This window comes from Heterocephalus glaber, unplaced genomic scaffold (assembly GCF_053883595.1).
Source record: "Heterocephalus glaber isolate CG9 unplaced genomic scaffold, H.glaber_assembly_v1.0 deba00001687, whole genome shotgun sequence".
Lineage (NCBI taxonomy): Eukaryota > Metazoa > Chordata > Mammalia > Rodentia > Bathyergidae > Heterocephalus > Heterocephalus glaber.
Genome location: NW_028258412.1, coordinates 12883006 through 13126798, shown reverse-complemented (window position 1 = coordinate 13126798; position 243793 = coordinate 12883006). Strand labels below are relative to the sequence as shown.

At 45.1% G+C, this 243793-nt stretch overlaps 10 protein-coding genes and 2 pseudogenes across 20 annotated transcripts; 8 read left to right on the top strand and 4 right to left on the bottom strand.

The window, feature by feature from the left end:
• The first annotated feature begins 466 nt into the window (after positions 1-466).
• Gatc (glutamyl-tRNA amidotransferase subunit C) lies at positions 467-10855 on the top strand. Of its 2 annotated transcripts, none has more exons than XM_004843663.4 (4): positions 467-612; positions 689-861; positions 8493-8596; positions 10528-10855. In XM_004843663.4, exons 1-4 carry the CDS (start codon positions 532-534, stop codon positions 10578-10580), a joined length of 411 nt encoding a protein of 136 aa, XP_004843720.1. In that variant the 5' UTR covers positions 467-531; the 3' UTR covers positions 10581-10855. The 2 variants fall into 2 exon arrangements, with proteins under 2 accessions (XP_004843720.1, XP_021113010.1); XM_021257351.2 differs by having other exon boundaries at positions 10444-10855.
• On the bottom strand, positions 7023-18808 carry Srsf9 (serine and arginine rich splicing factor 9). 3 transcript variants are annotated; one of them, XM_087198207.1, is made up of 6 exons: positions 18486-18808; positions 15980-16009; positions 15219-15379; positions 13348-13520; positions 11727-11875; positions 7023-8886 (listed from the first exon to the last, which is right to left on the bottom strand). In XM_087198207.1, the coding sequence occupies exons 1-5, from the start codon at positions 18671-18673 to the stop codon at positions 11732-11734; spliced, it is 696 nt and encodes a 231-aa protein (XP_087054333.1). In that variant the 5' UTR covers positions 18674-18808; the 3' UTR covers positions 7023-8886; positions 11727-11731. The 3 variants fall into 3 exon arrangements, with proteins under 3 accessions (XP_087054333.1, XP_004843723.1, XP_004843721.1); XM_004843666.4 differs by lacking the exon at positions 15980-16009 and having other exon boundaries at positions 18486-18785; XM_004843664.4 differs by lacking the exons at positions 7023-8886; positions 15980-16009 and having other exon boundaries at positions 11381-11875; positions 18486-18785.
• Positions 18809-18998: 190 nt separating this feature from the next.
• Dynll1 (dynein light chain LC8-type 1) lies at positions 18999-51026 on the top strand. Of its 2 annotated transcripts, XM_087198209.1 has the most exons (4): positions 18999-19179; positions 44182-44217; positions 48724-48861; positions 50609-51026. In XM_087198209.1, the coding sequence occupies exons 3-4, from the start codon at positions 48730-48732 to the stop codon at positions 50744-50746; spliced, it is 270 nt and encodes an 89-aa protein (XP_087054335.1). In that variant the 5' UTR covers positions 18999-19179; positions 44182-44217; positions 48724-48729; the 3' UTR covers positions 50747-51026. The 2 variants fall into 2 exon arrangements, with proteins under 2 accessions (XP_087054335.1, XP_004843719.1); XM_004843662.4 differs by lacking the exons at positions 18999-19179; positions 44182-44217 and adding an exon at positions 48327-48499.
• LOC101718986 (histone deacetylase complex subunit SAP18 pseudogene) lies at positions 26481-29371 on the bottom strand (annotated as a pseudogene).
• Positions 51027-55642: 4616 nt separating the features above from the next.
• On the bottom strand, positions 55643-75377 carry Coq5 (coenzyme Q5, methyltransferase). Its single transcript, XM_004843661.4, has 7 exons — positions 75141-75377; positions 68999-69148; positions 66836-67057; positions 59748-59854; positions 57531-57619; positions 56024-56135; positions 55643-55943 (listed from the first exon to the last, which is right to left on the bottom strand). Exons 1-7 carry the CDS (start codon positions 75340-75342, stop codon positions 55842-55844), a joined length of 984 nt encoding a protein of 327 aa, XP_004843718.1. The 5' UTR covers positions 75343-75377; the 3' UTR covers positions 55643-55841.
• On the top strand, positions 61372-62130 carry LOC147821993 (bolA-like protein 3). The gene is made up of 3 exons (XM_087198633.1): positions 61372-61399; positions 61775-61930; positions 62054-62130. Exons 1-3 carry the CDS (start codon positions 61372-61374, stop codon positions 62128-62130), a joined length of 261 nt encoding a protein of 86 aa, XP_087054759.1.
• Positions 75378-79972: 4595 nt separating the features above from the next.
• On the top strand, positions 79973-119912 carry Rnf10 (ring finger protein 10). Its single transcript, XM_004843660.4, has 17 exons — positions 79973-80588; positions 93083-93279; positions 100506-100705; positions 101969-102059; positions 103501-103685; positions 103765-103901; positions 106167-106327; positions 107971-108096; positions 108367-108640; positions 108822-108955; positions 110523-110640; positions 110876-110977; positions 112078-112233; positions 114846-114946; positions 118507-118561; positions 118649-118807; positions 119624-119912. The coding sequence occupies exons 1-17, from the start codon at positions 80429-80431 to the stop codon at positions 119698-119700; spliced, it is 2433 nt and encodes an 810-aa protein (XP_004843717.2). The 5' UTR covers positions 79973-80428; the 3' UTR covers positions 119701-119912.
• Positions 119913-121322: 1410 nt separating this feature from the next.
• Pop5 (POP5 ribonuclease P/MRP subunit) lies at positions 121323-125093 on the bottom strand. Its single transcript, XM_004843659.3, has 5 exons — positions 124998-125093; positions 124775-124917; positions 123410-123559; positions 123191-123274; positions 121323-123097 (listed from the first exon to the last, which is right to left on the bottom strand). Exons 1-5 carry the CDS (start codon positions 125015-125017, stop codon positions 122988-122990), a joined length of 507 nt encoding a protein of 168 aa, XP_004843716.1. The 5' UTR covers positions 125018-125093; the 3' UTR covers positions 121323-122987.
• Positions 125094-125237: 144 nt separating this feature from the next.
• Positions 125238-186152, top strand: Cabp1 (calcium binding protein 1). 4 transcript variants are annotated; one of them, XM_087198360.1, is made up of 8 exons: positions 125238-125460; positions 138704-138812; positions 177649-177828; positions 181274-181304; positions 181594-181737; positions 182966-183075; positions 183308-183455; positions 185702-186152. In XM_087198360.1, exons 3-8 carry the CDS (start codon positions 177649-177651, stop codon positions 185725-185727), a joined length of 639 nt encoding a protein of 212 aa, XP_087054486.1. In that variant the 5' UTR covers positions 125238-125460; positions 138704-138812; the 3' UTR covers positions 185728-186152. The 4 variants fall into 4 exon arrangements, with proteins under 4 accessions (XP_087054486.1, XP_087054487.1, XP_012927185.2 ...); XM_087198361.1 differs by having other exon boundaries at positions 125339-125460; positions 138708-138812; XM_013071731.3 differs by lacking the exons at positions 125238-125460; positions 138704-138812 and adding an exon at positions 163735-164477.
• A 13885-nt stretch (positions 186153-200037) lies between these two features.
• On the top strand, positions 200038-201523 carry LOC101724398 (26S proteasome regulatory subunit 4 pseudogene; annotated as a pseudogene).
• A 2593-nt stretch (positions 201524-204116) lies between these two features.
• On the top strand, positions 204117-218739 carry Mlec (malectin). 3 transcript variants are annotated; one of them, XM_087198099.1, is made up of 5 exons: positions 204117-204149; positions 210527-210705; positions 211380-211556; positions 211651-211708; positions 213357-218739. In XM_087198099.1, the coding sequence occupies exons 2-5, from the start codon at positions 210541-210543 to the stop codon at positions 213584-213586; spliced, it is 630 nt and encodes a 209-aa protein (XP_087054225.1). In that variant the 5' UTR covers positions 204117-204149; positions 210527-210540; the 3' UTR covers positions 213587-218739. The 3 variants fall into 3 exon arrangements, with proteins under 3 accessions (XP_087054225.1, XP_004843711.1, XP_012927182.1); XM_004843654.4 differs by lacking the exon at positions 204117-204149 and adding an exon at positions 204163-204549; XM_013071728.3 differs by lacking the exons at positions 204117-204149; positions 211380-211556; positions 211651-211708 and adding an exon at positions 204187-204549 and having other exon boundaries at positions 213357-218693.
• A 6312-nt stretch (positions 218740-225051) lies between these two features.
• Positions 225052-239958, top strand: Unc119b (unc-119 lipid binding chaperone B). Of its 2 annotated transcripts, XR_002394485.2 has the most exons (6): positions 225052-225336; positions 228160-228273; positions 233606-233711; positions 233831-234003; positions 234096-234566; positions 236178-236365. XR_002394485.2 is itself a non-coding variant. In XM_004843649.3 (5 exons), exons 1-5 carry the CDS (start codon positions 225096-225098, stop codon positions 236288-236290), a joined length of 747 nt encoding a protein of 248 aa, XP_004843706.1. In that variant the 5' UTR covers positions 225055-225095; the 3' UTR covers positions 236291-239958. The 2 variants fall into 2 exon arrangements, 1 of the variants encoding a protein (XP_004843706.1); XM_004843649.3 differs by lacking the exon at positions 234096-234566 and having other exon boundaries at positions 225055-225336; positions 236178-239958.
• The last annotated feature ends 3835 nt before the right edge of the window (positions 239959-243793 follow it).

Genomic DNA, 243793 nt, shown 5'->3' with positions numbered 1-243793 from the left:
GAAGGTCGCGAGTTCAAAGCCAGGCTGGACTACACAGTGAGTTCAAGCCCAGATGAACTATATACGAAGACCTGGTGTCACCAAACAAACTTGGTCGATCAGAGACATAGCTAGGCGGCCACGATGTTGACAGTAGGGGACTGGGCTGATGCCACAGGCCACGTTACGGGGTTTCTCCACCCTCCGCGTCACAACCCCCATCAGATTTGATGCGTGTGGTAGGGAACACCAGAGAACACAGGGCCTGAGGACAAAGAATGGAGAACTCGGGTGGCGGCTCACCTGAACACACTGCTGGTAGCGCTTGAAGAGATCGGTGCACGGATCCCCGGAACCGTCCCCCTTGAGAAACTTCTCGGCAAACCAGCGATTGAAGCACTGGTCGTACTCGCGCTTCATATCAGTGCAAGCCTCTCCGACGCTGTTCATGGCGAAAGCTGTAGCCACAGAGGCGCGCTCTGATGTCATCACACTTAGACGCGTCGCTGGGCGTTGCGTTGCCGCGCAGTACGGGGGCCGAGAAGGGGAGAAATGTGGGCGCGGGCAGTGTGGCTGACCTCTCGGGGTGTGCTTGGTGGGTGCCAAGCCTTCGCCACCAAGGCGAATCCTCAGGTAAAGGCCAGCAGTATCTAGGTGGGGGTCGGAGCGGGCCCTGCCCTTGACCCAAGCTCCCCGCTTTGTTCCCCAGGAAAGCGGTCGTATCACTGCCGCTGTGATCGAGCACTTGGAGCGTCTAGCGCTTGTGGACTTTGGCAGCCGCGAAGCTGTGGCACGGCTGGAAAAAGCCATCGCCTTCGCCGACCGCCTGCGTGCAGTGGACACCGACGGAGTGGAGCCCATGGAGTCCGTACTGGAAGACAGGTAACCTTGCGGCTGGTGGCACGAAGCCTTCGCAGGCTGTGGCGCCTTTGCGGGCGTTTAAAGTGGAGATTAGGAATTTGCGCAGTCACCAGCGGTTAAGTGGCTTAATTCAGTCTTTTCATTGTGGATCCTGTCCACTCTCACTTAAAAGAGTTTTCAAGTCCTCCCAGTGTAAGTAGAAACAGAATCCGAACTCCTTGCTCCTCATCGCCTCGAAGGAAATAGTTGGCGCCTACCACACGGACGAACCGGTACTGTTGTCCTCCCTATACCCTCCACCACACTGGCTTTCTTAACTGTTTCCTTAACAAGCCAAGTTTGGTCCCTTGGTAGGATCTTCACGCTTGTCGAGCAATTTTTCTTGGATAGTTTGCTTCCAAACAGTTATGGCATTCTACATCTTTGCATGCGAACCTCAGCTCTTCTCAAGAGGCATCGACCAACCATGAACTTTTTTTTGGTACCGGGGATCGAACTCAGGAACTCAAGCTTGCCAGGCAGGCGCTATGCCGCTGAGCTAAATCCCTGGCCCAACCATGAACTCTCAATTCATTTGTCTTCCTGATATTTTTGTTACTTTACAATATGAGCTTTATTTTCTGACTTGCGTAGTGTTATTACTCCTGTTTCAAAACTTAAAATATGTGTATTTCTGACCCAGTGGTTCCCTATAGAAAGAACTGTGAAAGTACAAGATCCATGCACAAGGTGCCAGGGATATAGCTCAGAAGTACAGCATTTAAAAAGCCCTGGGTTCAATCCCCAACACCATAAAGGGGGAAAAAAGATATCCACAAATGTCCTTTGGAGAACTGTTCATAGTTGATTTGGTTCAAAAACAAAACCAAACCCAGAAACAAGCTAAATAAATGGTGAATACATCGTTATACAATGGGATGTCTGGGAGTTGTTAAAAACAATGAAACAAGTATCTTATTTTTATTTGATGTTATATCACCATACGTAACAAACACTTTGATATGGACAGGTTTCCAAGATATATTTAATAAAAAAACAAGGTCAGAATAGTATTATCAGTGCTTTATGTGCACCCTTTTATGTTCCAGTTCCATGCATTAAGTTTTGTTTCCTGAAAGAGTATGCAAGAAACTTACCAACTAGTAAGTTTTTGAAGTGGGAATGTGGAAGGAAGCTTTAACCAATGGCCTAAAACAAATGCCTAATGGGGCGAGTAAATAGTGAAGTAATGTAGTGTAGTATAATAGGGAGGGGGAAGTCACTCAAACTCAGCTTCCTTGCCTAGCATGCCAAAAGCCCAGAGTTCAGGGCATACACGCCTCCCACAGTACTGTGATTACTAAAGTCACCGCCTCTACCCACCTCTACTAATTGCTTCCAAGTCTTTTTTTTCCAGTACCAGGGATCAAACTCAGGACCTTGTGGTTGTGAGGCAGGCACAGGGCACTAAGCTAAATCCCCAGCCCTGTTTCCAAGTCTTAATTTTTTTAAGAAAATGCTCTTTTCTTTGAAACTTTCTGCCAGCAGATTTTGCTCTTGGAGCTGTCTTCTTAGGAAGGTCAGTATCATACTTAACTCAAGGATAGGGACAATCCAGAACCACCTATCCTAGTTTTTCATGAAGGTTTTAAAACTATCTCCTAACCACAAAAAGAGCTGACCTTAGTGACAACAGAAAACCAGATCTATAACCATAACCTTGTGAAACTTAAGTCTTTTTTTTTGGTACTGGGGATCGAACTCGGGTCCTTGCGCTTGCGCTGTGAAACCACTGAGCTAAATCCCTGGCCCGAAATTTAAGTCTTTTAACCCTTTCTAACCATTCTTTTCTCCAGTCTTTGATTTCTTTGGATCTTTTCTTTACTTTGCAGTCCAATGCTCAAGTCCAGAGAGGTTAACCATTTGTGTAAATACACCACTTCCAAACAGAAATCTGATGTCATCTTCTTACCCAAGTCCTTTAACTTTCTACTACTTCTTAGTAAAGACAAAAGCTTCACCATAGCCTGTAGGACATGATCTAACCTAGCATCTGCTCTTTAAAACAACAAAAAAATTCTCAGCATTTGCCAGGTGTGGTGTCATATACCTGTAATCCCAGTACTCTGGGAAGCTGAGGCAGGAGGACTGCCACCAACTTGAGGCCAACCTGATCTCTATAGTAAGAACCTGTCTCAAAAAGCAAACCAACCAACCAGCCCATCTGCTAGGCACAGTGGTATACACCTGTAATCCCATCTTCTTGGGAGGCTGAGACAGGAGGATCACAGATGAGACCAGCCTGGACAACACAGTGAGATCCTATCTCAAGCAGTTTTTCAAATGGGCTGGGGATGTAACTCAGGGATAGAGCATTTATCTAGCATGCTGAAAACCCAGGGTAGGGTGGGAAGGTGGTAGTGACAATTCTCAGTCCTTGTCCTCAACTCATCCCACCCACTCTAGTGTCTTCTTCAGGTATCAACTGCCACCTCAAGAAGTCACTGTTGTTCTGTTTGTTGCCATTTTTGTTGTTTTACACAGAACTGGAGACTAAGCTCAGGGCTTCCTGCATACAAGGCAAGGGCTCTACCACTGAGCTACTTCCCCAGCCCTTTTTTCTTTTTAATGTTTTGAGACAGGGTCTTGCTAAGTCACTAAATTGCCCAGGCCGGGCTTGAACTTGTGATCCTCCAGCCTTGGCCTCCCAAAGTATTGGGATTACAGGCCAGTAAAACAAGGCCCAACTTCATTCTTTCAGTACCTGTGGTGCACTCAAGACATTCAGTAGAGCTGGTAATCACCTGTTTATACATTTATTGGAATGTTATCTAGTTTTCTGCCCCTCTCCACATAAATGTTCCAGGGAGCACGCTGGTTTTGCTCATCATGCTCTCAGTGTTTAGCATGAATAAGGAGACACTCAGCAAATGTTTGCTGAATGGGTGTTCTGTATTAATTTCTTCAGGGAAAGGGAGAACAGCATAAAAAGAAGTCAGAATTTTCCAGGTCTTCTAGAGGGTAACTATATAGAGATAGCCATTATAAAGGGAAGAGTTTGTGAAAAAGCTTTTCTTTTTAAATAAAGACAAGGGATTTGGATTGGGTAGCTAGAATCTCAACATAGCTCTGAGTGATCTGCACACTTTTCATAAATTTGGAATCCAGTTTAGGTTAACAGTTGCCATTAAGCATTTTAATGTGACATTTTAAAGATTTTAATGCTTGAACACACTGCCTGAATCTGAAAGAGAACCTAGTAAAGTTTTAGTCATTTTAGGCTAAATTAGCTGTAAAGCTCTGACTAGCAAATAAAAATCTCTGTGCACATTAGTAACATTTTTTTTTACATGCTTTGCTAAACTTTATTATATTTACTAAAATTTTGGTTTTGTATATTCTGTAATACTAAATTGCTTGTTGGGTTTAATAGCTTCTTGCATCAGCTCCTGTAACTGTCCAATCTGTTCATCACGAAAGTCATTGAGTTTTTTCTTTTGAGAGGAAGGTGCCAAAACATGCTTTTCCAGTTGAATTTTGTCTGTTTTCATTAGCTTGTTGCCTTAATACTGCTGCATAAACCATAAGCTTTATAAATTCCACTCCTAAGTCTATATTTCAGAGCAGGGTTTCTCAAATTTAGCATACTGAGAATTCTGGATAATTTGGGTAATTCTTTGTTCTGTGGTAGGTCAGTTTTCTTGCACTGTAGGATGTTTCAAAGCATCTCCTATCTGTAACCACTAGATTATTACATTAGTAACATTTAAATCATGTGAGCTAAAAGCATTGGTGTCCTTATGTGTCAGGAACTAAGAATTTTTGTGCATTATCTCAGTTACAACATACAACTTTGGAAGGCAAATAAGTTATAGTTTAGCCAGGAATTATGGCACATGCCTACAATCTCAGCACTTCAGGAAGCCATAGGAGAATCAAGTCTAAGCCCAACCTGGGCTACATACACATACATACAGTATATATTTATTTATTTGGTTTTTTGTTTGAGACAAGGCCTCACTATATAGTTTAAGCTGGCCTTAAAATCACTATATACCCAAGGCTGGCTTCAAATTTACAGAGATTTTCCTGCCTCAGCCCTCAAAGTGCTGGAATTAGAGGCATGCACCACCACACCTGGCCATTCTGAGTTTAACGAGGAGAAACAAACAAAAAGGACTGGGAATGCAGCTCAGTGGCAGTGTCCGAGTTCAATCCCCAGTACCACCATCACCGTCACCAAAAAAAAGTTATAAAAAGGGCTGGCTGGGATATAACTCAGTAGGAAGGCCCTGGATTCAATCCCCAGTATTACACACAAGACAGAAAGAAGAGGGGAGGTGAAGTGAAGGGAGGGAAAAACAATGGAACTTGTTGGGAGTGGTAGTGCTCACCTGCACCCCAGCAGTCTGGGAGGCTCAGGCAAGAGGATCACAGGTTCGACCCCAGCCTGGGCATCTTAGTGAGATTCTGTCTCAAAGGGGGTGAGGAGGGCAAGGGATTTAGCTCAGTGGTGTCACCACCTGCCTGGCAAGTGCAAGGTCCTGAGTTTGATCCCCGGTACCAAAAAAAAGGTGGAGGGGTGAGGGGACTGGGCATGTAGTTCAGTGCAAAGGCCCTGGGTTCAATCCCTAGTAGCCCCCTCAAGACTTGGAACTCAGAGCCTCTGCTCACAAATGCCACTCTAGATATGCCAGCTGAAGTCAACTCCTTAAGTGCATCTGACTGAAGCCAAATACTTCATTCAGTGCTTAGGGTGTCCCTCAAAGCCTCTGCTCCACCACCTTTTGGCACTACTGGGGATTGAACCCAGGGCCTTCTAGAATGCTGGGATGACAGGTGTACCACCACACCTAGCAACTGAAATCACTCTTAAATCAATTGGCTCCCATTCCAGTCTATGTACAACTAGATTTGGAGAAAAAAAGGCTTGCAGATGGAAGTAGAGTGGCATCCAGAGGTACTACTGCCAATCAGTCCAAGGGCTGCCAAACTTCTCTATGCTGCTACAGCATTTCCATGCCTTTTAAAAAGCAGTATTTTCTGCCAGGCATGTGGTGCAGGCCTGTAAGGCCAGCACTCTGGAAAACTAAGAATTCCCAATTTGAGCCCAGCCTGGACAACATGGCAAGACCCTCCTGGCTTTAATCTCCAGAGTCTCACACACACACCCCCACAAGAAAAACTGACCTGAAGAGCTTGTCCTGCCCTCCGATATTTTATATGAGTCTAAGGTCCAGGAAACTTAAGCAACTTGCTAACCTTAGGTCTTTTTTGTAGGTTTAATAGCCTGTGATGAATAAGGCTAGGGATGGTGGCACACACCTGAAATCCCACTTACTTGGGAGGCTGAGGCAGAAGGATCACAGGTTCAAGGCCAACTGGGCAGCACAATGAGAAGTTGTCTCCAAAAAAATAAATAGGGAGGTATGGGCCTATTCTAGGAATAAACCCACTATAAAGAGGAATTAAGTAGAAATGTATAGTGTTGAAAGGGTTAATCTCTTCTAGAAATATCATAGGACCTGATTACCAAATGACTGAAAAAAAAATTAATTGCTTTTACAATCTACAGTTAGAGTGGCCCATACCTGTAATCCTAGCACTCAGGAGGCTGAGGCAGGAGGATTGCCTCAAGTGCTATGAGTTTGTTGTGTACAGGAATGCTACTAATTTTTGAGTGCTAACTTTTTATCCAGCTACACTACTGAATTTGGTTATTAAGTGTAGAGGCCAGCTTGGGCTCTGCATAGTGAGTTGAAGGCCAGTCTGAACTACTACATAGTGAGACCATCTCAAAAACCAAACAGAAGCCGGGGATTTAGCTCAGTGGTTTCGCTGGCTGCTGCACAAGCGCAAGGACCAGAGTTCGATCCCCCGTACCAAAAAAAAAAAAACCAAACAAAAAAATAAAATGCACAAACATACTGTGAATGAGTGATGGCCTGAAGTATACTCAGAAAAGAGCACGTGCTACTGAGTACACACTTCTTAATGCCATGGGAATGTAGTATCAGATCTTACTTTTTAATATTACATTTGATTTCAGCAATCTCATAAAGCATTCTACAAATAAGGAAACAAACAAATAAGAATATGTAATTGTAGCACTAGGAATGTGAATTTAGCTGTGACTTGGAAGCCTAAGCTTATAGCCATTTTGTTACACTGTCTAGCAGAAACAAAGTCTAGAAGTCCATGGGTCATCTTTGAATGGTACAATTACAGATTTTTATTTTTTGCCCTTTAAGTTGTCTTAAGTGAATACATAATCCTTGGTTATAAACACCCAAAGGACAACTCTTTTTTTTGACAAATTTAAGGTCTGGAAAGATCATTCTTTCTCTTTTCTCAAGGCATTTAAGACAGTGGGGGATCCTTGAATAGACTCAAGCTCTCTGCTCTTCTATCATGAATTTATTGTGCTTAGCTCTGGGCTGGGTACCAGGATTCCTTTTCTTTTCCTGAAAGAATCTTATGCTGACAACTCAGCCCTCCTATACAGGTAGCCTTTGCACAGGTGTTTATGTCACATTCCTGCCCCTCTGTGACATGACTCAATCCCATTAGGGTTAGCTGTAGTCTGCCACGCTCACAGTAGAAAGCTTGATTCCTCTGCTGATTTCCAACCCCCCCCCCTTTTTTTTTTAGCTCAACTCAAACACGCTCAGACCTCTGTTCAGGCATTTTTTTGGCTTCAAACAAGGGTGAGGCTTCATGTTCTTGTGCAAGTTCCTGTTAGCCATCTTGATACTTTACGAAAGCTACTAGACCCAAGTAACAATTGGAGATCCTTTAACTATTTGTGGTGTATCTTGCTCAACAATAAGCACTTGTAATATTCACCCAAGTGGCTGTGGTGAAAGCAGCATTCATCTTTGGGGCATCAGAAAGGGCTCAGGTTAGGAGTCAACATCCTTAAGCAGGTCACTCTTGAGCAAGCTTTCTCCCGCAATGCTTAGATGTCAAGCTTCCTCTTTCACCCAAGCATGCTGTGCTGCAGCCTTCTGCACACCCTGCCCTTCTCTGAACCTGATGAGCTCTTGCTTTGGGATCCACACTGCTGGTGCTTCCTAGAAGTTGTTTCCCATCCACCACCAGCTATTTCTTGCACTTTCACAATGACATCACCTATTCTGAGTTCATGCTTCTCACCCAGGCTAGGCTAGATATCCTTTCTAAGTGCCCTGGCAGGCTGTACCTACTTCTGTTAAAATTTAACAATTGTATGCTAATTTCTTTTTCATTTGTCTCCACCCAGATGTAACCTGCTCCTAGTAATCATCCAAAAATATCTGTTAAATATATCCTGAGATGTAATTACCACTTACCTCAGTTATCAGGAGACTTTTATAAACTGCAGATGATGGGTGGAGGGGATGAAGGGAGGGCAGGGAAATGGGGAAAAAATAAGAACTAAGATACATCATGTAAAGGTACGAGATCCTAATGATGAATGTAATTTTATTGTATACCTAAAATGTACCAATAAACTTAATGAAAAAAAAACTATAGATGGTTATTTGGTCTACTCTTGACCATAGCTCTTGTGTGTTGGAGTTGTGACCTAACTCAGGACTGTGCTGTTCCTTTCAACCACTGGGACCTTCTCTACCATGCCCTAGAAGCACCATTCTCTGAGAAGGTAAACCTTTAATTTCTGGGTTTTGCAGATGTCTATACTTGAGATCTGACAATGTTGCAGAAGGCAACTGTGCTGAAGAACTACTACAAAACTCCCATTGCGTCGTGGAGGAGTATTTTGTGGCCCCCCCAGGTATGTGTTGCCCAGAGTGGTTTTAACAGAATAGTCCAGATAGTCACAAGGTGACCTAAGGAATGAAGTAGGAACTATGAGGTCACAGATGCTATGTGGATAAAGATGCTGTGAAGGCACTTGGAAAAAAAGAAAGTGCATACAGATGGTGGCATTAAGATGAGATTACAGCCGGGCTTGGTGGCGCACACCTGTAATCCCAACACTCGGGAGGCTGAAGCAGGAGGATCCCCGTGAGCTGGAGACTAGCCTGGACGACATAAGGCCAGCCTGAACTACATAGCGAGACCCTCAAAAAACAAAAGAAAAAAAGACAGCATTAGAGTCTAGGTATCACAGTTACCCCCAGGGGCCACTCAGTTATAGAATGAAAAAAAGTGGGACTGGAGAAGTATACAGCAGGTGGCAAATCTGTAGCCAGAGCACTGGAGCTTTGCCTAAAGGGACAGTTGGCATTCACTGCTTCTCTTTTGGTGCCAGGAAGGAATATGAGACCAATTTCCCAGAGAACCCACATATCTGACATTTTGTATGTTACTTCCCAAGTTTTAAGTGTTGAAAACCAATTCAAATTAAAAACAAAACCTGTGGCCAAACAAGACATACCTGGCTTCCAGCAATCTGGGCAGCTGAGGCAGGAAAACTGCCAAGTTTTACCCTGGGCAGCTTAGTAGGACCCTGTCTAAATTTTTAAGGAAAGAGTGCTGGGGATGTAGCTCAGTGCAAAGGCTCTGGGGTCAATTCCCACAGTGGGGTGGGGAGAGCACAAACTGACAATCAGCCCAAAAAAGGCTGTGAGACTTTGGTTTGTATTGTCTGGAATGGAGACCTGTATCTTTAACCTCACTGTAAAATTTTTAAAAGGAAGCTTGGAAAGAATTCTTGAAGCTGGAACATGGTGGCACATATCTGTAATCCCAGCACTCTGGGAGACTGAGGCAGGAAGATCTTAAATTCAAGCCCATTCTGGGCAATTTAGTTAGACTATCTCAAAATCTTAAAAACTTTAAAAAGGGCTTTGGGTGTAGTTCAGTGCATAGGCCCTGGGTTCAATTCCTATTTACCATCCCACCCCCAAAAAAGCCCTAGCTCTGGCCCACTAGTAAAATCCAGAACCTTATTTAAGTAGATGGGTTTTTTTTTTTGGTACCGGGGATTGAACTTGGGTCCTTGCGCTTGCATAAGTAGATGGTTTTTATCTCCTGTGCAGATGGGTAGAGCTATTGCACTCCCTGGGCATTTAGGTTTTTTAATAATCTTCTGGAATAGGGACTCGCTGTAGATCAGGTTGGCCTTGAATTCATTATGTAGTACAGGCTGGCATCAAACTTATGAAGATCCTCCTGCCTCAGCCTCCTGGGTGCTGTGATTACAGGCATGCACCACCACACCCAGCTTAGAAGCTCTAGATCAGTGATGGTGAACCTTTTAGAGCTTTCAATGATATAAACAGCCCACTGTGGCATTTGTGCCGAAGGTTTACCACCACTGCTCTAGTTCAAGGATGTGAAGGGAGGCAAGCAAACCAAAGCTAAATACTACATGCCTCTGGTTCCCGTGTTAACTGGAGAGAAGATTTTGTAATCCCACCATCTCAGAGCACAACAGTTACTGCTTTAGCAGATATACCTGTTGATCATATATACTATCTCCCAAATAGAACCTTATTAGTCTTTTCTTCCAATTCTACCTGCATATAGATGGCAATTTAACCTGTTTCTACTCCTTACTGAAAAGTGCATTAATTTAGCTGTACTTAGCTAACTATACTTATTTTGACCAACTCAGCAGAACTCGGCTATAACATTCTTTCTTTTTTTCTTTTTGGTACTGTGGATTGAACTCAGGACCTTGTGCTTTCAAGGCAGGCAGTGGAACCACTGAGGTAAACCCCTGGCCCTATAACAGTCTTTCTTATTATTTTCAAACAGGTAATATCTCTTTACCAAAGCTGGATGAAAAAGAGCCCTTCCTACACAGCTGAGTAGCTCTTCTGGGAAGAGGGTACCCTGTAAGCACATGGAAGCGCAATGGTGCTATTTTACTATAAATTCTAATGGTCCTTTCTTCAGTCACCTGAAAAATACGGATGCTCAAGCAAGTCTTAGTAACTTAACTCTTCCAAAGTCAGAATTGGCAAACTCTAGCCAAAACATTATCTTACTGTATCCTGAACCTTCCCTTAAAAGACTGTCTACCAAATGGATGTAAGTGAACTTTTCTGTTTATATATTCGACAGATAAAAGCATCAGATCACAGTTACAGCCTAAGCTGTCATTGTTAATTGCTGACTGCACTAACTTGAGTGGCGTTATTTTTACCAAACATACTGTACTTATATTTGTTCCTGGGTCCCTACTTTATTCACAGCAGATAGCTAACTTTCTGCTAAGGTCTCAACAGTGTTTAAATACTACAGAGCCACCCTCCACCCCACAAAGTGATTATATGCAAATGGAACCACACCTATAGTTTTTCTTTCGGAAATGAGAACTTACCATAAAAATACCCCTGAGCCTATTTTCAGCCACCTTCCCTTTTTTTTTTTAAAAGGCATTTAATTTACAAAGTCAGGCTTGAATTATAAGGAAAACCCTAGACTTGCCATTGGAGTTGAAATTCTTGGGCCACCACTATAACAACTATCATCTCCAAGTAAAACTATGTATTTCTGTTTCTTACAAACTGGGTTCAAGTTACTTTGAAAACAAAATGATTTTTTTTTTAAACCAGTGTATCTGTTAGGTGAAATCTATATACTTAATCAAGGACAACCACACATGTCAATTACTAAACGTTTAAAATATATTTCTAAACAGAATGGGCCAACTCAGTCACAGTAGCTGCTGTTCTCTCCATAGCAGAGCAACCCACAAAGACCCAGCACTGATTTTTTTTTCCCCATAATCAGGGGTGAAAAATATACAACTTGTTTCTGAACCAAAACCACAATGCCTGCAGTTTAAAACATTTCACTGCTAATATGGCGCTGGTAGAAATTATGTAGTTTTTTCCCTTAAAAAAAATTTTAAAAAATTTCCTAAGACACTAAATCATCAATCTGGAATGTAGATTCTGAGCACAAAGCAGCTCAGGTCATCTAAAAAATAAAGAAAAAACTCCCATCACCTGTCTCAGTAGGGTCTGAAAGGAGAGAAGTAGTGTGGGGAACCCCTGCTTTGGTATGGAGAGTCACGGCCCCTTGACCCAGACCGAGACCGTGAATAGCCATAGCTGGTGCTTCTCTCAGGATAAACTCGGATGTAGGAAGTTTCACCCTGAAATTCAAACAAAGAGTAAATGAATAAATAAAGAGAAGAAAAACCAAATCAACATCTATCCTAGCTGTTTAATAGTAAAGATGATTGTGTTGAGCACTTACTATGTGTCTGCCACTGTTACCTATATTTCATTAAACCCTCACTAGTTTATGGAAGTAGATAATCATTATCCCATTTCAAAAAGGAGGAAAACTAAGCCTTAAGTTTTTTCATTTGCCCAAGATCATCTTATGGAAGAAGCTAACCTGTATTCAACATCTCCTAGATGTCAGGACAAGACTTTAGTTATTCTCATAGGTTAGCTTCCTGGCATGTCTTGTGACCGCACTATTATATAGCCATTTTGGATATAGACCATTTAGGGTTCAGAGTACCAGCTCAGCTAAGAAATTAATGTTATAGCCGCCTGCCTCGAAAGCCCAAGGACCCGAGTTCGAACCCCAGTACCAAAAAAGAAAAAGAAATTAATGTTATGGGTCCAGGGATTTAGCTTAATGGTGCCTCCGCAAGCGCAAGCCGCCTGCCTCGCAAGTGCGAGGTCCTGAGTTCAATCCCTGGTACCAAAAAAAAAAAAAAAGAAAGAAATTAATGTTATGTCCAGGCTTGCCTGATTCCAGGCCCTCTGCCCTCAGCAACATTCTCAGAAGATCCAAAGATGCTAAGTTAAAGAAGCTAAATGGTTTTGGATTCACCCATAGTGAAACCCTCCCTCGAAGTATACTGAGGACCAGCTGCTCTTCTGTTTCAAATTCAAGTCCTAGAAGACAGCCTGAGCAAAAGCACTGCGTAAGCCTTGCAAGGACTATTCTCTAAGCCAATGATGGCAAAGCTTTTAGAGCTTTTAATGATACAAACAGCCCAATGTGGCACGAATGCCACAGGTTTCCCACCACTGCTCTAAGCCATAAAACTAGGGACTATATGAACCCTCAGAAAAATAAAAAAGTCTAGAGATGTGTTCCCCAGCTATCCATAAACACCACAGCAACTCAAGACAGATAAGAAAAAAACCAAAACAATGTCCAATTAGTGTTTGAAAGGATCCAAAGTACCAGCTACTTTCCTAAAGAAAAGGACATCAAGGGGCTGGGGATTTAGCACAGTGGCACCATGCCTGCCTCAAAAGCGAAAGGTCCCAAGTACTGGGAAAATAAAGACACCAAGAGGGCCGGGGATGTAGTTCAGTGGTTCTGGCGCCTGCCTCACAAGCAGAAGGACCGGAGTTCGATCCCCAGTACCAAAAAAAAAAAAAAGACACCAAGAAACCCCAGCTAGGTGTGGTGGCACATATGACAAATTCCCTGGCTCTGTTCACTTAAAGTGTTCACTTTAATAGTACCATGAGGTAATCAAATGGCAAGTGCATGACCTGCTACTTCTGTCAGTAGCTACTGTTGCTACTACAGTATTGCTGGGTTAGGTTCTGGGAGTGTGACCTGAGAGCAGCTCAGTAAAAGGTAGGGACCCACCTCATGAGAGCGAAATTTGGTGTCATCCAGTTTACGCAGGGCATATTCCATATCTTCTTTTCTGAGATACTCAACCATCCCCATTCCATCCTTTTGCACATCTGCATAACAGACATCTCCAGCTTCTCGCATGTGATCTTTCAGGTCCTGCCAGCTGCCTGATGGAGGAAGTCCTAGGCACAGAGAACACAACAACCCACATCCTTCAGCCATGTTAACTGCCCTGTTAAGAGCCACCTGGGCCGAGTATTTAGCTCAGTGGTTCCACCACCTGTCTCAAAAGCGCAAGGTTCTGAGTTTGATCCCCAGTACAAAAAAAAAAAAAAAAAGAGCCACCAATTCTATGTCTCTTCTCTGTGGAACACAAAAGCAGAGAGAAGCACTGAAGCATGTATGGCATACCACCTCAAGAAGCTGGTTCTGGGCTAATCTTCTAGAGACCAAAACCTTCCCAGCAGAGCATCTTATTTATAGGTTTGACATCTCTGAGAATTCACCTTTTCCTTTGTCCTTCAGTCAGTGCCAAACTCCCAAAACCAAATTCCAATCTTTTCCAATATGAAGTTTATTAGCACTAATTACTTCTTACCTGACCAGGTTTCCCAGGACATGGAATTTGAAAGCAGCCAACTAAGTAAAGCATAGCCAAAGGTAACAACACAACAACAAAAATATAAAAAATGTTTTCTTATAGGAGTGAACGACTGACAAACTTCCTCTTAAGAGATCACCAATATTCTTCACTATAGTGGGGGAAAAGGTAATATTCAGACACTAAAACTAGTTGGGAGTCATACAACCCTACCTGATGTCATGAAAGGGAAATGTGCTCCTGCTCTCACAGGCTGTGTTTACCGCTCAAGCTCAGGACTTCAGCCATTTCCTAATAGTTTTCTAAGCAGGATTTCAGAGCAGCATGAAGAGGAAAAAGAAAGTATGTATGACATCCTGAAGGAGGGAACAGAGTTCTGGGGTTAAGAAATTATAGAAGGATACAAGGTAGGCAGAGACTATCACTCTTAAGCACTTGGAAATCTGCTGTGTTGTGGGAAATTCATTCACATCCTAAAAAGATGCCATGCTGCTCAATACATCTCACTCCAGTAGGGCCGTAAAATTTGCCTGCATTGTGCAGAAGTTCCCAGTATTAGTATTTCCCACTGTAATAAAATTTCAAAAACACATAAACTTCTGAGCTTAGCATTTTATCACTTGTTAACACTAGACAGAAATATTCTATACTTGCCTAAATAATCTACAAGATTCCAAGTTGTGGGGTTTTCTTTGGTTGGTTTTTCTTTTTGATTCAATCCCCAAACCACCACAAAATCTAGCCTTTTTCAGGATCCAAAGTTTGGTGAGTTGTTCAAATCTGGCTCTTGTAATAAGTATCTTTCTAGCAAGGGTGATACCAAGGTATGTTCCAAAAGAAAATGTCTTTAGAATCCCAGATGAAAGGATTTTGCCATCACCTTTCCTTCTCACCAAGAGAAAAACCCCTTAACAAGAAACACATTTATGTTCCAGACCAGGCGTTGGTGGCGCATACCTGTAATCCAGCACTTGGGAGGCTGAGGCAGAAGTTCAAGGCCAGCCTGAACTACACGGCTAGAGATCTTGTGTTTAAAAACAAAAACAAAAAAACAAAACCCACCAAAAAACAAAAATGTTCTACCAAGGCTGGACTAGTAATACAAGCTCAATTTGCAGGACACTGGTAAGCCAGAGCAGGGTTTCCAGCTGTCACTGTGCACAGGTTATTGAAAAGAAAGCCCATATATGTCACATGCTGAATAAACAGCTAACGTTCCTTAGAGGCCAGACTAAGTAGTTTACGTGCAGCATCTCATTCAGTTTGAAAGGAACCATACCTGAAACAAGAACTCGGAAATCAGATCTTCTTGTAGGAGGCCCAGTCCTCCCACCACGGGGCCACCCACCCCGACCTCCGTAAGTCCTGGGGAACTCCACACGAAGCCGACACTGGCCATAATCATAACCATTTCTTCCATAAATTGCATCCTCAGCATCTCTGCAAAGAAGTTTAGAGTTAGTGCTACCCAAGAGGATCAATGTTCCCAGTGAGGGACACAAGGAAAGGGAAGAGTAACAGCAAAACAAACCAAAGCCAAAATCTTATACTTGTGCTTTGGTTGAAAACTTCACGGTGAATTAAACTTTACAACGGTCGTACACATGGTTTTCTAGCTATCAAGTGATAATGGACTGACAAGACCAAAAAAAAAATAAATAAATAATAGATGGGTAAACAGATTACTTATAAGAGGACTAATTCAGAGAAAAAGTAAACTGTTGACAGGGCCGGGGATTTAGCTCACTGGTTTCACCGCCCGCTGCGCAAGTGCAGGGACCCGAGTTTGATCCCTGGTACCCCTCCCCCCCAAAAGTAAACTGTTGACAGATTATTACTAGCCCTTAAAATTCTTCCATAAAGCCCAGTGTCATAAAGCTTACAGAAAGAAAACTCCTTTTAAAAAAATCTCAGGAGGGTCGGGGATGTAGCTCAGTGGTGCAGCATCTGCTTGCCTACCGAAAGGTCCTGAGTTCAGTTCCTGTTATCAGAAAAAAAAATCTCAGGGCCAGGAATTTAGCTTAGTGGCACCAAGCCTACCTCACAAGCACAAGGTCCTCAGTTTGATCCCTGGAACCGAAAGAAAGAAAGAAAAAAAATCTCAGGGAAAAAAGGCAGCTCAGGAGAAATGCAAAGATGTGTTTAGTGATGAAAACTCATACTCCTTGGGCTGGGGATTTAGCTCAGTGGTTCTGGCGCCTGCCTCGAAAGCACAAGGTCCCGAGTTTGATCCCTGGTACCAAAATAAAGAAAGAAAGAAAAGAAAAGAAACCCAACTCCTTTAAGTGTAACTTCTCACCAAGGTTTGGAGTACACTGTACAAACCACTGGGTATGATTTCACCAAGAGGAAATTTTTTTTTTAAATTTTTTTTAGTGGGTGCTAGGGATCAAACTCTAGGCCTCTTACCTGATAGGGAAGTGCTGTATCACTGAGTTACATCCCCAGACCAAGAAGCAAAGCAAGGGATTCATTCTGTTATGGGCACACAATTGCTTACCAACATTCTAGGCCTAAATGTAGCAAGACCACATCCAGAGCAACTTGCTAAGGTTTCAGAGCAAATTGTGAATACAAATTGACTCGAATTCAAACCATTCTTCAACCACTTAGTTTTTACCTAAGGCTAAGTGCTTATTCAAATTTTTACATCTCTAACATAAGCTACAAGCCCATCTCACCGGCTTGTTAGGATTAAATAAGATACTAACGTGTACAGTACTTGGTTTGAAACTTGTCACATCATGGTATCAAAATACAGCTTTTCTGATAAGAAAGAACTAAGGGGGAAAATAACAATGTAATTCATCCTACAGCAAGTATGTATTCTATCTTGAATCTTACTAGCCAATCTTATCAACAACCCTCCATATCCTTAAATTCCTCATCTGTAACAAAGTGTGGTTAACAGTACCTACCTTGTAGTTTGTTGAAAATGGTAAATACACAACATGGTCCTTCCACACAGGAGGATGGGGCAACCCATTTGGGACCCCTCCTGTCTCTCAGGAGAGATTCCTATTTCCCAATAAATTTTCCTACTCTTAAAACACACACACAATGGATGTTACTAGTTAGAGCACAGTTTTCTCCCATTTAAATGTAAAAATACCTAGTTCCACTTCTGAGGCAAATGTTGAGACACACAGAATGAGTCCTCAGTGTAGCCATCAAAAAAACCTCTGGGAGCCTGCTGTGCAAGCGCAAGGACCCGAGTTCAATCCCCGGTACCAAAAAAAAACAAACCTCAGAAAGAAAAAAAAACACCTCAGTGTAGGGACTGGCCTTGTGGCACATGCCTGTAATCCCAGCACTGGGGAGGGTGAGGAGAATCACAGCTAGTTGGAGGCCGGCCTGGATTACATGGCGAGTTCAAAGTAACCTGAACTATATAGTGAAACCCTGTCTCAAAAAGGAAAAAAAAAAAAAAAAAAAGCCCGGCCATGATGGCAGCAAGTCTGTAAACCCAGCACTCAAGAGGCTGAAGCAGGTGGATCGCTGTGAGTTCGAGACCAGCCTGGGCTATACAGTGAGTTCAAGCCCAGCCTCAACTGCATAGTGAGACCCTGCCTCCAAAAAACAAAAACAAACCAAAAAAACCAAAAAACAAAACACCTCAGAACGCTGCCTGCCACTTTGACCTCAGCCGCTCTTTTGGCCCTATCAATACCTCCACCCCAGGCAAGCAGGACACGCTACAGATAACGCTGGCAGTGGGGCAGAAGTGAAGCCTTCCTCTAAACCATGCCTCAAAAACGGTACACTAACACCGAGTGCAGCGATCAACTGCAGTTTTGAAAGTTCCTGGTCCAGAACGGGATATGGTGGCGGGAACTACAGAGTCTCTGTCTCCAAAAATAAAAGTTGCTGGTCCTTTTACGGCATAAGGGCCAACAATGTTTGCAGAATCACCAAAGCGCCAGTAAAGGTACCAGACTCCACAACTCTGGGGCCTCTAACATCTGGCAGGCCTCCCTAAGAGGAGAATGAAACCTCCCTCAGGCTGCCTGAGGAGTCTCCTCAGGTCCTTCTTTCCCAAGCGCCGGACTCCGGTTCTGCGCGGAGCGGTGCGCGCAGGTGGAGGCGGGTTCCACCAGAGACCCCTTTACACCCCACTCCCAAAGGCACCACAACCTCGCTGGCCGCTCCCCCTAACCGGAGTTCGGGCCACTTTTCCCGTTAGTTTTCCCCAAGGCTGGTTTGGGGCCCGAGGTATCCGAGGCCGGGGCCGCTTCCCCTTCTCAGGGCGACTCCCCAGCCGCGAGTACGAGCGCGCTAATTTTCCCCACCCCGAGGCGCGATTGAGCGGGCTCTGGCCCTCCAAAGGCTCAGGTTTTGTGTTTTAAAGTAAAATAATAATAAAGGAAATGACGACGGAGCAGGGGACCGCCCGAAACCCGCGAGAAGAGGCCGCCTCGTCCACCCGGGGGCGCCGCGAGGGGGGTCTGCGCTGAGGGGGAGGGGAGGCCAGACGGGCGGGAAGAGGGGACCGGAGGGAAGGCCCGGGAACCGGCCTGCAGGCGGGCGGAGCCGTCGGGGGCCTCACCGGGGGTCCTCGAAGCGCACGAAGGCGAAGGGCACAAGGCCGTGTCGGTTCTTGAGCTCGATCTCGCGGATGCGACCGTACTTGTAGAACAGGTCCTCCAGGTCCTTCTCGCGCACGTCTGTCGGAAGGTTCCCCACGTAGATGCGCCCGTCGCCCTCGCCTCCGCGCTCGTCCGCCCAACCCGACATCCGCACCGCCCGACGCCGCGGGCCCGCCGCAGCTCAAGTCGCGCCGCTGCCGCCTCAGCTCAGGTCCTCCCAGAGCGTCCCCGCGAGCTCGGAGGCGCTCAGCCGCACTGCATTGTGGGAACGTGGAACGGAAGCGAAAGGATCGGCGGAGGCTACAAGAATCCTCTTAAAGGGGACGCAGCCGTGATAATTGCGCGTGCGCAGGGGCCGGCGCTGTATGTAGGTGCTGGAGGGCTGCGGGAGGCGTGAGGAAAAGGGCATCTAGAATTTAGCATCCAAACGCTGTTCGCTCGCCAGCGGCGCGGATTGGACGAGAAACTTGGGCTCCCTCAGCCTCTGTTTCCCCCTCTGTAGCGCCGCCTACCGTGCAGGCCTTGGCGAGCAATCTGAGGTGATGCGGAAAGCGCCCTGGGCGGGCGGGCGCGCGCGTCTATCCCTGCGCGCGGGGCGCAGAGCCTGCGAGTCGACCCAGCAGAGCGCGGAAAGAGTCCTAGCCGTAGCCTCAGGTCAGTAGCCCTCCGTGCCACTCTGTCCCACACCTTACAACTTCTTAGACCTGACGGGGCGACCCTCCGATGGTCTCCAAGACGAGGGTGTGAAAACTCCCTAAGAACTATTACAGCTATAGCTATAGAGCGCCTCTAGCGATTTGTGCTTTTCACCCTCCTTTAGGATACCTCCTTTCCTTGTTTCAAGGGAAAAATCTGAGGTCTCAGAGAGGGGTTAGGATTAGAACCCAGAGCCATGCCCCTCCTCTACGCTGACTGCGGGACCTCAGCTACCCACACACCTTAGCGCATTTCCACAGACACGTCCAATAACGCGTCCTATCGTACCAGGAAGTCTTCATCTAGAGGTTATTCATATAAAAGAAACCTCGCCAGGCATGGTAGTGCAGGTCTGTAATCCTAACACTCGGGAGGCTGAGACAGGAGGATCGCCAGCCCGGGCTGCAGAGTGAGTTCAAGGCCAGCCTGCAAGACAAAGTGAGACCCTGTCTCAAAAAAGAAGGTAGTTGATTTCTCGTTATACCATCCCTGAACCTGTTAGAATCAACAAAAAATTAGTTACCCAGAAATAACTACTGAATATATAATCTTTTTTGGAAGGTAAATTGATAGTCTATATCGAGCTTTGATAATGCACAAATACTCTTTGGCCTCATAATTCTGCTTGTAGGATTTTATCACTAATGAAATTCTAAAAGTAAATTATCTTTTTATCATTGTATTCTGTGCAATTAAAAGTTAATCTTATAATGCAGGGCAAGGTGGTGCACATGTGTGTTATCAGTACTTCAGAGGCCGAGGCAGCCAGAGCGCTGCGAGTTTGAGGCCAGCTAGGCTACCTAGTGAGTGAGTTCAAGGACAGCCTGAACTACCAAGCAAGACCCTGTCTCAAAACAACAACAGCCGGGGATTTAGCTCGGTGGTTCTGTTGCCTGCCTTGAAAGCGCAAGGACCTGAGTTGGATCCCCGGTACCAAAAACAACAACAACAGCAACAAATGGGCCGGGGATTTAGCTCAGTGGTTCTGCCACCTGGCTTGCAAGTGGAAGGTCCCGAGTTCGATCTCCGGTACAAAAAAAAATGCATCTGAGGAAACTTCACCCCCACCCCCACCCCCCAGGTGTGGTGGGGCAGGCCTGTAATGCCAGCACTCAGGAGCCGGAGGCAGGAGGTCCCGTTTCAAGGCCAGCCTGGGGTACCTAGTGAATTCAAGGCAAGATCCTAAAAAAATAAAAAAATTATGGGCCAGGGATTTAGCTCAGTGGCATAGTGCCTTCCTGGCAATCACAAGGTCCTGAGTTTGATCCCAGGTACAAAAAAAATTATTACTGCAACTATATTTTATTTTCAAACACTGAAGAAAATAAAGCAAGAAGAGGATATAAACAATGTATATATCATCCTAGTTCTAAATACTATATATATGTATGCATACATTTTACATACTGTATTACTGCTTACAGCAAAGCATAGCAGAAACTAACTTTTCAGATATTTATAGTGTTTTTTTAATTTGTGGAGAAATCTGATGGCAGTGATTTACCTGTTATACTTTATGGATTTATCAAATTATCTGTAATCAGCATGTAATATTTTAATAATTATTTATAAAATGAAATGTTATTTATAAATTATTATATAAATAAATTATTTATAAAATGAAACAATGAGACTATATGTTGTATTCTGGATTATATAATGCTTCTAGCTATTCTCTGCTGGGTTTCCAAAACCAAGCAGGAAAAATCCCTAGCCAAATGTCATCTTGAGTTCAAGTATGCAGTCTTACAGTTTATATATTCTACAGGCATTCCAAAGTCCAGATGCCTCCTTAGGTGGGGAGATGTGCTTAGGTAGACTAATATTCCCTCAGTCCTATCACTTTATCACTTCTATGTTATTTTTTTGTGGAAAATTTAAAAAATAAAATAAAATAGCCAGGCAAGTTGCCCAGGCTTGTAATCTCAGTACTTGGGAGGTTGAAGCAGGATTGCCACAAGGATTAAAGCCAACCTATGCTACATAGTGAGTTCAAGGCCAGCCTGAATTTGTAGCAAAACCCTATCTCAGAAAACAGAATAAAAGGTCTGGGCGTAGTAGTGCACACCTGTGATCCCAGCACTTGGGAGGCCTGAAGCAGTGAGTTCAAGGCTGCCTGGGCTACGTAGTGAGTTAAGGACAGCCTGAACGGCCTGAACTCTGTCTCAAAAAACAAAACAAAAACCCAGGCATGGTGGCCCATTCCTGTAATCCCTTTACTCTGGGAGGCTGAGTGAAGAGGATCTCAAATTTAAGCCCAGCCTGGATAATTTAGTGAGACCCAGCCTTAAAACAAAAGTTTTAAGCGACCCAGTGTTAAAACATAAAAGCGGTGGTGGTGGTGGGGGGTGTCGGTGCTGGAGATGTAGTTTAGCGTGAAGGCCCTATATTCAGTCCCCAGTGCTGGGGAAAAGAAAAAGTACCCAGGCCGGGGATTCAGTTCAACGGTTCTGGCGCCTGCCTCGAAAGCTGAGGACCTGAGTTTGATCCCCGGTACCAAAAAAAAAAAAAAGTACCTATGGAGTCAATGTAGGAAGTATCATTGTGTAAATGTGTACATTACCTCCGTGACTTTATAGATACTTTTTTTTGTGTGTGGTACTGGGGATCGAACTCAGGAACCTGTGCTTTCGAGGTGGGTGTGGTGTCAATTCCCCGGCCCTATAAATACTTTTAATATCTACATTATCCGTAAATGATTTTTGAGGGATATGCCATGGTGCTCAGATTAACCAAAAGGTAAATATAGGGTAAGTCAAATGGCCCACTGACTAGTAGGTGACACAGTAAAGTAACAGGGTGGCTTGGAAGGTATAGGAGTGGTTACAGTATAGGGAAACCATGGTGATCATCCCAGCAAGATATGCCCATGGCCTGATAAAAAAAGATGGGAAGGACCTGGGGACGAAGATCGGTGGTAGAGTACTTGTTGGGGAGGAGGAGAAAATCACAGGCCTAGGAGACAGACTAGACTTGTGAGCAGAGGAAGGAAGAGACATTGAAGTTGATTCTCAGGTTCCTGGCTTGGGAAACTGGTTGGGGAGGGGTATCATTCTAAGATAGAAAATAAAGCAGAAGGGAAGTAGAAGGAATTGATCTGCAGGAGGAGTAGTTGATCTGCACAGGATGGACAAGGATGAGATGCTTGTGGAGGACATAAGGAAGACATACAGTGACAGCATGCCATGGTGGTGCATCCCCATAATCCTTGCACTCTGGGAGGCTGCAGCAGGAGGATCCCAATTTTAAGGCTAGCCTGAACAATTTAGCAACTTAGCAAGAGCCTGTCTCAAAATAAAACAAGAGGGCCAGGGATTTAGCTCAGTGGTTTCATTGCCTGCTGCACAAGTGCAAGGACCCAAATTAGATCCCCGGTACCAAAAATAAAACAAGAAACATCTGGGATGTAGCCCTGTGTTCAAACCCCAACTCTGAAAAAAGAAAAAGAGGTGCCATGGCCCCAGGCTGTATGTACCCTCTCCAATACAACTAGATCTCCAGATACATGATAGTGATCATTCCTCAGGTACTTGGGATAGGACTTCCCTTCATACAGGAAAAAGTTTCCACTTAAAATATATGGAAACTTGAGCCAGCCGTGTGGTACGCAACTGTAATCCCAGCACTAGGGAGGCTGAGGCAAGAGGATCACTGCAAGTTCCAAGCCAGCCTAAACTACATAGCAAGACTTTGTCTCAAAGAAACCAAGCAACCAAACAAAATAGAAATAGAAGCTGGATACTCATTATTCCTAATATGATAACAAGAAAGGTACCAATGTGCTTGTCCTCAGTATAAAAAGCCTTTGAACTTGGCAGGGCTGATTCTTCCACAGAAAGCTGTTTACTGTCTAGGAGAGAGGAGGGGACTGCCCAATTAAAAAAAAAAAAATTAACACCTGTGATAAAACATCCTGCAAACCTGCCCATCTGGTTTTCTCCCTTTCTCTGTGACATCAGTCCCCTCTGTCATCCCAACAAAATGTTTCCTTCTGTGTTGGGCTCAATCCATGAGCCTCTCCTAGACCAGGGAAACAGTAGGCACAAGGGGAAGTGATAGGAGTAAACCATCAGTGGGAAAATGAGTCATCTTGGAGAGGGCCGTCTGGGCTGGCAGAGAGAGAGCTGGGCGGGGTCCCTGGAAAATGTGTTTCTTTCGCAGCAGCCTGGGAACCTGCTCCGTCATGTGCTTCTATGTGACATGGGGTGAAATAAAACATCCCTGGGTTAGGGGGTGACGCAGTGGTGCTGCCTAGCATGTTCAAGGCCCTGACTTTGATCCTCAGCACTGCAAGCAAACAAAAAAAGGATGATAATTTTAAAAAATAAAACATTTCTGTAGAGCTACATAAGAACTGAGCCATGCAGGGGAGGAAGGGGAGAAGCAGCCACAGAATTTGAGATTTAGAGTTTGGCACAGGAGAACAGAGAGTTTAAGGGAAGCGAGTGCCAAGCGTGGGAGGATAAGCAGACAGAGATGGGAAAGATAATTCCAGAAGATTTTCAGTGTGTTGTGAATATAATTTCCCTTTGGTCTTTTCTTAAGGGGCTGCAGAAAGTCTTTTAACATTGTTTTTCAGTTATTTTTGGATAATGAAGGAACTGATGCACATGGCCAAACAGGTGGGAAGACAAGGCCTGGTTTTATATGAGGTTATTTAAAGCAGTGAGCATACTGAGTTTGTAGCAGCTTGGTTGCTTTATTTTTGCTGATTTGTTATATTCTGAGATGGAGTCCTCAAATAGTTATTTATTTGTCCCCTTTTAAATTTTACTTTCAAATAGCTTTTCATATTATGACTTATTTTTGTGGATTCTCAAGCTTAAAGCATCAGTGAACATAGCCAGGCATGGTGGTCACACCTGTTTTCCCAGCACTCTTCGGAGGCTGAGGCAGAAGGATCACAAGTTCAAGACCAGCCTGGGAAATCTGACTTAGTGACTTAGTGAGACCCTGGTGTAGAATCAAAAAGTGGGCTAAAGCGCCAGGGATTTAGCTCAGTGGTTTCGCTGCCTGCTGCGAAAGCACAAGGACCCAAGTTCGATCCCCGGCACCCCCCCCCAAAAAAGTGGGCTAAAGATGTAGTTAAGTGCAAAGGTCCTACAAAAAAAGAAAAAAAATGTGAAGATGTGAAGCACTGGCTCCCTACTCCCCAACTGCCACCCTCTCCCTTGAACCTGAGCCTGTAAAATTCTAAAAGGTGTATGCAAAATATTGTACAGGAGCTAGGCATGATGATACACACCTGTAATCACAGCACTTGGGAGACTAAGACAGGAGGATTGCAGCGAGTTTGAGGCAAGCCTGGGCTACCTCGTGAGACCCTGTCTCAAAACTCTCTCTCTCTCTCTCTCTCTCTCTCTCTCTCTCTAATAACATAAATAAATAAAACAAAAAGCCCAAAATAATGTACAGGGGCCAGGCATGGTGGTGCACACCTATAATTCCACTTACCTGGCAGGCTGAGGCAGGAGGAATGAAAGTTCGAGGCCAGCCTGGACAACTTGACCAAATCTTGCCTCAAAATTTAAAAAAAAGGGGGCGGCTGGGGATTTATCTTACCCCTGGGTTCCATTCCCAGTATCACACACACACACACACACACACACACACACACACACACACTAATAATAGTAGTAGTAGTAGTTAATAAGCCAGGTATGGTGACACATCCTGTCTCAACAAATAGAAAAAGTGAGCTGGGCATGGTGGTACAGGCCTGTAATCCCAGCCCTCAGGAGGCTGAGGCAGGAGGACCTTGGCCAGTTCAAGGCCAGTCTGGGCTACATAGTTCAAGGCCAGTGTGAACTACATAGCAAGATACTGTCTGAAAACAAAATTTTTTTTTAAAATTTTCTGAGCCCAGAATTCCTGACTCACAACTCAGAACTTTTCCCTAAATGTTTTATAACCTGTCACATAACTTGAAACTTATAGTATGATACAGTAAACCAGAAACATAAGGATGGTATGAAAAGATTAATAAAATTGCTAAGGATGTTTTTATGCAGTGAAAAAATGCATTATTTAATAGAACCCTTTTTTTTATTAGTAACTAGGAGTCAAATTCAGGGCAGTCTACCACTGAGCATTGTGTTTTGTTTTTTAGACAAGGTCTCACTGAGTTGCCCAAACTTGAGGTCCTCCTTCCTTGGCTTTCCTAAGTGCTGGAATTACAGATATTCTCTACTGTGCCCATGTCTAGAATCCTAACTTTTTTTTTTTTTGGTACCAGAGATCGAACTCAGGTCCTTGTGCTTGCGAGGCAGACGGCAGAACCACTGAGCTAAATCTCCAGCCCCAATCCTAACTTTCTGACCCAAATCTTTTTTGTTTTTCATAATATAGGTTGAACCCAGGACTTCATACTGAGTTACACTCCCACCCTTTTTTATTTTTTTTAGACCAGATCTTGCTAAGTCACTAAACTGCCAAGGCTGTGTTTGAATTTGTGATCCTCCTGCCTCACCCTCCCAGGGTGCTGGGATTACAAGTGTATACCACCATGCCAGACTCCAAATAAATTTTTTACTAAGTAGATTTTTTTTTTTGGCACCTGGTACTGGGGATCAAACTCGGGACCGTGCGCTTGCGCAGCAGGCACCAGAACCACTGAGCTAAATCCCCGGCCCTTAACTAAGTAGATTTTAATGAACCATATATCCATATAATTTGGTAATATCACCTCCAAGACCAACGTATTCCCTAAAGGTTAAAAAAAAATATGCTGTACTATATATGGAAAATATCTGGAGATTTTTTTAGAAGAAGAAAAATAACAGTTGTGGTGATACATACCTGTAACCCGAGCACTCTAGGAGAGACAAGAGGATCTGAGGTTCAAGTCCAGCCTGGGCAGCTTAGCAACTTAGCGACCCCTTGTCTCACAATAATAAAAAAATTAATAAAATGTGCTGGGGATGTAGCCTAGCACAAAGACCTGGCGACAAAACCAAGAGCCAAATGTCTAGGCCACACGCACACACACACACAGAGCTAACACATGCACAGTGGCTGAATTTCCTTGTGTCTGGCTGAGGCTGGCTCTCCTCCTGCCAGCACATGTGCAGGGCTTCTGTGAATGTCACATTGACAAACATTCCCTGAAGCTAGGCAGCTGGGGACCAGTCTCTTTTGTTATGCCATCTTTTTCTCTGTATCTGCCAGTTTGTCTTGCTGGGGCATATGGGGGGCGGGATGCTGGTCTAATGTAAGTTTATTTTACATTACTTAGTGAATAAAATCAATAAAAAATAAATTCAAGAGATAGCAGAATTCAATATGGTCTCACAACCCTGTAGAAGTGGAGCCCGATTTGGAGGGTAATTGTAATGTCCAAGTAGACACCTATTTGGAACTTCTGTGTCTGCAGGGTCATAGAATCATCTTGCTGTCAGTCTCCTTAAGCCCATAGCCAGGTCCTTAAGATCCATAAAAACAATTGCAAAGCTGAAGTGTATGCCCCTCTTTCTAGCTTTTGAGTACCCTTCCTTTACTAACTAGTCCTTTCAAGGTTGCATCCATCCAAGTGTAGATCTGCAGCTCGCTGGACTGGAAGTTTCTGCAGTAGAACTTGCCCACTGCCTTTATTGGTGGTGAAGACCTGCAGCAGGAGTGGACATGTCTTCTCAGGGTCGACTGACTTCTTTGGCTCCTTAATTACCTCCTGGACAATACGCCATTCACCTGCCATCTTCTTTCTTCTGGCAGCCAGACTCTTGCCTGACCTCCGACCCCTGAAGGCAGCATGTGCAGGAAGCCTAGGGTGCAGTTACAAGTGCTAGCACAAAGCAAATTTTTTCCCTCATGGTATGCTGTGACTCCCAGCTCCAAGGGTTGTGAACATGGCGTCTGGGACTTTGATGGCTTCCTCATTTCTTGTCTAGTCAGTATTTGTTCATTCATTCCACCAATATTTATTGAGCCACAGAATCACCTAGCTCTGTGCTGGGTGCTGAGTGCCGGGGATCAACAGTGACTAAGAAGCTGGAATCTCAACCCTTTGGGAGGCTGAGGCAGGAGGATTGAAAACTGCAGCTCAGCCTGGACAACTTATTGATTTAGTGAGACCTGGTCTCAAAACAGATTTGTTTTGTTTTTTTTTATACCAGGGATTGAACTCGGGACCTTGTGCTTTCAAGGCAGGCGGTGGAACCACTGAACTAAATCCCTGGCTCAAAATAAATTTTTTAAAAGGGCTGAGAATGTAGAACAATGTGAATCCCATGGGTTGATTCCCCCATATGGGGGGAAAAGTGACCAAGACTCAAATTCTGCCCTCATCTCAATCACAGCCAACTAAAAAAGGCAATTAAAATTATGTGAGATATGTGCTATAAGACATACATGGGGGCCGGCGATTTAGCTCAGTGGTACCGCTGCCTGCCTCACAAGTGCAAGGTCCCGAGTTCGAACTCTGGTACAAAAAAAAAAAGACATACATGGCTACTCCTGTAGCTCTTTTTGGGGGGTGTTATACTAGGGATGGAACCCAAGAATGCTTTTTTTTTTGTTATTTTTAAATTTTGAGGTGGGATCTTGCTGAATTCCCCAGGCTGGCCTTGAATTTGCAATCCTCTTGCCTCAGCCTCCAACGTAGTGGGGATTACAGGTGTGCACCAAAACCAGTTTCCTGCATTTTAGCCCTGGCTAAGGGGAGTGTTCAGAGATGACTTTCTGGAAGAGGTAGTTACTAAACAGACCTGAAGAACCAGATGGTATTAGGCAGGCAAATGAGGAGAGAAGAAAAGCATTCCAGACAGAAGGGAAAACATGTGCAAAAAAGGTTTAGAAGACAGAGAGAGCTTGGTGCTTTGAGGAAGGTACATACATAGTTCAGCACAGTTAGGGCATAGGGCGGGGGCGGCATGTTCTTTCTCACTCTACAGCCTCAAGGGATTAATGGTGAGAGGTCCTAACATACATCAGAGCCCAGCTGGGTCAGATTATACATGTAACTCCTAAGTGTTTCAGCTGCTCAATAGAAATCAGTGTGAGTTGCCTTTACCATACAAATGTTTATTGTATATCCCTGAATAGGATGATTGTAAAGGGGACTCAAGAGCTCAGGCTGGGGGGTGGGAGGAGCCTGAGAGGAGTTTGGTCTTACAGTCTCCAAAGGGAAGCTATGAATAGCAAAAGGGAGCTTGTTTGGAAGCCAGAGAGACCTCAGAAATGTACTGAACAAAAATCCAGTGATCCCTTCTGGTCTGAAGAAGAAGGGCCTTGGGGCTAGCTGGATTCAGAATGCTGGCATGTTTATTAATGATCTCCCCAAAAATGAAAGTGACCTCAGGGACCATCAAGAGGGGACATGTGGAGCTGGGGGTGGAGCTCAGTGTCTGGTGCTCATCTAACATCTGCAAGGCTCTAAGTTCTATCCCCAGCACTGCAGTAGAAAGGGGTGAGGGGCTTGTTAAATGTACAATGCATAGTTCTAGTTGTGAATATCATGCAGACCTTAAAAAGACCAAGGATCTCCAAAATACGTATGGAATTCCTCCCGTGTGTACTGTGCTAGACCAGAGGAGGAGACAGAGTTCTCTGGAGAGGCCCCCCACTACCTCCACACCCATCCTTGGCCTTCACTATTTGCCTCCAGTAGCTTCCCATCACCCGCCACTCCTCCTCCTCAGCCTCCTTCTCTAGGTTCTGCTGTGCTAGAAGTCTGCACCTTTCTTCTTCTGGGTATTTGCACAGCTACTTCTCCCTAGAAACTTTCTCTCACCTCTGCCCTCCCAGTCTTTGCCTGGCCAAGCTATCCTCAGCCTTCAGGTGACCGACCAGTGGTGGTACCCGGACCAATGTGACACAATCTAGAACTTTCATCCCCATTTGTGCCTCTGAAAGACCTTTCCCCCAGTGCTCCTCTAATACCCTTGGAGGGCATATAGTCTATTAATATTGCTAGACACATTTTAGAATCATCTTACCTAGTTCTGTATGGCATCCTGTTTGGTATTTTTATTAGGAAGGTATTAAATCTGTAAGTTTAGATGGCAAAGTTTTTTTCATTTTTCCAATATTTGGTCTTCTCGTTCAGAAACTTGGTATCATTTTCCGTTTATTCTTATTGTCAAAGGGAAAAAATTATAATTTGATTTAATAATCTTTTTTTTTTTTGGTACCGGAGATTGAACTCAGGTCTTTGTGCTTGTGCAGCAGGCAGCGAAACCACTGAGCTAAATCCCCAGCCCTGATTTAATAATCTTAACTGGCTTAAGAAGAATGGTCATTTCATTGAGACAGTAATATTAAGTGAAATAAATCAGACACATAAGCTTAAATATCACATAGTTTCTCTTACATGAGAAACCCAAAAATATAAAAAATACATACCAGGAAACAAGGAGATAGATCTTTTGCAAATGGGAAGAGGACCAAGAGATGGAAGGAGGGGGTTATGGGACCAAGAGGAGAAGAAGAAATAAAACGAATTAAGATTGGGGCTGGTGCCGGGGATTTAGCTCAGTGGTTCTGGCACCTGCCTCAAAAAAACAAGGTCCCAAGTTCGATCCCAGTACCAAAAAAAAAAAAAAGAATTAAGATATATTATGTACACTGGGTGTAGTGGGGCACCCCTGTGATCCCAGCACTTGAGAGGCTGAGGCAGGAGGATTGCTTTGAGGTTAAGGCCAGCTGTGCTACTGAGTAAGCGCAAAGCCAGCCTGAATGACATAACAAGACATTGTCTCAAAAAAAAAAAAAGGGAGAGGCCCGGGATTTAGCTCAGTGTTTTCACCGCCTGCTGCGCAAGCCCAAGGACCCGAGTTTGATCCCCGGTACCAAAAAAATAAATAAATAAAGTAAATATCTGTTATGTATCTGCACCAACTCATGGTGAATGTAATCATATACTGCAAACATGTACTAATAAAACTTTTTAAAAGAATGGTTATTTCAAAGTTACTTTCCTTGTTAGTAGGGGCTAGGGAGACAAACCAATAAACATCAGGTTGCTTCAGGATACTTTTCATAATGTGGGTTTTATTTTCTTTTTTCACACTGCTGGGAATGGAATTCAGGGCTTCATGCATGCTAGCCAAGCACTCTACTACTGAGCTACCCCCCCAGCCCTACATTTTGATTTTTAATCTGGGGCCTTGTGCAGGAGCTTAGTCCAAAACAATTGGCCTCCTATATTTTTATTTAGCAGATGTGAGGTATAAGGGGTGTATATACAAGTCAAGGAAGACTTCTAGATTTCTTTCCTGAGTACCAGGAAGAATGCAGTTGCTAATTACAAGAGGAAGACTACAGATTGGAAGGTTTAGGACTGAAATAGGTCTGTTTGGGGTGTGTTAGGTTTGGGATGCTTTAGACATCCCAGAGATATTTCAAATTGGAGTCAGAAAAATGGGATGGGCATTCAGTGGAGAAGTCTGGGGTGGAAATACAAATTGGGAGCTGCGTGCATAGAGGTGATATTTAAAGCTGTGAGAATGAATACCACAGAAGAAGAGTTTAAGCAGAGAAGTGGCCCAGTAGGGGAGGCTTGGGCCACACCTTCCTTTAGGGACCAGGGAGAAGAGATAGTATAGGAGAGTGTGGAACCCCCAGTGAGGTGGGAACACAGAGAGAATGCGGGATCCTCAAAGCCAAGTGAGGACCCTAATGAGTTTCAGAGATGAAGAGAACAACTGGGATAAGTATGTGAGGAAGGGGCACCGAGAACTGGCCAGTATATTTAGGAGCTGTTTTGTTCCCCTGGATTGGAAAGATTGAGAGGAGACAGTATGAACAACTCCTGGAAGAGAGCAGAGATAAGGTGGTAGCTAGAGAGCAAAGGTGCGGGTAAGGGAAGCATATTCTTTTCTTGATAGTGCTAGAGACCAAGCCCAATGCCTTGGGCACAGTAAGTGAGTAATCTGCCATTGAGCCAAACACCTAGCCCCAGAAGGCTTTTTAGGGAGAGGAGGGGAGACACGATTTAACCTAGGCCCTTCACTCAGCCCTATCCCCAGGCTTTTTTTTTTTTTTTTTTTTTTTTGCCCAGTCTAGGCTCCAACTTGCTATCCTCCTGTCTCAGCCTCCCACAGTGATGGACTACAGGTGTGCACCCAGGTCCAGAAGCTTTTCTTTTGGTATCCAGCATGTTTGTAGGCTGATGGGAATAATTCAGTACACAGGGGAAATGGATGATTTGGGAAAGGAAGAGTGGATGTTCACAAGTGTGAGTGAGAGAAGACAGATTCAACATTCATGGCTTTAGACAGGAGCCTGAAGTTTGTGCATGGTAACTGGAGGAGAGACAGAGGGTGCACACAGATGTGGGTGGGCAGGTACAGAGGGAGGCAGGAACACATGGACATTCATTAGAAGAAGCAAGATATATCATGTACAGGTACAAATTCCCTATGATAAATGTTATTATATATTTCTAAAATGTACCAATTAAAAAAAAAGAATAAAAAGAGGAATGAAATACAATACTTAAAAGAATAGCATCTCCCTGCAGTCTCAGCTACCCAGGAGGCTGAGAAAGAAGGATTGCTTGAGCCTAGGAGCTCTATGTGGGGAGGGGGAGTATTGGTAATTATAGTGTAGAAAGCTTATTAAGGACTCTATAAAGCAAATAACAAAACATTTAGTACAGGGCTGGGGATGTAAATCAGTGGCAGAGCCACTACTTAGCTTGAGCCAGCCCCAGGATTCAATGTCCAGGAACCAAAAAAAGGAAGAAAAAAACCAGTTATGGTGGTGCATGTCTGTTATCCCAGTTTCCTGGGAAGATGAGGCAGGAGGATCATGAGTTTGAGGCCAGTGTGGATAATTTAGTGAGACCCTGTTTCAAAATTAAAGATAAAAAGGGATAGGGATCTACCTCAGTAGTCCTTAAATTAAATCCTCCGAAAAGGGGCCAGGGATTTAGCTCAGTGGTTCCGCTGCCTGCCTCACAAGTGCAAGGTCCTGAGTTGGATCCCCAGTACCAAAAAAAATCCTCAGTAAGGAAAAACAAACAAACAACATGAACAGTATGATAGGTATATGACTATGGATATATGTGCATATATATATACAATGGTACCTCGCTTCATGAACTTAATTTGTTCCATGATTTTGGAAGAGATGGCCAGGTTTGTGTTTGTGTGGGAAAGATGGCCATGGTCATGTTTGTCACCTGATGTAGAGTTTGCAAATAAACGCATTCGTGAACTGCGATACCACACAGGTACCACACACATTCACATATGCACAGAAAAAGGTCTAGGTGTAATTAGGGTTAAATATTAACAATAGTTATCTCTGTACAGTTAATATTTGTATTTTTGTGTTCTCCTTTATTTGCATTTATTATTTTTGTAATCTTTAATAAAAAATAGTGGGCCGGGGATTTAGCTCAGTGGCACCACGCCTGCCTCACAAGTGCAAGGTTGTGAGTTCAGTCCCCAGTACCAAACAAAAAAGTATCAGGAAAGAAAACTGATTTGTTAAAATCCCTGTAAGGGCTGGGGATTTAGCTCAGTGGTACCACTGCCTGCCTCAAAAGCGAAAGGTCCCGAGTTCGATCTCCAGTACCAAAAAAATAAAAAAATAAAATCCCTGTAAATATTCCACACATGGGCCACTGTGTTCTTTCTTGCATGGTGGCCCACCCTCATGGTGTAGGATGTACGTCCGTTCCTACTTTACTGGGCCCAAACTTGGTCTGCAGAACCTGTTTCTTTTCCTACCTTTTTTTGATACCGGAGGTCGAACTCAGGACCTTGTGCTTTCGAGGCAGGCAGCAGAACCACTGAGCTAAATCCCTGGCCCTCTTTTCCTCCCTTTGCTAAAAGTTTACTATTGTTAAAAAAAAAATTCCATATATGGAATGGTCCTGACATTGAGTTTGAAAATGGCCCTAACTGGCTGCACTATTACATTCTTTTACTTTATGGTCGGACAGTAAAGCCCCATAAATCTAGGGAGGCTGATTGGTATGAACTCGAATGGAACATGGTCACAGAGGCTCTGGCTAGAACCACCCAGAACCCCTGCTAATGAAACCATACTGCACCTTTGGTGCTTGTAGAGGGGAAGCAACTCCTAGAAGAAACAAGATTTGAGATCCAATGTGAAGCTCTGGGTTTGTGATCTGCAGAGGATACATTTGAGAGTACTTGCCTCTCAGCTTGTACTGAGAGAGCAGAACTTCTTTGCATCACTTCCCCTACCCCTAGAGAACAGCCTTTGTAAACAGATCTTTAAAATGGAGAAATGGAGGAATGGAGACACTGAAGCACGATCTCACTGGCGTTCTGACTGTCTTCCTGGCCTCCTGACCCACCTCCTCAGTGGCCCTCTGCACATGAGCCCCCACTTACGGCCTTCCAGGGCCACCAGTGGCTCAGGATGGAGTCCACCTGCTGTCCACCCTTTCTGCGTCCTCTCTCCCACACTCCCTGCACATCTTTTCTGGAACCCAGGCAGCCTTTTCAGCTGTCAGCCTCCTTCCAGCTTCAGGCCTTTGAACATTCATTTTTCCCAGCCCCAAATCCCTCACCCTTTTCCTCAGCCTAGTTCTCTGCTCTGACTGCTGCTCAAGTGTGACTTCTAGAAGAGCCTTCCCTGCCTTCCAGGCTAGCACAAGGCCCGCAGTATTAGTTCTCATTCCAGCCTGTCCTCTCTTTCATCACCTCAGTCCCAAGGTGATCACACCCAGTGTGCAGCCTTGTTCGGTGGGTGCCTCCTCCACACACAAAATGCCTCCTCCACAAGGACAGGAGCCATGTCTGACTTGCTTCAAGTCCCCAGTGCCTAGATGGGTAGGTGCTCAATCAATGCCTATTAAAAAAATGAATAAGTGACTAAAGGTTAGGGTACAAACTTTCAAGTCTTATCCTCTAAATGGCCCAAGCACTTAGGCAGGAAAAATTCGGTAAGTAATAGTGCTTCTCTTGGGCAGTACATGTGCATCTCACACTGAACTCAGGCCCTGGCCCACAAAAAATGATCAGAGAATACTGCAAGCTGAATAAGCATTACTGCTCTGTCTACATGTGCTCCTCCCTTGGTGGTGTGATCTCATCCTGTCCCATGGCTCTGAATGTCATCTCTAAGCTGATGACTCCCCAAATTATAGCTCTAGCCTGGACCTCTTCCCAGAACTCATATATCCAACTGCACATGTGGTGCCTCCACTTGGAATGTCTAAGAGCCATCTCAATGGCAAAATAAAATTTTTTGTTTCCTCTGCCAGCCTTCTCCATCTTAATCTACTCTTCTCCTTATTCAGGCCACACATCTGGGGCCATATCTAACTACTCTCGTTTTCTTGTGTTCTGCATCCAATTCCCCATCAAATCTGCCCACTCTAAATACATCAAGAATCTAGCCATCTCTCATCCCATCTCAGCTACTACTGTGCTGGTCCAAGCTACCATCATCTCTCACCTGGACTGTTTGCAGTCATCTCTAATTACCCTCTCTCTATGCTCTTTAGATGCCCCAGTACCCAGGTTATAATGCCTTGGCTCCAATAGCACCTCAGAGAGGCCTTCCAGAAAATTCTATTTAAAACAAGATCTCTCACCTGCTACCCCCTTTTTTTTGTACCGGGGATCAAACTCAGGACCTTGCACTTGCTAGGCAGGCAGCGGCACCACTGAGCTAAAACCCCAGCCCTTGACTATTTTCATTTATTTTCTATTTTTTAAATTTTCATTTATTATTTGTATCCTTCTGGTAGAATGAGTTCCAGGAAGAAGGGACTTTGCCTATTGTTCTTTTTTGTTTCCTTTTTTTTAAAAATTTTGGACTGGGGATGGAACCTAGTGGAGGCACTTTACTCTTAAACCACATCTCAATCCCTTTTTATCTTTTGAGACAGTCTCACTAAATTCAACAAGGTGGGCTTGAAATTGTGATTCTCCTGCCTCAGCCTCCCTAGAGGCTGGAATTACTGTACAAGCATGTAACCAAATGGTTGATAGGGTAGGGTTTTTTTTCATCTGTTTTTAATGTAGAACTATTATTGGGTAGCTCCTTCTAAACTGGTTTGCCGGGCTGGGGATTTATCTCAGTGGTTTCAACACCTGCTGCACAAGTGTAAGGACCCGAGTTCGATCCCCCAAAACAAACAAACAAACAAAAATAAACTGGTTTGCCAAATAAACTTTACCGGGTTCTGAGTTCCTCACTTCTCCTGGAGTTGGATTCCAGGTTCTTCTCCTCTTGAACAAAGAGTTGAAGGGAATGAGCAAAAAGCAGTGACAAAGTTTATTTGAAAATGTAAAGGCTAAGAGTGAGGGAGAAACTGGCTCTGCAGAGCAAACTTGGGCCAAGTAAAAGAGCAAAAAGCAAGATAAAAGCACATCCTAAAGGATACAGGGCGGGCTATTGTGAGGAAAGCCATGATAGCCCTATTGTTCTTATTGTGTTATTATTATTTTGCAATTCTGGACCTTGAACCCAAGACCTTGCACATGCTAACCCAGTGCTCTACTACTGAGCTACACCTCTCGCCCAGCTTTGCTTATTTTTTCTCTTGTGTTTCTACACCAAGGACAGTGTGTAATACCAAATTTTCTCTCAGAAATCCTCAGTGAAGGTCTGAGGAAATCTTAAGTTCTGGAGAGGCAGATATTTTGCCAGTCAGTAAATCAGAATGGAGATGCCAGAAATCAGGTACCAACTACCTGTCCCTATGTTTTGAGCCCTATAATAATTGAAAGTTAACTGGAGGGCCGGGGATTTAGCTCAGTAGTTCTGCTGTCTGCCTCGAAAGCGCAAGGTCCTGAGTTTGATCCCTGGTACCAAGAAAGAAAGAAAGAGGGGCGGGGGAGGGAGGGAGAGAGAGAAAGGGAGAGAGAGAGAGAAAAGAAAAGGAAAAGGGAAAGAAAAGGAAAGGAAAGGAAAGAAAAGGAAAGAAAAGAAAAGAAAAGGAAAGACGGGTCCGGCGATTTAGCTCAGTGGTTCTGGCGCCTGCTTAAAAAAAAAAAGAAAGAAAGAAAATTAACTGGAAACTACTTTGCATATAAGAGTGACCCTGAGGTCATCTGCTGAGTCAGAGGGGGCTCCTTAGCTTCTGGAGCAGACTACAGATCCTGTCCACTGTCTAAACTGGAACTAGCTTGTCTTGTAATTGCTGGACATTCCTACCCTTCATTTGTAAGTAGGCCTGCCTGCCTTGGGGTATTTTTATGGAGCTATGTGAGTCTATGACATTTGGACTCAATTGAGATTGCTTGGCATGGTGGTTCTCAACTCGGGGTGAGCAGTTTTGCTGTGCAGAGGGCATCTGGCACCCTGGGCAGACATTTTAGTTGTTGATAACTGGGGGTGCAGTGTGATTGGCATCTAGTGGGTAGAGGCCAGAGATGCTGTTAAATGTCCTCCAATGCACAGGAAAGCTCCCTACAACAAAAAGTTCTTGGTCCAAAATGTTAATAGTACCAAGATTAAGAAATCCTGGCTATGGTCGAATGTAGTGTCTCTAATCCCAGTGCTTGGGAGGCTGAGGCAAGAAGTTCACAAGTTCAAGACCACTCTGAGCAATTTAACTAGACCATGTCTCAAAATGGAATGTTAAATTTATTTATTTATTTGTTGGTACTGGGCATTGAACCCAGGGCCTTTGTGCTGAGCTACATTGTTAGCTCTTTCACATTTTTTTCCCCTCTGCAGGTCCTAAAGCCCAGTTTTGTACTCTATACATGAGTGTGGCTCCTCAGGGCTGCTGCTTGCTTCTGCCTGTCTCCTCCAGCCTATTCCATCACACATATCTCATACCCATGTCCTTCTACCTGCCTTTCTCCATCTTCTCCTCACATTTTGTTCACCTTTGCAGCACCATCTCACACCTCCCCACACATTCCCTCTCCTTTTCACACCTTCCTTCATCTCCCTTCACCCCTCACCTTCTCACACCTTCCCTTATGGTCAGAGAAGAGGTTCTTCCCTGATCTGTCTCAGTCTGTCTGGCCTTGCTTTCCCTTCTCCCCACACTGCAGAAAAGTCCTTGGCTCCAAAGCTCAGCTCCCCTGCCAGACCCAAACTAGCACCAGCTGTTCTCCATGGAGAGGAGCTTCTGGGTTCAGAGCTAGGCCTTGCACTCTCTCCCATGCAGCCCCTCCTTTCTGGGCAGGGTCCCTAAGTTGACTGGAGCCACAAGGCCACTTCATACTTTCTTTCAAATTAGGGAGGACTGCCAGGGATTTAGCTCAGTGGTTTCACTGCCTGATGCACAAGGGCAAGGACCAGAGTTCGATCCCCGGTACCAAAAAAACCCAAAAAACAGATTAGGGAGGACTGGAGCTGCTAGGTTGGTCACAGAACTGATAGTCTAAGAAAGGGCTGAAGCTCCCGGAAAGCTTGAAAGGTGACTGGTTTACAGACCTAGAAAAAGAGCCACCCAAGGGCAGTGGTGGGATGGAGGTGCAGCAGGCAGTCACCTGCTTTGTTTGTGGTTAGGGGAAGCTGCAGGGCCTGCAAGGAATCCCTTAGGCTGTTTGTGAACAGTAGGGCCCCCTAGGAAACTCTTATGGCCAAACTAGAAAGGAACTTGTGTCCGTAGAAGATCAGGACAGTCAAGGACTTATCCACGGGCAACTTTGGAATATTCATTGTTGAGAAAATAATGCTAAATTAGAGTTGCGGATGTATCTCAGAGCACATGTAAAGTCTTGGGTTCAATTTGGTGGTGATGTGGAGAAACAGAAGGAAAAAAAGAAAAAAGAAAAGAAATCAGGTGGCACAAACCTGTAATCCCAGCAATCTGGGAACCTGAGGCAGCAGAGTCACAAATTTAGGCCCAGGCTGGGCAACTTAACGGCTTAACGAGACCCTAAGTAATAAATATAAAAATTAATAATACTCCAGGCATAGTGCAGCACTCAGGAGGCTGAGGCAAGAGGATCACTGTGAGTTCAAGGCCAGTCTGGGCTACATAGTGAGTTCAAGGCCAGCATGAGCTACATAATCTGACCCTGTCTAAAAACAACAACAACAAAATAATAATAATGATAATGATAAAATTAATTAATTAAGAAAATAAAATAGGGTTGGGGATGTAGCTCAATGCAAAGGTCGTAAATTCAATCTCCAGTACCACAAATTAGAAAAAAAGAAAAAAACAGCCATCCTTTTCTTTCATCCAGCCACTCATCCATCCACCATATATTTAGGGCCAGGATTGCTTGACTCTATAGGGACACTACTCTCTTCTGAAGCGGGGGATGTAGCTCAGTGGTAGAATGTCCCTGGGTTCAAGCCCCACCCTCCTCCAAAAAGATGAAATTATACCCTGGGCTTCAATACTCAGTACCACACACATGCACATCCACATGCACACACACATACACATAAATAACCTCTTTTTTGTGTGTGTGTGTGTGATACTGGGGGTAGAATTCAGGACCTTAAACTTTCGAGGCAGGTGTGGGGCCATTGAGCTAAATCCTCAAATAACCTCCTTTTATGCAAGTGTTTTCCAGGTGTGAGACACATATCTAAGATGAGAACAAAATGTTTTCTTTTTTTTGGTACCAGGGATCGAACTCGGTACCTTGCGCTTGCAAGGCAGGTGGCAGAACCACTGAGCTGAACAAAATGTTTTCTACTAAATCTTTTAATCATGTTTTAGAGTTATCTTCTGCTTATGGCAATTGAGACTGGCTTTCCATGTTTAGCAATGATAAAATATTGGGTTTTGGGGGCTTTTTTTGGTACGGGGGATTGAACAGACCTTTTGCTTGCAAGGCAGGTGGTGGCAACCACTGAGCTAAATCCCCGGCCCTGTATATTGGGGTTTTTTTGTTTTGTTTTGGGGTTTTTTTGTTGTTGTTGTTGTTATTTTTGTTTGTTTGTTTTTGAGACAGGGTCTCACTGTGTAGTTCAGACTGGCCTTGAACTCACTATGTAGCCCAGGCTGGCCTCAAACTCACAGCAATCCTGCTTCAGCCTCCCAAGTGCTGAGATTACAGGCGTATGCCACCATGCTTGGCAGCCCCTGTATTTCTAAGGGTTTGTTGATTTTATTTAATCTTTCAAAGAACCAACTCTTCTATTGATTGATTCTTTGTATTGATTTCTTAGTCTCCATTGGATTAATTTCTGCTCTGATCTTTATAATTTCCTCCCTCGTAAAGGCTTTGACTTGCTCTTCTTTTTCTAGAAGCTTGAGGTTCAACAGTAGGTTGTTTGAGCTCGCTGTTTTTCTCATATGGAATTCACTGCTATAAATTTCCCTTGTAGGACTGCTTACATTGCAACTGATAAATTCCAGTATGTTGTATTGTCATTATCATTTAATGGTAGGAACTGTCTGATTTTTTCTTTAATTTCATCTGTGACCCATGGTTGTTCAGAGGGGCATTATTTAATTTCCATGTGTTTGTGAAGTTCTTATGCCATTGATTTCCAATTTCATTGCACTATGGTCTGATAATATGGATGAGATAATTTCAATTCCTTTGGATTTACTTAAGCATGATCTATGAGCTAGTCTGTGGTCTGTTTTGGAGAATGTCTCATGTGCAGCTGAGAAGAATGTATATTCTGATGTTTTGGGGTGGAACGCTCTTTAGATATCTACTGATTCCATTTGTTCAAAAGTTTGGTTCAGTTCTGATATTTCCTTCTTTGTTTTTTGTTTTTTTGTCTAGTCGATCTGTTTATTTGTGACAGAGGAGTATTGAAGTCCCCCATTACAACTTAGTGCTTATTTAATTTTTCATGTCCATTAATATTTGTTTTATATAGTTGGGTGCAATGGTATTTGGTGCATAGATATTTATGATTGTTATCTCTTCCTTTTGAATTGTTCCCTTTATTATCAGCTTACTAAGACAAAACATTCTAGGCAAACTTGCAGGCCATGTTCTGGATTTTGATTCTTGATCCATTCTGCCAGTCTGGTTTTTTTGTTTGTTTTTGTTTGTTTGTTTTTGTTTTCAGTCTGTTTCTTTTGATTGGTGAATTGTGACCATTTACATTGATGGTTATAATTGATATTTATGGATTTATCCTTGGCATGTTATTTTCTTGTTGTTCACCTTTTTTCTCCTCTATTTAATTGGATGTCTTGCCTACTGGATTCATTTTGTTGGGATTCATGGAGTTGTAGTCCTTGTTATCTCTTTCTAGAATGTCCTTCAGAACATTTTGGTGGTCATGAATTTTTTCAGGTGTTCTTTGTCATGGAAGAATCTTATTTCTTCATCAATGTTGAAAGATAGTTTTTTGGGGTACATCAATCTAGGTTGTTTTACTTGAGGGCTTTATTTATTTATTTTTGGTACCAGGGATTGAACTCGGGTCCTTGCGACTTCGAGGCAGGCAGCAGAACCATTGAGCTAAATCCCCGGCCCCTCCTTGAGGGCTTTAAATATTTCATTCCAAGCTCTCCTTGACTTGAAGGTTTGTGTTGAGAAGTGTGCTGTGATTCTGATGGGCTTTCCTTTAGGGGTGATTTTTTTTTTCTCTAATCTTTTAATATTCTGTTCTTGTGTTGAATTTCTGAAATCTTGACTATTATATGCCTTGGGGAAGTTTTTTTTTAATCATTGCTAATTGGAGTTCTATGTGCCTCACTTATCTGTATGTCAAATTCTTTTTCCCTGTTTGGAAACTTTTCTGCCATTACTTCTGTGAACAGGTTTTTTTAATATCATTTGGGCTATCTCCTGCTTTTTCGTTGACCCCGATCAATCTTATGTTATTCTTCTTTGGACCATCTAGCAGCTGTTGGATTGATTTTTTCATGGTCCCTTGCTATTTTCAAGGAATATTTCATTTCATGAGCTCTAACCTCAATCCTGTCTTCTAGATCTGATATTCTGTCCTCACATTGGCTCATTCTGTTGTATAAAGTTTCAATGGGATTTTTAATCTCCTAGATATCTGTTTGAATCTGTTTCATGAATTCCATTTCTTTCCTATAATGGCCATTCATGATTGTCATTATTTTCCTAAGCTCCTCTATTTTTTATCTGTATCTACTCTAGAGTCACTAACCATGTCTTTCATTATGGTCACAATCTCTGTAGTTATCTGGATAATTATTTCTGATTTGATTTTTTTTTCTAGAGCCATATTTATGTGCTTTATTACTTCTGCTGTTACTACTTCAGAGAGTCCAGTTGGGTGGCTTTCAAATTGTTCCACCTCATTGCCCCCTGGGTTTGCCTTTGGTGAGCTGGAAGTCTGGGGTTGCATCTTGCCTAAGTGTCTTCTCATTTTCTATTTTGTTTAATTTTAATTCCTGGGCTGATGCATATAAACTGCTTATGGCAAGTAGCTTTATTGCTAGTATTGAGAACCCTTAGGAAATGATTACTTCTCAGAGATGTCTTCCAGGTGTAGCTGGCTTTTGGGTTTTGAGTCTGTTGCAAGATCCTACCTCTTTGATTTATTGGAGGTGAGAAGTTGCTGCCTATTTGGCCTAGCCCCTGGTTCTTTGGGACTGGGCTATAGTATTGTTTATGACCCTTAGGCAATCTCAGTCTTGGTATACCAGGAAGAACAGTTGATTAGAACAATTATGTCACCTTGGCTAAAGTAATACAATCAGCAATAACAACAGCATTAAATACAGCCTAGAAAGTGACATACTATGGTAACTATTTTTTTTTTTTTGTACCAGGGATCGAACTTGGGATCTTGCACTTTCGAGGCAGGTGCTGGAACCACTGAGCTAAATTCTCGACCCTATTAATTTGCTACTTTTGACCATATGAACTAGATTTGAGGTTATATAACAAAATATAAAACAAACAAGAAAATTGTATACAGTAAATAAGCCCTTGATATGGTGATTTTACCCTCGGGGAGAAAATTTAAAATGGGTTAGGTGGAAAAAAATAAAGAAATGGGAGAGGAAGAGATTAAAAGCAAGGCTGGAGAACAAAGGAAGATTATGCAAACTTTGGGAAAGTGGCAAGAAGACAGAAGAAAAGAGAGGAAGAAATAAAAAAGGAACAGTACAACAACAACAAAAAAACCTAGAAACACTGTTCACACTAATATAAAAACAGTGAAGAAAAAAGAAAACAAAACAAAAATAAGAAATAAAAAAAAGAAAATAAGGAGAAAGGGTGTGTCTCTGCTGTCTCTGGTAGACAAAGTGGGCAGACAGATCCCAGATCTGTTTTGATTAATTCCAGCAAGCAAGCCATAGATTTATAGAGGGTAGTGGATAACCCCAGCAATCCTGCACCTTCAGTTCCACTGAAGTTCAGGCTGGTTTCTGGCTGTGATTTGTTCAGCCTTCAACACTCCTTGTGTCTCCTGTCGGCTTGAACTCAGCTCCCTGCCAGCTTGAACTCTGCTCTTTGTCCTCCTGGCAACTTGAATTTGGTTCTGTCTACCCTGACTCTGGGAGCTGCTTATTGCAGCCAACCTGCAGCTGCTCTGCTGAGTTCCAAGCTCAGTTGGCCCCTCTCCAAAAATGCTGCCAGCCAATCACCTTCTCCTTGGGGATGTCTGAAGCTGAATAACTCACCAGCCACTGCAGTCCGCTGTGTCCACTGCTCTGTTCCACAGGTGTGTTTCTCTGTGGAGGCCTGTGGGTTTGCAAATAGTCACCATGGGTCTGCAGGGAGCCACCCCTCCCAGGCAGTGACTCGGGGCTCAGGGAGAAAGTGCTGTTTGCCACCCTCTTCTTCTGTGTTGAAGTTTCTCTCTTCACTCTCACCTCAATTGCTTGCTGGGTCCCAGGGACCCACTTCCCGCTTTCTTCTCTTCCTCACGTTGCTATATTCCACCATCTGGACCCTAAATCTCAGAGATTCCTGTATTTCTTTCTTGCTTGCTTTTTTTTTTTTTGGTACTGGGGATTGAACTCAGGTCCTTGGCTTGCGAGGCAGGCGGCAGAACCACTGAGCTAAATCCCTGGCCCGATTCCTGTATTTCTAAAGTCCTTCCAGACACCCAAACCTAAGGTACTAGAAAGATTAGTTTACTGTTTGACTAGAAGCTCCTTGAGGATGGGCCAGTAACTGATTCTAGATATAAATTTCAAGCATCCATATGTTACATGGTGACCTGGGGATGTAGCTCAGTGGCAGAGCACTTGTCCAGCATGCACGAGGCCCTGGGTTCAATCCCCAGCACCATAAAACAAACAACCAAACAGAAAACCTGGAAAATACACAGTACTCTTCTCTGACAATCAGGGGTTATTTTGAACACCCAGGAAGGCAATCAATTAATTTTTCAGAAATGGATGTTAAAGGGATGAAAATGCAGAAAAGTTTTTGGCTCCTAGACATAGTACCCTACAAAGGGTCTTTGGGGGACAAATAAAGGCCAGAAATGCACTGGCTTCTGATAGCACTCTTCTCTTACATTTCAAGGAAACAGTTCAGCTAAGAACTAGTTGACAAGAGCGGTGCAAAAATGGATGCTAGGGAAAGGCAGGTGCTATAAATGGAGAAAACACTGTGATTAATAAATGCTTATTTATTAAATAAAATCATATTGTCTATAAGGAACCCTTACTATAATTCCATTTCAAATTCCTTTTCTTCAAAGTTGTAAATAAGAAAAACAAAAAGACTGTCTACTCAGCTAAAGGTATGAAGTTAATACCTCAGTAAAGGTTTAGAGAATGAATTTTAGGATCTCGAAGACTCAGTTTGTTTGCTTATTAATGGAACACCCTTGGGACAATCAACTAGTCTCTCTCTGTCTCTCTCTTTCTCCTTCCCTCCCTCCCTCCCTCCCTCTTGTTCTTTCTTTCTTTTTTGGCACTGGAGATGGAACCCAGTGAGACTCTGCCACTAAGCTATATTCCCAACCCTTTTTATTTTGAGATAGGGTTTTGCTAAGTTGCCCAAGTGGAACTAGAACTTTCAACTCTCCTGCCTCAGACTCTCTCAGTGCGGGGATTACTGGCCCGTGCCACCATGCCTAGGTGGGACAATTTCCTAGTCTATAAAATAGGCACAGAAGACCTGGTGGTTTTTACATTCAGTGCTTTGTTTCTTGAGTACTTATGACTTGCTAGACTCTGAATTTCTTGGTTTGTTTGATTCTTAGTGCCGGAGATGGAACCTAGGACCTTGTGCAACTGAGGTAAGTACTGTACCACCGAGCTACATCCTCAACCTAAATGCTGAATTTGAGGCTGAACATGCAGCAGTGAACAAAACAGGCAGGGACAGATAGACAATAACTAAGCACATCAATCCATGAGATAATTCTGCTAAGGGAATAAAGGAGACAAGTATAACAGAAGAAATAAAAGTTGTAACGATGAACTGAAGGGCGGTTATGGGGCCAAGTAGAGAAGAGAGTTCAGGGAAACTTACATCTGAGCTGTAATCTGACTGAGGGGACAGCATTGCCAAAAGGTAGGTAAGAGGAAGGGGTCCCAGGCACAGCTGTTGTGAGGAATAACTGAGACAATGACTGAAAAGTGCTGAACTTGATGGTAAGCAGCCACTCAGAAGCCAGCTGCTATTCTTTTTTTGGTACTGGGGATCGAACTCAGGACCATGCACTTGCATGGCAGGCCCTGGAACCACTGAGCTAAATCCCTGGTCCCCAGCTGCTATTCTTATTACCTCATCCACTTTACTCTAGCCTTTTTATTCAAACAAAGCAAGGCTTGCCAACCCATAGGTCAAAGGAAGATATAGAGAGATACCATATTTCTCAAGAAAAGTTCAGGTTCTGGACTTATTAGTAGATTCCACAGGTCTGAATTTTAGGCCTATGCCAGTGGGGCACTATCCCAACCTCACTTGTTGTCAACTCCACTTTTTCCTCAGGAAAGATAACAGACAGAAATATTAACTCCTCAAACCCCTAATCCCACTATTAGAAATATAGACTTTGAAAAAGCTTCTTAAACTGGGTGAGGTGGTGCAGCATGCCTATAATCCTAGGATTTGGGAGGCTGAGGCAGGAAGATCACCAGGAGTTTAAGGCCAGCCTGGACTACATAGCAAGACTCAGTATCAATTAAAAAAATAAAATAAATAAAGCCTCTTAATTTGATATAACTGATATGCATGTGTATCTGAGGAAGTACTCATTAATTACATCAGTTGTGTGTGTGTGTATGTGTGTGTGTGTGTGTGTGTGTTTGTGTGTGTGTGTGGGTACTGGGGACTGAACCCAGGGCTTTCATACTAACCTATATCCATAACCCTTTAAAAAATTTTTTTGAGGCCGGGGATTTAGCTTGGTGCTGCTGCCTGCCTCAAAAGCGCAAGGTCTCGAGTTCAATTCCCCTCCCAAAAAAAGAATTTTTTTGAGACTAAATCTGACTAAATTGCTAAATTACCTGGGCTGGGCTTAAACTTGCCATCCTCCTGCCTTGCCCTCCCAGAGTGCTGGCATCATAGGCACGTGCCACCAGGCCAGGCTTCATTATTCCCATCTTTTCGTCTTTGGAGTTGTATGTCTTTGGTCAAACTGGTGTAAGGTACTACTCTGGATTAGATGGTGAGGAGAAAACTTCAGAATGTAAACAGAAAGCTTCCAGTTACATGATTAACATAAAACTCATCTAAGGATATTAAAAAATGCATTATAGACATTTAAGGGTTCAAAACATCAGCTGTGGCCTTAGGGACATTCCATAAACTAACAACTATTACTATTATTACTGAGTCTCATTTCTTGTTCCCCTTCCCCTTTTTTTCCCTTGTCTTCTGATACTTTTGTTTTCTTTCCTTCTCTTCTGTCTTGCTATGTAGTTCGGGGTGACTTTGAACTCACTTGTAGCCCAGGCTGGCCTCGAACTTGTGGCAATCCTCCTGCCTCAGCCTCCTAAGTGCTGGGATTACTGGTGTGTGGCACCATGCTTAGGTGCCCTTCCCTTTTGAAAAAGATCTCCCTACTTTCTATTATCTATCCTTTATTTTGCTCTTTATTTATATTTTGGGTTTGTCATATAATAGAAACCATGCAATATTTAAACTTGTGTCTGATATATTTCACTTAACATTATAGTCTCAAGGGGCATCCCTATACCTCCAATTGCCTCAAATTTATCCTTCTTTATGGCAGAGTAGTAGTTCATTGTATAATCATTATGTACTACAAACATGTACTAATAAATACATAATTAATAAAAATAAAATAAAGAAATATGCACACATGTACATACATGCTCACAAAGGAACTGGGAGAACACATTGCAAATCTTTAACTGTTGTCACCTCTAGAGAAGGGAGAGGGAAAGGAGGCTGGGACTATGGGAGCTGTCCACATTTTATTTACCTAGCTTCTGATGGCTTTGCAATGCAATGATTAAGGGATTAAAAATTTAAAGTTGTACATGTATTTAAAAATACATTAAGCATTTACTGTATGCCATATGTTGTGCGGAAAATTTAAAAGTATTGTTAGTTCATTTAATACTTCCAACACGCCTATGAAATCATTTCATTTTACACTTAGTCACCCTTTACAAATTAAAAAACTAAGGTTCAGTTGAGTATGGTGGGGCATGCCTGTAATCCCGAGTACTTGGGAGATTCAAGTTTGAATCCAGGCTGGGCAATTCAGCAAGACCCTGTCCTAATAAATAAATAAATGAGGATACAGATCAGCACTCCCGAAGTTCAAGCTCCAGTACTGCAAAAACAAACAACAAAACAGAAACCACAAAAGCTAAGGCTCAAACAACAACAAAGCAAAAAAAACCCCAAAACCAAAAAGCTAAGTTTCAAACAGTGCTAGGATTTAAATCCAAATCTGACTTTCATACCAAGACCTTGCTTTTTATGGTTTGGTTCTTTGGGGGTTTTTTTGGCGGGGGGGTGGGGAGTTGCTGGGATCTAACCCAGTGCCTACACTGTAGGCTAGAGCTCTACCAAACTCCCAGCCCAAGACCTTACTTTTTTCCTAACCATTTAAAAATAGCAATGATGATCAGTTTCTCTAAGCCAAAGGACACATATCAGAATTCTTTCTTCTTTTCTCTCTTTTCTTTTTCCTTCCTTCCTTCCTTCCTTCCTTTCTTCCTCTCTTTCTCTCTCATTTTTTTTCTTTCCACAGGGGTCACGATGTAGTTCGGGCTGGCCTTAAACTATGTAGTCCAGGGCAGCAAGACCCCTTCTTGTCCATTCGTGTACCTCCTCTCTATGCGCGCCTGTAAATCCCAGCACTTGGGAGGCTGAGAGGGGAGGATCACTGGAGCTCAGGAGTTACTGGAGACCAAACCGGGCAACATAGTGAGACATCCGCCCCCAACTAATCAAGAAACTTTCCCACGGGGGAAAGACTCTCGCTTAGGTAAGACGGCCCCCACCCTGGACACTCATCTGGGACTCAAAAGTCTCAGCTTCCTCCAGAAAGTCCCCTCCCCCTTAATAAGGTCTGCACGGCTGGACAGACCTCACTTTTGGGGATAATACCTCAATCAGGAGAAAAACCCTCCTTCCTGAAACCTGCCTTTAATCCTGAGGATGCCCAACCTGGTCAAATATCTCAGAGTAGGACCAGCTAGGGGTCCCTTGTTTAAAAAATGAAAAATTAGGGGCAGGGGAAGTAGCTCAGTGGCGCCGCGCCTACCTGGCAAGCACAAGGTCCCGAGTTTGATCCCCGGTACCGAGAAAAAAAATTTTTTTTGCCTGCGTCGTGTTGCACGTCTGTAATCCTAGCTACTCCGAAGGAGGCAGAAAGCGAATTTCAGGCCAGTCTGAGCAATTCAGGGTGATCCCGTCTCAAAAAAAAAAAAAAAAAAAAAAAAATCCCAAGACTGAGCTAGGACTCCTCTTGTGCAACTGACTGTACTGGTGGCTTGCCCTAGAAGCCAACCCTGCTTCAGATACCCTTTCATTGACTAATTTCAGTCAAAACTCGCAAATTCTTCTGTTCTGGAGTAGCAGGTACACGGAGGGAGAGGTGGCCACCCAACTTCTAGAGGCTGTCTTCCAGAACACACCTTGAGCTAATCTCAGCGGATTTGGAATCGCTTTCCAAGGTTCAGGGAGAAGCTCCCCTCGCATCACTCTAGACAGATGGGTGGTCCTCGAGACCCAGCCCAGACTCCACCTTCTGGGTGTGTGGGCCTCACCTGCAGCAGCCCATTGCCGGGGCAACGGACGCCGTGAGCGGTGCATTGTGGTTTGCAACAAAATGCGGGAGAAAAATCCTGAGGGAACCATTGAATCCGTGGACCAATGGGAAGATTTTGATGTCTGAGATAAACCAATAGGAACGTGCTGTGTGGGCGGGGCCTGCGGATGCAGGGCGGGGCCTAAGCGCTAGGCGGCGGCGGCTGGCGTGGGGCTACTTAGATGCGCCACGGCTTCGGTCGCTACCGCATCTCCCTCCCGGCCCGAGAGGTGTCAGCACCTGCCTTAGGAGACCGCTGCAGGCAGCCAGCCTCTGCTCTACGGTGAGAAACTCGGGGCGGGGCGGGGCGGGGGGGGTCCTCCTACTTGGCTTCGCTTCCAACCCTCTGGAATTCTCCCGCTGCGCGGTCAGCAGGACTCACGTTTCTGAGAACCAGGGGTGGGGGGCGTCGTCCGGGGTGGCCCGGACTGGGGGTGGGGAGCCGGCATCTCGGAGGCGCGGTCCACACCCCAACCCCTAACCCGTAGCTCGGGTCTCGCCCCCTAGGTGACCATGTGCGACCGAAAGGCGGTGATCAAAAATGCGGACATGTCAGAAGAGATGCAACAGGATTCGGTGGAGTGCGCTACTCAGGCGCTGGAGAAATATAATATAGAAAAGGACATTGCGGCCCACATCAAGAAGGTGAGGACAGGGCACGAGCTACAACTTAGTTCCTTCTCCCCATCCTGCATCCTTAAGGGACCCAGCAGATATTCTGGGGACACGAGGGCGGCACGGGGCACAGAGGTTTCTAGAAAGGACCCGAATGAATGTGCGCTCCTATGGGGAAGACCAGACCCTCGGCGGCCGAAGTTTTTTTTGTTGTTTTTTTTTTGTTAATTACACAGCTCCACGGGGGGGGGGGGGGGAGCGCCACCTAGCAACTGTTTCCAAGATCAGGGAGCTGTACGCAGTTCCCCCTCCTGTAGGATTCCTGCGCCGAGGATCCATCTGGGTGTTCCTGAGGGGGGAGCTGCGTGGGTGTTTCCAGCCGGCCCAGAGGGAAATCTTGCCAGCCTTCCACTGGGGAACAGTTAAGGGAAAGTGAGGGGTAGTGGTGGGTGAGGCTGGGCTGGGGGCTTGGTAAATGGCAGTTTGTAGAATGCTCGGCAGGACAGACAACTTCTCGAGCTGTTTTTGGGAAGGGAAGGAAGCTGGCAGCCTAAGCCAAGCGAGGGTTACAGTGGAGAACATGACGATAAAAGACTTAAGATGGGACAGAAATCTATACCTTTTTTGACATACGCAGCACCGTGTACATCTAGCCTGTAAAGAGAATATTCTTTTTAATATACTGGAAAAAAGTTTTCACATTGTAATATGAGAGCTAAGAGGAGCCAAATTTGTATTAAATCACAAGGAATTGTAAGAATTTTGTAGAGATTATTTTTGGCCCCTGCCAGTCATACACCTAGGGAAGAAATTAACAGATTTTCTAGGCCCAGTGCTCCCTGGGGTGGAGAAAGAGGGAAGAGATGTTCCTGAAACCTGCTGACTTTGAGGACCAGGTAGTAGGTTAGCACTGATGGGGAGAGGAGAAGGGATATTTAAATTATAATTAGGGATAAAGTTTGGCCAGTTAGCTAGCTGTCAGATTCTGCTCCAACAGTCTTTTTATATAGGAAGAGTGGCCTGCTTAAGGGTCTTGTTCCCTTAAATCAAATTTTTTATTTGTTGTTTTATAAGGCTGGGGATGAAACTAAGCTACATCCCTATCCTAAATCTGGATTTTGATTGGCCGTTTAGATGCTAATTAAAGCCGTGGAGGGTGGGGGTGGGGATTGAACCCAGGGCCATTGCACTGCGTCACATCCCTAGCCCATTTCTAATTTTGAGACAGGGTCTAGCCCTCCCTAGGCTTAAACTTGCAGTTCTGCTGCCTTCCAGAATGCTTGGGATTATGGGCATGTGCACTATGCCCAGCTAAAGCAGTCGTTTTGGAAATCCTCCTTACAGGAGTGCAGTGAAGATCTTCCCGATGAGGAATACAGTCTTACCATTTGGGTGGGTTTGAGTGCATGGTAAATGTAGTGGGAGGACTGTTTAGTTCTCCTTACCCAGGATAAACTACAACTTTTGATGTCACCTACTGTCAGTAAATAAGAATATAGAAAGGAGAAAGGTGGAATTACCATCCTAACAAATCACTCTGTCTTTAAAGGCTGACCTTTCTCTTCGGCCCCCATTCTCATCTTAGCTCAGACTCCAAGTATGTTTGCATTAATGCACTGTGTAGGCGACTTGGAGCTGGGGAACATTCTTTTCATTCAAAGAATTTGCAGATGCCAGTGTTCCTGTGCTGTTCCTACATGGCTCTGGCTTATCCCAGAAGTGAAGAAGTCTTCTAGTTTAGCACTAAAAATCTGGTTTTGTTTTTTCTTTCCCCCAGGAGTTTGACAAGAAGTACAACCCCACCTGGCACTGCATTGTGGGGAGGAACTTCGGTAGTTATGTGACACATGAAACCAAACACTTCATCTACTTCTACCTGGGCCAAGTGGCCATTCTTCTGTTCAAATCTGGTTAAAAGCATGAACTGTGCCACACACCCAGTGATCCATCCAAAACCAAGGACTGCAGCCTAAATTCCAAATACAGAGACTGAAATCTTCAGCCTTGCTAAGGGAACACCTCAATCTTTGAATCTTTTTTTGTTGTGTACAGGGCATTCTCTGTACTAGTTTGTTGTGGTTATAAAACATTTAGCAAAACAGCTTACATTTGTATTTATTTTCTATTCCATACTTCTGTGCCCCATGTGTTTCTCTTAATCCATTCCTTTAAAAAATAAATCTGTTGGCAATGTATATGTGTGTGAACTACAATATGTTCAAATAACAGGGTTGAAGGTGATCTATGAATTCATTGGGTTGGTGAGGATGAATTCTCAGTTAACTTTCTGTGGGACTGGCCATTTTGGTACTTGAGTCTTAAATCTCATCTCTCTAGAAAATGTGCACATTAACATGATGGCACATACCTGTAATTCAGCACTTGAGAGGCTGAGGCAGGAGGATCGCTGTGAGGCCAGCCTGGGCTACATAGCATGACTGTCTCAAAGATGGAAAGGGTTTTTTTTTACTATACTGGTCACAACCCTGGGCCTTGCCAGTGAGGAACATGCTTGGTCCTTTTTTAATTTGAGACAGCATCTCACTACATCACTAAATTGTCCAGGCTGGGCTCAAATGAGATCCTCTTGCCTCAGCCTCCCCAGAGTGCTGGGATTACAAGTGTGTGCCACCTTGCCTGGCTTGGAAGGTGATCTTAACAGGGAAAATAAAAGTTTTGAGAGGCAGTCCATCCTTATGTAATGAAGTCTGCAGGAATTTAAAGTTTAACAAGTGTGAATTGAAGCTTTTTCCTTAAAGGACCAAAATAAACTGAATAAGTAACTATCAAAGGTTTTCTGCTGGGCTGGGAATTTAGCTTGGTGCTGCGCCTGCCTCAAAAGGGCAAGGTCCTGAGTTGGATCCCTGGTACCCGCCCCCCCCCAAAACAAGTTTTCTAAAAAAAAAAAGTTTTCTGCTGTTAAGACTAGTTTTATGAAGAAAAGCAAGTATGGGAGACAAGGGTTTGGGTTTTTCTTCAGTACTGGGGATTGAGTTTAGAGGTTCATATGTGCTAGGCAATTGTTCTACCACTAAGCTACACCCTCAGCCTTTTATTTATATTTATTTAGTTTTTTTGAGGCAGAGTCTCTATGTAGTTCAGGCTGGTTTTGAACTCACTATGTAGCCTAGACTGCCCTTGAACTCCTGGCAATCCTCCTTCCTCAGCCTTCCAAATACTGGGATTACAGGCATGTGCCATCATGCCCAGCCCCCAGTCTTTCAAAAACAATTTTTTGTTTTTGAGCTGGTCTCCCTGTTACTCAGGGTGGCTTCCTGAATTGCTGGGGCTATAGGCATGCACCACCCCTGTGCCACTGCACCAGGCTGAAACTTAGCTTTTGGAGGTAAAAGAAATATGCCTCAGACTGAGATAACCCACACTTATCTTGGGAAAATCCAATAAGGAGCCTTCTTAGTTTCTCTACATTACTGTCACATGAGGTTGAGATTTCTCAGCAGCCAGGATACTGCTGCCCAGGAGGTAAGGATTTGAATTGGTAGGGTGACCAGTAGCAGTAGAGTGACGACAGCAACATCTCTGAAAGTCTGTATGTTTCTTTACCAGAATTTGGGGGTTTTGTTTTATTTATTTATTTATTTATTCATTCATTCATTCATTCATTTATTTATTTATTTATTGGTACCAGGGATTGAACTCGGGACCTTGCACTTGCAAGGCAAGCGGCAGAACCACTGAGCCAAATCCCCGGCCCTATTTTATTTATTTAGAGACAGAGTCTCACCATGTAGTTTAGGCTGGCCTTGACCTCACTATGTAGCCAAAACTGGTCTCTAACTCATGGTGATCCTCCTGCCTCAGCTTCCCAAGTGCTGGGAAGCTGAGGTGTGTGCCACCACACCCAGCCTGGAATTTGGGTTTTAGAGGTACTGGTGAAGTACTACATCAGGACTGGGAGTTTCAGGGTAGGAGTACAAAAATTTGTTTTACTATTCATTGTGGCAGTTAAAAGAATAGGGCTTTTGGGGTTTTTTTTTTCCTTTTCTTTTTTTTTTGATACTGGGGATCAAACTCGGAACCTTGCGCTTGTGAGGCAGGCGGTGGAACCACTGAGCTAAATCCCCGGCCCTTCCTGATACTGTTTTTTGTTGTTTTTTTTTTTTTTGAATAGGGCTTTTTTTGGGCCAGGGATAAAGCTGTTCAAGACCATACAGCTGAACATTAGGAGTTCTAATCTGATTTGCTTTGGTCCATATCTACTATTAATTAGGAAGTTGGCAGCTTTTTTGATTCAGATGTGAGAAAACCATGTTGCTATGGAGGTAAGACTTGGTTGACGGCTTATGAAGTTCCTTCCAGTGCCTGCTCTTTTCTGTTAGTTTCAAAAACCAATAGGCAAAAAAAAACCCAACAACTCAATAGGCTCCAGGATTGGAGATCTAGCTCAGTGATGCTGCCGCCCGCCCGCCTCAGAAAGCGCAAGGTCCTGAGTTTGATCCCCGGTACCAAAACCAAAACCAAAACCAAACCAATAGTCTCCAGCTGGCTGAAAACAAAATGTAAAAGTTTTTCTAAACTTCAGCATTTTCTCAGACGTCCTTAGCTGCTCTTCTCTGAGACAGCTGTATACGGCTAGCTGTATCTGGGAGCTATTCAGTGATAGGGCAAGATCTTATAGAGATACATAAATGATCCTTACTGTGCTGGACCAATAATCAGCATATCTGAATCTCTTTCAAATAGCCTGGAGCTAAGTTTTGCTAGCCAAACCACAGATTGATTTCTTAGCAAGGCCCCTTAACCTTAAGCTTTATACTCAAAACATTTATGGGGTTTTTTTTTTGGTACTGGGGATTGAACTCGGGACCTTGTGCTTTCAAGGCAGGAGCCAGAAGCACTGAGCTAAAGCCCCGGCCCGTTTTTTTTTTTTTTTTTTTTGAGACAGGTTCTCACTGTGTAGTTCAGGTTCAACCTGAACTCACTATGTAGCCCAGTCTGGCCTCGAATTTGCAATGATCCTCCTGCCTCAGCCTCCCAAGTGCTGGGATTACAGGTATGCACCACCATGTCTGGCCTATGACTTCTTTTAACATCAAACAGTGGACTGTAATGAGACAATGACCAAAGGTTGAAGCAGGAGGATTCTAAGTGTAAGCCCAGCCTGGGAAATTTAACAAGACTCTATCTAGGGCCAGGGATTTAGCTCAGTGGTTCCACCGCCTGCCCCGCAAGCTGAAGGACCCAAGTTTGATCCCCGGTACCAAAAAAAAAAAAAAACACCAAACAACTCTACCTAAAAACAAGAGAGAGAAAAGTAACATGTAGTGGTATACACCTGTAATCTAGAATCTCTGGGAGGGCCAGGGATTTAGCTCTGGTTCCACAGCCTGCCTCGAAAGTGCAAGGTCCCGAGTTCAATCCCCAGTACCCCCCCCCAAAAAAAGCAAAGAAATTACCTCTAGGTCTCTTAAATTTAAATCTTTGCAGAATCTCTGGGAGGCAGAGGCATGAGGATCATCAAACTGAAGCCAAGACTAGGCAACTTAGTGACACAGCAAGACCCTATCTCAAAAATAAAAACTAAGAAAGGGCTAGGGATATAGCTCAGTACAAAGGTTCTGGGATCAATCCTTAGTATCACAAAACAAACAAAAACAAAAACAACAGGGCTGGGGATTTAGCTCAGTGGTGCCGGTGGCTGCCTTGCAAGCATAAGGTCGAGTTTGATCCCCAGTACCAAAAAAAACAAACAAAAAACCCCAACAAAAAAAGACAATGAACTCTGCCCAGATCCATTCCTGATTATTTGAGGGAATTAGACTATATCAATAGATCTCTTTCTCTCCTTCCTTTCTTCTTTCTTTTCTTTTTTTCTTGACATGAAACCAGGGGTTCGCTGGTATATTTATTTTATAAATGAGGATTTTGTAGTGAGTAGTTTTCTTTATGACTGCCACTGAGGACAAAATACTGGCTTTTGATGGAGGAGTACTAAAAGAAGATGAAAAAATGTATTTTGAGGCAGGGATGTAGCTCAGTAGTACAGTGCTTATGAGAGGCCCTGGGTTTGAGTTACAGCATCATAAAAAAATTTTTTTTCCCCTTAACCTCTAAAAAGAAGCAGGAGAGGGATCCAGGGGGGAAATAGGATAAAATAAAATAAAATTTATTAAAATAAAATAAAAAAAGAAAGCAAAGACAAATACCATCCAAATTGTAAACTCATTTAGTGGTTTAGCATACACTTCTAGGGTGGGTGGGTGGGTAGGTGTGTGTGTGCACACTGAAGATTAAACCCAGGAACTCTTGTATTCTTTTGTTTGTTTTCTTTTTGGTACTGGGGATCAAACTCAGGACCCTGCACTTGCAAGGCAGGAGGCAGAACCACTGAGCTAAATCCCTGGCCCAGGAACTCTTGTATTCTAAGCACATGCTCTACCTCTGAGCTACACTCCCAGCCCACAATTCTAGTGTTGATTGTTAGCCCTCTGACTTGGACCTTGGCTTTTAAGCCCTGGACAAGGCTGAAAGTTTGACTCAGGTACAGGTAAGTCATCACTGGGTTCCAATGACCCATTATCTCACTGGAAGGCAGCACCATTAGCAACAAATATACTGTACTTCAAAACTGTATGTTAGGGCTGGGGAAGTAGCTCAGCAATGCCATGCCTGCCTGGCAAGCACAGGGTCCTAAGTTCGATTCCTGGTACCAGAAAACAAAACAAAACAAAACTGTGTGTTAGTGTTTAGTGAGTGCTGCTCTTACCTGAATCCCACAGTGCACAGCCAAAAGAAGTTAGGAATTGAGGAAAAACAAAATAACAACAAAAAAGACCAAATACCTCTGAGAAAAGGTCTGAGCAGCTTCTAATGAAAGTTACAAAAAAAAGACAGGAATTTGTTTCTTTCTCTTTGGTTGTTTCAGAACATGAGCCCATGGTTCATATCCTTAATAGGAGATGCTCAGCGGCTGTCTCAGCTGGATTATCCTTCAGTTCCAGGCTTTCAATAGTGTATGAGTGGATCTCTCTTCAGGACAGGAAAAGGAGCTAAAGTTTGAAGCCAGAATGAATGGCCACAATGCCTGAAGTAAGACTTTCATAAGTCACCTTTTGAAAACCTGCATCTTCTATCATCTCCTTGAATTCTTCCTAAAACACAAGGAAAGATACAACAAGGATTACCTGAATTTCAACTTTAAGGTCTTTGTTAAGCTACAGAAATATTGTACCTGAGATGGGAACTTCCGGATACTCTCCACAAGGTATTGATAGGACTTCCAGTCTCCTGCAATGACCTCTCCTAGGACAGGAATGACCTGGAAGCTATATAGATCATAAAGCCTAAGCAAACAAACAACAAAAAAGACAAAAGATTAAGACTAGAACATGCCCTGGGTTCATTCCCAAAAGGGGGAAAGAAAAATGCCCTGAATTCTTCCCTCAATAAGAAGCAAGAGAACCAGGCATGGTGGTGCATGCCTATAATCCCAGCACCCGGGAGGTTAAGGCTGAGGCAGGAGGATTGCTGAGAGTTCAGGGCTAGTCTGGGCTACATAGTAAGTTGAAGGTTAGCCTGGATAACATAGCAAGACCCTGCCTCAAAAACCAGAAAAAGAAAAAAAAAATCAAGAAGGTCTAAGCTCAGGGTCACAAACAAATGCCTGTAGGGTATCAAGCAAGTACCTTAACTAAGGGAAGTGGCTAGCTGCAAAACCAAGATGTGTGGTGACAGGTACAGTTAGAAAGTACCAGAAAAGTGGGAAGAGGCAGTTACTACTTCACTTCACTCTGACAACTGCACATGGGAATATGGGCCTACTCAGGGTTGCCATATATCTGATTTCTCAAGTTAAGCTGGAAATCCAGATTTGTTTTTTTTACCCCGTACTGGGAATCAAACTCAGGACCTTGCACTTTTGAGGCGGGTGCAGCACCACTGAGCTAAATCCCTGGCCCATTCTAGATTTTTTTTGGCGACAGGGTCTCACTCTGTAATTCAGGCTGGCCTTGAACTCACCACGTAGCCCAGGCTGGCTTTGAACTTGTGGAAATTCTCCTGCCTCAGCCTCCTGAGTGCTAGGATTACAGACATGCACCACCATGCCTGGCTGGAAATCCAGATTTTTATGTAAAATTTCCTGATTTTAAGTCAATTTCTTGGGCACTATGTTCTCTCTTGCATGGTGGCCCACTCTCACAATGTAAGGTGTGCTTCTTTTCCTTTTACTTGGCCAAAACTTGCTCTGCAGAGCTTGTTTCTTCTCCTACCTTTAATAAAACCTTGCTACCATTAAAAAAAATAAATCAATTTCTTTTTTTTTCTTTTCCCTCCCTCTCTTCCTTCCTTAGTGGTGCTGGGGATTGAACCCCAGAACCTTGTGCAAGCTAGGCAAGCACTTTACCCCCTGAGTTACTAAGTTGATTTCTTAAAATACTATATGAGTAAGTAGGGCCGGGGATTTAGCTCAGCGGTTCCAGTGCCTGCCTTGCAAGCACAAGGTCCCAAGTTCGATCCCTAGTACCAAAAAACAAAAACAAAATTATATGAGTAAATAAAAATATAAAATGTTGTTGAACTTGGCCCTTGGGTTCCTGGTTTGAGATTCTTCTAGCCTACATACTGTCACTCGGAGCTAACTGACCTCTTTGGGTGGGAATGTCCTTCCCGGCCTCTGGGACCCTGAACTAACCGACTTGGCTAGTCAATGAAGAAAAAGCCCCATTATCAATGCCAACCTGGATATGAGGGGATTGTTTACTTGGCTAAACTCCAGACACAGAAACCTTCCTCCAGGCTTCAGGACCCGATGAGCTTCTTGGAGTGCCTGAAAGAGACAAGAATAACAGGACACAATTCTTAGCAGACTTCACTCAATTCCATGAAGCTGAGACAGCACTAGCTACTATGGGCATTAGAAACATGATTTCCCACAAATCCCTTGTTTATCGTCAGTTGGGAAGCTGTAACAGCAAAAAATAAGCCCATGTATTCTAAATGCTATAGGCATTCTGCTGCCCATAACTATTTTTGGGGGGAGGGGGTTTGAGAGAGGGTCTCACTATGTAGTTCATGCTGGCCTTAAACGCATAGTGATCCTCCTGCCTCAGGCTCCTGAGAGCTGGGATTACAGGCTAGTGCCACCATGCCTGGCTCTGCTGCCCATAGCTACAGAAGGTTACTAATTACAGATTTGTACAGCTTCAAGAAGAACACTTTAAAATTTGGATCAAAATCAGAGTGGCTATCCTCTTTAACAGAACAATTTTACAACAATCTTTTTTGGGGGCGGAGGGTAGTACTGGGGATTGAAGCCAGGGCTTTTGCACAGGGCTACATCCCTAGCCCTTTTTCTTTTTTTTTTTTTGGTACTGGGGATCGAACTTGGGACCTTTTGCTTGCGAGGCAGGCAGCGGAACAACTGAGCTAAATCCCTGGCCCTAGCCCTTTTTCATTCTGAGACAGGGTCTTGTATATTGCCCAGGCTGGGATTGAACTTGTGATCTTCCTGCCTCAGCTTCCTGAGTAGCTAGGATTTACAGGGATAAGCCACTGTTCCTGACTCAAAGAATCTATTTCATGGAAATGCTTCTACTGTGGAAATGGCATGTATATGGGCAATTCACTACTTGAATAGCACAAGATTAGAGAAATCTTTAACCATTAATGAGTCTGTTTAAATAATGGAATAGCCGCACAAATGGGATGCAGAGCAAACTGCTCATTTCACTGCCAGGAAGTAAGAAAGGATGGCTAGCCCAGGGTCCCCAAATCCCAAAGACCTAACAACCTCCCTCAGCACCCTGCCTTCTAAGGTCCACAACACTTCTCAACAGCGCCACCCTGAGGAACAAGTCTTTAACACATGGACCTTTGGTGAATACCCGTATTAAACTATTATATATTAATGTAATATATTTAACAAGTATTATATAATTTTTATATAATTTATTATATTTATATTATACTGCTATGGCAAGCACTTTAAAGAACATTCACCCAAAGCAGAAAACTAGACAATTGGAGACCATATTACATATATGAAATCTGTTGCCTTGCATATGATTTTCAAATCTTTTTTGTTGTTGTTGTTGTTTTGCTTTTTTGTTTTTTTGGTACCAGAGATCGAACTCGGGACCTTGCGCTTCAGAGGCAGGCGCCAGAACCACTGAGCTAAATCCCCGGCCCCCATGCTGTTTTTTGAGACAGGGTCTTGTTATATAGACCATGCTGGCCTTGAACTCACTATGCAAACCAGGTTAGCCTCTAACCCATGGCTATCCTGCCTCAGCCTCCCAAGTGCTGGGATCACAAGCATGCACCACGACGCCCAGCTTGATTTTCAAATCTTTTCAGCAGAATGTTAATGTAGAAATAAAGAAGAACAAGGGCCAGGGATTTACCTCAGTGGTTCTGCTGCCTGCCTTGAAAGCGCAAGGACCCAAGTTTGATCCCCAATACCAAAAAAAAAAAAAAAAGAAATAAAGAAAACTGAATCAAAAAGCCAAAAAAAAAGAAAAGAAAAGGTGAATGAGATTTAAAAAAGCAACATTCCCTTTTCTCTATAGATGAACTATGATCTATATTCTACCAAAATAGCATCTGAATACCTTTTGCTGTGCCTGCCTCTGACCATGCCTCTGATCTTTATCAAACTGACAGACAGCTTCCCAAGTGAGAGGAAATAGATGAAATGCCAGAGCAAGTCCAACCATCCCAAATATGTAAATGCCAACTGAAGCAACCAAGACTTCCATCCGGAGCTGCTCTGTGATTTTGGTCCTTTTCAGTTTTGTAACTAGGAAAATTGGCAACTTAAAATAGTCACTCTACTAAGTGCCAAGCCCAAGGAAGAATTTCTCCTCTCCTGCTTCACTATGGATCTACTCCAAGAGTCAAACAAGTCACACAAGAGTCACACAAGTCACACAAGTCAAGGAGGTAGCCATTCACACCTGGTCAATATGTGTGACATTCCGGATCCCGAAGGCAATGGTGTAAACATCAAACTTGTGATCATCAAAGGGCAGTTCTTCAGCATCTCCCAGTACCCATGCAAGTCCTGGAAGAGAAAATCAGTTCTGAGTTTCAGCTCAGGTAGCTGTCTTCCCTACATGCAGAGAATTATTATTATTACTTTTTTTTTTTTGGTACTGGGGATCAAACTCAGGTCCTTGCGCTTGCGCAACAGGCGGCGAAACCACTGAGCTAAATCCCCGGCCCTATTATTATTACTCTTACTACTACTACTACTATTATTAATATTATTATTCTTATTATTATTGAGGCAGGGTTTGAATGGATAGTTTAGGGTGATCTTGAACTCACTATTGTAGCCCAGGCTGGCCTCGAACTCAGCGATCCTCCTGGCTCAGGCCCCCAAGTCCCAAGTGCTGGAATTATAGGTGTGTGCCATCATTCCTGGCTACACCCAGATTATTGAACCAAAAGAATTTGTAGTTGGGTAGGCAGAAGTGTGAGTAGCCACAGCACCCAATTTATGGTTGGCATCTGAAGTGGAAGGAGTTTTGCGGGACTGAGCCCTTAAACCTGTAGAAAATGAAGTAAAATCTGGGTAGTGTCAGAAATGAAGTGAGCAGCTAAGCACCAACCTACTGTTGGAAAATTGTTTTGCGCTGGGAAAATATCACATACTTGGTGTCAGAAAACACACCTGCCTCATCTGCTCAGTTCCTGGTGACTCTCTTCATGGTGTCCGATCCTGAGAGTCTGGAGCTGGTATCCTTGAAGTTTATCCTTCTCAGCCTTTCTTCCGAGAGCCTTACAGTACAATCTGATCACTGCTTAGTTTACCCACCCTCATGCAGCTTTTATTTGGATGTTGGGATTCACACCCAGTGTCTTGGGCATGCTAGGCAAGCACTTTTATTACTAAGCTATATAATTAGTCCCACCCTCAAGCGATTTTTATCCATCCAAGTGTTTTGTGCAGAGCACTGTGATTAAAGAGTGCAGGCCCTGTGGTTAGACTGCCTGTGTTATAATACAACTTTCATATTTTATTTTATTTCTTGTGGTACTGTAGATTGATCCCAGGGCCCTCGCACTGAGCTACATCCTCAGGCCTTTTTTCCCCCCCAGGCCTTATTTGTGGAGACAGGATCTTGCTCTATAATTCAGGCTGGCATTGAACTCACTATGTAGCCCAGGATAGCCTCAAACTCATGACAATCCTCCTGCTTCAGTCTTTCAAGTACTGGGATTACAGGTGTGCTCCACCATGCCCAGTTTCTAGGCCTTTTAAAAAATTCTTATTTTTTAACTTGGAGTCAACTTCTGGCCAAATCACTAAGTTGTCCAGGCTGAGCTCAAACTTGCAATCCTCCTGGCTCAGCCTCCAAGAGCACTGCAATTATAGGCATGGGCCACCATCCTGGGCAAAATAAAGTTTTATGGGTTTTTTTGGCACCAGGGATCGGACTCGGGTCCTTGCGCTTGTGCAGCAGGAGGCGAAACCACTGAGCTAAATCCCTGGCCCTAAAATAAAGTGTTTTGATGGGCCAAACATAGGAGTTTTTTCTTCTTCTTCTTCTTCTTTTTTTTTTTGAGGTGCTGGCAATGGAATCCAGGATCTTAGAAACAGTGGGCAAGTGCTCTACTACTGAGCTACATCCCCAGCCTAGAAGGTTGGGTTTATAAACAGATAAAAGTTGAAGAAAGCAGAAACAACACAGCAAGAAAAAAGATTGGTCATTTAAAAGTTAGTTTCCTTGTAAGAGGAGGCCAGAGAATGGTCTCTAAGGGAATGAAAATAATCTTTCAAAATACAAACGAGTGCCAGACATAGTGCAGCATGCCTGTAATCCCAGCACTCAGGAGGCGGAGGCAGGAGGATTGCCAAGAGTTTGAGGACAGCCTGGGCTACACAGCAAGACTTTGTCTCAAGCAAACAGAGAAAAGGTGGCAACTTCAGGCAGTGGGCCACGCTGGCTGGGTACAGTGGTGTAAAGCCTGGCCACAGGGACACCTCTGCTCTGCCAGAGCCGCGGGCTTCCTCTTTTCTACTGTGTCCATCACCTGTTCACCTCCCAGATGGAGGGGGAGCTCAGAGTGACTCAGGCTCTTGGAGAAAAGTTTCCTCCAGCTACAGCTATCAAGGTCACTGACATTTCAGGAAGCTGCAGAGCAATGTATATAATTAAAATAGAAAATAAATAAATAAACAAATAAAATTAAAATGAATCAGAAGAATTTAAGGAGAAGAGAACTCTCTGTCCAGCAGCACCAGATGGTTAATCAGGTACTAAAAGAAGAAATCAAAGGGATGCATGGGGTATGGATATTTACCTCTGTCCCCAAATACTGCTCCTGCCCTGATTGTGTAGATGCTGGGCTCAGGATGACTTCATCTACAGCATTCTTTGGCAAAAAGTGTATCTATTTTTCTTTATAGAGATTTCTATATTAGAAGATATGTTAACTATTTAGATGTTAATTAAAGGCCATAGACAACTAAAAACATAATAAAATAAAATACAAATAAGAGGACCAGGGATTTAGATCAGTGGTTCTGCTGCCTGCCTCGCAAGCACAAGGTCCTGAGTTCGATCCCTGGTACCAAAAAAAAATACAAATATAGGCTGGGAGTATAACTCTGTGGTACAGTGCTTGCCTAGGATATACGAGGCTCCGGGCTCCACCTCTAACAGCAAAAAACCAAAACATATATACAAATAAGCATATACATAGATATATACATATATGTGTATATATAATATATATAGGTATATATATAATGCAGTATTAGACATGAAAAATGCTTTTACAAAATAATTTCTAAGGCTTAGCAGGTGCCAGGGCCTGGGTTCCATCCCTACCAGTGAAAAAAAAAAGTAGGGACCCAGGGCCAAGAGCAATGGCTCGAGGCCTGCCCTGCTGCTTATCACGTGAGTGGTCTATCTGAACTTCAGTTCTTTCACTTGTAAAATGATTACTAGGACAATCCTGTAAGGTCATCACAGAAGTAAATGAGTTACCTGTGTACAAAGCACCTAGCACACCCATCTGTGTCATTTAAGATAAGACCACACCTTACTTTGTCAAGGCAGTCAGTCCCCTGGCTCTCCCTCTGAGGCCAGCAGGTGGCTAGCATGTTTCTGAATTAGGCAAAGCTTTACATATGGATTTGGTGCGGTTCTGAAACAATCAGTTCCTCTTTGGCTTCCTTCTAAGGCAATTTGCATTTTAAAATTCATTTTAAACATCTTCCTTTGCAATTTTCAAACACACATCTATAAAACTGAAGGGAATGAACTTACTGTACCTCAGGGACTCACCATTCAGCTTAATAATTGTCAACATAGGGCCAATTTTATTTCATCAGACCACAGCTACTTTCTCTCCCTACTCTAATTAGATTGTTTTGAAATAAACTACAAATATAATTTCATTTATAACATTTCAGTAGATATCTTTAAAATATTAGGAATCCCCCCCCCCCTTTTTTGTGACACTGGATTTAACCTGGTGTACTCTACCACTCAGCTACATACCCAGTCCTTTTTATTTTTAAATTGCCCAGACTAGATTCCAACTTTCCATCCTCCTGTTTCAGCCTCTCGAATAGCTGGCATTACAGACCTGTGCTACTATGCCCAGCAACCCCGCCCAAGAAATCTTTTAAAACATAACCACAATCATACTACTACCTCTGAGAAATTTATAATTCTTTAAGCCAGTGTTCAAATTTCCTTGCTTTTTCTCATAAATTATTTTTTAATTTATTATTTTTCTTGTGGTAAAATACACATAGAATTTATCATCATAAGTTTGTTGGGAGTCAGTACTGGGGATTGAACCCAAGGCCTTTACTACATTTCCAAAGCTTTTTATTTTTTATTTTGAGACAAGATCTCACTAAGTCACTAAATTGCCCAGGCTGAACTCAAACTTGATCCTCCTGCCTCAGCCTCCTTTTTTTTTTTTGGTACCAGGGATCAAACTCGGGTCCTTATGCTTGCAGGGCAGGCAGCGGAACCAGAGTTAAATCCCTGGCCCTGCCTCAGCCACCACACCTGGCCCAAAGTTCTGGGATTATAGGTGGGTACCACCACATCCATCCTAACTAATTTTAAATGTATAGTTCAGTGGTTTGAAGTACATTTGTATCTTGTGTAGCCATCACTATCATCTGATAGGTCTGACCGCCATCTGCCCCTGTTGAGTTGCTGGGCATGATGAACAATCACAGCCCATTCCTATATCCTGTGCCCCTCAGCCCCCAGCCTGGGAACAATGCCTACTCTGCTAGAACTAAATACACCCACCCCAACTGCTAGGTCACAGCAACTGTTTCTATAGCCACAGACTCAGTCATTCTTGGGCCCCCAATCTCATTCCCCCATTTTTCTATCATCCCACCTAAGCCTGTCTCAATAAATTGGACTCAAGCCAGGCATGGTGATACAATCCTGTAATTCCTGGACTTGGGAGTCTGAGGCAGGAGGATTGCTACGAGTTCAAGGCCAGCCTGAACTACATAGCAAGACTCTGTCTCTCTAAAAAACTAAAATTAAAAAAAACCAAAACAAAACTGGACTCGGACTCTCCTTTGGAGTTACTCCAGGAGGGCCTGCCTGGACCCTGACCCCCCCAAATTCAGGCTGGCTGTGTCCTTTATCAGACTGTCACCATTCACCTAACATCATCCATATCCTTAATTAAAAAAAAAAATTTCTATTGCCCTCTTACTTAGATTCAACTTAATTTTGTCTATTTGGAGTACTGGGGATTGAACCGAGGGCCTTCTCACTGAGCTATATCCCCAGCCCTTTTTAAATTTTTTTACTATGAGACAGGGTCTCACTAAGTTGCTAAGTTGCCTAGGCTGAGCTTAAACTTGCAATCTTTCTGCTTCAGCCTCCTAGAGAGCTGGGATTTCAGGTATGCACCACCATGCCCAGGTTTAACTTGTTTTTGCATAAGTTTTTGCAAAGGCATTATTGGGGACTGATAAAGCAAGAAGGAAAGGAAACAACTGTACTTGTACTATGGTATGCAATGCTTAATAATTCCTTGTCAGTTAGGAAAGACTGAAGGAGAGCTTCGCAATGGAAGATACAATTCCAGAAATGGAATTTTATCTATCATTTCAACATGTGCTCTCTGTTCTTTATGGCTGAGCACCAGAGAGAAGGGAAATATATTTTTCAGTAGGAGTAAGAAAACATGGTGCCTTTGTCTAAAAGTACTGGTGACTGTCTGCCATCTGATTAGTGTTGATGGCTAACAAAAGAGCCCTTCATCTTGGGGACCAAGTGGGCTGCAGTTCATCTACACTGCTCTCTCTGGGGGCAGGAGGAGGAGGAAGAATTGAGCTAAAACAACCTTAGACACTCACGGTGGTCAGGGAGAGGAAAGAAATGCTGATGTTGACCCCAGGGACTTTGTTTTCTTTGCTGCATACCTATGCCCCTCACTAAGGCTGTCTCAGTGCCCAGCCAGCTTGGAAGAGGGTAGTGCAGCAGCCCTGACAGCTGGTCAAGAAGGTGCAGCTTCCAGGGTCTTTAATGAACTTGAAAAAATCAGGGACAGCTAGGTGTAGTGGTACACACCTGTAATCCCTGTGCTTGGGAGGCTGAGGCAGGAGGATCACCTGAGTTCAAGGCCAGCCTGGGACATATAATGAGTTCACAACCAGCCTGAACTGTATAGCAAGTCCCTATCTTAAAAAAAAACAAAACAAAGCAAAACAGGCTGAGGATGTAGCCTTTTGTGAAGTTACAGTGTTTAATTTTATGTACTATAAAAAATAAAATAAATTTAAAAAGAGTCCTGCCTGGAAGCCAGGTATAGTAGCACACATCTGATAGGAAACTGAGGCAGGAGGATTACAACTCCAAGCCACCCTGAGCTATTTAGTGATTTAGTGAGATTCTACCTCCAAAATAAAAAAGGACTGAGGCTGTAGTTCAATCCTTTCTCTCTTTTTTTGGTACTGGGGGATCGAACTCAGGACCTTCCACTTGTGAGGCAGGCGGCAGAACCACTGAGCTAAATCCCCAGCCCCTGTAGTTCAGTCCTAAGTATGACAAACAAACAAACAAAAGAGTCCTCGTTGGGAACTGTCCAGGCCCTAGAAGCTACACGGTGCTCAGTCATCCTCTGGAGGCTGGATGGCAGCTGAGGCAGACTGAGATGCGAATGGCTGGAAGCTGCTACTCCGTGCACACTCTGTGGCCAAAGGGCAAGCTCTGTCTTTATAGGAGAGCTGCTTAGCCTGCCCAGTGCTGACAGAGAACTGGAATGGCACAAGAATAGGAATGACATGGGCTGAGGTTATCTCAGAGGTGCTGGGAATTTAAACCAAAACTTCCATCTCAGGGTCCAAGAGCTAAGATCCAAAGATTCAGCTCTAATTTGGGATCTGATGCTTATGGGTATATAACTTGAGCAAGACCCTTAACCTCTTTGGGCTTCGACTATCTCCTCAGTCACAGTGGGCTCTTCATCTAGCTCAAAAGTTGCTGAAATAATGTATATAACACATAAGCTGGGCGTGGTGGTGCATGCCTGGGCCAGCACTTGGGAGGCTGAGGTGGGAGGACTCTCTCAAGTTTAAGGCCAGCCTGGGCTACATAGTGGGTTCAAGGTCAGCCTGAACTACAGAGTGAGTCCCTGTCTCAAAACCCAAATAAACATTGGGCAGGGAATGTAGCTCAGCAGTGCAGCATCTGCCTGGCAAGCTCGAGTGTCTGAGTTTGATTCCTGGTACCAAAAAAACAAAACAAAACAAATAAACAAAAAAAAAACCCAGGGCTGAACCACACAAATGATCTTCAACTCCTGCCTAACTATGATTTTTTAAAAAAATTTTTATTAGTACATGTTTGCAGTGCATGATTAGTCATTGCAGGGAGTTGCTACACATACATAACACGTTAGTTCTTTTTACTTCTTTCCATTTCCTTCTCCACCCTCGCCTTAACTATAAGTTTCTGAAAGCTGGAATATAAAGCATGGAACCCACCTTAGTTTATAAACAAACACGTATTTCCTCTATGTCTACGTTCAGAGGACTCACCAGCTTTGTATCCTTGGTCAAAGGCCTTCTTCTTCCCCACCTTTAGCATCTCCCTGTTGATGTCACAGATCATGACATGGGAACCACCCAAGGGATCTTCTTCATTCTTATACTTTTTGGCAATTTCCTCCCAGGATAAATTTTGTTGGGCCTTTAACTGCCTCTTCTGTTTTCTTTGATGCTGTGCCTGAACATAATTAAGGAACCGGAATGCAATGTCACCTGTGGGATGCCAACAGGAAGAAACATGCAAACAAAAACAAAAACTGAAAAATCAGCATTCCTAAACCCCAAAGAATCAACCACTTGAGAGGCTGAGGCAGGACAATTGTCAGCCTAAACTATATACTGAGATCCTAACCCCCCCCCCAAGCAACAATGGTATAGGTATGGATGAGTGTATGAAAATGGAACTTTGGGCTGGAGTGTAGCTCAGAGTGCTTGCCTAGTATGTTAAAGGCCCTGTGCTGAACTGCCAGTCCTGAAAAATAATTAAATTTAAAAAATGTTTTAGGGGGCCGGGGATTTAGCTCAGTGGTTTTGCCACCTGCTGTGCAAGTGCAAGGACCTGAGTTCGATCCCAGGTACCAAAAAAGAAAATAAATAAATAAATAAAAAATGTTTTAGGGCTGGGGATTTAGCTGAGTGGTTCCACCGCCTGCCTCTCAAGCACAAAGACCCAAGTTCAATCACTGGTACCAAAAAAAAAGGAAAATGAAAGTTTAAACTCTTTAACAAGCTTTTCTTTTTTTTTTTTTGGTACCAGGGATGGAACTTGGGTCCTTGCACTTGTGCAGCAGGTGGCGAAACCACTGAGCTAAATCCCCGGCCCAACAAGCTTTTCATTAAACAACTTTTAACCCCTAAGATGCTTTCTTTATTTTTGAGACAGGGTCTTGCTGTGTAGTTCAGGCTGCCTTTGAACCCACTATGTACCCCAGGCTGGTCTTGAACTTGTGGCAATCCTCCTGCCTCAGCCTACCAAGTGCTGGGACGACAGGTGGGTGCCACCATGCCCAGTTTCATCATCCATTTAAAGAAATTTTTAATTTTGTTAGTTCACATTTCCGATACATAATGACTACATTCATATGGGGAGTCAGTACATATATATAAGACACCTTAAGTCTTTTTACACCTCTTTCCTCTCCTCTCCAACATGCATTTTAGAAATCTGTGACATTTTTCTTTCCAAATGTCCAGTGTGGAACAATAAAAAAAGATCATGCACAAACAACTGAGCTTTTGATACCTCATGTGATAGCAGATTAGGTGGAAAAGGCTGCCCAGAAAGCTTATGTAATATAATAAAAGGTTTCCCCTCCAATCAGAAAGGGCAAATGGGTTAAAGGTTCAATAGAAGATGAAATAGGTGGGAGGGTAGCTCAGTGGTAAAGCGGCTGCCTAGCATGTGTGACGTACTGTGTTGAATCTCCAATGCCACCACCACCACCACAAAAGAAAAAAGGTCACTGAAGTCAACACGTGGTCCTTTTACTTTATAATCTTATCTATTGCAGAAAAGAGGTAGGCAAGCCAGGCATGGTGGCACATACCTGCAATCCCAACACTTGGGAGGCTGAAGCAGGAAGATCATGAGTTTGAGGCCAGGCTGGGCTACACAGTAAGTTCCAGACCAGCCTGAACTACATAGACCCCTGTCTCAAAACAAACAAATAAACAAAAACAGGCAGACAAAAATCTGCTTATTTTGTTTATATTGTGGTGCTGGGGATCAAACCTAAGGCCTTGTGCATTCTAGGTAAATGCTCTACAAGGGAGCTACATTCCCACCCTCAAAGCTGTTTTTTTTTTTTTTTAAAGCTGCTTTTGGGGGCTGGGGATTTAGCTCAGCGGTTTCGCTGCCTGCTGCACAAGTGCAAGGACCCGAGTTCAATCCCCGGTACCAAAAAAAAGCAGGTATTTTAGGGCGGAGGATTTAGCTCAGTGGTTTCGCTGCCTTCTGCACATGCGCAAGGACCCGAGTTCGATCCCCAGTACAAAAAAAAAAAAAAAGCTGCTTTTGATTGATAATTCTGCGTACTTGTCTCAGAAAATATAAATATCTTCAGTCTAATGATAGGTGAACTAGCTTGTTTTAACAAGAGATAAACACTCTAAAAGATGCTCAATGGTACTTAAGGACCTCAAATTTGGCATTACCTGTGCCTCCAGCAACATCGAGCAGTTGAGTCCCAGGTAGTGGGTTCATCTTCCACAGCAGCATATCTTTCCAAACACGATGGATGCCGAGACTCATCATATCGTTCATCACATCATATTTCTTGGCCACACTTTCAAACACCTGATAGACTGATGGGAGAAACACACAATTGTGCTATTAGTAAGATTAACCCAGAAAAACCCTAAGTGAAAAAGAGAAAGAATGGGGTATGGCACATGCCTGTAGTCCCAACACTTTGAGAGGCTGAGGCAGAAGGCAAGAGGACTTCAAGTTTTCTTTTCTTTTTGTTTGTGTTTTTTTTCCCCCACTACTGGAGATTGAACTCAGGACCTTTCATTTGTGAGGCAGGCATGGCACCACTGAGGTCAATCCTCCACCTTTCAGTTTTTTTCTTTTGAGACACGGTCTCACTATGTAGTCCAGGCTGGCCTTGAACTCATGGTGATACACTTGCCTCAGCCTCTCAGTGCAGGGATTACAGGCGTGTGCCACCACACCCAGGTAGAACTACTTTAAGTAAGGCTATCCACCTAGGCCAGTGTGGTAATACAGACCTGTAATCTTAGAGGCCAAAGCAGGAGGATTGTGAGTTCAGCCTTAGAACTGAATATGTTTCTATTTTCTATTTCTTAGATGATGGAATATTAAGAGTATGTGTGTGGAGAGGGTTTTTTCTTTTCTCTCTCTCTCTCTCTCTCTTCCTGGTGATAGGGATTGAACCCAGGGTCTTGGACATGATTAGACAAGAGTTCTACCATTGGGCCACATCTCCAGCCCAGGAATTAGAATTTTTCTTTTTTTCTTTTGGTACCAGGGATCAAACTTGGGTCCTTGTGTTTGTGGGGCAGGCGATGGAACCACTGAGCTAAATCCCCAGCCTGGACTTTTTCTAATGGTCATTATAATATAAGACATCAAAACCCATGAGAAAGATACATGACTAATAGAGATCAGAAGACACCCTCATCTCATCTCTATCTCCATCATGGAGAATCTCAGGAACAATTTGGTAGACAGATGACAAGCAGTAAATCAAGTTGAAGTTACACTATAGAAGGCTTTCATGAATCTTTTCCACAGGGTGAAAACAGAATGTGGTTCAATCCTTAGTAACAAAAAGGGGAAAAAAAAAGATGTGGAATTTGGGACGGAGGGTGGGGGAGAATCTGCTAATGTGAGACAAGACATTCTTAAGGACACATTCCCTTTAAAGGTTCATTTTAGCTGGGTGTGGTGGTTCACACCTGTAATTCCAGCACTCAGGAAGCTAAGGCAGGGGGAGTACGGCTAGTTCAAGTATAGCCTGAACTACACAGTGAGACCTCATCTCAAAAAACCAACCTTTCCCTGCCAAAGAACCACACAAACTGCCTAAAACTACGTTTTATTTCTTTTGTTTTGTTTTTTGCTGTGTAGTCTAGGCTTGACTTGAACTCACTATGGAGCCCAGGCTGGCCTCAAATTTTTGGCAATCATCCTGCCTCAGCCTCCCAAATTCAGGGACTATAGGCATGTGCCACTGTGCTAGGCCATAAGGTTGAATTAGAAAATGAAAGGGAGATGTCTTGAATTCCTCAGATAAAATGTGCTGCATACAATGTAAAACATTATCCTCTGCTGAACTGGACTATAGAGTACTCCTTTCACTAAACTATTTTTTTCTTTTTTGTGGTATTAACGATTAAATCCAGGGTCTCCTGCTTGCTGGGCAAGCACTCTACCACTAAGCTACCTAGCATCTCTCCCCATTTTTGAGACATGGTCTTGCTAGATTGCTTAGGCTAGCCTCAAATTGGATTCTCTGCCCCAGCCTCCCAAGTTGCTGGTATTACAGGTATTACCACAGCTGGCTTTTAATTGAATTTTGAACGTTTATTCTCCACTCTGAGTCTCCTAGCTGACTACATTCTTTGGAACATCTCTTGGGATAACTGAGGGACACAAAGTTTCAAACCACTGAGTATAACAGTTCTTGCTTTGCAGATTCCAATATGCATAAATTTCAGTTACTTATTCAGTTAAATAACGCCAGTCCCCCAACTTTATAGTGGTATAACTATATTTGCATGAAGTACAAACTTCACTAGCAGTTCTTCAAGCCATGAATCACTACAGTAGTAACAGATAAGCCTCCTGATCAGTGACATCACTTCTCTCCCAGATTGTAGGTGTCTAGTCCTTGAATCAGTTGTTAGGTTCACTTACAGACAGCAAAGCAGCTACTGTGGTTGTGTTGGCTCCTTGTCCTTCAGTGAAATCCTGCATAAATGACAGGAAGCTGGGCAACAAGAATGAATGTGCACCCAGTACCCCCGAAAATAAAAAATGAATGTGCAGCACAGAAATGAAAAATAGTAATGGTGGAGGTGAGATTGGAACCAAAAGTGAGTGGAATTGTGGGAGAAACAAGTGACTGTGGGATACTGACACAGCCTCTATGGGAGAGACTAGAGGTACACACAGCCAGGGGAACTTGGTGAGGGTGAATTTATGGGCATGAAAGAGGAATGTGGATACGACAAAAAAGATCCAGATGTCCCAGTGGAAGTGACGTCAGCCAAAAAATTTACATAAAGCTGAACATGGTGATATATGCATGTAATCTCAGCTATTCAGGATGCTGAGACAGGAGGATTATAAATTAAAGTCCACTCTAGGCAATTTATCCAGAACCTGTCTCAAAATAAAAAGAACTGGGGCCAGGCAGGTGGTGCACATCTGTAATCCCAGCACTCAGGAGGCTGAGGAAGGAGGATTGCTATGAGTTTGAGGCTAGCCTTAATTACACAGGGAGATCTTGTCTCCAAAACAAAATGAAATCCCCGAACAACCAAAAACTAAGAACTGAGGATGTAGCACAGTGCTAGAGTACTGGTTTAGCATGTGTGAAGTCCTAGGTTCAATCCCCAGTATGTTGGTGTAGGGGTATTTAATGTGATTTTTTTTTTCAGTGTTGAGGATTGAACCTAGGGCTTTCACACTGAGCAACATTCCCATCCCTTTTAATTAGTTATTTTTTCCTTTTAATTAGTTATTAATTTCAGTATTAGGGATTGAACCCAGGACCTTCACACTGAGCTGTACACCCGGTCCTTTTTATTTTTTAGGATTTTGGGGTTTTTTTTTTTCAGTACCAGGGATTGAACTCAGGACCTTGCAAGGCAGGCACAGTGCCACTGAGCTAAATCCCCAGCCGTATTTTTTAGTTTGTGATAGGATCTCACTGAGTTGTTCAAACTAGGCTCAAACTTGCAATCCTTCTGCTCAGCCTCCCAAAGTGCTGGGATTATAGGCATGTGTTCATGAAGCCTGGTAATTTCATGGGTTTTTTTGGTACTGGGGATCGAACTCAGTACCTTGTGCTTTCCAGGCAGGCGGCTGCACCACTGAGCTAAATCCCCAGCCCTAATTTCATTTTTCTTTTTTTTTTGGTACCGGGGTTCGAACTCGGGTCCTCAGCTTGCGAGGCAGGCACCAGAACCACTGAGCTAAATCCCTTGCCCTAATTTCATGATATTGAAAGAGCAAATGATAAAATATTAAAGGCTGACAAAAATTTTAGAAAGGAATTATGGCAATTTAAGAAGGCATAGAAAATGTGTTCATTCCTTATTGTAAATTATATTAAATAAAGGTAGCAAATAGTATTCAAATTACCCTTGGTAAATTTTTTAGAAAGAAATAAATCCAGGAGGCTGAGGCAGGAGGATCACTGAGTTTGAGACCAGCCTAGGCTACATGGTGAGTTCAAAGCCAGCCTGGACTACATAGTCAGATCATGTCTCAACAAAACAAAACAAAAAAGGAAATCAATCTTCTTTTCAATATTTTAAATTTTTAATTTTAAAGATTTAAATTTAAAATCTTTAAAACTTTAATTACATTCATTAAAATTAAATCTATTTTAAAATTATAGTGGGCCGGGCCGGGGACTTAGCTCAGTGGTGCCGCTGCCTGCCTCGCAAGTGCAAGGTCCCCAGTCTGATCCCTAGTACCAAAAAAATAAATAAATTAATAAAATAAAATAAAATTATAGTGGGCCGGGGATTTAGCGCAGTGGTTTTGCCACCTGCTGCGCAAGTGCAAGGACCCAAGCTCAATCCCCGGTACCAATAAATAAATAAATAAAATTATAGTCTACTAAATAAATATTAGCATTACTATACACATACATATACATATATATATGTGTGTATATATATATATATATATATATAAAATTTTTTTTCTTTTTTTGAGACAGGGTTTCACTGTAGTTTTGGCTAGCCTTGAACTCACCATGTAGCCCAGGCTGGCCTCAAACTTTCTGCAATCTTCCTACCTTGCCCTCCCAAGTGCTGAGATTACAGGAATGTGCTATCACGACCAGTTTACTATATATTTTTAAAAACCCATTTACTTATTTATTTCCAGTACTGGGGACAGAACCCAGGGCCTCACCATTGCTAGGCAAGTGCTCTATCACTGAACTACTACCGAGTTGCCATGCTCAATAATTTGTTTGTTTTTGAGTCACTGTTTGTGATGTAGCCCAGGTTGGCCTTGAATTTGCATGATCCTCCAGCCTCAGCCTCCCATGTGCTAGGATTACAAGCACGCACCACCACGCCCCGCTTCAGGCTCAATAATTTTTAAAGGGTTGGCCAAGGTGGCACATGCCTGTAATCCCAGTACTTAGGAGGCTGAGAGGCAGGAGAATCCCTGCAAGTTTGAGGCCAGCCTGGGCTACATAGTAAGGTCAAGGCCAGCCTAAACTACACAAGGAGACCTGTCTCAAACCACCCCTCACACACAAATAATAATTTTTAAGGGTCATGGAACAGTTGCAATTTTCCTATTGATTATACAGTGTAGTTTTTTTTTTTTTTTCTTTTTTGGTACCGGGGATCGAACTTGGGTCCTTGAGCTTGTGAGGCAGACGGCAAAACCACTGAGATAAATCCCCGGCCCCCACAATGTAGATTTTTAAAGGATGGTAAATTACACCATGGGTTCTTTTCTTATTCCCTGGTGACTATTAAATCTAGTGAAGGAACCTCAGAGTCTCACCTTATACATGTGTAAAATGCGTATACCTTCCTCATTATAAACGGTACAGTTGAAGTTTAAAAACACTTCTTTTCCTTTCCTATGCCTGTAGCAGTGCTGACACAAACTGCTCAATAATATCTAACTTAAATTGTGCATTACTAAGCACCAGGCACTGTTGAAGGTACTTTAATATGTGGAACTAATACAAGAGCTGTAAGTAAACAGAACTATTCCTACTTGGCAAATTGGGAAACTGAGGCACCAAGAAGCTAGTTTCCTTCTTTCTTTGAGAAATGGCCTCTCTTGGCAAGATGCTAAGAGTATTCTGGAGTCAGAGCAAAATGGGTTGGAATACTAGTTCCACAACTTGAGTTACGTTAAATTGGGCAAGTTCTTGCTTAACCTTTAAGCTGTTTCCTCCTTTGTTAACATCGGGATAACGATATCCACCATAGTAAAGTTGAAATGAGACTTAGAAAAATGTTCACACGATGCATAGCACATCACAGTCATATGATGGGTCCGAATGACAATTGTTTAAAAGGCGGGGGGGGGGGGCGTAGGGGCCGAGGATTTAGCTCAATGGCACCGCGCCTGCCTAGCAAGCGCAAGGTCCTGTGTTGGATCCCCCGTACAAAAAAAAGATTAAAAGGGGGCGTACAAAAATAAAAATAAAGGGCCGGGGATTTAGCTCAGTGGTTCCGCCGTCTGCCTCGAAAGCGTAAGGACCCGAGTTCGATCCCTGGTACCAAAAAATAAATAAATAAATAAAAAGGGGCGTAGTCAGGCGTGGTGGCGCATTCCTGAAGCCAGAGGATCTAAAGTTCCAGCATCGCCTGAGCAACTTCGTGATTTAAGCAAGAGCCTGTCTGCAAACTTTAAAAGGTGGGGGACTGTAGCTCATGGGAAGGCCCTGGATTCAATCCCCAGTTCCAGGGTTGGGAGGAAGTAAGATGGAGCGCCTAACTTTGCCGGACGGAGGGATGGTGCTCCGGGAAGTCTGGACTGCAGTTAACAGCAAAGGACGTCAAATTTGCAGAAGATTCACAGATGGAAAGATCCCTTCATCCGCCCTCTCGCCCCTTTCACCTTTGCCCCCCTTCTCCTCCTCCGACACAGTCTCAAACCCGAAGTGCGTTTCTGTTGCTTGCTTCTCTTGGGACAAGAGCCGCGCACCCAGCAAGCCCCCGGGCAAGGAACTATGAAGCCACTGGGGCCCGCCAGTTCGCATCAACCGCAACCAGCTACGCCCGCAATAGGTCCTTAGAACACAGCTCCTGGGGACCGCCATCTTGACAGTAAGGTAATAGGGGGCCGAAAAACGTTCTGTTGCGTCACTAGACCGATGACGGCGGCTGGCTGGAGACATTATTACCCGAACGCGCCCCCAAAATCCTGTATTCTTGAGTTCTTTGGAATCTGCAGGAGCTAGTCTTTGAATCCACAAGCTCTCCCTCTCTCTCTTCCAAAATCGAATTTAGAATTCACCAAGAATGAAGAGACAAAAACAAAAACAAAAACAAAAAACGATTCAGGGCGAGTTCTCCATAACCTCTAAGCGGCCATATCTCAATCCTGCCAGCCAGTAATACCAAGTACTAACTGGCAAGTAATTCTTGTTTTTGGGTGCGGAAAGGGAAAACTAAGGCATGGTGTAGTTTAAAGGCCAGTGTCACGAAGTCTATTTCAAACGTTGGTGTCTGTAAAAAAACACCTGTTTTTATTTTTTGTTATTTTTTGAGACATGGTCTTGCTATGTAGCTAGGTTAGTTTGGAACTTGCTATTTATCCCAGGCTGGCCTAGAGCTCACCATCCTCCAGTCTCAGCCTTTCCAGTGCTGATATTTATATAGAGGAAATAATATAACTGTCAACCTGCTAGATGTCAGATACGCCGAATTTGTGTTCACCCAAATCGAAGAATGAATTTTAAGGAACAACAGAGGTTGGAAAAATTTTGAGATAGCTCCTGAGAAACAGAAGGGGACCCAAAAGTGGGTTGCCAATGAGCCCACTTCTCAAAAGAAGTTTTATAGCGCAAAATCACGAGGTAGGTACAATATGGGCCAAAACCATTACTATTTTTTTTGGTACCGGGGATTGAACTCAGGTCCTTGTGCTTGCCAGGCAGGTGGTGGAACCACTGAGCTAAATCCCCTGCCCTAGGAACCAAGTTTGATCTCCAGTACAAAAACAAAAAAAAAACAAAAAGAAAACTATTACTGTAGATAGTTAATTAGTTAATTAGATATCTTCTAGGCAGTTAAACAGGGCCAGCACATGAGCAGCCAACATGGAGGACAATCAAGACACATTCACTGAAAGCCAGCATTGTAAAAGAAGAGAAACTACCACACCTGCATACCATGAATAGCAGTGATCGATATCCTAAATAGGTATCAATCACCTGGGTGAGGGACCAAGATCTTCCAAGAAAGATCCCTGACCACACATTACCACCGAAAATCCTTGCTCATTCCTTGTATGCTTGCTACGTGACTTGTTTCCCCATTGGATCCCCACTTAATCAATATTAGCTAAGTGACTATACTTGTCATAATCTTATTGGTTGTTCATAGTTTTGTCCACCTTCTAATTTCTCATTGGATCAATATTACCTAAGTGACTGTACTTGAAATCTCACTAGTTGACTATAGTTTTGTCCCACCTTGAACCTGCCTCACCTCCTGGCTTTGTCTCATAAAACACCTGTGAGACGTTGGGTGAGCAGGCAACCCACTTTCTGGTCCCCTTCTAATAAATTTTCTACTCTCAATAAATTTTCCTACTCTTAACTTCTGTTTTCCTAGAATTCAGTTTTTGATTTTAAAGAACACGAACTTGAGTTTCGGATATCTAGCAGGTTTGGAAGTTGCATCTATTCCCCCTATGTTACGATGACCAACCAGGCTGGGGATTTAGCTCAGTGGCGACGTGCCTGCCTTGAAAGCTCAAGGTCCTGAGTTCTATCCCTGGTACCAAAAACAAAAACAAAAAACTATGATCAATCAATAAGATTTAGTTAATATTGATCCAATGGGGAAGCAGGACATGTAACAAGTGTATGTAGAAAAAAACAAAGACCTTTTTAGAAAGGGGTAGATCAAGAGGTCTTGGTCTTGCCTGGGTGACTGATGTCTATCTAGACTTTATTGGACCAGGTGATACCACTAATCTTATCCTTTGGGGAGGTATATAGGTCTGGTCATTCTGTCTTTATCTTGAGGCCTGGACTTCAACAGATGAGCCTCCGGCCACAGTTATAATGTGTTTTCATTATCTACATTAACTCCCTCAAGTGTCTACTCCTGTTTGACTGCCTGTATGTAATATTTCTATCTAACTTAGCTGTCTCTAATGTCACAGCCATGTGCTACCAGACTCAAACTGGTTTGATCTTTTTTTTTGGTATGGGGCTGGGGGGGGGGTGTCGAACTCAGGTCCTTGTACTTGCGCAGCAGGCAGCAAAACCACTGAGCTAATTCCCCCGGCCTTTAAAATGCAGATTCCTACCTAGAAAGAATGAGGCCCTGGGTTGAATACTCAGTACCGGGGCCAATGGGGAGTAAAATGAAGATTCCTGGGCCCCAACTACCAGAGATTTTAAATCAGTACATCTGGTACATTGTATGGTACATATATGGCACATATCCCATATCCCTGGAATCTTTTTTTTTCCTTTTTCCTGTTCTGTTTCTTCCCTCTTTTTAAAAAAATCTCCCTGTGGTATTGGGGATGGAACCAGAGCCCTGAACATGCTAGGCATAGAATCTTTGTTTTGGTTTTTTTGTTTGTTTGTTTTGAATCTTTATTTGAAAAAGTTCCTCTGATGATTCTGATGCAAGGGATTTGCAGACCATTCTTGAGAAATGTATGGTAGGTTACTCTGAAAAATAAACATAGTGAAATGAAGAAAACAAAAGACAAAGCAAAGACTAACAGTCTTGAAGCTTGACAGAGACTGATGGTCTCAAGACTTGCCTCTCCTGCTAAACTCACAAAGGTCACTTCCTGAGAGATGACCTGCTGAAACACTTGCCTATACTTCCCTATGTCTTAAAGATAAACTGTAAAAGGGCTGGGGATTTAGCTCCGTGGTTTCACCGCCTGCTATGCAAGCGCAAAGACCCGAGTTCGATCCCCAGTACAAAAAAAAAAAAAAGATAAACTGTAAAAGTAACATCTGCCTGTACCTTCCTATCCCTGTGCTAAGTTCTGCTTCTGTAAAATTCTGCTTGCTTCCCTGCCCTGCATGAAGAGCAATATAAAAATAAAAACAAACTTAGAATTGGGACTCAGACTCTGGAAGGTGACTTCCACTGAGCTTGCTAGCGAATAAACCTGCCTTTCAATTCTCTTGAGTGCCATTTCTCTTCCTTGGTCTGCCTGCCCTCCGAGTGCCGTAACTATAGGAACTATAGGAAACTATAGGAAAGACTATTCTTTGGCCTATTTTATGAACCTAGGGAGTTCATAAATGGGAATTAAAGATCTAGTATCCATTTAGCAAGCCCAAACCAAACACCACTCACACTTTGACTCCTGATGACACAAAGCTACATTTGTAGCTCCATCTGGCACACCATGATTGTTTTACTTCAACTCCAAATTTTCAGGTTTTTTTTTAAATGGAAAGGGTAATGTAGACCACCTTGTTCAAAAGAGAGAATAGAGGTTGTTCAGTTTTGCTTGAATTGGTGTATTTTCTGCTTTTATTACTTTTTTAAATGTATATTTTCTATAAATATTTCACAAAAGTGCCAAGCCAAGAATACTAAGAAATTATTTTGAAATGGAAAGTCTCTGCCTGGTTTAATATATCCTGACAGATGGACACCTACTACACTGGGATGTCTCTTTCCCTCTTTTTTGTTTTTGTGAATGATAGAAGAAAAAATAATTCATCCATATGCTTGGAATTTTCATGTCTTTTTTTTTTTTTGGTACAGGGGATCGAACTCAGGACCTTGTGCTTGCGCAGCAGGAGCTGGAACCACTGAGCTAAATCCCTGGCCCTCATGTCTTGTTAAAGGAACAAAGTTTCATCAAGGAATTTTAGCGTGTCTTCCACATCTAGTTATATGTACTCATGGACATTAGGATTTGGGACTGTTCCTTCTGGACATTAAATTACATTTTCAGACTAACAATATATAGCTATTCTCTTCAGTATGATTTGTGCGTGTGTGCTTCTTGTGTATGTGTGTGAGGGTGTGTTTAACTGTAAGAAGTGAAGCAGGACAAAAACTGGTGGAAGGGATTTTAAAATTTAAAATAATACTTGCGGGCCGGGGATTTAGCTCAGTGATTCAGTTCAGTGATTCCGCCGCCTGCATCGCATCGCAAGCACAAAGACCAGAGTTCGATCCCCGGTACCCCCCCCCCCCAAAATATATATATATATATAAAAAATACTTGCATCTATCTTCCTATTCCTGGTTTGAACTACTAATTCTAAGACAGTGATTTATTCATATGTAATGATTAATGTCTCATACACCATGAGATGATTAATAAGGAGCCAGGAAGGGCACAATTAGAGATTTATTCATTCATTCACCTTAAATGACTGCTAAAATTTCATTCATCCATGGCGTGTGTAGCTCCGTGGTAGAGCACTTGCTTAGCATGCTAAAATAAGAACCATAAATAAAAAGAACCCCTAAAGGAATTCCACAAGTATTCCAAAGTTCAGCTGCATCATTGTTATTACATACATTATTAACGTACAAAGAACAAAGCTGGACTTGACTAGAACTACAAGTCCCACAATCCCACGGGCCCTCTAGGTGGGAAAATGGGTGGTGGTGGGGGGGGAAAATCATTGGACCCGGATGTAAAAAAAAAAAAAACCCCTACATCTCCCACAGTGCTTCACGGTTACACCTCCACTATATATAAAGTCCATCCGGGTACCTCGAGATGCTGTTTGGCGACTCGTCGCCATTCCCGGAGCAGCTCGGCCTCGGCCTAGAGGCTAGTGTCCGTCGCTGTGTCGGAGACACCTGTCCCCGACACCAAGACAACCAGCTCTCTCCTGCCCCGCGGCGGGAGAGCGTGTCCGGCCGGCCGGCGGGGCTCGCGCATCCTCCCTCTATTCCCCTTTCCCTGCAGCCTTTGCCCCGCCAGGCCCGGCCCGGACCCCTGAGCCCCGGCCTCCTCTTCCTTCTGGGTCATCGCCTTTGCTGGGCTTAAAAGCCCTGCCTACCGCTTCTCATCCCAGTTTGAGAAGCTAAGGAAGGAAACAAGGAAAAATGTCGCCATGAAGGCCGAGAACCGCTGCCGCCGCCGACCCCCGCCGGCCCTGAACGCCATGATCCTGGGTCTCCGCCGCGCCCGCTCCGCTCCGACCGCCGTCGCCGCCGAGGCCCCCGTTGATGCCGCAGAGCTCCCCCAACTCCGCCGCCACCGCCACCGACATGGACAAGAACAGCGGCTCCAACAGCTCCTCCGCCTCTTCGGGCAGCAGCAACAAGGGGCAGCAGCCGCCCCGCTCCGCCTCAGCGGGGCCTGCCGGCGAGTCTAAACCCAAAAGCGGTAAGAGAGGGTTTACGGTAGTGAGACTACAGCTCTCTTCCGCCTGGGTTGCACAGGGACAAACTACGCTTTCAGTTATAGTTGCTACCGCTTCATTTCCGTGGCTTTCCTTTATAATTAAGTTAATCAGCTACGTACCGCGTGATTTACTAGTATTATTGCATTGGTACTCAAAACAGCTGGCAAAGTTGGTGCTCTTATCCCCATTTTGCAGATTAGGAAACTGAGGTTCCAAAAAGATAAGGTCACCCAGCTAGTGTCTGCCTCACAGCGGGCCTTAATACCTAGTTTGTCTGATTTATCAGAGCACTCTGAAACCACTAAGTTTGTTATGCCCTTTAATGTTGAATTAGCGTTGGATAGTGTTCAGGTTTAATCAAGAGAGGGTGGGGCTCGAGGGCTTTTCAAATTTCAAGCCTTATATTTAATAATTTGGCTCCTTGGATTCTTCAGTTGAAAAGGATTCTTGTTTGAATAGCTTTGTTCAAAGAGTAGATGGGTGGGGCTATAGCTCAGGGGTAACAACACTTTCCTAGCGTGCCTAAGGCTCTGGGTTCTATCTCTAGCACAGCAAACATATGCAAAGAGAAACAAAACTTGATAAAAATCAGATTTTGAGCCAGGCTTCGTGGCATATGCCTGTGATCTCAGCAATCTGGAAGCTAAGGGTAGAGGATCCAGGTTTAAAGGTCAACCTGGACTAGGTAAGAAGTCCTCCCCCCCAAAAAAATAAAACACCTCACAAAAAATGAAGACTCTTTTGATTTTTTTTTTTTTTTTTTTGGCACCGGGGATCAAACTCAGGTCCTTGCACTTTCAAGTCAGGCGTCAGAACCACTGAGCTAAATCCCTGGCCCTGAAGACTCTTGATTTAGTGTTTTCAGGCCATGAATGAGTGTATGATTCCTTACCTGTAAAGATGGAGCTAGTAGAATATTAAACAAGTGAACTAAAAGCTCAGAAGTATACCTGAAAACCATAATGCATCATAAACATTATGCCTATTTTCATGTTAGGCTATAGTCTTGCCTTTTAATAGGAAAGAGTTTATCACTTTTGTAGTCATGCTTTTTAATATTAAGTTACGAATATAACTTAATGATAATAGCTGTCACTTCTTGAGGGCTTACTGTGTACTCTGTACTGGGCTAGGCTTTATCTCTGTTATCACTAGTCATTAACCTGTCTAGCAAGGTGGGATTTTTCCTGTTTAAGGAATAAGCTAAAAGGATCAGATGTTAAGAGTTGCCAGATTCTGGAGTCCATCATTCTTTGTCTTATTTTAAAGTGTGTGTACTAATCTCTGCTCTGTTTTCACTATATTAGCAGTAATAGGAAAGTGTTTTCAGCGAAAGTGGGAATTTGTGGCAAAGGGGAAAATATTTGGAATTCTAAATGTAGAGGTTCGGTTGTTTAAAATTTTTTATGATTAAAAAACTAACCATACTCCCAGCTACATACTCAAAGGCTGAGGAAAGAGAGGATCACAAGTTTGAGGTCAGCCTGGGCAATTTTGAGACTCTGTCTCAAAAATTAAAAAGCTGGGGATATTCTTGAGTGAAGAGTGCCCCTGGGTTCAGTCCCTAGTATTGCAAAACAAACAAAATAATCTGCTGGGTATGACAGACTTGTTTACCTGTTGTGCCTGAGGACTTGTGGAGATTGCTTATGGAACTCAGGTGGAGATCTGTTGTCTCTATGATAAAGCAGGAGCCCATTGTGGAGGTGCACACCTAGCCTATAGTCCTAGCACTTTGGGAGGCTGAGGCAAGAGGTTTGCAAGTTCCAGTCTAGCCTGGGGAATTTAGTGAGTCCTGGTCTCAAAAAGGGGATGTAGCTCTGTAGACGCTCTGGGTTCAACGCCTAGTGCTCCTGAGTAAGTAAATGAACAAATATCTATCCTTTTTTTTTTTTTTTTTGGCACTGGGGATCGAACTCTGAACCTTGCACTTGCGAGGCAGGGGGCAAAACCACTGAGCTAAATCCCCGGCCCTGACCTTCACTTTCTTAATTAAAACTTCTAAGGAAATCATTCACAAAGAATATTTGTTAGATTTCTCGAAATACATTAAGTATGCCCTCAGGTGGCATTAATTGTTGTTTAATGTGTTTGCTGGAAAGCTTGACCAGGTTTGCCCTTGCCAGTGCCTACTTTCTGGCTTCTGCTTTGTACTGTATATTCTCAGCAAGGAAGAAAGTTGCTTGTGGCCAAATACTTTACCAGCCACGATTCACTGCTTGCATTTAGGAATAACTTACATTTAGAAACAAATTAGGGCCGGGGATTTAGCTCAGTGGTGCCGCCGCCTGCCTCGCAAGCGCAAGGTCCGGAGTTCGATCCCTGGTACCAAAAAAAACCCAAACCATATTAAAAAGCAGAAATTAAAAGGCAGAACAGGTAGAGATTAAAAGATGAGGAAACTCCGGATATTGGCAAATTTTTAAAGCTGAACTGAAGGATAGCAAATTTTGCCTTCTTAAGAATATTACGGTCAGGGCCAGGGATTTAGCTCAGTGGTTCCGGTGCCTGCCTTGCAAGCATAAGGTCCTGAGTTCGATCCCTTAGCTCAGAGGTTCCTGTGCCTGCCTTGCAAGCACAAGGTCCCGAGTTCAATCCTTGATACCAGAAACAAAAAACAAAGCAAAACAAAAATATTACGGTCAATAAAAAAAAAAAAAAAGAATATTGTGGCCAATGTGGTACTTATCTGTAGTCTCACACTTGGGAGGTTAAGATGAGAGGATAATTTGAACCTGAGAGTTCAAGACCAGCCTGGGTAACATAGTGAGACACAATCTCGGAAAAAGAAAAACCATTTCAGCCAGACAGGTAATCAGCATCGATAAATAAATCCCTTCGACTTGGAAGGCTGAGGCAGGAGGATGGAGAGTTCAAGGCCAGCCTGTGCAACATAGCAAGACCCCATTTTGAAAAACAGTATAGCACTTGGGAGGCTAAGGAAGGAGGATTGCTGCAAGTTTGAGCCCACCGGGGCCACATAGTGAGATTCTGTCTCAGAAAACCAAAAACCAAACCAAAACAACAACAAAGCAGGGCAACTAAGACCAATGCTAGTGTGACAGGTATTCAGTACCTCTGATGAGTGATTTTGAGATAGTCCTGCTTACTTAAATAGTAGGCTCAGGTTCTGCATACTTCCATAAAAGTTTCCTATAGTACTTGAAAAATGGATTCAACACTTGATGTCCTTAATCTTTCTAGAAATTATTGAAAAGGCCTTTTAAATTTTATTGAATATAACATTTTTGAATATAACTGATTTTATTTTATTTTTATTTATTTATTTATTTTGGTACTGGGGATCAAACTCAGGACCTTGCACTTGCAAGGCAGCTGCATTGCCACTGAGCTAAATCCCCAGCCCTCAGTACTGATTTTAAAGAAGAGATGAAAAAGCATAGCCTGCCTTTTGTCGAGTAAAAGGAACAAGTTTTTAAATATTAAAAAAAATACATTTTTGAGAAAAGGTCTTGCTATGTAGTTCAGGCTGGCCTTGAACTCACTATGTAGCCCAGGCTGGCCTTGAACTCATGGTGATCCTCCTGCTTCAGCCTCCAGAGTGATGGGATCATAGGTGTGCACCACCACGTTTACTCAAATATTTAATTCCTTTTTTCCCTCTCCTTTTTTCTCCTTCATGTGAGAAAGGTATCTGATTTCTGTAAACTGTACATTATATGGTCATTTACTTCCTAGCTACATGATTAGTAAATATTTATTCCTGTGGGTGGCTTAAGTTTCTCCTCATTTGTACACAGGAAATGGTTACTGGGATTTTCTTGATCTTTCTGACCAGAGTGGTATACCAGTTTCTTTGCCTCGGCTAATTACTTCAGACATTTACAGAATGTTCCTTTGGTAGGGTGTGTTCCTACAGCTTTATTCTAGTAGGACTAAGACAGTTCTTAGAACAGTTCAATAGTGACTGCCCTGTGAATATAGCAGAGGAGAGAGATGGTTTAGGGAGTAGAGAAAGTAAAAAGAGGCAAGAGAGGGTTGGCCGTTTATAGGCAAACAGTAGACACAGGCCAGGAACCACACTCTTGCCCCTTCCCCCTGGACAGATGGTACTGTCATGAAGATTAAGGGAAGGTCAGGTATTAGGAAGCAGTTATTTTGAGGTCACTGGTGTGAAGCACTGTCCTGACACTTCCTGTTATTCCGGTATCAGAAGCTAGGTTAGTAGGTAATCTGCCTGAATGCCTCTGACTTCTAAATAGACCTGGTGCTTTTATGGCTTTGGAATTGATTTGAAGCCTTTTGGAAAACCACTTAGAGAAGTTAGAAGAATTTCAGGGTCTGTTGACTGAAGTTTGGGTTTATTGTATGGCTTAATGTGTTGGAAGTCTAGTGGGTGCTCTCTACCAGAATGATTTGTGTTTATTGATAGGCTTTTAAACCATAGCGTTGTCAGCTACTATAGTAGGTGTTTCACAGAGATTTTCACTCTTAATCCTCATGTTTCTATGAGGAAGGATAGTATAGTATTAGCCCTATTTTACAGACAAAACCAAGTCTTTTTTTTTTTTTAAAACCGAGTCTTAGAGATTTACCCATGTAGTTATGGAGTCTCAGGCAACATTTATAAGTATACTTTGTATAGTCTCTCTTAGCAGCCAGCTAACTTAACTGGCATATGCATCATTCCTGATAACACCTCTCTCTTCCTTTCATTCAGAATTACTAATTTCAGCTGGATTCAATTTGTTGTCAGTTGATTCTGTAGTAAGGCCATGTGTTGCCCCTCTGGAAGTGCTTGTCAACCACTCTAGACGATGGGTAAGCAACTTGCTTGTGATGACAGCATGAATCAGCACCAGAAACTTCCTGGCTGGTATTCTGACCTCTTGGCAGTCCCACCTGTTAGAACTAGAGCTAGAAATGTTGATGGTGGCAAATATTTTTCTGTAAAAAATTTGTGGCCCTTAATTTGGTAATGGGGTAGGGGTGGCTAGATAAGCCTATTGTTACTTGGAAGAGACCTTTCCATTTGGGAAATGTGGAACAACTCAGACACTGGATTAAGTTTTTAAGTCTCTCTCTTTCTCTCTTGTTTGTTTGCTTTTGGAGACAGGGTGTCACTATTACAGTGCAGGCATTAAACTCATTATGTTTTTGTTGTTGTTGTTGTTTTGTGTTTTTTTTTTTTTTTTTTTTTTTGGTACTGGGGATAAACTCGGGTCCTTGGGCTTGGCAGGCGGCAAAACCACTGAGCTAAATCCCTGGCCCTTAAACTCATTATGTAGTGCAGGTCTCAAACTCATGGCGATCCTCCTGCCTCAGCCTCCCAAATGCTGGGACAACACACCGGGCCACCACACCGGGCCACAGTCTCTTTATTTTTGACTAAAAAATCCTGGGTTCTGGATTTTAGCTATTTGACTAATGGTCTTATCCGTTTTAGAATGTATCTTGACAGTAGCTCTTGGCAGTTCTCAGCTCTATAGACTTTTTTAAAAATAGGGATATGAGGGGGCCTTTTTCTGGCAATTCATACTAAGCCTGGGTTGGGCTGTTGGGTCCTGGGTGTTCATAATTTTTTTTTTTTGGTACCGGGGAACGAACTCGGGTCCTTGTGCTTGCACAGCAGGTGGCGAAACCACTGAACTAAATCCCTGGCCCGAGGGTGTTCATAATTTTAAAACTGTAAAACTGTAAAAACTCCCAAGCACTGGGGTTACCATGCCTGTCCATAAGTGCAATTTTAGCTGACTGATCTGCAGCTAGGATTGAGAATCAATGTCTTCTCATTGTCTCTATCAAAGACGTATGAATTCCTCCTCAAGTCATTCACGTGTATATCCTGGCAAGTTGTCTACAAACATCTCAAAAATAGTACTCTGAATTTTATCTCTGGGTCCCAGGCAGGACAGTACCTTCAATCTTCAGGGTCTGTTGCCTGGTTTTAGAGATAGGAGCCAGCTTTTCATTGGAGAAGTCTGACTTCCTAGTCTTAGATAAGTAAGTGGAAAACAAGTAGATTTTAGCAGCTAAGATCATGAATTCTTAATGTGGTCAGTTGCTGTAATCTCCCTTAGAAATGAGCGGCAGCCACTTTACGTCAGAGAACAGTTTTGTAAGCATTACGAAAAAGTTAAGAAATGAAAACAGCCTTCTTGCTGAGTGCCACTTATTTTCTTAAGCCTATGCAATGTCGAATTTGGCTTTTCTTAAATCTCTGCAAACTATGAGATGCCTGTCTCAAGGAGCACTTTTTTCCTCACCTCTTCTCAAATCTTTAAAATTTTTTGTGGTGGTAGGGATCAAACCCAGGGCCTTGTGCACACTAGATGAGCACTCCTCTATAGAGCTACATCCCCAGCAAGGTTCCTCCTTTTTTTTTTTTTTTTGTACTGGAAGTTGAACCCAGGACCTTCACACTGAGCTACATTCCTATCCATTTTTATTTTTTAATTATGGGACAAGGTCTCTATAAGTTGCTAAGTTGCGCAGGCTAGATTCAGACTTGCAGTTCTCCTGGCTCCTTAGCGTATACCAGGCAAGGGTTTTACCCCTGAGCTACAATCCCAACCTCTATTTGAAATCTTTTTTTTTTTTGGTACTGGGGATTGAACTCAGGACCTTGCGCTTGTGAGGTAGGTGCGGTGCCACTGAGCTAAATCCCCAGCCTTCTATTTTTTTTTTTTTTTTTTTGGTACCGGGGATCAAACTCGGGTCCTTGCACTTTCGAGGCAAGTGGCGGAACCACTGAGCTAAATCCCTAGCCCCCTAGCCTTCTATTTGAAATCTTTTCATATCTATATGAGATCTGAAGCTTTACTTTGTAACTGCTACCATTGGTACCATGTTTGACGCTAACTGAATGAGTAGATAAAAAGCTTAGTTTTTTTCTTTTTTTTTTTTGGTACCGGGGATCGAACTTGGGTCCTTGCACTTGCGCAGCAGGAGGCAAAACCACTGAACTAAATCCTCAGCTTAGTTTTTAAATTACTTTTTTCTTTTTCAACTTTTTGTCTGTGCTGGGGATTGAAGTAAGGACCTTGCACTTGCTAGGTAAGTATTCTACCACTGAACCACACTCTCAGTCCAAATTTTAATTTTATTTATTTTTCTGGTAGTGGGGATTGAAGCCTGGGCCTTCCCACTGAACTACATTCCCAGCTCTTTTTATTTTTTATTTTGAAATAGTGTCTTGCTAAGTTGCTCAGGTTGTCCTTGAACTTGCCTTTCTCCTGTGTCAGCCTTGCAAGGGCTGGTGGCGTGCACTACCCAACTGTCTTCAGATTCTAACCTTAACCTCTGGTCATCTCCCCTAATTGATTTAAGGGTCACTGGTAGGAGTGAATTTAGCCAAGCTGTGTTTCTGTGATCTGTTGTGTTTATGCTGCTGTCATCTTACGTGACTATTAGCTTTACTTCCAGGTGGTATTTGTTGGGTTTAGAGAGTGATATGTATCTCATCCTTTGAGGTGGTTTGCTTTCAAAATTTGGAGTCTAGTTTTTTAAGTCATATTTCCTTTTCTTTGAATTTATTTAGTGTGCTGTTAAATAAACTGTGATTTTAATTTTCTGTAGATAATTTCTTCTAAGATACTTAGTGTTTTTTGTTTATGTTTTGAGACAAGGTCTTACTATGTAGGTCAGGCTATCCTTGAATTTGGAGCAATCCTTCTGCCTTAGCCTTGCCTTCCGGGTCCTGGGATAATAGCCGCATGCCAGAACACCTGGCTCTAAGTACTTAGTTTTATAAGTTACTCAGGCATGGTGGTACAGGCCTGTAATCAAGCCCTTTGGGAGGCTGAAGCAGAAAGACTGCAAATTCAAACCCAACCTAGGGAACTTTGCAAGACAGTGTCTCAAAAATAAAGGTCTGGTGGGCTGGGGATTTAGCTCAGTGCTTCCACCATCTGCCTTGCAAGCATAAAGTCCTGAGTTCGATTCCCGGTACCAAAAAAAAAAAAAAAAAGGGCTGGAGATAGAGTTCAGCATGAATGCCCTGGGTACAGTACCCAGTACTGCAAAGAAAAGTTCCCTGGATAATACCAGAATACAGTCGTAATGTTGTGTACTTAAGGCGGACTCTTAGAGGATGAGGACTGAACGCAGGAATCTCTTGAAAGCTTATCTGGGTGATTCTTGTGAACTGGCAGGTTGAAAACTCTGAAGTAATGAATGTGAGGATCTCCATTTTTCCAAGGTAACTTATAAACATCTTGTTGTGTTTCCAGACATCTTTATATATACACACATGTGTGTGTTTTTTTTCCCCCAAGACAAAGTCTCCCTACATAGCCAAGGGTAGCCTCAAACTCATGATCCTCCTGCATCAGCCTCCTGAGTGGTGGGATTACACATGTGTGCCTCCACACCAGTCTTATACATATGTGTGTGTGTACATATATATGGATATATTTGTTGGGAGGGGTGCTGGGGTTTCAACCTTGCCCTACACAGTGAGCTACACACACAGTCCTGTTTTATTTTGAGACAGGGTTTTGCTGAATTTCCTGAACTAAGCTGGGCACGATGGCATGTGTCTGTAATCCCAGCACTTGGGCTGAGGTAGGATTGTAGCAAGTTTGAGGTTAACCTGGGCTGCCTAATGAGTTCAATTCCAGCCTGAACTACATTGCTCAGTGCAAAGGCCGTAGGTTTCACTCTTTAATACGGGGTGGGGGGTGGGGGAGATAGGATGGTAGGGAGACCTCATCTCAAAAACATAAAAAAAAAGTTTGCAATAAACCTAATGGATTAATTCATGAAAAGTTTCCCAACTTCAGCCAGGTGCAGTATTGCATGCCTTCAGACTCAGCTGCTTGGAAGGCTGAGGCAGGAGGATTGCTTGAATCAGCAGTTAAAGGCCAGTCTGGAGAATCATCCCTTAAAAAAAAAAAAAAGAAAAGAAAAAGGGCGGGGATTTAGCTCAGTGGTGCTGCTGCCTACCTGGCAAGGGCAAGGTCCTGAGTTCAATCCCTGGTACCAAAAAACAAAAAGAAAAAAGAAAGTTCTCCCATTTTTACTTTGTTCTTTTTTTGCTTTTAAAGACAGGGTCTTGCTATATATCCCAGGCTGGCCTTGAACTTGCAGCGATCCTCCTGCATCAGCCTCCCAAGTGCTAATTTTTTGCTTTAACATTAAATTAATGTGCAGACTGACTTGATCAGATTTTGATGTTTGTGATAAGACAACATAGAGTGATTTGGGAACCTTTTAGTTATGTAGCTGTATAATTCTCAGATTTTTATTTTGCATTTTTTGTTTGTCTATTTGAGACAAGGTCTTAGTATGTAGTTCAGGCTGGCCTCAAACTCACTGTGTATCCCAGGCTGGCCTTGAACTAGCAGCAGTCCTCCTGGGTCAGCCTCCTATATGCTGGGGATTACAGCATGCACCACCACACCGGGTGCTTTTTTTTTTTTAATTGGTAAATTCTGGCATGTGGTGAGTATGCTGGTCAGGATTCTTTGTTCAATTTGGGACAAAAAAATGGATGCAGTTCAGTTCGCTAGTAGAAAAAATGGGGCCAAGAATACAAACAGGCTCTTTATAAAAAATACAAATGGTCAGAGTCAAAAAGCATTTGTTTGTAGTTCTCAGAGAAATTTAGATTTAAAATTCGAAACCATTTTGACCTTTTAGTGGAACAAAATTTATTCATCTCAGTATTGGCAATAGTGTGGTGAACTAGACATTTGGGTTTTTTTTCATTTTTCAGTATTACGATTGAATCCAGGGGCTTTGGACTGAGCTACATCCACAGGCCTTTTAAAATTTTTGAAACAGGATCTTGCTAAGTTGATCAGGCTGGGTTCAAACTTCCAGTCCACCTGCCTCAGCCTCCCACAGTGCTAAGACTATAGGCATGTGCCACCACAGCTGGCTCAATTTATATTGTAAGAGCAGAGAGAGAGAGAGGGAGAGGATCAAGTGTGAGTGTGAATTATAAGAGAGAATGTCACACCTAGCGTGGTGGTGGACATCTGTAATCCTAGCATTTGGGGAGGCTGAGACAGAAGGATTGTGTTTGAGACCAGCCTGGACTCCATAGTGAGATCCTTTCTCAAAAAACTAAAACAATTTTTAAAAAGTGTAGGTACAGATCTCCAGTGATAAATGTCATTATATTGTGTACCTAAAGTGTACCAATAAAATTAATTTTAAAAAATAAATGTAATGGTTCTAGGAAGCAATTTTTTTTTGGTACCAGGGATCAAACTCGGGTCCTTGCGCTTGCGCAGCAGGCGACAAAACCATTGAGCTAAATCCCCAGCCCTAGAAAGCAATTTGAGGATGTGTAAAAGACTTGAATTACCTGCTGAACTAATTCAGTTTGATAATTTGATATAATCTAGGTCTCTATAAAGAAGCTTCTGGTAGTAGTATTAAAGTAGCAAAAAATTAAAAGCCCTTTATTTTTATTTTTTGTATTTTGCCTTTTTTTTTTTTTTTTTTTTTTTGGTACTGAGGATTGAACTCAGGACCTTGCGCTTTCGAGGCAGGCGGTGGCACCACTGAGCTAAATCCCCAGCCCTAGAAGCCCTTTAAATGTGCAATAATAGAGGATTAGTTAGAAGGACCACCACACACCTGGTTCCCATTTTATTTTTTATTTTGAGACAGAGTCTTACTAAATTGCCCAGGCTGGGCTCAAACTTGTGGTCCTTCTGCCTCAGTTTGCCAGAGCACTGGATTATAGGCATGTGCCTCCACATCCAGCAAGACAGTATATTTTGTATGCTTGCCATTTTGTTTAAGATATGTGACAAGTCTATAAAAAGGAAATTAAACACTATTAATAGAATGGAAATTAAAGACTATTAATGGTTCTGTAGATAGTAGCAACTTGATTCTTTCATAGTTTCAAAATGGAATGTATTCTTATATGTAATTGGAGGGAAAAAAAACCAAAAAACTTTTTTCTTTTTTGGTGATGTTGGAGACCAACCCAGAGTTGCTGTACCATGGAGCTATATCTCCAGCCCTTTTTATTTTTTATTTTGAGACAGGTTCTTGCCAAGTTGCCCAGGTGGGCCTGGAAGTTGTGATCTTCCTACCTCATTCTCCCTCAGTGCTGAGATTACAAGTGTGCTTTACCATGCCTGGCTAAGACATATTTTTTAAAAGGATGTAACTCATGGTGATCTAATGTTCACTGGAGCTCAGTTTCTTTTGTTCTGTCAATTTATCAGAACTTTTATTCCTTTCCAAATTGCTACCTTTTACTTGGATGTTTTTTGGTACTGGGGATCAAACTTGGGACCTTGTTACTTGGGAGGCAATCGGTGGAACCACTGAGCTAAATCCCTGGCTGTTCTGTCAATTTAGTAGCTTCTCAACTTGGTCTATGGAACATATAAATATTGTTTTTGTCTTGAATATCCCTTTTGAATATATATGAATATATGTGAATATATAAAATGTATTATGTATTGTATAATATATAATATACATAATATCTATTACACACACATACACACACGCACACATATATGTAGTTTATGCCTGGCCCAACCCTTTGCAGTATAGAATCTGGTTCTGCTATAATAATTTAAAAAGGAACAATGTCTTCTGCCTTGGCCTCAGCTAAAATATTTTTTCCTAAAGAGAATGGCTATTTCCTTTTCTGTTGCTTTATCTGAATGAACTTTATCTGAATGAACACGAGCAGAGTTTATTCTCTGTGAAAAAGACACTTTCTGAAATGAGAATCTATATGGTTTGATCTCTTACTGCATTTTCCCTGAGGAGGGACCCTTGAGGGTGCTAAGGCATTCTTTTTTGGGGGGGGTATGGGGATTGAGCTAAATCCCTGGATATCTCTCGCTCTCCCCCCCTCGCGCTCTCCCCCCCTCGCGCTCTCCCCCTCTCCCCACCCTCCACTTTGGTAGTTCTGACTGGCCTTTCACTCTAGCCCTCTCTGTGTAGCCCAGGTTGGCCCTGAACTTGCAGCAATCCTCCTACCCCAGCCTCCCAAGCACTAGGATTACAGTTGTGTGCCACCATGCGCAGCTTCTAAGACATCATTTAAAACAAAATAAGAAACCACCTTATTATGGCTTGTTTTACTCAATAATAATGCTGTGGCCTAAACTCATATTTCTTGCAAGTTGTGAAAAGGCCCATTTTCCTTTATTTAAACACAGTTTTAAGGCCAGGTATTTAGCTCAGTGGTTCCACTGCCCGCCTTGTAAGCACAAGGTCCCAAGTTCAATCCCTGATACCCCCCTCAAAAAAAAATTTCCCCTCCTGCCCCTCAGGAGTTTTCCTATCAAGAAATATCTTTCTACTTTAAAATAAATAAACATCCTGAGTTCAATCCCCAGTATCAAAAATAAATAAATAAATAAATAAATAAAACAGTTTTGCTAGTAGGTAGAGAAAAACTTGGTCAAATATGTATACTTTTTATATATACACATATATATATATACCCACCCACACACACATATACACCCACACACGTATATACATGAGATACCTTAACTAATTCTTTTGTGTTTCTTTTTTTCAGATGGAAAGAACTCAAATGGATCAAAGCGTTATAATCGCAAGCGAGAACCTTCCTACCCCAAAAATGAAAATTTTACCAACCAGTCCCGTCGCTCCAATTCACAGAAAAGCAAAACTTTTAATAAGATGCCTCCTCAAAGGGGCGGCGGCAGCAGCAAGCTCTTTAGCTCTTCTTTTAATGGTGGAAGACGAGATGAGGTATGGAATTTAAGAATGTCCTTTCAAGAACATAAGCATAAGATTTGATTTTCTTCCCCCTTTGTAGTTTATTAGTAGCTGAGGAAGGGCAAGTGACAACTAGAATAGGTCAAGTAGTCTTAAGTAGTAGAGGATTAACTAGATCTAGAACTTTGCCTCCTTTCTTCCTCTGCTTGGTAGAAGAAGATACCCTTATTATTGGTTTGAGAAATTATGGCAAATTTGGATACTTTAATTTGTATAGTACTTTTAGGCACCATTTGGAATATTTAAGCGATAAAATGATACTAATTTCTGACATTTGCCTTATAGTAGCTAGCAAAATGTAAAATGCTTATATCTTTAGTCTCAGCCTACTTTTAGACGTTTCTTAGATATGCTTCTGTAAGTACATAAAGACTTTGTATACAAATGTGTTTATTGCCATATTGTTTGTAGTTGCAAAATTTAGGAAACACCGTACATGCCTGCCAAGAGACTGGTTAAATTATCCTGCTGTTTCCAGAGTTACATGACCATTATAGAATAAGACAATAGATGTACTGACATAGAAATTTACTCACCAAATACCATTTAGCAGTTTGGAATATAGCCTTAAATAGAACATTGTCCTTGTCCTTCAGGAGCTTATATCTAGTTTGAAGAGACAATAAACCAGTATATAATAAATTTGATGGTAAGTGCCTATTCTTTTAAAAAAAGATTTTATAATGTAGATAGAGGAAAGGAAAAGGATAGAGAGTAAGGAGTGTAGTTTTAAATTGGCTTGTTTTTTTTGTGGTGCTGGGGATCTAATCTAGGCCCTCATTTGCTATACAAATGATCTATCACTGAGTCAAACCTAAAGTGCAGTTTTGTTTTTTTTGTTGTTGGTGGTGGTGGTTTGAGACAGGGTCTTGCTACTATGCAGACTGGCCTTGAATTCACTATGTAGTCCAGGCTGGCCTTGAACTTGGAGGGATCCTCCTGCTTCACCCAAGCACTGGGGTTACCATGCCTGGCCAGAAGTGCAATTTTAGAAGGTGGCTAAGGGATGTTTATAGGTGGAGGTGGATTTGAGATCTGAATGGAGCAAGGGAACTCTGCAGGGTTTGAGGAAGAATGTTAGCCAGAAGGCATAGAAAATGCAAGGAAATAGAGGTCGCAGTGTTTTGGTTATTTTTGAAGTTAAGTAGGCTATTGTCATTGGAGGAGGGGTAGGAAATGAAGCCAAAAACTGGCAAGCACCTCAGCAAGTCTTGGTTCTTTACCAGGCAGGGTGACCTATACTTTCATTCCTGAGGGTTCTGTACTATTTGTCATCCTGCCTGGATTGTATTGTAGTTTCCCACTGACCTTAATAACAGGGCTCGGTAATACTAGGAGGTGCCCTAAGAGATCTCCTGCACTCCAAGTATATTCTTCCTTTCCTCCCTTGTGGAGTAATTCCCTTAGTAGTGTGGATCAGTCACCCCTGCCAACTGAGTAACTCCCTTTTTAGTTATTTTACTCAGTCATGCGAAGCCCAAAATAACTAAGGAATGGAATCATTATTTCATTTCCTGGTACTATCCTTTCCTCTTCTGGAACTAAGACTTCTAGGCCAGCAGAGCATAGGTTGCAGGAACAGGAAGCAGGAATTTTGCTAGTACCATTCCCACTTTCACCCCTTGATTCCTGGACTCTGAATCCTGGCTATGGGAGAAACAGCACTATATAGTGGATTCTGATTCAAAGCATATACTGTATAGCCTTCTGAAGAACCTTGCCCCAGTCCTGCAAGTATTGCCACCACCACCTAGCTGGCACTGTAATTGCTGTACTAAGAGCTGGAAATAGCCAGGTGTGGTGGCACATGCCTGTAATTCTGGCATTCTGGGGGGCTGAGGCTGCAGGATCACAAGTTCAAGCCCAGCCTGGGGAATTTAGCAACCCAATCTCAAAGTAAAATTTAAAATGGGCTGGGGATTTAGCTCAGTGGTTCTGCCACCTGCTTCACAAGCACAAGGTTCAATCCCCGGTACCAAAAAAAAAAATTAAATTTAAAATGTGGGACATTTGAAGGACTTTGGCTTTTGTCCAGAGAGATGGGAAGCCATGAGGGGGATTAAAAAAGAAAAGTAAGATAATCTAACAGGGAATTTTAAAGGACAGCTGAAAGCAGGAAATTAATTAGAAAGCCATTTAAATACTTTTTTTTTTTCAATGATAAGGATTGAATCCAAAGTGTAACGCATGCTAGAAACCACTGAGAGCCCTTTCAGCCCAATAAAGATGCTCTTGGTGAGAGTGATGGAAATTTTGAAACAGAGCTGTCAGCATACAGTTGGTATTTAAACCTATGGGTCATTAACGAGTGAGTTTTGCAAAGGGGACTAGGTTGAAGAACTATGAGTAATGAGTCAGGATAAGGCACTAGCAATAGATGGAACAGGAATAGTCGTTGAGGGAGGAAAGAGCTAAAATCCAGCTGGAGGAATTGACCACTTTTGTCAAGTGCTGTGGATAGATTAAGAATAGGACCAAAGGGCTGGGGATTTAGCTCAGTGGTTTGGCCGCCTGCTGCGCAAGCACAAGGACCTGAGTTCGATCCCTAGTACCAAAAAAAAAAAGAATAGGACCAAAGGCTGGGTGTGGTGGTGCACCCCTGTAAGTCCCAACTCTCAGAAGGCTGAGACAGGAGGATTGCCTCAAGTTCAAGGCCAGACTGGGCTACACAGTGAGTGTAAGGCCAGTCTGAACTACATAGTGAGACCCTGTCTCAAAAAAACAAAAAGAATAGGACCAAAAATTGAACTTTGTTTTTGAGAATATAAAGGTAGATCATTGGTATTGAAGTACTTTGTTGGGGTGATGACAAAAAACTGATGGGCGTAGGATTCAAGAGAGAATGGGAGGAAGGGAAAGGGAAAAAGCAACAGGAAATACAGACAGTACTTTCCTAGAGACTTTGTTCTGAAGGGGATTAGAGCGGTGTACCAGTAGCTTGAGGGACTGTGCAGTCAAGAGGGATTTATGATTAGGAAAGTTGTGCCGTGGCTGTGCTAGTGGTGTGGTTCTGGTGAGAGGGAGAAGGTGATATAGGGGAGAGGGAAAGTGATGGATGGTGCAGACTAGTACAAAAGTGAAGGAGTTGCCCTTGCCACTTCATCTCATCCACAGTAACAAGAGGAAGGCTTGGTGGCCGGGTATTGGAGTTCTTTGCTGATTGTGCTATTTTTTCCAGAGTAGGGAATTCATGGAAGTGTGATAGGATTTCAGTGTGTCTCCTAGGCAGCCTAAGGGGCTATCTTAGGGATACTGGTTGTGTAGTTATGCTACTTAGCTATCTTTCATTGCTCTGAGCCTTCTATAGAGGAGAAAGTTTCACAAGATGAATATAGCAGTTGAGAGATGGAGTAGTGGACCACAGGATCTAAGCCAAATAAGGAAAGTAAATTTGGGGGTTTGGATCACTGGTTTGGAGACTAGGTGCAGAAAAAGAATTGTTGGAATCAAGACTTACCCTGAGAACAGAATGAATTTCTGGTTGGATAATAAGTGCTGCTTACTAAAAATCTCCAAATTTGATGCTCAAAAGTAAGATGACAGCTGGGTGTGATTGATGGTACACACCTGAAATCCCAGCAATCTGGGAGACTGAGGCAGGAGGATTGCAAGTTTGAGCCAAGCCTGGGTAACTTAGATCCTGTCTCAAAATAAAAATGATCTGGAGATGTAGCTCAATATGAAGAGTTCAACCCTCAGTACTGCCAAAAAGATAACCAGGAATTTTGATAGGTGCCATTATGTAGAGTGACAGTGAGCCAGTTAGGACAACAAGTGAAAACAAAAGCTTAAAAAATGTGAGGAGTGGGGCTGGGGATTTAGCTCAGTGGTTCTGTGGCCTGCCTTGCAAGGACAAGGACCCGAGTTCGATTCCCAGTACCAAAAAAAAAATAATAATGTGAGGAGTTTCAGTGACTGAGCATAACTCTTAGGTCTAAGTTTGAGATATAGAGGAGAGAAGGGTGATTAGAGAAGATGAGAACTGTATAAGAACAAGCTTTCAATCATACAAACAGCCTGCTGTGGCACATGTGCCGTAGGTTTGCCACCACTGCTTTGCAGTATGAGAGAAAAAGGATTGACCTGGAAGTCTTGGGCTTCCTGTGGTGACTTACGTAAGTGATGTGGAGCAAGCTTCAACATCTGTTTTTAAGATTTAAAAAAGGAAGTTGTTTAACTGTATGTTATGCCATAGGTTTTTTTTCAGGTTGTATTTATTTTGAAAGGTCATATACCATGATTCTGTATACACAGAATGTCTCAATGTATTCATTGCCTCAATAGAAGGCACCTTTCACTATACCCACCTGCTTTTTTTTTTTTCCTTACCCTACTGGCGATTGAACTCATGGATCCCTGAACTGTACCTCTATCCCTTTTTTATTTTTTAATTTTTAAGTCAAGGTCATACTAAATTGACCTGGCTGGTCTTGAACTTGGTAATCCTTCCTCAGCCTCTCAGGCAGCTCTGAATATAGGTGTGCATTGCTGGGCCCAACACACTGTACACACTGTGTATCTTTTTTTTTTTTTTTTTTGGTACCCGGGATCGAACTTGGGTCCTTGCACTTGCGTAGCAGGTGGTGAAACCACTGAGCTAACTCCCTGGCCCCTGTATCTCCTTTTGTACTCTGTACATTCTTTTCTTGTAATTCTTCTTTTTTTTTTTTTGGTTGTATGTCTTACCAATATGTGTAAATGGTGCTTACTAAAAATCTCCGGATTTGACCAAGCAGCCAAAGCCCCTTACATTTGCATTTCCTCTGGCCCAGTAATTCCTTCTGTACTTTCAAAGAAATATGGTGATATCTCAGTTTACAACTTAATTTGTTCTACAATTCTGGAAAAGATGTCCACATTAGTATTCATGTGAGAAAGATGGCCACAGTCAGGTTTGTTGCCTGATGCAGTGTTTGCAAGCAAAATCAAAATTTTGCTAAATGCTTCTGTTTGTGAACCAAATTGTTTGAAAACAAAAGCGCCCGTGGGCCAGAGATTTAGCTCAGTGGTTTTGCCACCTGCTGCGCAAGTGTAAGGACCTGAGTTCAATCCCTGGTACAAAAAAAAAAAAAGTGCTTGTGAATTGAGGTACCAGTGTAACTAGAGGCTCAGGGAGTAGGTCATGGGAGAGGACATGTATAACGTGTGAGGCCCTGGATTTGATTCCCAGCACCACAGAAAAAAAGGAGGGTAAGGAGGAAAAGGACGGAAGAAAAGAAGGAAAGAGATTTGCAGCAGAATGTAGTGGTGCACGCCTGTAATCCCTAGCACTTGGGAGGTTGAGGTAGGATTGCAGCAAGTTCAAGGTCAGCCCAGGCTACACAGTGAATTCAAGGTCAGCCTGAACTACATAACCAAGCCCCTGTCTCAAAAGAGAATTGCATGTGCCCAAATATTTGTACACAAGGAACTATCAACAAATGTTTATCAGAGACTTATCTTTGGGTTATTTTGAGACAGTGTCTTGCTATATAGTTCAAGCTGGTCTTGAACTTGCTAGGTTGACCTCCAACTCATAGTAATCCTCTTGTCTCAGGAATATTCCTGAGTGCTGGGATTATAAGTGTGTACCACCATGCCTAACTTCAGAGCATTATCTTAATTTTTTTTAGGAGAAGCTTATTTTGACTTTGTAAAGATTTCAGTCCATAGTTAGCTGGCTCCAAGGCAGTGTGGCATGGCAGAGGAGAAGCAGCTCATGATATGGTGGGGGTGAGGGGTATCTGACAGTGGAAAAGCTACAAAAAATCTTTGTCATACAACAGAGCATTAAAACATGGTGTGCCCGTGTTATGCTATGATATATAGTCATTTTTGTTTTTTTTATTATTTGTTTGATTGATTTATATTTTGATGCCAGGGATTGAACTCGGGACCTTGCACTTGTGTGGCAGGTGGTGGCACCACTGAGCTAAATCCCTGCCCCCTATTTGTTTTATTTTTGAGACTGGGTCTCAGTATGTAGTTTAGGCTGGTCTTGAACTCATGGTGATCCTTCTGCCTCAGCCTCCTGAGTGCTAGGATTACAGGCATGTGCCACCACTCCTTGATGGTATACCAAACTTATATGGGAAACTGGGACTGAGAAATGATCTAGCTGGCTTTTGTTGAAAACTGAAGTACACCCCAACATTTCTTTCATCTTTGTATGCAGTACTATTTCTCATAGTTTCTTGCTACTTTTGTGAGACCTAATTAACTCCATTTTAAAGTTTGACTCCATCTTAAATATAAGACAGTAAAATGGCCTTGACATAAATTCTACTTCACTGAAGTCAACTATTCCCCTAGTCTCCTTTGTGCCCATAAACTAATGATAAAATGTCCTTGCTGTGGGACAACAGATAAAAAAAAAAGACACAGCTCCTAACTCAATCCTCTGTCTGCCCAGAAAACAGATGCTCCTGGGTCCATTATCTATAGAACATTCTGTCAATGTGCTGATTGTTCCTTTTTCCCATAAACTCTACATGTAGCCACCCCTCAACCCCCCCATGCTTGCTAAATATCAACCAATCATGTAGCTGCTAAATGGAACATCCCCAAACCTTGCGGTAGCCACAATAAAAACCCTGCTGATTTGAAATTCGGGGCTCTCAATCCTGATCCACTGCATCAGTGAGGATTGAGTGCCCCTGCTCAAGCTTGAATAAACGACCCTCGTGTGTTTACATCAGAATCGGCTCCTTGATGGTCTTTGGGGACTTCGCGATCTGGGCACAACACTTTCTAAATTTTTTCTGCATCTGCTTATTTCTGCTTAAGTGTGGATAATGGTGTGTCTGAGACGGTGGTCTCTGGCAGGATCTATACACCTATGACAGTTAGCACCTGAAAAGGGTAAAGAGGTACCAGGATTCCTGTGGGAGTGTAGAAAGGTTAATCCTACAAGTAAGTGCATCTTTTGTGCTGTATGATAGCTAACAGAATTCCTACTGGGCTTTGTCATTTAATGGTTAATTGTCATTTAGTAGAACAGACTAAATAGTTTTAAGTAACGGGATGGCAGAAGCTATTTTCCTCTCTTCACTCCCATCAGGTATTGGATAGACTTTTGCATTACCTCATCCTAGGAAGGTTGTTTACCTTAAGCCTGTTTTATTTAGTTAACATTTGAGCCATTTCAGAGGAGGGTTTGTGCTGGTTTTGCTGTGAATTGGTAATGTTGTCCTAATATAAAACCTTATCATTTTCTCTAGGTAGCAGAGGCTCAACGGGCAGAGTTTAGCCCTGCCCAATTCTCTGGCCCTAAGAAGATCAACCTGAACCACTTGTTGAATTTCACCTTTGAACCGCGTGGCCAGACAGGTCACTTTGAAGGCAGTGGACATGGCAGCTGGGGAAAAAGAAACAAGTGGGGACATAAGCCTTTTAATAAGGAACTCTTTCTACAGGCCAAGTGAGTCTTTCTGCTACTATGGGGAAAGTGAAATTGAGTCTCTGTGGGTAGTGAGGTGCTATGAGGAAGCTGTCTTTAAAACTGCTAAAGGATAGAGGCAGAAAGAAAATTGACCTAGTTCTTTTTTCACTCGTCTCTCTTTTACTCATGTTCCACCTTCTTAGTACTGTACTTGTAAAAATATAATCCTTAAGTAAATATTTTTAGTATGATGAGATGGGAAAAAAGGAATTTCACCTAGATTTGAATCTTTGTTTTGGCTTTTGACCTTGGATAATTCGTCTCCATTCATTCATTCATTTATGTGATACTGGGGGTTGAACCCTTCATGCATTCATTTACTTTTTTTTTTTTTTTTGAGACAGGGTCTCACTGTGTAGTTTAGGCCACCCTTGAACTCACTATATAGCCCATGCTGGCCTCAAATTTATGGTCATCCTCCTGACTCAGCCTCCCAAGTGCTGGGATTACAGGTGTGTGCTGCCACACCTGGCTCTCTTTGTTTTACTTTTATGTTTATTTTGAGACGGAATTTGTGATCCTCATGCCTTAGCCTCCCAGAGTGTTGAGATTACAGGCCTGGACCACCATGCCCAGCTACTTAGGCGCTTTGAAATTTGGCTTCTTCATTTTTTTGATGGTCTTGGGAACTGAATTTGGGAGTGTTGAACACCATTCTCAGTCTTTTTTTAGTTTGAGACAAGGTCTTGTCAAGTCGCCAAGCCAAGGCTTGAACTTGTGATCCCACTTGCCTCAGATTCCTAGAGTAGCTGAGACTATAAGTGTACCCCACCATGCCTGGCTCCACTTTTGTTTCCTTTGTGTAGTATGAGTTGTAAGATTTGACCTTGGATCTAGACTGAAGTAAGCATTATGCATCTTATATAAACTGGCTCAGCTGTTTGAGAACAGTTTTCTACTGTCTTCAAGACTAGCCATGTTCTGGGGCTCTAAGGGTGGCGGGTGGCAGGAGGAAATCTGTTTACTGCTCGTTGAGGGAATCGTAGTCTGCGTTAGTTTTAGTTCAAGGGAGACCAACAGGGAACTTGGCTGGGCTTGGAAGCAGAAGAAATAGTTCATGGGTTTGGACTGCTACCCACTGAGTCTGGAATCCTTCCAGAGCCAGGTCAAATTCTCGTATAGTACTTCACAAATCATGGCTACTAATGGCCTGCTTTTGAATTATAAGTGAAGAGATGAATTTCTGTTGAGGGCTTGGTGATTGTGACAGTCTGCTTTTTCATTTTTCCTCCCTATTTCTAGCTGCCAATTTGTGGTGTCCGAAGACCAAGACTACACAGCTCATTTTGCTGATCCTGACACCTTAGTCAACTGGGACTTTGTGGAACAAGTGGTGAGTAGCTCAGCCAAACTTAGAAGTTGTTGGCGAGAGATAGAACTAAAGAAAGGGGTAGTGGTGACAGAGCAGCTGTTGGCTGTGTTGCTGCCAGTTCCTTTTTCTGCCTGGCTTTATTATGGTAGACATTTCCCAGAGGTCAGTCCCCATTTCTTCCTGGAGTTCATTTTATAACTGACATTGTCCTGCAGGGATGGGACGTGAAAGGTTCTGGTGGTCTGAGGTTGTGTACACAGTCATATTTTGCAACACCCTCTTTTGAGAAGTAGCAGACAGGGACTCTGAAGGACCATCGCTGTCCTGACCCGGTGGATTCAGTTATGTAGATATTGCTCCACTGGCAGCCTTTTTTTGGTACCGGGGATAGAACTCACAACCTTGCGCTTGGGAGGCAGTTATGGTGCCACTGAGCTAAATCCCTGGACCACTGGCAGCCTTTTCATTTTATTTTTTATTTTTATTTTTTTGAGACAAGGTCTCGCTATCTAGTTCAGTTTGTCCTTGAACTCAGCTATGTAATCCAGGCTGGCCTCAAACTCAGGGCGATCCTCCTGCCTCAGCCTCCCAAGTGTTGGGAATACAGGCATGCACCACCGTGCCTGGCTGGCAGCCCTTTTAGTAATCAGTGTCAAATTAGCACACAGCTGAACTTTTATCAAAGTCACTGCTAATTTGTTTTCCACTGAAGTTGTGAACTCCAGTTAGGATCTCTTTGCTGATAACAGGGTATCTGGTATAGAATAACTTTCAAAATAACACTGTTCCTCCTCTTTGCCGCCCTCCCTCTTTTCTCTCTCTCTCTCCTTCCCTTCTTTCCTTCTTTTTATCCTTCCTAGCAGGTTTCTCCCCAAAGCTTGGATTCCCATTACTGTAGAAATTTATGAAGTCTCCGGAGAATGACATAGAAACCCTATAAAACTTAAGCTTTATATGCATTGGTTGAAAAATAGAGACATAGGCCTGGGGATTTAGCTCAGTGGTTCTGCTGCCTGCCTCACAAGTGCAAGGTCCCGAGTTCGATCCCTGGTACTGCAAAAAAAAAAAAAAAAGAGAAAAATAGAGACATAGTTAAAGCAGAAGATTTTTACTTGTTGGAAATCAAACTTTTGGACCCCTTTTTATGTCTTTTTTTTTTTAATGCCTTTCTGTATGTGTACATACTAAATGTTTTTTGTAAGTGGATTCATAACATTTCTGTCATTTTTTTCCCTTTAATGTAGGATCTCTAAACACCTGTTAACATGTTTGTTTTATTAAACCATTATGATTTCCTTAATGATTTGCTTAAAGTGCTGTCATTCATAAAACCTGAATTGTTAAATGATTTTATGAAGATATGTTGAATAGAGGTGTGTGAGGATGAGAGGAGAGAGTTTTAACTTTGACCACCCCTAGTTGATTGTGAGACCAGTGAAATTTTGGTGCCATTGTGTTTCAGCGTATCTGTAGCCATGAAGTGCCGTCTTGCCCAATATGCCTCTATCCACCTACTGCAGCCAAGATAACCCGTTGTGGACACATCTTCTGCTGGGCATGCATTCTGCATTATCTTTCACTGAGTGAGAAGACCTGGAGTAAATGTCCCATCTGTTACAGTTCTGTGCATAAGAAGGATCTCAAGAGGTGAGACAGAGACAGCTACTAGGTTAGACCCTAGTCTGTAAATTCCTTGATCTGCTTCATTTAAATGTCTTTGTTACAGTGTTGTTGCCACAGAGTCACGCCAGTATGTTGTTGGTGATACCATTACGATGCAGCTGATGAAAAGGGAGAAAGGAGTATTGGTGGCCTTGCCCAAGTCCAAGTGGATGAATGTAGACCATCCTATTCATCTAGGAGGTGAGTTCAGTTAAATTTTGGTAATCCTAAGTACAGCTGTTAGTCTTTTATTACTTCTGTAGTGTCAGATTTAGCCTTTGACAAACCAGTTTCAGCATGACCCAAGTTAGTATTCTAGTAGGTTAGAATGGAGTTTGCAGAGAGTGGTTTAACTCTTGGTTTCTTGTTTGGTTCAGTTATATGTATCTATGTATGGTAATTTTTCATTTTCCCAGGCTTTATTGAACAGTGTTGGCATTGTGCCCAGTCTTTTTTTTTTTTTTACACTTGATCTTAGCCAAAAGGCCGAGAAGCAATGTCTTTTTTTTTTTTTTTTTTTTTGAGACAGGGTCTCACTATGTAGTTCAGGCTGGCCATGAGTTCACTATGTAGGCCCAGGCTGGTCTCAAACTCGTAGTGATCCTCCTGCCTCAGCCTCCCGAGTGCTGGGATTACATGCACCACCACGCCTGGCTGAGAAACAGTTCATGGTGGGCAGAAGGCACCAAAGCAAGCAAGGACCTTAGCAGCTACTTTCTGCCTCTTTTATACTCTGTCTAGGGATTAGGGGAGTGCCAAACCAAATAGTGAACTGATTTAGTCACCACACACCCTTAATCACAGCATCACACTCTAGATTCACCTACCTCTGTAAAAGCCCTATCTTTGACTATGAGGCTTTGGGAAGACATCTACACACAAACCATAACAGATGGGTTTTTTAACCAGGGTAGTGCTATAAATGGTATAAAAGAAAAGATTAAGATTGATAAATTTATACAAATGAAACTAACAAGACTCCTTAAAGTTGATAAGTATAGAGGAAGATTTATACATTTAAAACTAACAATTAACATCCCAAACATAGATGTTTTGAATGTAAACTTGATTAACAACCTAGTAGGATGGGCTAACCATGTGACATAGCATTTGCCTATAAAGGAAATCAGTAACCTCTTCTTATGTACAGAGATTTAGCTTGACTGTTATATAGGTCAAAGGTGCATCAGATTGGCACTTTTCTAATAAAAAAAGATACTGGTAACACTGGGGTTTGTCAAGACTTGGGAAAGTAGCTAGCTGCTCCCATTCTTGGTAGAAATAAATCGATACACCTTTTTGCAGTTTGGTAGTATTTAAAGATTGGAATAGTTAACCTAACATGCATATGTAAGTATAAGGAAATAATTTATATCAAGGGACATGTATAAGGATTTTTTGGTTATAATGGTAAGAAATTGGCAATAATCTACCTAAATGTTCTCCAAAGGAGTTGTTATAGTATATCATTTTGTGGAATACTAAATAAAAGATAAGGATGGAATAGATTGATGTATCATGAAGTTTTTGAAGAAAATAAGCTGCAGAAAAAGATCATTTTATCATTTATGAAAATTTTCTATATGAATATATGTATATAAATTTGTAGAAAGAGGTTTGAAGGATATGTATTCATTTGTATGTTGTCGTCTCTTGGCTAGTACAGGATAGGGTTGGAAAACATTTAGGGAATTTCAAGGAGGTGTCAAGATAACACTGTTGTATACTGTGTAAAAAATAACAGAAAATATGAGGGAAGAAGTAAAGGAAATAAATCATACATGATCCTTTTACCCAAAGGTGCCCAAAATGTTGTGTTTTTTTTGTTTTGTTTTGTTTGGTACCAGGGATCGAACTCGGGTCCTTGCACTTGTGCAGCAGGTGGCAAAACCACTGAGCTACATCCCTGGGCTTTTTTACTTCCGGTTTTTTTGTTTGTTTGTTTTTTATTTTTTATTTTTCCAGAATGTTAACAGTAGTCTTTATGTACATACAGTTTTGTGAGATTGGGATTAGTTTTGCTAGTCTGACATCTGATTTTTCACAAAGCATAGATATTTCTGTCACTAGTTGCTTCTTCTTTAGAAAACCAAAAACAAATGTTTTTTTGGTACCGGAGATCGAACTCAGGACCTTGTGATTGCGAGGCTGACATGGCACCACTGAGCTAAATCCCCGACCCCACAAAATTCTCTTTAATAGACATACCATTGTGTAACCATCTATTTTTGGACTTAACTGATTATTAACTACAGTATTTATGTACTAAACATTATGCAACTGAACATTTGACTTTATCTCTGATTTCTTTAGACTACTTGTATCAGTTGGGTTAGAGTTATCTAAGTTATGCCAAATACTCAATTTTCACTAGAAAAAAGGCTGTGAGTTAGAAAGCTTCTCTTTAGCCACACCATCACAGGGTTTGAGTGTTGGATTTGTTTCATCTTGCTGACCTTCTTGTAGATGAACAGCTCAGCCAGTATTCCAAGCTTCTGCTGGCCTCTAAGGAGCAGGTGCTGCATCGAGTTGTTCTGGAAGAGAAAGTAGCCCTGGAGCGGCAACTGGCAGAGGAGAAGCACACTCTCGAGTCGTGCTTTGTTGAGGCAGCTATCCAGGAGCTCAAGGTGAGAGGATGTGTTAGAAACTAAAAACCAGAGATGCTGAATTTTACCACTCTGTTGGGGGGCAGTTACTTCAACCCTTCATAAGCCTGCAATGACTGAAAAAGCCTATCGCATCTTGGGTTTGTGTGGTGATGGGAGGGAACGGCTGGCTCGGTTTATCAGCCTCTTTTTAGGCCATAAAGGAAAAGATCAGAATGATTTTGAGTAATTTTGACAGTGGAATTTTTTAGATTAGGTATATATATATTTATATATTTATATATATTTATATATATATATATATATATATTTTTTTTTTTTTTTTTAAATTTTTTGGGTCAAACTCAGAACCTTGAGCTTGCAAGGCAGGCAGCAGAACCACTGAGCTAAATAAATCCCTGGCCCCAGATTAGATATATTTTTAATTAAGCAAAGTAGGTTTTTTCATGTCTGAAAAAATACTAGATTGATTTTTTGGAGGTGTTTTGAGAGACATTGTGGAGATAGTATTGTGGTCTGCCTAGCAGGCCTTAGCAATACCTGCTGAGGATTTTGGAGTAGCAAGAATTATGAGTGAAGATTCTTTATCCTTCACAACAGCTTCCTTAAACTTAAAGCACGAGAATTACGATTGTTTGGTTGTTCTCTGAGAGAGTGCTTCTGTAGGCCTGCGCCCTGTAGGCTTGCTAATTTGTATTGGAACAGGTTCAGGGTGATTGATGCTCATCCCCAGATCACATTATGAGAACCACTAGTCTAGATCAGGAGAATAAAAGCCCTCATTTATTGAGTGGTTTGTATGTAATAGGCCTAGTGCTGAAATCACATCTGTAACTGCTGTGTTTCCTGCAGTACCAGATGTGACTATCCACTTTTATGATTGATGAAATGGACTCATAGGATAGCTTATTTGTTCAAGGACATGTAACTAGAATGGGTAAGGCTGCCATTTGAATTCCTATTTCTAACCTGATGTGATGATGCATGCCTGTAATCCCAGCTCTCTAGGGGGCCAACCAGGAGGTTTGCAAGTTTAAGCTCCACCTGGTCAGTTTACCAATTTAGCAAAATCCTTTCTCAAAAAACAAAACAAAAATTCTCTGACTACCAAGTCCTCCTTGGGCAGGGTCCCCTGTCTTGTCCTGATTGTGTGAGTGTGTGTTTCTTTCATCATTCATTGCAGTAGTATTTAAGTGCCATTTTATTTGGAAGAAATCCTGCATAGAATTAGAGCTGTCCAGATTGTCCAGGCTTAAGTGGGGCTACCTCAACCTCTCTCACCTATTCTGGCCTTCTGAGTATGATTTGTAAAAACTTGAAGGCCAATTTTTATGTTCTTGAATTTCTGTTCAGAAAGTTTTTGTGTAGTATTGTTAAGGTCAAACATTCTAACCAAAGTACCATCCTTTGTGGGTAGTAGATATTTTTTGCGGCTGGTTTCCCTCAAGAATGGGGATTGTGTTTTGCTTTTTGGTTTTTTTCTCTCTTTTTTGGTGTACTGATAATAGATCAGTCAAGCACATTAGTTAATCAGTCTGCCATTCTCAACCCAAAGAGCAAGAATTTTAAGTATCTAACTAAACCTTTCCCACCCGGTCTTAAAGTCTTACTCTTGCCAGTCTATGGCATTTAACTTTCTTTGGTGTTTTCTCTGGTGACTTTAGACTCGGGAAGAGGCTCTGTCAGGATTGGCTGAAAGCAGAGGGGAGGTCCCTGGTGTCATTACTGCTCTGGAACAACTAGTGCTGATGGCTCCCTTGGCGAAAAAGTCTGATTTTCAACCCAGGAAGGTCAGTGTGCTCCTGTTACAGATCAGATGGCTGCCGTTCCTCAGATACTGCCATTGAGCTAGTAGGCACCTTTGTGAGATCTCAGCTGTCTTGGGCGAAGAGAGGACTATGAGTATTTCTTGTGTGTTTACTATTCTTTCTTGAGATATTAAATCCATGTACGTGAGATCTCAGATAAACATCAAAGAAGCTTTATATGCCTACATTTGCTACATCAGTTCTGGAAAACAAAATGTGTACTTTCTTTTGACCCAGAGTTTGTTCCACCAGGGTGTGCTAGAATATCTGTCTGCCTTTGATGAGAAAACCACAGAAGTTTCTTCTCTGGACTCTCCTCGCCCTCTTGCTCTCCCTCTGCTAGAAGAGGAGGAAGCAGTGTCTGAACCAGAGCCTGAGGGTTTGTCAGAGACCTGTGATGACTCGGAGTTAGCAGATGACAATCTTGGGGAGGGGACCGTTTGTATTGAGTCCAGCCAGCAGGAACCTGTCACTAAGCCTGGCTTCACACACCTGAGCAGCTCACCTTGTTACTACTTTTACCAAGGTGTGGGGTCCTGAGGAGGAGGGCTGGGTTGCAACCCTGCTAGATGGGGGGCGGGGTTGGTGGTGGTGGTGGGTATGTCGAAGTGCCTTTCAGCACGGGGAGGGAGAGGCAGGCCTAGCCACGAGAGGGCCCATGCTGAGGGCTCCCTGAGAGTGTTGTGTAATAGAACCCTTGTCTTCAGCGGAGGATGGGCAGCACATGTTTCTGCACCCCATCAATGTGCGCTGCCTTGTGCGAGAGTATGGCAGCCTGGAGCGGAGCCCGGAGAAGATCTCAGCGACTGTGGTGGAAATCGCCGGGTACTCCATGTCTGAGGTAAGGACCTGCCTTTAGAAGAGGAGGATCAAAGGCCAGGGATTTAGCTCAGTGGTTCCGGTGCCTGCCTCACAAGCGCAAGGTCCTGAGTTCAATTCCTGGTACCAAAAAAAATTAAAAGAAAAATAAATAAATAAATAAGAAGAGGAGGATCAGGGAGTAGCATTAACCTAATGTCTACAGAGTAGGTCTAGCCAGGCTAAGTCCATATGCTTTTAGGCATTTATGTATGTATGTATGTATGTGATGCTAGGGATCAAACTCAGAGCCTTGCACATGCTAACATGCTGGGCAAGTTCTCTCCCTCTGAGCTGTAACTCCAGCCCTATTTGTTTTATTTTATTTTTAATTAACTAATTTCTGTGGTATAGGAATTGAACTCAAGGCCTTTGCACTGAGCTGTATCACCAGTTCTTTATTGATATTTTTAGAATTTTTTAAAAGTTGGTCTGAAAATTTATTTCAGTATTAAAGGGTGTACACATCAATTTTTGTCTAGAATTTTTATTTTGAGACAGGGTCTAACTAAGTTGCCCAGGCTGGGCTCGAATTTGTGATCCTCCTGCCTCAGCCTCCCTGAGTGCTGGGATTACAGTATGTATCACTGTGCCTGGTTCCCTCTGTATTTTTAAGTCTGTTTTTGTTGGTAATGATGCTGTGAATTGTTAAGAGTTACATGGTTTTCCTTTACTGTGCCAGGGTTCTGGTAAGTCAGTTTCTGCTGCTCCCTGCATCTTAACATTTGTTTGTTGTAGTTTGGGGAGATAGGTATCCTCTCTTTTCGGTCATGATAAAGCTTGTTCTTGCTTTGCTTTCTCCTTTCCCCTGGGAGAAGTCTCCAAAAAATCTGAAGTCCTTTGAGGCTTTAAGGTAGTTTACACAGGCTTGAAGTGCATTTTAAGCATAGCAGGTACCTGAGTTATGGTCAGATTATTTACACATGAGAACGTTTGGTCTTTAGGAGTTATCCTTATTATTGTTCACAAATTATAGGCCTCAAAATTAAAAACTTTGAGGGCTAGGTATTTAGCTCAGTGGTTCTGCCGCCTGCCTTGCAAGCAGAAGGACCCGAGTTCGATCCCTGGCACCAAAAAAAAAAAAAATTAAAAACTTTGAACACTGTGAACTTTCCATCGAACATACTCAGAAAAAGCATAGATGCTGGGGATTTAGCTCAGTGGTTTTGCCGCCTGCTGTGCAAGCGCAAGGACCCAAGTTCGATCCTCGGTACCAAAAAAAAAAAAAACAGAAACAAAAATTGAAAGCTTCATTTTTTACGGTTTTGGGCTAAACGTTCGGTAGGGAAACCTGATTTTTATTAGTTGTCAGTGGTTTCCAAGTGTTTTCTCTCCTCCTCTGTTCCCCTTCCTCCCTGTGTTTCCTCCTCCCTCTTGCCCTTCCTTCCTTCTTAACACTGTTCTACCTTTCTTGTTCTCTCCCCTCAATTGTGGTGAATTTTAAGTCCCAGTGCTGTCTGAATGTATGTGTACTGTTGGAAATCTGGGTTGGGACCCTTTGCTCAAGTTAGGCCTGACCTTCGTTGAGTATGGTCCCTTTTCCACTGTAGGATGTTCGACAGCGTCATAGATATCTCTCTCACTTGCCGCTCACCTGTGAGTTCAGCATCTGTGAACTGGCTCTGCAGCCTCCTGTGGTCTCTAAGGAAACCCTAGAGATATTCTCAGGTGAGAAAGCCCATTTTACTTTACAGTGGACTGTAAAGGGGAAAGGACTCCTGGGGAAACCTGGTGTGAGAAGAGATGGAAGGAGTGGTATGTACGTGAGTCAGTACCTGCTGAAACTCTCCATTGGTCTGGTCCAGTTGGGCCCACAGGTGTGGACTTAGCTACTAGTCACCTGGGAGGTATTACTGATCAGGTGGTCTGGGGTCTGCCTTCTCACAACTTGACCAACCCCCAGATGATATTGAGAAGAGGAAGCGTCAGCGCCAGAAGAAGGCTCGGGAGGAACGTCGCCGAGAACGTAGGATTGAGATGGAGGAGAACAAGAAACAGGGCAAGTGTAAGTTCATTAACTCTCATCTTTTTTTTTTTTGGTACGGGGGATTGAACTCGGGTCCTTGTGCTTGCACAGCAGGCAGCGAAACCAGTGAGCTAAGTCCCCGGCCTAACTCTCATTTTTTACTGAGTCTGCTTAATCATTATATGGGGCTGTGTGTCCAGGCCTAGGAGCCAGATGGCTTGAGTTCATGGCTTAGCTTTGCCGTTTGTTTTCTTCCTCTGTGAGTCAGGAGAGTGCCTCCTCTCTAGGCTTGTTTCAGAATTTCATGAGTTCATATGGGTCAAAGTATGTGTAACACATAGTAAAGTTACTTTATTCATAGTTAAGATGAAGATGAACTTCATCCTGTCATAGTGACAAAAACCTGTTCCAGGGAAGGGAATGGGAGCTCTGTTGAAAATATTGAGGGTAGTTGTTCCCTGTAATCTGTGGGTCATGGACCTCACCCACATTAAAGGAGGCAGCTCTACATAGTACCAAAAATATGCATCCTTGGCTAGGGAAAGGATTTAGTTTTAAGTATATATGTGGGCTTCCAACACTGGGTAGCTAATTGGCACGTGCCCTAAAGTTTGAGAAAACAACTGTTTTAGGACAAGATCCCCACCACCACCACGGGAATCAAACTCAGGACCTTTCACTTGCTAGGCAGGCACAGCGCCATTGAGCTAAATCACCAGCCCAGGATTTTTTGTTTTAATGTTTTCACTATAGAACTGTTCAGATAAATAAAACAGTAGTATACCGAACCCCTATGCTTATCACCCAACTTCAGTTGTTGTTTTTGTTGCTTTTTTGAGACAGGGTCTCTGTAGTTCAGGCCTGCCTCAAGCTCACAGTGATCCTCCTGGCTCAGTCTCCTGAGTACTTGGATTACAGGCATGTGCACTACACCTAGCTTCAGTTGTTAACAGTTAGAACAAGGCTTTTATATTAAAGACATATTATAGAATGACAATTATTCTAAATTTGGGCTTTAAAGCATCTGTTTGCATTCTCCAGATTCTTGAGAGTGTAGTGTACATATTGGTTGTCATCGGCTTTGGAAGAATTTTGAGGAACTGTGTAAATGGCTTACCATTACTATCATTTCTTTGCAGATCCGGAGGTCCACATTCCCCTGGAGAATCTACAGCAATTTCCTGCTTTCAACTCATATACCTGCTCTTCTGATTCTGCTTTGGGTCCTACCAGCACTGAGGGTCATGGAGCCCTCTCCCTTTCTCCTCTTAGCAGAAGTCCAGGTTCTCATGCAGGTAAATAGTTGAGATTTAAGAAATCAGCCACTGGATAGACCTGAAGTAAAAACCCTAGTGTCTGAATTTACAACTGAACTTCTGGGCATAGTGTGGTCTCTGGGCAAATAACTTACTCTGGGTAGTTTTGTTTTTGTTTTTTGAGACAGGGTCTTACTATGTACCTCAAGCTGCCCTTGAACTCATGGTGATTATCAGCACATGTAGCACCCGAGTAGTTCTAAGTTACATCAGATTCTTGCCATTTGATTTCCTTCTCCCATTAGCTGTACTGATTTCTTATACCCTGTCAACTTCTCAAAACTTCAAGGTAGCTCACTAGGAATGTAGGAAACCTACATTCTCTCTTGTGACTCAACTGTCTTATTTCTAGTTTTTAGATGTGAGATACATCCCCAGCATTTGTAAGCATTTTTGTATGTGTCTCTTTATTGTAGTAGTATTTAGAGCAGGAAAAAAGAAATGACTTACACAGCTTATTGGTAGGGAAATGGCTAAATTACAGTATTGATCCTATGACATACTTTACTTTTTTTTTTTTTTAACATACTTTACATTTATTGGAGAAGGAAATCACTGTCTTTGTGAACTAAAGGGGACAAAAAAGGAAGTTGTAGAACAAGAACAAACATCATTGTGTGTGGGGGAACCACAAAACAAAACTTTTCATTGTGGGTTTATATATCTAAGTGTATAAAATACCAGACAGGTTGTTCAAAGAATCTTTGCATTTCTTTTCCCCTTTAAAAAAAAAGAAAGAAAAAAGTATATATATGCATGCAGACACTTAGACTTTTTTCTTACAGAGAGAATGTATTAGTGTTGTAATTTATTATAATGTTATGAAATGAAACACTGGCTAAGCCAGGTGTGGTGGTATATGAACTGTGGGAGGCTGAGGCAGGAGAATCATAAGTTCGAGCCCAGCCTGGGCAACTTGCAACTTAGCCAGAGTCTGTCTCAAGATCTGGGGCTGTAACTTAGTGAGAAAGTCCTGGGTTCAATCCCCAGTACTGCAAAAACAACAACAAAAAACTCCAGCATTATTGGCTATAATTCCAGGGAGTTCTCTTTTCTGACCATCTGACAGATAGATTTTGATACTTAAGATTTCTCAAGCTGAATATGGTGATGCACTCCTGGAATCCCAGCTTACTGGGGAGGCTGAGGCGGGAGGAGTGAGTTTGAGGTTAACCAGGCAGTTTAGTGAGACCTAGTCTCAAAATAAAAGACTTACTTTGTCAAACTTTTTTTTTTTTTTTTTTTTTTGGTGCTGGGGATTGAACTCGGGACCTTGCGCTTGCAAGGCAGGCGGCAGAATGTCAGGCATTTTTAAGAAAAAGTATTGAAGATCGTAACATTTAAAATTCGGTGACCCTGTGATTATATGCCTATAACTTCACAGATGAACTGGTACTAGAACCTGGTCTTGAGGATTGCATAACCATGGTGCTCTTACACTTAACTGAGAAGGGAGCTCTGTATGAAGGAGTATGGTAGATCATTGGATGTATTATTTGTGATATAAATATTGTTTTCACCTATACTAGCTTCTTCTTTTTTTTTTTTTTTGGTACTGGGGATTGAACTTGGGCCCTTGCGGTTGGTTGCACAGCAGACGGCGAAACCACTGAGCTAATATACTAGCTTTTTTGAAAGTATGGCATTTAATGTATTTAGGCAAGAGCAGCTAGGTGGTCCTAGGAATAAAGTACTGAACAGCCCTACATGTGTATGGAAGGGTCTGTTACTGGGGGGAAGTCTATTCTACTCTTGCCCAGTAACACCCAGGGCAGTGCATAGACTGATCTGTGGGAAGTGTTTGACTCTAGATCAGAAAGGGGAGAGAGGAGTATTATCACCTAGGGAGTACTGGGAGAAAGTTTGCATCTTTATGCTGCATCTCACTGATGTATTTGTTATGTCCTAATTGAATATTCCCTGATCAAAGACATCTGCTGGCTGGAACATAAAGGCTGACCTGATTTTTATCTTTTTCTTGCAGCTTTTCCATCCATATAAAACAAGTCCATGACAGAGTATCTAGGCATTGAGAGCCCAGCCTTTGTGGAAAGTGTAGCGTAAGAAAATGGTTGTTGTGGGGTTTTTTTGGTTTTTTTTTTAGTACCGGGGATCGAACTCCAGACCTTGCGCTTGTGAGGCAGGCACCAGAACCACTGAGCTAAATCCCTGGCCCAGAAAAGGGTTGTAGGGTTGTTCTTAACAATAAAAAAATAAAAGGATTGTTCTTGTTGTGGAACTGGATCCCACCATGACTCTTAGTCCTGCTGTAACTGTGAAGTTGTTTTTTCTTTCTCCACTGATCAGTGATGTTCATAGATGATGTTTTTGGCTTCGTTAGAACATGCCAGAATTTGTTGGATTAAGGTTTACATAGTGGAGGACGTGTTGGTAATTAATCAGACATGATTCAGGGTTCATCTTTTTGGGGCTGGGGGAGGGGCATTACTAGGGATCGAATTCAGGACCTTGCGCTTGTGAGGCAGGTGGAGCGCCACTGAGCTAAATCCCTGGCCTTCCTCTTTCTTATCAGGAGGACACTAGCTCTTTGGAACTTGACTCATATAATCAGGTCTCTGCTTTCCTTTCAGACTTTCTGCTGACCCCTCTGTCACCCCCTGCCAGTCAGGGCAGTCCCTCATTCTGCGTTGGAAGTCTGGAAGAAGACTCTCCCTTCCCTTCCTTTGCCCAGGTAAATCCTTTGCTTGTGAAGTACCCCAAAGGTATTTAACATGAACTCGGCTGCTTGTTCTTCTGGGAACCTCATCCAGGGATTGTTGCCCTTCATTGTGATACAGCTGGACAAAATGAATCATCTGATGGGTATGAGGGAATTGCCTGTTGGTGGTTTAGGCAGCAAGAAGTGGCTGAGAATATATTTTGTGGACATCCCTCTGTTGGAGTAGACTTAAAGGCTGATGTTGCATCGACTATAATACATAATTGCGGGAGATTTTCTTAAGAGGGAAGTTCATGGATTTAGTCTTGGATATTACTGTAGGCTTACACAACAAAGAGGACAGAGTAGTTGAAGGGGAGAATCTTAAGTTCTAATTTTTTAAAAAAAAATCATTATAGTCTTATAAACTGGGCACTCTTCTACTTGGGGAAGGGAAAGGTTGTCTTGGTTATCCTGTAACTAGCCTAAGCAGCATCCTTGGGTAGTACAGTGGGGAAAACATTAAGCTAGTGAGAATTGATATCAGATCACTTTATTAGTCTCTTAAAACAAGCAGACATTCACCATTAGAGCCTTCAGGCAGCTGAGGAAGATAGATGGGCAGGTTGAGAAGTGCCCCTGTAAGAAGTCAGTCTGAACTTCTATGGGACTAGTTTGGAATAATTGCCTTGAAAGTTCTTTAGCATAGTTAGGTCTGATAAGCTCATCTTAAGTTGAAAATATTTTTAAGTTGAAAATGCACTTGATACCTCTAACCTACTGAACGTGATAGCTTAGTCTCACCCACCTTAAACATGCTCTGAACACTTATATTAGCCTACAGTTGGGCAAAATCATCTAGAGCACAAAGCTGTTTTATTATAATGTGTTGACTATCTTATGTAATTCATTGACTACCAAAAATGAAAAACAGAATGGGTAGGTACACTTTTGTACCATTATAAAGTTGAACCATCTTTAGTTGGGGCCTCTCTGTAGTTGATATGGATTTTCTCATATAAAAATGGCAGTTAGGACTGAGAAAATAAGCAGAAATTAAACTTTGGTAAGGAGGGTCCTACAGTGAAGGGAGATGAAATAATTTGAGGGCAGTTCTGGAAGTTAATTACTGTACTTCAGAAGTAAAAAGCAAGTGACTCCCAGGAGTTATCCCAAATGCTTAATTTTTTTTTGTCTTGTTTCATTTTATTTTTGTTTTTGTTTCTGGTACTGGAGATCGAACTTAGGACCTTTCGCTTTCGAGGCAGGCACGGTGCCACTGAGCTAAATCCCTGACCCAAATGCTTAAATTTTTAAAATTAGATTTTGAGATGAATGTGATCATAATGTATACCTAAAATGTACCAGTAAACTTAATGAATAAAAGTAAATAAAATTAGATTTTGAAAAACTCCAAATTTAAAGAGTTCAAAGAATAGTAATGGGCCGGGGATTTAGCTCAGTGGTTCTACTACTTGTCTCGAAAGCGCAAGGACCCGAGTTCGATCCCCAGTACCAAAAAAAAAAATTAGTAATAAGAACATTCATACATTTCACCTAGATTCACCAGTTCTTACTATTTTCTATATTTGCTTTTTATTTTGTGTACAAAATAAGTTTCAGAGACAATGGCACCTCACCACTACTTAGGAGCTACATGTCAAATGAAATCATTCTCTAGGCTGGGGCCATAGCTCAGTGGTGGAGGTCTTGCGTAGCATATGTGAGGCCCCAGGTCCAATTTCCTAGCACCACAGAACAAAACAAAAACCTAAAATTCCTATAACCCACAATTGCCATGTCCAAGAAATTCAGCTGCTACAATATCTCGTGTGGTACACATTTGTATCTCCCTATTTGTCTGTGTCCTTTATTTTCAATTCAGGGTATAATCAGATCACTCACTGTATTGAGCTGTCATATCTGTTTGGCTTCCTTGGTCTATAACAGTTCTTCCAGTCTCTCCCCTTCCCTATTCCTCAAGTGGTTATTTTTGAAACATACAGGCCAGTCATTTTATAGGTTTTATAGTTTGGTACAATTTGGATCTGATTGTTTTCCTCATTCAGGTCAAACACTTAAAACATTTTTGGTAGGGCCGGGGATTTAGCTCAGTGGTTTCGTCGCCTGCTGTGCAAGCGCAATGAAAAGTTTGATCCCTGGTACCAAAACAAAACAAAAAATGAAAAAAAAAAACCAAAAAACATTTTTGGTAAGAATAAATCAAAGATGATACTCTTTTAATTACTTCCTAAGAGTACGATGAGTCAAGCTAGGCATGGTGGTGCATACCTGTAATCCAGCTACTTGAGAGGCTGAGGCAGAAGGATCACAAATTTGCAGCCAGCCTGGGCAATTTAGTGAAATCCTGTTTGAAAATTTTAAAGGAGGTGAGCTGGGTGTGTGCTTGCCTAGCACACAGGAGCCCCTGGTCCCCAGTACCAGATTTGGGGGTGAGAGAAACTATAAAGATTCAGATGCATATTATTTGGACATACACTCCCAAGTATCAAGAGGACACATTAGAAGTAAAGGTTAGTCAATGAAACCAACATCTATCAGCCCAATTCATCTTGAATGAAATGCATGTGTCACTATGGGAAATATGCTTTAGGATGTGGGATTCCTACTTCAATCCTGTGGGAAGCTTTTTTGATAATTTCCAGGAATATAATGCACCCTGCTGAGTTGCCTGGCATATTTGGCAGATGGGACTCATAATGCCCCTCAGCAACTGGAAAGCTGGCCTTAGCCAGGAGATATGAAGATAGTTTTCCTCAAGGGTAGGATTGTTGTGGTTTAGAGAAATTAATAGTCTATGAATGAATCTAAAAATTAATGATTAAGGAGCTATAGGAAAAGCAAAGACTACAAGGGTAATGAATGCTGTTGGGCTATTTCAGGATAAGGTATTTTTTTTTTCTTGTACCAGGGATTGAACTCAGGACCTTGTGCTTATGAGGCAGGCAGCAGAACCACTGAGCTAAATCCGCAGCCCCAGGATAAGGTTTAATTTTTAGTTATGGAAGGTCAATACTCAGGTGGTTTGTTTTAGAATTGGAGGTTACTACACATAGCTCATTCCAACAGGTTGATGTTTTTAGGGGTCTTAAAGGCAGCAAAGTTTATCAAATTAGTGTTGCTAACTTGAGAACCTGAGTGAGAAGCTTTTACACATACCATATAGATACAATGTTTCTTACTCATTTCCTAAGGAACAGAGAAATTTAGGCTTTACCACCTTATGGGTTGCACTGTCATTTCCATTAGTTGCTATATACAGTGTGGTACCTCGGTTCACAAATTTAACTCATTCCACGATTCTGGAAAAGATGGCCACAGTCATGTTCATCACCTGATGCAGAGTTTATGAACAAAAACAAAATTTTGCCAAACACTTCATGAGCCGTTCATGAGCTGAGGTACCACTAAAGGACATGACTGAAAGAGTGTGTTACAAAGTGCTTGGCAAATCTTCAAAAGTGATGGTTGGTTTTGGTGCCCCTAGCCTAACCATTTTAGTGTGAAGGTGAGCATCTAGGAAAAAAGTTAGAACAGATTCTTAAATTCATTTCCTCTTCCCACTTTGGCAGATGCTGAGGGTTGGAAAAGCAAAAGCAGATGTGTGGCCCAAAACTCCAAAGAAAGGTGAGAAGGGTCTGCTGGTGAAGGGTAAGTTTGGCTCCTTGCAATAAAAGCTCTAGAATTCTAACACTGGTTTGTTTTGTTTTTTAGATGAGAATAGCTTAGTTCCTCCTGCCCCTATGGACAGTGATGGAGAGAGTGATAACTCTGACCGCGTTCCTGTACCCAGTTTCCAGAATTCTTTCAGCCAAGCTATTGAAGCAGCCTTCATGAAACTGGACACACCAGCTACTTCAGATCCCCTCTCTGGTAAAGGCAGAGAACTGGAGTCCTCAGCATAGGGCTTGTTTACTTACCACACATGTATTGTCATTGCTACCTGCATCTAGTGGATACCTGGATTGGTCAGGCTCTTTCCGCTCTGAGTCTGTCTCAGTCTTCGACATACTTGAGTGTTAATGTTCCACTTTATATGTTAGTCATATAGCATCTGTTTACTGCCCCAGTTTAATTTTTTTTTTTTGTACTGGGATCGAACTCTGGACCTTGCGCTTGTGAGGCAGGTGGCCGAACCATTGAGCTGAATCCCAGGCCCCCGGATTAATTCTTGAAGCCTGGAAATGAAGTTCTGAGGAGCTCTTTTCTTCCAGTATTGATGAGATGATCCTGCCTGTACATTAGAATATTGAGTTGGGAAAGACTGGTTCATAAAAAAGGCAGGTTCAGTGCCCACCCCCACTCTGAGGTCTGCACAATTAGACAGGAATGATGTTTGGCCTTGGATTTGGGTCAGTGGTTCTGGCGCCTGCCTCGAAAGTGCAAGGTCCTGAGTTCTATCCCTGGTACCAAGAAACATGTTTATGGTGTGCTTTATATGCCTAGCATTGTGCTAATTTTATTTTCCCAGAACCATATTAAATGGGTGTAAATCTCAAGTTACAGACAAACTAAAGTCTAGGGAGGTAAAGTGACTTGCCCAAAGACAGTACATAGTGTATGCTATGACTAGTATTTAAATCCAGGCAGTCTAATTCCAGACCCTGCTAACACTTTAATACTGAAAAGGCCAGGACCTAAGGGTGATATTCTGTAAGCTAAGTGAGTTTTCTTTCTGTTTCTCTTTAGAAGAAAAAGGAGGAAAGAAAAGGAAAAAACAGAAACAGAAGCTCCTGTTCAGCACCTCAGTCGTCCATACCAAGTGACACTACTGGCCCAGGCTACCTTCTCATCTGGTTTTCTTTTTTTCGTGCTTTCGTTTTGCTGCTGTAATTTTTAAGTATTTGAGTTTGAACAGATTAGCTTGGGTGGGGGGAGGGGGTTTCCACATGTGAGAGGGAACCAAGCAAATTTTAAATACAGTGTATTTTCCAGCTTCCCATCTTTACACCAAAATAAAGTATTGACACTCAGAAGAGCTTTCTTCCTGCCAAGATTTTAATTTGTGGCCAGTTTAGTCTTTTGACCCATGTATAGTATTTGTCTCAACCCAAAATTAAGTTCGAGCCCCTTTTTAGCATCCATCGGAGCAGCTCAAACTAGTGGTATAGCACTGCTCTACTGTGGCAGCATGTGTCAGGCCTTCCTGGTCTCTCAGTGCACCCATCAGTTTGTCTTTTTGTTTTTGTACAGGGATCGAACTGAGGATGTTGGGCTTGCAAAGCAGGCACGGTGCCACTGAGCTAAATCCCCAGCCCTTTTCTTTAAAAATAGTCGAATCTTTCCTGCCTGCCCAGTTCTTATTAAAGAAATAGAAATAGCACTCTGGGAGGGTGATAAAGGATTGCAAATTTGAGTCCAGCCTGGGCAATTTAGTAACTTAGGCTTTGTCTCAAAAATAAAAGACTGGGGCCAGGGATTTAGTTCAGTGGTTCCGCCGCTTTGCCGCCTGCCTCGCAAGCACAAGGTCCTGAGTTCAATCCCCGGTACCAAAAATAAATAAAAATAAAAATAAAAGACTGGGAATGTAGCTCATTGTGAAACCTCTGGATTCAACCCCTAGCGCCTATGTGGAGAGCTCTGCCCCTTAAACCTGTCCTTGGTAAGGAAAGCTGTAATTATCACTAAGACCTGCCATTCCTCATTCAAATCAAGCTTATATGACAGTGGCCCGAGTTGTAGAAACAGGATTCTAGCACACCTGGAGTTGTGCCTTTTTTGTCTGCAGCAGCTTTCTTATGCCTTGGTTTCAGCTGAATTTGCGTGATATGAATTATTTTGCTGCTTAATAAAGTGACCTCTAGGTGTAATAGAATGTAAAAAGCACAGTTGCAATAAATCACATGCAAACACAAGGTTTACTTCTTGGTGTTTTAAAAGTTCATCACAGGTCAGCTAGACAAGTCTGGGGTTTTTTTCCCCCAGTTCTTAAATTTAGGTTAAAGTGATCACTTTGGCAGCACATACTTTTTTGGTCTTGTTTTTATTTTGGTACCAGGGATCAAACTCAGGACCTTGTGCTTGTGAGCCAGGCATGGTGCCACTGAGCTAAATCCCCAGCCCGGCAGCACAGACTTTGAAATTTAGGTTAAAATAACAGCTACTATGAGTTTGAGCAGTTCTGCCCCTGTGGACTTGTTTTCTCTGGTGTCAGGCCTAAAGCAGAGCTTAGCTTTACTTGCCATTTTTGAGAAATTTTGGGTCAGAAATTCTCCAGGGTTAGGGCTTGGTAATTGGCTCAGTGGTTCTGCCACCTACCTCACAAGCACAAGATCCCGAGTTCAATCTCCGGTACCAAAAAAATTCTCCAGGGTAAATGAAGGTGTTCCAATTCAGACATAAGGGGCACACTGAAGCCAAAAATCACAGATTGTTACAGACCAGAAAATATTTTGAGTGACATCCTTTTATTACAGAAAAAACAGATCCTAGAGATGCCACACCCACTCCCCCATGCAAAAAAATTTTTTCTGTGGTACTAGGGATCGAACCCAGGGCCTCACAATGAGTTACATTCCTAGCCCCTTTTATTTTGAGACAAGATCTTGCTAAATTGCCCAGGCTGGCTTGCATCTGCAATTTTCCTGCCTCAGCCTCTGAGATAACAGATTACAGGGGCACATCACCACTCCTGGACAAAAGCTACATTTCTTACCAAGTCACCTGGTTAGTATTGGTAAAGAATCTAGTATGTATACAGCCCTATAGCAGTGGTAGTGAACCTATGGCACAAATGTCACAGCAGGCTATTTGTATCACTGAAAGCTGTAAAAGTGGCCATTACCGCCTTATGAACAAGTTCTGTTCTGGGAGAATTGTTCGGAAGTCAGGTTCATTTGTAAGCCAACAAAGTGAGTCTTGTACAGTATACCTGTGAAAGTTCGCAACTCAAATGTTCCCAAGTTGGGGACTTACTATACTGAGACTGAGCTAGGCCTGGTGTGGTCCACACCTGAAATCCCAGCACTGGGAGGCAGGAAGACCACAAGTTTGAGCCCATCTTGGGCTGTCTGAACATGAAAGTGGAGATAAAGCTCAGTGTGAAGGCCCCGTGTTCAAATCCTCAGGTTCTGCTCCCCTCCAAAAAAAAACAACTCCAAGACTGCAAATAGATCTGTGCAAAATTTAGTTACTATTTCTCACTAATACCTCTACAAGTGACTTGTTTTGCTTAGGCTCCAACTTGGAGATTGGAGGTACAAAGCCTCAAGTTTTAAATATTTAAAACTCATCACACAAGGAGCCAGTCTTCTCACCAAGGCCAGGGCTGTAGATGAAGAAAGAGACTTGGTCAAGCATAAATTCTGTAAGCCCTGTTGCTGGGACACAATACCTGACACCCACAACTGCGAGAAAGGTTTATTTTGGCTGTTTGTAGAGGTTTCAATTAATAGTAGGCTGGCTCCAAGGCAGGGAGGCATGGCAGAGAAACACCTCATGGTATGGCCGTGGGGAAGCAAAGATCAAGGAAGGAGGGCTGGAGATGTAGCTCGGCGGTGCAGCACCTGCCTGGCAAGCTCAAGGTCCTGAGTTTGATTCCCAGTACCAAAAAAAGGATGAAGGAAGGAGGTGGGTAGATTGCCCTTTCTGGGCACACCCTAGGTGAACTACCTCTGACCACACTTCACCTCTTAATCCCCTATCTAGTTATAAACTCAACAGTGGACTAAGCCGCCGATGAGTATCACATCCATAATCAGTCACCTCCCAAAAGCCCCCCACCTATGAGCCCTTGAGGTTTCTGGGGAACCTCTAGTTATAAACCGTAACAGTTTTGGAACTTATCCCAAAGGTTATACACTTACTCAGCCTACTCTCATCCAAGCATTTAGATCTAAAAGATGTCTACAGAGCTTCACACCTACACAACCATTTACCCAGGGGATGCTAGACACAAGAAACCAGTTTTAAGTCTTCCATGTGAAGCTGGTCATTTGTCCCCTGGTTGGAGTCCTCCAGTCGGGAGAACTGTAGATGCTGCTCCTGCCCCCTAAAAGGTCCAGTTCCTCAAGTGGGCTTGGCACAGTACAGCCTGCTGTGTGGCAAGCAGCGTTCACTCCATTGTTTCAGTGGCCTCCTCACCACCGTCTGAAAGCTCCTCACCCGACGACCCCTCTAGGAAACAGCTTCTGGTGACAGACTTCTGGATAGTGTCCCGCTCTCCTGGACAAAGGCAGAGCAGAGGATGAGACGTTTGGGAGTAATCTCAGCTGAACAAGCTCAGTCACTGGTGGGCACTGAGCTAAGATCACTTACTTTCATCAGTGCAGTTCTGCAACAAGATCAACAGCTGTCTCCTGTTGTACTGAATCAGGAACTTCTGACATGTTCTAATTGTACCTGGCATGGGAAAGTTTTTGTGGTGGTCAGCAGATTGTGAAAGGTTTCTAAAATACTTTGAAAGCTGAGGAAAAGTACCTTGTTCTTAGTGGGCTAGTAGGAAGACCCACCCAGCTATCTACATGCTACTCCTACCTCCCACATGCAAAGTGTTGAAAAAACAAGGATAACGGTGTCCTTTGTTCTCCAAGTATGTGATGAAAGGAAGAGCTGACCACACAAGCTGGTAGAATTCTTTTCGGCATCGAAGTAGCACTATTCCAGTATAGACGTTGAGGTATCGAACTACAGCAGAAAGAAAAACATCAGGTTAATAATCTCAGGGAAATACCCTATGTGACAGACTGCCCCAGGCAAGTGGCATTTCAGAGGATACATGAGTTAAGTAAAAACATGCCTGAAGAGGGAGGAAAAAACTTTTAAGGACAAGCCATGATGGTGGAGGGGCCAGTGCCTTACACTCCACTCAGGCCTGGTGAATTAATTTAGGATCTAAAATACTCTCATAGTCACTATGTAAATGGGGTGAGAGGAGATTCATCTTCACTCAGGAAAAAAAACCCAAAACTGAAAAAGCAGCAGTTTTGTTGGAGTTGGGCACTGTAGGTTCTTAGTAGACAGCTGAGTCTCACCTGAAGTAAGGGAATTATGCCTGCTTCATGTAATTCTTCAAGATTCAGGTTTGGGTTTATGGTAAAGGCACAAATTTTATTTTATTTTATTTTATTTGGCACCGGGGATCAAACTCAGGACCTTGCGCTTGCAAGGCAGGCGCCGGGAACCACTGAGCTAAATCCCCAGCCCTAAAGGCACAAATTTTAAAGGAGAGGGGGTCGGGCCCTGCTTCAGTTCATCAGTTTTTACATATACACAACCCTGCATTCAGTACTTCGGCTCTCAAAGGCTTTTTCTTTTTTTAAAGACAAGGTCTCCCTATGTAGTTCAGGGTGTCCTAGAACTCAGGTGATCCTACTACCTCAGCCTCCTAGGTGCTGGAATTATAGGCATGCACCACCATGCTGGGCTCAAAGGCTTTTTAGGGGGTAATTTTGGCAACATGTAACCAGTCAGGTAACCTTGTTAGGAACGATACACCAACTCTCTTAACCTATTAAATTCAATAGCAATCCCCATGATACAAACATCAAACAGGTATAGAGAAGATTCTTGCCCAAAGTCCCACTGCCTCCCGGCTCCTGCTTTTTTTTTTGGTTTTTTTTTTTTTTTTTGAGATGGGGGGGGGGTCTCACTATGTAGCCCAGGCTGGCCTCGAACTCATGACGATCCTCCTGCCTCAGCTTCCCGAGTGCTGGGATTACAGGCGTGCGCCACCACGCCCGGCTTAGGCCCCTCCTTTTCACTCTGCCCAACTTTAGACCTCCGCTCGGATCCCGGGCGCCCCGCCGCTCCAGGAGTCTCTCAGGACCTTTCTTTCTCCCTCTTATGGTGCCTGCCTTCCAAAGCCCGCTGTCCATTCGGGTTCCCCCAGTGTCCTCGCACCTGCGAAGCCGATCGAGCAGGCGGCAGCGCCGAAAGTCCCGTGTACTCGGGCGATCGTGTCCCGCACGAGGCAGCCCAGCACTCGGTCGTCCAGAGTTAGGCGGCAGCGGGGGTCGTCTGACACCAATTCACACAGAAGGTACCTGAGGAGGTGAGAGGAAGGTAAGTGCAAGCCGGGATCCTGGACGGGTAACTGCGAGGGGTTCCTAAAAAATCAGGTTACCTGTGCTTGAACCGCACCATGGCTACTTCAAGGCCAGCCGGCCAGACTTGTACCCCGGATGTCGCTCCCACCACCGGCCAATGGGAAGTTTGCCTCTACAGCCTTGCAGCCACTCAGAGAGGAAGACAGTATGGGGGCGGAGCTAGAAAATTGAGAGGTCGAGCCCTGCGTCAGTCTTCTTCAAGCTCCGCCTCTCCGCGTTTGTAATGGCGCATGCGTTCTTCTAAGATCCTTAAATTTAGTTGTGTGGGGGCTGGACTCAGCAATTGAGTGGCTTGTGGCGGTATTGGGAGTTTCTGCTCCACGCTGGAGTTTACAATACGGACGAGCCCCCGCAGCGTTTGAGTTCTGTATGTACGTACTTGTATTCTCTCCCCAAGATAGATAGCGGTACTTTTGAGGCCAAGATCCACCACTTGAAGCCCAAGGATTGACACACGAGAAATCGCACCCTTTTTCTCAGGTTAGAGCTCGGTTTTTCTTCTTTCTTTCCTTTTTTTTTTTTTGGTTTTTTTTGGGGTTTTTTTTTTTTTGGTTTTTCTTCTTATAGCCAAACATGCTATTACTCTTTGGGCCTTTCAGTAGTCGTATATGGAACCGGTTGATTGGCACGTTTTTATTATATCCACGAACAATACGAGGTCACTGTATTTGCCAATCTTTAAACAGAAAATACGAAAAAGCAAATAAAAATAAATTATCCAACATCGAGAGAGAATATGTGTCAAATAGTGTGTTTTCTTCTATCATTTTTTTTCCCGTGTCAGCGTTTCTCAGAATGTGGCCTAGGGATCACTGAGATTTCCAAGACTCTGTTTAGAGAGTCCCCGACTTCAAAATTACTTTCATAGTAATAAAATATTGTTTGCCATTTTAATTCTTTAAGAATGAACAGTAAAGTTGTCCAGGTGCTATGATATGTGACAACACCGTTGCTCTGACTGGTGGTGCAACTGTAGGTATTGTTTTTTTGTTTGTTTTGGTACCGGGGATCGAACTCGGGTCCTTGCACTTGCGAAGCAGGCGGCGAAACCACTGAGCTAAATCCCCGGCTGTAGGTACTGTTTTGGGGGTGGGGGTAGGGGAAAGGAACTAGAGACAACCCAGAGGAGTTCTACCATGAGCTACAACTCTAGCCCTTTTTGTTGTTTTGTTGTTGTTGTTGTATGGTTTTTTATTTTTGGTGCGGGGATCAAACTCAGGACCTTGCGCTTGCAAGGCGGGCGGCTGAACCACTGAATTAAATTCCCGGCCCCTCCACTTTTTATTTTTTGAGACAGGATCTCACTTAAGTTGCCCAGGCTGGGCTTGAATTTGCCATCCTCCTGGCTCAAGCTTCCGAGTATCAGACGTGTGCGACCATGCCTACTTGTAGTTATATGTTTTAAACATTTGGTTTTTTAAGTTTTTCAAACAATTTTTATTAGTACATAGATGTAATATATAGCGAACACATTCATCGTGGGGAGTTGGTACATATATGTGTAATTCGTCTTAATTCTCTTTACGTCCCCTTCCCTCCCGCCCCCACTTCCTCCATCTCTTGGTCCCTCATTTCTCAGTAATAAGTCCATGGTAAATATTGATAGATGTAACCCTCAAAAACAAAAGTGCTTTTGCAATCTTCAATTTAAGAGTCTAAATGGGTTGTGAGACAAAACAGTTTGAGAACTGTCCCGTACGTTAAGTTATGGTTTTCCCTTTCAAGGATAGAGGATTGGGCTGGGGATTTAGCTCAGTGGCACCGCGCCTGCCTCGAAAGCACAAGGTCCTGAGTTCGATCCCCGGGACCAAAATAAATAAATAAAATTAAGAATAGAGGGATCAAGGGGGAGGGAAGAGAAGGGAAAGAGATGTAAAAAGAGTTAAGATGTGTTGTGCACATGTACCAATTCCTCACGATGAATGTAATTATTGTGTACTGCAAACATGTTCTGATTTAAAAAAAAAAAAAAAGGAAAAGAGGATCAGTCCAGGCATGGTGATCCCAGCACTCTGGGAGGCTGAGGCAGGGAGATTGCAAGCTGAAGCCCAGGTTGGGCAACTTAGTGACTCAACAAGACCCTATCTCAAAATAATGAAAAAAATTCAAAAGGGCTGGGGTGTAGTTCAGTGGAAGGCCCCAGGTCCAATCCCCACTACCACACACACACAAAGTACTAGAGGATAATAATAGTGCTCTATTTTTCTTCCCTGTTTACTTAAATATCTAAAAATATTTATTGGGATATAGTGTGTATATATATATATGTATATATATATAGTGCATAATAGTTCTTAAACTCTGAATTTTTACATATGTGTAGATTTGTGTGAGCACCACCTAGGTTAAGATACAGAGAGCATTTCAGTATTCCAGAAGGTCCCCTAGCTCTCCTCCTTATCAAAACCCTTACTAGGACCAGGGATTTAGCTCAGTGGTTCCGCTGCCTACCTCAAAAGCTCAAGGACCTGAGTTCGATCCCCGGTACAATTAAAAAAAAACAACCTTTACTAGAAGTAGACACTATTCTGACTTCTGTCACAATAGATTAGTTTTGCTTATTCTTGAACTTTATATCAGTATTTTACAGCATGGTTTCTTTTATATCTGGCTTATTTTGCACAACGTAATTGTAAGACTCATTCTTGTTGTTTGACATTTTCATGTCAGTTATCCTGCTACGATGTTGTCACCTTTACAGTGTTGTATTGTATGGATGTGCCACTGTTATTATCTCCGTGATGCAGACTTTTGTGGGGGGTTTTTGATTTATTATTATTATTACTTTTTGGTACCGGGGATCGAACTTGGGTCCTTGGTGCTTGCTTGTGAGGCAGGCTGCAGAACCACTGAGCTAAATCCCCGGCCCTGATTTTTTTTTTTTTTTGTACCGGGGATAGAACTCTGGACCTTGCGCTTGTGAAGCAGCCGCAGGAACCACTGAGCTAAATCTGTTCCCTAGACTTTTAGATTATTTCCAGATTTTCTTGTTATACCTATACTTTGATGCACGTTCTTGTAGTTGTCTTCATGTCTACCCATGAGTAAAATCGTATAGGTTTGGATGGCTGGCCCTGTACGGCTCATGAATGAGAGTTCTCAATTTCCCCACTGCCCACTCTTTTTTGACCTTCTGAAGGAAGAAAGGGAGTGGGTGGCACAGTGGCCCTGCTGAGGGACCAATGACTATTCTTTCTCTTTACCCTAGAGTCCCCTCATTACGCACACTGTCACCAGGGTCCTCCTTTGGCCAGCAGGGGGCGCCAGGGGCCTGCAGCGTGCGGAGAGTTTACTACCCAGCCTCCGAGTACCTGCCTCCCACCGCCCTAAAATCAACGCCCCTAACTCTTCCCCGCCTTCTTTCCCTTAATCCCAACTTCATGGCCATTTACAAATGCAGGTGGGGCCCAGACTAGTCACGTGTCCAGTAAGGAGACCCCCCCCCCCCCAACCATCCAACTCCAGAGTCCTTGCTGCGGTCCACGTGGCTGATGTCCCGCGGTGCCCGGTTTCCCGATCCCCTAAGCTTCGAGACCACCACCACCCCGCCCGCCAGTCGCTAGCCAGGTGCTGTGGGGGAGGTTAATTCGCGACTCTAAGTCCCAGCGTCCCCATCCGTGCATTAGGATGGCAGTGAAAGCGAGATTACTCGGGCACTGCGCCGGGCGCAGCAAGTGCATAGTAAACGCGGCTGAGTAAATGATTTGCTCCTGCCGCCGAGGCAGTCCCGGAGAGGACGCTGGTCCGGCCTCCGGATCCTGCACCAGGTCCGGTCCCGCGAGGGTGCAGACCTCCGCGTGGGGCAGGCAGGCGGCGGCGGCGCGCTGCCCAGCCTCTCCGCGCTGTAATTAGCGCTGGGCGGCTCCGGCTCAGCCAGCTGCTAATTACACGTCTCCTAATCAGGCCGGCGGCTGTTTGTAATCACCCGGTCCCCGCCTCGCGGCGCGGGAGACCACGAGGGAATCCGCCCCTGCGGGAGTGGAGGGCGGCGGGCTCCCCTGAGGCTGGATCCCTTGGCCGCTGGGGGGGGGGTGTCCGGGCTGTGCCCGCCCTGTGCCCGCCCTGTGCCCGCCCTGGAGCCGGGGCCGCGGGGCGGGGCTCTGGGGCCGTGTTTGGTTTCTTACCCAAACTAGCTTTAGGGGAGGAAGGGGCTGACGCTCACAGGGGAACTCACCCAGGCGTGACTGACAACCGCATAGAATCTCATCCTGTCTGTCCGATCCGGAGCTCTGTCCTTCATCGATTAGTCTACCGCCTGGATCAATGGGGCAGATGCTGTTACTGCTCTTATAGCAATTCTAGGATTCCTTGGAGTAGATCCTAAACCAGATCAAATACCTGGCAGGGTGGTTGCTGGGGCTTGAGAAACTTCCTTTGGATCCATCCTCTCCTTCCCATCCGAGAGGCCTCACCCTCACTTCTTCTCCCTTTTGTGTCTCACGCAAAACCAGAATGGCATCTCCAGCTAGGCCTTATCCCTTACTTGGAAACAGCCCATGCCACAGGCTGGGAAATCTGGAGCATTCCCTAGGTGGTGGTTGGGGCAGACGCTGACCATGCTCCCCTTAGAGCAGGAGGCTACAGGGGTGGGTCTGGTTCCCTGGGCCTCCTAGGATTGGATCAGGGTCGCTGGCTTATTCTTCACCCTATCTTCTGAACCACCATTTATTAGGCGCTCGCTATATGCCAGGCATTGCACCAACCACTTTCAGAGTTTGACTTTGTTCAGTCTTCACAACAACCCAGTGAGCTTAGGTTCTGTTTATTCTCTGAGGCACAGAAAGGGAAATAAATTGCCCCAAGAACACGGTAATTTGGGCGAATCTGTCTTATCAAATATCTATTCTCTCACTACCTATTCTCTACTCCCTGTACTGGCATGTCCAGGCCCCAGAAGGATTGTAAGGAAGGAGAACCCAATTGAGGTGCCATCCTAAGGGGCCTTTTGAGCGTCTGGATGCTGCCATAGAGGAAGATGGCAAGGCAATATTGTATCTGTTTCAGCATTTTATAAAGCAGTCACTGCTCATTAGAGGCTCCTGCTCCTCTAATCCTATCAACCAATTTCCTGTAAAAACTCTTATGGGAACAATCTAGATAAAATTAAACCCTCCATCTGCCTGGCTGGGGGCCTGGGGAGCCACCATATCCTCTGAACATCAGAGACAGAACCCTCCATCCCTCTCCTCCATGGTCCTTGTGGACCTGTTCCCTGCCCCCACCTGGTGTGAGAACCGGCTCATCCAAATATAATTAAATCCAGGACACTCCTGCTTGAGCCAGCAATTTCTGCAGCAGGTATTTATCCTGAGGTTCTTGCACTTGTGCCAAAGGATAGGTGAACAAAGATACGTCTTGCAGCATTGTGATGGCAAAAGGCCACCTCAGCGTCTATCAGAAAGGATCCCCTGTAGAGGGATCGTTATTGGACAGCTATGTGCCAGAGAATGTTCTAAATGCTTTGTACACATTCACTCATTTAATCCTCACAGTTACCCAGAAATTATTAATCCCCATTTTACAAATAGGGAACTGAAGCTCAGGAGGAATAAGTAACTTGCCCAAGCTTCATACAGCTAGAAGGTCTTATGGGGACAAGATGGATTTAGACCATGGATTTAGATCAGGGAGTTTGTGTTTGAAACAACTCTACTCTCCTACAAGGTTTCTCTGGTTTCAGTTGCATGGAAATTTCCAAAAGGTGATAGCTTCTGGTGTCACATATGGGGAGAGAAATTAAAGGTGTGAAGTAGGAAGAGGGGTTTGCTTTTTATTGTGTGCCCTTTTGTACCATTTAATTTTACCATATTGTTATATACATAATGTTTGTAACCCCCAAATTCCTGTGTTGAAATCCTATCCCCCAACATGAGGGTATGGGGGGGACCTAAGGAATGGAACCGAAACAAATGGGTTAGTTCAAAAAGATGCCCAGCCAGCTCTCCCACCCTTTCCTGCTGTGTGAGAACACAGTGAAAGACAACTGGCTGAGCCAGGAAGTGGCTCCTTGATTCTGTACATTCCAGTGTTCACAACTGTGAGCATCAGTGGTTCAGCCACCCAGCTTGTGGGGTTTTGCTGTAACAGCCTGGGCAGACAAACAGACATGTATGTATGTTAGTCTCATAAGAGGAAGTTACTGAGTCTCAGTCCCCGAAGTATGTTATCACTGATGCTTACCTCAGCTCCGGAAGTGGGAACTATCGTTAGCCCTATTTTGCAGTCGAGGGAGCTGAGCCCACTGGGACTGTAAGAGGGAACTGACTCTCAAGACACGGGTTGCTCATTCTCCTAATTCATATTATCCCCCTGGGCCTTGAGGTCTCAAGGGCAGAAAGTGATTCTAAGCATGGACTCTGGAGCCAGCTCACTTGGGTTCAAGTCCTGACTCGGAAACTTGCCCGCTGTGTGACCTTGGGGAAGTCACTTCCCTTGTCTGAACCTCAGTTTCCTTTGGTGAGGATTAAATTACTTACCTCCATGTCAAGTGCTTAGAAAAGAGCCTGCCTCACTGTGAGGACTCAAGAAATGTCAGGTATTTTTAAACCATTGTCCTGATAATGTCTTTCCCAAATGCAGGCTCCAAGCAGCTCTAGTCCTCCCCCAAGGGCCTGGCCTGGTCATCTTGTACTCCCAACTTTAATGAAGTCTGTTGGAATCAGTTCCCCCGTGTCATGCAGACATGGTGACTGTGATCAAAACTGACCACATCACCTTAGCTGGAAACTGAGGCACAGCCAAAGAGGCCTGCATGGCTAATTTCCAGGGCAAGGGTATGACAAGACAGCCTCTGGGTTCGGATGTTCCCACCACCTTCCCACCGCTCACACTTGGAGGGAGAAGGGCCTCAAAATAGCTGTTGCTTCCCCAGCATGGAGCTAGGCCAGGGACAGGAATAGACATCTGGGGGTGGCCGCTTCAGCCTCCCTCAGGACCTTCCAGGGGGGCTGGGAATGGGCAGAGGCTAGACCCCTCCCCCCAGTGTTGGGGGGTGGCGCGGCGTCCATGTGCCGTCACCTCCTGTGAAGATCCAGCCCACGGAAGGTGTTGCCCCAGCTGGGCTGGCCAGGCAGCGGGTCACCGGCCAGACGCAGCCCAAGGCCTGGACTGTTAGACGGGAGGAAGTGGCCTTCAGCCCTGGCTCCTGGCGGGATGGGTAGGTAACCGTGGCCCAGAGTGAGGTTTACATGACTGAAGTCACATAGTGGATTAGAAGCCAGATTGACAGGCCAGGCGGGCCCTGGGCCTGGAGAGGCTAAAGGTCTAAGGACTCAGCCTGCCTGCTTTGAATCCAGCCTCTATCTCCTATATCATGCATGCCCTTGGGCCTCAGTCTCCTTACCTATCGAGTGGGCACAAAACTAGTACCCACCTCCTTTAGTGGTTGTAAGGATTGAAGAGTTCCTACTTATGCTACTACTATGTGCCAATATGGTAGACATCCTTTTCTCACCAGAGTCCTCGTTCCTTCACTCCTAAGGCACTGGCTGACCATGTACTGTACTACGTGCTGGGGGGATTGCTAGGTCTCGATGACTATAACTCACAGGGCGTCAGGAAAAGACCTTGCTAACATTTCAGGTAGCCCTCTGTATGGCAGCAACTCTGCTAAGTGGTTTTCTTTTTTCTTTCTTTTTTTTTTTTTTTTTTTGAGTCAGAGTCTCACTTTGTAGTGCAGGCCTTAAACTCACTATGTAGCCCAAGCTAGCCTCGAACTCCTGGCAATCATCCTGCCACAGCCTCCCAGTGCTGGGATTACAGGTGTGCACCACCATACCCAGCTGCTAAGTGTTTTTTGCACACCTTTTTTATTCCTCAGGACCACCTATGAGGGATCATTATCATGCTCTGTTTTCCAGATGATGGGAGAAAGGATCAGAGAGGTAAAGTCACTCTTTTGGGGTCACACAGCTGGGAGCTAGCAGAGGCAGGATTTGAAAGCTGGTCTGCCTGCCTGCATAGTCCGTGCAACTAACCACGGCACAACACTGTACTGGGGAGATGGACTCATCATCATCCTGTTGTTACAGTTTAAGGTAGTGGTGGCAAACCTATGGCACGCATGCTGTTTGTTATCATTGAAAGCTCTAAAGGGTTCGCTGTCACTGGTCTAAGGGTTGGATATGAGGCGAGGTGTTGGGCACATGGAGGAAGCCACCACTCCCCTGCTTTGACATTCATCACCCCAGACCCTAGCAGTTTCTGTCTGGCCTCCGCCTGCTCCAGGTCTCCAAGTGGCCAGAACCTTTTTGGGAGAGAGGAGGGAGATGGGGAAGCGACAGTCCTCCTAGTGAGACTGGGCTGTGAGGAGGTCCCAGCCCGCACCGCAGAATGCCCTCCTGCCTTTCCGGGGATTCCCTGGGTATCTACTCACTGGGCTCTAAGGATACAAAGACTCTGTCCCTGCGCTGAAATGGCAGGGAATCCTTGTCTTGGTGAGAGAGCCAGACAAGAGCAATCCAGAGCCAGTGCTGGGATGGGGTAAGAACGGGGCAAGTGAGTGCCCAGAGGCTGAACCTACTCAGCCTGGAGCTGGTGGTGTCTAAGCTGAGGCTCAAAGGGGAAAGAGAGCTGGGGAAGAGAGGTGGAGGGAATGTTGTGAGGAGGGGAAGTGCTAACTGAAACTCAGGGGCGGAGCGGGGGTGGGAGTGCTAGGGTCACGGAGATGGCAGGGACAGGTCATTCAGGGCCTTGCTGTCCACACTGAAGGGCCGGCTTACATCTGGAGGACTGAGGAGGTGGGGGCTAGAAGGTCCCCTCTGGCTGGAGGGGAAGGTGGAGCTCAGGAGCCTGGTGGAGACGGGAAGCTGCTGCCTGGAGGGAGAAGATCTGACTGGAGTGGTGAGGACACAGGGGAGTGAGTGGCTTCTTATTCAGAGGTAGAATTGGTTACATTCTGTTGCATGATCTGCATCATGCTGGGTGGTGGTGGGGGGTACTGGGCTGGCCAGAAGACTGGTCTCGCCCGCCTGGCCTTACCCTCCATGCTCACTACTGGCTGTGTGCTTCTTTGGAGACCTCAGTTAACCCCCGAGGAGGACCTCAGCCTCTTCTTGTGGCAGTGATTTCCAATAAGCAGAAGCAGCCATCTCTTAAGGCCTGGCAGAATCCAGAAGTTCCAGAATCACGTCTGTTGTAAATGGTCAGCACCAGTCCCAAGACTGGTGTGATTCAAAGGGAGGGAAATAAGCTCTACCTCTTTTATTATGATGATTCTTCTGTGTATATATCATGTCCTATTTAGTGCCACTTAATCCATCCTAATGTTATGTAACCACTACTTCTTGCTAGTTTCAAAACTTTTTTTTTACCACTCCATACCAGTAGGCAATCAGCCCTCATTCTCTCTTCCCTCAGCCCCTCACAACCGCTAATCTGCTTTCTGTCTCTATGAATCTACCTATTCTGGACATTTCTTATAAAAGGAATCACATGATACATGGCATTCTGTGTCTGGCTTCTTTTACCTGGCATAGTAGTGTCAAAGTTCATCCAAGTGATAGGACGTATCACCACTTCATTCATATTTTATGACTGAGTAATATTCCATTGTATGTATATATGCCATAATTTGTTTATCAATTCAGCTTTGGATGGATATTTGAGTTATTTCCCATTTTGCTATTGTGAATAGTGCTGCTATGAACACTGGTGAACAAATTTCTGTTTGAGTCCCTGTTTTCACATCTTTTAGGAATGGAATTACTGTGTCATATGGTAATTCTATGTTTAACTTTTTGAGGAACCGCCAAACTGTTTTCCACAGTGACTGTACCATTTTACACTCCCACTGGTAATGTACGGGAGTGCAATGGACTGAATGTTTGTGTCTTCCTAAAATTCTTTACGGTGAAAGCTTTTTTTTCTTGAGACAGGGTCTTCATATGTACTTTGGGCTGGCCTTGCACTTACTATGTAGCCCAGGCTGGGCTCAAACTTGCAGCAGTCCTCCTCCCTCACCCTCATGAGTGCTGGGATTACAGATGTGTGCCACCACACCTGGCTGTGTGTTGAAATCTTAGCCCCTCCCATAATGCTATCAGGAGGTGGGGACTTTGGAAGGTGAATAGGTCACAAAGGTGGAACCCTCACAAATGACCTTTATAGTTTTCTTTTTTTTTTTTTTTCTGGTACTGGGGATCAAACTCAGGACTTTGCACTTGCCAGGCAAGCGCTGCACTTCTGAGTTATGTCCCCAGCTCACAAATGACCTTTATAAAGGGAGTCCCAGAGGGCCAGGGATTTAGCTCAGTGGCACCATGCCTGCCTCATAAGCGCAAGGTCCTGAATTCAATCCCCAGTACTGCAAAAAAAAGAAAAAGAAAAAAGGGAGTCCCAGAAAGCTCTGTTACGTGCTCTCTCCCTCTCCCTGTGTCCCTCTCTCCCTCTCTCTCTGCCATGTGAGGATACAGGAAGAGGTGGAGAGTCTGCAACCTAGGAAAGGACCCTCACCAGAAGCAGGCCATGCTGGCATCCTGACCTTGGACTTCCAGCCTCCAGAACTGTCAGAAAAAAAACTTGTGTGGTTTATAAGCCACCCAGCCTGTGGTACTTTGTTACTGCAGCCCTAACTGGCTAAGACAACAAAAATTCCCACTTTTTCACATCCTTGCCAATATTTGTTACCCCTCTCCCTTTCTATAAGCTTAGGCCATCCCAATGCGCTTGAGATGTATCTCATTGTGGTTTTGACTGGGAATGACCAGTACTGCTGAACATCTTTTCAGTTTGCCTTTTGGCCATTTGCGCATTTTTGGAAAAATATCTACACTTGATCTTAGCCAAAAGGCCAATTTTTTTTTGGTACCGGGGATCAAATTTGGGACCTTGTGCTTGTGAAGCAGGTGGTGGAACCACTGAGCTAAATCCCTGGCCCCTGGAAAAATATCTGTTCAGTTACTTTGCCTATTTTTAAGTTGGGTTGTTTGTCTTTTTGTTGTTGTGTTGTAAGAATTCTTTATACATCACTTCTAGGCCTTTTGACTAAGATCAAATGAGTTCTTTTCTATTTTGAATACTAAATGCTAATCAGGAGGGAGGAGATAGTGGGGAGGAGGAGAGGGAAAAGAGATGAAAAAAAAAAATTAAGGGCCGGAGATTTAGCTCAGTGGCACTGTGCCTGCCTCACAAGCGCAAAGTCCTGAGTTCGATCCTGGGTACCAATAAATAAATAAATAAATAAATAAAAAGAAATTAAGATGTGTTATGTACCAGCTCCACAAAAGGAATGTAAACATATGTACTGTAAACATGCACTGATAAAAAATTAATTTAAAGGGCTGGGGATTTAGCTCAGTGGTTTTGCCGCCTGTCCCACAAGTACAAGGACCCGAGTTCAATCTCTGGTACCAAAAAAAAATTTAAAAAAAAAAATTTTTTTTTGTATTAAATTCTTTTATTGGTACATTGTAGGTATACAACACGATTACATTTCTCAGAAAAAAAATTTAAAAAATGATAATCAGTATATGATGTGGAACTATGTCCTCCTATTCTACAGGTTATCTTTTCACTTTCTTTTTTTTTGCTTGGGTTTTTTATTTGTTTGACACAAGGTGTTGCTGTGTTGTGCAGGCTGACTTGAACTTCTGGGCTCAAGCAATCCTCCTGCCTCAGCCTCCTGAGTAGTTTAGACTATCACTTTCGCTGCCTGCCTAGCAAGCTCAAGGACCCGAATTCGATTCCCCCGTACGGGGGGGGGGGTCACACACTTTCTTGATAATGTCCTTTGCTGCACCTAAGTCTTCACTTTTCATGTAGTCCCATTAATCTCTCTCTCCTTTCTTTTCTTTCTCTCTCCTTTCTTTCCTTCCTTCCTTCCTCCCTTCCTCTTTCTCTCTTTCTTTCTTCTTTCTGTTACTGGGGATTAAACCCAGTGCTTTGTGCATGCTAGGCCAATACTTTACCAGTGAGCTACACCCGAGCCTTTACTTTTTTCTCTTGTTGCTCATGCTTTTGATGTCAAATCTAAGAATCCATACAAGTCATGAAAATTTCCCCCTTTGTTTTCTTCTAATTGTGCTCTAGTGTTAGCTCTCACATTTAGGTTGATGATCCTTTTGAGTTAGTGTTTATGTGTGGAGTGAGGTAGGGGTCCACCTTCATTCCTTTGCACATGGTTAAACTCTTACCTCTTGCTGAGAGGTCAGCACGTCCTCTTAGGCAGGAATTGTCAGGGGCCATATTTGCAATAGTCCTCTCTAGGAGATCTGGTATTAAGTAATAACTTAGGTGTGCAGAGTTGGGGAGAAGAAGAGTAGAGAGAAGGCAAGCAGGGTGACACCTGCATTTCTGAATCAAGCCACTAGGCAGCTAGGGAAACCTGGGGGAAGAGCAAGACTGAGATGAAGAAAGAATTTAATCATGGACATGTTGAGTTTGAGGTCCTTTAGGCACCCAAGCACCAAGAACACAAGGAATCGAAGAAATGATAAGTGAAGCACTAAAGGGTACCAGAACCTACTTAACAAATACTATGGAACATTTCAAACTAATACTAGCTAAGATTTATGTAGTATTAACCATGGGTCAGGTAACTTTACACTTTTTAAAAATTCGAGCTATAGTGCACAAATCTAAAACACATAAAACCACCTCTCAGATCAAGATGTAGAACAATCCCAGTCCTCAGAAAGCTCCTTCTCAGACATGTTACATTTAATTTTCACTGTGGCCCTAGGAGACATGTATAATTATGATCCCTATTTTTCAGATGAAGAAAGAGAGACTTAGAGAGGTGACACTACATTCCTAAGGTCACACAGGGATAGAATCTGAAATCTAATCTGGGCCTGTAGGACTGGGAAGGTGGAGTCCTTTCCAGAACCTTTCTGAGACCAGGGTGGGGACCCAGCATCCCCTTGCTGGTCTGGGACTGGACTGGGCCCTGGGAGCCGAGGACAGGAGTGAGGTGGTCTCGCCTCTGCTGGAGGGGGGTCCTCCTCTGTGGCCAAGGAGGATGCAGCTTTAGGGCGTGATGTAAAGAATGAGGGCGCCCCTTCCTTGACCCCATCAGGCATAGAGGTGGCCACTTGAAGGGTCAGCTGGGGAGGCCAAACAGCATGTGGGTGACTCAGCTGGGGCCACTGCCTGGCAGTTGGCTTTGCCTGAGCCTAATCAGCATGTCTCCAGGAAAACGGGCCCCATGCCTGTCAGAACTCTGGTAGACCCCTCTTGCTAAGCATCCTTCCAACCAGCAGGGAGAGTCAGGAATGTCACAGAGGACAGGAAGCTCCAGCTAAAACAAACCTCCTGCTCTTCTTTCAGCCTGTCAAGCCCCTACCTGCCTCAGGGCCTTTGCACTCAGTGTTCTCTCCATCTGGAACCTTCTGTCTCCTAGACTTTGTTGTTCTTAGCATTGTGTGTCAGCTCAAATGTCACCTCTTTAGAGGCCTCTGGATGAATTGCCCTACTTAATGCTCTCCCCACCAGCCAGATGGCCTGAGTATGACACTCAGCTCTGCCCCTTAGTAGCTGTGTGGCATCTGGCAAGTTGCTTAACCTCTCTGTGGCACAGTTCCCCAAACTGTCAAATAGGGATAATGATAACAGCACATGTCTACTACTGGGTTTGTAGTAAGGATTAAATTATTTAATATTTTTTAGTAATGCTTGGATCACAGAGATACTTTATGAAGATCTGGTTTTTATGCACATAGCACTTAACCCATTCTGAAATTATTCTGATTATTAGTTGTTTACTTGCTTTTTCTATTTGTCCCAGGTAGAAAAGCACCCCATGCCGGGTGTGGTGGAGTAGGCCTGTAATCCCAGCTCTCAGGAGGCTGAGGCAGGAAGATCATCCCAAATCTGAGATCAGCCTGGGCTGCACAGTGAGTACAAGGCCACCCTGAACTACATAGCAAGATCCTTTCTCCAAAAAACAAAACAAAGATCTGGGGATTTGGCTCAGTTGTTCCACCGCCTGCCTCGAAAGCAAAAGCAAAGCACAAGGTCCCAAGTTCAATGCCAGGTACCAAAAAAAAAAAAGGCTTCTCCAAAAACAAAACAAAAACAACAAAAAAGAATAAGAGCCCCAGGAAGCTGGTGGTTTTGTGTGTTTTGTTCACATTGTAATCCCAGAACCTTGAACAGTGCCTGGCACACAGTAGTAAACAGTGGCTGATTTACCTAGTCAGTGTATAAAGCAGGTTACAGGATTATTCTGGGTGCAGCTCCCAACAGGCCATGTGGCTCTAACTTCCTGGCCTTTGCTTTTGCTCTGCCCTCTGCCTGGAACTCTTCCCCAGAGGGAGGGACAGGGCCAGCGAGGAGAAACCTGTCTGCCACTGTCCAGCTCTCCCTCTTCTCTCTGCCTCCACCATCACCCACGCCCACGGAAGAATCTGGAGCTCTGGGGCCACAATCACCTGTTTTCACCTCATGCACTGCAACTGGGGAAACTGAGGCCCAGAGAGCAGAGAGGGCTTGGCCAAGGTCTCACAGCGAGTCCAGGGTAACTGTCCCCATTGGGCCCCACACATGCTACCCGTAGGCTGTTTCCAGTATCTGTTCTGGATCTGCCCCAGGTGCAGGGCCTGGAGAGGGGGTGGTGAGGAGCCGGGTCCTACTGCCCTACTGCTGCCCTCCTCCCTGCCCAGCTTCGTGCTGTGGGGAAGACTCAAGGCAGAAGTTTGCATACACTGATCCCTTCTTTTCAGCTACCCTCTGGGGCAGATTTGGACTTCATCCCCTTTTTCTAGAACCGACATTGAGGGTCAGTGTGGGAAAATGACCTGACCGGGTACCCACAGTCGGCGAGAAATAGATCCAAGGATTCAAATCCAAGGGGGCTGACTTCAGAGCCTCTGCTTAGAACAGGCTTCAGCTCCTGGAGCCCCTCTCCCAAGGGCCCGGGAAGACCTCTCTTTTATGTTGGCTCCATTTTCCAGGACGACAGCCCCTGGCAACCAAGAACCACATCTTTGTTTATTTTCCTCCCCAGCAGTCCCTGCCTGGAGACCCGAGGCCTTTTCAGCAGCCTCTCTCTGATGGATTTTCGGATTTTCGCATTATTCCCACCTTGATTAGTTCCAGTCTCTCCCGCAGAAGTTGGAGTTATTTTAGGGCCTTGATGGCTCCCTCCGGCTGCCCATGAGCCCCCCTGCCCAGCGGCAAACACCTCTCTCTTCCCCTGCACGCTTCATTAGGCGAGTTCTGGCTGCTGGCTTGCTTTCTGCCCCCTGCAGCTCTCGCTTCCAACTCGAGCCCCGAAACACCTGCTCTCTGGCCCCTCCTCCCCGCCCCCACTCTTGCTGAGATGGAGGATGTCAGCTCTTCTTTCCTGATTCTCGCCCCGGCCCCCCCCCCCCCGCCCCCGGCGCTGCCTCGGAACTGTGACCCTCTCCGATTTCGCGATTTTCCTTGAATGGACCAAAAACCTCGCGCACAAGTTGGTCACCAGTATTTTTGGCTAGTGTTCCCAACTCCCTGTTCCGTGGGAACTCAGTCCCCAGTGTCATCCAGCCCCGGAAAGGAGTGGTTAAAAATGCTCAAGAATAAATTTCATGGTATGCATATTTTCCTGCAGTTTATAAAAGTTCCCAAGGGGGTGCAGGATGCCCGCCCCCCAAGCCCACCACTGTATTATGTCACCGTGCGTGGGGCCGACGTCACGGGGCCCGGCGTAGGTTCTGCGGTAGCTGCCTGTTCTCTCCCTGCTCCTGGCTCGCCCGTCTTCCAGCTCTGCACGCTGCCAGGGCCGCCTGCAGGCCTAGCTTGCTTTTCAAAAATAACTCTTGAGTCTCTCACTGAGGTTGGGGCTGCTCCCTGGGTATCCTGGGCTGTGTGTTAATCCTTGCAATGCAGAACTTCCAGAGACTTCGACTCTGGCCTGGGCAGAGAAACTGATCGTCACTCTGGCTGAAGTATTTTCTGTGCTGACCCCACTGGTCCAGCACCTGTGACCTTGAAGGAGGCAGGACAGTGGAGTCTACCCAGCTGTCCACCAAGTCACGTTGTCAATCAGTCAATCAACAAGCACTCATTAGTGCCTGTTGCTTGCAGAGCATACTGCCCACTGCTGATTGGCCTTTGGTGGTTTTACATTTGCTTTTTTTTTTTTTTTTTTTGGTACCGGGGATGGAACTCGGGTCCTTGCGCTTGCACAGCAGGCAGCGAAACCACTGAGCTAAATCCCCCGCCCCCTGGTTTTTTTTTTATTGGTACATTTTAGATATACATAAGGATAGCATTCGTCATAGGGAATTGTGCCTGTAATGATATATCTTCTTTTTTTCCCCATTCCCCTCCCATCCTTTCAACCCCCTCCCCCTCCTTATTTACTAAACCTTTGTTTCCATTTTTTCCTTCTAATTTCTTTTTTTCTTGTCCCTTCCTTCCTGCTCCCTCCCCCCTCCCTTGTTCCCTTTCTCATTTGAACATTTTCTTCCCATTTCCTAATGTCTGTTATACATCTTGGTCCTTATTTCCACTTTCAGTTTCTCACACCAGAGAACCAATGCAGTATTTAAACACGTGTGTCTGATTTATTTCACTTAAGAGTAAAGTCTCAAGGTGCATCCATTTAGCTAGAAATGTCTCAAGCTTGTCCTTCTTTATGGCAGAGTAGTACTCCATTGTATAAAAAAACCCACATCTTTATCCATTTATTGGTTGATGGACATTTGGGCTGTTTCTAAGATTAAGCTTCACAAACTGTGCCACTATAAATATGGGTGTGCATATATCACTGTGGTAAGGTGCTTTTAATTCTTTTGGGAAGATACCAATAAGGTGAATAGCTGGGTCAAATGGAACCTCTGGTTTTAGTTTTTTGAGGAATCTTCACATTGATTTCCACAGTGGTTGCACCAGTCTCCACTAACTCCAACAGTGGAGAACAGTTCTTTTTTCCCCATAGCCCTGCCAGCATTTGTTACTGATTTCTCTCTTTCTTTCTTTTTTTTTTTGGTACCAGGGATTGAACGCAGGACCTTGTGCTTTCAAGGCAGGTGACGAAACCACTGAGCTAAATCCTCAGCCGGGTTGATTTCTTGATAGCAGCCGTTCTTTCTGGAGTGAGATAGAATACCAGCTTTGTTTTAATTAGCATCTCTCAAATGACCAGTGTTGTTGAATATTTTTTCATATATTTATTTGCCATTTTTTTCCTTTTCATCTGAGAAGTATGTATTCATTTCAGATGCCCTTTTTTGGATTGGGTCTTTAAACTTTTTGGGAGGGGTGTCTGATTTTTTTGAGCTCTTTATGTATTCTAGATATTAGTCCTTTGTCGTAGCAACAGCTGGCAAATATTTCTTCCTACACTGTGGGTTGTCTCTTCACTCTGTTGGTGGTTTCTTTTGCTGTGCAAAAACTTTTTAATAAGATGAGGTCCCACCTTGCCAGGGATTTAGCTCAGTGGTTCTGCTGCCTGCCTTGAAAGCGCAAGGTCCCGAAGTTGGATCCCTGGTACCAAAAAAAAAAAAAAGATGAGATCCCAGTGTTGATTCTTCATGATATTTCTTGTGGGATCAGGGTTTTGTTCATAAAGTCTTTGTCTACACCAATGTCTTTAAGAGCTCTACCTATTCTATCTCCCAGCAGACTTAGTGTTTCTGTTTTAATATTTAGATCTTTGATCCATTTTGATTTGAGTTTAATGCATGGTGAAAGATAGAAGTTTTAATCTTCAGCATGTGGAAAGCCAGTTTTTCCAGCACCACTTATTAAAGAGGCTCTCTTTCTCCCAGTGAAGGTGTTTGGCTCCTTTGTCAAAGATAAGGTGACAGAGTGTGTTTGGAGTTGTTTCTGCATCTTCTAATCTGTTCCATTGATCCTTGGGTCTGTTTTTTGGCCAGTTCCATGATGTTTTTATCACAGTAGCTTTGTAGTATAATTTCAAGTCAGGGATTGTGATGCCTCCTGCTTTGCCTTTGTTGCCCAGAATTGCTTTTGCTATTCTAGGTCTCTTCTGGTTCCAAATGAATTTTAGGATTGTTTTTTCTTTTTTCTCGATTGAATTCAGGACCTTGTGCTTGCAAGGCAGGCCGCGGAACCACTGAGCTAAATCCTTGGCCCCTGCTGTTAGAATTTTGATTGGGATTGAATTAAATCTGTATAACAATTTTGGAAGTATGGCCATTTTCATTATATTGGTTCTTCCTCCAAGAACAAGGGCTGTCTTTCCATTTTCTGACATCCTATTCAATCTCCTTTTTTGGAGTACTGTAGTTTTCAATGTAAAAGTCTTTTACTCCCTTTGTTAGATTGATTCCTAGGTATTTCATTTTTAGGGATGCTATTGATTTTTGAGGGTTGACTTTGTATCCAGCTATCCTACTGAATTTGGTTTGTTTCCAGAACTATACTGAATAAAAGTGGTGACAATGGACATCCTTGTCTTGTTTCTGATTTTAGAATGAAAACTTTCAGTTTTTGTCCATTTAGTATGATGTTGGCTGTTGGTTTGTCATCGATGGCTTTTATCAGATTGAGATAAAGGTCATGTATTCCAATTTTCTGTAGGGTTTTTATTATGAATGGGTGTTGGACTTGTCAAACTCTTTTTGTGCATCTATTGAGATGATCATATCATTTTGTCCTTGGCTCTGTTAATGTAGTGTATTACATTTATTGATTTGTGTATTTTGAACCATCCCTGTATCCTGGGATGAAACATACTTGGTCATGTTGCATAATCTTGATGATTTGCTTCATTCTGTTTGCCAGTATCTTATTGAGTGTTTTTGCATATATGTTCATTAGGGAGATTGGCCTTTAGTTCTCTTTTTCGGTTGGATCCTTTTCTGATCTTGGTATCAGAGTAATGCTTGCTTCCAGGAATGAATGTGGGAGTATTGCTTCCCTTTCAAATTCATTAAAGAGTTTGAGAAGTAGTAGCATTAGGTCTTCTCTAAATTTCTTATAGAATTCAGCAGTGAATCCATCAGGGCCTGGGCTTTTCTTTGTTAGTAGGTTTTTGTTGGGTTTTTTTGGTACTGAGGATCGAACTCAGGACCTTGTGCTTGCCAGGCAGGCAGCGTGTTGGTAGGTTTTTATTTACATATTCAATTTCATTGACTGATATTGATTTATTCAGAATTTTTTTATCTTCTTGATTCAGCTTTGGTAATGCGTATGTATCTAGAAATCTGTCCATTTCTTGTGTTTTCCATTTTATTAGATGCTGCTTTTTTTCTTTTCTTTTCTTTTTTCCAGTACTGGGGATTGAACTCAGGACCTTGTGTTTGCCAGGCAGGCACAGTACCACTGAGCTACATCCCTGGCCCTCTTTCCTAGAAGTTTTATGGGTTAAGTTTTTACATTTAGGTCTCTGATCCACGTTAACTTTTTTGTTTTTGTTTTTGTTTTGTTTTGTTTTGAGGTGGGGTCTATGTAGTTCAGGGTGGTCTTCAACTCACTGAGTTGCCCAAGCTGGCCTTGAACTTGCAGTGATCCTCCTGCCTCAGCTTCCTTCCTGAGTGCTGGAATGATAGGTGTGTGCTACCACACATTTCTGAAGTTAACTTTTTATCTATAATATAAGGTAGGGATCTTGATTGATTGTTTTTTGTCCATGCAGATATGTTTCGTTGCCAGCCTCCTCTCCTCACTGAATCATCTTGACATCTTTGTCAAACTCAATTGATTGTATGTATGGGGATCTATTTTTGGACTCTCTGTTCTGTTTCATTGATCTCTGTGTCTGTCCTTGGGCTAATACCACATTGTTTTGATTACTGGAGATTTAAAGTGAGTCTCAAAATCAAGTAGCATAAATGTTCTAACATTCTGCTTTTCAAAATTGTTTTGGCTATTCTAATTTGTTTGCATTTCTATATGCAATTTAGAATGTATTTGATAATTTCTACCAGAAATCCTGCTGGAATTTTCATCAGGATTATGTTAAATCTATAGATTTGTAGAACTGACATTTAAGATATAAACCTGGTATATATCTTCCTCTATTTAGATCTTTTTAAATTTTTCTCAGCAAAATTTTGAAGTTGTTTTCAGTTTATAAATCCTGCACATTTTGTTAAATGTATGCCTAAGTATATTTTGGGTTTTTTATACTATCATGTGTTGATACATTTAATTCTCCAATTATTCATTGCTAGTGTAAATACGTTATGATATATTGACTTTGGATCTTTTGTGCTAAGTAAAAGCATCAGTTCTAATAGTTTTTGTCCATTGTAAATTCCTTAGTATTTTCTATGTTCATCTTGTTTCCCCACTTCTTTTTTGCCTTCTTTCTGGCTAGGACCTCAGTATAGTGTTGCACGGAAATGGTGAGAGCTGATGTTTTTGCCTTATTCTCAGGCTTAGGGAGAACAATGTTTAAGTGTTTAGACATTAAAAATGTTAGCTGTAGGTATTTTGAAGCTGCCTTTAACAGGCTGAAGAAATTCCCTTCCATTCTTACACTGCTGGGGTTTGTTTTGAAATCATGACTATGTGGTAATTTTATCAAATACTTTTTCACATCAGTTAATAGGACCATGAAGTAATCCTACACTCTTTAAAACTTGAGGTGAGACTCATATAACATACAGTTAACCATTTAAAAGTGAACAGTTCAATTGCGTTATACAGGCATCACCTCTATCTAGTTCAAAAATATCTAGGACTAGGGATCTGGCTTTCGATTTGCCTCGAAAGCACAAGGTCCCAAGTTCGATCCCCGATCCCCCCCCAAAAAAAATCTTCACACCCCAAAAGGAAACTCCATTCCCATGAAGCAGTTACTTCCCATTTTTTTCTCCCCTCAGCCTCGAGGCAGCTCTCATCTGCACTCTCTTTCTGAGGATTTGCCTATTGTGGACACCTCATGTAAATGGAATTAATAGTATGTGACCTTTTGCATCTGCCTTCTTTCACTTAGGATAATGTTTTTGAGATTTATGAATGTTGTAGCATGCATGTATCAGAACTTCATTCATTTTCGTGGCTGAATACTATTCCATCGCTATATAATATACCATTATTTATTTACCCAGATACATTCTCTTGGGAGAGGAATTTGTGCCCATGCTGTTCCACTGAGCTATACTCCCAGTCCCTCACTATTCTATCCTATGCTCCCTCCCTACATGCCAGGTATAAACAAAAGGAGTTTGTTTCCTCTGGAATTTAGTACTCCTTGTGACAATTACACTATGTGATTGAAAAATACAGAGACACTGGGTGTGGTGGCACATGCCTATAATCCCAGCATGCCTGTAATCCCAGGCTGAGGCAGGAGGATCAGTTTGAGTTCCAGGCCAGCATAGGCCTGGACTATAGCGAGACCTTGTCTCAAAAAAAAGAAGGAAAGGGGCCAGGGATTTAGCTCAGTGGTTTCGCCACCTGCTGCACAAGCGCAAGGACCCGAGTTTGATCCCTGGTACCAAAAAAAAAAGAAGGGAAGAAAAATACAGAGAATGATTAAAATTTGTAACAATAAAAGACATTTCCACTAAACCCCCTCCAACACCCTACCTCACTTCAAATATACTTATCCCATTGTTCTTGCCACTTTCTGAAGTTGTTCTGGAAATCCTCTTTCTTGAGTGTCTTTAGTTGCACTGTTGTTGCTGCCTCCATGTCCTGAATCCATTCAAAACATTTACTCTTCATCGTCATTTTGACTTTGAAGAAGAGCCAGAAGTCACATAGTGGGTGAATAAGATGAATGAGGAAACACCATAATGCTTTTACAAGCCTGCCTTTGCACTGGATGATACTGGCAGCAACATTCACCGTATTTTTTATCACACCTCATAAAGACACTCATGAAAGAGGATTTCCAGAATTGCTTCAGAAAGTGGCAAAAATATGGGATAAGTGTCTTAAAAGGGAGTATTTTGAGGGTGATTAATGGCAAGGTGCCTCTTACTATAAGGGTCTCATTACATAGTTCAGACTGGCCATGGACTCACTATGTAGCCCAGGCTGGCCTTGAACTGGCAGCGATCCTCCTGCATCAGCCTCCAGAGTGCTAGGACTACAGGCGTGCAGCACCATGCCCAGCTGTAATAAATTTTTATAATTTAAACATTGACCTTATTTTATGATCACCCCCTTGTACATATGTCTATCTCCCATCAGAGTGGGGTCCTGTCAGGTCTTCATGGCACCACTGAGTAGCCCAGGGCTGTTAGGTCAACAGAGAAGTTGGGTTTTTTGGTACCAGAAATTGAACTCAGGGCCTCGTGCTTACCAGGCCAACAGAGGAGTTTTACTCTGGGAAGGCTTCTGGGAGGAAGCAGCTTTTGAGTGGTGCCTTGAATTACGAAGCCCAACAGTTTGATTAAGTGCTGAATAACAATACCCACTGTTTACCAAGCACACTCAAGACTCAGGCACTAGAGTGAGCACATGAAACACCCCGCTCCCAGCATCCTGCTAGTGAGGCCAGAGGAGAGGCTGGATTTGAACCCAGCCCCACACCAGTGCCTCATGCCTGCTTTATGCTGCCTCTCTGGGCCTGGTTCCAGATTAGGACTGGAAAGCCAAGTGTGGCAGTGTAAGCCTGTAAATCCCAGCACTCTAGAAGGCTGAGACAGGAGGACTGCAAATTCAAGCCCAACCCCGGGCAACTTAGTGAGATTCTATCTCAAAAAAGTGGGCCTGGGGATGTTGCTCAGTGTGAAGGTCCTGCGTTCAATCCCCAGTACAGGGGGAAAAGAAACGAACAGATTAGATAGGGCCTGACGCTTTCTACTCCGTACACTTTCTCCTTTGCCTCTCTTCTTCTGGGGACATCTGTATGGGACTAGAGAGTGGCAGAATGACAGGCAACTCGTGGCAAAGCTCGGACTTGGGATACCCTGACGTGGTGGGAACGACTCCTCGCCTCCCATCCCTGCAGGTTCTTCGGATTTGGGTGTGACCTGGGCATCCAGGGGGTGGTCCTTGGAAGCCCCCTCCCCATCTGCCCCAAACCCCTGGCTCCCCCTCCTTCCTAGCCTCTCTAGCTCATTGGGCTCTGCCGGAATCTGTGGGGAAAGGAGCAGGATTTCGGCTAAATATAAACCAGGCTGTTCCAGTTTCCAAATAGAACAAAGGAGCAGGGTGTTAAGTTGATTTTTATAAATAAAGAGAGAGGGAGTGAGAGAATATTTTTTCGAGATGTTTAATAAAATCGCCTTGTGAGAGAGGCAGGAAAATCACTGGGCTGTGGTGGGAGGGTTTGGAGGAGGAAGGGGAGGGGAAGAGACGGAATGGGGGATGCTTCCTTCTTCCTGCTGGGATCTGAGTCCTTTTCCTCCATCCAGGGAGGGGCCAGGGAGGGACGGCGGTAAAGGACAGAGTCGGGGGACAGGAGGGTCCCTGCGAGGAGGAGGAGCGCAGGGGAGGCTCACACGCATCCCAGTCGCTACACGTTGAGCGCCCGCTGCGTGCCAAGTCTGCAGCTTCTCACCGAACCGGCGCGCTGGGAATTCTCATCTGTCGCCCTGTGATTTTCCCGGCCCCTGCCCTGCGCTGCTCTCTGACCCCATCTCCTCCCTCTCCCACCCTCTGCTGCCCGTACCCCGGCTCCACACACTAAGCCCTTCTATTCTCAGGCCTTTGTCCCTCCAGGTCTCCCAGCCAGCCCCTTCCCATCAGCAAGGCTTTAGAGTAAATGTCACTTTCTCCTGGTGACCTTACGGAAAACACAGCCCATCTCCACCGCCGCCACAGTCACCGTCACACTCCGTGGTTTCATCTCCTTCACTGACATAGCACTTCGGAAATTACTGGCTTGCTTGTTTATTATGTCTCTCTGCTCTCCCCACCAAAACAGAAGCCACATAATGACAGCGACTTGGTCTTACCTACTGCAGTGCCACCAGGACCCAGAGCCGAGCCTGGCACATGGTAGCCGTCCTTAGTATGTATTTGCCATGTGAATGAGGCTCAGAGAGGTAAAGTGACTTGCCCAAGGTCACACAGCAGCTAGGAAATGATAGAGCCAGGAGGGTGCCCAAATTCAGCTGACCCTCAAATGTATGCCTTTGCTGCTACTTCACAAGGCTTCCAGTGTCACGGAGGAGGGGACTTTAAGGGGATCTGTCTGTCTGGAACCTGAGGATCAGAGACAACGAGCAGGCACTACCCTGGAATATCGAAGGAGGGTGGTGAATGGAGCTAAAGTGTTACCATCACCTTCATCCTTAAATAATGTGTGTAACAGCAACAACAGAAATAATGTGTGTGACATATACATGGTTAAAACAGACAGATCTCTTGGAAAACTATTATGCAGTGAGAGTTGTACTCAGTATCACCCAAAGGAGAGCTAGCCTGGACTTTGGTGAGGTGGCAGAGACCACCTCACCTCAGAAGCCAGACAGAAAGCTGACAGGAAGCTGACCCTCCTCTCCTTTAGTCTTTGGCTTCCACACTCAGAGGCCCAGCAGGTGTAGGGTGGGCATGGATGCACGGGCTGCACAGGTCCCTGGGGCCTCTGTCGACAGATTCTGCCTCACCAAGTACAGTAAAGCCTTGCACAAGGCACACAGTTCCCAACGACCCTCATTTTCTTCCTATGTGAGATGGGAATGGGGAAACTTGCTTGGTTTGGAAGACAGGAAATACTGTATTATTATAATATACATACATAATGTGTATCATTATGTTGGGAACCCAAACTTCAAGATGACAGCTGTTTTCTTATTTATTCTCACCTCTCCCTGGATTGTAATGTAGCTGAGCACAGGGGCTGTCACTCCTATTGTTATCATCTTTATGAATGAGGAACATGGCGGTCCCATCAGTGAAGTGATTTGTGTAAGGTCACAAGAAGTAGCACAGTTGGGCCCAAAATACAGGTTGGGCCAACTGTAGACCTTGGGCTTTTAACTATGATAAAATACCCGCCTAGAGAACTAATGAACCAATGGGCTTCCTGGTGGTCTAGGAGGTAGAACCTGGGAGAAGTGGGGGAGCGATGGGGCCAGAAAGGATCACAGTGAGAAGCAGAGGTCTGGCCTTGGTTAGAGCCAGAGGTCAGAGAGGACGTCCCAGGTGGGCTGGTGGGGGTGGAGGAGCAGCACCGCAGTTTGGGGGGCCATGGCTCTGTGCCTCTGACTCATTCGGACAGAGCAGCTCGATTCCTTGGCACAGAAGGTGCTATTTATAACCTGCAGGCTGTAGCAGCCTCCTGAGCCCAGAGGCCTGCAGTACCTGAGCCTGTTCTGCCCAGGCTGCAGGGTGGGGAGGAAAGGAGTAGGAGCTGCTGAGGGGAACAGCGTGGCTAAGCCTCCTTTCTCTTTGCTCTGGGTTCTCCAATCAGCACAGAATACACACTAAAGTGCCCCCTGGGTCACTCTAAGGGTGTCTAGCTTATCATCCGCACAATGGGTGGCACCTAAAAGATCTGAATGAGTGAGTGAATGAATGAATGGAAGCAGCTTTAGCTTTTTTTTTCTTTGGTGGTACTGGGGATTGATTGTACTCTGGGCCTTTGCACTAAACTATACCCCCAGGCCTTTTAATTTCTATTATTATATTTATTTATTTAGGTTTTCTGAGACAGGGTCTCACTGTGTAGCCTAGGCTGGCCTCAAACTTGCCATGATAATCCAGCCTCAGCCTGCTACCCCCCTACCACCATGCTCAGCTATTATTTTATTTTAAAACAGGGTCGTGCTAGGTCTCTAAGTTGCCAAGGCTGGGCTTGAACTCATGATCCTCCTGCCTTAGTCTCCCAAAATACTGGGATTATAGCATATGCCACCATGCCCGGCGTGCTTTATAGCCTTTTTAATTTGCTTACATCATATTACTACTCTGCCTCAAGCTCACCAGTGGCTCCCCAGCTCATTGGAGTGAAAGCCAAAGTCTGTCCAGTGGCCCACAAGGTTTACACTGACCTCCTGCCCTTCTCCTCCCTCCTCCTCAAGAGGCTTCCTTCCTACTCCTGGGACCCGCTAAGTACCCGCCTGCCTCTCAGTGACTGCTTCCTCCCCCGGGACACTTTCTCCCCAGATACTGGCATATTTTCTTCCCTTACCAATATCAGGTCGTTGCTTAAACGCCAGCTCCTCAGTGAAGCTGGTCTACTGAAAATCACACGCAAGCAATACACTCCTTACTCTCTTTCCCTGCTTCATTTTTCTCCAAAGCACTCATTACCATCTAGCATGCTATGTATGGTACTAATTTTTCTTTTTATTCTCTGTCTCCTATTAGAATGCCAGCTCTAGGAGAATGGGAATTTTTGTCTATTGCAACACTGCTGTATCCCTAGGGCCTAGAATAGTGCCAGGCACTCAGTAAATACTTGCTGGCTACATGAGTTCATGGTGATTTTCACAGGCTTGCTGTGTGACTTTGGGCAGCTAACTTTATCTCTCTGGGCCTCAGGCTGTTGGAACTCAGTGACCTTCCAGTTTGGACAGCCTATAGCTCTGTCCCTTCATCTGGACTCTTGAGATTTCTTTTCTTTCTTTTTGTTTTAGTACCGGGGATCGAACTCAGGACTTTGCTCTTGCTAGGCAGGCGGCGGCACCACTGAGCTAAATCCCAGCCTGAGATTTCTTTTCTCAAAATGTCTGCCTGAAAGGAGAGCTGGGCAAAGCCTGGCTTGATATTTTTCTCCCAGACTAGACTTCTCTGGGCAAAGTGTTCAAGCCTGTGAGCAGGCTGGGGTAGGCAGTGCTCTTGTAACTGCGTTTGGGCTTTGTGCAGATGCATTTGTGTGAAGGGCCCACTACAAGTTAATGGGCCGCTACATGTGTTAGGGAACCGGGCTGAGATAGGACATTCCAGCAAAATGTCAGCACAGGCCCTAATTCTGTCTTTCTGCTTCTTTTTGTTTTCAGTAGAGTACAGTGTAGAAATTTCCAAGCGCATGGCAGACCTTTCTTTAATTACCTAATGGAAACATCCACTTCTCTGAAGGTACAAGGGAAGAGTCTGTTGGTGAATCCTCATACCTGCAACAGGTTGTTTGCGCTTTTCTCAGAGCCAGCTGTGAGGAACCCACAGCAGAGCTGCCCCCTTTCCAACAGGAAAAGCCTGCAGAATCACAGGCTACAGTGGGGACGCCAGGCCCAGTTTTAGATCTCATCTGCTCTTAACAGGAAATGGGTCCAACCTGGCTCAGGGCTTTGGAGTTTCTCAGCATGCTCATACACCACCTTGATTCATAGTGTAATGTTTTGGCACACCTAGGCCTAGTGCAGTACTGTACACAGCCCCTGCTCTCTGGTAGGCATCACTACGTGTTGGAAGAGTTCTTCATAAGTAACGGGAGGCAGGCAACATTGTCTTCATTTTATAGATGGTAAAACAGGGGCCCCAGATGACAGACATGCCATGAACCCAAGCAGGCAGCTGTCCTGGGATTACCAGCTGAACTCCCTCCCACTGGCTACCACACTTAGGGAAAATTACTTCTGGAGAATGAGGGAGCGCTTACGAGATTTTGGGCATTTGAAAGCCAGAGAAATTTGAATTCATATTCCAGCATCTATCATTGCCTATGCCTTTGGGTAAGTTCTAAAACCCTGGGGGCCTCAGTCTCCCCACTGTAAAATGGACACACTGACCTCTATTATATAAAACATTTACTACCGTATTCAGTGGGATAATACAGGAAAATGCCTGCCACTGTTCAGTATACTCTGATGCCAGCCTGACCACAAATAATCACTCTGCACATGTGCAGCTGCTGCAAGTTACGTGGATGGGTGCAGCCCAAGTTTGCAGGTGTGAGGCCAAGGAACACACTGACTCTGGCGACTGTGCTCTCACCTGAGTTGCACCTCCCGGTTTTGGAGCCCCTCAGTGTGCACTTGAGGGGGATCCAGCGGTGGTGAAGACATTCTGGAGCCTCAAATGAGAGTTCTTTTGACCTTCCCATGGTTGAGTCCATGTTTTGCAGGCCCTCCCTGGATGGAAGCAAATCTGACCAGGGAAACAGTGGAGGTGGCCACCATCAGGCAGAGAACCCCTCTGGGCAGCCCTGCTTTTGTTCAGCCAGGCGACACATGAGCATCCAGTCCTTCTCTCATGCTCGGCACTAAGGATACAGTGACATGGGCCCAGCTGAGGAGACAGACATTCCCTGGCAAGTGTAAACTGAGCGGAACCCAGAGGATGCGGCTGAGTTAATCTGGAGAGGCGAGGAAGAGGCTACAGAGCAACCAGAGCGTTGGGAGCCTGAAGGCCTTAAGTGGGAAGACGCCTGCATGGTCAGGAGAACTGATGGCAGAGGGAATGGGCCGGCGTGAAGAATTTTGGATTTGATCCCAAGAGCAGTGGGAAGCCACTGAAGCTGGGGGATCATGTAATCTTTATAGTCTTACATGGAATAATATTTTTGCTTTGCTTTCTCATTCGCAAAAATGGATTTTGGCCTTCACACCTGCCATACTGATTTTCTTTTTTTCTTTCTTTCTTTTTATTTTCAGAAGTGGAAAATAAGAATATGTGTTTATTTTCAGGGTTAAATGTGCTAACAGATGTAAATTGCCTAGCGTTTTATATATGATCTATAAATGGAAATTCCCTTATCTTTCCTCTAAATTCCATTCCACAATTTCTGCTATTTCAGGAGCACAGGAGACCGATCCTCCCCACAGACTAAAGATTTCATTTGAAGGACACTGGATAGATATGCTTCAAAATCTGATTGGTTGAAAGTATCAAAGGGTGGTTGTTTTACAGACTTATTGTGCAAACAGTAAGTTCCTCATGAACATACAATATTATTTGATTTATGGAAATGCACCCTCCATTGAACTTTTGGGGGCATGGTTACTACATGGAACAACCCAATTCACAAAATCACATCCGTGTCTCTTGCTCCCCACTGTGAGAGCACCATCTTCCTGGCCACACGATAGACTTTCAAATATTTGTTGGATTGATTTAAATACTGGAAGATATTTCCTGCTAAATCTCGAGTCAAGGGCAGCAGTTCTGGAGTTTTCTCTTTATAGCTGCTAACATGAATTTTGATGGCATGAAAAAGCTTGTTCTCTGGATTATATTTAGCTCATACAAACTCTACTGCACAATTATGTTGTAAAGAATTAGGTTTTATCTTTAAGTTGTTATTATAGCTTTGGAAAAAGGTGAACGAGCAGAATAACTACATAACGTGGTAGCATGTTGTATTATTAATTCTGCTACTTATTTAAAAAAAAAACAAAAAAACCATGGTGTAGGACCTAGAACAGACTGACACGTGTGGTAGGTGCATCAGGCAAGGTCTATATAAGAAACAGATGGCACACTCAAATTAGATAATTACAGGAGGATTTCATAAAGGGCTATTTACAAGGTTTGAGCAGGACATTGGGAAACCATAAGGATGCGTGTGGTATCCAGGGAACACTAATAGCCTTTATCACTCTTAGATGAGAAGGTTGAGGGGAGAGAGAAGTTACAGAATGCAGAAAGAAAGGGTTATGTAGAAAGGCCTGTCTTGAGAAGGAGGGTGACCTTTTATTAGAAGACACAGCCAACCTAAGGCGATGTGGCAGGGAGGGAGTCGTGGGACTAGATACTAAAGCCTTACCCTCCTTCTGCCCTTCAGTCTCCTGCTGCCGCCTCCCCTCTCTGTACCCAGTGGAAAGCTAGAGGACCAGGGAGTGAGATGATGCAGTTCATATAGGTCAGCACCTCAGGGCAAAGAGCAGGACGGAGAAGTGGATCTGGAGGAGCAAATGAAAAATATCTGGCACAGCAGCTTTCATTTACATGTTGAATAAAGACTTGATATTTCAGTCTTGATATATCAGGCAGAGAAACCTTTAGGGATGAAACTATGGGAGCAAGTTCAGGTTCTCATTCATTCATTTTTCAGACCCACTGCAAATACTACAACAACAACAAAAAAATCCAGCAACAGCAAAGGCATCCAGAAATGCATCACATTCTCCTTTCTGATGCATATGTTTTTTCAGAACAAATCTCCACCCTACCAAAGTACTTGTTTAGAGCTCTGAACAGTAAATATGACCCCACTGGTCCCCAAATTAGATGCTGCTTTCCCAGAAGCAAGAGTTCAGGCAAAGCACAAAGGTGCCGAATCTTGTGGCTGGCAACTGACAATTATGTTCCTTGCCATGTTGGTGCCCTTTAGGTAGTAGCTGAATAGTCATTTTTCAAGCAAGGAGACCAGAATAGGATTTGTCAGTGCAACTGTAGAAACTGGACCTGTGCGTATGAATGGAGTGGATTGTGGGCTCACATTTTCTGAGTCTGTGAAATCATTCCCTCTTTAATGAGGTCCTCTCAGAAGAGGAGGGAACGGGTCTCCTTTGGTGACATGACTTTGACAAGCAAATCAATTCGTTCCATTTGTTTCCTCTTTGAAAACAGCAATCCTTGAGCGTTACATAATGTAATCTTCATGCCTCGCTGGTTTGTTCTGTCCTCCTGATGAATTGGCAGATGGTGCCAATGCGGAGACCCGCGCACACGCCTCGAAAGCCTCATGGGAACAGGAGAGTTGTTCACCGTGTCTCTCTGCCGTGGGGTCCCTCGCTGGCATTTGTTTCTCTGGATCCATTTGCTCTTTAGCATTCCTCAGACACCACTGGCTCCTTGCCTTCGGCTCTCATCCCAAGATTAATTGGAGATGCTGAAAGCAGATAAAAAGAGAACAGAAAGTGAAGTTGAAAGGGCAGAGAATTTGTCAGATTTTTTACTAAAAGCCCTCCTCTATCAAAGGCTGAGCATCTGTGGAGATTTGAGAAGCAGAGCTTTGACTTCTTCATTCAGCCTGGTCCCCATGTACCTCTGTCACTGGATGACACGTAGAACAGGGACAGACCTGGCTGTGTCAGAGCTAGGAGAGGAAACATTTGATTGGTGAGGTCTCTGAACATGTCTCTAAACTCGAGTCACAGACCTGCAAAAATGATTGTGCCCCAGATAGCCAGTTACCTGGAATCCACCTTTACGTCATTGATGCCACATTTGCCAAGGGAAAACTATCTCAGGACTGAAAGGTGAGGAGGCTCCCAGTGAAGCTCCATCAGACAGAATGTAATATTTAGATGTCCTTGCAAATGCTTTGTCTCTATATCTCATCAAGAAGCTGTAAATGGCAGCTTTCAAGGAACCAAATGTGTCACAGACTTCCTGCGGGTGGAATTGTCCTACCAGTACTTAGGACTGGAAGTCAGCTGACATGCTTTGGCACTGGCGTTTTTTTTTTCCATACTGGGGATCGAACTCGGGTCCTTGCACTTGTGCAACAGGTGGCGAAACCACTGAGCTAAATCCGTGGCCCTGGAGCTGGCTTTTGATTGTTGAAAGGCTGCAATACTTATGGAAGTACCCATTGCTGACTGGTTATACCTGTGAGCCCCCACATGCCTCCCATTCCTCGGCATCCAGTACCCGTGGGTCCACTTGGTGCAGGGCCAGGCACAATTCCAAGTGCCACAGATGTAACCGCCTGCTCACAGACTGCACTGTTGGCTGACTCTGATTTTGGATGGAACCTCCCGGCAATTAAAACATAGAACCCTCCTGTCTATGGCAAAAACAGAGCTGGTCCTTAAAGGTCACTTGTACCTTTATGCTTGCTGTTCATGCAGGGTCCAGGTTGGGCAGACATATGACAGAAATGACCCTTCTTAACAAAAACAATCCAAAAACCATGGAGAATCTTCTTTGAATTCCATCTTCTGCACTGGGTCCAAGCTTAGGGGACAAATTTCTATAAAAAGAAAAGCATGGGGCTGGGGATTTAGCTCAGTGGTTCCACTGCCTGCCTTGCAAGTGCAAGGACCCGAGTTTGATCCCCGGTACCAAAAAAACCACAAAAAACAAAGGAAATTCAAAACAAAAGCATTTTCTTCTTTTCACTACTCTCACTAAATGTTAGGTGAGCACCTACTATGCTATAATGTGTCAGTCACTGTGGTAAGGTGTTGGATATCTAGTAGTGAATAAAACAGACTCTGTCTCTACTTTCATGGAACATACAGAGCAGAGGGGGAGACAGATAATAAAGGAGGCCACTGTGGCTGGAGTGTCCTTAGGTCATCTGAACTTGGATTGCATTTCATCTAATGGAAACTGCATGGATGAAACGGGTGACTTCCGGTGTGTTGTGTACTCATCATATGTGTCTCGCTGCTAGGGCCCTGGGGTGCGTGGAATCAATATTGAAGGTATAAGGCATCTAGGCTGGTCACTTCCTGTATCAGTTTAGACAAGGAATGTCTTAAAGAGGCTAAAAACTGCTCCGGATTGGGGAAAGAGGAATTTTCTGAATTAAAGTTGGTGGCAAGGTATGTTCTAATAGTTGGAGACCAGATGTGCTGGTTTGGTTTGGTTTGGTTTCAGTGTTGGGGATGGAACTGAGGGCTTCCCACATGCAAGTCAAATGCTCCGCCACTGAGCTAGCGCAGGTGTGCTGTGTTTAAAGGAAGATACAACTTCTGATCGATCAGTTATCTTCGAGGGATAGAATTTCCCCTATCCATGCTTTTTCTTTCTTTGCCTTTGTAACCAAGTGTGTTCCATTGCTACTATTTTCAAAATAGCAATTTGTGTCCCTAGGATAGTCCAGTAGTTGGTTCTACTTGTCAGTGTTATTATTATTTTGGTAGTGGAGATTGAACCCAGGAAATATTAAGCAACATCCATAACCCCTTTAATTGAAAAAAAAAATTTTTTTGAGACAGTGTCTCACTATGTAGTTCAGGGTGGTCTTGAACTCACTATGTAGTCCAAGCTGGCCTCAAACTCACAGTGATCCTCCTGCCTCAGTTTCCCAAGTGCTGGGATTACAGGGGTTTGCTACCATGCCCGACTTTATTTTATTTAGTTTCCTTTTTTTTTTAAAGTTTACTTTTTTGAGATAAGATCTCATTAAGTTGTCCAGTCTGGCTTCAACTTGTGATCCTCCTGCGTCAGCATCCCAAGTAGCTGGGATTACAGATTGTGCACCACTGCACTGAGCCAGTATGATTTTTGCTCTATCTGCCCTACTTTTTGATTTTTCTTTTTCTTATTATTTACACACAGTGAAATGTACAGTCTTAAGTGTACCATTCAGTTTTGAATCATGTACATTCTTGTAACCTACATGGCTTTTCATTTTATTTGTGAAATCATGGAATCCTCTTAAATGATGAACATTTAGGTCCCAAGGCAGATTTTTTAAAAAGAATCCTCTATTCAGTATGCTGACTGTCCCCCGCCAACCTGTAAAAGAAATTTCCTGTGCTCTCCAATCACTGCAGAGGACTTAAAACCATAAGAACATTTTGTAATCCCAGCTTTCTGAAACCCAACAGAGATTTTGTCATCTGAAAACAAAGGGAGATTAAGTGCAGAATTTGTTTCTGACAACAGCAGAAAGGAACAAGCTAGACAAGGCATGTCACAGCGAATTAATTCAGGCAACACCGTGTAACTGCTCCATGACCTTTTTGAAGACTTTAAACATGTGACACAGTCTTGGTCAGGAAAGAACAAATTTAAAGGAGTTTGCTCTAGGGACATGGCATCACCAGAATGAGGAAACTTCAGTGAGAGACTTGTGTACCAGTTAGGAATTTGGCCCTTATCCACTGCCTTACTTTTTTGGAATGGATTTTCTCAGATGAGACCTAAAGACAACTACACACAGTTCTTGCTGTGCTGAAGCAGTGGTCCTGACCCAGCTTCCTTATTTCACTGAGAAGTTGTCCTTCCAATGCTACAGAACAACTCTTCTTTGCATAATTTTTCACTCCAGGGTTATACTTACTGTCAAATAATATAACAACATGTAATTATTTAATAATTACAATTTATATAACACCTAAACTTGAGTGTGAGGCTTCATGTAAAAGTGCCTTTAAAGCTATAAAGGCATGTTCAATCCAAAAGGATGATTTCAAAATTACTTCTACATGGCAGGATACTTTGTAGTAAGTCCATTTTCATTAGCTTGCACAAGCAGTGTGTGAAGCCTCTTTCATTTTCCATATCCAAGATTTTCTTATGTCCTAATGATGATATTTCCAAAACATTTTCTGAACCTGACCCAGTCTATAGTTACCTCCCCTGCCAGACTTAAAAAGTCCATGAAGAGGGCTGGGGATTTAGCTCAGTAGCGCCCTGCCTGCCTCGCAAGCTCAAGGTCCTCAGTTTGATCCCCAATACCGGAAAAAAAAAAGTCCATGAAGAAAACCATGATATTCATTTATTTATTCAGTTCCCAGGGCACACTGTATGTGCACTCAGTGATTTTTGTTGAATGAATAGACCTAACTGGCCTCCTCTTCCATCTCCTTTTGTCTCCCCACCTAATACATCAGCATTATCTTCAGAGACACTGTTCTGCTTGTGTTCTACACATATTCAGAAAACCTTCATGAATTCAGTTCCTAAAGGTCACATTCAAGAACCTTCATGATCTATTTCCAAATCACCTTTTCGGGCCATCTCTGAACCCCATATTCTTCCTCCTCCCTTAACTAGTGATTCCCAAGCACACCATGCAGGTTCACACCCCCAAATCTTCAACTTAGGTTTTTTTTTTTCCTGGTACTGGGGATCGAACTCAGGACCTTGTGCTTTCAAGGCAGGTGATGGAACCACTGAGCTAAATCACCGGCCCACACCCCCAAATTTTAAGCTATTCCTTCTGCTTGGAATGAATGACCTTCCTCTGACCCATGGTGGCATTCACTTAACCTGCAAAAAGTAGCTCAAATGTCATTTCCTCTGATGCTTTCTCTCATGCTCCTGAAAATTCTGTTTTGTGCATCCATATAACCTATTCTGTAATTCCTTTATTGTGTGTTTCTTATTAGAGTTGGTTTTCCCCCCTTTCTTTCCTTTGCAGTTCTTTTGAGAACAAGAGTCTCTTTTTCTTTAAACATCTTCCAAATCTGACCTCTTCTTACCAGCTCCATCACTTACCGCTCTGGTCCCAGCACCATCTTCTCTCACCCATACCTTGGAACAGCACCTAACTGGCCTCATATTTCCACATTTCCCATCCAAGCATTGACTTGCAAAGCAGCCAATGAGGTTTTAAATAGTGCAGGCAGTCATGTGCTAGTCCGCTATAAGAGACCCGCTAAGTCAAAGCCCTTGAGTCTCTGGCCCCGGCCTCTTCCTCCACTTTCCTCTCTACCATTTCCCCCCCTGCTCACTCCAACCCTCCATCTCTTTGCTGCTCCTTGGACATGCCAAGCTCTTTTCCTCCTCAGGACTTTCGAATGTCTCAATTGTCAGCAGAGCTCTTTCCTCAAATATACACCTGATTTGCTTCTTTTACTTCATTTTAATTTCTGCTCAAATAACCCTTTGCAGAGAGCCTTTTTTTTTTTTTTTTTTGGTACTGGGGATCAAACTTGGGTCCTTGTGCTTGTGAGACAAGCGGCAGAACCACTGAGCTAAATGCCCGGCCAGGATTTTTTTTCCTTTTTTTTTTTTTTTGGTACCAGGGATTGAACTTGGGACCTTGTGCTTTCAAGGCAGGTGCCAGAACCACTGAGCTAAATCCCCAGCCCAGAGAGCCTTTTCTTAGTGTCTAAACTAGCACCTTCCCTTGTCCGGGCAGGGTGGCACATGCCTATAATCCCAGCACTGGAGACTCAGGCAGGAGGATCTTGTGAGTTTGAAGCCACCCAGGGCTACATAGTGAGTTCGAGACCAGCCTAAACTACATAGCAGGATCCTGTCTCAAAACACAAAACAAGTAACAACGACAAAACCCTATTACCTTCTGAGGTGGGACTGTAACAGTATAACTCAGAGCACTTTCTCACTGCATAAAACCATGGGGTTTTGTTGTTGTTTCTATTGTAGTCGTTTGCTTTGGTTTTGATTTTTTTGAGGCAGAGTCTCACTCTATAGTTCAGGCTGGCCTTGAACTCACTATGCAGCCTGAACTCACAGCAATCCTCTCCCTCGGCCTCTGGAATGCTGGGATTATGGGTACACACCACCATACTTGGCTTCCCTGGGTTTTTTGCTTGCTTGTTTTTGTTGTTATTTCTGGGACAGGGTCTCACTGTATAGTTCAGGTTGACCTTGAACTTGTAATCCTCCTGCCTCTGTGTCCCAAATGCTGGGATTACTGGTATGGAGCCACACACCTGGCTGGAGGACCTGGTTTTGTCCCCCAGCACAGCTAAAAAAATAAACTAACACATTCCTTTAAGCCCTGTGCTCTTACCTGCTTCATTTCTTGTCATGGAGCTGCATACCACCAGTTTGCCACTATTCATTTTCCATGCACTTATGTGTATATTTTTTTAATTTGTTGCAGAGGATAGACTGTTCTGTTCAACCACTATATCCCTGGTACCTAGAATTGTGCCTGGCAGGGCCTGGGGAAGTCATTCAGTAGTAGAGTACTTGCCACCAGGTGCAAGGTCCTGGTTTTAATCACTAGCCCTAGCGGGGGAAAATAGTGCCTAGCAAACAACAGGCGTTTGAGTATTTGTTGAATGAATGGATGAATATTTTTATCCCAGATGGAGAGCACAGTGCCTGGTCGCTTAAATATCTATTAAATAAATGAAAAAGATCAATAAATTTATACAAATGAAATGACTTCTAGCATATAGCCAGGATTATCTGGGATAGAAGTGCAGATGTTTCATCCATTTACTCTGTGAATGTAATTTTGATTTCTTTTGTTGCTGTAATAATCACAGGTGATCTAACCAGGTTCTTTACTTTTTCCAAAATGAGCTGTTGACAGAGATTTTCCCCAAGAATATTTAGGGGATTTCAGGAAAGTAACCACATGGGACAGCAGGGCTTTAGAATAACCATCAGTCCACGGCCTCTCCTCAGCTCCTCTGGGATTCTGCTAAGGTGCTTTATCGCCTGTGATTTACATTGAATGTACATTTGGGGTTTTTTTGGGGGGGGTACCAAGTGTACATGTTTTTAACAGTCATGACTGGGCCGTAATTTGTCTATCTCGCTGCTGGGCTGCTTGAACCACCAGTGGTACACACAACTGTCCCATCCGGTGGCTTTTTATTAATTTTATTAGTAAAAAGACCAATAAAGATCTGTTTAGATGTGTTTGTACCACCAGTGGTACAGGGTGCCCAATGATTCAAGTGGGAACATGTTAATCCTGCCAAACACTGATTATTCTGAGAACTGGAACAGGTAAGACATTGACTGACCCCAAACTCTGAGAGGGTGAACCCTTTACACCCCACATATCAGAAAGGACATTGGATTGAGCCTTAGGACTGCTACCCTCCTCCCTCCCAGCTGGCCTTAGTGTTTATGGTTAAAAACCTGTATAGCTTTGATAAGGCAATTTGGTCCCTTATAGTAGGTGAACTGGGGAATGATTTGCTGTACTTTTCTTTTTCATTTTGGGCTCTGGGCAGTTGCCTTCCCTGCCCATCCCATTTTAAAAGAAGCAGATAAGGGCTGGGGATTTAGCTCAGTGGTTCTGCTGCCTGCCTCGAAAGCGCAAGGACCTGAGTTCAATCCCCAGTACCAAAAAAAACCAATACAGTAAAAGAAGCAGATAGTGAACTGGGTTTGGTGGCACACACTTGTAATACCAGCTACTCAAGAGGCTGGAGCAGAAGAATTCTTAGTTAAAGCCCAGCCTGGTCAACTTAGTGCAACAACCCTGTCCCAAAATAAAAAATAAAAAGTGATAGAATGCTTGCCTAGCATGCTCAATCCCCAAGACTGCAAAAACAAAACAAAATGTCTAGCCTTTTTTTTTTTTTTTTTTTTTGGCACCGGGGATCAAACTCAGGACCTTGTGCTTTCGAGGCAGGCGCCAGAACCACTGAGCTAAATCCCCAGCCCAAACAAAACAAAATGAACCTGATAGTACAGAGAAAGAGGCTCCCTTGACATGAATGAAGTGTATGTAACATTGGCAATCTATCCTTCCGGTGAGGCTAAGCAATGGCCAGACTGGATGGCACCGGGGCCAGAGAAAAGACAGGGTTGGAGAGGTTCACCACCCACCTAGCCTTAAGCATTCCACCACTAAACAAGATGAGTAGAGTGAAGGGAACTGACTTAACAGCGTGTGTTCCCTGTCCACACACTGGGCCAGGCCTTTTGTATGCATAGTGTCACATAATGTCACCAAGAAGTTAGTTAGGATTATTATCTGCAATCATCTGCATTTTATAAAAGAGGAAAACAAGGCTCAGAGAAGTTAATGGCACTTGCTTGAGATCCCCAGATGCTAAGACGCAGAGCTGGGATTTGAGATTCAAACCAGCCCCGTGTGACTCCCTGGCTGCCTACCAAGAGCAGGAGTCTCCTTCGAAGCCAGAAGAGCAGGAAGGTGGTATTGGTGGTGAAGGACAAGAGCTTGCGGGGGGGGGGCAGCAGATAGGTCCCCCCCTGAGACTTGATAATCACCGGCCCCCACAGGTAATACAGCCAGGTGCCTCTGGCTCCTCTAGTCTGGAACTGAAGATCGGGAGGTTGACTTTCAGGGCCATCCTTGTGCTGCTGCGTGCTATACTGTGGGTGGATGCAGCGCCCACAGAGTGCAGGCTTTTTCCTTTCACCGTGTCCTTCCTCGCCATTCTGGCTCCTCCGTTTGGGTTTCTAGTTTTCTGCTCTTCTTTCATCCTCTTGCCAAAAGTTGTACCCCCCAGGGAGCGCACCCTGCCTACAGTTTTGAAGGTTCGGGCAGTTCTGGGGCATTGTGGAAGCCTTCAGGCGTGACACGGAGCACTGCGGGCGCTACCGGGGTCTCGGCCCCTTCGGGGCGGTGCACCCAGCCCGATCCTCTGTCTCCGGGCTCCGTGCCGCAGCGCCCCCTTCGCCAGCAGGGGCCGCCCGGAAGCGGGACTCCCAGAGCGTGGGGCGGGGCAAGGGGCGGGGCGCAGCGGTACCTGGGCCGACCGCGAGCCGGGGGTGGGCTCTCAGGGGACAGCAGGCAGCCCCCCAGATCTGCACTGCCAGCCGCCGGGAGCTCGGGGCTCCGGGCGTAGAGCCTGTGCTGTCACATGGGCGGCGGCGACGGGGCCGCATTTAAGCGGCCGGGGGACGGCGCCCGCCTCCAGCGCGTCCTCGGGCTTGGTTCCCGCCGGGCGCCCCGCGCTCTGCCCGCCGGGGGCCCCGCGCCGCGCCGCCCTGCGCCGCCCCCGCCGGGCCATGCGAGCGCGGGCCCCGCCGAGATGAGCTCGCACATCGCCAAAAGCGAGTCCAAGACGTCGCTGCTGAAAGCGGCGGCGGCGAGCGGGGGCAGCCGGGCTCCCCGCCACGGCCCTGCCCGGGATCCGGGGCTGCCTGGCCGCCGGCTGCCCGTCGCCTGCCCGAGCACGCCGCCGCCGTCCGGGGACCCCAGTTCGCGGAGGCCCCTGTGCCGGCCGGTGCCGCGCGAGGAGGGCGCGCGAGGGAGCCGGCGTGGGCTCCCCCTGGCGCACTGCAGGCCCCGGGAGGCGCTGCCGGCCGCGGCGTCCCGACCTTTGCCGCAGTCGCCGCTGCCGCCGGCCCGCGGGCGGGATGGGGAGGAACGGGGGCTGTCCCCGGCGCTCGGCCTCCGGGGCTCCCTGCGAGCCTCGGGCCGCGGGGACTCCGCGCCCGCCGCCGCGACCGAGGCGGACCCGTTCCTCCACCGGCTGCGCCCCATGCTCAGCTCCGCCTTCGGCCAGGTAAGGGCCGCGCCTCCCGCCGGCGCTCCGGGGAAAGGCGCTCGGGACCCTGCCGCGGCAGCGCGTCCACAGCCCTGCGCCCGCTGCCCGGGGGCCCCCGGGTCACGCCCGTGCTCACCCTGTCCTCCCGCGGCCCGGCCCCCGGGCCGGCCGGCACGCCTCCACCCCCGTGCCTGATTCAGCACCCTGTGCGCTGTCCACGCTCGGGCCTCTTCAGAGAGAGGCACCGCCGCCCAGCCTTCCTCACACCTGCTGGAAGCCGCCGATCGGGGAGGGGAGCGACCTCCACAACCCTCCAGGAGATTCGCGGGGTTCAGAGGGGTGCTCCGAGCAGGTGGCGCCAAACCCACTCCTCTGGACGCTGGCCGGTACCCCCCAGAGAGAGACCAAGAGAGCAGAGACTTTGGAGTCTGGGGGAGCCTCAGGGAACACAGGGTTTGCTTGGAGATGGGAGACCCTAGGTGTTGCCTACAGTGTCCTCAAAGGGCTGGAGAAAGTTACGGGGTTCAAAAAAAGGAGGAAAGAGGTGCCTGGGCAGCCATGGAGGAGCTGTGCAGAACTAGGGCTCAAATTGGAACTTTGGAGTGTTTTAAGGAGATTGCTACTGCAGAGGTGGCCTTAGGGTGGCAGGTGGGCAGTTGTGGAGTTATAGAACGTGGCATAACACCCGGAGAACCTTAGCCTGAGTTGCTGTGCATTCTAGGGTCGGCAAGGCCACGGAGAGGTCATCAGTGGCGCCTTTTGTTTCCCCCGGGCCTTTCCCTCAAGGGTCCTGGGCATCTGGGCATCTGACCTTTACAAACAGCTCTGTGGTCATAATTGAGGTCTGCAGTTTGGGACTGTGCTTCAGGGGAGACAGGAACCTATGAACTCCTGAACAAAGCCTGCATTTCCTCTAGTCCAGAGTCTGTAATCAAGTCAAACTCACTGGCACCACGTAGAGACAGTTCTGCAGCAGCCAGAGAGGAGTGTAATGCAGAGATCATCTGATCAGAGCGTTGCTTGGTGTGCGGGGGACACGGGGTCCTGAGCACTTCCGAGCTGAGATCTAGTGCAGAGCTGCCTCAAGCTCCTGGCTTGACATGCTGGATTTGCATTCCAAGGAGGCTGTGCGGGTTTTGCTTCAGATCTGCACATTTCTTTTCAAAATACTACTCCGCAGTGGCTGATGCCGGTGGAAGTCTGACATGAAGGCAGCTGCACATGGATTCGGGTTGCACGGGGCTGCTGTGGTGGTGTGACAGGGCAGCGGCGTGTGGCTTTGTTCCTGCAGGGAGCCCTCGTTAGCCGAGTGAGCTGGAAACGGTTCTCCGGAGTACAGATTAGAGGCAGAGCTCTGAGAGTTAGTGTGGCGACATGCCAAGGGAGAAGTTGTGTGTTTGCCAAGAGGTGTATGCAGTGTCAGGGCAGGAATGATCTGTGGGTAGGAACCAGGTTGTAACAAAGATGCTGTGTTCTTGAACAGGGGGCAGCAATTCACTCATTTATCAAGTATTTCTTGAACACCTACTTTCCTCAGGTGTTTTCTATACACTAGGGAGACAACAATGAACAAGATAGCAAGGATTTGGGCTAATGATCTAGCAGTTTGGAAGGCCCAGAATCACACACCATTTCCTGGTTTTTCAGTTTGCTGGTGATCTGACTCTTAGAAGACAAGCCCTTGCTTCCGGTTCTCAGAGAATTCGCCTGAACTGGCCCTTTCTGAGCTCAGAGCATTGCAGCTACATGCTTTTGTTCCTCCTCCTAATTTCACAGTCAGTAAAGGAAGAATATTCTCCAGTCCCATGTTCTGAAATGTCACCAGGGTCACCTGAGTCAGGAGGAGATGGAAGGTCCCATCAAATATTTACTACCTCCCTCTGGAAGCCCTGGCTTCTTGGAGCTACAGCTTTTGCTTTTTCTTTAAAGCCCAGCACATTCATTTTGGGCTTCCTGCTGACACCTCCAAGGCACTGTTTGAACAGCAACAGCAACACACTGACAACAAGCCCAGGCTAGGACTTTTGTGTCAGAGCCTCTGGTCTCCTGTGACAGGGAGGAATTTGTCTTTCCTCCTCTTTGTCTTCTGCATTGAGATTTCTGTCTTCAGGGACAGGGTGGAACTGAGAGCAGGAAAATAAGGTTCTGAATACAGGAACTTTCAGGTAGGATCTGCTTAAGGTGAAATATATCTGGGGAAGTTTATTTTTCCTTTCTCTCAAGTTCCAGCTATTTCGTTTTCTTTCTTTTTTTTAACCTTATATGAATTCCTTAATCAAAGAAAGCTCTTTTTTTAACTTTCAAAATAGGGATATTCGTAGTACCTCAAGAGGAGCCTGGAGCCAGGTATGGTAGTGCGTGCCCGTATTCTCAGCTCTTTGGAGACTGAGGCAGGAGGATCACAAGTTTTGGGCCAGCCTGGACTACATTGACCATGTCTAAAAAAAGAGAGAGAGAGTTTGGAAAATTAAATGAGATATGGAGCCAGGTGTGGTGGAGCACACCTGTGATCCCAGCACTTGGGAGGCTGAGTCAGGAGGACTGCCATGAGTTCAAGGCCAGCCTGGGCTACATAGTTTGAGGCCAGCCTAAACTACAAAGCAAGACCCTGTCTCAAAAAAAAAAAAAAAAAAAAGAGTGAGGGAGAGAGAGAGAGAGAGATGGAGATTATATAGAGACCTTGGCCCAATGCACGGCAGAGAACAATAGCTCTATCAGTGTTTGTTACCATTTTTGTTATTTGATTAACTTATTAAGGGCACCTTCTTCCTGTTTGTGATGGAGTCAGGGAGAACTAGGTTCAGAGTGACATCAGAGATACCAAATTAGACTCCTACATAGGGGAAACAGGAATTAAAATTCTACCTGCAACCTCATGGGGTATACTTACTGCCTGTAGGGAGACGGTGTGGTTTGGGGGCCCAGGCATAGAGCAGTGGCTTCATGTTCCAATCATAGGGCAGTCACTTTTCTACCTCTGTGACCTTGGCATGTCATTTTGTCTCTCTTCTTGGTTTCTTCATCTAGAAATGAAATCATCGGGCTGGGGATGTAGCTCAATGGCACAGTGCCTGCCTTCCTGGCAAGCTTGAGGTCCTGAGTTTGATCCCTGGTACCAAAAAAAAAAAGAGAAAAAAGAAAAGAAATGAGATCAATAAAAACTACCTTGCAGGGCCGGGGATTTAGCTCAGTGGTTTTGAAACCTGCCTTGCAAGCACAAGGACCTGAGTTCGATCTCCGGTACCAAAAAAAAACCTACCTTGCTGAGTTATTAAAAGATTTATCCAGGCCGGGGATTTAGTTCAGTGGTTCTGCCACCTGCCTTGCAAGCACAAGGTCCCGAGTTCCATCCCCAGTACCAAAAAAAAAAAAAGAATTATCCAAAGTTAAAGATAGCAGATACCTGGCTCTCGGTGGGTGCCAGATAAAGGGGAAGTTTCATTAGTATTATTGCTGTTATTAATAGAGTAATTGTCTGAATAAGGGTCTGTGTAAAGTATTTTGAAAGCTGCCTCTGAGCTGAGTGAGGAAGGTTATTAAAGGAAGGACCTGGGGCCAGGGATTTAGTTCGTTGGTTCTGCCGCCTGCCTTGCAGGTGCAAGGTCCTGAGTTCGATCCCTGGTACCAAAAAAAAAAAAATGGAATTAAAGGAAGGAGCTGAATGTCAAAGGATCATCCCTAGTTCTCTCTCTGTTGTCCACAAAGGACCTGCCACCCAGTTGCCTGGAGAGACAGTGTGGTGTCAGAAATTAAGTCAGAATAAACCATACATAGTGGTACAGGCCTGTAATCCCAGCACTCTGGGAAACGGAGGCAGGAGGATCACAAGTTTGAACCCAGCCTTGGCAATTTAGTGAGATCCTGACTCAAAATTTAAAAAAATTTTTCAAAGGTCTTAGGATGAGCTTAGCGCAAAGGTCCTAGGTTCAATCTCCACTGTTAAAAAAAAGAAAAAGAAAAAAGAAAAAATTAACTCAGAATTGGAGTGATTTGAAGGTTTTGGCCTTGGATTATTTCACAAGCAGGCTTTCTGCTCTTACTCTAAGATTGAGAAGAAACATCCCTTGTAGAGAAGCAGATGTGAATAAAACTCATAGCTTTGTCCCACTCTTTCGCTTTTCCCAGCTGTAGAGACATCTCTTCTGATTTGGATAGAGCAGCCCAGTTCCCACACTGCTTTGCACATAGCAGGATATCATTCATGCATGAATGAGTGAGGGAATGAATGAGGGAATGAATGAATGGGATTGACATCATCAGGACTTGAAAGTTTCCTGGTTGCTGTGGTTTAAATCAGGAGAGAGGCCATGATGATGATGGCTTGGGTCCTCACAGATTCCACAACACCTGGGCTCGTCCTAGGAGAAGGGCTGTGTGTATTCCTCATTCCTGCCCTGGCCAAGTCTTCTCTGCTGCTGTTGCTCTAGGGGTTGGGGAGGGGAAGAGAAGGTCAGTTTGTAGTTAGCATCAATCACAGGTGACAGTAGAGGCTTTAGTCAGTTGGGTAAGAGTCTTCCGTGATGTCTGCATCTTCTGGGAAGCAGCCAAGGTACTTGAGATCTCAGTCCAGAGCCCACTGAACAGTTGTCAAAATCTATTCTCATTATCTTCACAACAATCTGCTTAGGGTGGCACTGTCACCCCTCAATTTTGAGATGAGCAAACAGGCTCAAGAGAGAAGAGTGAGTTCTCCAAAGATCATAGTCAATAACGGCAGGACCTCCTGTCTCCAAATACACCTGCCTGTGCTGCACGGAGCTAGTTGGGTGGAAAGCTCCTTACGTGTGTTCTCTGTCAGAAGCATCTACAAAACACCTCTCATGCAACGACCCAGCTTTCCCCAAGTGTCTTAGCACCGGGCTGTCATCCAAATTCAAATGCTGGTGATAGAACTGATCAGGACTGAAGGCTAGCTCCATCCTAATCAGGAATAATCAGCAACGGGTTTATCCTTTTCATCCCTCTGATCCTATTATTCCATTCCATAATTCAAAGTGCGGCTTCCTGAGACCCAGGGACTTCGGCTCAGTGGATAAGGATTGTGAGTGGGTGCATATGTGACCTGCTTTATTCCTTAGGGAAGCCCCCACTCGTCAGCCCTGTTTTGTTTCCTGTTGCTGGCCAAGCCATCTGCCCGACATGACCACTGCCCAGCTCAAGTTAGTTTAAGGAAGCTCTGAAGCCCCAGATCTGAACTCCTGAATCCCTTTTTCCCCTTAAACCTCAAGCTAGTGTCAGCCCCCCTCACTCTAGCAGGAGGAGCTTTCTCCAAGTGCTTGGTTTTTCTATAAGGGCCCTGACTTTGCTGTCTCCAGTCTCCTCTTTCCAAGGACAGAGGCATATCCCAAGGTCGACAAGCTGGTGCTGTGACCTGATATGGCCTGCAGGGGGCAGGACTCACCAGGTCTGAATGAGTGGATGCTGGAAGAATGAATGCTGCACCTGGCCCTTTAGGACACTGACTACAGAGGGGAGGGGGGACACTTCCTAGGTGCCTGGCTCTGGGCCAAACCTTTTGCATGTATTATCCCATTGACTCTCATAAGAGCCCTAAGGGAGGCATTACTAGAATCCTCATTTTATAAATGAAGAGACTAAAGCTCAGAAAGACCACCGTGTCCTCAAGGTCACATGGTTACTGAACAGCAGGGCAAGATTTGAACCGGAGTGAGTGATTGCACTCCAAGCTCTGAACCTCTACCTCGGTGGTTCTCACCACTATGTGCAGGTTCAAATTCCCTGACAGGAGACTGAATAATGTCTGGTAGATCTATTAAACCCAGGTGATCCTAGTCTACAGCCAGCACTGAAAACCCTGCCTGGTCCTCTGCCACCTCTTCGTGTTTCCACTGGTTTACTTAGTGTGGCTCGGGTTTGTACCTGGAGCCTAACCCAGGCTTCCCGCTGGGCCCTGGTGAGCCTTGTCTCCTTTTTCTTTTCTCTTTTTTTCTTTCAGCTCAAACCCAGGGGTACTCTATCACTGAGCTACATCCCCAGGCCTTTTCTTTTCTTTTTTTTTTGGTACTGGGGATTGAACTCGGGTCCTTGGACTTGCCAGGCAGGCGGCAGAACCACTGAGCTAAGTCCCCAGCCCCCCAGCCCTTTTGACTTTTACAATTTTGACACAGGTTCTTGCCAGGTGGCCCAGGCTGGCCTCAAACACTCTCCTGCTGTAGCCTCCTGAGTAGCCAGGATTACAGGCCTATATCACCACACCTGGTTGCTTTTCTAGATTTTCCCTATAAGTCTCTCCTGATTCCACCACACTAAGTGAGATTCCCCTGTCTCATATTCTCAGAGTTCTTGTGTTTCCCTTCATAGCATTTACCTGAAATGTAATGAAGTAGCTGGGTTCATAGCTCCTTTACTATGTCTTCTCCACCTGAAAGCAGGGACCGTATTTATCACGGTTCCCACAACATTCCCAGAGCCAGGCACTGGGCCCGCTGCATAAACGCTGGGTAAATGATACCTCTCTCTTCCATTTGAGTAATTACTTATTGCGTGCCTATTATGTGCCACACTCTTCCCTGTGTGCACTTTATTAGCAAGATAGGGGAAGCCCCTTTTCCCACCGGAGAGAACTGAAGCTCAGGAATGGGAGGTGATCACCCGCAGACAGGACTCACCCCCCGCATCCTTCCCATTCATCAGAGTCTATTGAACTTGACCCAGCCCGGCCTGCTGAGTGCTTCCTTCATGCTGTTTCCACAAGAAGTCTTTGAAGAGGGCGTTTGTGTTGGCGGCTTGCTCTTCCCGATCCTGCTCCCTGGCGTATTCACCCTCTGTCCAGCCCTTTAAGCATCCACACCCCACGAGGGGGTGGCCCTCCTTCTCCATCCCTTCCTCCGGAGGTTTGGCCCAAACAAGGCTGCCGAGTGAGTGCCCTGTTAAACCAACCCCTGGCCAGCAGTGGCAGCACTATGACCATCAAGAGCCACCCAGGAAGCTCCTCCCAGTCCCCTAGGAGTGAGCCTGTGCCATCCCCTGGGCAGTGCCCCAGCCATCTTCTCTAGTGGGATTTCCCACCAGCCACCCAAAGTGGACAAAAGCCCCTGGAATTGGAGACAGTCTGGATTGAAGCTCCGAACTGCAAGTTTAAGATTTGGTTGCATAGGGAGCTTGGGAGGCTCCTTTCTTCCCTGTTATCTCTGGTGCCCCCTGCTGGGCAAAAAATGAATGCAGGAAACAGGTGCTTCCTGTCTCTGGCTATCTGGCTCTAGCTGTAGGTCTCAAATAGGACATCTGAGGCTTGAGATGAATTCACATAAAAACCAGAACCTGGAGGGATGACGAAGAGCAATCACTTATAAACTGCAGCTGTGGGACCTTGAGGACCATTGGTAAAGGGCAGTCTTTCTGCTCTGCACCCCAGGAAAGCCGGTAGAAGATCCTCACTCCGTATTAGACAGAGCAGGAGGAGAAGGTCCAGAGACCTTGCCCACACCCTCTGTGCCAGCACAGCCTCCATCCTGCCTCCTCAGGGCCATCTCAGCTGTCAGCTCAGCTCTGCTGCCAGCCCCCAGCCTCTTCCCAATTCAGTGATGAGGCAAGTGTGAAAAGTGGAGTGTAATAGAGATGTCACAAGATCTCCCAGACCCTTAACTGCAGTTGCCTGCTCTCTATCCAGCTGGAATTGCCAGAGGCTGATGAGGACGCTTGCCTGTCCAGCTCACTGCTCTTCGAAGGAGGCATACATCTCCCTAGGGGCTTGTGTGTGCATGCATGTGTGCAGTGTGTGTGTGTGTGTGTGTGTGTGTGTGTGCGTGTGTGCGCACAGGGCTGCAAGCTGTGAGGCACCTGGACTTTGGGGATCCAAACTAGCCAGCTTCTCCTTCTGGATCTGCTGGCCTAATTCCCAGCTGCAGCTGCCACCCTGGGTTTTATCCCTGAGGCAATCTCCCTGCAGATTTGGCAGCCAGGAAAGGAGGGGCTGAGGAAGGGGAGAGAAGCAGAAAAAAGACTCGGTTCTAATCTGATGTACATGATCCGGCAGGCTTCTCTGCTCGGCTGCCCTCTGCCATCAGCTCTCCAGGCGATTTTCTCTGTGCATTGCACTCTCCCCTTCTGCCTTTGTCTCCTTAAGAAAGTGCCCAGAAAGTTAAACCCAGACACACAAACACACATACAATCTACTCCCACCAAAAAAAAAAAAAAAAAATCAGAGAGCAAGAACAGGCAGACGAGTAAGAGAGCACGAACGCAAGGGAGAGGGCTCAGCTTGGTCCTGGAGGAACAGCAACACAGGCAGAGGGAGGCTGGAGTTGGCAGTTGACCCGGACTGAGGTCTCCTAGTCCCCAAGGAGCCTCCTTCGTGGACCAAGGGATCCCGAGAGAGGCTGCCTCAACTTAGGATGGGCAACTGTGTCAAGTCGCCACTGAGACATCTCTCCAGGAAGGTATGTTTCCAGAGCTCCCAAGCCCTGGGACTGAGGACTGGGACATGTTGTCACCTGTCCCAGAGACAGAGCATGGAGGGGGTGGGCACTGGAAGCTTGCTGTCCTTCCCAGGGGTTCTGACCAGAGATGCTTCCCTATTCTTCTGAAAACACTCCCATTCCAGTTTCTTATATCCTAAGCTCTGAGCTGATATTGGAAGTTAGAGCTGCCAGGGGGGTGGGAAGGGGCAGGGACAGGGAAGGCTGCCTATAGGAATTTCCATGGGAGTGAAATAAATCATGTAACTTTGGGGCTTCAGGACTGTAAAATGGAAAGTATGGATTCTTAGGGTGTCATTACACTGACACCCTCAAACCTGGCAGGATTAGAAGACCCTCCCCAGTCCCAGACCAGTTCCCACGACTCATCCACATCCTTTGAGGATCTGTGCCTCTCTCTGGCAGTCTCTAAGTCTTCAGAATTCAGAGTTTTGAGGTGGATCCTTTGGCTGTTGATAGGAACCAAGCAGAGAATCCTTTTTCTACCCCCAGTAATTCCTGAGTCAGGTCACAGAATCCCAAGGAAGCTCAGAACGACTGGTTTAGAGCCCAGGAAACAGGGTGCCTCAGAGCTATGTTGAGCAGGAGTGTACTTAAGTCACTTTCTGTGGTACGTACTCACCCCTAAGGCATCTTTCAAGCAGGTCTGGGCTCACATCTGGAGGGTTTTGCTTCAGGTGGGCTTTGCTTGTGTTTCTATGGCCATCATAGTCAGGCTGTAGAAGAGACTCATATTGTTAAGGGAAGAAGGAACTTGTTCCCGTTCTTCCATCTTCCAGACAAGGAACTTGCTTACTGCTCAGAGAGGTTAGGTAACACACTGAAGGTTACAGGTGGACGAATGACTCTTTTACCCAAGCACCATCCTACCTCCTCCATCAGTTTTATGGCCTCTCAATTTAGGACATTTTGGGCTTTTCTGCCTGTCAGCATCCTCTTCTGGCTAAGCTGCTCACATCACATTCCATTTACTCTTCACTGTTTCTTGAGTCCTTCTGAAGGCTGGTAGTTTCTTCTGTGTGTCCTCAACCCCCACCCCCATCTGTCATCATCTTAAAGGAGTCTTCTGCCTCAGAGGTGGCCTCCACGGTGTTTCAGAGAAGCAGAGACTGATCTGAATTAGTCTAGTGCACCACCGGCGAATGCCTCACAGTGGATTCACAGTGAGTTTAAGGAGGTGAACTTAAGAACAAGAATTGACCTCTGGCTCCTCATCCATCTTCAATGCCGAGTGCTTTAGGGTCACACCACTCAGGTCACCTTTTTCATGTGATCTTGAGCAAGTTACTTAACCTCTCTGTGCCCAGATCCTGTGTTCACCACTTGGGGATATGAATCAATCTTTCTCTCCTCCCCTTCTCCCCTCTCTCTTCCTTTCTCTCTCCCTTTTTCCTTGTCTTTCTCTCCCTCTCTCTGTGCTGGACCTTGTGCTTGATAAGCAAATGCTCTACTGTTGAGCTACACCCCCAGCCCTAATACCTATCTCTTTAGGTGATTGTTAAGACCTAAAAAAAAGTGTTGTGCAGAGTGCCTGGTACATAGTATTCAATAAATGCTAGAATTATTGTCAATTGCAATCATAATTTTTCTACTCTGAGCTTTAGGGAAGAGGGATGGAGAGGAAGAGGAAAATAGTAGAAGTTGTTGCTGTTGTTGTTATTATTATTATCTTAGTTTGGGGATTGAATCCAGGGCCTCACACATGCTAAATACATGAGCTACACCCTCACGTTCTGTGTCCATAAAATAAGGTGAAAGATCATAAAACTTACTGCATTCAATGTCATGTTTCTTAGAACAGTAGCAATAATTGCTTTTTCCTATTTACAACATACCCAGCATCTGCTATCTCACTTGCTCTTTTCCACTAAGCAGTTCTCTTTGCTAATTTGCAGAGAAAGGAGCTGGACACAGAGATAGGAACCCTCCTAAGGTCACGTAGTCAACAGCAAACAGAGCTGGGATTTAGATCCTGGGCTACGTGAAATCAGAGATGGGATTTTATTTTTCTTTTTCCCTCCAGAAGAGGCTGCCCCTCTATCTCCTGCTTTCAGAAATATTGTCAGAGATTCCTGAATCTGACCTTCAAGCTCATGTTGTCCAAATTCCCAATTAGTGCAAGCACTCCCCTCTTCTACCTCCCCACACTTATATCCTTCCACTTCTCCTTGAACCCTCAGGGAGAGGGAGTTTGGACCTGTGTGCTTTGTCCAGCTTGTGTTGTTAGAGCACCATAAGGTCATGAGGGATGCTGGCCCTTCCTTTTGCCACACCATGCCTGGGACATGTTCCTTCAGAGCTGAGTGACATTGTCTGCCAGTAGCTTGGCTTCCTGAGTGGCAGCTGGGGAACTAGTAATGGTGAGACATGGCCTGCTCCAGACTCTGAATTGGGCAGCACTAGGCTGTCAGGTGCCATCACTGGCTAGAGAAGAGCTGCAGCTTCTGGGGCAACTTGGTGCCAGGCAGTGTTATGATCAAGAGATGCAGTGGAAATTCCCCAGCCAACACTGGCTCATTCTTCGTGGGAGCAGATTCCTCTCCATCCTTCTCATTTTCTTCCTGATTGACAGATGTTCCCCCCTCTTCCTCTGGTGCAGGAAGAAAATGCCTTTTGGCACCCAGCATCTCTTAAACTGCATCACTACCACCAGCACCATCATCGTCATTGTCATCATTATCATTGTCATCACTATGGCAACTCCATTTATTTGGCTCTTACCATGTTCTAGACACTATGCAAAGCACTTTATGAGCAGTAGCTCATTTCTTTCTCAAAAAAATCCTCCAGTAGATCTGACTATCAGAGAAAGAAACTGGAGCACAGAGAACTAAAGTGACCTGCCCAAGGTCACACAGCAAGCAAGTGGCAGAGATAGATCGTGTCCCTAAGACTGTGTCTAAAGCCAGCATATTAAACCACCTTTCAGAGTTCTGTGCCACCTGCTGCCTCCTCCTTCCTGGATTATGTTCATTCTGAGCCAAGTGCATGAGATTCAGCCAGAAACAAAAAGTCTGATTTTCTGCAAACATCTCTTAAGATTGTTCCCTGGAGCTAGGCCGTGTCCAGTCCCAGGCTTCCTTCAGTGCCTACTCACAGCTGGGAAGGTCTCTCTGGGTCAGTGCCTGGGGCCTGAAGTGTGAGTGTGGTGGAGGCTTTGAATTTTCCCTCTTTGGGGCATCAAGCTAGAATAAGTCCTTAGTCTATCTGGTAATCTCTTAAATTCTGTGATTTCCTAAAACTGACCCTTCTCATGCTCATTGAATTTGAGGCTTGGACTGAGTTACTTCTCCTTGGGTCCGAATCACTGTTCTCCTTTGAAGAACTGGAATACTTCTTGCTCCTCCCTCTCTAGGGCTGGAAAGGAGTCTCCCTCTGTTGCCCCCTGGCAAAAATACTTGGGAGAGAAGGACGAGAAGATGGTGGGAGCATCCTTTGGCAGGACAGGCTGCCCTTGGTCTTGAGATCTCATCCTAGGCATGGCCTTCAGTGACCAGCAAGCAGCTGGCTAGAAATGGAATTAATTGGATGGGAGGGTAGGGCCTGCAGCTCGGGGTTCTCAGACTAAGACAGCCCTCAGGAGTTTAGCTACTCTGTTCCTCCTTGGGAAGAGTGCTTCAGGTCCCTATAGTGAGGGGAGAACACCCAGTGCAGGGCTGAGGACAGAGAGCCATGACCTGAATTCTGGAGAGGCACTGAGCATGCTGGGGAGGCCAGGGTGGCACCTAATTTTGTGTCTAGGTGCTGCTGGGGTCCTAGGGGGAAGGTCTGTGGGCAGTGCTGACTTTTTATAGCTGCATGGGAACCTGAGGGAAGGAGGATGGATTGGCCGGGGCCTGGGAGCACAGCTATATTTAGTCAGCAGACAAGGCCCCTGGCTCAGCCTCTGGAGGTCCAGCAGGCTGGGCAGGGAGCCAGGGAAGGCAGGAGAGAGGGAAAGAACTGCTGGGAGCCTGTCTGATCTTGAGGTCACAAGCGGGGTGGAATCCAAGCACAGGCATGTCTTATTCACCCTGCCTGGTGCTTTAGGTCCGGAGAGGTGGCAACACTGGGCTGGAGCTAAGTGGTGCTGCCCATTTCATGGAGCACACAGTGTCCATTTTGTCCCCATCCCCACCTCTTTCAACCTCCCTGCTTCATTTGTGGCAGCAATAGCACCTAGGTTTGCAACCTATATTTCGGCAAACGAGCTCAGCATGTTCTCCATGTTGTCAGCTCTGATCGCTCTCCCAGCCTCCCAGGAGAATCCCACCAGGGGAGGGTCAGAGCCCATGAGGGAGCTGGGAGGCAGGATGTAGCCTCAGGGATGAGCTGGGACATTTGGAACATTTGAGGGAAAGGACATTATTCTATTATGCCCCCAGAGAACATGTCCCATTGGTTAGGACAGAGTTTCCCTCTGTCTGCTTCTCCATCTCAGCTTCTGCATGCACCTGAGTGTGTGATTCTGCGCTTATGTATGTGTCAGTGTGCATATGCGTGTGCATGTGTGTGTTCGTGTGTGTTTGTGACACAAGAGAGCATCACATCCAGCTCTCCTTGGGACAACTTTGAGTCAAGGATCAGTGTCTCCACCTGTGGGACCGCTGTGCTGCCTGGACCTGTGCTCCCTGAGGCTTTTGTAACCTGCAAGCATCTCCTCTTAAGGAGACCCCTACCAGGACCAAGAGCCAGGTGGGGCCAGGAGGGCCTATGTGGGCAAGCAGGTGATGGCCTGCTTCTCTTTTGCATTTGCTTGGTGCGGGCTGCAGATGCACCAAGAGGAGAAGAGCAGCTACATGGTGGTGCAGACCAGTGAGGAGGGGCTGGTGGCCAGTGGCAAGCTCCACGGACCGTTCCTGATGCTGGCTCAGAACTGCGCCATCATGCACAACCTACTCGGCCCTGCCTGTATCTTTCTGCGCAAGGGCTTCGCCGAGAACAGGCAGCCTGTACGTAAGTTGGCCCAGTGGAGCTCAATAAACTTGGCTTCACAGGGCAAGTCGAGGCACTGGGAGGAAGAGGGAGTTCTGTTCCCAGCACTTTGTTTTCCCCAGTGGATTCTCCTCAAAGCAGATCCCCAAAGTTTCCCCTTCTTGGCTGCAAAGTGAGTCCATGTTCACCAGCAAGAAATAATGCTAGCAGGTAAAATTCTGTAGAGCACTTATGATGTGCCAGGCACTGGGCTGAGTGTGTTGGTGGGACAGCCCCACTTAATCCTCAGCAACTCCAAGAGGTAGGTACTTTTGTTCTCCCTATTTTACAGATGAGGAAACCGAGGGACCAGCTAGTCGATGTAGTCGAGTAGTCAAATAGTGTGACCTAACAACATCCTGCTTGGAATAATTCTGGATATGCACCACTGTCCAGTAGAGTTTTCTACCGTGATAGAAAAAACCCTAAAATCCGTATTGTCCATTACAGTAACCACTAGCCACATACAGCTGTTGACCCCTTGAAATGTGACTAGTGCTACACAGGAACTGAGTTAATTTTCTTTCATTCTGAGTCAAATTTAAATAGCCACACGTGACTAATAGCTGCTATATTAGACAGTCTTCTGTGAAGAGTCACAGGGAAGAGGGAGAGGCTGATGTTACAGATACAGCTTTTTCAGGTTGCAGTTATTAAATGGCACATGCTAAACACTTTACATGTCTTGTCTTACAGACTGTGCATAAAGGCCTGTGGGGTCGGTACTAGTATCAGGCCATATTGCAGAGGATGCCACTGTGGTTCAGAGAACAGAAGTGACCTGCCCGCGATCACACAGCTGGGAAGGAGCAGATCTATTAGTTGTACTCAGATCTGTCTGACTCTAGGGGCCAAGCTCTTCTCCCCAGCTGCATAAATTGTGGGAAAGGAGTGTGCATGTACATCTTTCCACTGACCCTCTTGGGGCACACGGTTTCCCTGCCACATCGGCAGGCATCCCTAGCTGTCCTGAGCATAGCACACGCCCTACACTGTTCTGCAAGGACCAGTCACCAGGGCTCTGGCCACAGGCACACTGGGCAAGGTGCCTCACTTGCTGTTCCCTGGGCTCTGAGCATACAAGAGGTGTGGGAGGAACTGAAGCGAGAGTCAGCAGCACCCATCCTGCCAGCCCTGCAGAACTGTGCCGTGGAGAAGTTGTGGGCTTTGAGGAGCCTGATGGGTGGGAGAGAAGCTGGTCATAGCAGGTACCCTTTGCACAGGTGTGTGTGTGCACACACATGCACACATACGCCTGGCCCTCTTTCCATGAGTTCTGTGGATTCAACCAACTTTAGATTAAAAAAAATTTTTTTTTCATTACTGGAGATTGAAACCAGGGCCTCTGTAATGAGCTACATCCTCAGGCTCTCCCATTTTTGTTTTTATTTGTTTGTTTTAATTTTTTAAATATAAAGATGAAAGTTTATTTCCTCACAGTTCTGGAAGCTGAGAAAGAACTCCAGTATCAAGATGCTGGTGTTGGTGTCTGTGAGGCCTACTTTCTTGTTTGTTTTAATCTTTTTTTTTTTTTGGTACCGGGGATCAAACTCGGGACCTTGCGCTTGCAAGGCAGGTGCCAGAACCATTGAACTAAATCCCTGGCCTTGTTTGCTTTAATCTTGGGACAAGGTCTCTCTAAGTTGCCCGGGCTGGGCTCAAACTTGCAATGCTCCTGGCTCAGCGTCCCTAAGGGCTGAGATTATCAGCATGTGCCACCATGCCCGGCTTCAAAACTACTTTAAAAATATTGCATCTGTACAGAGCATCCACAGACTACTTTTTCTCATCACCATTCCCTAAGCAGTACAGTATAACAACTATTTAGATAGCATTTACGGTGCACTAGGAACTCCAAGTCATCTAGAGATGATTTAAAGTGTTTAGGAAGATGTGCATAGGCTATATGCAAATGACACACCATTTTATTTTATTTATTTATTTTTGTACCAGGAATTAAACTTGGGACCTTGAGCTTGTGAGGCAGGTGGTGGAACCACTGAGCTAAATCCCCGGCGACACACCATTTTATAAAAGGGATTTGAGCATCCTTAGATTTTAGGATCCACAGGGGGTCCTGGAACACAGCCCCCACCAATACTGAGTGACAACTGCCCTCACTTTCACTTTCTGCTAATACAGCACATTGAAAAAAACATCTTTTTGGGCAGCTGAGAAAGTCTAGGAACATACCTGCCTGTCTAGAACAGTAAACTCTTGTGTCAAACACTACAAGGAGCCTTTTAAGTGAAAGTCCCCTAGCAGCAACCACCTCCCAGAGACAAAGGTCCCTTCAGGCAACTCCTTCCCTCAGCTAGAAAGGTGCCCGGGGGACCTGGGAGCCAGCAGGCTGCCACCCCAGGCTCACACAGACTCTCAACAGCAGAGCTGCTTCCCTTCCACACGATCCTCAGACTTCCGGGGCCAGGGCCCTCTCATGGGGCCAGTGTGGAGTAAGTGGGCAGCCGCAGCCTGCACCCAGCCGAGCCCCACGGCTGGAACAGCCTGGCAAGTGCCTGTGTTCTGTATGCAGGTGCCCACACCTGTTGTGAGTCACCTGTGGCGACCACACCTGCCTCACGTCCTTCCTTCCCAAAGGTGGAGGGCTGGAACATGGGCACCCGTATCCCGTTCCAATCTGTCTCCTTCTGGCTAGGCCTGGGGCACCATCCGGAGCCTGCCCCATGCTTCCTCTGGGCCTGCTCTTTGGAGACTTCTCTACCATCTGTTCTGATGTCTGGACCCAGGGTTTCCTTGACTCTCCAAGGAGACCTGGGCCCTGCTGGAGGCTAGCAGTGTATGCTTTGGGACCTGGCAGCAGCCAGAGACACTGGCAGCCCCCAGGGTCCTATGCTGTGTCCTGAGACAGGACAAGGTATAGGGACAGGTCAAACGGGAAGATGGGATGGTGCCCAGGAGGCAGGGCACGGCCCCAGTTCTGCCTCCATGGCCCCTAGCTCCTCCTTCTTCCCTCTGAGGGCGCCTTGCATTCCCCACTTTCTCTCCCCCTGCCACTCCTCTTCTCCCATTGTCTTGCAGGCTTCCCCTTCCCTGCTCCTTCTGGTGTCACTGGGTGGGTGGTGTTCTCCTCTCTGCGGTGACCTCCCCTGACCCTGTTTTATTTACAGGTTTTGCCTCTGGACCCACTGTGTTCTAGGCCCATTCCTGTATGTGGAATAAGGGTCTGGGGGATGCAGAGATTCTTCGCCCAGGCTCCTGGATACCCTCTCGTCTGGGGCCAGATAGCTTCCATGCCTGTGGAACACTTGGGGCTGTAACTTTTCCCTTCAAGGACAAACTTCTGCTCTGTTCCCATCAGCTCCCACCAGTGACTGCTGCCCCTCGGATGCTGCCACTGGATGGGCATCCTATAATTCCCAAGTCCCTCACCACTGCTAATAGGATGTATTTCTTCTGTTTCAGGATAGATCACTGCGGCCAGAAGAGATCGAAGGTAAAACTGAGACCTCGGGAGAAAGGGCTGCTTAGCCCTCCAGGAGTGTTTGGGAGGGAGGTTGGTGGGAAGAAAGACAGAGACACCCTGGCCTCCTGGGATTAGGAGACAGATGGGGACCTGCTGTGGCAAGGCCCCTGGAGGAGTGAGCCTGGAGCAGTGGAAGACCCTTGAGTCCCGGAGGATGCAGAGTGCACCTCTCCCAGCAGCTGGGCCCTGGGCCGCCTTTGTCCCCAGAGACACTGTGGGTCCTACCACCAATCCCATCCACCTTTGTCCACTTCCTCAGAGCTCCGAGAGGCCTTCAGAGAATTCGACAAGGACAAGGATGGCTATATCAACTGCCGGGACCTGGGCAACTGCATGCGCACCATGGGCTACATGCCCACCGAGATGGAGCTCATTGAGCTGTCCCAGCAGATCAACATGAACTGTGAGTCCCTCCACGAGGCATCTCTTCCCTTCTGCTCACACAAGCCTGGGTTCCAGTTCTGCATCCATCTCTTTCCAGCTCTGTGATCTGGTGGAAACTACTTACCCTCTCTGAGCCTCCAATTTCAAACTTGTCTATGAGGGTTGCAATAAGGGAGAGGAGCACAGGAATTAGGGAATATATGTCAAAGAGCCCAATACTGTACCTGGCTGGCAACACAAAGGATCAGAGAGAGTAGGGCATGGTAGCACACACCTGTAATCCTAGCTACTCAAGAGCCTGAGGCAGGAGGATGACATGTTTTGAGTTCAGCTTGGACAGCTTAGTGAGACCCTGCCTCAAACTAAAAAAATTGAAATAGTCTGGAGATGTAGCTCAGTGGTAGCCCCTGGTTCAATCACCAGTGCCCCCCACAAAAAAGGCTCACCAGGAACCAGCCGAAAGCTTGCTTTAGGCTCCAGGTACAAACCCAATTCACACTGAATAAAAGAGGTGGAAACACGTAGGGGCGGCACTATGTCAGATGTGTCGAAACAACCAGAAGGACGCAATTGCTGTCGTATTTTTTCCTCTGTCTTAGTCTGCGTGCTCTTGATAGCGGTGCAAGTGCAAGGTGTTTGGAGGTGAAAGAAAGAATCATAGGGAGAGGGGAGTGAGGTGGGGAGGGAAGGAGTCCACACAGGGCGCACTGTCAAGCCAGCTGCCTCTCTGGATGGCTCCTCTGAGGAGCTCAGGGAATTGCTATGGGATGCTCACCTCCAAGTTCTCCCCCCGCCCACCTCTCCAGCTGGGATTCTCCCCCAACACCTGTCAATCACTGGGTGAAAGCTCCGTGAGCGGGTTGGCGGGTGCCAGCTCTCTGTTCCTTGGACCTCTGGAGAGAGCCACGTGGGAGTTGAGCTTGGCTCTGCACAGCAAGGGGAAGGCTGGGGCGGGTGAGCCAGGTACTCACAGCTTCTCTCTGCCTTCCCACGGTGCGGTGCGTGTCAGTGCCTTCCTCCCCTCCACTTCCTGACCTGTCCCCTTACTCAACCCCTGGCCACTCCCCTGAGCCAGTATTTGACGTGTCACCTATCTGTGGTCGCCTCTCCGTCCTCATTTGCCCTTTGCTTATACCCTGGACCTCAAGATAGGCAGATCAGGAAGGGGGTGGCAGTCCCTGCACCCGCCTGGGTGGAGATGGGGAATGGATGTGTTGAGGGTGACCTTGCCCTTCCTCTTCCTCCAGTGGGTGGCCATGTGGATTTTGATGACTTCGTGGAACTAATGGGGCCAAAACTCCTGGCAGAGACAGCAGATATGATTGGAGTAAAGGAACTGCGAGATGCCTTTCGAGAGGTGCGTGAGGGTCAGGGACCAGCAGGGGAGGGCAGACTGTTTGAGTTCCAGTCCCATGGTGCCTACTTGAAGAGAAGCCCAAGGCCTGGGCCCCAGACCAGGGGAAGGAACTTGGACAGAGAAGGGACTCGGGAAAGAGGGACACTGACGGCACGGAAGGATCTTCACTTTGGGATCTGTGGCTTCCAGTCTCCATGCTGTGGCTCTGTCCCCTCCATCCTGTCCTCTCTAGTTTGACACTAATGGCGATGGGGAAATAAGCACCAGTGAGTTGCGCGAGGCCATGAGGAAGCTCCTGGGCCATCAGGTGGGACACCGAGACATAGAGGAAATTATCCGAGATGTGGACCTCAATGGGGACGGACGAGTGGACTTTGAAGGTAGGTGGGGCTTGACAGTGGGAACGAAGCAGGCCTGTGGTGGTCATGGATGGAGCCCTCCACCTGTGTATCCCTCAGGCAATCACCAATCCAGCCGGACTCTCTACTGTCCTGCCTTTCCCTCCTCATCCCTCTTCATCCGCCCAGATGCCTGTTTATCCGATATTCACCATCTCTGAATAAGCACTCCAGTTCACTGCTATTCTCTACATTGTCTCCCAATTGATGATTGTAGCTGTGGTCCAACTCAACCTTGAAATTTCAGAGAACAAGGAGCTCTGTTTTTTTATCTCTGTATTTCCTGCATAACAAAGCACCTGACACATAGCTAATATTCAATGTCTTTAAAAAAAAGCATTAATAGTCATGATCATTATCATTTATTGCACACTTATATACAAGTCACTGTACTAAGTGAATGTATATATATTATCTCATTTAATTTCACAATGACTCTGGGATTGACTCTTATTGCCTCCTCTTACAAATGAGGGAACTGAGACTCAGAGAAATAATACAACTTGCTCAAGACTGGCTGTTAGGAGTCAGAGTTGGGCACAAACCCAGGTCTAGAATCTCATCCACTATGTAATCTTGTTCATGACACCATTCCAGATACTATGGGATACGGGACAAAAAAGTAAAATATTGACCCTGGATTCTGGAATTTGCATTCTGAGCAGAAAGACAAGATAAAATGGGCCAGAGTGTGAGTGTGTCCAGAACACAAAGTTGGGAGGTCTTTGGGGAAGTAATTGGCCTTCCAGGTGGAGAGTGTGCATGGATGGGGAGATGGCTTCACTACCGTCAGATCTGAAAAATCTCGGGTCACCCTGAGTCATGTAGTCTACCTGTATGCTGCAGGCAATGGCCTTTCTCTGAAAGCCTGGCATTGCCCATGGATTCTACCGAGATGTCTTTCTTGTGCACCAGCTATGTACTGATACTCGTTCCCTACCTTGAGGAGCCCAAGACCAGCAAGGAAAAGAGGAAAGGAGTGGAGTCCATGGTGCGTTGGGGGAAGTAGGGCAGGATGTGGAGTGTGGAGGGCCCCCTGTGCCAAGCTGGGAGAAGTAGGGAAGAGGAGGTTATAAATGAGTGGAGGGCTGGGGATTTAGCTCAGTGGTTCCACCACCTGCCTCGAAAGTGGAAGGTTCCAACTTCCATCGTTGGTACCAAAAAAAAGTGAGTGGAGCCCTGCAATATGGGTGGAAGCCACCAGGAGAAAAAGAAGGAGGGCCATTTACCTAAATGAGTTGAAAGCTTATGTCCACGTGGAAACTTGCACATAGATGTTTAGAGCGGCTTTCTTCGTAATTGGAAAAACTTGGAAGCAATCAAGGTGTCCCTCAGTAGGTGAATGGATAAATAAACTGTGGTGTATGGAAGACAGTGGAATATTATTCACCATTAAAAAGTATTGAGCAATCAAGCATGAAAAGACTCAGAGGAACCTCAAATACATGTGACTAAGTGAAAGAAGCCGATCTGAAAAGGCTACACCCTGTGTGATTCCAGCTCTGTGACATTCTGGGAAAGGCAAATCTATTGAAACAGGAAAAAGATCAGAGGTCACCAGGAGTTGAGACAAGGGGAGGGACAAATAGGCAGAGTACTGAGGATTCAAGCAGTGAGACTACTGAGTTTGATACCATATTAGCTGATACGCGTCATTGTATGTTTGTCTAAAACCATAGAATGTTCGACCCCGAGGGCAAACCCTAAAGTAAAGGTGGATGTGGGGTCATAGAGAGGGGTCAGTGTGGGTGCATCAATTCAACTGTACTACTCTGGGGTGGGACGTTGACGGTGGGGGAGGCTATGCATGTGTGGGGCCAGAAGGTATAAGGGAAATCAGTCTTGCTGGATCCAACTCAAAAAAACAAAGTGTAGGGGGGAACAAAAGAAGTGAAGACGCAAAGGATGCAGGAAAGCTGAGAGATGGCAGGGGTGGCAGAAAGCACAAGCCGTCTGAACTCTGCAGATGAGGTCTGCGTGGTCGCAGCATGGAGGGGGTGCACAGGAGCGATGTGGCTGGCAGTGTTAGTGGGGCCAGATCAGGCGAGGCCCTGAGGCCATGCGCGTCAGTGCGCTGACATCATGGAGGTTGCCACAGAGGTCACTGTACAGATCGGAAGCTGTGTGGAAGATAGATCAGAGAGGGCAGAGTGGGTGTAGGTGCCTAGTGCTGTCCCGGGCTGGACCCTGACTGCTGCTGTTTCCCCACCGCTCCTGTACCCTTGCAGAGTTTGTCCGGATGATGTCCCGCTGAGGCTCAAGGGCCCCACCAGGACTGCCAAGCGCCCCAGGTGGGGAGGGGAGAAGAGGAGCCAGAGCCGAAGCCGCCCCGAGCCCAGGATGTACTGGCGGATGGGGCCTGCCTGCACCGGGGAGGTGCCCACCCCGGACCCCCACCCCTCCGCACTGTGAAAGACACACAACTCCTGCAACTGGAAAAGGGGGCACCCACCGACAAGGAGGCCACAGTGCCAAGCCAGCAGAGGTCGTGCCAGGCGCCAAGTGCCACGTACCCAGCCGCTGCTGGCTGGGTGGGCCAGGGAGCCTGCCAGCAGACCCCACACAGCATGTCTGCCCCAGGGCAAAGCCTGTTGCTGCCCTGCTTAGCTCTGTGCCCATCCCAGCTCGCCTCAGCCCTGTGATCTCAGAACCAATAAAAATAGTTCCAAGAGAATGACAGCCGGGGTGGTCTTGGCTTCTTGGGCCTGGTTGGACAATGAACCCATTTCCTGAGCACCACCTGTATGCCCAGAACTGGTTGAAGTTTCCTGCATTTATCTCACATTTATCGAGTAACTGTTATATACCAAGAAACTTCCGTACTCATTTCATAAGCCAAAACCTAGTACCTCTGCCTACGAGGGAGACTGAGGGATGTTATTTAGCTGAGCATGCACGTGCCCTCTTTACCAGTTTCTGTAAGAGGAGGGTGACTAGTGGATAAGTGTCTAGCAGGGTCTGCACCATATCCTGACTTCCGGGAGTGTTCGTGTTGGTCAGGGAAATAGACACAACATAAACATATAATCCATATGTGATTACAAATGGGGAGCCTGCTATAAAGGAAGAATGCTGGGACCTCCAGCAGATCTAATACCTGGGCTGCTTTAGGGAGGTTGGGGAAGGATTTCCTGAGGAAGTGATGACAAGTACTTTGCCCTGGAGGAAATCCCAGAGAGTGAGAGGAGACAGATGCTGAAACAGCTGCCATCTTCGACTGGGATGGAAAGTAGGCTATCCAGTGGCCAGACCCTGTTTGCTTGCTATGTGACTTTGGGCCAGCTGTGTCACCTCTCTGAACCTCAGTTTCCTCATGTGCCCTCCCAGCTCGCCTCAGCCCGGTGATCTCAGAACCAATAAAAATACGGGGATAATAAAGGACAGAGTCAGGAGAGAGTAAGCACACTTAGGGTATTGCATTGTGTCCTTCCGGGGGCTGCTGTTCGCAAATGCGGTGGAATTGTGCCATATGACAATATAGACTAGATCCATTATAATCACTGTAATTAATTCCTACCAGGGAAGGATTGAAGGAGGCAGGAGAAGTTTGGGAGCTGAGCAGGTTTGGGGAGTACTTGGGCAGGTAATTTGTGGTGGCCCGTGTAGTCCAGCCATGGGTACTCTACCTTAGCGTGTATAAGAATGGCCTGGAGGATTTCTTACACCACAGATCTGGGCCTCGCTCCAGTGATTGTGGTTCCATATCTACATCTCTATGAAGTTCCCAGAGGATGCCGATGCTGCCAGTCGGTGGACCACAGTGTGAAGAGGTCCGCTGTAGGTCCCAGGCATGTGGGAGGCAGGTGTGTGTCCAGGCAACTCGGACAGGCTGTGGGGCTAAAGGCTGGAGCCTCCCTCCCCCCTGTGCTGCAATAGAGGGAGGATGCTTGTCCTCAGACCTGGCAGGGGATATGGGATGGACTGTGGGCCCAGTCAGAGGCCCAGGTAATCCCCATGTCCCTGAGGCCCGTGAGGCTGAGTGCTCCAAATTCACTCTAATAATCCAATTCTGAGGCTAAGCCCTTGGCTCTGTGCCCTGCTAGGCAGGCCTGCAGCCCTGCCTGCCCCTGTACCAGTTTAGCTCTGCCCAGAGACTCCCGATCTATGCTGTTTCACAAGGTCAGCGCCATTGGTGGGAGGGGAGGGTAACCTGCAGGCATCTCTGTCAGCTGGCAGGGTTGGCCCCTGGGGGCACCAGGGGACAGGCCACTGTCAGGAGTAAGCTAGGACACCTCTGTCCCCAGCGTGTGGCCTCCCAAAAAAACAGACACAGCAGCTGAGGTTAGAGCTAGGCCACTCTTCAGAGGAACCTTAGTGTTCGGGACAGGGGGAGCCAGGGCTGGGGCTCTGCCTCCTCCAATGCATGGCCCTCAAATTCCTCCTCCCTTTCCCTTGTGTTGTAGTTTAGGGCTCCTAGTAAGATTGTCTGAAGAAAGAGTTCTGTGGCTTTTTTAAGAACTGAGATGCAGTTTCCTAGGTAGGAATTCTTCCTGTTCCCCTGTCCCCCTGCTTTAATACCTTCCCTGGTAGGGAGCCGCATGAGCATTAGAAGAACGCTTATTGCCAGAAAGAACTTAAACTGAGCCTGATTTTCTTCCTTGGGACTTGTAAAGTCTAAATTCATTCACTCATTCACGCATGCGTTCAAATGATTTTTTTTTTTTTTTTTTTGTGGTACTGGGGGTGGAACCTAGGGCCTCATGCATGTTAGGCCAGCACTTTAACAGAGCTGTATCCTCAGCCCCCACTGATCTTTATTGAGCCTCTTCTATGTCCCAGGTGTTGTGCCAGGGTCCCTGTCCTCAAGGAGCTCAGACTCTGGTAGGGGAAATAGATAAGAAAACAGACAAGCCAGGCGTGGTACCACATGCCTGTAATCTTAGCACTTGAGAGACCGAGGCAGGAGGATCACCATGAGTTTGAGGCCAGCCTGGGCTATATAGAGAGTTCCAGGACAGCCTGAACTGCCTAGCAAGACCCTATCTCAAAAACAAAAAGCAAAAAAATAGACAAGGGTAATGTAATAACTAGGCTAGCCTTGGCGCCAGAAGGTACAAAAAAGGCTCCCTCTTCTAACCAGGCATAGTGGTAAACATCTGTAATCCCACAACTCTGGGAGACTAAGGCAGGAGGATCAAAAGTTTGAGCCCAGTGTGGGCAATTTTGCAATTTAGTGAGACCCTGTCTCAAAAAAAAAAAAAAAAAAAAAAGCGTGCTGGGCTCAGTCCCCAGTTCCACACACACCCCAAAAAAGGTGCCCATTCCATTCTGTGGGGAAAGGGAGAGGGAAGGCAGAGAGCCAGGTTTGCTAAGCTGTGATGGATAAGCAATGCGCAGTCAGAAGAGGTGGGCAGGAAGAGTGTTTATGGCAGAGGGAACAGCATGTGCAAAGGCCCAGAGAAAAGGGACAGCCGAGCCTCCTTGGGAAACAAAACAGAAGTCCATTTGTCCCATGTACTGGCCTGGGGAGGGAGCAGAGAGAGGTGACACCCAACAAGAAGGCAGGGCCCAAGCTCACCACAGACTGCAGGATATGGAGGCTCAGGATATAGAAGGCTCAGGTGGAGCTACCTGCCTCCTTATTTCTGAGTCTGCGACAGCAGGAAGCCTGGGGCCTGCAATGGGCTCAGCTTTGGGGACAGATCTGTGCAGAGGGTGGAAGAAATCCAGGGCAGCTGGAGATAGCCAGGAAACATCTGGTCACAGTGCCCAAGAACACAGGCTCTAGCCAGGCATATAGCACACACCTGTAAACCCTGCTGCTCAGGAGGCTGAGGCAGGTGGATCTCAAATTTGAGACTTGCCTGAGCAGCTTACCAAGACCCTGTCTCAAAATAAAATAAAAAAGAGTGGAGGTGTACCTCAGTGGTAGAGAGCTTGCCTAGCATGCACAAAAAAAAGAGCACAGGCTCCTATTATAAAACAGAACAGTAGATATTAGGTGCCTGGATGGAAGGGCACAAATACCTCCTCCTGGGGCCTGGGGCTGGTGGAAGCATCTCATTTGAGTCTGATCATGCCTGGAGATGCTGCAGGCAATGTGTAGGAAATTCTAGGGCAGAGGAACACTTTCTCAGCAGCAAAATCTAGATTGGGAAACTATACAGGTCAAATGACTGGGATTCTTCAACAGATCAAGCATAAGAAACAAAAAGGGCTGGGAGGGGAATTACGAGCTCAGTGGTGGAGCACTTGCCTAGCATGTATGAGGCCCTGGGTTTCATCCCGAGTCTCTCTCTCTCTCTCTCTCTCTCTCTCTCTCTCTCTCTCTCTCTCTCTCTCTCAAATAAAAAGTAGAAGAGACTTAAAAGATAGCAAGTTAAAAGAAAATGAGCCCAACTGAATGACAGTGATGGTGTCCAGGAATGTGCACTTGGGTGGGGAGAAACCATAAACACGCAGGGATTTTTATTACAAAGGTCAGGACAGCAGTTGCTTTTGGGAAGAAGGGGGAGGGACAGCCATGGGGTCTCTGGGGGGCAGGGGTCTGGTCTACTTCTGGACCAGTAGGTGGTTAAAATGATGTTCAGCTTCTAATAATTCACTAGGTTGTCTATTTGTTCTGTGAAGTTTCCTGTTTGCCTTGTCTTATAATAAAAAGGCTTAACAGCTGTGTTTTCCACATTTTGAGTAAAAAAGAGAGTATAAAGAAAATTCTCATCAAATTTCTCTCAAAAGTAACTTCATGAGAAGTGGATGGCTGAAAGCATTATCCAAACTAAATGCTCACTGGCAATAAATTGTACATCAACAGTAAGGGGCAGAGGCATGGAACAGGATATGAGCTTTATATCTTTGCCTGTGTAGTTGTAACATCTTATATTGAGCATTCTGAAAACCTATCTTTACCAGAGGGAAAAAATCCCTCTTAAATGTTGACCTTCTGTAAGCAGAATAAGTGCAATAGTTGTAAATCTACTTGACACTATAATCAACTGTTAGTTTTTTGTTTTTTTTTTTTTGCTACGGGGGATTGAACTCGGGTCCTTGCGCTTGCAAGGCAGGCAGAGGAACCACTGAGCTAAATCCCCGGCCCAACACTATAATCAACTGAACCAAACTTCTCAAAGTCCCTTTCGAAAACTACACTGAATTTTTGAGTGGGGATGGTATTCTTCTTAGCTTTATACTGTACTGTCCTGGGTGGATGCCTGGGTGGGTGGATGGATGGATGGATGATTTTCACATTTAGCAATACCCTCTTAGATTTACTCAATATTATTCCTCTTTAATTTGTTGACAAAAAATCTATATCAAAATAAAATTCATAGTTATCAAAAATGAAAAAAAATAAAAAGGCTTAAAAAAAACCCAGTATAGACTCAGGAGCCAGGTACATGGGTTCAAATCCTAGCTCTGCCACTTATGAGCTGTGTCACCTGGGTAAGTTATCAGCCTCTTTGTGTCTCAGGGTTGTCACCAGTAAGATAGGGATGATGTTACAGGGTTCTGAAAACCAAACAAGGTGGTACACTTAGGTATCCCATGGATTCAACCAACCACGGATCAAAACTATTAGAAAAAAGGAAGCCAGGTGTGGTGCTGCACACTTCTAATCCCAGCACTCAGGGAGGCTGAGGCAGGAGGATGACAGGTTTGAGCCCAACCTGGGCAGCTTTGGCACCCTGGCAAGACCCTGCCTCAAAATGAAAAATAAAAAAATGACTGGGGATATAGCTCAGTGCAAAGGTCTGGGTTCAATCCCCAGTACTACCAAACAAAAAAATTGTTTTGAAAAATAAAACTGTTATCTGTACTGGACAAGTGAATATGAATGATGTAAGGTAATGATCCCCTAAACAACACAGTAAAACAACTATTTCCATTAGATAGTGCATGTAAACTAGAGATGATTGAAAGCGTGCAAATACCGTGCCATCTTGTAGAAATGACTTGAGCATCTGCAGGTTTGTTGGGGGGACCAGCTCCCCATGAATACCCAGGGACAACTGGATATGAGAAGCCCTTGGGGCTGTCCCAGCAGGTAGGCAGCCTGGTGACAGTTTTTACCACTATTATTGCTGCTGTTGTTATTCCCTGGTTGCCTCTCACCCATATGTCTGAAGGCCGGTTGGTTTGCTCTCGAGGAAAGGGGAGGAAAGTCTGGCATGGCGTTCTTTAATGACTGTGCCAGAAGTGCTCATTGACAGTGACAAGATAATCACAGCTTAAATCTGGGCTCTGGCTTGATGACCAGGGAGTGGCTGCCTGTGCCACGTGCTGCTGCCAGGCGGCCTTGATCCTCTTGTGTCTGCCACCCTGGTTGCCGGGCTGGAATATCCCTTCCCGCCAGAGGTGCCTGCTGCCTGCCCTGACTGGTGGCCGTCCTTCCTACATGGGGGATGGGGGTCTGAGTATCATGATCAGCTCTGCCATCCTTTAAGGGTGCGTGTCCATAGGGTACACACATCGAGGAGGTTTCTTTGTCTCTTGGAGCCTCATTGTCTTTTTTTTTGTACTGGGGATCGAACTTGGGACCTTGCGCTTCTGAGGCAGGTGCGGGAACCACTGAGCTAAATCCCCGGCCCTCATTGCCTATTATTAGTGATAATCATTGCATCTACCTGTACGGTAGTTGTAAGGGAGTAGGCCATGCTTGATAGCAGAGGGCTTGGCTCAGTGCCTTCACAAATGCTGTTCTCTTTTTGGAATGCTTTCCCCCACACTCTTAGAATAGCAGATGCTTCTTATTTCTTGGACCTGGGTTCTTGACTTACCTATTAAAAGAAGGAAGCCATCACCACAGCTCATTTATATTTTTCAGAGCATATATGAAATTTATAACCTGAACCAGGTATGGTGGTGCATGCTTGTAATCCCAGTACTCAGGAGCCTGAGGCAGGAGGATTGCATGAGTCTGAGGCCAGTCTGGGCTACATAATGAGTTCAAGGCCAGCCTGAACTACATAGTAAGAGCCTGTCTCAAAATAAACAAATAGAAAACAAGAAAGGGGGCTGGGGATTTAGCTCAGTGGTTCTGCCACCTGCCTCGCAAGGTCAAGGACCCAAGTTCGATCCCCAGTACCAAAAAAAAAAAAAGAAAGAAAGAAAGAAAACCAGGAGGAAATTTATGGCCTGACTTATATTTATTGTATATTTCAATATCTTTTTCCATTGAGGCATTTTATTTGTATATGTGCATATATATCTCTGAAAAAAGAATCCCAGTGTTTTTGCTCCTATATTTTATTTTTTTTATAGTACTGGAAGATTGAACCCAGAGCTTTCACACTGAGCCACATTGCCAATCCTTTTTTAATTATTGATTTTGAGACAGGGTCTTACTAAGTCCCTCAGCTGTCCAAGTTAGGCTTGAATTTGCCATCCTCCAGCCTCAGCCTTCACTGAGATTACAGGCATATGCCACCATGCCCAGCGTCCCTGTGTGTTTCTGCCTTGCTTCGTGCTTCATGTGGCTCATGATGCCAGCTAAGGTTGTGGGACGGGAGCATATTCCACTGCCATTTTCCTAGCAATTTGAGCTGTGTGCCGTATGTGAGACTGATCGCTCACAACAATTTCCCCAGCTCCAGGGTGACCAGTGATTTCAGATTTTCAGTGTAATCACGCTTCATCATCACAGTGAGGAGCTTGGCCTGATGAAGACCTGGTGTTTCTCTCTGTTTTTGGCATTGTTGATGCTTCTGAGAGCATCAACTGGGACATTCATGTGCACCATCGGGGTGGCACAGAAACATGACAGAAAGACCTATTTCGATACTTTTTTTTTTTAAGACAAGGTCTCACTATGTAGTTCAGGCTGAACTTGAACCCACTATGTAGTCCAGACTGGCCTTGAAATTTTGTAGCAATCCTGTTGCCTCAACCTCCCTAGTGCTGGGATAACAGGCATGTGCCGCCCCACTCGGGTATTTCAATCCTTTCTCATCTGCTACTGTCCGACACCCCCTGGCCCTCACTGGAGTGTAAGCTTCCTAATGGTGAGTATCCTTTCTATTTTGTTCACTTCAGGCTTTCCCAAGGGCAGAAGCCACTTCACAACCACTTACTGAATAAATGAACACAATCCCTGGAAGTATAAAAAGAGATTTGTTCACTTCCTTATCATCTGGCTTCCCTAGCTGGCAGGAACACAAGGGCAGGGATCGTGTGTGGTTTGTTCTCCGTGGTGTCTCCTAACCCTTGCGCTGGCTGGGCTCATAGTATATGCTCAGCAAACGCTCATCATGTGGCTGTGAGGCTGGGGGTACAGGGGACACAGCCCTGGGGCCCAGGAAGCACTTCAGGCCCCTGCTTGGTGGCTCTTCCAGCCTCAGGTCCATACTGCAGAGTCTTTGGACCATTTCCTTGTGCCACGGGGAGCTCATAGTTGCAAACATTGCCATGAAATGGGAAAAAAGACAGGATTAGAAACTGGAAAACCTAGATTCTAGTCTTATTTCTTTATCCACAGCAGTGTTACCAAACTGTCCTCCTCACCCAACCTCTCCCCCAATACACTTCTTTGTAACCATTCTCAAATTATATCTGACACATTTCGTGTGTTTAATAGTACATGTGCCTCAGGGGGCCGAGGCAGGAAGATCATGAGTTCCAGACCCAGCCTGGATACAAAGTTGGTTTGTTTTTTTTTTTTTTTTGGATACAAAGTTCAAGGCCAGCCTGGACTACATGGTGTGACTCTGTTTTAAAAAATAAAAATAGCCACATGCGTTTAATGTCTCTGGGCTGGTGCAGATATAGCACATTTCCAGCACGGCAGGAAGTCCTGGTCTGGAGGGACAACTGACAAATACATGGCCTTTTACTATTCAGTATGCAAATATTGGCCATAAGGATTCCATCTGGTTGTTTCTCTAATTTGCCCAGCTCCGGAGACAAGAACAAAGCAGCTGCTTTATTTACATGTGCAATGTTGCTGGGTGTATGTTAAGCCCTTTTTATTCATCATTTCATTCCATCTTTGTGACCACCTCATTTTACAGGCCAGGAAACTGAGGTGTAGAGGGGAACTTGACTTGTCGAGCTTGTGCATACAGTAGATGACACAGATTGTCCCTGGTCATGGTGGCACATACCTGCAATCCCAGCTACCCAGGGGTACCACAGCAGGGGAATTGCATATTCAAGCCCAGCCTGAGCAACATATTGAGACCCTGCCTCTAATTTTGAAAAATTAATCTGAGCACTGTGGCACACTTCTATAATCCCAGCACTCTGGGAGGCTGAGGCAAGAGGATCCCAAATTTGACCTCATCCTGGGCAACTTAGTGACTTAGCGAGTCCCTGTCTCAAAATAAAATAAAAAAGGGCTGAGGGATTTAGTTCAATGCAAAGGCCCTGGTTTTAATTTCCAGTACTGAAAAATAAAATACATTGGGCCGGGGATTTAGCTCAGTGGTTTTGCCGCCTGCTGCACAAGCACAAGGACCCGAGTTCGATCCCCGGTACCAAAACAAAACAAAACAAAAAAATAAAATACATTAAAATGTAAAAGTGGGAGACTGGGGATTTAACTCAGTGGTTCCACCGCCTGCCTCACAAGTGCAAGGTCCCGAGTTCGATCCTCGGTACCAAAAAAAAAAAAAAAGTAAAAGTGGGAAAGGTAGGGATGTAGCTTAGTGCTTGCTTGGTCGAATACCCAATACCAAAAACAAAACAAAACAAAAACCCCAGAGGGGAAGTGACTTGGCCAAGGTCACCCAGATGGGAAAGTGCTTGCCTTTTCTGTTCTCATCCTCAGCCATGCTAAGCCTGGCTGGCTTCTCTGTGACTCACATCCTCCTAGAAACCCAGACATGCCAAGGTCATTCTCCCTCCTGAAGTTGGAGTCCTAGCCATGCTTCTTGGTTCAAGGGTTCAAGTTGCCTACCGGGGCAGGATCAGGTGCGCTTCCTGCCTCTCTGGGGGCTCTGATCTGGCCCCGGGCTCTAATTTCCAGAGCCCCACCATGAGGACACTTGGCTTTGGGACCAGACCACCCACCTCAAAGTCCAAGACCCAAGCTGGTGCCACCCTCTTTGCTGTGTTTACCTTTAGAACTTTTATTAAAGCTTATCCTTAAGGGGAAGAATATCCCATTAATTTAAAAATAGGCAAGGCTTAATTAATAGCACACTCTGTTCTTTGATCCTTATCTGGGCAGGAAGACACACCCCTTTTTGGCTGCTCCAGTCAAGGTGAAATTGCCTTTGGGGGCTCATAAACAGCTGCTCCCTCTTCCACTTTTGAACTCTGGTTCCCTCTGATTTTTTCTTCCCTTAAGTGGAAGGGTTTTTCCCAACTCCCTAGCTGAGCCCTTCATGATGGTCTTCTCTTATCAGATTGCTGGTGTTACATGGTATAATTATTTCTTCTTGTCTGATTCATAGTTAACTGTACATGGAAGTCTGGTTGGGAGCCAGGCACTGGGTCAAGGACTTCTAAGAGTCCTACGTGGTGGGTTTATAATTATATCCATTTTACAGACGAGGGAGCTGAGGCCAGAGAGGAGAAATGGCTTTCCGGAGGCCACACAGCTCCATGGAATAAACTGGGGTCTGAGTCTAGGTCTCTGTGCTCCCAAACACCCAAGACAACAACAATGATGATGACTACTACTGCTACTGCTGCTATTTTATTATTTTTTGTTTCTTTGAGACAAGGTCTCACTATGTAGTTCAGGCAGGGCCGGGGATTTAGCTCAGTGGCACAGTGCCTGTCTGGCAAAGGGTGAGGTCCTGAGTTTGATCCACGGTACCAAAAAACAAACTATAGAGCCCAGGCTGTCTTCAAACTCATAGCAATATTCCTGCCTCAGCTTACAAAGTGCTGGGATTGGGGGTGGGGGGCACCACACCCAGCCTGCTATTATTTTTTTTTCTTTCAGTACTGGGGATGGAACTCAGGACCTTGCACTTGTGAGGCAGGTGCAGCACCACTGAGCTAAATCCCTGGCCCCAACCCGCTATTATTATTATTATTATTATTATTATTAAATTACTGGAGATTGAATCTAGGACTTCACATGGAACTACTTCCCAATCCCATTTATTTATTTGTTTGTGTATATTTATTGACAAGTTCTTGCTAAATTACCCAGGCTAGCTTCAAACTGTGATCCTCCTGCCTTAGCCTCCTGAGTAGTTAAGATTACAGATGTACTTGACTATGACTACTATTGTACTGGAGATTGAACCCAGCACCTTTGCACTAAGCTTCACGCACGGCCCTTTATTTTTTTATTTTTATTTTTTTTGATTAAATAAGCATGTTCCAAGTATTTATTTCCAAAAGTCAATGAATCAACTTTCACGTGCAAGAATCAAAATTGAAATTCAAATTCATTAATAATGAACCACTCTTATCTAATATGTGTATATATGCATTATGTGTGTGCTCAGATTTGTGGAGTGCACCTTTACAGGTACACACATCTATATGTGTGTATATAGAACATACACACACTGTTATGGCAAGGGAAGAGGAAATGACATCAGCAGGCGTCTTGAGATGGCAGAATCAACACAATGGAAATATATACAATAATAAAATTTAAATGATGCAGCATTCCCAAGGAGAATAATACAGATCTCAATAAATACAGCAGGAATTTGTTTTAAAAACACAATAAACACCATCTCTCCCATCATCCCGAGATGAAACACCATCATCCCTAAATGAAAAGTCTTTCCAAATTAAAAATATCATAGAACAAACCCTCCCAAATTTCTCATAATTGTTAGCGCCTATTTAGAATATAATACACAAAACCATTGAGCAGATGCATGCAAGAGGCGAAAGGTCCAGGAATGCAGAGGATTCTGGTCCGCCCTAAAGTGCGGGGCCCATCATCCCCTGGGTTCTGCAGAGGAGCTTGGACTAGGAGGTCCAGCTCCCGTCTGCGTTGCCTTTGCCGCAGGGTTCCTGACTGGGGTTAGGAGGAGCCTTGGCGGAGATCACTGGTGGAGCCTGCAGAGGCGGCAGAGTCGCGGCAGGCTGCTGCTGTAACGGGGGTGGCGGGTCGCTGCCTGGTTCCCCCGCGGGCGTTCGGGCCAGCCCCAGGCTGCTGTCATGCAGCTTACGGACGTGTTTCTTGTCTTGAGATCAAAGTTCCTGCAGAAGCCCTTGCCGCAGGTGGGGCAGGTGAAAGGCTTCTTATCGTTGTGGGTGTGCATGTGGAAAGTGAGGTTGTAAACCTGGTGGAAAGCCTTGTTGCAGATATTGCACTTGAACTGCTTCTCCCTGCTGTGGGTCAACTTGCGGTTTTTGTAATTCCCTTTTTGATGAAATCCTTACGCACGGCCCTTTATTAAAAAAAAAAGTTTTTTGCAGATAGGGTCTCCCTGAGTCACTAAGTTGCTCAGGCTGGCCTCGAATTCGTAACATCCCCTCAGATTCTGGAATACCTAGGATCAAAGAGTTTGCGACCAGCCTGGCCTATGACTATTATTTGTTGAGCATTTAGCTATGTGTTCAATGGTCCCAAGAAGCTAGCTTTTAAAAATATATGTTCGAGGGGCCAGGGATTTAGCTCAATGGCGCTGCGCCTGCCTTGCAGGCACAAGGTCCTGAGTTTAATACCCAGTACCAAAAGAAAAAAAGAGTCTTAGAAAAACAAACAAAATGTCTATATTTTCCTTGTTTAAAACATGTCTTATTTCTCACAATCCTTTGAGCTATGTACATCATTTTATTTCACAGAGGAGGAAACAGGCTGAGAGAGATGAATTTACAGTATTTACCCAAAGTCATGTGGTGCTATGTGGTAGAGCTGGGTTTGATAAGTAACTCAAATCAGAACCAAAGCGGTGGATTAGAAGCCACCCCCAAAAAACAAAACCAGGATTTGTGCTCCTTTTGTGTGGCTTTGGACAAATCACTTAATCCTTCTGAGCTGTAGCTTCTCATCAGGAAAAAGGAGACCCCTTGTTTTCCAGCTTCTCAAGATGGTAATGAGAAGTACGTGAGTAGAAACCAGTGTGTATTAAGAACCTGCTTCAAGGACCTGACTGGATTTGCAAGCCTTGTTTCAGTTCTGGATGGAATTACAGTGAATTTTATCTTTTCAAAGTTCCCTTCCACAGGGCTGAGGATTTAGCTCAAAGACACCGCGTCTGCCTGGCAAATGCAAGGTCCTGAGTTTGATTCCCGGTACTGGAAAAAAAAAAAAAGAGTTCCCTTCCAGGTCCTCTGCATTTTCTACAAAGTGTTTCTTGTGAGGGAGATGCCATCTCGTCCTCAAATCGCAGTTCCACGGACAGCTTCCCAGGGCTCAGACACTATGTACTTCAGGCTGGTTTTGAATTCACATCGATCCTTCCTGCCTCAGCCTTCCAAGTGGTGAGATTACAGGTGTGTGCCACCATGCCCCGCCAGACCCTACCCCTTTTATCTCTTGAACCTAGCCCCATCTCAGGCCTAAGTCTTGCACCTCAAACTTGCTCAGCTTCTAGAAATCTGACTCCCCCACCCCAGTTACCTCTTATCCCTGGAGATTGTCCCACCCTTCCCAGCCAGACTCTTTAGGATGAAACCATATTCTATGGGCTCACGGGAGCACCGCCTGCCATTTGGAAACTGCTGATCCCTGTTCTTTGGGGCTTCAACTTCCTTAAGTATAAAACATGGGTAGTAAATCATAGGGCTTTCAAATGGTAGAAGAATATTGTGTGATAATGAAAGAGGAAGGGCTCGGTGAATTGCAACCCACTACTTCTGCCAGGAGATTCTCTGTAAAATGGCAGCAAATTTTCACAAGCCCATGGCAGTTGTGTACAGTCTACAGAAGGATTGTCACACTGAAAGGTCACAGAGGCCTTCAGCAGCAAGGGGTTTTAGGAAGCTAAAGTGTTATCTTAGTGATTTTACTTATCAGGAGCTTTGAGCAGGGGATTTAGCTCAGTGGTTCCAGCCGCCTGCCTCAACAAGCGCAAGGTCCCAAGTTCAATCCCTGGTACAAACAATAACAAGAAAAAGAGCTCTGAGGGAGCTGAGTGTGGCAGCACACACCTATAACCTCAGCTACTGAGGAGGCTGAGGTGAGAGGATCAAAAATTCAAGGCCAGCTTGGACAATTCAGGGAGACCCTTCCAAAATAAAATAAAAAAGAGCTGGGGATATAACTTAGTGGTACAGCATTTGTCTAGCATGCACAAGGCCATGAGTTTAATCTCTAGTACTGCAAAGAAAAAAAAAGAGATATGAAGTCATTCCTAAAAGCATGATTCTAACAACCTTTTATAGTACTACAAGGTGTCAGTTGGGTACAAGTTGCAGAAAGCAAGAACTCTGGAGACCTTTTCATTTCAGAATAACAATTGGCTGATTGCTTGGTTTGTGCCAGGTACTACTGTCAAAAATAAAATCAGATCAAATTAAAATTTTAAGTTTATTGTTCTTACAGAAGAGCAGTCCATGAATCAGACTAGAAACAGAGATTGGCAATAAGTCTCCATTTATAGCAGTTATAGCCCAGTTTATAAAGTATAAGAAGGGAGTATTTTGACCTTTTTCTAGATTGGCTGTCACATATTCTTTCTAAGGCAACCAGCTGTTTAAAGTGACTTGTTTGTAGCTGATTGGATACAATTCTATTGAATTATGCTGATAAGAACACTAAGTTTATGTGGTTCTTTTTTTGTTATGTTCAGAGTCAGCGTTTTGGGGGAAATCAGGATGAATTAAGTTTTGGTTATGTGGCTATAAGTGATTGGTCCTGGGTTATCTAAACTATGGTCTCGGGAGCGGCTGAGGCAAGATGGGTCAAAGTCAGAGTGGTGGTCATGGTCCTGGAGGTGGTAAGAAGGACGACAAGGATAAGAAAAAGAAATCTGAACCTCCTGTACCAACTAGAGTGGGAAAAAAGAAGAAGAAAACAAAGGGACCAGATGCTGCCAGCAAACTGCCACTGGTGGCACCTCACGCTCAGTGCCGCTTAAAACTATTCAAATTGGAGAGAATTAAAGACTATCTTCTCATGGAGGAAGAATTTATTAGAAATCAGGAACAAATGAAACCATTAGAAGAGAGGCAAGAGGAGGAAAGGTCAAAGGTGTATGATCTGAGGGAGACCCCAATGTCGGTAGGAACCTTGGAAGATATCATCGAAGACAATCATGCCATTGTGTCTACATCTGTGGGTTCAGAACACCACGTCAGCATCCTTTCATTTGTGGACAAGGATCTGCTGAAACCAGGCTGCTCAGTCCTGCTCAACCACAAGGTGCATGGCGTGATCGGGGTGCTGATGGATGACACAGATCCTCTGGTCATGATGATGAAGGTGGAAAAGGCCCCCCAGGAAACCTATGCCAACATTGGTGGGTTGGACAACCAAATCCAGGAAATTAAGGAATCTGTGGAGCTTCCTCTCACCCATCCTGAATACTATGAAGAGATGGGTATAAAGCCCCCTAAAGGAGTCATTCTCTATGGTCCACCAGGCACAGGTAAAACCTTGTTAGCCAAAGCAGTAGCAAACCAAACCTTGGCCACCTTCTTGACAGTGGTTGGCTCTGAACTCATTCAGAAGTACCTGGGCGATGGGCCCAAACTTGTACGGGAATTATTTCGAGTTGCTGAAGAACATGCACCATCCATCATGTTTATTGATGAAATCGATGCCAGTGGGACCAAAAGATATGATTCAAATTCTGGAGGTGAGAGAGATATTCAGTGAACAATGTTGGAACTGTTGAACCAGTTGGATGGATTTGATTCATGGGGAGATGTGAAAATTATCATGGCCACAAACCGAATAGAAACTCTGGATCCAGCACTGATTGGACCAGGGCGCATCAACAGGAAGATCGAGTTCCCCCTGCCTGATGAAAAGACTAAGAATCGCATCTTTCAGATTCACACAAGCAGGATGATGCTGGCCAATGATGTGACCCTGGATGACCTGATCATGGCAAAGGATGATCTCTCTGGTGCTGACATCAAGGCAATCTGTACAGAAGCTGGGCTGATGGCTTTGAGAGAATGCAGAACAAAAGTGACAAATGAAGACTTCAAGAAATCTAAAGAAAATGTTCTTTATAAGAAACAGGAAGGTAGCCCTGAGGGGCTGTATCTCTAGTGAACCACAGCTGCCTTCAGGGAAGTGGTTGGGACTTTTCTCAACCCCTGAGAAGGAGGAGGTTTGGGAAGGTACCCTGAGGGAGACCATGTTCCAGTTGATTTTTATTGGCAAAACATGGCATGTCTTCTCCAATGTGACATGTAGAGTGCCTACCGGATGGCCTTGTCTGTGGTCACTGTGCTGCTTGCTCTCTGCTTCCCAATAAAGTGTGGTCTTTCTCACACACACACACACGCAAAATAAATAAACAAACTATGGTCTCCATTTTTATTTATTTAACAATTCTAACAATTTTATTATATGCATTGCCACCTGTTTCTCCTCTTCTTCTTGTTTTTATTTTTTTGGACCTGGGATCAAACTCAGGACCTTGCGTTTGTGAGGCAGGTGTGGCACCACTGAGCTAAATCCCTGGCCCTTCCTCTTGTTCTTTAATTCTCGCATCTACACTTTGAAATAGGAAAAATTATTATCTCTATTTCACAACCGAGGAAGCAATTTGCTTAGTTCCACACAATAAGTAAGTGGTGGAACTGGTCTTAGAACCCAGACAGCCTGACTCAGATCCCACTCATCCTGCCTCCAGGGTCTCAGGATTTATCTTTTCCAGAAGAGACAGCCTGACTCCTGAGCAGCTGATCTCCAAAAGGGGGCTAGGCTGCTTGGTACAGGGTCCTCAAGTAGGAATGGAATCTGAAGAGCTCACCAGAGACTAGCAAAGATCTGGGGAATGAGAAAAGGCTGGAGGTGAGGCCTTTGGAGGCTTCCTCAAAGGTTTTAATCCATTTTTGTGATTGTTTCTCCTTCACTTTGAAATAACATGAACACAGCTCCTGCAGGCAGCCTAGTATGTGGCTAGTACCCAGGATCTGGAGGCCACCTGCTGAGGAGGGAAGAAGCCTCCTCACCTCTTTGGGCTTCCGTTTCTCCTTTCCACCCTGTCCCTGCTCTGTATTCAAGTCTCTGTATTGACAGTTTTCTCCAAAAACGAGTTTTCAGAGGAGAGTGGAATTAAAAAACAAAAACAAGGGCCAGGGATTTAGTGGTTCTGGTGGCTGCTTCGAAAGCACAAGGTCCTGAGTTCGATCCCCGGTATCAAAAATCCCCAAAAAACAAAAAACCATCAATGTGAGCCCCAGAAGTGCCCTGGGTGAGGCAAAACAGGGAGAAAGTGAGCAGAGGAGGGAATACATCCAAAAGTTCCCCCTGGGACCAAGGATGTAGCTCAGTAGTACAGACCTTGCCTACCATGGCCAGAGCCCCACGTTCAGTATCCAGCACTGCAAAACAAACAAACAAAAAAAAACAACCATGCAACAGAAGTTATTCCTGTGGGATCTGACCTTTATTTATCCTCCATTTTGGCATGTTTTGTTTCTTAAAGCACTTAACATTGTTCTAAATAAGTAATTAGGCTTTGACTTGTTCACAGTCTGATTCTCATGTTGGTACCCAGGGTGTTTTCAGTCACTGCAACACCAAGCATGAGTCTAGCACTTAGTAGATAAAGTTGTAAGATAAAATTCAAGAGATCTAGTTAAGTTTGAATTTTAGGTTAAAAATGACATTTTTAATATATACTAAAAATTCAATGTAACATGGCTTCCTGTGTTTCATCTGCTAAATCCGACCATTTTAGTAGTGGCGACTGATTACTTCTGGAACAAATGATTCAACGAGTGGTGGTGGTGGTGGGGTGTGGTGGCCCTGGCTAACTTGTATCGAGACCTTTTGGCAACAACCTCTCTCGAGGCAGTTTCTTAATCGAAATAATGACTGGGCACACAGTTTGGGCATAGAGATCACCAAAACAGGAGAACGCTGGATGAACTACCAAAGAGCAGGAAAGGCGATCAGGTACCCCGGTCCTCCAAACTGGTCACCGTCTGCGACTACTCTCGCCACGGCCGGGAAGGGACCCCCTACCTGCGAGCCCTGATTTCTGAGGCGGGCCAGAGGCGGTCGCTATGGAGACGCGGGCAGCCAGGAGCCCCTCCCTCACAAAGCCACGCGTTTCCGCTGCGTTGGAGCCTTGTGATTGGACGGCCACTTGGACTCTACCACCCGCCCCCCCCAGCCAGCTAAGGGGTGGGGGTGGGGGCGGGATCTTATCCTCGTGGCACTCATGCCCTAAAGACTTGTGCTTGTGGCGCTTCTGGAAAGACTGGGTCTTCTTACTTTACACGGGAGAAAAGCCTGGTCTCTTCGAAAAAAAGTGTACACTGCTTCTTTTACTAGAGTTTATGCTAAAACCTCTTCCTGAGAAAGAAAGGGGGCGTGAAAGACAGAAACACCCCCTCCAGAGCCTAGTCGGTCTCAAAATCTGGAGTACCGGAAGTGCTGGCGACGTGTCAGTGCGCCCTACCGTAAACCTTCCCCCCCAGGCCTCCTTTCTCCTTCAGGCATGGGATTCCGGGGCCGCCTGGGCGCTGCACCCGCCACTTCCGTACCGAACCGCAGATTCAACCGAACTCCCTCCCTCTGCGCGCGCTCCAACTCAGGCCCTGTGGTTGGGTCGGAGCCTAGGAGTGCCCACGCCCCTTTTGGCGCCTACTAGCCAATGGGCGGGAGGCTCCCGGCAGGGTGATGGGTAATTAATGAGGGCCGGGTGCTGATTGGCTGCAGGGTCCTGGCCGGGGTTGGACGGCGGGGTAGGTTGTTCCTGAGGTGGGAGGTGGCACCCGTGGGTGAGCAGGGGGCCTGCGAGCGACATGTCCTCGGTGGTTGAGGCGGTACGGCCCGTGGCGCTGTCTGATTGAGTCTGGGGCGGCCTGGTGGCCGGCCGAAGACGAGGGTCGGCCTGGGCTGTCCCCGCAGTGGTGGCCGCCATGCTGGGGCCCCAGGCTGTAGAAAGAGCCGCTGTGGCGCTTCTGCGACTGCTGCTCCTGCTGCTCCCGGCGCTCCGGGAGCCTTGGCTCGGCGTGCCCGGCGCGGCTGGGGCCGGGCTGCCTGAGAGCGTCATTTGGGCGGTCAATGCGGGCGGCGAGGCGCATGTGGACGTGCACGGGATCCACTTCCGCAAGGACCCTTTGGAAGGCCGGGTGGGCCGAGGTGAGACCCCCTCTGCCGAGCCGCTGGACCGGTGGCCCGAGCTGTGAGATGCAGCCCGCGGATAGATGCAGGCCCTGAGCCCAGTCCTCGACTCTGGCCACGTCTGGAGCGAAGTTTCTCTCCTGTTTCCTAAAGGACTTGGTCTGAGCCTAGGGCCTAGCACCAGCTCGAAGCTACCTACCAACTGCGATCGAGGCAAAGTGGACGCGAAGTTATATTTGGACCTTACATCCTGCAATTTCTCAATCCCTTACCCTAGCCCAAGCTGGGATAGTAAAGACAAGGGTGACCTCCTATCCTCTCATTTTCCCAGGCCTCGAGGGTTCCCCTGGTCTTCTATGGAGGCAGATATTGGTAGATATGGTTGCAGACCCAAAAATCGGTCGCTTGCCTTGCCCCATTTGCAGGAGCGGGTCTTGATTCTCAGCCAGAATAGCCGGGAATCATCGAAGAGGTTGGTCCAGGAAAGTTTGCTTGTACCCTCCTCCTTCACCCATTCTCTACTGGGGTGAAGAATATGTGTTTCTAAAAGTAGAAGCCACCCAGGGGTGGTTATGTTGGAACCATCCTGCCTGTGAGGCTGGTGGCAGTGTGTCAACTCGGTCAACCAGTGTAGGATCTGAATACCACAGAGTGCTACAGCATACACCAGTTGGTCCCAGGAGCATGATTCCAGTTTAGGGGGAAAGTGATTGTGACTTCGCTGGCTGAGCAGCTGTGGTTTTTACAGAGCTTCACAATTCCTAAAGGCAGTTTGTGTAGGAATTGCTAGAGGAGGTGGTTAAAAATGCAGATCCCTGGTCCCCATTCCAGACCTAATAGATAAAGGGATTTTTTTTTTCTTTCTTCTTCTTCTTTTTTTTTTTTCCTTGCTGCAACCTGGGTTTTTGCAGCAGGGGCTTCTGATGTAGGCCGCCCTCGGACCCCTTTTGGGAGAGATCTGTTCTGGAGTCTTTGTTTCTACTGTAAGTGGGACTGGAAAACAGATTTAAAAGGAAGTTCCTAGCTTCATATGTTGGAAGGAGATTTTTATGCTGTATTCTGGGTTCAGAGGCTGCCAGATTGGCAATATGCCACTCCAGACAACTAAGAGACAGGCTTTCTCTCTTTTCCCACATTGTCCAGATTGGGCATTTGGCTTTTACTGAAGAGTTTAACTTCGTGTCCTGGAAGTTTGTTATATTAGGAGTTTTTTTGCTTTTCTACATGTGAGGGTCTTGGAACACAGGGCTGTTTTCTGAAGTTCTGTGTTTGTCTTGGAATTTATTTGGTGCTGGCATGTAGGTCTTAGTAGCCTGGGTTCAGCTGAGTCAGGGCTCCAGGCTTGCAGCAGGCAAAGCCACACTTTATAGGTCTTTACTATCTGTATCCTAGACCTTCCTCTTTCTTCGCAAGTGTGGTCAGGGAGAGGAAACTAGAGACAGTTTGTGAACTTTGCCTTTTGAGATAACTGTGGTGAGGGTAGTGTGCAGATTGTATCTTTTGCTTAGTAGATACCAGACTTTACATTGGTTACTTTGTTCTACTGGGTGCCCTGTGCAGAGGATAAAACAGATCACACATGATTAGTTCCCAGGTAACTGCCCTTAGTCAGAAATTCTGATTTATTTTGCTGGTACACGTATGGGTTTGTTTGTTTGTTTGTTTGTTTTGACCTGGTCAGCAGTCACCCAGGCTCTCTGTCCTCATGGTGGCAGTTCCTTCAGAGAAGTTTAGTGAAGCAGGTAAAATTACACGAGATCTACCAGAGCTCATGCATATCGGGTCCTATTTTGGACACTGGCCTTTGGGGCATTGTGTAGATGGGAGGTCCGGACCTCCTCTCTGCCTGCCGTTCTGTATATGAATTAGGCTCTATTAAGACATGGATCCGGAGAAAAGGGGTGAGGGTTGCCACATGCAGCTTGGACCAGCTTGTTGCAATCTTGTACTTAACCAGGTTCCCGAGAATAGCATTTTTCCTGCAGTAGGTCTGGGCTGGCTCTGCCTTTCCTCCTCTGCCCTGCTTGGATAAGGGTGTGCCAGGTATTTGGAGACCCTTGCCTCATGCAGCTATTTACACTAACTGGTGTAGGAGCTGTGTATCTTACTTCTTTTCCCAAGTGCTTGTGATATTGTTTCCAGCCCTCCAAGGAAAGTTTATTATATGTTGAATAAATTCAGGTATTTGTTGCCAAGTTAGTCCAGATAAGAATTTGGCCTGCTTTTGAACTTGCTGTTTTTCTATGGTTTCTTTGTAGTTCAGCATTCTTGTAGGCCAGTGGCCCAGGGCACCTGGTGGCTTATGCTTTCAAAGGTACTTTCATGTTTATTGAATTTTACTTCTGCCTTGAGGATAGCTGGTGCTTATAGCCTGGGAAAGGCATTTTTTAAATTTACTCCATCAGGTGAAAATACCACTGTAGAAAGTGGTTCACAGCCAGGCATGGTAACATGTACCTGTAATCCTGACACTCTGGGAGGCTGAGGCAGGTGGATCTATAGTTTTAGCCCAGCCTGGGCAATTCAGTGACTTAGTGAGACCCTGTCTCAAAATAAAAAATAAGGCCCAGACATAGTTCAGTGCGGAGGCCCTGGTTTCAATCTCTAGTACTGCCAAAAAGTTAAAAGAAAAGAAAAAAATAGTCACACTCACCTTGAGGTTTTGGCAGGCAGTGTATTCCAGGTTGTTTTTAACTTGTTTATTCTGGGTTCTTTACTCTGACTAGGAAAACACCTCATTATTTGGCTTAAGGGCACAGATTTGGCGTGACTTTAGGGAAAGGCTGTTTTCCTTTTCATAGAAAGATACCTGCTAAAGTTGTATAACCTTGAGGAACTTATTTTATTTCTCTGAGCCTTGTATTCCTTCTCGATACTTTTCATGGTTTAGAAATTTCTGACATTCAAAAAAAGAAATTTCTGACATGACTCTGAAAATTCTTCTGTCTAGAGTAGGGTAAGTGTCACCCCCCTCTCATTACCTTTTACATGGAATTAAAAATAGGGCAGAACATGACTCCATGGGGCGGAAATGCTGGCTGGGGACTGAGCCTATCAGATTACTAATTCTGTAGTCTTAAGGAAGACCCTTTCTGGGCAGCTTTCTGTCTGGGTGGGGAAGGATTTGGCCTGAGAGATTAGAGTTTGAAAGATAGGATGAGAAATAGAGTCACCGCTACCTCTGATTTGCTTATGAAATGCTCTCCGTGTACTGTCACCTAGCAGGCATGCTTCATTTACAGCCCCTTATGCAAGTACTGGAAATCCACAGGTAGAGGATTTTGGTCATTGAAACCCTGCTTTCCTTGTCTTAGTCCATTCCGATGATCAAGAGGCCTAGTGTGAGGGCACTGAGTCGTGCTGGTGTGCAACAAAGTACTTCACGGCCGAGGTCTCAAATAGCACAGGTTCTTGTTCATTCTGGCCTTCCTGCTTTTACGCTTCCCAGCTACTGTTTTCCAGTTAGTTTTAACACTTCCTTTTTCTTTTAGTTCATTCTCTTAACTCCTCAGAATAGAGGCATTTATGTAGTGCTTTTTGTGTGTACATTCTAACTTAGCTGGCATACCTAGGTGTCTACCTGTGTCTTTCTCCATGTGAGGCCCACTGTATTGAGCTCTTCATAGGTGTTTTCATCCTTATCACAGCTCTATGGGGTAGGTGATAGCTGCTTCTTTTTTTTTTTTTTTTGAGACAGAGTCTCGCTATGTAGCTCAGGCTGGCCTTGAACTCGAAGAGATCCTCCTGCCTCAGGTTCTTGAATGCTGGGACTACAGGGATGTGCTACCACACTCAGCCGATACGTGGATTTTATAGGTGAGAAAACAGAACTAGGAAAAAACAAATTGTTCAGCATCACTTATTGGGTGGCAGAGCCAGGATTCAAATCCAAGCCTGTCTTATTCTAAAACTTGGACTGAATTTTCCAAGGAGGCTGGCTGCTTTATTGTCGAAAGCTAAGAAGCAACATATTGTAGGCCCTTTGGCATTCTTCCTTTTGGTTAACAGAGCTATATCATGCCATCTTTGGTGTGCTGACTGTATACCTCACTGTATTTTAGAGAAATCTGTTTAGTTGTGAAAGGCTACGGAGGAAAGAGCAATCCTTTCTGTTGGTACATCTCTTGGGACTTGGGCAACTGCAGCTTGGCTTCGGGCAGTTCTCTTAGGGTAGCCTCTTGGGCTTTAAAGGGAAGATACTTAAAGGTGATTCCAAAGTTGTTAAGTAACTTTTGTTCACATTGCTAAATTTTCGTAGCCACGGGACTGAGACTGCCACAGGCATTTTTTTTCCATTTGGCAAGAAATAAAGATCTCCCACACATGCATACAAAATTTTCTGTGTATCAATAAATCAAATCTAGTTAATGTTCCAGATTTGTAAGGATCACAGTCCTTATGGCAGAAGGAAATTCTTAGAGCTCATTTGGAAGAGAAATAGAAGTCTTTTAGTCTTTATAGGTGAGTGTCCCAGGGAAATGGGTTTTTGAATCTGGGAAAAAGCTGGGAGGTGTTGGCAGTGCATCCTTTGTAATGCTATCCTCTGATTTCTTGAGAAATAGGAAGACAAAGTCAGACAAAAGTGCATTGAGTTTCCTCTTCCATTGTCTCATCAGCCCATCTGATCTCATGAGTAGTGTCACTTACAGGAATTGTTAACAGTTATGTTTATTTTGTATGTGTGTGTGTGGGGGGGTGTTGACCTCAGCCACTGGGTCTCTTAGTTTAGTTAATCTTTTACCTTTTACCACAGCTTCTCTCTTGAAATTTTGGTGATTCAGAAAATAAATCTTTGAGAATGCTCCTCATAGGCATCTCCCAAAGGATCTCAGTGCCAAATGTCTTCAAGGTCACCATGTGAGTGTGGAAGGCAATCTTTTTTTTTTTTTTTCCTTGAGACAAGGTCTTGCTATGTAGTTCGTGTTGGCCTTGAACTCACTATGTAGTTTAGGCTGGCCTTGAACTCCTGGTGATCCTCCTGCCTCAGCCTCCTAGAGTACTGGGATTATAAGTATGTACCACCACCTCTAGATAGCTAACTTTTTTCTCATACCCAGACTTAATTTCTTGTCAGTTGGTGAAATAGGAAAGGTGCCTACCCAGGACTTGGATATCTTCAGCCAGAGGTGTGTATTCTCCTTCCTTCAGGCTGCTGTAGCCTCATGCTGACAGTGGCATGGCATCTCTGCTTTGCAGGCTCATTCTTCATGGTTGCCATTGCCATTTGTTCATTCAGCAGACACTACCTGCCAGCCATTGGCACTGTGTTGGGTACAGGAGCTACAGTACAGGTGTTCTTTTCTGTTGGTTTAACTGAGGAAACGCTCAAGAGAGTAGGTAGAGCTTTTTGAGTCCTTGAGAAGCAGCATGGTTGGACCTAAAGGAAATTAGAGTGCATCACCCTTCTTTTATGAGCTGTGTCTCTGCCAGCCTTGGGTCTTTTAGAATGAAAAACTGTGAAAAACCAAAAGCTGGAATCTTATTTGTAATAAAAACAATAAAGACTTTCCTAACCAGATAATCCTCTTTAGACCCTGCTTTTTCTGATTGAGAAGAAACATTTGGACTTAATCACCTTGATTAGAGTTCCTGGCTGTTGCCCTGGTTACGGGAGATTTCTCTGCATCTCTCCCTCTTGGGAACCAGGCACCTGCACCGTAGCAGTTTCTTCACATAATGAGGTAGACTTGTTCTCTTTCCATCCTCCAGATAGCCAGGAGAAGTTATTTTAATGTGCTTTCATAAAGCTTGCTGTGAAGGTTATAAGGGCTGTTAGGTGATTAGTGTCTAGTTTCTTTCATATTACTCTTCCATGGTAATGGTTGTCTGATCAGCCTTTGTGTGAGCTCTGCTTGGAGTCAGGTACAGAGGGGCTGGCCCCTTCTACCAGGAGGGTTATTATTCCAGAGCATTGCCCTGGAAATGCTTCTGGCAGTTTTGGGGTCCCTTTTATGTCTTGCCTCTGATGTTCTTTCTCTTTGTCTTTCGTCCTCAGCCTCCGATTATGGCATGAAACTGCCAATACTGCGCTCCAATCCTGAGGACCAGATCCTGTATCAAACAGAGCGGTACAATGAGGAGACTTTTGGATATGAAGTGCCCATCAAAGAGGAGGGGGACTACGTGCTGGTGTTGAAATTTGCTGAAGTCTACTTTGCACAGTCCCAGCAAAAGGTAAGGCCCAGTCAGGCCCTGGTTTGACCAGAGGGACATTGCTGCTCTCAGACAGTCCTCTGTTATGGTACCAGAGAGTGTGAGAGCCTCCCTAGAAGGGAGGAAGAGATGAACTTTGAGGACGGTGGATTCCTTCTGCACCTAGAAAAGCTATGTTGCGTCACCCATGTGCTTGCGGTTCGGGGTTTCCTTGGGGGTTGGTATCAGAAATGCCAGAATACTAGTTTTTGTTACTAACTGGTCCTCTTATGGCCTTCCTGGTTATTTTCCCCCTCCTTAGTTTTCAACACCTTCTTGTTTTTAGCCTTATCCTTTTCTTCTGCCCTTTCCTGTAAATTTCCTTCTTTCCATTGCTGAGCTTTGTATCTGTTCTTTGTATGAAACTTCCTTGGCAGTAAAGCAACATAGTTTTGATTTGGCTCAGGTAAAGGACTGTAATCAACCTGGAGTATACCCAGACCTGTCATTTCTTTCTTTTTTTTTTTTTGATACCGGAGATCGAACTCCAGACCTTGTGCTTGTGAGGCAGGTGGCAGCACCACTGAGCTAAATCCCTGGTCCTATTTCTTAAATTGTTTTTGAACTTGAAGCCCAGGCAGGTGGATGATCTCCAATTCCTTGAAAGGGTTTGAGGCTGGTGGTTTTGACATTGTTTCATTTTCTAATCCTGGAAGGTATTTGATGTACGATTGAATGGCCATGTCGTGGTGAAGGACTTGGATATCTTTGATCGTGTTGGACACAGCACGGCTCATGATGAAATCATCCCTATGAGCATCAGAAAGGGGAAACTGAGTGTCCAGGGGGAGGTATCTACCTTCACAGGGAAACTCTACATTGAGTTTGTCAAGGTAATTCATTGCTGAGGAAGGAAGGGCTCAAGGAGTGGGTGAGGGGAAGATGTTTGTCGCCCTATGGGGTTAACCCCTCTTTGCTATTTCCTAGGGGTACTATGACAATCCCAAAGTCTGTGCACTCTACATCATGGCTGGAACAGTGGATGGTAAGTTGTGCTTTTGACCTGCTTTTTGACTTGTGCTGAAGGTTTAGGTTAAGGAAAACCTTGGGAAGTAATTTAACTGGTCATTATTTTGGAAACACTTTTAAGCCATAGAGTGGGCAATTCAGAGTCAGTTGGATGAGGACAAACTATTACATGGTACCAGCCACAGGCTTTGAAAGAAGATCTGTGTTCATATTCTCTGCTACCATTTAATCAGCTGTTTCATCTTGGAAAATCCCACACACACACCAGAGATTGAATTCAGGACCTTGGGCTTTCCAGGCAGGTGTGGCGCCACTGAGCTACATCCTCCGGCTCCATCTTAGAAAAAATTTTTTAACTTCCCAATAAACCTGGATTAATAATGTTCCCTGTTGGGATGGCTGATTCTGGTAGTCATTTGGAATTGTCTAAAACTTGTCCACATTCCATTTCATTGTTTGATACCTATTTTCTAGGAGAAATGGGCAAAAGGAAAAATCCTTTAGGGTTCTGGTAGGTTCTGAAAGACTAGTGTTGCTGGACTACACTGGGACAAAAAGTCATTTATTAATGTCACTTTGACCTTGGGACCCAGTCTTGGGTATCTTTTTTTTCCCCGAGGTTTAGATTATCCTGGCTGCCAGCTTCCCAGGCCAACTTTTGCAGAGAAAGTTTGTGTCTTAGTGGTCTTTCTCCATCCCACCGCTGCCTTTCCCCAGCTCATCTGAATGTACTGAGGATCTCATCCTCTTGTCTTGCTGTCGCCCTAAGGACGATATGATGACATTTAGGAAGATGCTATCTTACACCAAATGGCTCTGTGCTTGAATCCCCAAGGAAGAGGCAGGACAAGTGCAGTGTGGGCTGAGGGCCCAAAAGTCTGTAGATCAACCCTTCTTCTGTCACTGTGAATTGAAAGGAAATGTGGGCTTATGGGAGGGAGGAGCAGGCATTTGAGAGGTTAAATTTTGGGTACCAGGTCATTGTCCCTGTGTAATCTGGATATCTAAAGAAGTGGGGCAGGAAAGGGAGAGAGAGAGGCAGGCAGCGGGGCACCACTGAGCTAAATTCCTGGTCCTATTTCTTAAATTGTTTTTGAACTTGAAGCCCAGGCAGGTGGATGATCTCCAATTCCATGAAAGGGTTTGAGGCTGGAGGTTTTGACATTGTTTCATTTTCTAATCCTGGAAGGTATTTGATGTACGATTGAACGGCCATGTCTTGGTGAAGGACTTGGATATCTTTGATCGTGTTGGACACAGCACAGCTCATGATGAAATCATCCCTATGAGCATCAGAAAGGGGAAACTTGTGGCCAGGACTTTTGCTTCTTTTTAGTTAAATCTGAGAGAGACTAGTGTTCATAATACACTGCTGTTCTGTCGGCTAGAGACTATGTCTGCTGTTGCTGTTCCCTCCTGTGGACACTGGTGAGGTCACAGGAGTCTCCCCACCACCCTTCGCGCGAGCTATATACCCAGCTGTGTTTTAAATTTTGAGATAGAGTCTTACTAAGTTGCCCAGGTTAGGCTCAAATTTGTAATCCTCCTGGTTTAGCCTCCCAGAGTGCAGGGATTACACTTGTAGGCTCATTTGCTGTTCTTAAGAGTCTTAATTAAATGCTGCGGTGGGCCTTGCTTAATAGTTATTTTCTTTCTTGTGTTAGATGTACCAAAGCTGCAGCCTCATCCAGGATTGGAGAAGAAAGAAGAGGAGGAAGAAGAAGAAGAATATGATGAAGGGTCTAATCCCAAAAGACAGACCAATAAGAACCGGGTGCAGTCAGGCCCCCGCACACCCAACCCCTATGCCTCGGACAACAGTAGCCTCATGTTTCCTATCCTGGTGGCCTTTGGAGTCTTCATTCCAACCCTCTTCTGCCTCTGCCGGTTGTGAGAATAAGTGACCATCCTGAGCAGGGTGGAGGGGAGTGGGAAAGAAGCCAAACGTGTCGGTTTTGGTTTCTATATTTTTCACAATAATTAACAACCCCCCTGCTCCCCCCCCCAAAAAAAAGCAAAACAAAAACCCACAGACACAAAAGTTAAAGGAGATAAAAAGAGGCAGAGTGAGTGGAGAATAGCTTTCATCCACCACCTGGTCCCAGACCTGCTTCAGTCCTAGTCTTCTTTGTGGCTGGCCCCTGGCTGTCTCTTTCTTCTCTGGGGTACTTAAGGTAAATGGATCCTTCCTTACAAGGATCCTCATTTATATACTTAGTAGAAAGGACTCAGAACTCAGAGGAGTCTCAATTCCTTATTTAGATTAGAATTTAGCAGCAAGGAAATGTCATCTTTATTACCTGAGAAGACCAGCAATGGGAGCTGGATATATTCTGAAGTCATGGCCGCGTGGCCATTTTCAGATGTCCTGGGATTCAAAGCATGTGTGTGTGTGAAGGTATATAAGATGGATGGAAAAGACAAAAGGAATTGAAACAAGTTTTTTAAAAAGTAAATGCTTCCATACTTGGAAAGCTTTCTGGATTAATCCACTGATGGGTCCATCTCAAGTATTTGAGCTTTATCATTACTTATCTCCTTGATGTGCTAGTTAGAGGACTGTCTGGTATCCAAGACGATTAGTTTATGTCAGGTCTTCAAATTGCCTCTGACTTGTTACCACAGCAAATCATTTTTATTTCAGTGCCTCTTGGGGACTTGATTTCTTCTCAGTTTTTTTCTTAATCTGGCTTATTTTCTTCTCCCTGTTAACTATCCCACTAAGTTATTACCAAAAAAGGAAGGACATGTGGGGATTTCGTTCTCTCCTTGAATGTCTTACCCTCTACCACCTCACCTTGTTGGTATCTCCCTCTCTGGATCTCTGAGCCAGCAGCCAGGAGGACCTGACCCAGCAGTTCATTACTGGCCCTTTTGTAGGGTCTTGCTGCCAGGGGACAGGGACGCTTTCCAGCCTGCAGCACCAGAACACTTGACCTTAAAAGTCTCTTCTGGTCTTTGGATTAGAAAAGGCTTATGTTAGCATAATTTAAGAGCAACCTCAGAGACTTGAGCCCTACTAAGTGACTGACCACTGTTTAGAATGTCTAGTATCTGATGTTCGTTTATCCCCATTCCTTTGTCACAGTTCAACCAGGAACTAGATTGCCCCAGGGAACGAGAGTGATTGGCTGTATTGGCCCAGCAGTTTCTTGTTGATCTTAATACTATTTGCCTCTGTCCTTTTATCTCCTTATCCAAGTAGCAGTCAGGTTCTTGGCATGATGGGGCCAAAAGATTCCCAGTTGGCCATAACCCTGGTAGCTCTCAAAGCTAACTTTAGCATCTCAGTGTCTTGTCTCGAATTCCTGGCAAATTTTCTGCAGGAAATGTTCTTGAAGTGTTCCCTGTTCTCCTGCTTTCTGATCACTGTCATCCATTTCCCAGTTAGGGCAACATGAGGTAGGAGGCAGCCAACCCAAAAGGAATTTTGAGGATAGGAGGCAGCAGGATTCGATTCAGCGTGGGCTAGAGCAGTGTAGGCCAGGGCCATCTTCATAGAATGTGTTTAATGTTGAGTTTGCCTTATTTGGAGCTCCATATATTTGAACTGTTCCTTATGTGACAAAGTAAATAAGTCTTGGGCTCATGTCCTGGGTTTAGCTCTTGGTGATTACTCCAGGCCAGCGTTTAGTCATTTGAGAATTGTAACCCCTTATTTTTGCTGTGACTTGGGCCTCAGTCCTAAGGTACTAAGTCAGGCAGCTGGATGGCTGTGGCCTGAAGCTGCAGTCAGGAGCATTTCCCAAAGTGTTTCCGAAGTTTCTCTCCTTTTAAAGGTTGAGGTACTGTAGCCTTGTTTTGGGGGACCACCTTCCTGGGATGGTGGATGTCCTGACTAGTTGGGCTTCTGATGGTGGCTTTGGTTCCTGTTCCATCACAACTCCCAAAGCTGTGGGCCACTGCCAGTGGATTAGACAAAATGAAGGACTAGTTGCCTCCATTTTGCCTTGCTTTGTTAGTTTGCCTGGATTTCTGAGGAAGGGGGAGGGTCCCACCTCCTCACCTCAGCCCATCCCTTCGGTGACTCAGGGTCTCAGAAGGAAACCCTGACTCCTGGGGCCATTTCCTAATGGTACTGTAAGCCAAGCAGCTTTGCTTCTGCCTGTTTCCAAGCCCGCTCCTTTCCTCAGGGATAGGGATGGGTGCTTTCCTCTCTGGTTGTGTCCAAAAGGAAGGAACATCTTTCTGTGGCTAACAAAAGCTAAAGAGGAAGTGAGGAAATGGGAAGAAGCATGGTGGGGGCTGGGGTAGATTCCCCTGGAGCCAAGCCCACCCAGCTAACAAGAGCTGCCTAGGGCTGGTGACAGCCAGCTTGTCATGCTCAACTTGAAAGCTTTTTTTGTTTGTTTTTTTGGCTCCTCCAAGATGATATAGGTACGTGAAGTTTAGGTTAAAGGAATGGGATGGGGTGTGCTTTATTTTTATTTTTGTATTGTGTATATCAAGAATTACTTGTTCATCTTTGCTTTTTGCACTGTTTGTTCCCCTCTCTCTGTATTTTGAGCTAGTGAGAGAACCGAGAGGCTGTTCTTACTTATGGTGAGGGAGGAGAGGCCTGGGGATTTCTACTCGATTTACACTGTCCCGGGTTTTAGGGGCCACTGAGCCCAGCTGGTCAAGATAACAACAGGAGTGCGCCTCTAGAGCAGTTTCTGTGAGCACCACGCAGAGATGTCTGCTGAAGATGGCTGAGAGTCTGCAGCCTGGTCTGGTTTGGGCCAAGGGCCAGCCAGTCTCTAATTGGACTGTTGGCGTCTTACTCACGCTGACTGAAACATTGTACCAAGAAACTATCTATGGGATCCATGTCCCCTAAACCAAATCTGTTTTTCTGAAAAGTCTCCACTCTTGAGCAGAAGTTGCTCAGTGGATACCCTGAGCTCTGGTGATTTAAAAGATAATCCTCAAGTGACAGTGGTGTCAGACTCCCAGGAGGACCAGCTCTGACCTGCAAGGCCATCAGTGGCTTGAGGGTGTGGTCATGCTGTCTTGCTCCCACTGACCTGGAGATACTGCAGTCACGTTAGAGGTCTTGTGGGCTTTGATGGAATGGGGTAGTTTTAAGTTAAGCTTATCTCCCCCCATCTGTACCTACAACTGTTTGATCCAGTTTTGGAAGTGTGGCTTGACTTCTTTATCTTTTTGGAGAAGCTTCTGTTTTAAGGAATTTCTCTTTTGTCCTGCCTAGGCTCTTCTGGAAAGCCCTAACCCTGGCTTCTAGAATCTCAGCCGAGAACTCCAGAAAAACAGCAGCAGTATTTTCCTTTTCCTAGCATTTAGGTCCCTTTCCCTAGAAATTGGCTCACCAGAGGATGCCCAGGGAAAGAACTAGCAGGTTCTCTCCCCTCCTTGGGGATTGGGGAAGGACCCACCCCGGTCAGCACAGTGCCTTTTCCTCTCCTGCTCTGAGCCAGGGTGGGCATTCCCTCTAGATTCAGGTGTGTGTGGGGGTCCCACAGTCCCGGTTGCGGGCCTGCTTCCCTATGCCCCGTCCCCTTGGCTGGCCTTCTCTTACTTAATCCAAGTGTCTTCTTGCCTTGAGGAGCCTTAATGGCATCAAGTGGTAACATGTAACATTGCCCTCCATGCCTCCCAAAGGACTTAGGAGAGCAAGTGAGAGGCTGATAGATGCTCCTGTTTGTCTGTTTTTTTAAGACGGGGCTGGGGGCTTTGGGCCTCCTGCTGTGGCCCCTGAGGAAGGAGACTGGGGTAAGAGTGAGTGAGAGTGCACTGAAGCAGAACCGGAAATACCCAGGATCTATTCAGAAATCTGCCTCTCTTTGAGGGGGGGAGATAAAACTAGGGATCAAAGAGCTCTTAAGAAAATTGCAAAGAAGCCTTAACGTTCAAGCTTTGGAGAGGCCAAAGCAGTTTTCCCTTTCAGTCTGAGCTAGGACTCTGTATTTGGACCTCTCCTGGGGCACGAGGGCTCAATTTCCTTATGTTGTTACAAGATCAACTTGGCAGCAGTGGGTCAGTGGCCCAGGGAGGGCGGTCTTTGCACATGGGTGGCTTGCTGCCCATCTGGTTTGTCCTTCCCCAGCTGCCTTTGTCCAGGTTGCTTTTGGTGGCCAAATCATTTGTTAAGAGCAGATGATTTGGGGATTGACTGAGTTGGCAGGAAAAGAGCAGGCTGGATCTCTTGGGACGGGTTCCTCCCAGGAGTATAAAAACAAGGAGCCGGGATTGTGCTGGCAAGCAGGGAAACACTAGTGCCTGTTCAAGTTGGCAGAGAGGGCCTTGGCACCACTTGCATCCAGGCAGTCTTGTGAGATGGGAGCACATACCACCAGGAAAAGCAGAACTCCATTCTCACCTCTATTTTGAGCTTCAGTGCTTTATTTCAATTGAAAAACAACAACAAACTGAAGTGTGCTTTCCGGCCTTTCAAAAGACAACTGTCGGGAAAGGAGAGCTAAGTTGCCAGGTAGGAGGGAGAATTGGCAGGAGAGACGTTATGGCAAAACCAGGAAAGAGACATTCTTGACTCTCCCTTGCTGTGTCATGATCCAGGGAATGAGAAGAAATTGGACCCTGGATTAGCTCCCTGCTTGGATTTGAGGAATGTCACCTTTCCTTTCCACGAAGGTCTCCCAGGCTAGGACCAGCTGCCCATTCTGAGCTCAGGGCAGTCTCTTCCACCATCACTGGGCTAACCTGGCTTGTTAGGAAACCAACCCTGCCCCTCCACATTGGGCCTGGCTGCTCTGTGTGGTATCAAGTATTGGAGAAAAAGTGTCAAGTTCTTGGTAGCCCTTGTAGCTCCTACTCTAGTTTCCCATCCTCTCCCTGCAGAGGCCAAACCAACTCTTTGTAGCCACAACATGCATTTACAGCAGCAGCACAGCAAGATGTACTTGAGGGGCTTTGAACCTGGCTGGCCAGGGAAGCAGTGGGGGTGGATAGAGCTGTCTTTCTTTCTGGGCTGTCTCCATCTGTCCCTACCCCTTCCAGGCCCCACCCCACTCCCACCAAAAAGTAAAAACATCAGGATGTTTTTCACTGTCCATTGCTTTGTGTTTTAATAAACAATTTGCAGTGACACTCTGTGTTGGGACTGAATTTGAGCTTTGTCGCAAAGAGGTGATGTGATGGTGGGAATGAGGAGACCCAGGGAGGGCTCACTTGGCTGTGATGAGTTTGGAAGCTATTGCTCATTTAGCCATGTGTCTCTTTCCTTTTTGCCAGGGTGTTTGTTTAAGGGAGTAATATTCTGTAAAGCCTTGCCTGGCCATTTCAATCTGGCATGCAGTGAAATATGAGTTACTATACTTCGTTTCTACTGTCTTGGGGACGCTGGCCCTGACCAGCCCTCTCCCAAGCATACCTGGCTTGTAGCTGCCGTCCTCTGGACAGATTGACAAGCTAAGTTACAAGATAATCTCTGCTTTCTCCTCTTCTGATGAGTTACAGTGTTGAGTATACATGGGAAGGGCAGAATGCAGAAAGGATTTTCTTCCTATAATTTGTGGGCAGCGTTTTACAGATGTCTAAGTTCAAAAAAGTTCTGGTCAATAAATGGCTAAGCCAGGGTTCAAACCCAGTCTATCTGCCATCAAAGCCCATGCTCTTTCTAAAGCTGTAAAAACAGTAATTACAGCTATCCTCTATTGAGTCTTTGTAGGCACAATGCCAAGTACTTTAGATATTAGCTGTGTAATCTTCCACAAACCTGTTGCTATTACCCTTTGGGAGGTAATAGGACTTGCCCAAGGCCACAGAGCCAGCAAAAGGGAGAGCTGAGATTTTAAAGAGGGCTCTTGCTCTTAACCATTACTCGGGCCTTCCATTTCCCCAGGATGCTATGTGGCAGGGCTCCAGCACCTCCGTGCTGCATCTCCCCAGGCAGGAATGAAGGCTGCTGGTTCTGTGGGGGAAAGGGGTGTTACCCCTTGAAGTGCTCAGCTCCAAGAATGAGGCCAGTGTGGATGGAGTTGTTCCCAGGGCGCAAGCGAGCCACGAGGCCCAGAGAGCCTCATTCTAAGGTTGAGGCTACCCATAACTGGAGTTCTTTACTAATTCAGACTTAGCCATTACTATTTCAAGTAGCTTTGCGTGAGCTGCCAAATGGGGACGAGACCTGAAGAAGACCTGCTCTAGGGAGTAGTAGGGAGGGAAGCTGTCTGACAGAAGATCCTGGGCTAAGTGCCGGCTTTGGGTTGGACCACTCCGTGGGTCCAGATCTTAATCTTACTAAGGAAATCAGGCTCCCGGTTGGCTGGAGCCAGTGTGCCAGACCTTTCTCCATGCTTAGTCCTGCCCCCAACCCCCCAGAGGAAGAGAGACGAGATCTGCCAACGCTTACTGGAAAGCCTCTTGCTGTAATGGGGCTGAGGGGTCAAGCAGAAGTGGGTGGAGAATGGAAGTCCTGGGGCTGGCAGACCCCAGTCTTAGTTTTGTTTGCTCCTGACCACTTACGATGTAACCCCACTTGCTTCCACTTGCATCTCTTGTTTTCTCAAGGCCCGGTCCCTTGCTCACTTCCTTCCAGCTCTTGACTTGAGTGTACTTTTCAGTCCCTGCACTCTCCATCCAGCTCCATGGCTACGTCCTGCCTCCTGTGGCCGCAGAGGGGTCCTGGAGAAAGGCCACTTCCACTGGGGACCATTCATTGGCACTCATGCTGGCATCGGTGTAGTACTTTTTTTTTTTTCTATACTGGGGATTGAATTCTGGGTCTTGCACTTGCCATGGAATTACATCTACAGCACACACACCCCCCCCATTTGTTTTTTTCCAATTTTGAGACACGGTCTCATTAATTTGCCCAGGCTGGCCTTGAACTCGTGATCCTCCTGCCTCAGCCTCCTGAGTAGCTAGTATTTATAGGCATGCACCATTGTACCCAGTGGTTTGTTTGTTTGTTTGTGGGGTTTTTTGGTACCGGGGATTGAACTCTGGCCCTTGCAGTTGCAAGGCAGGCGGTGGAACCACTGAGCTAAGTCCCCAGCAGTACCAGTGTTTTTTGTTGCTGTTCTGGATCTCCTTTATAACAACCTTAGTCAAAATGGTGACTAGACTGACTTATAAATGAGGAAACAGGCTCAGAAGAGAAATGACCAGCCCAAAGTCACATAGATTTGAAGTGGTGGAGCAAGACATGGCCCTGTTGATTCTAAAACCTGTGCTCTTAATGCCATTTTCAGAAAGGAACCTTTCAGCCAGGTGTGGTAGCACACACCTGTAATTCTAGCACTTGGGAGGCTGAGGCAGGAAAAAAAAAACCTTTTAAGACGTAGTGCATAATGCCGATGGCTGATGAATCTGTGATTACATAGGGGTTTATTAACATCCTTTCTCACAAAAAAGTAACATTTCCAGATTTAGTGCTAGAAGTATATCATTATATACATAAATATTTTTTAAAAATTATATGGGGTACAAAATGTGAAAATCATCTTTATCTCTATCCCTCTAATCCCTAGGGGATAATACAGGTGATAGCCTGGTGTGTATCTTTCATTTTATATGTATTTACACATATAAAATATATATATATAGTGTTTCTAAAAATGGGAGGGCCCAGGATTTAGCTCAGTGGTTCCGCCGCCTGCCTCGCAAGCGCAGGGACTTGAGTTTGAGCCCCATACCAAAAATAAATAAATAAAAATTTAATCTTAAAAATGGGGTTATCCTATATATAATGTACATAATCACTCAATATGTTTTAGAGAATTTCTACATATACATAAGTTGATACATAGAGATTTCCTTTAAAGGGCTGCACAGTATTTTATGATTAGATTGTGATTTATTTTACTAATCCCCTATCAACATTAAAAGAGTGCTCATGTTTTGCAAGTACAGATTGCTACAGTGAACATATTTGTACATACATCTTTGTGCTTATGTGCAAATTTCTTCCTTAGAATTCCTTTCAGGAATTACTGGGTCAAACAGTACATGCATTAAAAATTTTGAAAGTACTGCTCTCCACAAGGCTGTGTGAATTTTTACTCACCGATCTTGTACTTTAATAAGACTTTGGAATGTGCTAGAAAGCTTCTGGAAGCAGGTGGGCTATAAATAATAAATTAGTGTTTTTTTAAAACAGCCCTCAGCCAGGGAGGGAAGTGACTTGGCCGTGGAGAAATGGCTGGCTCTCAGTCCCAGCTCACAGGGCGTGCCCACCATCCCAGCCCTGACCTGCGGACTGCATGTGGGCCATTTTCAGGGAGGCTGTGGAGAGGACTGTGTTCCCAGTCGCAGAAAAGCCCTCTCATGTGCTTTGGCTGCTCCAACTGCCCGGCCTGATTTGAGGCAGAGCACCTGGGAGTGCCGTGAAACCCAGTCTGTTGCAGTCCTCACAGTGGCTGGAAGAACTCAGATTACCCGACTGGGGTAAAAGGGAGGCCAGCTCTTGTGTTGCAGGCTTCCCATGTGCAGCCCCAGAAAACCTTGGTGTTAATTATTTAATGCAATAATTCTTTATTTTCCTTCTTCCCCCAAACCCAGGGCCTGTGCAATAAGCTAGATCTCCAGCACTTTTAAAATTTTGAGACAGAGTCTCAATAAGTTGCCCAGGCTGGGGTCAAACTTGTCATCCTGCCTCAGTCTCCAAGAGTGCTAGGATTACAACTGGGTTTGCTGTCCCCACCCCCACACCTTTGTGGCACTGCTGGAGATCAAACTCAGGACTTTTTCTGTGTGTGTGACAGGGTCTGGCTATGTAGTTTAGACTGGCTTTGAGCTCACTATGTAGCCTAGGGTGGCCGCAAACTCACAGCGATCTTCCTGCCTCACCCTCCCAAGTTCTGGGTTTATAGGCATGCACCACCATGCCCAGCCCAAATCCAGAACATTCTTGTGCATGTTAGGCCAGCAAGCACTCTACCACTGAGCTACACACCTAGTCCTGAGGTTACTTTTAAATTTTAAGAGGAAATAAGTATATTTTGGCATAGAGTCTGCCTCCCAGACACAGAATTTAAGGTGATTTCTTTTTTAAAAAGCATTCATGCCAGGCATAGTGGAACACGCATGTAATCCAGCACTCAGGAGGCTGAGGGAAGAGGATTGCTGCGAGTTGGAGGCCAGTCTGGGATAAAGAGTGAGTTCAAGCCCAGCCTGGACTACATAGGGAGCCCCTGTCTCATCCTCACCCCCTAAAAAGCATACAAACTTCTCATGATTATATGCGTGTGATAACAGTATAGAAGTAGCTCTAAGTATATATTGCTTTTGACTCCTTCTAATACTCTCATTCTAGAGGTAATCAAGGTTAACATTTTAATATATAGATTTCTTCCTTTATAATCACAGAAACACATCTATGACATATTTTATTTTTAAACAAGCAGGATTCTGTGCCTTGCTTTTTCATATATATAGATACTGGAGACATGGTCTTGCTATGCAGTTCAGGCTGGTCTTGAACTCACCCTGTAGCCCAGGCTGGCCTCAAACTTGGAGGCGATCCTCCTGCCTCAGCCTCCCAATTGCTAGGACTATAGATGTGCGCCACCATACCTGGCTGCCACTCAATATATCTTAAAATCTTTCTGTACTCATATATATAGCTCAAGCTCAGTCTTCTTAACAGCTGTACAACATGGACTCAACAATAATTTACAATAGTTTATCAGTGCTACAAATGTTCTCAGGGTGACAATATTTGTGTATACATGCAGGCTAAATTCCTGGATGTGGAATTGCAGTTGAATGAGTTAATACACTTGTACAAAGAACAAAACTGGGACCCAGGAAATTCTGGTCTTGGTGCCCTGACAGCAAAGGTTCAGTGAGCAGGTTTGGAGGGAATGACTGCATACTAAACTACCTTCTTCGCAATCACAAATAGCATATTAAAAGTTCTGGGGCCGGAGATTTACCTCAGTGGTTCCTCTACCTCCCTTGCAAGTGCAAGGAGTTCGATCCCCAGTACCAAAAAAAAAAAGTTCTGGAAATTCTTCAGTAACTACTCACTGCTGAGTGGTTTAAAAAGTTGTTTGCAAAAGGAAAGACTTTTTTTACACTCATTTATGGAACAGTACACAGTAAGCACCGTGGGGTGCCAATCTCAGAGGCAAGGGAGCACTGAGAAAGTAACTTGGCCACATACTGTTCTACCTAACTGGGAAGCTGGGGTGGAGTCAGGATTGGACTGTGAGGAACACTTCAAGGGCTGGCAGCCCCTCAAAACCCCCTCCCAGCTCCCTCACAGCAGGTGAGAAGGACCCAGCAACCGCCCTGCCTGGCAGGTTTTAAGGCTGACCATTGCAAGAGATGGGATTTCACTCTGGCCTAAATCTAGCTGAGAGGTAACATCAGAGCCAGGCCTCCAACACAGAATCCCTCAGGAATCCCAAAGGAAGGAGCCATCTTCGATGCAAGAGGGCAGGCTTTTCCTCACTGGCCTCCTCTACTGGGTGAAATCATGGTTGACTCCCCCACCACCCACTTCGGTACGCGGGGGGTGGGGTGGTGGTGGTGCGGGAAGGATTGAACTCAGGACCTTGCACTTTCGAGGCAGTCGCGCACCATTGAGCTAAATCCCTGGCCTTTTTTTTTTTGGTACCGGGGATCGAACTGGGGTCCTTGCGCTTGCGCAGCAACCGGGGATCAAACTCGGGTCCTTGCGCTTGCGCAGCAGGCGGCGAAACCACTGAGCTAAATCCCCGGCCTATCCCTGGCCCTTTTAAGGCCAAATAGAAATGTCACTTCTGTGAACCCCCCATCCCCTAATCCGGCCAGAATAAACCACTCGCCTGTGCTCTAGCACCTTCGCTGCACCTCTCACAGCAGTCAGGGGAGTCAGTCTGTCTTCTAGTTCCTACTTGCTGGCCTGTCATAATGAATTGCACACTTCACAGTCTTCCTGACAAAGTGGGGAGGATGGGGGGCACTATTCAGAATTTCACTCATTCATTCCTTATTGAGCACTTATTCTGTGTGCCAGACATTTGGTAATTTGGCAGTACTACAGTGTGAACAAGGCAGACCCAAACTGCCTTCATCCTTAAATTTCTTATAGCCTAGCGCGACGTCTAGCCCAGGGCCCGGCACAGCAAAGCTTAGTTCCAGCAATCTAATTGGAAAGCTTGTCTTGAGGCTGGCTGTCTTTGCAGATCAAGCACTGTCTTCGCTTGTATTCTATGCAAAGTATATTAAACATTTTCCAAGATGTTTTTCCAGCTTATATGAGAAAAACTCATTCGACTGTAAGGTGCATATTTCAAACATGTACGGTGACATTGAAAGACTGCGGGAGAGTGTTGAGGTCCTAAATCCTCAGCCACTCCCCCGGACTCACCACCTGGCAGGTCCCAAATTGGAGAAAGAACCTTCCGGTTGCCCCCCGCAGGCCCCGCCCCGCCCGCCCCCAGGTGGCGCCCCGGCCCCGCCTCCGCTCTCCATAGTTACGGTGCGGCGGAGGCGGCGGCCATCTTGGCAGCGGAGCGATGAACGGGCCGAACCCTAAGGCTGCGGCTGCGGGGACTGCAGCTGGGTCCAGGGGGCTGGTGGCTGGCAAGGAGGAGAAGAAGGCGGGCGGCGGCGTCCTCAACCGGCTCAAGGCGCGGCGGCAGGCGCCCCAACACGCGCTCGGCGACGGCATTGCGACAGCGGTCACCGAGCAGGAGCTACTGGCGCTGGACACCATCCGGCCCGAGCACGTCCTGCGCCTCAGCCGGGTTACCGAGAGTGAGTGCCGCTTGGGCCGAGCCTCGCGCCCGCGTAGCCTTCAGCTGGTCCGTCCGCTCGACCCGCGAGAGGGGCAACCCGGGCCGCTTGACTGGCCAGGCCGCGTTTCCCTCTGCTCGCTGCCCAGTCCGCTTGGCCGCCCTCGACGGGGCGGGTGGGGAAGGGGTTCTCCTTGGGCTTGGCCGCAAATGCCCTCGGAATGCGGTCCCGCCGGCCTTCCCCCTGGCCAGACCCAGTGCGGCAGCTCAGTTTGACGTGAGTGGGGAAGGGCCCGCGTTCGGCTGAACCGGACCCTCTTGAGCCGGCTCCCACAGCTCAGTACCTCGCAGCCATCGCCGACCCCCCAACCCCCGCCCGCGTTTGTCCCCAGCTTCCGCAGCAGCGGTCGTCCAGGCCCGATCCCCTACCTGTATTTCCGCCTGTCCCTGGGCTCCGGCCCCTGGCCGCCCCTCCCCCATGCCTGCTCTCCTGGTCTCCTCCCTTTTGGTCCCAGGCGCTGGCCCTTTGTGTGCAGGTGGGCGCTTCCTTCTTCGGAACGCGGGGCCCTGGCATTTCTTGCAAACTTAAAAACTGTGCCACAGAGAAAACGTTAATAAAGTTTCACTGTATGTACAAACTCCCACATGTGAATCTTGCTTTTGACGTTTTTTTTTTCCTAGTGAATTGAAGTATGTCAGGATTTCAGAAATGTGAGTTTTGCATAACGGCAACCCTCCTAAGTTATTTCACTAATATGAGGAAAGGTGGGAAGAAATTTGTTGTCTACTTCCTGTTCTGGATGATCTCCCTCTTTCTGTTCTTTGCCAAACCAACCCTTTGAGAGGGTCTTGATATTTATTTTCCTTTAGGAGTTTGCAGTCACCTGGTTAGATCTGGCTTCCCCTATCCATCCCACCCACCTGCACACTTCCAACCCTGCTGCCAAGAAGGACACCATGGTGTTGTCTGAATTGCTTTAGTCAGTCCAGGGTTGCTCAAGTGTACCTCAGGTTTCGGGTTGGCAGCACCAAGGATTTGGGAATGGGAGTTTGGGGAAAGTGGGTCTTGATCCAGTCTGCGCAAAGGGAATCCTCATATGCTAAAATTTGATCCTGGATATTTTAATGTCCCCCTCATTGGGTTGGGACTGTTTGTATGCCTGAGTGCATCTTTAGACAGTATTGCTGTTGAGTTTTATTGAAACTGAAAAAGCTTCTCTGTTCTTTAAGTTTTTGTTAAGGGCATGGAAGGTATAGAAATGCTCATAACCTGACCTTCCTAGCCTCAGGCCTGCTCCTGTTGTTAAGGGTGAGTTGGTCATTCTAATGCCTGGCCCTAGAAGCCGCATTCTCAGCGGGCACTCAGATCCCATTTGGAAGCTTAGCAGTGGCGCTCTTGCCCAAAACCCACCTGTGCAGCTCCTCAGAGAAAGCCATAGCTCCAGAACGTAGATTTTATTACTGCTGTTAAAATTTCATGTGTTCTGTTCTCAAGTTATTTGTTGAGCACCCTCTAAAGGAACAGAACCAATGTCAGCCTGTTTTGGAGTTGTAGAATAAGCAGTAGCTCTCAAGTTTGCCATCTTATTGGAGACAGTTTGTGAAATGTGAAAGAATAACACGAATGAGCAATCTGAGATAAAAGTGTCCAAGTAGGTCCTGGGGAAGATGCTGTCAGGAGTCATTGTAGAAAGAAGTCAGTGAAATTTTCTTTGGGGGATACTCTTCATTAGCTCCTTAGTTTGTTATAGGATGTACTTCAGTTTGGCCTAGTGTTCTCGTTGCCACATTCATCTTGCTTCCTTGTATATGTGACCCACCATGTGAATGTGCTTTGTTTTTTAAGACAGGGTTTTGCTATGTAATTTGAGCTGGGCTTGAACTCACTATGTAGTTCAGGCTAGTCTCAAACTCATGATCCTCCTACCTCAGACTCCAAGTGCTAGGATTATAGGCATGTGCCACCTCACCTGTCTTCACTGTGATTTTGTACATCCCACCTTCTAAGAATGTTTTTTACATTAAAAAGTGGTTGGAAATAAATTGAAAATTTGTATCATGATATAAAATTCACATTTCAAAGCCAGGTATGGTGACATATGCCTATAACTCCAGAACTCTTGAGAGACTGAGGCAGGAGGATGATTACAAGTTTAAACACAGCCTGGGCAATTTAGCAACTCAAGGAAACCAGTTTTCAGAATTAAAATAAAAGGACTGAAGGTGTAGCTCAGTAGTACAGAGGCACTGGGCTTTGGTTCCCAGTATTGCCAAAAAAAAAAAAAAAAAAAAAAGATCTATATTTCTAAAAGTTTTGATACTCTTTCATCTAAACCAAGTCTCTGCTCTGTTTTATTTATTTATTAATTTTTTGAAACAAGATCTCACTATGTAGTTCACGATAGCCTTGAACTTACTATGTAGCCCAGGCAGGTCTTGAACTTCTAGTGATCTTCCTGCCTCAGCCTCCCGAGTTCTGGGATTACAGACATGTGCCTCCACGCCCAGCTTCTGTGTTTCTTTCTTAGACCTCCTGATTCTGTCCATACAACTTTGTCTTATTTTTAACACCAGAGTATGTTTTGGAGGAGTGATGAGTATTATACATAAATAACAGGAAAACAAAACAAAACAGTTTGCTGGAGAATTTGAGAATTAGGGCCAGGGATGTAGGTCAGTGATTGAGTCATTGCCTAGTGTGAGTGAATTTTGTGAAGCCCTGGGTTCCATCCCCAGCATTGCAAATCAAACAAAAAATCCAAACCAAACCAAAAACCCCTTCAGGATTAAATCAAATTTTGAAGGATTTTGTAACAGTGTTGATCTCTCTCTCTCTCATTTTCAGATTATTTGTGTAAACCCGAAGACAACATCTACAGTATTGATTTTACCCGCTTCAAAATTCGAGATTTGGAGACTGGGACAGTGCTTTTTGAGATTGCCAAACCTTGCATTTCAGGTAGGGGTCAGTATTGTAGGGGTCACCTGACAGTTTGAGCAAAAGATCTCTGGAAAGTAGAATATTTGTGTGTCACTGCATCTTGTCTCTTGACTGCAGCGTGTCCTGGTTCCACAACCTCTTCCTGTATCTTGGGCTGCTCGGCATGCTTGCTGGGTTGTGTTAGAAGGCTAGTGTTTATTGAGTATCTGGACTGTGTTGGTTACTGTTGCATCTTTTTGTACATCACTTTGTTGTCTTCACACTTCTTTGAGGAGAAGGAATTAAGACTCAGAATTTCCAGGGGACGCTATTATGGCTTGTGTTTAGATGTCCCCCCAAAAGCCTCATGAGAATGAGATGGGGCTATTTCAGAGGTGGCCGAATCTACAGTGTGTCATTGATTCACAGGGTTAAGGGTATGAGTGCTACCTGTCCTAAGTAGTCTGAATAAGATAAAAGGAGCAGAAAGACTGTTGAGGGCCCCTTCCCCTTCCCTTGTTGCTTTTGCTGCCATATGGGTGCCATGAACTATTTCTCCTCTACGACATCCCTCTGCCATGTGCCATTTTGCCATGGAGCCAGCCGATTATAGACAGAAACCTCTACGGACTGTAAGCCAAATAAACCTTTCCCCCTTTAACTCTGGGTATTATTTTGTCTCAGCAGTGAGAGAAAAGTAACTAAGACAGATGCTTTCCTAAGTCCTGTGTTCTTCATCATATCATGTTGCCTCCAGTTAGGAAAGGAAATTAAACTCTAATGAGGAAAGTCACTGAGCCTTGAGTCCTCTTGGAAAGGTGATACTGAGGATTCCATTCTACACCGTGAAGTAAATTCACCTGTCTTCTCACTGACTCTAAACAGTGCCTTGAGTTTCCCAGTAAGTCCTGGTTTGGATTTAAGTTTATTCTTTTTGTTGTTGTTCTGGTAGCAGGGATCGAACTCAGGACCTTGTGCTTGCCAGGTAGGCAAGGCACCACTGAGCTACATCCCTGGCCCAAAGTTTATTCTTAAATATATAGCAGGCTGTAAGACAGCACTTCATCCAAGCTATTGGTAGGAAAGATGTTATGGCAGGGAATTGAGATGTTTAATTAGGAATTGTATCAAGGGTCACTATGATCTCAGGCACACGGAACAGCTTGCTTTTTGCTGGGTTTCTTCATTTCACCTGTGGCCAGGGGCTTCCCCACAATTTTTCCTCTTAGCTCTTGAGTTTCCTCTGCTCCTTTCTCTGTTTGAAGGTCTTATCATCTGTGCCCTGCTTCTTGGCACCTTCTGGTCTAGACATGGAACCTGCTGCCCCTTCCTCAGACCCGAGAAACCTCAGTTTGATTTAATCTCTATTTTCTAGTACAGACTGATGAACTAATCTGTTTGGGATTTGTTAAATCAGTCATTGTTAAAAACTTCCTGTGCTTTCAGGGCCGTCCTAGGTGATTAATTTCTGGCCAGGGGACCACAGAAGTCTTTGAAGCACTTTACTGGAGATTTAGCGCCCTCTGGAGTTAGTCTTTTGTTAGGCTAGCCATTTGGCTCAGTGGTAGAGCTCTTGTCCAGCATGTCTGAGGCCCTAGGTTCCGTCCCTAGCACTGCAAAAAAGAAAAGAAAAAAAGACTTTCCTGAGAAAGTCTCAGAAATCTCACCTCAGATTAATCATAAGCCAAAGCTAGAGCCCTGGATCACCTGCACCCTGTATTTATGCTACCATAATTATATAATACTGACCAAGACACCTAAAAGCTCAAGCTTATTGGTACTTATTCTTATCTTGGCATGGTCAGGTCTGGGCCAGCTAGCTTTCTGAGTCTGTGGTGTTCTCATCCTAAGGCACAAGTCGCAGTACTTAGGACATTTCAAGGACCCCAGGGTTACCACAAGTGTGTGGATTTGGATTAGACTGGGCTCAGAGTAGTCATTTCAGTATAAAACTCAACTATAGAAGTATCTGGATTTTCAACCTCCCTGGTCTCATTTAAGGATCGTGGCTGGGCATGGTGGTGCATGCTTGTAATCCCAGCACTTGGGAGGCTGGGGCAGGAGGACTGACACAAGTTCGAGGCCAGCCTGAACTGTATAGTGAGATCCTGGATCAATTGCATAGGGAGACACAAGGGTCGTCTTGATTCATTTAGACTATCCTCACACCAAATCAGTGCCTTCCTGCAGTACTTGCTCTGATGACTTTGAATCCCTGAGAAGATATGGCCTGGCTGTTTGAACCACACTCGTGGAGCCAGGGCGCTTAGTTCCTGGGTATGGACCTGTGTTAGTTACTTTTCTCTCGTTGCTGAGACAAAATACCTGATACCCAAAGTTAGAGGGGGGAGGGGTTTATTTGGTTTACAGTTTGAGAGGTTTTAGTCCATAATTGGCTGGCTCCAACGCAAGGTGGCGTGGCAGACAGGCCTTCCAGTTTATGGTAGCAAGAAGGTAGCAAAGGAAAGGTAGCCTCTTTAATAAGGGGTGCTGGAAAAATTGGGTTTCAGCTTGCCAAAGATTAAAGCTAGACCTATATCTCTCACCATGCACTAAACTAAAATCAAAATGGATTAAAGATCTAAATATTAAAACAGAAACACTAAACTGGCTGGAAGAGAGGTAGAACTCTTAAAGACATTGGCATAGGAAAAGATTTCATGAAACAGAACCTCAGTTGCACGTGAACTAGCACAAAGAATCAACAAGTGGGATCTCTTTTTACTAAAAAGCTTCTGTACAGCAAGAGAAAACACCAGCAGTGTGAAGAGACAACCCACAATGTGGGAAAAAACTTTTACCAGCTGTTCCTCAGACAAAAGCTAGAATATGTAAAGAACTTAAAAAACTCAGACCTCCCAAATTAAAAGACTCAATCCAAAAATGGGCATCTGAAATGAACAGACATTTCTCAGACAAAGAAGTTGAAATAGCAAATAAACATGAAAAAATGTTCAACATCACTGGTCATTCAAGAGATGCAAATGAAAACAACGCTGAGATTCCACCCCACCCCAGAAAGAATGGCTGCTATCATGAAATCAACCAATTACAAATGCTGGTGGGGCTGTGGGGAAAAAGGAACCCTACTCCACTGTTGGTGGGATTGTAGACTGGTGCAACCACTGTGGAAATCAGTATGGAGATACCTCAAAGAACTAGGACTACAGGTCCCATTTGACCCAGCTATTCCCCTACTAGGTATCATCCCAAAAGAATTAAAAGAATCATACCACAGTGATACATGTGCACCCATGTTCATAGCGGCACAGTTTGTAATAACTAAAACTTGGAAACAGCCCAATTGCCCATCAACTGGAGACTGGATAAAGAAAATGTGTTTTTAAAAAAATAAAATGAAGTACTACTCAGCCATAAAGAATGAGAAATTAGAGACATTCATAGCTAAATGGATGCACATTGAGGCAATACTCTTACGTGAAATAAATAGGACACACGTGTAAATACTGAATAGTTTCTCTGGTGTGAGAAAATGAAAGTAAATAAGGATCAAAAGGTATAATAGATAATGTGAAATAGGAAGAAAAGGGGCAAAGGGGAGGGGAAGTGGGAGGGGTAGGGGAAAGGAAAGAAGGGAATGGAATTAATATGAGAAAAGGAAAAAATGGAAACAGAGTCTTTGTAAATAGGGAAGGATGGAGGGGTTGAAGGGAGGGCAGGGGAATGGGGAAAAAATAACCAAGAGGGCTTGGGATTTAGCTTAGTGGTTCCGCCACCTGGCTCCCAAGTGCAAGGTCCTGATCCTTGATACCAAAAAAAAAGAACAAAGATATATTTATTATGTAAAGGTACACATTTCCAATGATGAATGTCATTATATTGTATACCTAAAATGTACCAATAAAATTAATTTTTTAAAAAAAGAAGAAGGTAGCAAAAGCAACAAGGGAACCTTACCAGCTCTTCCCGCCCCTTTTATCTTATTCAGATTATTTAGGGCAGGTAGGACTCATCCCCTTAACCGTAGTGCCCTCCATCCTAGTCCTACCATGAGTCAGTCACACAGTCTAGATTTAACCACCTCTGGAAAAGCATGAGGCTTTGGGGGGGACATCTAACACAAGCCATAATAGAACCCCTGCTCTGTCTGGTTGGCCAGTGTTCTTGGGAGTCACAGGTCAAGATGTTTGATGTTGAAGACACCCATGTTCAGCTTAGTTGTAGAAAATTCCCATTCTGGACACTGGAGGTGCTGACTTTTTGTTCTCAAAATAATTCTCTGATTTTTTGGCGGGGGGGGGGAGTACTGGGGATCAAACTCGGGACCTTGTCCTTGGAAGGCAGGTGGTAGCACCGCTGAGCTATATCTCCAGGCCTCTGATTGATTTTTAAAATCTTTTATCTCTTAGATTTAGGAATGGAGTAGGCCAGACATCAGCATTAACCTTAGAAGGTCCCACATGGTTCATTGCCTGTATGTTTCACCCTTTCCCAGGTGGTCAGAGGGTTGGGTCTGCAATGGCTTGGAGCAGACATCAGTCCAAGGAAGTACTGTAACTCATTGTCTTCATTTGCTGCTTGTCAGAAATGTTTGTATTAGTTGAAAGAACTTTAGCTTCACCTTTTCTAGTCTTATTGTTTTGGTTTGTTTGTTTTTTGGTACCGGGGATCGAACTTGGGTCCTTGCGCTTGCGAGGCAGGCAGCGGAACCACTGAGCTAAATCCCTGGCCCTTATTGTTTTGGTTTGTGGCTAGCACTTCAACTTGGTGATCGGCAGGCCTGGAGCCTACAGAGCCATGTCAGGGGCCTAGTATCCAGCTTCTGTTTCTGTTTTTTTTTTCTTTTTTTCCCCAGTACTGGGAATCGAACTCAGGACCTTTTGCTTACCAGGGAGGCGTGGCGCCACTGAGCTACATCCCCGGCCCTCCAGCTTATGTTTCAAACTTCATTTTAGGCTATAACCTGAGCACCCGAATTATACAAGGCAAATAGCATGGTGTATAAAAACAGGCTTCAGGCCAGGGATTTAGCTCAGTGCCACTGTGCCTACCTCATAAGTGTAAGGTCCTGAGTTTGATCCCTGGTACTGGAAAAAAAAACCAAAAAACCAAAACCAGGCTTGGAGTCAGATGGACTTGGATTTGAATCTCTACTGATGTGATTTACTGTTTTGAGACTTTGGACATATTACTTAAGCCCTCTGAACTTGAGCTCCCTCATCTGTGACATGGAGACCACAATGCCTCCTAGGGCTGCTGTGGGGAGTCTGGGCATTGTTAGCACAGGGCCTGGGATACAGCAAGTATATGGGGCTCTGCTTGCTGTTGGTGTCAGTGTGTTGGTTGTCACTGTGCTGTGTGGACTGGTGGTACCCACGTGGTGCACTCAAGATTCTGTGTGTTCTTTCAGATCACCAGGAGGAGGAGGAGGGTGGAGATGTGGATATCAGTGCAGGACGTTTTGTCCGCTATCAGTTCACACCAGCATTTCTCCGCCTCCGGACAGTTGGTGCTACGTGAGTACCATTATTTCTTGTGGGAGAACATTCTGCTTGTTCACAGCAGAGGCTGGGTTTAGGGTTGGCTTTGGAAGAGAGAGGAGGCAAAGTAGGGCTCACAGAGGTTTATTTTGCAGAGTGGAGTTCACAGTAGGAGACAAACCTGTGTCAAACTTCCGGATGATTGAACGGCACTATTTCCGGGAACGCCTGCTGAAAAACTTTGACTTTGATTTTGGCTTCTGCATCCCCAGCAGTAGGAACACTTGTGAACATATCTATGAGTTTCCCCAGCTTTCAGAGGATGTCAGTATGTATTCCCTAACTCTCACAGCATTTTAGATTCTGAGCTGCAAGGAATGAATCAATCCTTCTCCCTACTCCCCTTTCTTTGTGCTGGAGGTGGAACCCAGGGCCCTATATATGCTGGGCAAGTATATACTGAGCCGAATCTCCAGCCCTAAGGAATGAACCTTGAACCTCATCTGATGGCTTCATCTTGGAGAGGAGGGCAGCATTGACATGATGAGTATCTGGTCATCTGACCTAAGGCTTCTCATTTCCTCCTGCTCTGTCTTTTTGTTTCAGACTCTTAATTCTGCCTATATGGGAGCAGAGAAGGTTGTAAAAATATAGGGCATTATCATTAGACACCTGTCATGGGAAAGGGCGTGGCTGAGGGGGATAAAGGAGGCCTGGGATCTTGCCTGGGAGTCTGACTAGATAAGAGCTTCCAGTGTTAGTAATGGCTTCCATTATGTCCTAGTCATTGGCCCTGTACTTTTTCCTTAACCAGAGCCAGGTGTGAAATGGCAGGCTGAACAGAAGCAAAAGCCTGAGGACTTTCCTTTCTCTTTCTCTGCAGGATAAAGGGTTTGTATACTGTTACAATCAACCTAGCAGCCAGGTGTGGTGGGTCACTCCTATAATCTCGCACTTGGAAGGCAGAAACAGGAGGATTGCTGCAAATTTGAGGCCAGCCTGAACAACATATCGAGACCTTGTTTCAAAAAAAAAAAAAAAATCGTCAACCTGGGACCTAGGGATCTTTTGCAGGTTTTGTGGCAATAGAAAGGAGGTAGTGGATGCATGGTCTTAGGGAGCGGAGCCCCAGCTGGGGAAGGCTCTCTAGTGAAGAAGGCTGGCATGTAACCCAGAAAAGGGAAGGTAGGGACTGGGCTAGGGAAAAGAAACAGGCTTTATTAGTTTCTGGAACTTGTAGCTAGCTAGCTGCAGTTAGCATCCTCTGCTTGTAATTTGGGAACGCTGCTTCAGAACATTTATGCACATGAGAATGGAATCCTGTGAATAATGGTGACCTTTAACTGTGTGGAAGGATGTTTTCTCAGAATCCCAAGTCCTTAACAGATTGCATACCCTGAAAATCAGGTACTCTACTCCTATGACAGTACTGTTCCCAGATAAAATGAGGATGGGGCAGTGTTCATGACAGCAGCAACTCTGGCTCGAGCCAAGTTGGGCAGGAATTTGAAGATGCTTTCAAGAAAAGATCATGGATAGCATTATAAGTTATACCTATGAAGCCAAATAAACTAAGTGATTTTGGAGATCAGTCATTTACATGTAAACTAAATTGCTTTGGCCTGGATGGATTCAAAGAACTTTTATTTTATATTATTATTTTGCTTTTTTGAGACAGAGTCTAGCTGTGTAGTCCAGGTTGGCCTTGAACTTGTTATGTAGCCCAGGCTGGCCTTGAACTTGTGGAGATCCTCCTGCTTCAGCCTCTCAAGTGCTGGAATTACAGGCATATGTTACCACACCTGACCTTCAAAGAACTTAAAAGTGTCACCTTTTGAAAATTGTAGTGCTCTAGGCAACGCAAGAGGGCATGTAATCATTAAAACTGGTCAGAGGTAATGACTGTTACTTACCTTAACAGTATGGTAAAGGGTCTGGGCAACTATCTGAACAAACACAGAACTTAAATTTAGATCCCAAGGCAAGCAGACCTCTGACTAGATCACTTGCCGGTTGCTCCTTGCCCTTTAATTTCTTAGGATTCCCTTGGCTGTCAGGGGTGCTTGTAGGAAGCGGGCACAGTGGGGTCTAGCTTTCTGGATTTACACCAACATGGCTAGCAGTGAGCAGCAGACCAGAAGCCAGGGCTAGCTTGGTCAGCCAAGAGCACTGAGTAAATAGAAGCAGCTGTGGTCCATGCCGGCAAGAAGACAAGTATATTTCCCATGGGACCAATGGGAAGGACCAGGTGTGGGATGACCAAGGAGCTGGCTGCATCCTTAGGTGGAGTGAACATCATGCTCACTTCGGGGCCACAGTGGTCTCCCCAGTTCTCAGGGCTGGCTCCCTGGGTTTCAGCTCATTACTTGGCAGAGCATACTCTCATTTTCCAGAAGAGCTCACTTGGAAATTTGAGAGGGAATTCTCAGTGTTTTCCCACCTAACTGTGGGATAGGCTCATGTATAATTCTTGGCTTTTTTTTTCCTTCTGCTGACTTGCAGTTCGTCTGATGATTGAAAACCCTTATGAGACCCGCTCTGACAGCTTCTACTTCGTTGACAACAAGCTGATAATGCACAACAAGGCTGATTATGCCTATAATGGAGGCCAGTAACTGCTGCAGAAGTGGACAAAGGAGTTGCTTTGCTAGGGCCTTGTGCTCCTAGCACATGGAGGAGATTGAAGCTGCTGTTTGTCAACAGACATCTGGAAGCTATCCAGGAGGCGGAGGCTGGGGTGGCAGTTTCCTGTGCTCCAGGGAGGTGCCAAGCAGTGTTGTGTTTTCTTCCTTTTTTTCTTGTCCCTTAGGTCACAGAGGTATCATAGTAAAGTAGAAGATTAGGGTAAGGCTCCTGCAATCCACATTAAAAAGAAAGTTTATTTTCATGTAGTTCTAGCTGTCTGCAGGTTATGCTGATGAGTCTCAGTCTCTCCAGCTCAGGTGTGTCCGGGTGAGGGCTGTGGCTGCCACCTGCATCTTAGTGTTCCTTCTCGACCAGGAACCTTCCTGAGGTTCCTGAATGCTGTGAGTAGCTGAAAGGTTGGCCTCTCCTGGGTGCCTCCTCTTCTCCCTTCTGGTGTTGCCCTTAACCCCGCCTGCCCCAGCCCCCACCCACACATAGTCCTAAACCAACTGGAAAAAACTTGGTGCTGAGGGCTGAGGTACCAGGAATGGGGGATCCTGCCAGACTATAGAGGACCCATTTCTTGGTGAGCCTGTTATCTGTCTGACTTCAGGATCCTCCGCCAGTCCTCCTGGGGATAGACCAAGGTTTTAACCTGGCAGTGCCTTCCTGTTCTTATTCTGGGGGACAGATGAGCTCGCTCTCCTACTTTGTCCTCCTGGAGTAGAATATGTCACTTTTGCTCATGGAACATACTATCTTTCAAGGCCAGAGCAGGGCTCTTGTATTTTGATTTTTTTCTCCAGACTCCTATAGAGGAGTTTATACAAAATGTGAGTGGTGTTTTCAGCACATGTAATGTGTGGTTAGACTTTTGATAGTATTGATCAGCCTCCTGGGGCTAATCTGGCTCATGTTAGGGGAGGTATAGTTACAAAGCAGCACTCTGTACAGCATAGCCTGAAGAATTGGCTTCTGATGGGGATTTGCCTCCTGAACTCTGTGGTTCTTACTTAGGAGTTTTCCTGTTTGCTTTCTAATGAAGTAGTTTCTGGAACCATCTGGGAAGCCCGACCTAAGTAATTCATATTCAGATCCTTTAAGCTGCTAGTTGGGATTATTTGGGGTGGAAAGGGTGAGATAGGTTGAGGTAGCCTATCAGAGTGATGTGTTCTCAAATCAGCTCCCTAGTGCTCCCTGTGGGCTGCTTGTGTCCACAGGCCCTTACGGGATGGGCTCCCACCTCAGCTGCCTCTGGTTGTCTCTGTGGATGGCTTTAGGTGCTTAGGCCAGACTCCAGGACCTCTCTGTGGCCAGGGTGCACTTAGCATTAATAGAAAGGTGTCAGTAGCATGGGGGACCAGGAGTGTAGTAAGGTGCTGTGAGGCCTCACTGTATTTGTGACAGGAGCTGTGTCCAAGGCTTTTAGAGGAAGGCTGTGTGTGGCCAGGGAAGGAAGGGCCAGCACTGTGCCACAGAAGCACAAGTGCATTCTTCAGCCAGTGTTCCTTCCTGTTGGGCTTCTAGAGTGGCCTTGACCCTCAGCCTGTGCTTTGTGCCAGTCCAAAGAATTGGTGGTGCCGTCTGCTGGCTGCTTTCTCGATGAGTGAGTGTCCTGAGTGCTGGCACTGGGTCCCCCTGCCGAGGTGGGGAGGGAATGTGTGCCCTGCCACATGGGCGCCTTATCACCACACTGGTGAGTTTCAGTTGGGGTCAACTCCAAATCCAGGTGCCTTAAGTATGGCTTTTTCCCATATGCTGCTGGGGAAAGCTGTTGCTGTTATTTCTTCCTCCTCACCTGTGGACAGATATCAGCACCCACCATCTCCCTACCTTCTTCTCTTTCTCACTGTGACTCCTTTAGTGAGATTACCTATTCTTCTCAAGCTTCAAATGTTCCTTCTTCTGTGACAGAAGCCCAATTGGGAGTGCTTCTGTTGTCCAAAATCTAAACATCACCTAGGGTGTACATTCTGGAGCTGCCCAGCGCTCTGCTCAGTGGAGCCTGTTTTGAAAATTGGGCCAGGAAAGACAGTTACATGGGCACTAGTGGGCTGTCTCTTACCTACAGTGTTAGCTTTTGGTGGCAAAGCACCCAGGAGGTGAAGGAGCTGGGCACTTCAGCTCAAGGTAGCCCCTTCCCTTCCCTGCTAACTTGCTTACTCTCACTGGAGACCGTTTTGAGGCCTGGTGTTCAGTTGTGGCCAGCAGGGTGGGATTTGCTGTCCTCTGCCTTTGAAGGTACAGTGTTCTGTGTCTAGCTGCACCAGAAATCTCGAGAAGCATTACCATTTTGGGTGTTAGCTGGAATGAATTTAAAACTGGAGCTTCCAGCTGGGAAGCCTGGTGGCACATGCCTGTAATCCCAGCACTCTGGGAGGCTGAGGCAGGAGGATTGCCACAAGTTTGAGGCCAGCCTGGGCTATATAGTGAGTTCAAGCCCAGCTTGAACTGCAGGGAAAGACCCTGTCTCAAAAAATAAAACAATTCCAGCTTCCATGCCTGCATCGAGGAGAGGATTGGAAGTCATATTTCCTCTGAAAGTAACTGAACCATCAGAAGTTGAGTCAGGAGGTGTGCTATTAAGAAATCTTTATTATTGATAGCAGTTACCTGCTATCATCCAGCTCCTTGTGTGGTGAGACCATTCTGTGTGTCAAAGCAGGCATCCAAGAGGCAGCTCCTGGAGGGAGCTCATTGCAGCAGCCAGGCCAACCTATCTAGGGTGAGGCCCTGCCTCCTCCTTTCTCCTGGATCCTCTATCTTGGACTCCCTTAGAGGGCCTCTGCTTTCTCTGTGGCCTTTGGGTTAAGCTGCCCTTCTAGCCTCTCCAAAGAAGATCCTGGCTTATTTCATTTTAATTTCTAAAGTATAAACATAGGAAGTAATGACTAGAAGTAGTTGGGGCTAAAATAGGCTGTCGTCTCATTCTGTGTTAGCTCAGAGCTGTTGCAGAGAAAGCATTCCTCAGGGGCTCGGACTTTCTGAAGACGTCTCAGGCTTTGGGAATCTGATTTCTAACACCGAGGGACAGTGATTGAAGATGCCTGGGGGTGACCATAGACTGGCGTTGACTGGACAAACTTCAACGTATTTTTTCAGTTGGACTGGAAACCATTTCTAGACTGGATGTAATAAGCTGTGAGTCCTACCTTAGTTGATCCTGCCTCCCTTGTTGGGGTCCCAAGTACCCCCTGTTTTTTTCCTCTGTAAAGTCACTTTCCTCTGGTGGCCAATGCCACCATGCCATCGGTGAGGTTTGGGAATGGGGAAAAATCTGTCCTAAAAATCACAGCACAGGCTCCTTGGTTTGTACCTGGGGGGGAAGCCTAATTGTTGAACCTTTGTGTTATTCACATTCCTTGTTACAGAATATCTTAGCGACAAGATGGATCTAGTGGAGGTGGATTTAACCTCTTGTTTTACAAAGGATCACGTGAAGTCATTGAAGTTGCGAAAGTCTATTTTTTCCTTATAAATCTATTTTTCACAGAATATAAGAAACTCAATGACCTGACCTGTCCTTCTTCCTCACTTCACCTGAGATCCTCATTCCAGTTTGTACTGTCTTTGTGTCCAAAGTAAACTAGGTGACTTATTTGTATAAAATGTTATTTTGCCACAGGAGACAGTAATAAAAGAAAGATTTTTCACACTATGCCTACCCTGTCTTGTTTCGTGACTGGGGCCCTGGCATTGCAGGAGTGGGGTGGGAATGGACTCCCCATTTCTCCTCTCTTGGGTATTTCGTGGCCTTTCTGTTGAATGAGCAGAGCTGATTGCTAGGGTGACTGAGGAATATTTTATTTTGTTTCGTTGTTTTCAGACAGGGTAGAAAACTATGTAGTTTAGGCTGCTCTTGAACTTACTACGCTGGCCCTCCCCCTCCCCTCCACCCCTCCTCCTCCACCTGCTCTTCTTCCTTGAGAGCCATCGGCCCCTGCATGTACACACCCGAGGGCCACCAGAAGTGATGCTCGACAGGGCCTCCATACATCCCCACACATCCCTGGTGCGCGTTCGGGCGACGTGGCTCCGAGTTCACCATAAAATGGACAACTGGGGGACCCCTAGAAAGAAAAGCAGGGCGCCACTCACCTGCCGCCGTCCAGCTCCCACTGCAGCCGAGAGAAACAAGTTAGCCTGTGCAAGCGGGAGGAGCAGGAGGAAAATATATTTTTTTCTAAAAAAGAAAGTAAACAGTCGCCCCCTTCCCTGTAGGGAGGAGGAAAGAGCCCCTATTTCGGAAAGTTAGCTTTTCCTGCTGATAGACCGCCCCCGGCCTTTCGTGGCTCAGGGATCTGGGCTCCAGCGCGCGGCCCCTGTCCCGGAGCGAAGCTATGGCAGCAGTGTCTTCTTCCACCCACTAGAATCCGATGGGTGGGCGGTGAGTCGGGCTTCCATCACAGACTAGAGCTAGCAAGATGGAGGAGGAGGAGGAGGAATGGTAGTACACACCTGCAATCCCAGCCAGCTCTGAGGGCAAAGGAGCAGGGAAGACAGCGGGAATGAGACAGACGATGCTCTTCTGAACCTCCAGTGTGCCCCAGGATCGCTCAGGTCAGCACAGGATTTGTGGTTGACATGTATACAAGGCTCACAGGTAGCATCTAGGAGGAAGTGGATACTCTCTTAGGGCAGCTCTGGCCTCTTAAACTCCACAGGAGCAGGTCCTGAGCTGCTGGAGGATGATTTGCTGGCTCATTTAGCAGCTGCATGTGCAGAAGCCTAGACAGAGGATGAGGTGACCCTAGAGGGCAGCTTCCTCCTAAGTCTGGGCTCGTGAGAGGCCAGGAGGCCAGGGTTAGAGGCCAGCTTGGGTGTGTGGTTTGGGGCAACCTTGCTTGTCATGACCCCGGATCCCCCATTGTGTGCTGTGGTGCTTGGGGCTCCCTCTTCCCATTAAAGAGATGCTCAGTGCCTGAAAGGCAGTTATAACATCTGCCTTCCCAGCCCTCTGGTGTAGCTGAAACTGCCTACATCGCTGAGCCTGAGCTTTGGTCAGGCACCTTTGAAAAGTGCTGTCTGTTGTGCTGGATTTGAATCATAGCACTGGGTATGTGGGTGGCTGTGGCAGAGGCAGCGGCAATGGAAGTCCCAGAAGGGAAAAGAGCCTGGGTGACATTAGAGACCACCTGGGAGCTGTCATGGTTCCCTGGGCTCATATTTGTGAATAAGGACCTCCAAGGGCTGGATGTGCTGTGCTGCTCGAGGCTAGAGTAGAGGGTGGGGCCAGTCCTGGAGCTGCAGCTGCCAGGGCTTCGAAATGGAGGCCACTAGGATAGGTGGCTGCTCCATGCTGCTGCCTATGCCTATCAATGGCCCCCGGTGTGGGGGGCTTTCTAGAGGCAGAGTTAATGTGATGTTTCCCTTGTGTGGCCTGGTTTAATGGTTCCCTTGTATGGCTAGAGTTCAATGTGGGCAGGGTGGAGGTTGTGGCTGTGCTGTCACAATAGCCTGTGCAGAGGGGAAGGAGTTCCCACTGGAGCCAATGGGAGGCCCCAGGAGGAGAGGATCAAGGTGCAGGTGTGGTATCCATAGGGATGACCCTGATGTCAGACCCCGATGTATCCATAGGGGTGACCCCTAACTGGGGAGCAGAGCCTTGGGCAGAAGCAAAGGTCGAAAGACTTTGGAAGAACGAGAACAGGGTGCCAGGAGGTACTCCGAGAGATCTGGCACCTGCTGGTGCTCTCTTAGAGGGCCTTGCACTCAAAGGGCCTGGGTCCTGCCCATTCTTAGTGCGCCCCCAGGTGTGTTTCCCCTTTTCCTTCCTGTGAGGAAAGCGCTCCCCAACTGACAGCCCAGGCAAGGCAGGAGTCTTGCCTCTCCTCATGCCGTCCTTGCCAGCAGCAGGAACAGGTGTCAGCGAGGAGCTGGGGGCAGCATCTGTGGCGAGTGAGGAGGGGACTGGAAGGGGCTGTGAGCTCAAGAGGGGAGCAGCTGACCTGTGCTTCCTCTTAGGCCCCAGCTGCACTGAGGTGGCCACAGCAGCAGATGCCAGGGGGGTCCCCTGAGACCTTGGAGTCCTGCTTCTTTCTGTTCTTAATTCTTCCCTGCATTCCTGTTGGGCACTGGAGGGACAGAAGGTGGAGGAGCAGTCACTGGGGCAGGCAAGGGAGGAGGGCAGGAAGGCTGTGTGGTGTTGCTGACCTTGGTGGCCTGCGACTCCCCCATCAGAATGCTGTTTATATCCCTCAATGCTGCCTCCTTCTCCCGAGCTATGTCTTCAGGGGTTACCTGATAGCTTAGTTTGGGAGGTGGTGGCAGCATCAGAGGGACCCCTTGCCTATGCCTCAGAAGGGGAATCTTGCATTTTCCTAGCCCAGAACCCTCCACTGTGGGCACACACTTACTCCTTGTTTCTGCCTGCCTTGATGTCATGTCTGCCACTTTCTGGTTTCCAGTGTTCTGGGAAACTTCTGGGACTGAACACGAATACTGGAAGCCATTCTCCCTTGGATCTTTGGAGGGTCCCAGAAGTGGCCTGGTGTGAATTGTGGCTGGACCCCTCCTTCTCAGTCCTGGTAACCCTCCAGTGGAGCTGTAGGAGCTGGTGATGGTATTTTGCCCAATCAAGGAGCTCACACAGGAGGGCTGGGAGCGAGGGTCAGGTTTATCTCTGGAGCTCTTCCTGCAGAGGTTTCTAGGTAGAGGCCCAGGCCTTGGGACAAAAGGAATCAGGCCTTGCTGGCCTTCAAGAGGCCTAAATGCAGACGGCAGCTTCCCAGGACGGTAGGTGCCCCTCCTGTGCTGAGCCTGTTGCTCCATGAGCCAAAGCGCCAGTCTGCTCAGTACTGGGGGATGAGCTACAGGGTATCTGAAAACCGCCTGCAGAGAGCACCAGCTTCCTCTGAAGACAGCCTGCTGGTTGAGGCAGACAAGGGTCTGCCCGGAACAGGAAGTGTTTTGGACACTCTTTCCCAAAGCTGATGTGAAGCCCAGAATGCTTGTGGGATGTCTAGAAGTGGATCCACGAGCAAAGGTGGCTAAGCGGGATGCACTCACCTAGGGTTCTTGGGCAGGTGTGGTGAGGGGCCCGGGAGATGAGCCCCAGGGGCAAGTCCCCCCCCCCCCCATGGGGAGGGGCGGTTTGCAGGGCTGAGGGGCCAAGCTAGCCCAGGGAACTGCCCACCAGAGCTGTCGGGGAGCGTGGGATACTTCTTTCTCAAAAACAGGCGGAGTGGTCCTCTTGGAGCGGCCAACTGGCTCACAGTCTCAACCGCAGTGAAACTTTGTGGCTGGGACACAGCATTGGAGGGCGAGAGGGAAGCAGGCGCACAAATGGTTAAAAACAGCGTGGGTGTTTGCATCATTTTTGCAGTTAAGCGGGGAGGAAAGTCCCTCTGCCACTCCTGAGGAAGATAGGTACAGGAGCCCAACATGCTGCAGGTACTTTGCCGCCCAGATCAGTGCTGCTCTGGTCGGCAAAGACAAAAGCCCCCAGTTTACCGCACTTTTTATTCAGTACATCCGGAGAAACAAATGTAACA

Coding starts and splice junctions, on each gene's coding strand:
- Gatc (XM_021257351.2), top strand. CDS start 532: ATGTGGGCGCGGGCAGTGTGGCTGACCTCTCGGGGTGTGCTTGGTGGG. Junction 862..8,492: donor GAGTCCGTACTGGAAGACAG/GTAACCTTGCGG, acceptor TGGGTTTTGCAG/ATGTCTATACTTGAGATCTG. Junction 8,597..10,443: donor GTATTTTGTGGCCCCCCCAG/GTATGTGTTGCC, acceptor GATTGAACTCAG/GACCTTGTGCTTTCAAGGCA.
- Srsf9 (XM_087198207.1), bottom strand. CDS start 18,673: ATGTCGGGTTGGGCGGACGAGCGCGGAGGCGAGGGCGACGGGCGCATC. Junction 15,380..15,979: donor GAGGACCTTGTGCTTGTGAG/GTAGGCTTGGTG, acceptor ACTTCTTTGCAG/AGATGCTGAGGATGCAATTT. Junction 13,521..15,218: donor TTTCCGAGTTCTTGTTTCAG/GTATGGTTCCTT, acceptor CTCTGTGCCTAG/GACTTCCTCCATCAGGCAGC.
- Dynll1 (XM_087198209.1), top strand. CDS start 48,730: ATGTGCGACCGAAAGGCGGTGATCAAAAATGCGGACATGTCAGAAGAG. Junction 48,862..50,608: donor TTGCGGCCCACATCAAGAAG/GTGAGGACAGGG, acceptor TCTTTCCCCCAG/GAGTTTGACAAGAAGTACAA.
- LOC147821993 (XM_087198633.1), top strand. CDS start 61,372: ATGGAATCCAGGATCTTAGAAACAGTGG. Junction 61,400..61,774: donor CAGGATCTTAGAAACAGTGG/GCAAGTGCTCTA, acceptor GCCTGGCCACAG/GGACACCTCTGCTCTGCCAG. Junction 61,931..62,053: donor GGTCACTGACATTTCAGGAA/GCTGCAGAGCAA, acceptor ATGGTTAATCAG/GTACTAAAAGAAGAAATCAA.
- Coq5 (XM_004843661.4), bottom strand. CDS start 75,342: ATGGCGGTCCCCAGGAGCTGTGTTCTAAGGACCTATTGCGGGCGTAGC. Junction 59,855..66,835: donor TGACCAAGGATACAAAGCTG/GTGAGTCCTCTG, acceptor TTTCTCTTCCAG/GACTTGCATGGGTACTGGGA. Junction 55,944..56,023: donor TCCGGAAGTTCCCATCTCAG/GTACAATATTTC, acceptor CTTGTGTTTTAG/GAAGAATTCAAGGAGATGAT.
- Rnf10 (XM_004843660.4), top strand. CDS start 80,429: ATGCCGCAGAGCTCCCCCAACTCCGCCGCCACCGCCACCGACATGGAC. Junction 108,956..110,522: donor CCGGGTACTCCATGTCTGAG/GTAAGGACCTGC, acceptor TTTCCACTGTAG/GATGTTCGACAGCGTCATAG. Junction 110,641..110,875: donor AACCCTAGAGATATTCTCAG/GTGAGAAAGCCC, acceptor ACCAACCCCCAG/ATGATATTGAGAAGAGGAAG.
- Pop5 (XM_004843659.3), bottom strand. CDS start 125,017: ATGGTGCGGTTCAAGCACAG. Junction 124,918..124,997: donor ATGGTGCGGTTCAAGCACAG/GTAACCTGATTT, acceptor TCACCTCCTCAG/GTACCTTCTGTGTGAATTGG. Junction 123,098..123,190: donor GCAGAACTGCACTGATGAAA/GTAAGTGATCTT, acceptor GCCTTTGTCCAG/GAGAGCGGGACACTATCCAG.
- Cabp1 (XM_013071731.3), top strand. CDS start 163,830: ATGGGCGGCGGCGACGGGGCCGCATTTAAGCGGCCGGGGGACGGCGCC. Junction 181,738..182,965: donor CCAGCAGATCAACATGAACT/GTGAGTCCCTCC, acceptor CTCTTCCTCCAG/TGGGTGGCCATGTGGATTTT. Junction 183,076..183,307: donor TGCGAGATGCCTTTCGAGAG/GTGCGTGAGGGT, acceptor TGTCCTCTCTAG/TTTGACACTAATGGCGATGG.
- Mlec (XM_004843654.4), top strand. CDS start 204,327: ATGCTGGGGCCCCAGGCTGTAGAAAGAGCCGCTGTGGCGCTTCTGCGA. Junction 210,706..211,379: donor TTGCACAGTCCCAGCAAAAG/GTAAGGCCCAGT, acceptor TAATCCTGGAAG/GTATTTGATGTACGATTGAA. Junction 211,557..211,650: donor TCTACATTGAGTTTGTCAAG/GTAATTCATTGC, acceptor GCTATTTCCTAG/GGGTACTATGACAATCCCAA.
- Unc119b (XM_004843649.3), top strand. CDS start 225,096: ATGAACGGGCCGAACCCTAAGGCTGCGGCTGCGGGGACTGCAGCTGGG. Junction 228,274..233,605: donor TGCCAAACCTTGCATTTCAG/GTAGGGGTCAGT, acceptor GTGTTCTTTCAG/ATCACCAGGAGGAGGAGGAG. Junction 234,004..236,177: donor CCAGCTTTCAGAGGATGTCA/GTATGTATTCCC, acceptor GCTGACTTGCAG/TTCGTCTGATGATTGAAAAC.